Source organism: Haliotis rubra, unplaced genomic scaffold (genome assembly GCF_003918875.1).
Source record: "Haliotis rubra isolate DU_JTF1 unplaced genomic scaffold, ASM391887v1 Scf984, whole genome shotgun sequence".
NCBI lineage: Eukaryota > Metazoa > Mollusca > Gastropoda > Lepetellida > Haliotidae > Haliotis > Haliotis rubra.
Genome location: NW_025767728.1, coordinates 1 through 205,000, shown reverse-complemented (window position 1 = coordinate 205,000; position 205,000 = coordinate 1). Strand labels below are relative to the sequence as shown.

The 205,000-nt window shown below is 41.5% G+C and overlaps 6 protein-coding genes and 2 long non-coding RNA genes across 12 annotated transcripts; 1 reads left to right on the top strand and 7 right to left on the bottom strand.

The window, feature by feature from the left end:
- Positions 1-15,935: 15,935 nt before the first annotated feature.
- On the bottom strand, positions 15,936-22,284 carry LOC124265563. The gene is made up of 4 exons (XM_046700350.1): positions 22,104-22,284; positions 19,649-19,929; positions 18,205-18,390; positions 15,936-16,423 (listed from the first exon to the last, which is right to left on the bottom strand). The coding sequence occupies exons 1-3, from the start codon at positions 22,279-22,281 to the stop codon at positions 18,331-18,333; spliced, it is 519 nt and encodes a 172-aa protein (XP_046556306.1). The 5' UTR covers positions 22,282-22,284; the 3' UTR covers positions 15,936-16,423; positions 18,205-18,330.
- Positions 22,285-23,865: 1,581 nt separating this feature from the next.
- On the bottom strand, positions 23,866-33,619 carry LOC124265549. The gene is made up of 4 exons (XM_046700336.1): positions 33,046-33,619; positions 27,181-27,378; positions 26,035-26,660; positions 23,866-23,925 (listed from the first exon to the last, which is right to left on the bottom strand). The coding sequence occupies exons 1-4, from the start codon at positions 33,617-33,619 to the stop codon at positions 23,866-23,868; spliced, it is 1,458 nt and encodes a 485-aa protein (XP_046556292.1).
- A 10,659-nt stretch (positions 33,620-44,278) lies between these two features.
- Positions 44,279-113,644, top strand: LOC124265548 (paired box protein Pax-6-like). The gene is made up of 8 exons (XM_046700335.1): positions 44,279-44,366; positions 46,138-46,298; positions 46,352-46,554; positions 96,581-96,708; positions 108,795-108,950; positions 110,054-110,296; positions 111,163-111,344; positions 112,182-113,644. The coding sequence occupies exons 1-8, from the start codon at positions 44,279-44,281 to the stop codon at positions 112,500-112,502; spliced, it is 1,482 nt and encodes a 493-aa protein (XP_046556291.1). The 3' UTR covers positions 112,503-113,644.
- A 3,701-nt stretch (positions 113,645-117,345) lies between these two features.
- LOC124265551 (centriolin-like) lies at positions 117,346-137,588 on the bottom strand. 4 transcript variants are annotated; one of them, XM_046700338.1, is made up of 11 exons: positions 137,395-137,588; positions 135,275-135,376; positions 133,237-133,306; positions 131,935-132,035; positions 130,865-130,948; positions 130,052-130,192; positions 128,961-129,095; positions 123,042-123,167; positions 122,634-122,840; positions 122,331-122,439; positions 117,346-121,729 (listed from the first exon to the last, which is right to left on the bottom strand). In XM_046700338.1, the coding sequence occupies exons 3-11, from the start codon at positions 133,259-133,261 to the stop codon at positions 121,722-121,724; spliced, it is 936 nt and encodes a 311-aa protein (XP_046556294.1). In that variant the 5' UTR covers positions 133,262-133,306; positions 135,275-135,376; positions 137,395-137,588; the 3' UTR covers positions 117,346-121,721. The 4 variants fall into 4 exon arrangements, 3 of the variants coding, with proteins under 3 accessions (XP_046556294.1, XP_046556295.1, XP_046556296.1); XR_006895478.1 differs by lacking the exons at positions 135,275-135,376; positions 137,395-137,588 and having other exon boundaries at positions 117,346-117,824; positions 117,857-121,729; positions 133,237-133,907; XM_046700339.1 differs by lacking the exon at positions 135,275-135,376.
- A 6,779-nt stretch (positions 137,589-144,367) lies between these two features.
- Positions 144,368-173,754, bottom strand: LOC124265561 (centriolin-like). 2 transcript variants are annotated; one of them, XM_046700346.1, is made up of 16 exons: positions 173,153-173,754; positions 163,647-163,765; positions 160,393-160,458; positions 158,400-158,468; positions 157,755-157,921; positions 156,387-156,567; positions 154,985-155,191; positions 153,874-153,938; positions 152,985-153,111; positions 152,654-152,686; positions 149,565-149,729; positions 147,410-147,685; positions 146,799-147,016; positions 146,368-146,525; positions 145,438-145,512; positions 144,368-144,498 (listed from the first exon to the last, which is right to left on the bottom strand). In XM_046700346.1, exons 1-16 carry the CDS (start codon positions 173,748-173,750, stop codon positions 144,467-144,469), a joined length of 2,556 nt encoding a protein of 851 aa, XP_046556302.1. In that variant the 5' UTR covers positions 173,751-173,754; the 3' UTR covers positions 144,368-144,466. The 2 variants fall into 2 exon arrangements, with proteins under 2 accessions (XP_046556302.1, XP_046556303.1); XM_046700347.1 differs by lacking the exon at positions 152,654-152,686.
- Positions 173,755-173,767: 13 nt separating this feature from the next.
- LOC124265547 (protein enabled homolog) lies at positions 173,768-192,732 on the bottom strand. Its single transcript, XM_046700334.1, has 8 exons — positions 192,700-192,732; positions 191,018-191,128; positions 190,044-190,191; positions 188,702-188,815; positions 185,947-186,143; positions 177,071-177,367; positions 176,108-176,251; positions 173,768-173,899 (listed from the first exon to the last, which is right to left on the bottom strand). The coding sequence occupies exons 1-8, from the start codon at positions 192,730-192,732 to the stop codon at positions 173,768-173,770; spliced, it is 1,176 nt and encodes a 391-aa protein (XP_046556290.1).
- Positions 192,733-192,818: 86 nt separating this feature from the next.
- LOC124265559 lies at positions 192,819-195,915 on the bottom strand. The gene is made up of 4 exons (XR_006895481.1): positions 195,871-195,915; positions 193,607-193,699; positions 193,147-193,248; positions 192,819-192,940 (listed from the first exon to the last, which is right to left on the bottom strand). It is a non-coding gene; the product is annotated as an uncharacterized LOC124265559 (long non-coding RNA).
- On the bottom strand, positions 195,912-198,976 carry LOC124265560. The gene is made up of 3 exons (XR_006895482.1): positions 198,959-198,976; positions 197,433-197,567; positions 195,912-195,998 (listed from the first exon to the last, which is right to left on the bottom strand). It is a non-coding gene; the product is annotated as an uncharacterized LOC124265560 (long non-coding RNA).
- Positions 198,977-205,000: the final 6,024 nt, after the last annotated feature.

Sequence of the window (205,000 nt, the reverse complement as noted above, 5' to 3'; positions counted from 1 at the left end):
AGCATGTTCCTGATGTTTGTTTCCAGCATGGCAATGTGACAGCGATTATGTGTTTCACCGGGAGTCCAACCTTTGTTTCAAAGTCGTTCACCTTGAAGCTAACGCATACCAGGCTCAAGACAAATGCTCGTCTGATGGCTACGGTAGAGGTCGACTGGCCGTTCTGAATACCATGGCGAAGTTCAACCATGTCAAGGAACATCTTATAGAACGTAAGTATCTATCTATCTATCTGTCTATCTGTCTGTCCGTCTGTCTATCATCTACTAGGGATGCCACGATACATCGATACGTTTTCTAAGACGATACAATTATCGATACATTCAAAACTGTATCGATATTTAGTTTTGAAACTATCGGTATAAATATGTTGATGTATCGTTTACATTTTGCAATTGTATCATGTTGTTTGATGTTATAGGAGTTTTAAATGATTATTTCTCATGCACAAAGAGATTAGAATTATGTAATGTCTGAGAATAAAAAATGTTGATCTTTCACAGACTATTGCAAATGATGAAACATTAATGTTCAAAATGTAACTAAATTTACGCAATTAATGCCGCGAAAATAGGAATCGTGATACGTATCGATTCATGAAACTTATCTATCTATCTATGTCTATATATCTATCTATACACTAGGGGTGGGGTGGAATATCTATTTTCCGACGACACACGTACGGTAAAACGATGGGTGCGACTGGCTTATATCTTCTATACACTGGGGGTGGGGTGGGATAAGTCATGTGACTATAACCTTCTGGCGCAGGCAGCTTGGGCTATCCGGGGTAATAATGAACCGTGACTTGTAATGCGCTTGGAGCATGCGCTCATTGATGTGGATGAGGCGCTATGAAAATACCCATGACCCCCTTTCTGCTGCAGTCGGCGAGACGCGACCATACCTTGTTGGAGCAACCCAAACCTCCATGTGGTGGGAATGGAATAAATGGAATGATGGGACGCCCGTAGACGCAGCCGCGTGGGCTCGTGGGGAGCCCAACAGCGTATACGAGGATTGCGCCGACCTCAGAAGAGAGATGGACTATAAGTTGAATGACATATCCTGCTCCTATGGGTCATTATACTTCATATGTGATATTCCGATATAGGTGACAATTGAACGCTCAACCACGATGGTCAGTTTGATTCTTGCAATATCGATATATTGCAGTGTCGATAGTTTGGAATTTTTATATGCAATGCTATGTTTTATATAAAGATAAGTAGGAAGAGACAAAATTATACTCACTGCTTACAATTATAGTAAATTGATTTTGGTGTGTAAGGATGTATGTTAATCTTTAACAAGCTTGTTATGGCATTTTCTGTGAGACGTAAAGAAACCTTGATGTTGTTTCTAGACATTGTACTGAACAATAAAACTTTCTGCATGCTGAAAAAATGTCTTTGTCAAGAGAAAAATACTTTTAAGTTACTTAAGTTGTAAAGAACCATTGTTCCCAAGGTGCCTTCACTTCATTCTGCCTACAGGCTTATCAACACAACGTTATGGTTGAGTGGTTCACCCATCATTACTAATGAACCAGCCCACTACACCGGAGTGACTATGCTATAATTAATCTGATACAGAGAATACCCAACAGAATCGGTGTAATTTGTGTTTCATGGACGCGAGTAACATTACCAAGTTAGATTAAATAAATAGTAATGTTTGCACATTCTTAAGCACATTGATAATAAGTTAAGAAATTGTCGAGAATTTAGCACATTTCATAGAGAAATAAGCTTGATGTTTTTGACGCAATTTTTAGAGGTTTCACAGAGAGTCTTGGACCAGCTTGAGCGGTGTCCTCCCATTTGTGAGAACTCCCAGTTGTGAGACACATTAATTAATGGTTCAGTGCACATAGGTGGTGTTTCCACATCCCTACAATGAAAGTGGGATCAGCCCAGTTGTTGAAGAGTACCCACAGGAGTCATTGATGAGTAGATTAATGAAATAGATTATCCAAGATTCTATTTACACAGAAGAAATAGACTATTATGAAGTTTGAAAGTCATTTTGGTTTAAACATATTTTATTATTATTATGAAAATGAATTGGGATTGGTGAGCAAGCATTACACCGCTCCCATGCAACATAAAAAAACAACATGAAATGGAGGATGTGGCAACATCGATATTGACTATTGCATAAATATATTTTTAAGTATACATCAAAAACAACTATTCTCTAAGTAGTCATAATTAGAGAGTTACAGTTGTGTGTGTCTAACAAGCTATTGTAGGAATATAAATCAATCATGAGAAGGTTGTTGAGTTAATTTAAGTATTTTCCTGAGAAAATTTGAAGCGTTGTGTCTTGATGATGTAATCGTGGACATATTCAACTATTTTCTGGTTTACACAAGGAGTCAATTCTTTGTTTCCGTTCAAAATGGTATCCAGGTTATAACGGGTAGTGCCGGATAAAAAGGATTTGGTATAAGAGGCAGTTCGACTGTAAACTTGTATTTCAGAGTTAATTCTTAAACTATATCTTGTCGTTTCGGAAACGGGTGTAAATCTGAGTAGGTACATTAATTTCTCTTTCAATGATCACGAAGTTACCTACACAGAGTGTATGTTAATCAATTTATCTTTTAAAGTTTCATTAAGACTTCCACAAAATTCAGTTACATAGCAAATCAATAATTAGCTAGGGTTAACCCATTCTATCAGACCGGGGAGTATGGTGTGTTTTCTTTGTTAATTACCTACTCCACTGTCTCATAACTGGGAGTCTCACAATTGGGAGTTCTCACAAATGGGAGTAGACCGCTTGAGCAGGTGTCCAGCTGCATCCAGGAACTACAGAGAGATTTTCTTCCTTTGGCGATGTGCTGCTTCAGTCTGTGGAGACGACTGTCCGGTTCATGGACTGCTCCATGGTGGAACTGGATGCGCTTCATCCGATCAACCATTTCCATCTTCTTGATCTGGAACACTGACTCATAGATGTTCAGATGAGCTTCCTGGATGCTGCTGCTGAATCTCTATATGGATGCAAGATGCAAACAATCCTTTAACTCGCACCAAGTTTATTCCGTTAAACGTTCATGCATATTTATTGTCATTTTTACATTTCAACGTTCATATACTTCTTTCTTTAGCTGCGTGAGGTTCAGAAAACTACAAAGCAGAAATAAAGCCTTGCTAAGTAAATTATTCCTATCAGCAAAATAACATGAAAATTCTAAGTAAATAACTTCAAAATTAACAATTACAAATTGAATGAATAAAACGTACAATTAACAAAAAAACTTTGAATAATACTACCTTATTATACATTAAAATATATTATAATAGCAAACAATGCTACTTACATTTGTGTTCTTGCCTAACACTCAGCTGATATCTCCAACATGGAGGCACTGAAAAGCCACGTGGTCTGATAAGCCTGACTAACAGTAAGGGGAAGTAATCTAGTCCTGACAACCATGATAATACCTTATGGCAAACTAATAACAGTTATAGCCTTGATAGACTTTAGGAACCTATTATGAACTAAATAACATGAAAAATTATCACACTATTTTAATACTTTTGTAACCTTTTGACAAAAAACCCTCTAAAGCAAGAGATTACAAACTACTTGAAATACACATGTTTCTGCATCAACACTCTTAGTGGTTGCTGGTCCTTGGACCCACTCGGCATGTTGGTTCGATATCCTCGTGGGGACAAACATACTATTTCATTCCAAAACGTCGTCTTTGTGTGATTCTAAACAACTACGCGGCAGTTTTAACCCTTTCCTAGTTTTAGAGGCGTTTGAAGAAATCGTTTTGCCAAAACGTACCCAAGAAAATATCTGTCACTATAAAACGGCAAACATTTTGGTAAATTTTGTCATTCGTGTTTTCCTGGAAAACATGAAATCATCATGCCACGACTGAGTGTTGCCAATCGAAACATCGCCATAGGCCGCCTTGAATCTGGGTAAAGTAAGTCTGCAGTTGCCCGACATTTCAACGTTCATCGGAGCACCATATCTCGCCTTTGGGATCGTTTCCTGCAGACCAGTTCCGCCCAAGATCGCTCGAGAAGCGGCCCTCCAAGAGTTACCACTCAAGCCCAGGACAGCTACATCCGGGCTGCTCACTTACGTCATCGTCTTGCCACAGCCGTGGAGACTGCACAACGCATCCCTCCTTTGAGAAGAATTTCCGACCAAAATCGATTGCGTGAAGTGGGAATTCGACTTGCGACGGTATCGTAGAGTCCGGAGCTGGAACCTAAGAAACAGGAGGCGAGTCTGGTTCAGTGATGAATCAATGTTTCTTCTTCACTGGCGAATAGGATGACTTTTGACCCTAATTGCATTCGCCAGGTCGACAGATTTGGTGGATGAAGTGTCATGGCGTGGGATGTGATACCCAGCACACAAAGATCGGATTTAATGGTGGTTCGGGAAAATTTGGTACATCAAGCCCTTCACGTCACATGCTTCCGATTTTTTACCGACAGAGGGAGTTGTTCCTGCATGACAACGCTACTTCACGCGTCACGGTCTTCTCGATCACCAGATCTAAACCCGATAGGACACCTATGGAATGAACGTCAACGTGAAACCACGTCTCAGACACTTCCACAACTGGCCATCGCATTGCAGGTGAGGTCAAATGGGGTTTAACGTTGCACTTGAGAATATTTCGCTCATATGACGACGCGCAAGCGTTTGTATGTGTGGCTGCTTGTACTAGCCCAGACTTAAGCTAGTTTTATAGTTCTAGCCCACTGAGATACCATGCCGCAGTTAAGCATGAATACCCCACTCAGACACATTATACTGACTCCGAGACGACCAGTTATACCCATTAAGGCGGTGCCATTGCACCGAAGAGTGGGGAAGAACTGCGCAAGAGCGTCTTCGTCGACTTATCCAGTTTTTGCCGAGACGGTGCCGAGCAGTAGTTGCTGGCAATGGTGGCCATACAAAGTACTGACATTGACTGACTGCTGTTGTTTAGGCGGACCCTTTGTCTATATAGTGTGAATTTTCACCTTTTTACCATTGAAATTACATGAAATATTTGTTCTTTAACTAACGCAATATATTCTTCTAAAATGACTTATGCGTTTCGAATTTGAAGAGTATAAAACCCTAAATAAACATTTAGCTAAGTACTTTGAATGAAAGTTGATGTATAGCGCGTGGCTCGTGCACGTTATGCACAATGAACTTACTCACATTTGGAATGCTTTTTGACATTTGAAGTTCACACATTTGATATTGAAAAGAATCAATAACGGTTGGTTATTCTCTATACTAGCCTCTGAATGTTGTGGAAAACACGTATATTTCAACCTAAAACTGCGCGTACGTCATGCCATGGCTTACAGAAATTATCACTGGAGACTGGAATGTGCTATTTTGGTGTCCAAAACAGAATTTCATCTCTTGGAGACGCTTTCATTATTCAGATAATGTGAATGAATGTGATATCAATTCAGTAATTATCATTGATGAAGTGGCTAAAAACATTAAATTGGGACATTACTGAAAATGAAGTCTTACTTCATATTGATAAACTGGCATATAAGTCTCCTGGACCAGATGGTATTGCAACTGACTTTATTAAAGCTTCTAAGGCTCTTATCAACAATTATTGAACAGTGTTGTTTAATTCTTCAAGATGGTATTTTCCTGTGTTTTGGGGTAAAAGCATTATTTGTCCTTTTCACAAATTAGGTGTAAAAAGTAACCCCAATAATTATCGAGGTATCTCTCTTATTGATTCTGTGTGTAAAACATATACTTCCATTAGGTGTGAGGTGAAAAGCATCATTCATGAAGCTCAGGCTGGTTTCAATGAGTGAGTGAGTGAGTTAAAATTTAACGTCACATCGGCAATTTTTCAGCCATATCGTGACGAGAACAATTAAGTTTATGCATAGCAAGCAATGGTAAACTATAGAAACCTGTCAACGAAGGACAGTAAAATAACTAGATTATCACAGATTCGAATTTAAAACTAGTAATTAAATCTAAAACAGTTTAACTATAGATGACAATACAATATAAAAACAGGCTATATATTGCTAACAACTTAAGGTAGATCACCATACTAGGGACCATGGGGACTTACAGTACATTTGCTTCCTGCATGCACCCTCAGCTATTAGCAATGTTAGATAATCTAGCCACAAATTAAACGAACATACATTCTACGATTAAAATGGTAGTAGCTTTAAATTTACTTTGAATGTTTTGGAACTTACGAAACCTCTCAGGAGGACAATAATTTTACGCTACTTCAACCCCCTTTGAGGGCACTGCCACTAACAATCTAAGTTACTAATCAAATCTACCAATAATTAAAATACATATATGTACAGAACATATTATTCAAAATTCATTCATTAAATCAATTTCTTTTAAAAAGCCAATAATTAAATGAATATTAACAGTGTGATCCTTAACTGTTTTCACATTGAAGTATTTATCCCTTATGATGGAGAATTCAACACAGTCAAGCAGGACATGCTTGACCGTGGTTCTGTCATCACAAGGGATACAAAACGGAGGATCCTCACCTTTCAATAGGTATGCATGAGTGTATCTAGTGTGGCCAATACGACATCGTCGTATGATGACCTCTTCAAATCTGGACTGACAACCCAAGTAAGTGTAACCGATATAGGGTTTTATTTCATGTAATTAATTGATACCCACTTGGGTGTCCCACTTCTTCTGCATCAGATCACAGATCACAGAAGTTCTTATGCTAGCTTTGTAATCAGAGTATGGGATCAGAGTGGTATCACAGATTTGTTGAGTGCTGCCTTAGCAGCAAGATCGGCCATTGTGTTCCTAGAAATGCCAACGTGGCTGGGTAACCAACAAAAGACAATGTCGCATTGGCCAGTAGCAAGCTCATTATACAATTCAATAATTTCTAATAAAAGTGGATGGTTACAAGAAAGATTGTTAATAGCCTGAAGGCATGAAAGAGAATCGGAAAATATTATGTATTGTTTATATTTGCGGTGTTTATTAATATATTTAAGAGCTGTTAATATGGCGTTAGCTTCTGCTGTGAAAATAGAGCTGTTGTTTGGTAGTCGAGAAGATATTGTTCGGGATCCAATGACAGTGGCACAAGCCACCGCGCCACCATCCTTGGACCCATCTGTAAATAAGGATTTGTATGTATTATATTTACTTTTTAATTGATTATATTCTTGTTTATATTGTAATTCATTAGTTTCTGCTTTTTTAAATGCTGTTAATGTTAGGTCAACTTGTGGCCTAACCAACTGCCAAGGAGGAGAAGAAAGAAGACGGGAAGGAGCTCAATGCCAGCAGCAGAAATGAATGGTTTAGTTCTTAAACCAAGAGGTGGAACAAGAGAAGGCTTTTTGTTGTTCAAATCCTCATAAAGAGGAGTAAAGACACAGTTGAATGCAGGGTTAGACTCGTTAGAATAAAGTTTTGTTATATACTGCAAGGACAATTTTATACGGCGTTGTGTAGGAGATGGTTCATCTGCCTCGACGTAGAGACTGTCAACAGGAGAAGTTCTAAAGGATCAGAGACAAAGTCTTAGACCTTGGTGATGGACAGAATCTAATACTTTTAAGTTGCTTTTGCAGGCTCCACCATATACGATCGAGCCATAATCAAGTTTCGAGCGGACCAATGATCGATATAGATGTAGGAGAGTGGCTTGATCCCCTCCCCACTTAGAATTTGAAACGACTTTCAACAAGTCAAGTGCCTTCAGGCATTTAGTTTTAAGGGATTTAATATGCAGCAGAAACGTTAAATGAGAGTCAAAAATTAAACCCAAGAACTTGGCCTCCTTGACAACTTTGATGGGTGTACCATTTAGAGATAGTTCAGGGTCTTTATGTGGTTTGTATTTACGGCAGAAATGTATGCAATTAGTTTTCGATTTAGAAAATTTAAAGCCATTTTCAAGGCACCATTTATTTATCTTGTTTAAACACAACTACAGTTGCCGTTCAATGGTATGTATATTTTTACCGCGACAAGAAATATTAAAATCATCCACAAATAACGATCCATCTATTGAATCGTTTAAAAGTTTTGATAAACAATTTATCTATATACTAAATAGTGTGACAGACAAAATACTGCCTTGTGGAACGCCCTGATCCTGATTTTAATGATCAGACAGGGTAGAACCCACGCGGACTTGAAATTGTCCGTCCTTTAAAAAGTTGGCTATAAATTGAGGCAAACGGCTCGCAATCCGAAGCCATGTAAATCTTTTAAAATGCCATATTTCCACGTAGTGTCATATGCCTTCTCAAGCTTAAAAATGATAGAAACAGCGTGATGTTTGCTGGTTTCAGGGCTAATTATTCCACTACTGATCATATTTTCTCACTTTAAGCTATAGAACAGAAATGTTCATGTACGAAGAAAGGAAGGGTTATTGGCTGTTTGTTTATAGATTTTTCAAAGGCCTTTGATACAGTTAATCATAAAATCCTTCTGTCAAATCTGAAAAAGGTTGCTGTGGGTGGTAGTATCTATAAGATGTTCTATGTATGGCAGGTTATTGGCATGTGTCAGAACATCTCATCGTCTTTATTATTATTTTGATTGTAGTATAGGTACTAGGCAGGGTTGCATCCTTAGTCCTCAATTGTTTATTATCTTTATTAATCAGCTTATGGCCAGTATGGAGCAATTTGGTGGCCGTGGTATATTTATTACACCTGATGTTCATAGTCTATGTGCTGTAATGTTTGCGGATGATGTTTCTTCAGTATCGGACACTACTTTCCAGTTAAGAAGAAGATCCATGGTCTTCAGAATGTTTGTCAACTAACTGGTATGAAGGGCAATATTGACAGAACTAAACTTATTGTTTTCAGGAATAGTGGGCCCCTTAGACAGTATCACACATTCTGCAGACATATTGGCAATACTAACTGCCTTGTCACAAAACACTTACGTCCACGGATCCCGTGAATATCCGGGTTAGAATCGGTTTTAAATAACCCATGCTTGTCGTAAGAAGCGACTAACGGGATCGGATGGTCACGCTCGGCTGACTTGGTTGACACATGTCATCATATCCCAGTTGCGTAGATCGATGCTCATGATGTTGATCACTGGAGTGTTCATCCAGACTCACACATTGACAGTTTAACACCACCATGTAGCATGACTTGAGTGTGGCGTAGCGTGTTGGTGTAAAAGTTCTCTGTGTCGGCTGATAATGGGAAGATGGTAAGGTTAAAGAATTCCCTCTGTGAACCGAGTTGTCAGAACCACCACCAAGTCAGATTTATTTGTAATATACAGCTTCCAACACCATCACATTTCCGTCGACCTGCCAATCGCATTACGTTCATTGTGACATTTGGGAACCATGCCTACGTGCATCCCTGGAATGATGACATACTGCAGTCTTGGTGGCAGTTGCATGTTTATAACGTTAATGAAAGCCCCGGATGCAGCGATCAAGTGCAAGGGTGATAACTCGGACGAGACATATTTATGTTTGATATTTTTCCAGCTCTCCAAACTGAAAATGAGAATGAGGTTGGTTTTATGTAACACCAATGGAACGATTTGAAGGTTTGAAATTTGGTGGATATAAAAATCACAGTTTGGTTTCAAATACCACAAAGCAGAAAGCACGAATTTATATGTGGGGATGTTCACCTGTATTAAAGTTTTTGAGCCTGGTAACACAGGGGTCGCGTGTAAAGAGGGTAACCGTTATAAAATTATCCGCACTTATCATATTTTCGTTTCGTAAAGAAATAACCTTTATAATAGTTAACTTAAAGATTGTACTGCACAGCGTTATAGCACAGCGTTACTGCACAGCGTCATAGCACAGCGTTATAGCACAGGGTTATAGCACATGACATTATGCTGTAAGTGTGTGTTAAACGTGAACTCACTGTCATGGATGTCCTAGACGTGTGCTACTCCATAAAGCACAGCGTTATAGCACATCTTTATAGCACAGTGTTATAGCACATCGTTAAGCACAGTATTATAGCACATCGTTATAGCACAGTGTTATAGTACAGCGTTATAGCACATCGTTAAGCACAGCGTTATAGTACAGCGTTAGAGCATATCGTTATAGCACAGCGTTAAGCACATCGGTATAGCACAGTGTTATAGTACAGTGTTATAGTACATCGTTATAGCACAGCGTTATAGCACAGCGTTGTAGCACAGTGTTATAGCACAGCGTTATAGCACATCGGTATAGCACAGCGTTATAGCACAGTGTTATAGTACATCGTTATAGCACAGCGTTATAGCACAGCGTTAAAGCACATCGTTATAGCACAGTGTTATAGCACAGCGTTATAGCACATCGGTATAGCACAGCATTATAGCACATCGTTAAGCAAAGCGTTATAGCACAGCATTATAGCACAGCGTTCAGCACAGCGTTAAGCACAGCGTTACAGCACATTGTTATAGCACAGCGTTGTAGCACAGCGTTACAACACAGCGTTATAGCACATCGTTATAGCACAGCGTTATAGCACAGCGTTAACCACATGGCATTATGTTAAACGTGAACTCACTGTGATGGATGTCCTAGACGTGTGCTACTCAATACAGCACAGCGACGCTGTTACGGTACTGATATCGCGGGACGATGATCATTTCCTAGCACAATACCTTTAGGACGTGTAGTATCGGAGGGTGTTGATATCCTAGCACAATACCTTTAGGACGTGTAGTATTGGAGGGTGTTGATATCCTAGCACAATACCTGTAGCACGTGTAGTATTGGAGGGTGTTGATATCCTAGGACAATTCCTGTAGCACGTGTAGTATTGGAGGGTGTTGATATCCTAGCACAATACCTGTAGCACGTGTAGTATTGGAGGGTGTTGATATCCTAGCACAATACCTGTAGCACGTGTAGTATTGGAGGGTGTTGATATCCTAGCACAATACCTTTAGCACGTGTAGTATTGGAGGGTGTTGATATCCTAGCACAATACCTGTAGCACGTGTAGTATTGGAGGGTGTTGATATCCTAGCACAATACCTGTAGGACGTGTAGTATTGGAGGGTGTTGATATCCTAGGACAATACCTGTAGGACGTGTAGTATTGATGGGTGTTGATATCCTGGGACAATACCTGTAGGACGTGTAGTATTGGAGGGTGTTGATATCCAAGGACAATACCTGTAGGACGTGTAGTATCGGAAGGTGTTGATATCCTGGGACAATACCTGCAACACGTGTAGTATCGGAGGGTGTTGATATCCTGGGACAATACCTGTAGGACGTGTAGTATTGGAGGGTGTTGATATCCTAGCACAATACCTGTAGCACGTGTAGTGTCGGAGGGTGTTGATATCCTAGCATTATACCTGTAGCACGTGTAGTATTGGAGGGTGTTGATATCCTAGCACAATACCTGTAGCACGTGTAGTATTGGAGGGTGTTGATATCCTAGCACAATACCTGTAGCACGTGTAGTGTTGGAGGATGTTGATATCCTAGGACAATACTTGTAACACGTGTAGTATCGGAGGGTGTTGATATCCTGGGACAATACCTGTAGCACGTGTAGTATTGGAGGGTGTTGATATCCTAGCATTATACCTGTAGCACGTGTAGTATTGGAGGGTGTTGATATCCCAGCACAATACCTGTAGCACGTGTAGTATTGAGGGTGTTGATATCCCAGCATAATACCTGTAGCACGTGTAGTATTGAGGGTGTTGATATCCTAGCACAATACCTGTAGCACGTGTAGTATTGGAGGGTGTTGATATCCTAGCACAATACCTGTAGCACGTGTAGTATTGGAGGGTGTTGATATCCTAGCACAATACCTGTAGCACGTGTAGTATTGGAGGGTGTTGATATCCTAGGACAATACCTGTAGGACGTGTAGTATTGGAGGGTGTTGATATCCTGGGACAATACCTGTAGGACGTGTAGTATTGGAGGGTGTTGATATCCAAGGACATTCCCTGTAGCGCGTGTAGTATCGGAGGGTGTTGATATCCTGGGACAATACCTGTAGGACGTGTAGTATTGGAGGGTGTTGATATCCTAGCACAATACCTGTAGCACGTGTAGTATTGGAGGGTGTTGATATCCTGGGACAATACCTGTAGGACGTGTAGCATTGGAGGGTGTTGATATCCTGGGACAATACCTGTAGGACGTGTAGTATTGGAGGGTGTTGATATCCTGGGACAATACCTGTAGGACGTGTAGCATTGGAGGGTGTTGATATCCTGGGACAATACCTGTAGGACGTGTAGTGTTGGAGGGTGTTGATATCCTAGCACAATACCTGTAGCACGTGTAGTATTGGAGGGTGTTGATATCCTGGGACAATACCTGCAACACGTGCAGTATTGGAGGGTGTTGATATCCTAGCACAATACCTGTAGCACGTGTAGTGTTGGAGGATGTTGATATCCTAGCACAATACCTTGTAGCACGTGTAGTATTGGAGGGTGTTGATATCCTGCACAATACCTGTAGCACGTGTAGTATTGGAGGGTGTTGATATCCTAGCACAATACCTGTAGCACGTGTAGTATTGGAGGGTGTTGATATCCAAGGACAATACTTGTAGCGCGTGTAGTGTTGACGGGTGTTGATATCCTGGGAAAATACCTGTAGCATGTGTGTCATTTTTGGACAATACTCGGCTACCAGCGGATGTCTACAAAAACTACTCTATTCTTTTATGCCACTTATTTACAAAGAAACCTGATGTTGCCACTTTTGTAGGACAGTTGTGTTTCAGCGATATGTCTCGTTATTTCAAGTATCTATCTATCTTTAACACTTTCGACTGCTGTTTCGACTGTTATTTCATATATTTTATCGTTCCTTCAAGTTCCCTGAAAATCTCAATTTCTTCCCGTGAACGTAATCGAAGCAAGGAGAAAATATTCGAAACATCGAGAATATGATTAAAGGAACCAGAAAACAATAAATTTTTCAAAAAATAGAAAAAAAAAATTCAATAAGGGTTTTTCTTTTTTGTTACAAAACATTTCATGCTATCAGGGAGGCATCATTAGGTGTGCCTACTAATTAGGAGCTTCGGATCTATGACACCGTCAACCGCCGTAGGCCATAGCAGAACCCTCCAAGTAAAAGACTAGAATTATTCACTCAGATCAGCTAGTCAGCAAAGCTTAGATGTTCCATCTGTCCGAACCACAACATGCGGGGACAGAACATTTAGCAGAGCAGGTGCTGTATTCTGGAATGGATTACCTGAAAATGTCAGAAAATCGGAAAATATCAACAGTTTCCGATCTCAAACCATCCTCTTCAAACGAGCACTTTGAGCAAGACTATGGATATGTAGCGTTATACCTAGATTTGATTTGATTCATTTTTTCTTGTGTATATGTAATTAAATCCAGCATTCATTTTGTGAATGTAATTAAATTGAATGTGTATATACTCATTTTGACATCGTTTTGATGCAAAAAGAATTTCTTCCGGGATAATAAACTTATATCTTATATATCTGATCTGGCCCCAATTTCTCGTAAGTTTTTCCTCAAATTTCAAATTGAGTTTGACAATTGAAACAGCTGAATTTTTAACTCAAATGCATTTTTAAAATAAAAAAGCCCAAACAACCCACGTAATCTATCCATCAAACTCAAATTGTAGACTATGTGTGAGTTCAATATCGATTTCAGTTCACCCTGGGGAATGCATTTTACTGCGTTTTCTCAAATTTGAGTAAAAACTCTAACTTAAGTCAAAACTCAGACTTAAGTTTGTTTCGAGAAATCAGGGCCTGATCTAATCTGATCTGATCTTAACCAGGCTCTAACCGACATTACATGATACTACGGTGTGACTTGATTTATGGAATGAAACACCAGCTCGTATAACATCCCCAAGCCAATGGTGCTGTCCTGAATTGTCAGTTTTCACATTAATAAATGATCTATAATTACCTTGCTTTGCGTCTCGTGTCTTGTTCTAGTCTACATGTATATATGCCGGCGTGTGATAGTTCAACAATTACTGCTTCGTCAGCTCGGCTGTCGCAGTTGATAGATATAAGTTTATTGTTTGTTGTTTGTTGTTTGCCCAGCGACATTCCAGCTATATGGCAGTGGTCTGTAAGTAGTGGAGTCGGGACCAGACAAACCAGTGATTGACATCATGAGCACCGATCTACTCAAATGGTACACGATGACATGTGCCAACCAAGGGGATTAAAAGCAACATTACGGGATTAAGAACAACGGATTATTGTGATTACAGTGACAACTGTAGGAAGTCATCTGTACGCGAGGCAGTACAGAATATACAAAGCTTGTACGATTTATTACTTAAAGATAACAGCTGGTGCGGTCTGTTGTTTTATCAATACATTGTTGGCATATGGGATACATTGTCTGACGAATGAAACGCTTTTGTCCACAGATTTGAACTACTTCTGTAAGTTTCTTTTTCGTTTTGTTATGTTTATGAAGATAGTTTAATAAGCTACGTTCATTGTCCCATATGATCTTGAGGTAAGGTCAGTAGATGAGGGCGTCGATGTTATGTATGGTTGTCGTAGAGGAGTGGGTGTGGGGTGACGAAGGGGGTTCGTTCCACGGTGCTGTTGGCTGATTATGTACACTCTTGAATAAAGAAGTTGTCATTCCTAAACCTCTTGGCTTGATGAGTGAGATTAGTTTTACGCCGTTGTAGCAATATTCCAGCAATATTGCCCTCCACAAATGGGATTCCCGCATTGTACTCATGTGGGGAATCGAACCCATGAACGGAACCACTAAGCTACCCCACCGACCCTTGCCTTTACTGAACTGGGCATAACAAGGATTCTAAGTGAGTGAGTGAGTATGATTTTACGCCGCCTTTAGCAATATTCCAGCAATATCACCGCGGGGAACACCAGAAATAGGCTCCACACATTGTACCCTTGTGGGGATTCGAACCCGGGTCTTCGGTGTGACAAGCTAACGCTTTAACCACAAGGCTACCCAACCTCCCCTACAAGGATTCTCAGTGAGTGAGTGATTCTGACCCCTGATCGGAAATACTCGTTGTCCATGACACATTGCGTCAAATTAACCGCAGACCAACTTTATTTTGTTGATCGAGCAAGTTACACACTAGTAATAAAGTAAAATATACCACCCCATGTATTTGCCGACTTTTGCTTCTCCGTGGCTTCTCCGTGGCTTCTCCATGGCAGATGGTGAAGCAAGAGGTACACCTTACTCTCAGTAAAATTTTAAAGCCCGAAGCAAAATTTATCTTTGGTGTTTAAACAAGAATACAAATAATTACGAACCAAAACTACGTCCACAGATCATTTTTACCATTATTTTTTAATTCCGTGATAAGAGCATTTCCCCCTAACCTTTGGACTTTATGATTCATGTGCACCCCTACCCCTCCCTCCAAAATCCTGGATCCGCCCCTGATGGGACAGTCAAACACCTTGTCACAGAATCCGGCATTGGCAAAGACGCAGTATGTTTAAACGGCAAGATGACGTGACACGATTCTGTTTCTTTACAGCGATGTCCTCCGTGATCCACCCCTTGTGTAATCCAGAGTATGTGGAGGGTGTCATGGGAAACTTTTTTAATTCTTTCGAAGAGGCCGACAGAAAGACTCAGATGTATCCAAGCTCTGCCCCTTCTGCTCTGATCATAGACAACATTCAGGATTAAATATGCAGACCGCCACACGTTTTACTTCCTGTCGAGCAGGTTTCCACCATCTCCAGCCTTCGGTGTCTACAGTTTACAATTTGAGGTACAGTAGAAGATGTGTTGTATCAAGATACACCGAATATTTGATGAAGGCTTCAAACAGAGTAGATGCATTTTCGGCGCAGTAAGGTTCTTAAGGACAGGTTTCAAAATAATTAATTATAGTTTGGTTACAGTTATGTAATCCTCTTTGTATTTTTCGTCTGTGGTTTAATGATAAAAAATTATTGAGCATGCAGAATATTTTATTATAAAGAACTTTGTCTTCAAACAGGACCAAGTCTGTTTTACATCATGAAATGTCTCACATAAAATACCAACAGAGGCGTTGCCAGGGTTACCATACATAGTACGTCATCACTGTAACCAGTGAGTGATTATGTGTTTCCTGACAAACATTAATAACACGACATTGCGTCAAAGAATTCCATTTGCTTTAACAAAATCTAAACAAAATACTCCTCGGATCCTGATCATCCTCGATTCGATGTGAGGGGAATTTCACATATGAAGTGAAATCTTTCAAGGTAGCATGAGACGTCGTTCAACATATAGCCAAGCTCTCTTCTAAGGTCTGTACATTCCTCGAACATGCTGTTTGGCTCCCCACGAGCCCACATACGTTGGTCTATTTGCGTTCCATCATTCCAAGCATTCGTCTCATACCACATCGAAACTTGGGTTGCTCCAACAACATATGGCTCCGTTTCACCAACTGCAGCAGAAAGTGAACTATTAGACTAATTTCTAGTCTCTGAAATGAACATATCTTACAGAAAACAAGTTCGTAAATTATAATCATAAAACAGAATGAAAGGAGCCAGAGACTTTCTTCATTCCCGAAACTGTGGAAATCTTGGTCTTTGACGTGACGTGAGGATATACACCGAAACGCTGTGTTCCTCATAATATAGAAGTTGGCATCCATAAATACTCTCTTCCTTATGTGGAAATCTAAACTTGCCACATATTCTAGATTTGAATGGGCTTCCTTGGCGAAATTTGTTTCAGGATCTGTATGTCAGACCAGTGAACCACATGCAATGTACCTTGTGCGAAACACCTTGTGACTGTATGTAGATGATGTAAGACAAGGTGTGACTGTATGTAGATGATGTAAGACAAGGTGTGACTGTATGTAGATGATGTAAGACAAGGTGTGACTGTATGTAGATGATGTAAGACAAGGTGTGACTGTATGTAGATGATGTAAGACAAGGTGTGACTGTATGTAGATGATGTAAGACAAGGTGTGACTGTATGTAGATGATGTAAGACAAGGTGTGACTGTATGTAGATGATGTAAGACAAGGTGTGACTGTATGTAGATGATGTAAGACAAGGTGTGACTGTATGTAGATGATGTAAGACAAGGTGTGACTGTATGTAGATGATGTAAGACAAGGTGTGACTGTATGTAGATGATGTAAGACAAGGTGTGACTGTATGTAGATGATGTAAGACAAGGTGTGACTGTATGTAGATGATGTAAGACAAGGTGTGACTGTATGTAGATGATGTAAGACAAGGTGTGACTGTATGTAGATGATGTAAGACAAGGTGTGACTGTATGTAGATGATGTAAGACAAGATGTGACTGTATGTAGATGATGTAAGACAAGGTGTGACTGTATGTAGATGATGTAAGACAAGGTGTGACTGTACTGTATGTAGATGATGTAAGACAAGGTGTGACTGTATGTAGATGATGTAAGACAAGGTGTGACTGTATGTAGATGATGTAAGACAAGGTGTGACTGTATGTAGATGATGTAAGACAAGGTGTGACTGTATGTAGATGATGTAAGACAAGGTGTGACTGTATGTAGATGATGTAAGACAAGGTGTGACTGTATGTAGATGATGTAAGACAAGGTGTGACTGTATGTAGATGATGTAAGACAAGGTGTGACTGTATGTAGATGATGTAAGACAAGGTGTGACTGTAGATGATAGATGATGATGTAAGACAAGGTGTGACTGTATGTAGATGATGTAAGACAAGGTGTGACTGTATGTAGATGATGTAAGACAAGGTGTGACTGTATGTAGATGATGTAAGACAAGGTGTGACTGTATGTAGATGATGTAAGACAAGGTGACTGCATGTAGATGATGTAAGACAAGGTGTGACTGTATGTAGATGATGTAAGACAAGGTGTGACTGTATGTAGATGATGTAAGACAAGGTGTGACTGTATGTAGATGATGCAAGACAAGGTGTGACTGTATGTAGATGATGTAAGACAAGGTGTGACTGCATGTAGATGATGTAAGACAAGGTTCGACTGTATATACCTGGTGTGACATTGTAATCGAACTCGGGTCTTCGGCGTGACGATCGAACGCTTTAAACGCTTGGCTACCCCCACCGTCCTTCTGACGTAAAGCTTACAATAAATATTGTATGTCTAGTCGATGTGACATATTGTTACGTCCTTCAACTAATGCAGATTACTATGTTCGCACAGGGGTTGTGTGTGTGTTTCAACTTACTTTCTTGCAGATGTTCCGTAACAGCCATGAATTTGTCCATCGTATCCAAGATGATCACTCGGCCAGTGTTTCGTCCATCGTGAGCGCATTCTGCTGCCGCTGCCGTAGGGTATACTTCAAAATGCACTATTTTGAAGCACATGTAGGATTCGCGGTGATATACATAATCACTGTCACATATCGAAGCTGGAACAAAATGATAGATGAGGAAAATAAATACAGTTGTTCTCAATATACACTAATGTTTAAAAGCTGTTCAGATATGTTCATTGCATGCCTTTGCACAAGCACTATTCGTTTCCCTAGAAATTACTGTTAGATATGGGCAACGTGAAATAGATAAACCTTCGTTCGGAATAAAATGTAAGCGACCACGAAATAAATGTGTTTAAAGAATCATACAGATTTTAATAAACTGCCATGTCGCCAAGAAGCAAAAGAATACGAAATATGTATGGAAAATCTAAGAGTATATAAAAATCTAAGGAAAATATAAATAGGATATTAATTAAATACTTTAAGCAATCGCCAAAGCAATCTGGAAGATCTTAAATATGCGTGTGACCGAAAACAATTTGAAATATCTTAACTTAACTTAACGTCCTTTTAAGTTTGTTTTTATAAATTTAAGAAATGACAACAAAATCAAGGACTCTTAAATCTTAAACGGCGATGTGACGACTGAAGAATATATACAGCCTTCAATGAACCTTAACAATATGTCTTCAGGATTAGACTTTGTGGAGAATGACGACACAATAGACAGCACTGGGGTATTCGCCCCACTGCGCATGGAATTGTTCAGCCTAGCAATTTATCTGGTACAATCCAAAGAGAGAGAGAGAAACATCATTCCGTTATTCGACAATTCTAATTCAAAATATTTTTCTGTTAATGGTACCTCTATTTATGAAGAAAACACGAAAACAATAAATGCTGACAGAATTAGTTTATGGAAAATAAATTTGAAAAAAGTAGTCAAACTTGATACTAACGTTTGACCATGTATTGACAAATGTGTTCCAGTATTTGGACTTGTTAATTTTGTAGTTAATAGAATAGACGTATTTTACTCTTTTTTAAACTAAAAAATCTGATTTCGATTGATGCATTTCGAAATAAAACATGAACAGCTGAGAATAATTTCATCTAGAAAATGTTTTCAACAAATTACTATCTTCATTCATTGTGGTAATCAAAGAGATTTGAATCGTTTATGAAGTACAGTGATATGTGAGTGTTATAACTATTGGCATTGCGCAGAAATAGAGTTATCGTTCTTGTTTAAAGTAGCTCAGGTATTCCTACGCCGACACGAGTCGCTACTCGGCTTGTTCCGGAATAACACGAGTGGGTCACGTGCAGGTTACGTGTGTCTGGTTTCCACGACATACTTGGTACAACATGCATGTGTATGTGTGAAATTAACAAAGGTTCCACTTACGTCTGTCGACTTCCAGCACGGAATGTCACAGATGTAGTCAAACTTGTTTCCACAGCTGCTGTCCATGAGCTGCAGGTTTTCATTTCGGGTGATGGCGTTGCATCTTTCAGAACCTTTGTCAGGTTGCCCCGGAGCCCAAACGTGTTTGTCAACTTTATGAGAGTCGGCCCAGTAGTTGTAGTTGAAATAGTAATAAAATACGAAGAACCAGTAGTACGCGTAGTTGTCTCTACTCTGCCACTGCTCTGATCCAACCCAGAAAAACGTTCCTTCAGGGAATTCTGTAAACAAGGTTAAATCAACAGTAAGACGTGCGTGTATGGGTTTGTGTGAGTATGGTTTTACGCCGCTTTAGCAATATTCCAGCAGTATCACGGCGGGTGACACAACAAATGGGCTTCACACATTGTGCCCACGTGGTCTTCAGCGTGACGAGATGACGCTATATATATTAACTGTCAGGCTATCCCACCGCCGATTTCTTTATTGAATGTAACAAAGGGTTAAAATGACATGTCGGTCTGTCCGAACATCGATCTCAGTGCTGACAACATCGTCGGTGTATTACCATGGCTGTTGGCTGCAGTCGCTGTAGCAATAGCATTGTTCCTGTAGCTAGGAGCTATTCACCTTCTCACAAAGAACTGATGCGACAGTTATACATAAGTGCTCCAGTTCTATCACGGCGTGTCATCCTAATACTGGTGAATGAGTGAGTGAGTTTAGTTTTACGCCGTACTCAGCAATATTCCAGCTATATGGCGGCGGTCTGCAAATAATCGAGTCAGACAATCCAGTGATCAACAGCATGAGCATCGATCTACGCAATTGGGAACCGATAACATGTGTCAACCAAGTCAGCTAGCCTGACCACCCGATCCCGTTAGTCGCCTCTTACGACAAGCATGGGTTACTGAAGGCCAATATTCTAACTCGGATCTTCACGGGGAGACAAGCATGTGTTACTGAAGGCCAATATTCTAACCCGGACCTTCACGGGGAGACAAGCATGGGTTACTGAAGGCCAATATTCTAACCCGGATCTTCACGGGGAGACAAGCATGGGTTACTGAAGGCCAATATTCTAACCCGGATCTTCACGGGGAGACAAGCATGGGTTACTGAAGGCCAATATTCTAACTCGGATCTTCACCCCAAGCATGGGTTACTGAGGGCCAATATTCTAACCCGGATCGTCACGGGGAGACAAGCATGGGTTACTGAAGGCCAATATTCTAACCCGGACCTTCACGGGGAGACAAGCATGGGTTACTGAAGGCCAATATTCTAACTCGGATCTTCTCCCCCTGGGCTACTGAAGGCCAATATCCTAACCCGGATCTTCACGGGGAGACAAGCATGGGTTACTGAAGGCCAATATTCTAACCCGGATCTTCATGGGGAGACAAGCATGGGTTACTGAAGGCCAATATTCTAACTCGGACCTTCACGGGTCAATCCTGGAGAAAGCCTGAAGTGAGGCAGACGTCCCAAGTTCAGCAGTTTGATGAAACCTATGAGACAAACCTAGGGGCATAATCAGGGCAAACTGGGATTCGAACCAATGATCACAGGGTCCTGGCGTACCCAAGGGGGGCACTCTGCGGTGCCTTAGATTTCGTGAACTCTTAGATTTCGTGAACTCTGAGATGCGCATCTATGATCATATACGACTCAAATGAAACTAAGGACTACTTGATTCTTTCATGTGAGTACAGACAATTTGTCAAGACATTTAGTGCATTGGTATTCGATATATGATGTCATCATTATGATTCTAGTTCAGTTCTAATCAATTTATATGTGATGACAAATCTATTTTCTGAATATACTTCACAAATGAAGACATTGGCTTCACACATTGTACCCATGTGGGGAATCGAATCCGGGTCTTCGACGTGACGAGCGAACGCTTTAACCACTAGGCTTCCCCACCGCCCCCACAAAAACTTGAAAACCAGACGGATTCACGTCATGATGAAACTGATGTCACCATGAAACAAAAAGAAACGCGATAACGGGTATTCCATGATCATGGAGTCCGCCTCCGTGGTGTAGTGGTTAGAGCGTCCGCCCGGAGAGCGGAAGGTCGGGGGTTCGATCCCCGACCGCGTCTGACCAAAAGACGTTAAAATATGGTACTTGTTGGTCCCTGCCTGGCGCTCGGCATTAATGGGTACAACAAGGACTGGTCGGCTCGGAGTCAGTATAATGTGTCTGGGTGGAGTATTCATGCTTCACTGCGGCATTGTATCTCAGTGGGCTAGCACTATAAAACCAGCATAAATCTGGGCTAGTACAAGCAGCCGCACATACACATACACACGCATGCACGTCGTCTTATGAGCGAAATATTCTCAAGTACGACGTAAAACCCAATTTCACCTCACCTCACCATGATCGTGGATTCTTAAAACTAAATTAAGATAGTTTTCAAGCAGTCTACTTTACATACCGTCTCGCAGATAATGTTGAGCCACTTTGAACTTTTTCGACGTTGACAGTGTTGCAAGTCCACCTGCTCCACCAGTAAGGTAATTACACATGTACTGAGCGTTGTCGAAACTCAGGACGTAACCAGTATAGACTTGGAAGCACAGATTTCCGTCAGTTTTATAGATATAGCCGTTCATGCAGTCTAGTGCTGAAACAATAAAACAAACTTAAAAAGAAAACTAACAAGTAAAAACCAAGTAACTGGGAACTTGTCGTTACCAGTTTCAGTACTTTCGGTAGTCTGGTTCCCGGGGTATGCTGCGCTGACGCTTCACTGACCTCAACAAGGACTGCGCAATGGCGGCCTTCACCATTGGGCGATACGCCGTATAATTTACTACAGAAAAATCCGAGAACGGGTGGTTAGAATTTTTGATTAGCGTTTTCGTCTACAGCAATGCATACGTTAACGAATAACGTTCATCGTTGATTCCAACAGCTCCAGCCTTTGGTGATTACATTTCACAACTTTTGAGTTACAATCGAGCGTGCTCTTTTTATTAGGATTTCAAAGAGCGTCATGCCACCTTTTATTCTGGCTAATCATTCAAGGCTTCGGTAAAGCTTTCAAGAAGTATTATGTGGAGGAAATTTCCAAATTTAATGCATCAGTGACAAAAATGATTCCCTATTTTGACTTATACCATACGTTCCCAAATTATTTCAAGTGAACAATTGACGAGACCTAGCATATGTTTGTGACGGGTGCCACCGGTGGGGCAAGGTAGGGTGACGTGTTGGCGAACACCTGGTATCACCACTATTTCATAGTGATTCATAATTACATACTCTGTCATCGTATCGCATGGTGACAATCACTGGATTGTCTGGTCCAGACCCGATTTGCTTACAAACAACATCACACAGCTGTAATACAGCTGAAACAAATATCTGCTCATGAAATAGTCACAACTGTATCATCGATTCTCCTTTTGGCGGAGATTTCTTATAAATGTGGAAAGGATTTTGTCGCTTCTATCTATTAGAGAAGCAAAACATTTAAGCAGTTGCGAGAGACGATAGTTGTCGTTGGCCGAAATGAACACAATGACATACACTACATTTTCAAAACCGACAAGCGTTGATATTTCGTGCCACCCGGTAATTGTCATGAACACACTATACATCGAACATCGAGCATTAATAAAACATCCTTAGTATTTTATTTGATCATATATTTCGATGATTTGGTCCTATCTTCTCCTGCTGGATATATACTGAGCGTTCTGTTTACTGACTGGAACGTGTTTTAAAGGATCTATATACATCAAATCTTGAACTTAGATTAAGGGTATTCATCCAATTCTGGCGAAACATATCCACGGCTCTTTGGTGAAATGCATTCATAATCTCAGATTTTGCCCTGTCTGTATGGAGGATATCGAAGACGAATATCATCTGTTATTTATATGTGACGCTTATGCCGATTTAAGAAAGGAGTACATTCCACAAAAATATCTGGGTCACCCTACAAGGGAAACACTTATAAGAATTTTATCATCAAAAGACGAATCTGTCCATGGAAAATTAGCCATGTTTTTAACACATTCGCTGTCTTTAAGGAAGAGTTTAATTTCTCCTGTCAACTAATCTAACAATCTTATGATGCTTTCCACTGTTTGCAATGTCCATACCTTGCCTGTCATTACAATACTATGTATACGGGCCAGAGGCCTTATGTACAATAAACCATCTTGATCTTGATCTTGACTGGACTGTGGTCAGTTTGTTCCGTAATGGTGATACTCGGTGGTCTTTGCTTCTGGTATTTGTCCACTTGACTATACACAAACAGTCACTTATATTGTCAATGCAAATAAATTAATCATAAAAGGATCCAATAAATTTGAAACTCATCGATAAATTTACTTTTGAACAAAAGAACACACATTCCTTATATACTCTAAACTTCAAAAAGAAAACAATACAGTTTCAAATGATTCACGGCACTTCGGCATTTGGCACTGGGTTGATATTTCATAGTTATCTGAATAGTTTGGGGCAACTGAAAATGTAACCTTGGGAAATGTCAAGCGTGTCCTGTTTGCAAACAAACGCCGATCTGTTCAGAGGAAGCTGATTCTGCTATAATGTGTTTTAGTTGCAGTAATGCTTGTGGTTGCTGAAGGGAAAATAAAGGCATTTATGCTGTTCATATCATAGAACAAAACGCCAAACATGTACATTTGGTGTGAAAACACTCGATTTCCTCATTTTGCTAACAATGGAAATTTGTCCGACGGAAATACATGCGTTCTCATAAATAAAACTGGACTTACGCCTATACGGATTCAGCTCGGTCGTGTCGATTTCCGGCGTAGTTGTAGTTGTAGTAGGGGTAGTTGTAGTGGTGGTTGTAGTTGTAGGTGTGGTGGTTGTAGTTGTCGTGGTTGTGGTTGGAGCAGGAGTTGTTGTTGGAGATGTTGTGGTTGTTGGGGATGTTGTTGTTGTTGGGGATGTTGTTGTTGTTGGGGATGTTGTTGTTGTTGGGGATGTTGTTGTTGTTGGGATGTTGTTGTTGTTGGGGATGTTGTTGTTGTTGGGGATGTTGTGGTTGTTGGGGATGTTGTTGTTGTTGGGGATGTTGTTGTTGTTGGGGATGTTGTTGTTGTTGGGGATGTTGTTGTTGGGGATGTTGTGGTTGTTGGGGATGTTGTTGTTGTTGGGGATGTTGTTGTTGTTGGGGATGTTGTTGTTGTTGGGGATGTTGTTGTTGTTGGGGATGTTGTTGTTGTTGGGGATGTTGTGGTTGTTGGGGATGTTGTTGTTGTTGGAGATGTTGTTGTTGGGGATGTTGTTGTTGTTGGGGATGTTGTTGTTGTTGGGGATGTTGTTGTTGTTGGGGATGTTGTTGTTGTTGGGGATGTTGTTGTTGTTGGGATGTGGTTTGTTGTTGTTGTTGGGGGGGTTGTTGTTGTTGTTGGGATGTTGTTGTTGTTGTTGTTGGTTGTTGTTGATGTTGTTGTTGTTGGAGATGTTGTTGTTGTTGGGGATGTTGTTGTTGTTGGGGATGTTGTTGTTGGGATGTTGTTGTTGGGGATGTTGTTGGGGATGTTGTTGTTTAGTTGTTGTTGGGGATGTTGTTGTTGTTGGAGATGTTGTTGTTGTTGGGGATGTTGTTGTTGTTGTTGTTGTTTGTTGGGGATGTTGTTGTTGTTGTTGGATGTTGTTGTTGTTGTGGTTGTTGTTGTTGTTGTTGTTGTTGTTGGGGATGTTGTTGTTGTTGGGGATGTTGTGGTTGTTGGGGATGTTGTTGTTGTTGGGGATGTTGTTGTTGTTGGGGATGTTGTTGTTGAGGATGTTGTGGTTGTTGGAGCATTAGTTGTTGTTGGGGATGTTGTTGTTGTTGGAGATGTTGTTGTTGTTGGAGATGTTGTTGTTGTTGGAGATGTTGTTGTTGGGGATGTTGTGGTTGTCTGAGCAGGAGTTGTTGTTGGGGATGTTGTTGGAGCATTAGTTGTTGTTGGGGATGTTGTTGTTGTTGGAGATGTTGTTGTTGTTGGAGATGTTGTTGTTGTTGGAGATGTTGTTGTTGTTGGGGATGTTGTTGTTGTTGGAGATGTTGTTGTTGTTGGAGATGTTGTTGTTGTTGGAGCAGGAGTTGTTGTTGGGGATGTTGTGGTTGTTGGAGCAGGAGTTGTTGTTGGGGATGTTGTTGTTGTTGGAGATGTTGTTGTTGTTGGAGATGTTGTTGTTGTTGGGGATGTTGTGGTTGTTGGAGCAGGAGTTGTTGTTGGGGATGTTGTTGTTGTTGGAGCAGGAGTTGTTGTTGGGGATGTTGTGGTTGTTGGAGCAGGAGTTGTTGTTGGAGATGTTGTTGTTGGAGATGTTGTTGTTGTTGGGGATGTTGTTGTTGTTGAGGATGTTGTGGTTGTCGGAGCATTAGTTGCGGTTGTTGGAGCATTAGTTGTTGTTGGAGCATTAGTTGTTGTTGGAGCATTAGTTGTTGTTGTTGGAGCATTAGTTGTTGTTGGAGCATTAGTTGTTGTTGGAGCATTAGTTGTTGTTGTTGGAGCATTAGTTGTTGTTGGAGTATTAGTTGTTGTTGTTGGAGCATTAGTTGTTGTTGGAGCATTAGTTGTTGTTGGAGCATTAGTTGCGGTTGTTGGAGCATTAGTTGCGGTTGTTGGAGCATTAGTTGCGGTTGTTGGAGCATTAGTTGCGGTTGTTGGAGCATTAGTTGCGGTTGTTGGAACATTAGTTGCGGTTGTTGGAGCATTAGTTGTTGTCGGAGCATTAGTTGCGGTTGTTGGAGCATTAGTTGTGGTTGTTGGAGCATTAGTTGCGGTTGTTGGAGCATTAGTTGTTGTCGGAGCATTAGTTGCGGTTGTTGGAGCTGTTGTTGTGGTTGTCGGAGCAGGCGTTACAGTAGTTGTGGTTGTTGGAGCAGGCGTTGGTACAGGTCTTTGGTTGAAACCGCCAAAGTCAGGATTCATCAATATTATTGGAGGCCCAGGTAACAATGGAAGCAAAGGTGATTGGTTAGGAGCTGGAACTTCACTTTCAGATTCAGATTCTGCAAACATTGACAATTATACTGAACATCAGTTTATGCATGACACATTTGATGCATTCACTGTCAGGGCCCTATTCCGTTCCATCTTCCAAGTTTAGCCTTTCTTATCTTTATCTTGACTCTTTCAAGTGAAAATACGGTTGAACACAAATTTAGACACGTTGCTTATACCGTTTAACATTTATGTATTACATAATCACAACTGTTAATGTTTGATCAGCTACAGTGTGTGGCTTCATAGCCAATTGGATACAGTTGACTTGTTACATGTATGAAATCTGTTCGAAATCCCACAGATAAGAGTGTGGAGTCCATTGGTGACCCTGTCCTTAGACTGCTCACATATATTGCTCTAAACGAAATTGTACCCTGCTCGCTGAAGGAAATATGCCAGAGACTTGACCATAAACATTTTTCATGAAAACATGAAACTTTGATTTGAATGTTAAACAAACATGCAGTCCCGGAAGACACGTAATATTGATATATATTTTTCATAAACAGAAAGATATAAACATACTGATACACTTGTAATCTTCTTTCAGATCCACCTTCCCATCCATATGGCAGGTTGCAATAAGGACGCCAACACCCTCAGCTGAATAGCCATCTTGGCACTCGTAGTGTATGACAACTGAGCTGTTCTCACTGAACGCGGGGCGTCGTATAGCTCGCTTCCAGGTCTCGGGAATCTCTTTAAGGTCTCTGCAGTTTGGATCTGGTGATACAAGACAAAAGGATTTTGAAAATCAAGACAATACATGTTGAATATGGTATCAGCTATCATTAGCATCATTAAAAATCGTTATTTATATGTTAAACCAAATTCAGTTTGGGATTTTGTTCTATTTATTACATTATAGTTTTTGAGTTGCGTTAGCGACAAGTTGAAATTATGCTTTCAACGAGCTTTGCTCATGTTTGCGAAGCAGAATTCTGACAGTGGTGAACAATTCTTGATGTAACCCTGTGTTGATAAGACTCCTACCTCTAAATATGTTAAAATGAGAGTTTAGTTCGTTTCCGGAGCAGAATTCTTAAACAGTTGATTTTTGTTCTAAATAAAGTCTCCTGTACAGATCAGAGCATATTTTCGATATCTACCTTTAAATATTTTTACAATAACGTTTCCATAAATGACTTCACTAAAACGAGGAAAATGCTTGTTTCCGGAATTCCAAAACTGTTGAACATTACTGGAAACAATTTGCATTATACACATCAGCCCAGTACCAAGCGCGTTTTCCTAATTGGGCATGGGTATTTTAGTTGTTCTTTTTTCTTTTATGACGACACGACGGCTTTACAGTAAATGAGAGTAGTTCTTATTTCTGGAGCATATGAGTATTTCTAGATGAAACTGGGTATAAAGATCATTGTAGGGGGTGAACGTTTCGTATAAGTAGACAAACTCCATTTCAGAAATGTACCAGACTGTAGAAGGCCAGGTTGTCCTTCTGGAGCCAGTCATCAACAGGTTCAATGATACAATCAAAACAAATCTAGTTCTCACATGTCTCAGTCTCGTTCTGAATATGTCAACAATGAGTTATTTCTTCTCCTCTTGGATCACCAGATATCTCTGGATTGTCGTCAGAGCCCAGTTGTAGACTTTGCTTTCAGGGCATATAATTTCTGAGCTGTCATTTACCCCCATCTGCTTCTTGTGAACATAAGGTCAGAAGCGTATTATGATTGGGCTATAGTCCGTCAACCTAACTTTTGGAACACGGGTTTTTGCAAGTTACGTTTAAACAACAAAAGGTATCCAACTTTTATTCACTCAGTTGATAATGATATCTGACGACCTATTTAGGTGTTGAATTGCTAAAATTGATATCAGCTATTAAAGATTTTACTTAAGAAACTATCATACACAGTTTCTGACAACAACATTTTCACAAGGGAGTACTGGCAAGTACTGGAATAGCTATCAACAATGTCGCAATATGTGTCAACACGTTATGTACATGTATGCACGAGCATTTCATGGGGAGTGTTTGTGACGTCACAGCTAGTCTAAAGATGCACGGGATATAGTTAAAAGAGTACATGCGTTTTTCAAGAAAGAAGCCAAGAGACAAAAACCTTTATTTCTCTGACTTGCTTCACGAAACGTACACTTCATGCAACCAAGGTTTCAAGAACAAGGCTTCATCGCATTATCTCTCTTGACAATGATACAGAGTCTGACACTGAAACCCCGACTGGGTCGGGGAGCATCTCAAAACATCCTAAGAAAGAGAAACTGGATGATTTTGATAGACGAGCAGTGAGGGATGTAATTCGGCGTTAACACCGGCGTGTAATGAGAAATCATCAATGTCAGTCGTTGTGAAAGAGGATGGCTTAATTTAGGATTGTATCTCCAATTTTGCCCATCACTGACTCGTGGATTGTGGTCTTCAACCTCTGCTGTTTTGGTGATACTTTGCTCTGTCTGAGGAGCATCAGCCAATCTCTGGTTAATTGGATGTATTGATGATGTATGCCCTGCATGTTGTACTGGAAGGAACTGAAAATTCTGACAAAGCAATTCCAGGAAATTGTCCTGTCTCTGGCTGTGAAAATGTCTTCCGAGATTGATTCCAATTGGGATATGGTTGGAACTTTCATAGCTCATTCTTTTGACAAGAATTCTCCCATTCTCTCTCAATTAAAAAGCGAGAGTAATTAAATGTGGGCTTTTGAGGAACCAGTTCAGTGTAGGAAGTAATTGGTTAAGTTACAGGCTGAGGTCACAGAACTCTATAAATTGGACTTTCTTTAGAAGAAACTAGCAAGGTAACATTTGCTGGGACAGGATTGCTTCTTGAAGAGGAAATGATGCCACCAGATGTTCCTGTTGATAATGAATTGAGAATAATTATTTAAACTGATCTTCCAAATTCACAGCATGTGTGGTAGAGTTAATAAAACAGTTTGCTACTTGGTCGTTATGTAGATGATGGAGACGTTGTGCCAGTGAAACAACATCCCTACCAGATGATTCCAAACAAGCTTGCAGTTCAGTACTTGTTCAACAACGGCATAATTGAACAAAGAAATTGTGATAGTTGTGCTGAAGCCTGGTTAAAGTCCTTACAGAAATTTATGGTTAAATACTGTTTCGAAAACATATTCTTACCAAATACAAATCAGTATCGGTCATGCCAAGTGCATCACCAAGTTTGACCTAATGAAGGGTATTGGCAGATTCCAGTGATTCAGCATGTCAAGGTGATCTTCTTGCAATTCCACTTCACTCAATCTGAAGTCCTATTCTAACTTTTTGAATTTCCCACTCTGTCAGCTTCAGCGCTTTGTCCTCTCTTCTTCACGTCAAGCAATATTCCAAAAGATCCATTTACATTTCAAAACCTTTGAGGTACAGTCTAGCTGGCTCTTTTTACCAACATTTCAAAGAGCAGTCATGCGACTCTTGCTGGATCAAGTTGTTCGATCAAGGTTACAACATTCAAGCCGTTGGTTCAGCCTTCAAACAGTTTTATGGTACACAAGTGGAATACATTTCAGAATTGATGTATCATTGACAAAATCGATGTCCTATGCAATTCCCATTTTTTTTACTTATACCATATATTCCCGAGTTGTTTCAGTTGAGCAGTCGACTGGTCTTTGCATATGTTAGGACGGATGCCACATGTGGGGCCGTATATGCTGACCTTTTTGTCAATACCTGCTATTATCACTCTATAATAGTGATTCAAAACACACTCTGTAACCGTATCTCAAATTATCACGCACAGGATTGTCTGGTCCAGATTCCATTGTTTACAGTCCACGTCAAAAAACACATACTCTTGATATAGATACAACTGTACTGTGAAAGGGATTCGTCGTCTCTATTATACATTTTCTATCCTCGTCTTCTGTTCTCGATGCCCTGACAACAGGATGTCAATCACTGGATTGTCTGGTCCAGACTCGCTATTGCCAGCTTCAAACACAGCTGTAACATACTACCATACTTACCTTATGCCAATACATATGATATCTTTGAATCCCATAAGCGTTCCAGCATTCTTTATTTATCCAAGCGTATTTGATTTTGAAACACTTTCTCTTTAAAACCCTATTACCAATTACCAATAAGACGTGTTACACATTTTCCACAGATGTTCATAAGAATCCTTCTGACACTTCACTAAACATTTACAGAAGTTACTCATTATATCTTAGATTCATTGTTTCATAAATTCAGTCCTTGCGTGTCAATTACAGTGAAAGACCGAACATGATGAAGACTGTCTCCAAATGAGATGTATGCTTTTGGCCATACTGTGATTACCAATGATAAAAATAACTCAAGGTCATTCTGAAATACACGGAAATAAGCATTCGCCACCACTCACCCCGTTCCGTAACCTCCAAGAAGACTCGTAAACATATCGATGAATGCTATGTGCGAAAGTATAACTAACCAATCAGAATGCGTGGAAGGGTTGAGATACTTTTTGATGAAAAGGATCTCGAGTACTTAAGTCGGTTATGGTATTATGTGATTGTTTAAAAAATTATGAAAAATATATATCGTCATTTTGACATTACAAAAAACATAACTAACAGAATTGTGTTGCCTCATTTGAAATTTTCAAAAGGATAGTGTCATGAACGGTAAGACATTCAAATACACACATGTACTTTTACTTACAATGGGTCAAACTGAGTTTTCTCTGGCGATCTTGGGGCTTGTTTTTGGGATGTTACTTGCGCTTTCCGGCATTTTTAGGTAATGTAATTATATATAATCTACCAGTTTCAAAACAATATATTCATACTTATCAACTTGAATTTTAAACAGCATGCTCACATTTCACTTCACTTGGGATAGTTTAGTCTGACGTTTGCGGGTCCTGTATAGCTTTTGCAGCGTATTGATTTAATATTCCAGTCGTAGCATGTCCTTCTTGTGTAGCTGGTACAGCTGAAATATAACTTTATTCCAATTGCCTATTCAGCGGAAATAATCCCATCTGCGATTCTTAAACCATACTTAGTGATATACATTTAGAAATTGGGGTGAACAGCCGGTAATGATGTAAATAATCCATAATCATCATTATTGTAGTATTGTATTTTAAGGTTGGAATCTTTCACCAAAATAGAGATGTCGTTGTTTGAAGTAGTTCTGATGTTCGCACGCCAATATAAATTCCTTCCAGATGGCCACCTGTCGCTGTTTGGTTTTCCCGGAATAACACGAGTGGGTCACGAATGTTCCAGAGGAGCACCTGTCGCTGTTCGGTTTTTCCCCGGAATAACACGAGTGGGTCACGAATGGATGACCAGCCTTTTTGTTTCATTTTGGAGCAAAAGTGATCTTGCAAAAATGTTAAGGATGATGTACAACGAATACAAGTCCGTAAATATTTCTGAAAGAGCTGCACTTACCGATACATCAACACAACAAGTTATCGAATTTCGTGATGTTCCATCAGTTTCCCAGTTAACAAGTACTGTCGCGAATATGGCCACATGTTTTCTTTATCTCAAAGTTAAATATCCCGGGGCTGTAGAGAATGTTCAACATGCTCGTCACAAAGAAACAAAGATATCTTTAACTGAACTCTAATTTCTTTTACGTTGAAAATTAAAAAGAACATATATTAAAAATTACCTGTACGACAATTAGATGTCTTCTGTTTAGACCTTAAATTATAAAGACGCATATTTGATACAATATGACACAACCACAAAGAGGAGTTACTCAAGTCATTTCCGACCTCTGCAAGTTTGTAAACACGGAATGTCGAAGGTTCTTTAAACTCATTTCACATTTTTAATATTGGTTCAATCAAGCAGCAATTCCCCGAGTATTGTGACTGGCGTTTATTTTATTTATTTATTTATTTATTTATTTATTTATTTATTTATTTATTTATTTATTTATTTATTTATTTATTTATTTATTTATTTATTTATTTATTTATTTATTTATTTATTTATTTATTTATTTATTTTCATTATATTAAAAGGAAAAGTCATATTGTGTGAAGAATATTTAAACTATTTAGGGGGCACAAGTGGCCATGTTTCGTAATCGCTGCAGTTGTCTGAACAGAGTTGTCTCCTGGTCATGATAGAAACTTTGATACGAATCACTGTTCAAGATTTGTTTGCATCAAACCCATGCTCCTGGGTTTCAGCGCACTGATAAACGTCTGAAAACCGCATCCTCTAACATCCTCTAACATCCTCTAACATCAAACTGACATGCTGTGATACCACGTCAATACTGTTCAGAGGCGCTGGGGTAACCTCGTGGCCACGTCGAAGACCCGTGATATTGCTGGAATATCGCTAAAAGCGGGTTAAAACTAACTCACTAACTCAATACTGCTCATCACATTCACAACAGCTAAGTACAACTCAAAACACTTACGGTACACAGCGTAGGTGCAGTTGATTCCCCAGTCGTCATAACCAAACTCCCTTTTTGTGAGTGTCTCATTGAAGATGTGGCAGTACTCGGAACTGCTTGCTCTCGACCTTCCAGCACCTGCACTAAATTGGCATGGTGGCTTTCCTATCTCAAACACACAGGGCGAAGCTGTCGTGACTGGAGGACTAGCTTCCATTTGACAGTGTAGAACCATCACACAGTCGTCTGTGTCTATGCATTTCTTCCCACAGTTTAACTGTGTCAATCCAGTCTCAGTTTTGGCCTTAAAGACATTGAAATCTAAATCAAAGGCACTTGGTGAAATTTCGAAGTCAACGTCTTTGAATATTTCCCGCTGCTTTTTGGTCACTGCTGTAAGTAGGTTCAGAGAACCGAGCGATGGCGGAGCTCCGGACCCTGATGGTGGTGGAGCAGCAGCAGTTGGACCCGGAACAGCAGCGATTAGCCCTGGGACAGCTGCAGTTAGACTCGGGACAGCTGCTGTTGGACTTGGTGCTACAGCTGGTGCAGCTGCTGGTTGACCAATAGATGGAGGTTGGAGTGGAGCAGGCATGGGAGCGGGTGCTGCCGGATTAGTGTTCAGACTTGTAGGAGAGCCTACAGTGCCTTTGTTTACAAACGGCAAATTTATGTTGAAGGCAGCACAGCTGGCACAACAAAGTATCACTCCAAGAATGTAAGTGAGCAATCTCCCTGCCATATTGGCTGTCTGTTTAAGGACTTTTAGAACTCTATGTGTTTTCTTTAAGACGCACCAATCCTTCGATGTCTATGACACACAAATCAACGTTCCTCTCCCCTTAATGGGTGTGAATGGACGTATGACGGTATATATGTACATTATATGGGACAAGTTGAGAGACAGATCGTGAGCGTACATGTCGCACGTGAAGGATTAAGTTTGGAACAAAATACTTACGACAGCCTTAATCCAATCTTAAGACATGTGATCCTTTATCTGTGTCATGGTGCATATAGATGGAAGCTTCACGCAAAGTCAGACTCTCTTTCACAGACAATATCAGGTTTGGAACTCCACACTTGGAGATTACAGTATACTCCTTATCCGTCTCCAAGACTGCAGAACTATCCAGGCATGGACAGTGTCAGTTTCTCTGTTATATACGTGTTTGTTGTTCAACGGAAAAGGGAACTAGGTACACCACCGTACACGTGCACGTACACGTGCAGAATTTAACTTAGTTTAACACCACACTCAGCAATATTCCAGCTTTATGACAATGATCTGTAAAAAAAAGTCGAATCTGGACCAGGCAATCCAGTGATCAACGGCATGAACAGAGGGATACGATGAGATGTGTCAACCAAATAAGGTGTTCACCTAAAACAACAATTTGGCACTGCTTCTTACGATAAGCATGGGTTGTTGAAGACCAATTCTAACCCGGATCTTCACGGGGAGACAAGCTTGGGTTGTTGAATACCTATTCTAAACCGGATCTTCACGGGGAGACAAGCATGGGTTGTTGAAGACCAATTCTAACCCGGATCTTCACGGGGAGACAAGCTTGGGTTGTTGAATACCTATTCTAAACCGGATCTTCACGGGGAGATAAGCATGGGTTGTTGAAGACCAATTCTAAAATGGATCTTCACGGGGTCTCAGTTTTCACCAAAAGTCAACTTTATAAAACTGGCATTGACAGAAATGATATAACAGCGGTAATAGTAATAAAGTCATAACAAGTGATTATGATGTTCACGGAGCAGCAAATCTGGTCAAAATTCCGAAAAAGCACAGATACTCGTTATGTATTATGTTGACTATCAAACATATCCACAGTCATATTGACTCAACATCAACACTGTCAAGGCTGGATATCAAGGCTGAAAGAACCCTTATGTTGTCTGAGAAATGTTCCAGAATGTTCAGTACTACGCTGTTCAGAAACTTTCAGAATGAGCTCCGGGAGCTGATAGCATGGCATGTACACAGTGCACCTCAGCCGCCAACAGCTTCATGAATGTGGGGAAGATAATGTACGAGCAAGAGCAAGCCGATTACTCAAATGCAGAATACGGGATATCCTGTAACTAAAAGGGAACAAACTCTATCCAATCCGAACAAATCTCCTATGGTCAATATGAAATAGTAACGAGATATCATAAGGAGATGATATTCTGTCCCCTAACAAATCTCCTATGGTCAATATGAAATAGTAACGAGATATCACAAGGAGATGATATTCTGTCCCCTAACAAATCTCCTATGGTCAATATCAAATAGTAACGAGATATCACAAGGAGATGATATTCTGTCCCCTAACAAATCTCCTATGGTCAATAAGAAATAGTAACGAGATATCACAAGGAGATGATATTCTGTCCCCTAACAAATCTCCTATGGTCAATATCAAATAGTAACGAGATATCACAAGGAGATGATATTCTGTCCCCTAACAAATCTCCTATGGTCAATATCAAATAGTAACGAGATACCACAAGGAGATGATATTCTGTCCCCTAACAAATCTCCTATGGTCAATATCAAATAGTAACGAGATACTACAAGGAGATGATATTCTGTCCCCTAACAAATCTCCTATGGTCAATATGAAATAGTAACGAGATATCACAAGGAGATGATATTCTGTCCCCTAACAAATCTCCTATGGTCAATATCAAATAGTAACGAGATATCACAAGGAGATGATATTCTGTCCCCTAACAAATCTCCTATGGTCAATATGAAATAGTAACGAGATATCGCAAGGAGATGATATTCTGTCCCCTAACAAATCTCCTATGGTCAATATGAAATAGTAACGAGATATCACAAGGAGATGATATTCTGTCCCCTAACAAATCTCCTATGGTCAATATCAAATAGTAACGAGATATCACAAGGAGATGATATTCTGTCCCCTAACAAATCTCCTATGGTCAATATCAAATAGTAACGAGATATCACAAGGAGATGATATTCTGTCCCCTAACAAATCTCCTATGGTCAATATGAAATAGTAACGAGATATCACAAGGAGATGATATTCTGTCCCCTAACAAATCTCCTATGGTCAATATCAAATAAATAGTAACGAGATATCACAAGGAGATGATATTCTGTCCCCTAACAAATCTCCTATGGTCAATATCAAATAGTAACGAGATATCGCAAGGAGATGATATTCTGTCCCCTAACAAATCTCCTATGGTCAATATCAAATAGTAACGAGATATCACAAGGAGATGATATTCTGTCCCCTAACAAATCTCCTATGGTCAATAAGAAATAGTAACGAGATATCGCAAGGAGATGATATTCTGTCCCCTAACAAATCTCCTATGGTCAATATCAAATAGTAACGAGATATCGCAAGGAGATGATATTCTGTCCCCTAACAAATCTCCTATGGTCAATATCAAATAGTAACGAGATATCACAAGGAGATGATATTCTGTCCCCTAACAAATCTCCTATGGTCAATATCAAATAGTAACGAGATATCACAAGGAGATGATATTCTGTCCCTAACAAATCTCCTATGGTCAATATGAAATAGTAACGAGATATCTATGCAAGGAGATGATATTCTGTCCCCTAACAAATCTCCTATGGTCAATATCAAATAGTAACGAGATATCACAAGGAGATGATATTCTGATCCCCTAACAAATCTCCTATGGTCAATATCAAATAGTAACGAGATATCACAAGGAGATGATATTCTGTCCCCTAACAAATCTCCTATGGTCAATATCAAATAGTAACGAGATATCACAAGGAGATGATATTCTGTCCCCTAACAAATCTCCTATGGTCAATATGAAATAGTAACGAGATATCACAAGGAGATGATATTCTGTCCCCTAACAAATCTCCTATGGTCAATATCAAATAGTAACGAGATATCGCAAGGAGATGATATTCTGTCCCCTAACAAATCTCCTATGGTCAATATCAAATAGTAACGAGATATCACAAGGAGATGATATTCTGTCCCCTAACAAATCTCCTATGGTCAATATGAAATAGTAACGAGATATCGCAAGGAGATCAATATCAATAGTAACGAGATATCTGTCCCCTAACAAATCTCCTATGGTCAATATCACATAGTCAATATCAGATATCAAATAGTATTCTGTCCCCTAACGAGATATCAAGGAGATGATATTCTGTCCCCTAACAAATCTCCTATGGTCAATATCAAATAGTAACGAGATATCGCAAGGAGATGATATTCTGTCCCCTAACAAATCTCCTATGGTCAATAAGAAATAGTAACGAGATATCACAAGGAGATGATATTCTGTCCCCTAACAAATCTCCTATGGTCAATAAGAAATAGTAACGAGATATCACAAGGAGATGATATTCTGTCCCCTAACAAATCTCCTATGGTCAATATGAAATAGTAACGAGATATCACAAGGAGATGATATTCTGTCCCCTAACAAATCTCCTATGGTCAATATGAAATAGTAACGAGATATCGCAAGGAGATGATATTCTGTCCCCTAACAAATCTCCTATGGTCAATATCAAATAGTAACGAGATATCACAAGGAGATGATATTCTGTCCCTAACAAATCTCCTATGGTCAATATCAAATAGTAACGAGATATCACAAGGATGATATATTCTGTCCCCTAACAAATCTCCTATGGTCAATATCAAATAGTAACGAGATATCACAAGGAGATGATATTCTGTCCCCTAACAAATCTCCTATGGTCAATATGAAATAGTAACGAGATATATTCAACAAATCTCCTATGGTCAGATGATATTCTGATCCCCTAACAAATCTCCTATGGTCAATATGAAATAGTAACGAGATATCACAAGGAGATGATATTCTGTCCCCTAACAAATCTCCTATGGTCAATATCAAATAGTAACGAGATATCACAAAGAGATGATATTCTGTCCCCTAACAAATCTCCTATGGTCAATATCAAATAGTAACGAGATATCACAAGGAGATGATATTCTGTCCCCTAACAAATCTCCTATGGTCAATATAACAAATAGTAACGAGATATCACAAGTAACGAGATCACATATTCTGTCCCCCCTAACAAATCTCCTATGGTCAATATCAAATAGTAACGAGATATATCACAAGGAGATGATATCCTGTCCCCTAACAAATCTCCTATGGTCAATATGAAATAGTAACGAGATATCACAAGGAGATGATATTCTGTCCCCTAACAAATCTCCTATGGTCAATAAGAAATAGTAACGAGATATCACAAGGAGATGATAGTCTGTCCCCTAACAAATCTCCTATGGTCAATAAGAAATAGTAACGAGATATCACAAGGAGATGATATTCTGTCCCCTAACAAATCTCCTATGGTCAATAAGAAATAGTAACGAGATATCGCAAGGAGATGATAGTCTGTCCCCTAACCGCGGTACCCGTCTCAAACACAAGACAGAAGCAAATAAGGTGTTCACCTAAAAGAAAAAAATCGGTAACATGTGGATCAAATCCAAATATGGAACTTCATCGGACGTGATGTTTGTCACAGATACGTCAAGTCAAGTAATGTGCTTCACATGTCTCTGTGAAGCCCTTTGACAGCTTTAGAAAGGATTGCAATGCCTACATTAACAAGTCTTCAGTAACAGGCACGTAGTAGCCTGTTAACGCCAAAGCTGCAAAAGCCAAAAAGCTCATTGTTCTGAAGTCGAAGTCGTCCCTTGTCGTGGTCTTGTTGAGATTTGTAGTTCTTACTAAATGTTATAAACAGGTCTAAATATGAAACAAATGTTTCATCGTTTACTTTTAATACCTGTTCAGATCGGTAAATCGCTGTAAAGGGATTGGCTATTTATTGGTAATTGAACAAATCAGATTTTAACCATCTCATCAGAGGATCGATATGACAAATATCCATGACATCTATATCAAGCCATCGATATACTTCAGCTAAGGTGGGGCGGTGGGGTAGCCTAGTGGTTAAAGCGTTGGCTCGTCACGCCGAAGATCCGGATTCGAATCCCCACATGGGTACAATGTGTGAAGCCCATTTCTGGTGTCCCCCGCCGTGATGTTGCTGGAATATTGCTAAAAGCGGCGTAAAACCAAACTCAGTCAGTCCACTAAGGTCAGAATTCCTTGTATTGATGATGCTAGTCATCCATATACATACGCGTGCTAACGATGAGGAGGTCCTGCAAAATTACATAATGATTGTTTTCCTGGTACCTTCCACAGCATATTGGTTTTCAGTTTTGAAAAATATTCCTGAACCTATGAAGACAGTGGTATCTATGATCAAACACGTTTGTTGATTTATTCTCCATGTGATTTTATCTAAGTTAGTCATTTGAGACGCTGTTGAAAAGTTTAAAAATCAATGCTTTTATATCTTTGAACCTGTTCTTTAGGGAAATCTTTTGGTGCCTACATCGATGAAACTATTTCCATGGAATGGTAGGAGGGGATCAAGTGGCTCTGTCTATTGGTTATTTAAAAAACAATAAGACCAGAGCTTATGATAATTTTTTTATATACGTTTGGTCCACATGTACTTAATACTGGTCCACATGTACCACCGCATTCGAGATTCTTGTTGATGGAAAGTGATCTTAGGCGTTTGCTGCCGAGCGTTACGAGCACTGATTGGGCGCCGATTACCACAGAAATATTATCAGGGAACCTGTACTTGCCTTGCGAATATGATTCCATGAATTATGTACCGATCTTTATGTAAAAGTGTGATATGGATCAAGAAAAATGTTAGCATTACAGAAGAATATACTCTTAAAAAAAGAAACGCACATGCCATAAATAAGAAATGTATTGAACGTATTCAAGTAACATAGATAAAGGAAATTCGACACATGAATGAAGCTATATATTGTTGTCATTGTCAATTCAGTTCACTCACTGCACATGTGTGGACGCAAGGGGTCGTTCAGGTCAGTACCTGGTGACGCCACCACTTTCAGCCGTCACTGCTCGACACCGTCTTGGAAGGGATTGCACAAGTTGTCGGATTTTTGCGAGGGGGATTCTTCGCCATTCTTCCTGCAACGCGTTAGCAAGTTCTGCAAGTGTCTGGGGACGAATCGCACGTGGTTTGTTTTCTTCCTGAATAGGCAATTTTTAAAGTAACATTTACCTGTACATAATAAAAGAAAATAAATACACAAAAATTACTTTAACAGATATCTCGAACTGGAGAATTTGTGTACGCGGTGTCAACTTGCATGTAACCTTGCTGCCATACCCCAGGGGGAATTTATGATGAATACGCTGACAAAATATGAAGGACCCAAGAAACTAAAAGGTGCCCAGTGAAGTGAATTGTAAACACAGTGATTGAGTTTAAAGTTGATTAGTTATATAAAAATAGATTGCTATGTAGAATTACATTGACTAAAAATGTCGGAAGCGCACGTAGAATCTCCAAAACATGCCTGCAAATCGCCAGAGAAAACACCAAATTGGAAATAAATACCGTTATGTAAACAAAAGCACGTGCGTGTATTTGAACCTCTCAGCGTCCATAGCATTATCCGTATTGAAAATATCACATGAGGCAACACAATTCCGTTAGCTACGTTCTTTGTACTTTCAATAGGACGATTTATATATTTTTCATGGTTTTCTAAACAATGACACAGTACAAAAAACGATTTAAGTACTCGGGATTAAATTTATCAAAGCACCGCAATCATTACGCGCGTTCTGATTGGTTTGTCGTATTTTCGCATTTAACAAGCAGCGAGACGGGGACGAGCCTTCTTGGAAGTTACGGAAAGGGGCGAGTAGTGACGAATGTATTTCGGTCAGTCTTGGCATTTTTTATCTTCGTTTACGTCGTTAATTTCGGAATGAAATGATGGATTTGGTTTGGCCTTTTATAGTCGATGTCTCTACTCATGTTTCCCACACATTGCACGTGCATTACGTGGACAAATCTTTTGCACTTTTCATGTATCGTTTTCATTTTTACGACAAACATTTACAAACACACTTTGGGATGCGCAATGCACACCAAACACGTCATGATTAACGGGATTAAACATAGGAATTGTCGTAATGACGATTGCTGTCAAAATATACTCTCCCAAAAAAGAAACGCATATAGGAATTTCAACTGTATTTTTATGTTTATTTTGAAACATCTTGTAGGCTTTATGAGTCAATGAAATATAGCGAAATTGCACACTGGGAATGCAGACTTATCCGTCTTTGGCACCAACTCGAGGAAAGTCAGTTTGAGTGTCACATGGAGACGTGTGGTGCCGCTGAAGTCAATGCCTCGTGTGACCACCGTGGACATCCAGAACTGCACGGCATCGCCTCGGCATCGAACGAATAAGTCTCAGAATCTTTTTTGGCCCAATCGCAGCCCACTCTGCCTGTAGTGCCTGTGCGAGTTGCTGAAGTGTCTGGGACTGAGGGTTACGGCGTCGCACCCGTCTGTTTAGGGCATCCCACAGATGTTCGATCAGGTTTAAGTCCGGTGATCTTGAGGGCCAGGGGAGCACATTGATGTTGTGGTTCTGGAGGAAGTCTCTAGTGTGGCGTGCTGTGTGGGGCCTGGCATTGTCCTGTTGAAACAACTCCCTCTGGCGATTGGAAGGAGGTGTGGGCGTAGGATTTCGTCACAGTACCGTTGAGCTGTCAGGTTGCCCTAGATCATCTACAAATAGCTTCTCCTACGGCAGGTCATCACTCCCCACATCATAACACTGTCCCGGCCGAATCTGTCCACCTGGGGAACGCAAGCGTCGGCGAAACGTTCACGTCGACGTCTGTACACTTGCATTCTTCAATCGCGTCGTTATCGACAGACAGCGATCAACCGTTTATACCCATCATTGAGACTATCTGATCCCCAACTTTCACGTGCATTGCATGTGAATTGTGTATTCTGTGACACTACACTCCGAAATTGAAAATCATGCTGTTACATACGGGTATTTTACGGATGGTGTGTTTTGTTGTTTCAAAACATAAACACCATAGGACTCATAAACAGAGCAAAACCTTTGGTAAAATGAATCACGATTTACTTCATTGCAACATGAAATTACTATTTTCATGATGCGATTCTTTTTTGGGAGAGTATATATCGAAATGAACTCCTGAAAACGCCTGTGAGCTTTTTAGAAGAGTGTAATATAGTTTCGCTTGACATTCATAATCTCCTGTCACGAAAATCGTGAGTGCCCTTATCAGTATATATTTAGTTTCCAATACACTATACTATTAGCAATCAATATCTTGAAGGATTGTTGTGAAACGCAATGAATAGTGAGAAGGTTTTATATTTGAAAACATTCTTCTTTTCTGAGATCCTGTAACGTTCCTTAGCCGTTGTTACGGTTTAAAAATTACTGAGATAAAAGGCTTGTGAGTCCCCTTTTAACCAGCAAAATAAAACACGAGTCTATAATATTCAGTTGTGTATTTTATAAACAACTGACTGACTGACTGAATTTGGTTTTACGCCGCTTTTAGCAATATTCCAGCAACATCACGGCGGGGGACACCAGAAATGGGCTTAACACATTGTGACCATGTGGGGATTCGAACCCGGGTCTTCGGCGTGACGAGCCAACGCTTTAACCATTGGGCTACCCCACCGCCCCATTTTATAAACAAGGTTACAATGAATGACAGTACAGATTTCTAAAGGAATACTGCTGGATCACAAATCTAAACTGTTGGGTCACAAATATGATGTCAATATTAATTCACCAAAGTCTTGATCTTTCCAGTTAACAGATACACTGATAGAAGATTGTTGACAGCTTCAATGCAGACGAGGCCTCTTGAGAGATCTTGAAACGTCGATGTTAGCATACAGAAGAGCGTAAATCGAAAGTAGTCCCCTCATACATCTCAACAACCATCCATTGTATACCTATTATACAGTTCTGGATTTTTCCAGCAACAGCTATGCCAAACTGCAATCATTTAGAATTAATGGAATCCTACCATCTTCCCACTGCAAACAGTCTGCGTTCTGCTGTTTATTTTGTTGACAGTTACATAGACAGATTCTTTAATACAAATGCATAAAATCGGTGATTTACAATGTGATTAGGTTGTCTGACAAAACATCCACTTGCACAGTTTGAGATCGAGTGGGTCATTGGATGAAGAGATATTTTAAAAAACCGGGTCCACATGCATTTCATGCCAAACTATAGAGCTAGGCCTTCTTACTGGGATCCTTACCAGTGAAGATCTAGGCTAGAACTGGTCTTCAACAATCCGAACCAGTTATCGTAGGTTAGAACTGGTCTTCAGCAACCCGAACCAGTTATCGTAGGTTAGAACTGGTCTTCAGCAACCCGAACCAGTTATCGTAGGTTAGAACTGGTCTTCAGCAACCCGAACCAGTTATCGTAGATTAGAACTGGTCTTCAGCAACCCAAACCAATTATCGTAGGTTAGAACTGGTCTTCAGCAACCCGAACCAGTTATCGTAGGCTACTAACGGGATCGGGTGATGAGGCTTGCTGACTTTATTGATGCATATCATCGTTTTCCTATAGTATAGATCGACCCCCATGATGTCAACCACTGAATATTCTGGTCCAGACTCGATTATTTACAGACAATGTTCATAGGACTTGAGTGTGGCGTTAAACAACAAAGAAAGAAAGAAAATCTATGTAAATTACGTGTGTGCATACATAATATGCTGTGATAAACAACAGATGAACATTAACATCAGCATGAATAACAATTGGTCATTATCGGATGAGGCCAGTTTGGGTCTATGAACATCAAATAGCAGAGGTGATGAAGCCAATCAACAAAGGGGATAAAATAGTACAAACAAGCGGATAGGGTGCTTTGATAGTGTCTAGAACTTGATTAGTTTTTTATTAGGTCGATGATATGTTGGACCCTTGGTCTCTGTTTATCAAAGGTTTGTGGCAGCGACTTTCGATGTAATTCCGTGACGTCCTGATTCTTGGTAGATAGGATTTCAAATTGGGTAAAATGGGTAGGGAATTGTTGTTGGTGATATGAGACGGTTGATCTGCTGTCGACGTTGGTTGTTGAGGTGTTATGTTCTTTCGTGCGGGCATCGACGGGATGAGAGGTTTCACCTACATAAGAGTCACCGCATTCACAGTTAATCTTGTAGATTACCCCTTGGGGTGGCGGGGGTCTTGGTGATTTTGGGAGAGTTTTTTACGGCTATTAGCTTGGAGAATGGTTCTGAGGGATGGAGAGCCAGTGAAGATGGTGTCGATGCATGACTGATGTTTTGTCGTCTGCTGATTTGATCAGAGGTCTTGCCAATGTAGGTCAGGGTAACTTTGATGGGGGCGGTTTCAAGCTTGGTCAGTTTGGGTTTGGGCTGGAGTGTGGTTGATATGGTCCTCTTGACTAAGTTAGTGGGATACTGGTTCAACTCTGAACCACCATCTGGTGACAGCTGAAGCCTGACCAAGCGTGCCAAGAATACAGCCCACGAACAAAAGTTTGTTACATTCAGTTTTGAATTTCGTTTCTTAGCGATAACATGAAAGAAGCAAATATTGATACACTTGTTATTGGTAAATTATTAAAGTTCAAATGCCTAATATGTAAATGACACAACACCTTTTCATATAATGACACTGCATTATGACATGCAGCCGTAACCATGACTACAGTTGTAGATGGACAACACTATGGCATTAAAGGGTGGTGCTGATAAAGAGAGGTAAGTAAATAAATGTTTTTATAATGTTGAAAAAATCTTACATGTTTAAGTATTTTATACATTTTATTTTTTACATCTTTCTGAGGAATAGATTGACATTTAACATGCATGATACATAATGCCAAAACGATACAAGAATACTAAGACATTTCACAGTTTTGAAATGTAATACACTTGCCTTAAAGAAACTTTTTTAACTTAAGTTTTTAAATGATTTACAAAATTATATGAGTAAATTGGTATCAATTGATTTTGCAGAAAGCCTGCAGTTAAAAGTAGAAATTGGACTTCATTTGAAAGAATTCAAATTGTTACCTTGAGGGGTACTGGCCTTTCATGGAAAGAAGTACAAACGTGCTTGAGAATTTTTTTTAATGTTAATGCTTCAATCCATGGCATGATAAAGTTGTATAAAAATTCAGTCACTGGGTGCATACTTGAAGCTAAAAGGTCTGGCAGGCCAAAATGTACGTCCAGTAGAGATGACCGTTTCATAAGAAGATTGTGTCTTAGGGATAGATTTGCAACAGTGAACATTCTGCGGGGTCAAATTAGAAGAACATTAGGTCTGAAAGTGAGTCACGTCGACTGCGAGCCTTCGGTCTGAAATGTTATGTCTCTTGCAGAAATCCGCTTCTGAACAAACGCCAGCGAAAACAGAGGTACGAATTGGCAAAGGCACACAGACATTTCGGGGTGCAAGATTGGTGCCGGGTGCTATTTTCAGATGAGTCGATATTCAGATGTTTTAACAATCGTAGACGAATGAGGGTGTGGCGATATTCCTATGAAAAATGCCGTTATTATTGTACCCAAGCAACTGTCAATCACCCACCCCAAAGTTCACGTTTGGGGCATACTATCAGCCAACGGTGTAGGAATTCTTATAAAAGTGCCTGGAACTTTGAATTCTGACCGTTATCAGACTCACATCATCAACGACATAAAGGAACACTGCGAATGACTTGCTTTTCCAAGCAAAAAAAGAAATTTCAACAAGACAAGGCTCCAGCCCATTTTTCCAAGAGTACGAGAACATGTTTGGCCAGAAAGGGCGTTCCTCTCCTTGAATGGCCTGGATATTCACCGGATATGAGTCCGATTGAGTCCCTGTGGGATATTGTTGGTAAAAGAATTGCTCGTGAGATGCCTACATCAAGTGAACAGTTTTGGGAATTGGTCAAGAAACATTGGTATTCTGTCACAAGAGAAGCCTTTGACCGTCTCTACAAGTCTATGCCAAAACGAATCAAGGCAGTGATTAAGGTCAAAGATGTTTGCTATGTGTTTCTTTAGAGTTAAAACTTTTTAAATAACGTTTGTATGCAATTTATAGTTATGCAGTTACCTTTCCCGTTAGCATAAAAGAAAGTGGGTAAGTGACAATCTTTCTCAAACTCCAAAAGGGAAGGGCAAGGACGATAAGGACAAGGACAAGGGCAAGGGCAAGGACAAGGACAAGGACAAGGACAAGGGCAATGGCATGGGCAAGGGCAAGGGCAAGGGCAAGGACGATGGCATGGGCAAGGGCAAGGGCAAGGGCAAGGGGCAAGGGCAAGGGGCAAGGGCAAGGGCAAGGGCAAGGGCAAGGGAGCAAAGGACAAGGATGGCATGGGCAAGGGCAAGGGGCAAGGACAAGGACAAGGGCACAAGGACAAGGACAAGGGCGATGGCATGGGCAAGGGCAAGGGCAAGGGAAAGAACAAGGACAAGGGCAAGGACAAGGATGGCAAGAATGGCAAAGAGAAGGATAAAGAAAAACTCGCAGCTACCAAGACGAAGAAGATGGCACTCAAGATGGAGTTTCCACGTTTCAAAATACGGTGAGATTCAGTCAATCTTTGTATGATGTTTGTCTCTGCTTTACATCTGGAAGCAGTGCAGTCTCAGGATGCCGCCATGCATTACTACCATCAGTCAGCTCAATACGCAGTTAGACAGACAGACATCCATTTCACACTTTCGTGCAGGCGTATGTGCTTTCAGTTCTGGACAATTTCACTCTTTTCTATTCTTTTCTCGAGGATTTTATCACCAAACTCCGGAAGGAGAAAAATTCTGCAGCCAACTATGTCGTTTGAATACATGAAGTTTTACAGAAACTTATTGAGATGGTTTGCTCTATGACAGTAATAAAGTCATAACAAGTGATTATGATATTTACGGACCAGCAAATCTGGTCAAAATTCCAGATTTTGGTCTTTACTGAGTCGGCTGTCATTTATGCAAATCCTTTGGAGTATTTTTGTCAACTTAATTAATATAAGCTGTCCAGCTTCACATTTTTGTTGTGGCAACAGGTCACATGACATGTTCGAGGATATGACAACGGGAAGCATCAGTGCAGTATCTGAGGTTATTTCCACAACAAGCATCAAAGTAATTTATAATGACAAATATAAAAGTATTGTAGTTGGTTTTCAATAATACACAAGATTGCTACAGATGGAAACATGAGGCTACCACAGCACAAGTCGATGGCTGATACGAGACTTTGTAGATGTGCCGTTGTGAAACAGGGTATCAGATAACTGTGATCACCAACAACGACTATTAAGTAGAGGTGTTCACATACTGATGAATGAACACTGTAGTCACTGAGCCGTTCGCGAGATTCCACTCGAAAGAAAAACATAGGGCTATCACAGCATGAAGCAAAGATGTTGTGTGATATGTTGTTATGATGCAGAATGTGTGATGTTGTTCTGTTATAACAGCATGAAGCGTCAGTGCAGTGCGCAATGTTATAACATGCGGTCACCATTCTGTGCTTCTTTACATCTGATTGGGAGTTCTAACAAAGCCCTAAACTATACTGAGTCAAAAAAGAAACTCCACGAAATGTAATTTGAAAAATAATGAATATTTTTTCTCTGATGATACATCTATGTATCCGAAATGGGATCCCTATCTTTCGACTCTAGAAAAACGTTAGCAAAACCCACTCAAACCCATCCATTCCTCGTGCAAACGACGTTAGTGCCAAATCAGGTTTTGCACGTGCAGTCGATCACGTGATCTTCGCATCGAAGTTTTCTTCATATGCACGTGTTTGCATTGGCCTCAAGAATTGAAAAAACACTTTTAAACCACAGTTCTAACGGTACTTGAAATGCCACGATTGTCAAATGTGCAACGTGAACGTGCCGTTGGCATGTTGCAAGCGGGAAGATCAGTTATTGACGTCGCAAGAGCAATGGGATGCAGCCGTCGTACTGTGTATGACTTGCGAGGTCGTCTACAACAAACTGGCACCACTTCTGATCGCCCAAGGTCGGGTCGTCCACGTGTGACGTCACGAGCAGAAGACCGTCAAATCGTCCTATGTCACCTACGTGACAGATTTCTGCCGGCTACACGAACCAGGGCTGAGATGTTTAGAGGTCGACTGTCCTCACAGACCACTCGAAATCGGTTGCGGGCTGCCAATCTCCATTCTCGACGTCCATATTGTGACTTGACATTCTGTTTTGGAACGGCGGTGTAGCCTAATGGAACTGATTATGGCACTGTCAGTGTATCGAGTACATCACACAGATCTCAGCAATGAAATAATAACAATTTAACCATCTTACCATCTCTTGTTCTTTTATAGTGCCCTGAAGAAAGAATGTGAAGTTTCTTTTTTGACTCAGTATAATACGGCGTCAGAGCCTGATGGTATTCAAAACCGGTATTGGAGCAGGAAGAGACAAGACATTCTAAGCAACTGGATACCCATTCTTGTATGTTAAGGTCTATCACATAAGCCAATAACATATTGTATTTGAAACTGGATATATTTTGATAAAGGACTCTCGTGATTTCGTAAACGGAGAGTATGCACTTAAAGCGATACAATATTTTTTCCCTATTAGAAAGCAAATATTTCTCTCGATACATATCACATAACTTTTCAGCATATCCCACGAAGAAGCATCTTATTGCGTATCCTACAGATATATCCTCATATTCCTGTTACAAAACAACAGTTCAAATTACCAAGTATCGGTACATCAACTCGTGAGCCATGATGGACCAATGAACAACGTATTTATCTTACCGAACACCTCAATGTCAATATTAAACTGTTTGAAGCACGGGTATCGGATCATAATAAACAGTACCAGAGTTAGGCAAATGACAAATACCGACAACGATAGACGACAAGAAAAACAAATCTAGAGTTGTCTCCCTTCAATCGATTGGCATTCGCAAAACATCGGTATTTCCCACGTGACTCAATAATTCGAGAAGAAGAACTACTAACACGAAATACCAAATGAATTCACACAGTTCGGCATTCCCAGCGGGTAACATAGAAAGAGTTACTCGCTTGTAAGCGGGTTTTACAGAAAATTATAGAAGAGCGCTCAGCCAATAAGAAAACGACAATTATGTGAGAGGTTAAATAAAGTACATAGTTCACTTTCTGCTGCAATTGGTGAAACGGAGTCATATGTTGTTGGTGCAGCCCAAGTTTCGATGTGGTCTGAGGCGAATTCTTGGAATGATGGAACGCAGGTAGACCGTCGTATGTGCCGAGCAGCATATTCGAGGATTGTTCAGACTTAGAAGAGAGCTCGGCTATATGTTGAACGACGTCTCATGCTACCTTGAAAGATTTCATTTCATAAGTGAAATCCCCCTCACCTCGCGTCGAGGATGATCAGGATCCGAGGAGTATTTTGTTTAGATTTTGTTAAAGCAAAAGAGATTCTTTGACGCAATATTATGTTATTAATATTTGTCAGGAAACACATAATCACTCTGCTGACAACAACTTGAAAAATTACATCCAGTTATCCGTGCACATTTTTGCATATCTAAATATCATGAGAGTCAGACTCGATTGCCATTCAGTACTATTGTTTACTTACAATAACATAGAACTGCTCCTTACTTACAATGATATATAACTGTGCTGTTTACTTACAATGATATATGACTGCTGGTTACTTACAATGTAATATAACTGTGTTGTTTACTTACAATGTTATATAACCGTGTTGTTACTTACAATGTAATATAACTGTGTTGTTTACTTACAATGTTATATAACCGTGTTGTTACTTACAATGTTATATAACTGTGCTGTTTACTTACAATGTATATAACTGTGTTGTTTCTTACAATGTTATATTACTGCGTTGTTTACTAACAATGTTATATAACCGTGTTGTTACTTACAATGTTATATAACTGTGCTGTTTACTTACAATGTTATATTACTGTGTTGTTTCTTACAATGTTATATAACTGTGCTGTTTACTTACAATGTTATGTTACTGCGCTGTTTCTTACAATGTTATATAACTGTGTTGTTTACTTACAATGTTATGTTACTGTGCTGTTTCTTACAATGTTATATAACTGTGCTGTTTTCTTACAATGTTATATTACTGTGTTGTTTACTAACAATGTTATATTACTGTGTTGTTTACTTACAATGCTATATAACCGTGTTGTTTATTTACAATGTATATAACCTGTGTTGTTTACGTACAATGTTATATATAACTGTGTTGTTTACTTACAATGTCATATATAACCGTGTTGTTTATTTACAATGTCATATATAACCGTGTTGTTTACTTACAATGTTTGTGCCGTTCAGTAAAATGCTATATTACCGCACTGGTCAGTCACAGAGCTTTATTGTTGTGCTGCTCATAGTAGCGGTTGTTTTGCACAATAAGAATGAAGGTCTTGTGTACGATATATATCCTTTATTAAAGTGTTACCAATAATCTCATTATTCGAAATTCTGCAATCATTTAGTGTTGTTAATTAACGTCAAAGTACACAATAAGTGATAACGTGTCAGTGTGCTGTGTCCCTCTACTCAAGCTATATATGTCCATGTATAACTGGTCGATTTTCACGGAGTGGTCTTCAAAGCTAGCTGAACATCTTAAACATTCAGTACGATATTGCAATACGCCTTGGAGAGTTCCGATCGATGCACATTATATACGGTGGTATTAACACACACATATATCTACAAAAGGAATACTACACAGAATGCGAGGACAACAGTTGACGCAAGAACGTCATGAGACGTTCCTCCGCCAGTGTGAGGTGGGAGCCCCCGTTGTCGTCGTCCTTCCTTCAAGAACAGGATCCAAGGGCAGCTACAAATGTCATTGTTTTGAGATCTGTGTATATTCTGGACCTAAGGGACGGGAGGTAATCCTGCATTACCCCCCTTGGCAAGACAAGGATGCTTCTGTACCTCAGCAATAGCTGCAGGACATTCCTCGCGACATCCACCGTAGGGACTGCAGTTGTCCAACACCTACAGGAAAAACAGGGTGATGCAAATATCTCTTGTGCATTATATTCAATTTACATTCCAATATATAATTTGGTACTAGCTTTTTGAATGACCAGGCAAATAACAGAGTAACTGTTCGCATGGGTGAAATATTGTGACTTGGGTTGGTTGGTAGGGAGATGTCCAATGAAATTGTGGTCGTATTCATTTTGTACTTACACCATAGTACTGATACTTATGAACACACGGCTGTATGACTCAACAAGGAGATAATACTGTGCAGCAGTATTCCCTGTAAATCTTAGTGTGTCATAATGATGGGACAGGGAAGATCAAAGTACTGTTGGTCTACAGCGGGTTCACGGGATATAGTTCCTGAAAGGTGCTGCCGTGATACTGCTGGAATGGTGCTGAAAGCGGAGTAAAACTCACTCACTCACTCACTGACTGACTCGCAAAAAGAGTCCATCGTTCGACTCCGATAATCCCTCGGGCACTACTTACAGACCATCGCCATATAGCTGGAATGTGGCTCCGATAATCCCTCGGGCACTACTTGCAGACCATCGCCATATAGCTGGAATGTGGCTCCGATAATCCCCCGGGCACTACTTACAGACCATCGCCATATAGCTGGAATGTGACTCCGATAATCCCTCGGGCACTACTTACAGACCATCGCCATATAGCTGGAATGTGACTCCGATAATCCCTCGGGCACTACTTACAGACCATCGCCTTATAGCTGGAATGTGGCTCCGATCATCCCTCGGGCAATACTAACAGACCATCGCCATATAGCTGGAATGTGACTCCGATAATCCCCCGGGCACTACTTACAGACCATCGCCTTATAGCTGGAATGTGGCTCCGATCATCCCTCGGGCAATACTAACAGACCATCGCCATATAGCTGGAATGTGACTTCGATCATCCCCCGGGCATTACTTACAGACCATCGCCATATAGCTGGAATGTTGCTCCGATCATCCCACGGGCACTACTTGCAGATCATTGCCTTATAGCTGGAATGTGGGGTTCGATGATCCCTCGGGCACTACTTACAGACCATCGCCATATAGCTGGAATGTGACTCCGATCATCCCCGGGCACCACTTTCAGATCATTGCCTTATAGCTGAAATGTGACTCCGATCATCCCCGGGCACTACTTTACAGATCATCGCCATATAGCTGGAATGTGACTCCGATCATCCCCCGGGCACTACTTACAGACCATCGCCATATAGCTGGAATGTGACTCCGATCATCCCCTGGGCACTACTTACAGATCATTGCCTTATAGCTGGAATGTGGCTCCGATCATCCCCCGGGCACTACTTACAGACCATCGCCATATAGCTGGAATGTGACTCCGATCATCCCTCGGGCACTACTTACAGACCATCGCCATATAGCTGGAATGTGGCTCCGATCATCCCTCGGCACTACTTACAGACCATCGCCATATAGCTGGAATGTTGCTCCGATCATCCCCCGGGCACTACTTACAGACCATCGCCTTATAGCTGGAATGTGACTCCGATAATCCCCCGGGCACTACTTACAGACCATCGCCTTATAGCTGGAATGTGGCTCCGATCATCCCCCGGGCAATACTAACAGACCATCGCCATATAGCTGGAATGTGACTCCGATCATCCCCCGGGCACTACTTACAGACCATCGCCATATAGCTGGAATGTGGCTCCGATCATCCCCGGGCACTACTTACAGACCATCGCCATATAGCTGGAATGTGGCTCTGATCATCCCCTCGGGCACTACTTACAGACCATCGCCATATAGCTGGAATGTGACTCCGATCATCCCCGGGCACTGCTACAGACCATCGCCATATAAGCTGGAATGTGGCTCCGATCATCCCCGGGCACTACTTACAGACCATCGCCATATAGCTGGAATGTTGACTCCGATAATCCCTCGCACTTACAGACCATCGCCATATAGCTGGAATGTGACTCCGATAATCCCTCGGGCACTACTTACAAACCATCGCCTTATAAGCTGGAATGTGGCTCCGATCATCCCTCAGGCAATACTAACAGACCATCGCTGAAATGTGACTCCAATAATCCCTGGGCACTACTTACAGACCATCGCCTTATAGCTGGAATGTGAAACCGATAATCCCTCGGGCAATACTAACAGACCATCGCCATATAGCTGGAATGTGACTTCGATCATCCCCCGGGCACTACTTACAGACCATCGCCATATAGCTGGAATGTGGCTCCGATCATCCCTCGGGCACTACTTACAGATCATCGCCTTATAGCTGGAATGTTGGGTCTGATCATCCCTCGGGCACTACTTACAGACCATCGCCATATAGCTGGAATGTGACTCCGATCATCCCCGGGCACCACTTTCAGATCATTGCCTTATAGCTGAAATGTTGACTCCGATCATCCCCTCGGGCACTACTTTCAGACCATCGCCATATAGCTGGAATGTGACTCGATCATCCCTGGGCACTACTTACAGACCATCGCCTTATAGCTGGAATGTGACTCCGATCATCCCCGGGCACTACTTTCAGATCATTGCCTTATAGCTGGAATGTGGCTCCGATCATCCCCGGGCACTACTTACAGACCATCGCCATATAGCTTGAATGTGGCTCCGATACCCCCCGGGCACTACTTACAGACCATCGCCATATAGCTGGAATGTTGCTCCGATGATCCCTCGGGCACTACTTACAGACCATCGCTATATAGCTGGAATGTTGCTCCGATAATCCCCGAGCACTACTTACAGACCATCGTCTTATAGCTGAAATGTGAAGTCTGATCATCCTCGGGCAATACTAACAGACCATCGCCTTATAGCTGGAATGTGACTCGATAATCCCCTGGCACTACTTTACAGACCATCGCCATATAGCTGGAATGTGACTTCGATCATCCCCGGGCACTACTTACAGACCATCGCCATATAGCTGGAATGTGGTCCGATCATCCCCCTGGCACTACTTACAGACCATCGCCATATAGCTGAATGTGGCTCCGATCATCCCCGGGCACTACTTACAGACCATCGTCTTATAGCTGGAATGTGACTCCGATCATCCCCGGGCACTACTTACAGACCATCGCCATATAGCTGGAATGTTACTCGATCATCCCCGGGCACTACTTTCCAGATCATTGCCTTATAGCTGGAATGTGGCTCCGATGATCCCTCGGGCACTACTCACAGACCATCGCCATATAGCTGGAATGTTGCTCTGATCATCCCCTGGGCACTACTTACAGACCATCGCCTTATAGCTGGAAATATGGTCTGATCATCCCCGGGCACTCACTTACCAACCATCGCCTTATAGCTGGAATGTGACTCCGATCATCCCTCGGGCACTACTTGCAGACCATTGCCATATAGCTGAAATGTTGCTCCGATCATCCCTCGGGCACTACTTGCAGACCATCGCCATATGGCTGGAATGTGACCCGATCATCCCCAGGGACTACTTACAGATCATTGCCTTATAGCTGGAATGTGGCTCCGATCATCCCCGGGCACTACTTACAGACCATCGCCATATAGCTGGAATGTGGCTCCGATCATCCCCAGGCACTACTTACAGACCATCGCCATATAGCTTGAATGTGAAACCTGATCATCCCTCGGGCACTCACTTGCAGACCATCGCCATATAGGCTGGAATGTGGCTCCGATCATCCCTCGGGCACTTTACAGACAATCGCCATATAGCTGGAATGTGATCTCCGATAATGCCCCGGCACTACTTACACATCATTGCCTTATGGCTGGAATGTTGCTCCGATCATCCTCGGGCACTACTTGCAGACAATCGCCATATAGCTTGAGATGTTGCTCGATCATCCCCGGGCACTACTTACTGTGGCTCCGATCATCCCTCGGGCACTACTTGCAGACCATCGCCATATAGGCTGGAATGTGGCTCCGATCATCCCCGGGCACTACTTACAGACAATCGCCATATAGCTGGAATGTGAGTCCGATAATGCCCCGGGCACTACTTACAGATCATTGCCTTATAGCTGGAATGTTGCTCCGATCATCCCTCGGGCACTACTTGCAGACAATCGCCATATAGCTTGAATGTTGCTCGATCATCCCCGGGCACTACTTACAGACCATCGCCATATAGCTGGAATGTGACTCCGATCATCCCCGGGCAATACTAACAGACCATCACCATATAGCTGGAATGTGACTCCGATCATCCCTGGGCACTACTTACAGATCATTGCCTTATAGCTGGAATGTGGCTCCGATCATCCCCCGGGCACTACTTACAGACCATCGCCATATAGCTGGAATGTTGCTCCGATCATCCCCCGGGCACTACTTACAGACCATCGCCATATAGCTGGAATGTTGCTCCGATCATCCCTCGGGCACTACTTACAGACCATCGCCATATAGCTAGAATGTGACTCCGATAATCCCTCGGGCAATACTTACAGATCATTGCCTTATAGCTGGAATGTTGCTGGAATGTTGCTAGGCGATTATTGTAATAATATTCTCGATATTTCGAATACTTTCTCGATGTTTCGATTACGTTCACAAGAAAACACTCTACATTTCGAGATTTGTAAAGGAACTTGAAGTAACGAGAAAATAAGTTACGAGCAGAGTCGAAATTTTGAAACGATAGACAAATACTTGAAATAACGAGACATATCGCTGAAAAAACTACCTAGTTACAAAAGTGGCAACATTAGGTTTTAGCAAATTAGTGGCATATAAGAATAGAGAATCCACCGGTAGCCGAGTATTGTCAAATAATACCACACGTGCTACAGGTATTGTCCCAGGAAATCAAAATCCTCCAATAATACACGTTCTACAGGTATTGTCCTAGTTCAAAACCCTCCAATACCACACGTGCTACAGGTATTGTCCTAGTTCAAAACCCTCCAATACCACACGTGCTACAGGTATTGTCCCAGGTCAAAACCCTCCAATACCACGTGCTACAAGGTATTGTCCTAGTTCAAAAACCCTCCAATACTACACGTGCTACGAGGTATTGTCCTAGTTCAAAACCCTCCAATACCACACGTGCTACAGGTATTGTCCTAGTTCAAAACCCTCCAATACCACACGTGCTACAGGTATTGTCCTGGGATATCAACACCCTCCAATACTACACGCGCTACAGGGAATGTCCTGGGATATCAACACCTTCCAATACTACACGCGCTACAGGGAATGTCCTTGGATATCAACACCTTCCAATACTACACGCGCTAGAGTGAATGTCCTTGGATATCAACACCTTCCAATACTACACGCGCTACAGGGAATGTCCTGGGATATCAACACCTTCCAATACTACACGCGCTAGAGTGAATGTCCTGGGATATCAACACCTTCCAATACTACACGCGCTACAGGGAATGTCCTGGGATATCAACACCTTCCAATACTACACGCTACAGGGATTGTCCTGGGATATCAACACCTTCCAATACAACGCGCTACAGGGAATGTCCTGGGATATCAACACCTTCCAATACTACACGCGCTACAGGGATTGTCCTGGGATATCAACACCGTCCAATACTACACGCGCTACAGGGATTGTCCTGGGATATCAACACCTTCCAATACTACACGCGCTACAGGGAATGTCCTGGGATATCAACACCTTCCAATACTACACGCGCTACAGGGATTGTCCTGGGATATCAACACCTTCCAATACTACACGCGCTACAGGGATTGTCCTTGGATATCAACACCGTCAATACTACACACGCGCTACAGGGGATTGTCCTGGGATATCAACACCTTCCAATAATACACGCTACAGGGATTGTCCTGGGATATCAACACCTTCCAATACTACACGCTACAGGGAATGTCCTGGGATATCAACACCTTCCAATACTACACGAGCTACAGGGATTGTCCTGGGATATCAACATCGTCCAATACTACCGCTACAGGGATTGTCCTGGGATATCAACACACTCAATACTACCATGCAGCTACAGGGATTGTACTGGGATATCAACACCGTCCAATACTACACGCTACAGGGATTGTCCTGGGATATCAACACCGTCCAATACTACACGAGCTACAGGAATGTCCTTGGATATCAACACCTTCCAATACTACACGCGCTAGAGTGAATGTCCTTGGATATCAGCACCTTCCAATACTACACGCTACAGGGATTGTCCTGGGATATCAACACCTTCCAATACTACACACGCTACAGGGGATTGTCCTGGGATATCAACACCCTCCAATACTACACGCGCTACAGGGATTGTCCTGGGATATCAACACCTTCCAATAATACACCTGCTACAGGGATTGTCCTAGGATATCAACACCTTCCAATACTACACGCTACTTGGAATGTCCTGGGATATCAACACCTTCCAATACTACACGCTGCTACAGGGATTGTCCTGGGATATCAACACCGTCAATACTACACGCGCTACAGGGATTGTCCTGGGATATCAACACACTCCAATACTACACGCGCTACAGGATTGTCCTGGGATATCAACACCTTCCAATAATACACGCTACAGGGATTGTCCTGGGATATCAACACCTTCCAATACTACACGCGCTACAGGGAATGTCCTGGGATATCAACACCTTCCAATACTACACGAGCTACAGGGATTGTCCTGGGATATCAACATCGTCCAATACTACACGCTACAGGGATTGTCCTGGGATATCAACACCTCCAATACTACACACCTGCTACAGGGATTGTACTGGGATATCAACACCGTCCAATACTACACGCGCTACAGGGATTGTCCTGGGATATCAACACCGTCCAATACTACACGAGCTACAGGGAATGTCCTTGGATATCAACACCTTCCAATACTACACGCTCTAGAGTGAATGTCCTTGGATATCAACACCTTCCAATACTACACGCGCTACAGGGATTGTCCTGGGATATCAACACCTTCCAATACTACACACGCTACAGGGATTGTCCTGGGATATCAACACCGTCCAATACTACACGCGCTACAGGGATTGTCCTGGGATATCAACACCTTCCAATACTACACGCTACAGGATTGTCCTGGATATCAACACCGTCCAATACTACACGCTACAGGGATTGTCCTGGGATATCAACATACTCCAATAATACACGCTGCTACAGGGATTGTCCTGGGATATCAACACCTTCCAATACTACACGCTACTGGGGGATTGTCCTGGGATATCAACACCTTCCAATACTACACGAGCTACAGGGATTGTCCTGGGATATCAACATACGTCAATACTACTACGCTACAGGGATTGTCCTGGGATATCAACACCTTCCAATACTACACGCGCTACAGGGATTGTCCTGGGATATCAACACCTTCCAATACTACACGCGCTACAGGGATTGTCCTGGGATATCAACACACTCCAATACTACACACGCTACAGGGAATGTCCTGGGATATCAACACCCTCCAATACTACACGCGCTACAGGGAATGTCCTGGGATATCAACACCCTCCAATACTACACACGCTACAGGAAATGTCCTTGGATATCAACACCGTCCAATACTACACACGCTACAGGGATTGTCCTGGGTTATAAACATACTGCAATACTACACCTGCTACAGGGATTGTCCTGGGTTATAAACATACTGCAATACTACACCTGCTACAGGGATTGTCCTGGGTTATAAACATACTGCAATACTACACCTGCTACAGGGATTGTCCTGGGTTATAAACATACTGCAATACTACACGCTGCTACAGGGATTGTCTTGGTTATAAACATACTGCAATACTACACCTGCTACAGGTATTGTCCTGGGTTATAAACATACTGCAATACTACACCTGCTACAGGGATTGTCCTGGGTTATAAACATACTGCAATACTACACCTGCTACAGGGATTGTCCTGGGTTATAAACATACTGCAATACTACACCTGCTACAGGGATTGTCTTGGGTTATAAACATACTGCAATACTACACGCGCTACAGGGGATTGTCCTGGGTTATAAACATACTGCAATACTACACCTGCTACAGGGATTGTCCTGGGTTATAAACATACTGCAATACTACACGCGCTACAGGGATTGTCCTGGGTTATAAACATACTGCAATACTACACCTGCTACAGGGATTGTCCTGGGTTATAAACATACTGCAATACTACACCCGCTACAGGGATTGTCCTGGGTTATAAACATACTGCAATACTACACGCTACTACAGGGGATTGTCCTGGGTTATAAACATACTGCAATACTACACCTGCTACAGGGATTGTCCTGGGTTATAAACATACTGCAATACTACACCTGCTACAGGGATTGTCCTGGGTTATAAACATACTGCAATACTACACCTGCTACAGGGATTGTCCTGGGTTATAAACATACTGCAATACTACACCTGCTACAGGGATTGTCCTGGGTTATAAACATACTGCAATACTACACGCGCTACAGGGATTGTCCTGGGTTATAAACATACTGCAATACTACACCTGCTACAGGGATTGTCCTGGGTTATAAACATACTGCAATACTACACCTGCTACAGGGATTGTCCTGGGTTATAAACATACTGCAATACTACACGCGCTACAGGTATGCGGACGCCATTGAGAATGTGATCCACGAAAACATCATTACAAACTTAAGGCGTCAGCCGGAATTTTCAAAGACTGAAATGTCGGGTCACGATGATCCATAAACAATCGGGTCATGGAGTTCGACCACACGATCAGTTCAATGACCTCCTGCGACAGATGTGAACAAGTTACAGTTTACCGCAAGAATAGGTTTGTTTTGAGGAGCTTTAATTCGTTATGAAAAGGTGGAACTTTACCTTTGTTAATAACGTACAAAAAAACCAAACTAACAGCAGGATCGGTGGTAGCGTGGGACGTGTGTTTGTCTATCGCCCTGTTCGAGTCCTAGTGACTTAATGGCATCGTACGTTATGCTACAGTGCTTCACACTGTACTTAATACTCTCGTGGAAGCAGCTTTGAAAACCGGCCTGAATGTTCCTTTGTAATTATTTACCCGTATGTTGCATCTATAAATAACTACACACAAAGACCCAATGTGTGTAACTCTGAAGATCACCGCAGTAAAATAAATAACAAACTGAACGTATATATGATGACTGTTGGAACTATTATAACGGTTCGTTTCTTCACAAAACTGAAACATGATAATGTTATAACGGTTAACCTCATTACACGCGACCCCGTATGTTACCAGGATCGTTAACATTAATACACGTGAACATCCTTACTTATAAATTCGTGATTTCTGCTTTGTGGTATTTGAAACCAAACTGTAATTTTTATGTCTATCAAATTTCAAACCTTCAATCCGTTCCACTGGTGTTGCATGTACATAAAATACAACCTCAATCTCACTTTCAGTTTAGAAAGCTGGAAAAATATCAAACACTTAAATATGCCTCGTTTGCATTACCTGTCGTGACAATGTTTGCTGGGATTGTTCACAGAGATATACCATTACAACGCTGTGTTAAGGGCAACCAATTAAATATTCTCATAAAATGTGGATTGTAAGCCCAGTGTCCGATTAAATTCGTTTCGGTGTGAAACAGCAGTTATTCCACAACTTGGTATTTCAAAATGGAAGACGCCCATCCAGATTATGCAGATGAGAAATGATTTCCATACACGAACTACTAGAGTTACTACACGCTTCCTAAAAGTAAAGGCGGGGAAATAATCCGAAAACTGGTTTTGTTTATTCATAAAAATGTAATGCAATGCAATATATTTGCCTGAACGCTGCCACGACTAGGTAACTGGTGATTAGCACAGTTGCAGCCATTTTGAATTATACACCAACATGTATAAGACTGTACGTAAATGTCATGGCATTATAAGGTGAATGGCAATGTGGATGATGAAAGATTTACCGTTAGTCATTTTTGTCATATGTGGGAGTCTGAAACCTGCTGGTAGCAACATCGTCACGTCTTGAAGCCAGAGAGTCCCAGTATGTACCGATCATTTCAATCGGGATCGGTATACCCGCCTCAATCAAACCCGCGATCGTCCGCGATCTGGTAGGCCAGAGTTACCACCCCTTCACATGATCGCTGCATCCGGGGCTTTCATTAACGTTATAAACATGCTACTGTCACCGAGGCTGCAGGACATGGCCTGAACAGGATGTCGAACCAAACAATCGGAAACCGTCCTCGAGAGGTGGAATCACACCACGAAGACGTTTGCACTGACGACGACGTGTGTTGCGATGGAGCAACACCAGACATACATGGACTCTGAGAAAATGACGTCGATCCTGGTTCAGTGGTGAATCATAATCATTTTTCCAACGCAGAGATGTACGAGAACATGTTTACCGACGTCAACATAATAATAATGATAAGAATAATAATACATTTGCAAAGCGCCTAATATCCACCTTACAGATGCTCAGTGGGGCTAATACAGTGATAAAACTGAACTTATTTACATAAAACAGAGAATGATTATCTACTGGTACACAGATAGAAATAGGTGAGTCTTAAGCTGTGATTTAAAGATGTCTTTAGTGGTTTTATTTCTGAGGTTTTGGTCGTCATATCAGCGAAATATTCTCAAGCACGACGTTAAACCCAATTTCACCTCACCTCACCTCTGAGGTTTTGGGGAAGCGAATTCCAGAGTTGTGGGCTGACGAAAGAGAAGGCGCGTTCGAGAAGTCCATTTAGTGATTTTGGTTGAGTCAAGAGAGAGTCACTGGAGGATCTGAGATTCCGCTGCTGGTGAGTAAGGGGAGATAAGCTGTTTGAGATAGGGTGGAGCATTTTTATTGTAGAGACAGTAGTGAGTGAGGGGGAGGAGTTTGAAGGTGATTCTTGCAGAGATGGGAAGCCAGTGAAGTGACTGAAGCACAGGAGAGATATGATCATAGCGGGAAGAACGGGAGATATATCGGGCAGCTGAGTTCTGAATTCTTTGAAGTTTCTGAATTGATTTGGATGCCATGTTGGCGTACAGTGAGTTGCAATTGACAAGTTTTGAAGTTACTAGGCAGTGCATCAACGTTTAGCAGGTTTGAATGTCAAGATAGTGGCGTACTCTGCTGATGTTGAAAATACTGTAGTAGCAAGCTGGGCTGACAGAAACAATATAGGCGTCCATGGACATGGTGGAATCAAGAATTACCCTAGATTTCGCGCACTGTGTGAGGACAAAACATCAGCATCACCAATGTGAAGACACATGGAGTCAGATTCTAGCTTTCTGAGCTGGTGTTTGGATCCAATGGAAGAAATTCTGATTTGTCTTCATTTAACATCAGAAAGTTAGATAGCATCCACATTCTGATTTCCTGAATGCACTGTTCCAGTTTTGAAATGTTGCATGAAAGTTCAGATGATTTGAATCTGTCATAGAGTTGAGTGTCATCTGCATCCAGATGGAAATCAAAAAATGTTTTCGAATTATGTCTCCAACAGGAAGGATGTAAATTGTGAAAATACGTGGTCCCCAAACCGATCCTTGTGGCACACCAAACAACAGAGCTGATTTTTAGAGTAGGCATCATGGATTTTAACCGATTGGGTGCGGTCAGAGAGATAGGACTGTATCCACTTGAGGGCAGTGCCAGTTATACCGATACGAGTCTCAAGTCTGTGAAATAGAGTTTTGTGGTCAATAATGTCAAAAGCACTTGACAAATCAAGAAGATCTAGAGCTGTGACTTTTTGTTGACTCATATTTACCATAATGTGAACTCTAACAAGGGCTGTTTCTGTGCTATGTGATAATTTGTATGCTGATTGGAAGGACTCTCCGAGCTGATTTATCTCCAAGTGGTGTTTGATCTGTGCAGCTACGATTTCTCTAGACATTTGGAAACAAACGACAAGTTTGACACAGGTAGAAAGTTTTTAAATTGGTTGGGATGAGATCAGATCCAGTTTTCTTGAGTATAGGCGTGACTATAGCATGTTTGAACACAAGGGGAACATGACCGAGGGAGAGTGATGTGTTGAATATATCCCGCAATGCCGGAGCCACGTGATCAATCAGAGACTTGAACAACCATGTGTGAACAGCATCGAGAGCCGATGATTTGGAATTGGCACTTTTTATGACTTTCAAAACGTTGTCAACGGACACGTGACTGAAACTGTGGAGCGGCTGTCCAGAGAACTTGTGGTCCTCGTCAACTAATGAACTGCTACAGGTGTGATTAACAAGAAGGTTCCGTATCCTGTGTATCTTGTCTTTGAAGAATGCTGCAAAATGATTTGCAAGTGATGATGAATCATCGTGTTCAGGAAACCTGTGTTCTGCATCATCTTTAAGCAATTGATTTAGTAGTCTGAAGAGTTCTTTGCTGTTATTTCTGAACATGAACGTTTAGCACGGATATATCCCAAATCTTCCACATCCCAAAACTTCCACATCCCAAATCTTCCACATCCCAAATCTTCCACATCCCAAAACTACCACACATTGTTAAAACAACAACTCCTCATCTCCCCTTTTAGGTAATAGGATAGCCCGGAAGTGCACTGAACTGAAACAACAGATAATGATACATCACCTATGTCCTTTGAGGAGTAATAATTATTGAATAGCCCAGGAGTAAGTGCACTTTCTTTAATGTCCTATATAAGCCATTCTAAGATGTTGAAAGTACTTCATTTCATCATCATGGCAGGTCATCATACAAAGTTTACACAATCTTTCATTCATGATTACTCTATAATATCCACCTGTTTCTATTGATAAGTTATGTGACGATAATCTAAATGTAGTTATATAGCGTTTGTAAAGAGGAGGCATACATTTGCGGAGGTAAAATTGTAAACTGTATCTATCTATGAGTTTAATATATAAAGTGCATTTAGATGATAAAGACAAAAGGCACCACTCCAATTCCTCGATGCTGTTGGACATTATATAGGGTTATGACTGTCAATTGTGCTGGTGGAATCTTGGGCATTATAGGACATAAGTTCTATATAAATGTTCTACATAGACTGTTATTTCATTGTAATACATAACTAGAAAAGATATGTATTTTTGTTAATAACCCTGCCTTAATAAAATATATACTTTATTACTAAGTGATTGTTTGCATCCATTACCAGATGTGTTATCTGGTCAACCAGAACTGTTGTTATAGGCTGTGGAAGTTTTGGGATGTGGAAGTTTTTGGATGTGGAAGGTTTTGGATGTGGAAGTTTTGGGATGTGGAAGTTTTGGGATGTGGAAGGTTTTGGATGTGGAAGTTTTGGGATGTGGAAGGTTTTGGAGGATACCTTTTGCACCGAACTGCAATCGACAGGTCGACAGATTCTTCGCCGGAAGTGTGATGGTGTTAGAAGCTGCATATTACAACTAGACTCTAACTTGGTGGTGGTTCTGACAACAAATTCACTGAGAGAATTCTTTACGTCACCTTCTTCCGATTATCAGCTGACAGAAAGAACTATTACACGACACCACTACACCACACTCGACTCGTGTCCCCATTGACGTCGTTCATAAATCAGACGTTAACGTCTTGCCGCTGGCTTCAAGATCTTCAGATGTGACAGAGCATCTGTGGGGTGAAGTCAACAGACGTCACTGCCAACGTACGTCAAAGACACCAGCAGAACCACACATTGCTTTTATAACTGCTTTTGATCGGCCCTTTGTGATTGATTGCATATACATGTACATACCTGGCTTCCTGTAAATCTGGTATATATAGTTTGTTTTCTACATGTGTCTTAAATCACCTGAAGAAGGGGCAAGAAGTAGCCCAGAAACGTTATGATATACAATAAACAAGAAGTTGCCATCCATATACTCGTCTTATAAACACGTGATATGTTTGGATGAAAACTGTTACAGGCAATATGCTAATTTTGTAAAAATGAAAACGATGAATAATGTATATAATCATTTCGTACCCGAAGTTCAACGACTCCTGCGTACTCGTTCATTGACAGCATTGTGATCCAACCCAACTTAATTAAAACAGATTTTTTTCAGATTTTGAGTGTTACGATCTATTTGATTGTAAAATGATGAATATTACTGTGACAGTTTTTGGTTTTGGTTGTTTATTGCTTCACGCACGTGCCACCTAATATTTCCTCATAATTCCCAGTGGAAGTATTTACAGGTCACTGTGCAATTAATTCAGTTGACACAGGTACAATATTCAGCCACCAACACTATTAATTAGATGGATACACATACATATTAAATTAACAATTTAGCAACTCACAAGCAAATTTTGGCCATGATGGATGTAGATTGAGTAAATGCACGTGCAGAAATTCCCAAACAATGTTGTTGACTAACGGCTATTGTCGGAGAATGTATATTTTTAAAACCACGTGTTACACGACCACGTGCTTAAACGCAACCACGAGTATCCATTATTTTTTATGAACGATTTACACCTACGTTTAATATTTTTGTGAGGAATATTTAATTACACACTTGATTGATCGAACTTATTAAATATTGCGTTAGTAGCTGTTGTAGAATATTATTGTCGATTTAAAATTCTAGAGAGTAAATGAGTGAGTCGGGCTCCACTTTGTTTAAGTTATATTACGGCGTATTGGTTGCGTGAAGAGCGATAGACCGAAGTAAGCGCTCTGCAGTACACCAATTATATAGAATGTCATTGAAGGGATGTATTGCATTGCTCTCGTTTGTTAAAATTCGAAATCCGAAAATGTTTTCTTTGGTTGATTTTTGTGTTGATTTGTTTTGGTTTTGTTATTCCAGCTAAGTGGTATCGGCTGATGAAAAACCGAGACCGGAACAGGCTAACCAATGATTGACATCATGAACAACTTAATTGGGAGGAGTTCTAATGTTCTAATGATTCTACGTAAAATTCAAGAATTTCAGAACGTAAACAAAGGTAAAAGAGACAACTGGCAAACAAAGTGAAATTCATTCTCAACATAGTTTACCAATTCTAGTTTCCAACGGAAGTTTAGGTCGGGCAAATCTTACCCAACTCAATTTCAAGTACCACAATATAACTCAAGACGGTAGTATGGACATAGGTTTCAGTACATAGAGTAAACTAACAGAGACGACAGGTACGAAGCTTGTTACCGCTACACTGTTCACTGTCATTCCATGGCTGATGATCTTATTATAAACTGACTGACTGAGTTTCGTTTTACGCCGATTTTAGCAATATTCCAGCAATATCACGGCGGGGGACACCAGAAATGGGCTTAACACATTGTGCCCATGTAGGGAATCGAACCCGGGTCTTCGGCGTGACGAGCCAACGCTTTAACCACTAGGCTACCCCACCGCCCCCTTATTTTAAATATTATTATAACATGATCTACTATAGCTGCGGGTCCATCTGCTGATAGCTTGTTGTTCATCTGCTGATAGCACTATTAATCTTGTATTTTCAACTACATGTAGACGACTCCGAAAAACATTTCAATTTTTCGTCTTGCTAGAACCCGTGAAGTTCCGGGTTAGAATTGATCTTCAGTAACCCATGCTTGTCTTAAGATGCGACTGACGGGATCGGGTGGTCAGGCTCGCTGACTTCGTTGACACATGTCATCGGTTCCCATTTGCGTAGGTCGATGCTCATGCTTTTGATCACTGGTCTGGTCCAGACTCAATTTACAGACCGCCGCCATATAGCTGGAATATTGCTGAGTGCGGCGTAAAACCAAACTCACTCACCCGTTTTGTTTGAGATGAAGACCAACCCATATAGCCCCGAACCGTTAGGTTTGGGGTTTTACTACATCCAGCAAGAAAGAAACGACAAGCTCGGTTTTAAACAGAATTGATACTGCTGGACATGTATAGTCAAGAAAAGACCCGGGTGTTCTTAACCTTTTGTGAGCAGTATATGAAGGGAGCCCTCAGCACGTGTTCAATCGCCTCCCGCTGCACAGAACAATGTCACCAAGATAACAATAATTGTATTCTTTTCTAAACGATCGAAATTCCGCCTCTGCTCGCATCCCGAACACGCCCGTGCCTTCATCTCATCCCGGGATGTTGACAGAGCACAAACATCGTCGTTTGTCTAGGGATTCTGATAATGTCGAATTAACCTCTTTGGCAGCAACAGATGATGATAAGCAACCCGTTGTAGCACCTGGCGAACATAGGCTACCATTGTGTCAATACACGGTGGTACAGACCGTCCATTGTTTGGACAGTAATTAACGCTTAAACCGTTAGTACAATCTGCAAGTTGTCAATAATTGCAAATATTCAGTAGTTTAAGTATTCATATGGATAGCTGACATGTGGGGAAAACAAGAGGATTTGGGTCTAGCGCCGAAATGAATAGTACGTATTGTCAATAGATAAAGCGTGGAGCATAACATGATGTTGATTTGATTTACGAGGAAAGTGACGCTTGTTGGTTATTTGTTTTTGTTTGTGCATTTTGTTTGTTTTGCTTTGCTTTGCTTTGCTTTGCTTTGTTTTGTTTTGTTTTGTTTTGTTTTGTTTTGTTTTGTTTTGTTTTGTTTTGCTTTGCTTTGCTTTGCTTTGCTTTGCTTTGCTTGGCTTGGCTTGGCTTGGCTTGGCTTGGCTTTTGTTGGCTTTGCTTTGCTTTGCTTTGCTGCTTTGCTTGGCTTGCTTTGCTTTGCTTTGCTTGGCTTTGCTTGGCTTTTTGCTTGGCTTGGCTTGGCTTGGCTTGGCTTGGCTTGGCTTATTCGAGCCATGACACATCTACTTGTAAATAATCGAATCCGAAGCAGGCAAACCAGTGATAGATATCATGAGCCACGATCAACTTTGTCGGGACAAGATGACCCCTGGTCATGACGTCACCGAACCTGACAACCCGACCCTGTGACCTCACTCGCCTGTGACCTGGTTGTCTGGATTGGTCCTTGGCTGTCTGAGTTCCTTCCGGTTATTACGACAGAGATTATCAAGTTATTCAGCGATTCTTGTTGCGATACCCCATAACCTTTCTTTTTGACTCTCGTTTGAAAAAAACTTTAAAATAGGTGAAATAAAGTGCAGGTAGTGAATTGTTAAATGTGTTTACAAAATTCCTGCAACATATGTTGAACCGCTTTCGTTTCAATGAGTTGCATTGAGATTTGAAATGTACAGGTTTGATTAAAATTAAAAAAGATAGTGACAGATGGAACACCGCTGATATAACTTAATTTTAATATTTTCAAGTACGTTTTTGAAAAAGTTTTATTACCCATTTTTTTCTAGAAAGTAGAAAATATGAAAATACTTTAAAATAAGCATCACAAATGAACCATTCATTAAAGGAAGTCATTGAGCTGTACCCAAAGGCAGAAAGACCTGAAATTACGCCTGCCTTTTTCTGCATACGACACCATTGCCCCGTTTCACAAAGCTATGGTAGCGCTACGACTGCATGTTACAGTATAGGAGGTAAAACAGTCGTAGCGCTACCATAGCTTTGTGCAACGGGGCCCTGTGTTGTAACGCGACAGTTATGTATGTTTGGAATCAGCGCTCGTTGTCTAGTTTTAGAATGTACCTGTTTATTGTGCTGACATAGAAGTGTTACTTTGCATCACCGCTTTATCAAACATATTTGTTTCCTATTCCACTGGCATCTGTCGAACAGTCGGTTGTCCGCGGGATGATTGCGCCGCCTCTTGCGGCAAAGCAAAGGTTGCTCGGGATCTGTACCTAGAGACCGTTCGTAACTCATGGCTAGGGTGTGGGTGATGGTGATGATGATGATGATTTAAATGGAGCAGCATGTCAAATGTGAATGACAACCACCCCCACCACCTCCCGAACATATATGTGAAGAGAAAGTTACACCCCCCTCCCCTGCGTGTCATGTACAAAATCAATGACACTCCCCAGCACACGTGCACAAAACTGATGCCTCACCCCCGCACCCCCTTGACATGTCAGATGTGTTTAAACTACTAGCTACATATGTGGTTGAGCTACATTATTTTTACATTATTTTGTAGACTACAATGAGAATAGAATAGAATAGAATAGAATAAAATAAAATAAAATAAAATAAAATAAAATAAAATAAAATAAAATAAAATAAAATAAAATAAAATAATAAAAAATAAAAAATAAAATAAAATAAAATAAAATAAAATAAAATACCCTGTTTAAACTACATATGCGGATGAGCTACCACGTTGTTTTGTAAGACAACAATTGGTCAGTAATGGACTTTAAGGACACGTGAACTAACTTCAATCTCTGTGTCACCTTGTGTAGGTTAATGACCATTCTTTTCATTCGATTCAATATTTTCCACCAACACGGGATCGTTCTGAGCCATCTCCTCTGATTTTAATGAAACCAACTGTGCTGGCGTGCTAACCAATTACATTGAGGATTCCCGCAGCGTGGAAATTCTGACGTCTATGCAACAGGTTATTGAAACGGGTGTTCTCCTGATGAATTCGTCGTGTTTTGTAAATGTTGCTGGGAATATAATTTCATGCACAATTTACCTTTTGCGCAGGAGACCAATGAGGGTCTTTTGTTTACGATCGTTCGTTGAAACACCAGTGAATGTGAACTGTGGCTACGAGATTCGGAAAATGATTTGCACAAAATATTTGATAAAACGACCACATGCCAGCTTTACATAAATATCAAAATCAGATCGATTGCCTATTACATGTCATTAAGCAACCATATATATTACTATGTGAGCTGTTATCTCCTCTGGCTTATCGGAGACTGCTCCGCACAATAGTTTCAAATGACATTTACCTCCCCACTTCACAAGCTGTTGACGAGGTCTCCTTGTTGTATCTCCTCTGAATAACATTTAAAACTAGTTTCATGTCTCTGTGATTTCACTTTCATTCACCAGGTGGCGCATTCAAATGCGACGTGTCGTTGGTTCCAAAATTCATCATGGCGGCTTAATGGCGCGCATCCTCAGGTACTAGGCCAGCTCGATGCCGCGATGTATGATATAATGTCAGGGGTATCAAGATATACGAACTTGCGGTTGGCGGTTTATGAGCTGCGGTAACTGTGTGTCGCATGCATGATGTCCGTTGCATAATACGCATGCGTGGTAGATCGAGGATATTGGAAAGTGCGGATGGGTTTTGGGGACATCGTTGGGGTGCGGGGTTAGAGGGTACGTGTTGAAGGCTAAGTGGGTAAGTGGGAATCAAGAGCTAAAGCTGGGATGTGAATGCTAACGGTGACACGTGGATGAGATTGGGATGCTGAAGGTGAATAGTGTAATAGATAGGGATCTAGAGCTGCTAAGGTGACGAGGATGGGGTACTAGAGCTGCTAAGGTGACGAGGATGGGGTACTAGAGCTGCTAAGGTGACGAGGATGGGGTACTAGAGCTGCTAAGGTGACGAGGATGGGGTACTAGAGCTGATAAGGTGACGAGGATGGGGTACTAGAGCTGCTAAGGTGACGAGGATGGGGTACTAGAGCTGATAAGGTGACGAGGATGGGGTACTAGAGCTGATAAGGTGACGCGGATGGGGTACTAGAGCTGATAAGGTGAGGAGGATGGGGTACTAGAGCTGATAAGGTGACGAGGATGGGGTACTAGAGCTGATGAGGTGACGAGGATGGGTTACTAGAGCTGCTAAGGTGACGAGGATGGGGTACTAGAGCTGATAAGGTGACGAGGATGGGGTACTAGAGCTGATAAGGTGACGAGGATGGGGTACTAGAGCTGATAAGGTGACGAGGATGGGGTACTAGAGCTGATAATGTGACGAGGATTGGGTACTAGAGCTGATAAGGTGACGAGGATGGGGTACTAGAGCTGATAAGGTGACGAGGATGGGGTACTAGAGCTGATAAGGTGACGAGGATTGGGTACTAGAGCTGCTAAGGTGACGAGGATGGGGTACTAGAGCTGATAAGGTGACGAGGATGGGGTACTAGAGCTGCTAAGGTGACGAGGATGGGGTACTAGAGCTGCTAAGGTGACGAGGATGGGGTACTAGAGCTGATAAGGTGACGCGGATTGGGTACTAGAGCTGCTAAGGTGACGAGGATTGGGTACTAGAGCTGATAAGGTGACGAGGATGGGGTACTAGAGCTGATAAGGTGACGAGGATGGGGTACTAGAGCTGATGAGGTGACGAGGATGGGGTACTAGAGCTGATAATGTGACGAGGATGGGGTACTAGAGCTGATAAGGCGACGAGGATGGGGTACTAGAGCTGATAAGGTGACGAGGATGGGGTACTAGAGCTGATAAGGTGACGAGGATGGGGTACTAGAGCTGATGAGGTGACGAGGATGGGGGTACTAGAGCTGATAATGGGATTCGACAGGTAAATCGTGGATGAAAATAGGATGGTAAAGCTGAGAAGTGGATGAGAATGGGATGCTTCAGCTGAGAAGTGGAAACAATGATTATTGCTTGCTTGTTGTTTACGTTGCACGCAGCAATTTCTGGCTGTAAGACGGCGGTCTGTAAATAATGTAGTCTGTACCAGATAACCCAGTGATCAACAACATGATCATCGATCTGCACAGTTGGGATTCGATGACATGATTGTGTCAACCAGTTGAGAGAGCCTGACCACCCCATCCCGATTGAATTTACCAGCATCGCACCTGAAGAACGTCTCACAGACAATATTGAACTAACATATAAGATCAAAAAGTGATCTGTTTTATTACAACTCATACGGGCCAGTCACTACTTTGATAGGCCCTGGAAGATTCTTTCCAACACATATGACAGGAGATTACCACATCTCCTTGATAGAAACCAGCTCATCACTATCCTAAACAAGATTTTACAAGGGTTTTCTACAACTGACATAATGTGTACATTTATAATCCATATGATAGTGGACCTTTTTTCTAGATGCTCAAAGAATACCGTGATGAATGGTATGCAGGAACTGAGAATAACGTCATGGATGGTATGCAAGAACTGAGAATAATGTCATGAATGGTATGCAGGAACTGAGAATAATGTCATGAATGGTATGCAAGAACTGAGAATAATGTCATGAATGGTATGCAAGAACTGAGAATAATGTCATGAATGGTATGCAAGAACTGAGAATAATGTCATGAATGGTATGCAAGAACTGAGAATAAAGACATGAATGGTATGCAAGAACTAAGAATCACATCATGAATGGTATGCAAGAACTGAGAATAATGTCATGAATGGTATGCAAGAACTAAGAATCACATCATGAATGGCATGCAAAAACTGAGAATAATGTCATGAATGGTATGCAAGAACTAAGAATAACGTCACGAATGGTATGCAAGAACTGAGAATAACGTCATGAATGGTGAACCAGAACTAAGAATAACGTTATGGATGTCATGCAGGAAATGAGAATAACGTCATGAATGGTATGCAGGAACTGAGAATAATGTCATGAATGGTATGCAGGAACTGAGAATAACGTCATGGATGGTATGCAGGAACTGAGAATAACGTCATGAATGGTATGCAAGAACTGAGAATAATGTCATGAATGGTATGCAAGAACTGAGAATAATGTCATGAATGGTATGCAGGAACTGAGAATAACGTCATGGATGGTATGCAGGAACTGAGAATAACGTCATGGATGGTATGCATGAACTGAGAATAATGGCATGGATGGTATGCAAGAACTGAGAATACCGTCATGAATGGTATGCAAGAACTAAGAATATTGTCATGAATGGTATGCAAGAACTGAGAATAATGTCATGAATGGTATGCAAGAACTGAGAATAATGTCATGAATGGTATGCAAGAACTGAGAATAATGTCATGAATGGTATGCAAGAACTGAGAATAAAGACATGAATGGTATGCAAGAACTAAGAATCACATCATGAATGGTATGCAAGAACTGAGAATAATGTCATGAATGGTATGCAAGAACTAAGAATCACATCATGAATGGCATGCAAAAACTGAGAATAATGTCATGAATGGTATGCAAGAACTAAGAATAACGTCATGAATGGTGAACCAGAACTAAGAATAACGTTATGGATGTCATGCAGGAAATGAGAATAACGTCATGAATGGTATGCAAGAACTGAGAATAATGTCATGAATGGTATGCAAGAACTGAGAATAACGTCATGAATGGTGAACCAGAACTAAGAATAACGTTATGGATGGCATGCAAGAACTGAGAAAAATGTCATGAACGGTATGCAAGAACTGAGAATAATGTCATGAATGCTATGCAAGAACTGAGAATAACGTTATGAATGGTGAACCAGAACTAAAAATAACGTCATGAATGGTATGCAAGAAATGAAAATAATGTCATGAATGGTGAACCAAAACTAAGAATAACGTCATGAATGGTTTGCAAGAACTAAGAATAACGTCATGAACGGTATGCAAGAACTGAGAGTAATGCCGTGAATGGTATGCAAGAACTGAGAATAACGTCATGAATGGTGAACCAGAACTAAGAATAACGTTATGGATGGCATGCAAGAACTGAGAAAAATGTCATGAACGGTATGCAAGAACTGAGAGTAATGCCGTGAATGGTATGCAAGAACTGAGAATAACGTCATGAATGGTGAACCAAAACTAAGAATAACGTCATGAATGGTTTGCAAGAACTAAGAATAACGTCATGAATGGTATGCAAGAACTGGAACTGACAGTAATGCCGTGAATGGTATGCAAGAACTGAGAAAAATGGCATGAATGACATGCAAGAACTGAGAATGTCATGAATGGTCTGCAAGAACTGAGAATAACGTCATGAATGGTGAACTAAGAATAACGTCATAAACGGTATGTAAGAACTGAGAAAAACGTCATGAATGGTATGCATGAACTGAGAATAACGTCATGAATGGTGAACTAAGAATAACGTCATAAACGGTATGTAAGAACTGAGAATAATGTCATGAATGGTGAACCAGAACTAAGAATAACATCATGAATGGTATGCAAGAACTGAGAATAATGTCATGAATGGTATGCAAGAACTGAGAATAACGTCATGAATGGTGAACCAGGACTAAGAATAACGTCATGAATGGTATGCTAGAACGGAGAATGATGTCATTAACTGAGAATAACGTCATGAACGGTATGCAAGAACTGAGAATAATGTCATGAACTGAGAATAACGTCATGAACGGTATGCAAGAACTGAGAATAATGTCATGAATGGTATGCAAGAACTGAGAATAACGTCATGAATGGTGAACCAGGACTAAGAATAACGTCATGAATGGTATGCAAGAACTAAGAATAACGTCATGAATGGTATGCTAGAACGGAGAATGATGTCAGGAATAGTATGCTGAAACTGAAAATAATGTGATGAATCTCAGACAAGGATGAGATGGAGAACCGGACATGAAAAGATGAAATTCCGATACCAGAACTGAGTAGGGGATAAATATGGGTTGGTGAAGCGAACTGGAATGAGATAGTTAACAATGGCACTTAAAATATTTTTTTATCAAATTAGACCACAAGGCTTGTAAGAGAGACTTAGTGCAACAATGAATATTCACCTTTGTTTAAGAAATTAACTAAATAATACAGACGTTCATAATTTATTCTATGATGCAATGTGGCATTAGTTAAAGAGCAACATATGGTTCGACATGGTTTAATGCACGTTGATAATGACAGCAATGCGCTGCACGCCTTTAGTGGCATTAAGCAACAACATAAACGTTTCAGTTTCAGTACACTGCTGTCATTTATCTCACATCTCATGACTTTTTCAACAGGTCATTTTCCACCAACTATGTGCATGTACAAAATTCCGTGTATACAGGGTAAGATCCGGGTTAAACTTGGTCTTCAGCAATCCATGCTAGTCTCCCTGTGAAGATCCGGATTGGAATTGATCTACAGTAACCCATGCTTGTCTCCCCACGAAGATCCGGGTTAGAATTGGTCTTCAGCAACCATGCTTGTCTCCCCATGAAGATCCGGGTAAGAATTGGTCTCCAGCAACCATGCTTGTCTCCCCATGAATATCCGGGTTAGAATTGGTCTTCAGCAACCCATGGCTTGTCTCCTCGTGAAGATCCAGGTTAGAATTGGTCTTCAGCAACCAATGCTTGTCTCCCCATGAAGATCCGGGTTAGAATTGGTCTTCAGTAACCATGCTTCTCTCCCCATGAAGATCCGGGTTAGAATTGGTCTTCAGTAACCCATGCTTGTCTCCCTGTGAAGATCCCGGGTTAGAATTGGTCTTCAGCAACCCATGCTTGTCTCCCCGTGAAGATCCGGGTTAGAATTGGTCTTCAGTAACCCATGCTTGTCTCCCCGTGAAAATTCGGGTTAAAATTGGTCTTCAGCAACCCATGCTTGTCTCCCCGTGAAAATTCGGGTTAAAATTGGTCTTCAGTAACCCATGCTTGTCTCCTCGTGAAAATTCGGGTTAAAATTGGTCTTCAGCAACCCATGGTTGTCTCCCCGTGAAGATCCGGGTTAAAATTGGTCTTCAGCAACCCATGCTTGTCTCCCCGTGAAGATCCGGGTTAGAATTGGTCTTCAGTAACCCATGCTTGTCTCCCCATGAAGATCCGAGTTAGAATTGGTCTTCAGTAACCCATGCTTGTCTCCCTGTGAAGATCCCGGGTTAAAATTGGTCTTCAGTAACCCATGCTTGTCTCCCTGTGAAGATCCGGGTTAGAATTGGTCTTCAGTAACCCATGCTTGTCTCCTCGTGAAGATCCGGGTTAGAATTGGTCTTCAGTAACCCATGCTTGTCTCCCTGTGAAGATCCCGGGTTAAAATTGGTCTTCAGCAATCCATCCTAGTCTCCCTGTGAAGATCCGGATTGGAATTGATCTACAGTAACCCATGCTTGTCTCCCCATGAAGATCCGGATTAGAATTGGTCTTCAGCAACCATGCTTGTCTCCCCATGAAGATCCGGGTAAGAATTGGTGTCCAGCAACCCATGCTTGTCTCCTCGTGAAGATCCGGGTTAGAATTGGTCTTCAGCAACCCATGCTTGTCTCCCCGTGAAGATCCGGGTTAGAATTGGTCTTCAGCAACCCATGCTTGTCTCCCCGTGAAGATCCGGGTTAGAATTGGTCTTCAGCAACCCATGCTTGTCTCCCCGTGAAGATCCGGGTTAGAATTGGTCTTCAGTAACCCATGCTTGTCTCCCATGAAGATCCAGGTTAGAATTGGTCTTCAGTAACCCATGCTTGTCTCCCCGTGAAGATCCGGGTTAGAATTGGTCTTCAGCAACCCATGCTTGTCTCCTCGTGAAGATCCGGGTTAGAATTGGTCTTCAGTAACCCATGCTTGTCTCCCCGTGAAGATCCGGGTTAGAATTGGTCTTCAGCAACCCATGCTTGTCTCCCCGTGAAGATCCGAGTTAGAATTGGTCTTCAGCAACCCATGCTTGTCTCCCCGTGATGATCCGAGTTAGAATTGGTCTTCAGCAACCCATGCTTGTCTCCTCGTGAAGATCCAGGTTAGAATTGGTCTTCAACAACCCATGCTTGTCTCCCCGTGAAGATCCGGGTTAGAATTGGTCTTCAGTAACCCATGCTTGTCTCCCCATGAAGATCCGGGTTAGAATTGGTCTTCAGTAACCCATGCTTGTCTCCCCGTGAAGATCCGGGTTAGAATTGGTCTTCAGTAACCCATGCTTGTCTCCCTGTGAAGATCCGGGTTAGAATTGGTCTTCAGTAGCCCATGCTTGTCTCCTCGTGAAGATCCGGGTTAGAATTGGTCTTCAGTAACCCATGCTTGTCTCCCCGTGAAGATCCGGGTTAGAATTGGTCTTCAGTAACCCATGCTTGTCTCCCCATGAAGATCCGGGTTAGAATTGGTCTTCAGTAACCCATGCTTGTCTCCCCATGAAGATCCGGGTTAGAATTGGTCTTCAGCAACCCATGCTTGTCTCCCCGTGAAGATCCGGGTTAGAATTGGTCTTCAGTAACCCATGCTTGTCTCCCCATGAAGATCCGGGTTAGAATTGGTCTTCAGTAACCCATGCTTGTCTCCCCGTGAAGATCCCGGGTTAAAATTGGTCTTCAGCAATCCATCCTAGTCTCCCTGTGAAGATCCGGATTGGAATTGATCTACAGTAACCCATGCTTGTCTCCCCATGAAGATCCGGGTTAGAATTGGTCTTCAGCAACCATGCTTGTCTCCCCATGAAGATCCGGGTTAGAATTGGTCTCCAGCAACCCATGCTTGTCTCCTCGTGAAGATCCGGGTTAGAATTGGTCTTCAGCAACCCATGCTTGTCTCCCCGTGAAGATCCGGGTTAGAATTGGTCTTCAGCAACCCATGCTTGTCTCCCCGTGAAGATCCGGGTTAGAATTGGTCTTCAGCAACCCATGCTTGTCTCCTCGTGTAGATCCGGGTTAGAATTGGTCTTCAGTAACCCATGCTTGTCTCCCCATGAAGAACCAGGTTAGAATTGGTCTTCAGTAACCCATGCTTGTCTCCCCGTGAAGATCCGGGTTAGAATTGGTCTTCAGCAACCCATGCTTGTCTCCTCGTGAAGATCCGGGTTAGAATTGGTCTTCAGTAACCCATGCTTGTCTCCTCGTGAAGATCCGGGTTAGAATTGGTCTTCAGCAACCCATGCTTGTCTCCCCGTGAAGATCCGAGTTAGAATTGGTCTTCAGCAACCCATGCTTGTCTCCCCGTGAAGATCCGAGGTTAGAATTGGTCTTCAGCAACCCATGCTTGTCTCCTCGTGAAGATCCGGGTTAGAATTGGTCTTCAACAACCCATGCTTGTCTCCCCGTGAAGATCCGGGTTAGAATTGGTCTTCAGCAACCCATGCTTGTCTCCCCGTGAAGATCCGGGTTAGAATTGGTCTTCAGCAACCCATGCTTGTCTCCCCGTGAAGATCCGGGTTAGAATTGGTCTTCAGTAACCCATGCTTGTCTCCCCGTGAAGATTCGGGTTAAAATTGGTCTTCAGTAACCCATGCTTGTCTCCCCGTGAAAATTCGGGTTAAAATTGGTCTTCAGTAACCCATGCTTGTCTCCCCGTGAAGATCCGGGTTAGAATTGGTCTTCAGTAACCCATGCTTGTCTCCTCGTGAAAATTCGGGTTAAAATTGGTCTTCAGCAACCCATGCTTGTCTCCCCATGAAGATCCGGGTTAGAATTGGTCTTCAGTAATCCATGCTTGTCTCCCCATGAAGATCCGGGTTAGAATTGGTCTTCAGTAACCCATGCTTGTCTCCTCGTGAAAATTCGGGTTAAAATTGGTCTTCAGAAACCCATGCTTGTCTCCCCATGAAGATCCGGTTTAGAATTGGTCTTCAGCAACCCATGCTTGTCTCCCCGTGAAAATTCGGGTTAAAATTAATCTTCAGTAACCCATGCTTGTCTCCCCATGAAGATCCGGGTTAAAATTGGTCTTCAGCAACCCATGCTTGTCTCCCCATGAAAATCGGGGTTAGAATTGGCCTTCAGCAACCCATGCTTGTCGCAAGAGGCTACTGACGCGATCGGGTGGTCAGGCTTGCTGACTTGTTGACACCAAGTGTGTCCCAATTGCGTAGATCGATGTTCATGTGCTCAATCACTGTATCGTCTGGTCCAGACTCGATTCCTACAGACCGGTGTTATATAGCTGGAATATTGCTGAGTGCGGCGTTACAAGTACGAGGAACATATAGACAGTTGGAGGAACACATAGGAACACAGGAGTGAGTACAGTTTTACGCCGTTTATAGCAATATTCCAGCAATATCACGGCGGGGGACACCAGAAATGGGCTTCGCATAGGAACACAGAAGGACGAAGGAAGAACATCCAGATATTTGCAATACATACTTTAAAAGGCCAGGCAGACATTCTATCCACTAGCACCACGGTGGGGATCACTGGATCAAACCAACAACTCGTTGACCTCTCATCGGGCAGACGCTCTATCCACTACACCATCACTGGGTCTGGTCACTGGATCAGACCAACAACTTACCTCTCTCCAGGCAGACGTAAAACTATCCACTACACCATTCATCAATTCACTGGATCAAACCAACAACTTACCTCTCTCCAGGCAGACAGACTCTATCCACTACACCACGGTGGGGGGTCACGGGATCGAACCAACAACTTCTCCAGGCAGACACTCTATCCACTGCACAGGTGGGGACACGGGGTCGAACTCTATCCACTACACCACCACTACACCACGGTGGGGTCACGGGATCGAACCAACAACTTACCTCTCTCCAGGCAGACACTCTATCCACTACACCACGGTGGAGGTCACTGGATCGAACCCAACAACTTACCTCTCTCTACCAGGCAGACCAACAACTCTATCCACTACACCACGGTGGGGTGGTCACGGGATCGAACCAACAACTTACCTCTCTCCAGGCAGACACTCTACCCACTACACCACGGTGGGGGTCACGGGATCGAACCAACAACTTACCTCTCTCCAGGCAGACACTCTATCCACTACACCACGGTGGGGTCACGGGATCGAACCAACAACTTACCTCTCTCCAGGCAGACACTCTATCCACTACACCACGGTGGGGGTCACGGGGTCGAACCAACAACTTACCTCTCTCCAGGCAGACACTCTATCCACTACACCACGGTGGAGGTCACGGGATCCAAACCAACAACTTACCTCTCTCCAGGCAGACACTCTATCCACTACACACCACGGTGGGGGTCACGGGATCGAACCAAACAACTTACCTCTCTCAGGCAGACGCTCTATCCACTACACCACGGTGGGGTCACTGGATCAAACCAACAACTTACCTCTCTCTCCAGGCAGACACTCTATCCACTACACCACGGTGGGGGTCACTGGATCAAACCAACAACTTACCTCTCTCCAGGCAGACACTCTATCCACTACACCACGGTGGGGGTCACTGGATCGAACCAACAACTTACCTCTCTCTACACCAGGCAGACACTCTATCCACTACACCACGGTGGAGGTCACGGGATCGAACCAACAACTTACCTCTCTCCAGGCAGACACTCTATCCACTACACCACGGTGGGGGTCACGGGATCGAACCAACAACTTACCTCTCTCAGGCAGACACTCTATCCACTACACCACGGTGGGGGTCACGGGATCGAACCAACAACTTACCTCTCTCCAGGCAGACACTCTATCCACTACACCACGGTGGAGGTCACGGGATCGAACCAACAACTTACCTCTCTCCAGGCAGACACTCTATCCACTACACCACGGTGGAGGTCACGGGATCGAACCAACAACTTACCTCTCTCAGGCAGACACTCTATCCACTACACCACGGTGGAGGTCACTCTATCCACTACACCACGGTGGAGGTCACGGGATCGAACCAACAACTTACCTCTCTCCAGGCAGACACTCTATCCACTACACCACGGTGGGGGTCACGGGATCGAACCAACAACTTACCTCTCTCCAGGCAGACACTCTATCCACTACACCATGGTGGAGGTCATGGGATCGAACCACAACTTACCTCTCTCCAGGCAGACACTCTATCCACTACACCATGGTGGAGGTCACGGGGTCGAACCAACAACTTACCTCTCTCCAGGCAGACGCTCTATCCACTACACCACGGTGGGGGTCACGGGGTCGAACCAACAACTTACCTCTCTCCAGGCAGACACTCTATCCACTACACCAAAGGGGCGATTCAACAACTTCGAGGTTTTCAAATAGTAAATATTCAAATGACTCAATTTGAATCAAACAAATCACAGTAGTATCACTGAATAAAATATATTAAAACACGGACCAACAACTACGTCCAAAGTATGATTTTTATTAATGTGTACATATTTTTAGGACCCTGGGGAAGCGTCGGAAATGATTCAGAGAATGCACATGATGACGTCATTGTTGTTCACTAAAATATATTTTATGCATATATATACTATTCACACTTTGCTAAGGATCAAATCATGGATTCAACAGAAAAGTATGATGTGGGGTCAAATTTGGTTTAAATATCTAAGCTTCTTGTAAGCATGGATCCTAGGTTTCAGTACGTCATTTTATCTTGTGGATCATGTACCTGCTATGACATGTGTACTTGTCAATGACTTGTTCCATGATTTGCAAAATGGTTTATTGGTGCCATGAAAACCATTTTTATGGTTACTCATGTATCAAGTGCATAAGGTTAGATTAAAGTGACTGTATGCCTAAAGAGGGGTTACCATATCATTATTTATCCAGTTTTAAATGGATACAATGTCTAATCATAAATCTACGTGTAAGTAAAGTTGTGAAATTTTGTGATCCTTAGCAAAGTGTGAGTTGTATATTATAAACTTTAAATACCATAATTTTCAACTCCCCATAGTCGGAAATATATTTTAAAATTATATTTTGCCTGTTCGTATGTTCTTTTTGAGGTTTTGGGTAGGTTGTTTTGTCTTGTTTATTTATTTATTTATTTATTTATTTATTTATTTATTTATTTATTTATTTATTTATTTATTTATTTATTTATTTATTTATTTATTTATTTATTTATTTATTTATTTATTTATTTATTTATGTTTACTGGGGCGGTGGGTAGCCTAGTCGTTCGTCACGCCGTAGACCCGGGTTCGAGTCCTCACATGGGTATAATGTGTGAAGCCCACTTCTGGTGTCCCCCGCTAAATGCGGCGTAAAACCATACTCACTTACTTACTTAGTTAGGGGTTGGGGGTGAGTTGTTTGTTATACGATCACTGTCACCACGCTTTACAGCTGGGTAAGCACCGAGACACCCCCGCGGTTTATGTTGATGACTGTGTAATTGACCCCGACCAATTGTGTTTCCCATAAATCGAGATTTCTGGTTTGAACATTAATGTACGTATAATGAAAGGCGGTGTCGGTTTCTAACTTCTGCTGTTTACGTTCGCCGAAAACTAGGCTGTGAATCACTCTAGATGTTAACAGCTCCGCAGACCGAGTAACATTATGAACAAAACCACATTTATGAGCGAATTGTGCAATGAATGTCCCCCTGACATTTCACCAGCGGTTCAAAAGTGTAATACAGGCCGCGTTCTGAAAAGAGGTGGTAACTTATCTCTGAAAGACAAAGTCAGATTTCACACTGGTTAAAAACAGCCCCAGATCCCGTTACACCCACAACTGGTATGAACTGGTGTAACCAGGAAGTAGTGTCTAATATAACGTCTAATCATCATTTAAACATCGAGAGAATTATACAAGGTTTAATTAACAACACACCTCTCTTTGCAAATCTGCATACTATTGGAGACTCGATTTCAGATTTTATTTTTTTGACTTTTTATACATGTCATAATTATTTGATATAAATGCATGGATTGCAGATCGTATTTTCTGATTTCCACACACATGTGAGACACAAAACGCAGAAAAAGCCAATATTCATAACAGCTAATTTAACAGGAAGCTGGTGATATGTCAGCTGACATGCGTCAGTCCATGTCATGCAGCTAGAATATTGTTCAGTACTGTGTTAAATCAGCTCAGCCATTAACCAATTTGTTTGTTAGCTACGTTAAAAAGACGAAACTGATTTTCAATTATAAGAATGTCTTCTAAGAGAAGATTCCATTGTTCGATTCCAAATAAATTACAACCATGTGTTTCAGAATCACATGAGTGAGTGAGTGAGTGAGCACTATTCCAGCTATATGGCTGCGGTCTGTAAATAATTGAGTCTGGACCAGACAATCCAGTGATAAGCATTCTGAGCATTGATCTACGCAATTGGGATACGATGACATGTGTCAACCAAGTCAGCGAGCTTGACCACCCGATCCCGTTAGTCGCCTTTTACAACAAGCGTGGGTTGCTGAAGATCAATTCTACCCGGACATTCACGGGTAGTTTGGGTTAACGTATCCTGCGACAACCGACACAAAGACACGCAAAGGCAAGCAATTGTTCACTTTACATGACGTCAGCAAAGTTCGGGGATCTGCGGAGAACAACCTACCATTTTCTCTTGGATCAGAAACAGACTCGCCTCAGCAGGAGTTTGGGGAAACACATGACCATGAATACGGATCAGGTATTTTGAAGAGAAAGGGGTGCACTAAGACTGACATTTAGTTCCACTTAACTTATTTTCAGAGTGAGCGAGTAAGTATGGTTTTACGCCGCTTTTAGCAATATTCCAGCAATATCACGACGGAAATGGGCTACACACATTGTACCCATGTGGGGAATCGAACTCGGGTCTTCGGCGTGACGAGCGAACGCTTTAACCACTCGGTTACCCCACCGTCCCACTTATTTTCAGAAGGATATCTATTTCGAAAAACCCAAAGCAGCCTGAACAATTTCTTATTCAGTCCTAGAGCTGAGGTTGTCAACACTTGCTAAATCATTGTAGATTTGTGTTGGAATCTATTTTAATATAGTCTCTGGGTTCTCGGAGACAGCAAGGGGTTCACCCATCTTTGGATCGGTTAATGCCCTCCATTTCAACAATTAGGGAGTCGAGGTATTATTCGATACTAGTAAGGTTTTAAAAGCATTTCAGTTGATGCCGTGACATCACCACCGACCAGCAACACGAAACTAGTCAAGATGCGGTCTTCATCGAGAGCGTGCGTGTGCTAGCTCACAGTGATACCGTTTGTCGACGTACCCACACCCAATTTGGGCAGTACTCGGAGCCGACCGCTTGTTGGTTTACGCCTCTCATTCTCTTATATCTCTCTTTATAGTGGGGCGGTAGGGTAGCCCAGTGGTTAAAGCGTTCGCTCGTCACGCCAAAGACCCGAGTTCGATTCCCCACATGGGTACAACTTGTGAAGCCCATTTCGTAGTGTCCCCCGCCGTGATATTGCTGGAATATTGCTAAAAACGGCGTAAAACCATACTCAGCCAGTCAGCCAGCTTTATCGTTTTAGCAGCCATTGACGCTCAGGATCTCAGGGTATTCGCCCCTTCCATAGAGACGCACTCTTTGAGGTGAACATACCAATAACGGCTTCTGAACCATAAAGTGAGTGAGTGAGTGAGTGAGTGAGTGAGTGAGTATGGTTTTACGCCGCTTTTAGCAATATTGCAGCAATATCACGGCGGGGGACACCAGAAATGGGTTTCACACATTGTACCCATGTGGGGAATCGAACCCGGGTCTTCGGCGTGACGAGCCAACGCTTAGACCACTGGACTACCCCACCTCCCCTCTGAACCATAAAGAAACCTACAGTCATTGACTTCCATAACTACAGACCCGCTGGACGTACATCATCCCGTGTTTGGCGAAACTATGTCACAGAAACAGCCAAGATTATATCGATAAGTTCGATACAATCGTGGTGCATATATATTCACTAGCAATAAAGTGTGTGAAAAGAAGGATTTATCCAAGGAACGAGGTGATGTTATATAAAATGAATTATTTCGAGACCTTCACGATGTACAGGTGTAAGGTCGTATAAGACGGATTTTGTGCATGCAGAGAGTTGTGTAGCTTTGACGTGCAAGGACCCTGTTGTCGTGGGGATAAATTCCCTGATTCGCGATCACTGTGGTTCTTAAACTCTCAGCACAAAGTAATTTTCACGAACGTAAGTCTAGCAGGATTTCGGGTTTTACATGCTGTGATATAGAATATTGTTCAAAGCGGCATTAAACCCCACTCACGAACTTCCCCGCACATTATACCGACAAGCCGTGATGAACAGAAAACTGTTCAAAACGTGATTATACACATCCGATCACTCACTCCAGCGATAAGGCTCTGGATCTACAAGCAGCAAGGGGTTGGAATCGAACTCTCCAGCGAACTTTGATGTGTTGGCTATTGCGGACAGTTGTTGTGCGAGTCGATTTTATCGGTAAACATGACAGTTCGGATTATAAAGGTTTCACAGTAGACTGTATGAAGCATCTTTGGAACAAACCTCTTTAATAGTAGCAGTACTTCATCAAATGATCTTAAAAATACTCCTCACCTCACTGAATGGCGTTAACATTTTCTGTTTTATTTTATTAACTACGGTGCTGTTGTTTCGTTCAGCGGTAAAAAAACAAAATGTTTTTCATTCACTCTGTTTTATATTTATAGTGACAAAACTCATTGTTTATAAATCTCCAACTGTCCCTTATATGACGACCGGAAGTTTTGTCAGGAAATGGAAGTGGTGTTGAGTTTTAAATATGTATCGTTCTACGGATAGTTCGTGTCAACAGAATTACGTCACTCCCCCGCTTAGACAAAGTATATATTTCATGTTTCTCATTGCAACCTAAAAATGGCTAAATATTAATTTTAAAAAAGTTTTTCACTAATTGTGCAAATCATTTCATGAAATTTTAAATTTCAATCACTTGATAAAAAATTTAAATCAATTTATGTTGTACCTCGAGTCGTTTTGCTTTGGAAGTTTTTTGATCAATGTAGATAAAGAAACATGAAGCTGAACTATAATTTATGAGCGTGCGCGGGTAAGGGTATGTTGAGTTCCAACAGGGCTCAGATTTCAACAGAGAAAACTGGGGGAAACTGAGAAAATAAAACATATATATTATTTGACATGGGGATGAAAATTCAGAGCGAGCGAGAGATGGGAAACATTGACAAATGACATCCTTTAAAAGAGCTACTTTATACAATGGTATTCCTCGTATCGTGGGCAGCAAGAATAAGTTCCAGTGATTGACTCACTAATGGCTAACCCGCATTGACATACGGATAACATGTAAACAATTATACCCTCAGCTAATGGCCAGCTACAGGAACGTGTAATTTTACACCACACTACTGCAACAGCCGGCACAGCCTAACCCATCGTGTCTGTTATCTCAGCAGACAACAACAGCGCCGACAATGGCCAAACACACCACGTCTCCATCTACATCTCTCGGGCTATTCGTGTTCCGCGTTTGGTTAAACATGAAACGATGATTACATCGTCAGTATGCAGATCCGTGTACGTACAGTATCCTTTTCCGTTTAGGCAATGACGGAAGATCTTAACGCGGAACGGGGCTAAAAGCTAAACATTTGTCAAATAGCCGCACTAAAGTACTTGTGATGAAAAGATGTGTTTTGGTTGAGCGGCTATAGCTGGAGCAATTATATTTTAAATGTAATCCCTAGAAGCTTTAGGTTTACCTGCAACAGGTTGAACGGGGCAGTGTTACTGCAGCCAGTCAACCATTTCGGGAAAGGTGAGTGGTGTGGTGAAAAGCCATCAAGCGTGTTATGCAGGTAATAATAACCGAAAGGGCAACGTAACGTAAAACATGTTTGCAAGGGCAAAATATTGTATTTTGTAGTTGTGGGGAGATGAAACTAAAAAGAAAATAAGATAAGCTCGGTTGGAGTGCACGTCACATATCGTATTGGCATATGAACTTTTCATGAATTATGGTGGCGAATTATGGTAAAGGGGTTGAATGTGAGGGGGGAGGGGCGGGGGGGCATCCCCCCGTCCCCTGTATGTTTGAATCACTGAATACAACAGTGATACTTGTAATCGAAATACAAAAAATATATAGACAACTTGATCTATTTGAGGGATACTTTATTTACCGCTTTACCGATTATAAGAATTACTTGAGCGGTTAAGCGATTAATCGTTTCAGTAAAGTTTGAAATTAAGTCGTATGCAATTCAGATATAATTTCTTTGTGTGCAAATTAGATTGAATTTAATATGTTCTTTTATTCTGTAGGATTTTTATTCTGTTTGTCCGTCTGTCTGTCTGTCTCTGAGTGAGAGTGAGTGAGTGAGTGAGAGAGTGAGTGAGTGGACTGGTTCAGACAAGGACTTGGGATGAGATGAGGGGTCAATGGTTGACTATATCTGCATAAAGATCACAACTTTTGTCCTTTTAGTCTTTTTTATCAGCAAACATTACATGAACACATTATTACAAATTACATATTACATATATACATATTCGTAATAAACATTGTCCAAAGCAGCATTAACCATTAATAAGTCTTTATCATAATACTTTAGATATATCACATGGAAATTTGACGCAGCGAACTGGAGTTTGTGGAACGCTCAACGGTGGCTGATGGGGAGAGTGATTCGCAGCCATTGTACAAATTTGATTTAATGTTCAGAAAAGACGTGTGTGCTCGCTCAAAAATAATCCACTATTAACAAAGGATAACGGTCTAATGAATACATTTATTTTAATCTGATGAGCCGATAGGGAGAACCAAAGAACGAATCTGTCACAATCTCCGTTCGCCGCCTTCAAGTCAATTTGCTCCAGGGGGTGTTTACAAATAAACCGGAACATTAATTTCAAACAACTGTTACTTTGCCCACGCGACCACGGTGTAACATTCTATTGAAACACCGAAGAAATAGACACTGTCCTAGGTCAGACAACGATCTATAAACCCAAACTAGCTATTACCGATTTCGTCGCATAGATTGGCCAGCGCATTGTTGCGTATTTGGAAATTCATCAAACCAACTGGTGGTAAGTTGCGCACGCGCCGCACGTGCCTCTCTATGCTAACTGCTGGTTGTAATCACGTGACATACAATTTTAATTTTGTTCACAACAGCTCGAGTTTAATCCTTCAAGATACAGATTAAGATTGGATCATGAACCCTTGTACCACCTTGCACGGTGATTTGGACAGACACAAATATACAACATATAGCTGAAATTGACATGAAATTGATCACTATAACTAGGTATATTGTGTGAATGTCTAATCAAATGTGTCGAAATTTGACGCTTGTGTCGAACTGAACAGCGTATTTTCGTCCGTCTTGTTGTAAATGAAAGCTGAAGTAGGCCGTGAAACTAAAATGTGTTTTTATATCATCTATTCTACCATAACTTAAATAAATACTGGATTGTTATTGGTTAATCAAAGTCAATCAGAGGTATATAATCACGTTATATACCTCTGACTTTCCAACACAGTATATATTTTTTTTAAATCTTAATTACGCGGTTATGATAGAATGGAGATGAACGTATTGTGTTGGTCAATCAGAGGTATATAACGACATTATAAAAGCTCTAAATGTTATATTTACCAACACCTACCATCATCTATTCCCACCTACGTAGATCGGTGTTCGTGATGTCAATCACTGGGTTGTCTGGTCCAGACCACCTGCATATACATGTATTATTACACTGTGAGGCGTCCGCCCGGAGAGCGGAAGGTCACGGGTTCGATCCCCGACCGCGTCATACCAAAACACGTTAAAATATGGTACTTGTTGGTCCCTGCCTGGCGTTCGGCATTAATGGGTACAACAAGGACTGGTCGGCTCGGAGTCAGTATAATGTGTCTGAGTGGGGTACTCATGCTTCACTGCCGCATGGTATCTCAGTGGACTAGCACTATAAAACCAGCTTCAGTCTGGGCTAGTACAAGCAGCCGCACATACACATACACACGGATGCACGTCGTCATATGAGCGAAATATTCTCAAGCACGACGTTAAACCCAATTTCACCTCACCTCACCTCACCTCACCTCCACCTCACCTCACCTCACCTCACCTCACAGTGTGAGGCGGTAAACAACAAACACCATAATAACAAACATACCTGGGTTTGTACCTGTCAGTTTTACCAAACTGGTAAACAACTACTACAAACATCACTTCGGGATTTTCTCCCCAAATCAAACAGACACGCAGCGATGTAAATCTGTTTAAGCGTTAAGCCAAATCTCAGTCAACTGGACCTGTGAGAGGCGATATTAAAGTAACTCTCAGTTCATATCTCAGAATATATACTCATGGAAGTACGGCGGGGGACACCAGAAATGGGCTCTCAGTTCATATCTCCCCAATATATACTCACGGAAACAACTAAGACAACACATGGAAGTTAAAGTGACCCTATATTCTTTTCTAGTCTTCTGCGCATGCTTTGCAATGTGAGTGAAATTCTGATCATAAATAAAGGAGCACTTGTACATCCGTGTCTTATATATTTCCGTGAGTATATAACCTCCTGGATGATCCTGGTTTGAATCAGGATTTATGCTTGTCTTGTTGGTCATCATGATGCTTGGAATGTTTAAACAAATGTGAAGATATTGACACATCATCCAGGTGAACTTAAAGGGAATCGGGTATTCTCTTGAAACCCGTATCGATGAGCTGCTATTACTATTCAGGACAAACTATCTTGTACCGAACACACTTTCATCACACAATGTGCTATCAATACTGTGAACGCATGTTAAGCCAGACAGTACAGGTGTGAACTCACAAATACCACAATATCTTGATAATCCAAGCTAATGCATGAACATTGTATCCACAAGTCACCAGCTCATCAAAACGTTTCGTGTCTATCACACAATATGGACTTGCCTAGCTTGTATCACACAATATGGACTTGCCTAGTTTGTATCACACAATATGGATTTGCCTAGTTTGTATCACACAATATGGATTTGCCTAGCTTGTATCACACAATATGGACTTGCCTAGCTTGTATCACACAATATGGACTTGCCTAGTTTGTATCACACAATATGGACTTGCCTAGCTTGTATCACACAATATGGACTTGCCTAGTTTGTATCACACAATATGGACTTGTCTAGTTTGTATCACACAATATGGATTTGCCTAGTTTGTATCACACAATATGGACTTGTCTAGTTTGTATCCCACAATATGGACTTGCCTAGTTTGTATCACACAATGTGGACTTGCCTAGCTTGTATCACACAATGTGGACTTGCCTAGCTTGTATCACACAATATGGACTTGTCTAGCTTGTATCACACAACATGGACTTATCTAGTTTGTATCACACAATATGGACTTGCCTAGCCTGTATCACACATTATGGACTGGTTAAGTATCCATCTCACGTTATGGGCGGGGTTAGTGTCTACCTTATGTGGTTTAGTTCAAATGAATATCCATCTCACGTACTATGCTCAATGGACGTTATTGACCAGTGCTTCCATCATTATGGGCCGATAAGAATCTGCACAGTTATGTGTGTGTTCTGTGGAGACGGGGTTAGTGTCAAGTTTCACTGCCAGTTTCAGTCTCGTGTTTCGTTGTTGTTGTTTTCTGTTACCTGTTGACCAGACCAAGTTTCCTTCAAGTCCCCACGAAGTTTGTGGCTCGTCCTTGAGATAACCATGTACCAGCCGATGTGTTTCATCTCGTCAATCACATCTCGCACTTACGTTTAATTCTCTGTTTTCAGAGATTACATTTTTATTGCATTGTTTGAACGAGCCATAAAACTAATCTCAGCTTCATGCATATGCTTGCGGGTACACATCCCTGGTCCACCTGCATCCCTGACGTCATCAGACCCTGTCAGCGCCCCCTTGCGGCGGTTCCTTTGGCGATATGATATCACTCGATCTTTTACAACCATATTAGGTCTTAGAATGCTCGTGCTCAACTGGTTTGAGTCACGTGCCAGACAAACATTGTGCGCAACATTACCTATCCCGCACACGCACTTGAAATGTTTTTCTGATTAACATTCGTTAATACAGATGGTGTTTTATATTTATGTGTTTGGTTGGGATCATGGTATTTTTTGTGGCATTGTACCAGTTAAAGTTGCATTGTGGTATTTAAACGGGAGATCGATTTCGGCAATGTGAACGTACAGAAACCATATTGGTTTCCTTCATTCGTGTTGATGAAAAGTTCACGGATAAATTCACTAATGTGAAACACCATATGTGAGGTCAATGAAATTGTCGTAAAGGTTCACAATGGATAAATGGAGTGAGTGAGTGAGTGAGTGAGTGAGTGAGTGAGTGAGTGAGTGAGTGTGAGTGAGTGAGTGAGTGAGTGAGTGAGTGAGTGAGTGAGTGAGTGAGTGAGTGAGTGAGTGAGTGAGTGAGTGAGCGAGTGATGTTCAAAGTAGAATTATACCTGCTGTATAACTGCAGCGTAACAAATCCAAGTTGGACAAGACAAACCAGTGAGCGAAATTATGAGCACCGATCCGGGACAGTAGGTCAGGGTGACCTGCTATCAGCCGCGTCACCGGTCCTTTATGACGTCTCTTACGACGAGCGTGGGTAACTAGGAGTCAGTACTTCCTCATTATCCCAAGGGACGATCTGGATGGTGCGATATTCAGTGAAGTGGGGTTATAACGAACACAAAAAGACCACTATTTCTAGTTCGTTACAACCGTAGTTTGTTAGATGCATCAAAACTACAAGTGGTTGGAACAAACAAGCATTATATCCGTCAGTTCGTTATATACGTAGTGTGCGGTGGGGGTAGTCAAGTGGTTAAAGCGTTCGCTTGTCACGCTGAAGACCCGGGTTCGATTCCCCACATGGGTACAATGTATGAAGCTCATTTCTGGTGTCCCCCGCCTGGAATAGTGCTGGAATATTGCTAAAAAACGGCGTAAAACTAAACTCACTCACTATGAACGTAGTTTTGTGTACGCATGCGAGAAGCTCTACGTGGAGATATAAATGCGTGTATGCACGATAAAGCTTTCACAGCTTCTTCAGAGAAGAATGCTGTTGATTCACACAGTCTAAAGGCAGAAATATTTGACTCGTGTGTTGTGGCTATCATTAATATTACACTGAAACTCATAACCGGATTCGGGGCGGTGAGGTAGCCTAGTGGTTAAAGCGTTCGCACATCACGCCGAAGACCCGGGTTCGAATGTGTGGTGCCCATTTCTGGTGTCCCCTGCTGTGATATTGCTGGAACATTGCCAAAAGTGGCGTAAACTAAATTCACTCACTCATAAACGAATTCGTCTCCGGTCACCCATTTGAATTGGAAAGAACCTCTTCAAACTTAGAGGGGAATATATATTTTCATCTTTCTGTTCAAGATGACAAAGAAGGGTTGGTGAGTTTCGACACAAACTGCCGTGCGAAAGAAAGTATTTTTACCTAAGTTAGTTGGTGGCAAAATAATTCCAACAAAAATGGTTATTCGGTGGCGATTTATTTGAAACAGGTACCATGAATGTTAGGTGTGTTTGCAGTGTTTCGCCAGCTGTTTGCAGCCGAGTAACGTTTTGATAATGTATCTTACTGATTGGTAAGATCCAATTTTCAAATGTCTTGTAAGAGCAGGCAGCGGTATCCTCATATATCCATTCGTCTTGTAAACGCTGTCTTTATGCAAATGACACAGTTCTATTTCGAAATGATTCATTATAATTGCAAAACTCATTAAGGTCATTTACTGTTTATGACTCAAAAGAAAACAATGTAAATAATGCAAAAACAGAACTTATATTTGGTAGATGTCAGCAAAACCAGACATATCCTTCTCCTTTGGTGACGGGGCGGTGGGGTGGCCTAGTGGTTTAAGCGTTCGCTCGTCACGCCGAAGACCCGGGTTCGATTCCCCACACGGGTACAATGTATGGAGTCCATTTCAGGTATCCCCCGCCGTGATGTTGCTGGAATATTGCTGTAAATATATATACAAACTACACTCAATCAGACTCATTTTGTGTCATCGAGAAATATATAAAATATATGTTTAAAATATATAAAATTGTTTGGTATTGTCAGTCAGTGAGTATCCTCAATGCAGAAACAATAATATCTTGACCCAAGCTCAAGCCGCTTTCAGAAAGCATTTCACAATTTCATATAATATTTTTGTTCTTCAAATGCTAGCTTATATTTTGACTCTTAGGAAAAGAAAATTATATTGCGCTTTTATAGATTTCACAAAAGCCTTTGGCTCAGTCTGGATAACTGGTTTGTGGACAAAATTACTGAAATCTGGCATCTTTCGAAGATTTTATGAATTTGTTAAAAACATGTACATTAATATCAGTTGTTGAAATTAGCAACAAAAAGTCCGATTACTTCTGTTGCAATACAGGTGTGCGACAGGGGAGAATTTATCACCCCTTCTGTTTTCAATTTACTTGAATGACCTCTTTCAGAAAATGTGTGCAAAGGTATCAGTGTTCATTCCACACGTGATCAAGTACTGGGGTGGATTACATTACTTCTACTCCTTTATGCTGATGATACTTTTTTGTTCGCAGAGACCCCACGTGATTTACAGAAATCACGTGATACGTTTGAAAACTACTGTAAACCATGGAAATTACAAGTCAATATTACTAAGTTGTGATATTTGGTGGAGGTCCAGCGAATAAAACTAAATTGTTCTTTAACTATGGAGATAATAATATTGAAATAGTTGATACATGTATTTATCTAGGCACAAAACTTCATCGAAATAAAAGGATGGTTACATGTATTTAATCCATTGTTGAAAACGCAACAAAGGCTATATACAGCTTACTTTAGAGATCATTCAATATAGATTTACCACTTGACTGTCTCTTATGTGCTTTTGATACGATGATTCTACCAATGTTAACGTATGGTTCAGAAATCTGGGGAAACGAAAATTTAAACCTGACTGAAAATCTACATTTAAAATTTCTTAAAATTGCGAATGGACTTCGTAAATCTACACCAAATTTTATGATCTATGGTGAACTGGGTTGAATCCCACTTTATATAAAGATATTCCAACGCATGTTATCATTTTGGCATAAACTTACTTATCCCTGTATCGAAAACTTAAAACTGTCACAAATCGTGTGTAACTGTATTTTGACCAAACATCAACAGTGTCTAAATGGCTATCCCTGGATATGCTTTATTCAAACTAAGCTAAACAATATCGGACTATATAAGTGGAATATTTGTAGATCCCTCGCTTTGGTCTACTCCCTGGCTAGTATCTAGAGCAGGACAAATTCTGTCAGACCAGTTCTACCAAAAATGTAGAGAAAACATTGAATCTAGCTCTGGGGGCTTTCTTTACAAACATTTTAAAAAGTCAGTACAATTTGAACAATACTTACTATATATAACCTTAGTCTGTCTCTATCCGTATTCTAATATTCCGCACTTCAAATCATAACCTACCCATAGAGACTGGCCGGTGGCAGGGCATTGGGGGTGTGTGGTGGGGGTGTGGGGGTGTGTGGAGGGGTGGGGGTGTGGTTCGTTTATGTAAACCATGCAACCAAAATGTAATGGGAGATGAGTTCCATTACATCCTGAGACGTGAAGCTCTTCTCCCAACCAGATTATTGTATGTTCCCAAACTATATTATCAATACCCAAATGTATATAACTTTTGTACAATTTTGACACCTAAATGCACAAAATAACTGAAATGCCTGTCTAGATTCATAAATATTTTACAAATCTCGTTAAGAAATAGTTACTAAGACACATGCATTATGTGTAATATATCTGTTTTGTGTTTTGCTCTTGCACCACCGTAGGTGGTTTCGGAGTCAGTAAGGATTGACTGATTGATTGAGAAAGTTCCCACTGGCCTTAAACACGAAAAGTCTTGTGTTTGTTTTAATCTGCCCTACACTCCCCGAGCGATGGGCATTTCTCTTCATGACAGACCCTAGAGTCCAGATTGTCTGCTGGTTCCGTCTCTTCAATTTCACTGGGGCACTTTTAAAATTTAAAATAGTTTCGAGTTTCTATAAAATCATATATTATCGGGGACAAGACTTCAGTTTGTTTACTATTGAAATAAAATATAAACACTTTTTAAAATATTTTTATTTCGAGTTCTAATTTATTGTTTGATTCGATTTCATTTCTTTGGTATGCCTGTTCCTACTCACAGAATGATTCTGGAAACGGTAAAACTATTATAGTCAACAACACGATATCGGTTAGTTTTATTGTCCGTATCAAATATGTTGTCATTTGCATGTTTATATATCTAACTATTTACATATTGGTCTAATGTATTTAAAGAAATTACCCAAACAATATATTTTGTCAAACAATGTGTAGCCGTCAAACTTTCCGTGATTGATTGCAAATTTAGCAGAAAATATCAAACTCGTTTATACGTGACAGTTTTATCGCCTTTCAATCGACTTATTAGCAAAATATTCTTGTACCAGTAATTGCTCTCCCTGGCTGGAAGTCACGGCTATTGATAAACTGTCACGCTGCTCAGCGCGTGCGAGGCTCATCATGGTCAGCTAAATGATGACCATTAATATTGTCATCATCCTGTGGTCAGTATCGTATCAGGCGATCTCCATTTGGGTGACTTATTTAGCGTGGAATATCCACATTACTTTGACACGGTCGCAGCGGGGGCGTGTCTAGTCGGCTCAAGGGGCGTGGCTAAAAGCGCACCTGTTGATTGCTCCAGCTACAGGTAGACAAGCGGAGGATAATCGATGAGGACAAGCGTCTACGTGTATAAAGTCATGATTAACACAATTAAATAGTCATATTGTCAGTTTACCGGCACTGCCTTCACGCCGCCAAAGTAAGTACTTTGTCATATACTTGAATTGTAGGGATTGTTAGTTTTGAAATATGCATATATAAAAATATATTTAATTTACACGATATTCTTACATATGTAACATTTCAAACGACTGTTGGTTAACCGCTTTATATTCTATAAACTGCGCATTTATTCAGCCAATTTTTCAGTTTGAAGCGTAGTGATATTAGAGGCTGGTCTGTAAAAATTAACTTTTCAACTCTGTTTTAAAACATTCCATGCCAACGTAATTCTTATGTACTCAGAAAATATATATGTTTGCTGTAGTTTCATAATGGTGTTGTTATAAATTACAGTTATGTTATTTCTTCATATCACTGAACACATTTCACGTGTTTTGAATGTCCTTTTTACGTTTATATACAGCTTGTTTGTTGCTATTTTCTTTATGATGGAACAGCTGATGAATGTGATTTCATATACGTCATCTTCACTGTGCTCATACATGTATCTACAGCATGTAGGGATTGTTTCGATTTAACTTAAAGAACACCTGATAACGATATAAGGATACACATGGAAACATCGTCCTTTGCAATAAACAAGAAGTTCTTATCATAAAGTGATATGCGTCCTTGTTTACTCCTAACGTCTAGAATGCTTGTTTACATTTCTCAAAGTTAGATTTCACGAGGAGAAATTATCATATTTATCATATACATGTATTATATTTGAGATTTTTAAGGAATTAAATTACGCAGGGGGGGTACTTCTATCACGATGCGAATACGTTATGGGCTGATTAATTTAAGCGGAGTTAAAGTTCGAACACGACTGTCAGCTCGATGAAAGGAAGACTTTGTATCAGGGATGCAAGTCTCAGACGTTAATCCCTTGAAACAACCAGCAGGGGGGTGGTGCCGACAGTCCCAGAAACATAATCTGGGCGAAACGGGAATCGAACCCACGATTATAATGTTTTGGCGTTCTTAGGGGTTGAAGCTCTGTACAGCACGGTGCCCCTCCCCCCCCCCCTTCTCCGGGGGACAGAACATGTTTCTGTTGTATTGGATATCATGTTTACTGCTCTGTCCCCTACACTCTCCCGTTTAATTAATGTAATGAAGTTGTTGTTGATTTTAATATATCAAAAAGTCCAATTTGGACTGTCTAATTTCACCGTTTCTTTTATAACAACCAAACCCTGGGATGATATTATAAGACAACGCATCCCTATTTATATTTATACGTTTATGCTGTAAATAGTTACTGAATACACTCACTGACACTGGTATATTTTAGTGATTTTAATGACTTTTATAAATCCATATGGAATGGCTGAACTATCAAACTGGAATATAAAACCTGTCTGTTTACGAATCTGTTTATAATTATTATTATGATGATGATTTTGTTTTCTCTTCCAGACAATGTCTCTGAACGATTCCCCATTTCCCCAAACCTCCGTGTTCCCCACCAAACCCCTTCCTCCCTCCCCCACTCTTCCCCACCCCTGGCGATGCTCGACACACCCTGGCGTCACGTGACTACCTGCAAAGAGTATGGAGTAAGTATTACTAGTATATACGTGCTTTCGTTATTACCAAATTCTCAAAACAACTGCCAGGCAAAACACAGTATACACCCACGTGTCTACAGCTGAAACAAACAAGAAATCGATGGTGATGTATTTCATAATTGTGCTTTCATAATTTGATTTTGTGGTTTTCAGCCTAGTAACTTTTGATAACGTCTGTAACATGTTGGTCAAATCAAGCGTATTCTGTCTGTTTACTGTCCAGCAGTTCATATTCACATCGATTTAATAACCAAATTAATGTAAAGATTTACTCAAATTCATAAAAAAATTATAAGATGCAACACAGATTCTGGAACAATGGTTATAAAATACCAGATTTATGGGAAGGGAAGATAAAACCCAAATAACAAAACAGGTAAAAATATATCCATGTTGACGTGATTACCACACTATATAAGGTTACAAATCGAGGGCAGTTTCGCCATTGAATTAGCGTTGCCATATTTCATATAATACAATGTCGCAATAACGAAAAAGTATTGCATAGTTTTGCGATAGTATATCTAGTACCCGTACGTTCCGATAGCGTAGATCTATTATCATTATTAACATGACAAAGCTGGTGGAGAATCATAAACACAATCAAAGAGAAGCCGCCACTTTAGACAGGTATTACTTGTAATTAGGAAAGTAGTTTGGTCGCTTTTTGTCGCCGGCCGCAAGATTAATCAGCAGCGCTGATTGCATATGACGTTGTTAGTGCTCTTATAAGGCATGTCTCTTAGTATTGTTATTTAATTAAGTAGGCATGCATATTATTAAATAAATATTACATATTATAATTTTAAAGTGTAAAATGTAATAAATGGATACGTATGCAGCTCCTTAATCAATATATAGTTTAAGAAAAAGTAATAAAAGAATATCTTAATCATTATCATCATTTTTAAAAGTCTATCGACCCAATGACCGTGAACATATACTGGACAACCTCCTATTTAGATAATTGATTCTTTAATTTATGTGGAAATAGTTCGACCCAATATCACATTTTCCTTCTCTGAGCAATAGACATCGCAGAATATAATATAGGCGAAAGGTTATCTAAAAGTGTGGTATGACCCACTTTGATTAACTACAAGAGTTAATTTGTACATTTCAAGGGTCAACCCGTGCGTCAAGTGCGTCTCGTGAGTAAGCTTCCCGCATGGCTCACATGTGGGTCATTTGTCTATTGAATGTGCACAAACATCACTCGGGATTATACTAGCCCGTATGTTTGAACCGAATAGTTGAAAAAACGAGAATCCCATTCTTTATCGAAGCAGACTCTGTAGCAGAATGTTTTAATGACACATTATTGTTCGTCAGTTTCATGGACACAAATCACGTGAAGCACGTTCTTTGTGTGCCAATCAGTGCTATTGTTGGAATGTTGCTAAAAGCGGCGCAAAACAATACTGACTTCTTCTCTTCTGAGACAAATACCGATATATTCGATACAAGCAGGTGTATGTATTCCTAAAAGTGACTTAATCTACACTTTGTGTTGACGCCCACGGTTCAATATTCGTTCGAGGAAGCCTCTTTCATCAGCACAAGGGCGGTGGGGTAGCCTAGTGGTTAAAGCGTTGGTTCGTCACGCCGAAGACCCGGGTTCGATTCCCCACATGGTACAATATGTGAAGCCCTTTTCTGGTGTCCCCCTCTGTGATACTGCTGGAATAATTCTAAAAGCGATGTAAATCCATTTTCACTCACTCATCAGGACAATGTACCTCGCCCTGAATTCTGTGTATGTGTCTTAAACCTTGAATTTCGCTCCAAGGACCTTTGCTCGGCTCATAGTATAAATATATTTCTGTGACTCCTTGAAAAATAGTTTTACAACCATTATCTCCATAAATACTGCTTATCAGAGGGTAGCTGTCCTCACAACGGTAAGTGTTGGGCCTGTTCCAGAATAACATGGTCACGAAATAGACGAGGCCACAGTCATAGTTGACAAGTTCGTTGTAATTCATGAAGTGAAACTTACAAGCCTGGCGTAATACAAAAGTACAGACACCCATTAAGCTAACAATCGTCAGCTCAAATTTCATTCTTCTTGTTAATATATTTTGGCATGCAAATTTAAAATTAATATTAATTTCGATATTAATACAGGTAAACAGATTTCAACGATCCCACAAAAAGATCGTTACGCGGGGGACGTTAAAAATTTACGTTCAGTCCCACGTCGAAAACGCCATGAAAATTAAGCGACGTTTCGCTTTAAACATATCATTTGCAACAGATGTTCTCTGTCTAATTACGAAACCCTCATTAAACCAGGAACAAAATTCGACGTGTTCCCCGAAACGTACGCTTTGTAGTGCTACGTCATTGGGTTTCTGTTGGTCATATACACATTCAGTTTTGATAGGGCAAAAACACATAAGTGTTAATTTTTTACTTATCATTCTCAGCAAGGACGAGCTGAATGGCGGTGGCAAAACAAAGCAGAACAGTGGTGGCAAAACAAGATAACTCATGGCCAGACGTAGCTGCTGTGGCAATATTATAGTATTACATAACGGGTAGACACGAACTCGCTTATTTCTCTCGTCATTAATTTAATCTGCAGTCAATAGAACATTGCAACATGCCACGCAATTTTCAGTTAAAATGGAGCATAGTCTCACTTTTGTAAATAAAGAGTGTACATTTCATTGTACGAATCCCACTCCTTGAATCCTCGAATCATGGTTATGCGGGTTGGCTTTCAAGTCCTAAAATCGATGTAGTTTTGCCTCTGGGGAAAATTAGATCTAAATGTTTGTGAAATGCAACTCAATGGATTGAATTATATTTTCTCCTAAATAGACGAGCGTTGTGTTTCCCTCTGTGCGTGTTTGTGTTTTCAGACATCACGCTGTGATGCAGACAGGGGACAGCAGGTTGTGTAATTCAACCCACAGATCAGAATCGGTATTCAACACCACACTGTGGATACCACAAAAAGAAACATTTAAAAAAAAATGAAAATCGTATTTCGATTTGCAGTATAGAAACTTGCAAAGTTATTTTTGATATCGTTGTCACAGGAGGCTATCGTAATCATTATTAACCGTTAATATTGTAACTATTTAATTATCAAACCAGCATCCCCGGGGTATTTTTATTTACCGATTATAAAAAGAGCATGCAGGATTAAGTAATATACAAAGGAACCAACTGATAGTTGACAGGTGCGATCAATCATACATTTAAAACAGATAGAGTTTATTGTGCATAATTTAAAAAATAAACGTATGTTCGTGTATCAATTTTATTGCGATATATTATATTTTGTACAAGATGTAATAAGGCTTAGGAACACGTTTCTCAATATCATAAAAATCCTGGGTCACTTTATTCATATATGTATAGTGATCAAAAACAGTTTGTTCTGAAGACTCAGCTCACAGTTGCATAAACGAATTCAATAAAATATCAATGATCATTAACTTTTTTATTCGGCTGAATATGCATATATATGAATATGCTGAATATCTTTGCGTTTCAGTCACTTCAGGTTTGAAATAGATGACAAGGTGTTACCTATATTGTTGTAAATAAGTACAGCACGTGTCTGTATTCGAGATGACAGTAAGATATGCTTAGATCAAACAAATGAGGTGAGGTGAGGTGAAATTGGGTTTAACGTCGTGCTTGAGAATATTTCGCTCATATGACGACGTGCATGCGTGTGTATGTGTATGTGCGGCTGCTTGTACTAGCCCAGACTTCAGCTGGTTTTATAGTGCTAGCCCACTGAGATACCATGCCGCAGTGAAGCATGAATACCCCACTCAGACACATTATACTGACTCCGAGCCGACCAGTCCTTGTTGTACCCATTAATGCCTAGTGCCAGGCTGGGACCAACAAGTACCATGTTTTAACGTCGTTTGGTATGGCGCGGTCGGGGATCGAACCCGCGACCTTCCGCTCTCCGGGCGGACGCTCTAACCACTAAATGAATGAACACTGGATCAGTATGTATACACTGGTATATCTCCCCAGCATATGTTTTAACTGTATATAAGAACGGGCCTACACGCTACTGGGGATCTATTGTAGTTACAGATATACATGTGATATTTTGAAATCTTTATTATAACAAAGGTAATAAGACTTCTCATGCATGGCCCTACAAGAGGATTTACGCAATATAAATAATTCAATGAATAAATAAAGACATGAATGCTCCCCTCCCCTCTTCTCTCCATCTTTTCCCACCCCTCCCCATCTCATTTCTTATTCGGGGCGGTGGGGTAGCCTAATGGTTAAAGCGTTGGCTCGTCACGCCGATGACCCGGGTTCGAATCCCCACATGGGTACAATGTGTGAAGCCCATTTCTGGTATCCCCCGCCGCGATGTTGCTGGAATATTGCTAAAAGCGGCGTAAAAACCAAACTCAGTCAGTCAGTCATTCCTCATTCAAGTGATTCTTGCTTCTAGTGATAATAGTAGTTGTTGTAGTGGTAATACGAGTCGTCGCCGTAGTTGTAGTAGCAGGATTGGCAGACGTAGATAGAGTGATAATATCCATAGTTGTTGTTTTGTTTTGATAGTCGTATAACCTATGCACAGCAATTAAAACTACGTGAGGGGCGGTGGGGTAGTCTAGTGGTTAAAGCGTTCGCTCATCACGCCGAAGACCCGGGTTCGATTCCCCACATGTGCACAATGTGTGAAGCCCATTTCTGGTGTCCCCGCCGTGATATTGCTGGAATATTGCTAAAAGCGGCGTAAAACTAAACTCACTGACTCACTAAAGCTTCGTGAAGCTATATGTATAGCTCGCAATATTCCTTGGAGTGTTTAACAGGTGCTTTAACACAATTCTAAGTCGCCGTCTGACTTGCTTCGAGTCGAATTCGTGTCACATGATTGTAGAATAGAATACAGATATCGGGTTTGCGCAGTTGTTAAACAGCTACTCACATATCAGTTCGATAAAATATTAATTTGCTAGGTTTGGGGTAAATAGACTGCATTGTTCCTATATCTGTACAACTGACGCCTTCAAATAAACATACTGTTATACAAAATCTGTTTTAACACATGTTAACAAATAAATGATGTTTCAAACGTTTGCTTGTCTTCTGTGCGCAAATAATAACCCATTGTCGCTTTGATCAGCCCATGAGAATCGAGCACCTCTTGCCACTGTTGAGCATGCGCTGACGACAGGTGCCTATCTGTCAATACCAACACGTGATGCGCGCGGCCTTTTGAACCAACTTATCAGATATATAACGAGTGACAATCAAATGTATTTAATTAACGCTTATCTTGTGCTAACAGACCCACTTGCGGAGAAATTTGCGATCGGTAATTGCATAGCTGTTGAGGGTGGAGGGTCTCATTGTCACACTGATTGGCTGACACCAAATTTAACGCGTTCTGATTGGCTAGAAGTTGAGCGCGAGCACCCAGTCATCATATTTCATTTGAGAGGCTGGCTGACATCACTGTCGGCAAAAGCTTTAGGCTTCACACTTTTCAAGATAAATTTGCCAGATTGTAGGTAATTAGATTTGGTATCGTAGGATCTTGTGAGCGATAAGTTTAATATACGTCTATTGATTTCATACACAACAACGGAAGAGGCATGGTGTGCGAACAATGGAGGTATTGCAATGCCACCCGATTTTAATAAATCAACGACTATTTCAATAACCAGCTTTTACTAGTGCGACGTATGGCGATCAACATTTGTATACAAAGAGGGATTAATACTGGTCATATCTATACATTTGGATCGAGTTCCTATAGAATAAAATGGATATTTGTGATAAAATATTCATTATATTTTGTCCATTGTCACTAAAAGCTTATAAACATATGCGTCACTGACAAGCAATAACTAAATGGAGTTTTGTTTCCATTGGAGTTGAGAGATTAGGGTTGAAGTGTTTTCAAATTAAATAGCAGAACTGTAAAGTACTCGTGACGTATGTAACGGTTTAATGTTAAACCAGAAACAGCTGTCAAAACATAATAGAACGTTTGTTCGAGGATGTCAGCTGATAAAGTTGACATGACAATAATTGTCATTGGGGGTGTCGATTACATCCGAACCTAACGCCGACAAATCATTTTGGTTTACTTCGCAAGACCCGAGGGTAACAGATGGGTGCTTGGATCACTGTATATTTTGTTCATTGTGATGTTTATTATCTACAGTTTTTGAAGGTGGGGGTTCAAGGTTTGGTTTTACCCAGTGAGTGAGTGAGTGAGTGAGTGAGTGAGTGAGTGAGTGAGTGAGTGAGTGAGTGAGTGAGTGAGTGAGTGAGTGAGTGAGTGAGTGAGTGAGTGAGTGAGTGATGTGAATGATGAAGATGTTTAACACCTCTCTAATCGATATTCCTTTTATGCAACATCAATCTTGAAATAATAGAATGCAGACAAACCAGTGACTGATGTCATGAGCAACAAGTTACGTCGTCGTGAAGCGCGACCGTAGTCCGCGTCGTCCCAAAGAACTATCGATGAATTCCGATGATGAACAGTGTATTTCGTAAAAGTTCATAGACTTTGATGACATAATAATGTTGCATAAGGTAAGCTTTCACACACTGTACCTTCATCGGTTGGACAATACACAAATACCACAATGGATTATTGCATGATGGAAGTATAAAATATAAATCCTTTACGCAAGACAATAAAGAACTTCCGAAAACCAACAAAACAGTTTCCCAGGGCTGAAACTGTTCCTTACAAAATGCACCTTGTGATATGAAATTTATAGGTATAATTCTGGAGCTATAACCATTAGCTGTACACCCCTATGTATATCACAGATTACAAAGGGGCGCCATCTATTCCAGGACTCATTCCAAACAACACGACGAGAAGCCTATCTATTATTAAAGTACTTTCGGGCCGGTGGGGTAGCCTAGTGGTTAAAGCGTTCGCTCGTCATGCCGAAGACACGGGTTCGATTCCCCACATGTGCTCAATGTGTGAAGCCCATTTCTGGTGACCCCCACCGTGATATTGCTGGAATATTGCTAAAAGCGGCGTAAAACCAAGCTCACACACTCACTAAAGTACTTTCCTAACAGAGGCGGTATTTTTTTAATTACTTACGCACTGTGGTGCTGACATGCATGGTTGAACATCACAGATTCTTTGAATAATTCACTTTAGCTACTTCTTTCGTTATTGTCGTGTTGATATCCAACTGACCTGACACACATTGGCGGTTATTAATTGTCGTCGCGTTTACCCTATGAATAAGACATTTACAAAAAGAGTATTAAATATCAATGAATGAATGAACGAATGAATGTGTTGTTTTTTTTCAATTGTTTGACCACGACCTGTAGATAATCAGTAAACAAATCAGTGATTGATGTTATGAGAGTCATAGGGGCGAGTCTCACTTAGAAACAGCGTTAGAAAGACATATAGGTGTATAGAACCCCAACCTATTACTATACAAAAAGAACCTTTTTAACCCTATTACTATATAAAAGGATCCTTTTATGTTTATATAGTAATAGGGTTGGGTCTATACACCTATATGTCTTTCTAACGCTGTTTCTAAGCGAGACACGCCCCTATGATGAGAGTCGGGTTACTGAAGGGCGCTGAATGTGACTACTGATGCAGTCAGTCGCGTATGTTGCTGGTTAGCTGTTCTAACAAGAAACGTCAGGGTCAGGTTGACATTGAAAGCCCCAACAACGGAACAAAGTAAATTCCGATTTAAGTCACGAGTTTCACAGGTGACAGCCGTGATCGCCAATTTCGTCACAACGAGAGTGACCTTATGGTTAGAGCAACCGCGAAGACACGGGTCCGATTTCCCGCACGACAGACTTACTTTTCATTTTTTATTAATTTTTGTATGAGCTATTTTTATGATTTATAATATAGAGGAGCACACGGCACCTCTTCCGGAAATTTAAACAAAATTAAAGTAGAGTAGACTTAGCGAAGTAGTGTTTATTCGCTGGGAAATGTTTTGATATATTATATATCACGATCTACTATACGTTAAGTGTAAACCATCTTGATTTACATAACTGACAAATTTTGAAACAAAAATCACGGGATCTCGCTATAGGTCAGAAAATACATAAATGAAATCCCTGTATAAATTCATATTCTCTACTTAGGTGGTGTATATTGTATTTACTTCCTGTACAAGACTCGTATCCTCCCACCTGCTCCCTCATATGATATGATCGGGCCTTTCTTGTCAATTTCAGCACTTGTTTTGATTACAAAGTGTAATCAATGTACATCAGCACATTTGATTGACAGGCGCTAGATAAACACGTATTCTCCGTGCATCGGAAGCAAGTGCTCAAGGTCACAGAAGGCAACACTACCAGGTCCATTTCGCATGCGTTAAAGCCTAGCCTCGTCAATCCGGAATACACTCTGCTTTGTGACATCATGCGGATTAACGAATATGTCATATAAAAGATATATATACAGAGTAATGTTTTTTCTATATAATTACTTGCCGGTATTTTCATCAAACAATATGATGTTGTGTATATTTTATGTAAAATACATGCTTTAGGCTAAATTTGACCAGCTTGTCATGTTTATAAATGTGCAAATCATGCGCAAACATATGCTATGTTTTCTATGGCACAATTGACTACGTTCAAAAAAAATTAGTGCAAAGGTCAACATTTGTAACACGTCGACAATATTTCATCTGCAGAATTCAATGTGCATCTGTGAACTTCACCTGTTTCATTTAATTTAACGTTAGTTTAACATAATTTTGTTATTTTGGTTATCGACAAGAATAAGCTAATAATATTTTTCCCGTAAATACGTTAAAAATGTCATTGACACTAAATTATTATGTACGGAACTTTAAAACTGAATAAGATTAAAAGTTAAACAATTTCATAAAGGTACACAGACAGTGCTTAAAATACCAGCATGAAAGCATAACTTATTTAGAGAATTTCTTATAATCATTTTTTTATTTCCAAAGAGGTTAGGTTAAACAACTGCGATCGTTTTATATCATTCTTCGTTGCTTGGTGGTGTAATTCGGACAATTACATTTCAGGTGTGAACCTACCCTTACACAATATAATAACAAAAATGTAATTTTATATCAAGTGAGCGAATATTTAAGTTTAAGATAATTATCTTGCTTGCTTGATAACGGTGTTAGTACCTACACCCGAAACGTCGCACTCATTGCAATACAGAAGTTGACTATCCATAAACTTGGTTTTCCTTCAAGATAATTAAAGTTGAACTTAACATTTTTGAGCGGGTTTATTAGGGTGTTTTTGTTCATCAGTCAGTCAAGATTGTTTCGTTATTCAAACCACATGACCCATAGTACAGTTGAAAGATAAAGTATATTTTATGTTTTATTAGTGGTATGTATGAAGTTGAAATATAGTCAATAGTTACCCACTTGAAAATGTTCAAATTTATTTCACAGAACACTGTTCGAAACATGTCAACCATCCCATTCCGCTTTTGTTAAATTTTAAGCACGCAGATATGAAAATCGATATATCTCGTGCACCGCTAATTCACAGAGGGAACTTAACACAATCAACGGAGAACAGCACTTACTGTTTATTGTAAGGGGTCAGTGTTCTCTCAACAAATAATCCAAAGGGTGATGTAAAACAGGATAGAGTTTACGCTAGTCCGTACGTCTTATTACTTTCGGAACAAATTACGTATCGAAAATCGCTTAAACGCCCAGTAAGCCTTCCTTATCTTTAACTGGAGCGTTTTTCACGAGCGTCGCGATGAGAACCCCGCAGTTTTCTCTGAAACCTGATAATCACGTTTCATGTCCACTTGATCAGATCTCGTGGTGTAATCTCACAGTTTTCCTGTCGTACAAGCGCAAATCCAAACACCTGTTAATGCTTCTGTTGTCACTTTGTTAATTCACTTAAAACAAACCGCCCCAACAGGTGGCGGCGCGTGCCTAGAAGTAGATTTGGCTCGTGCGGAGCGCGTGGGGGGCGCGTGACTTCCACCAGGGGGAGGTGGGTAGATGGAAATATTTGAGGGGTAACGAGCTAACCCTGAACCTCTTTGACCCCGGGCGTGGGAGCAAGCGTGTGTGGATGTGTCGGTCTCTGTGATCACAAACTGTCGTAGTACGAACAATGACGAAATACCGTATTTAATACCTTTGATGTCATTACATGCATGTGGAATGTATTTGTCTAGCTCTTCATTAACGGTCGTATGAATAATATGAATATTATCCCAAAACAAATCAACAACTTTTTAGTTTTACTAAAAGCAACAACCTGCTGTCGGCATTGTCGTGTATGCACTTATTTCGAAAATCAAGCAAAACTATCACTTACTAATTTTGATTATGTAAAAAATACCCGAATGAAATAAACCGTTTCCCGGGGCACAGCTGCTTCAGAAACCTCAATTATGATCTGTGTTCTACACCAGATTCTGTCGTATATCATTCATGTGCAACACCTGTGAGATAAGGCTTAGTATTACCAGCCCCCACTGTAAAAAAATCATGGACTGAGCATAAATTTTAATTACTCTGAGACGTGACAGTCGTTGCACTTTCAAAACATAACAAATAAATAGACTATTTTATATATCACATTAGCCGATCAACGTTAATGACGTTTATAATCAGTTGACAGGTTACGGCTTATTAAATTTATAGAATGGTTTTCAATACACAATTAATATTTCAAAGCAGTGGTACCATAATATGTTTAATTGTGTGGAACAGAAAATGGGAGATGTTGAAACAACCGCACTTAAAGGCACTTTCACTTTTTCAATTTAATCGAGATTTTTTATCAAATACATTACGTTTAAAAATTGTATGTATTTTTAAACACTTTTCAAGGGAACCACTCATCATGAGATTTTGTTTAGGTTAACATTTCCTTTCCTATTAATTAAAACCCGTTATTACCACGTGGGTAGGAAATACAGGCTTTAATGTAGCGGTAGATTGCATAAGTAATGACTTGAAAAGCATTAACAGGTGCAAAAAGAGTATACTGGGTATGTTTTATACGCAATTAAAAATTGAAAGAACTGTTTGTAGATATAATTATGTCATATTAACCATCACTCGTTCCTGCAACAGTTTGTGTTGTGTCATTATGTGTAACAAAAACTGGTTCAATGAAGACAGGGGTTAGAAATGAATATGCAGCCATACGACCTTTGAAACATTTTCTTTTGACTTTTAAAGGTTTTGAATAAAATTATATTCTATACAATAAAAACATACAGTTTTCTTTGTCTGCTCACTAAGCACCAGTTTAATTCATTTAATTTTTTATAATATCAAACTTTTATCAAACTTAAAACATGTGAATTTAAAAATCAAATGTATGCTAAATCTAACTGAGGTATGGGTTTTCCTCATTTGTTGTAATTATTAAAATATATTTGCATATTGTGAACATATTACGTCAGCAGTGAATGTGAAGCTTTTCTAGATCCGTGATGTGCTCGACAATGTTGGGCGGCACTTTTTGAAGATGTTTTCATGGAGATCGCTTTGGCATTTGCTTGGTGATCATGATATTGCTAGGAATTCGGCTACTAATCCGCTACTTATAGTAGGAAATGCTTTTAAAGTCATGTTTTGAAAAGTTGGAATTTATTGTTATGAATTTTGCCCTTTGATATTAGTCTCATCTTCACAATTAATTAGACATATTTTATTCCCACACGGTTTCTAAGTCAGATAAAGCAGACATGGAAAAGGTCGAATTATTCTTTTTAATTTATCAGATCACCAAATTATTTTTGGAACTATTCTTTTTAATTCTTAGAGCACCAAATTATTTTTAGAACCTTAACCGCTACCATATTAGGGGCAGGGGCGATGGGGTAGCCTAGTGGTTAACGCGTTCGCTCGTCACGCCATATTGAACACCCGGGTTCCATTCATCACAGGTACAATGTGTGAAGCCCATTTCTGGTGTCCCCCGCCGTGATATTGCAGGAATATTGCTAAAAGCGGCGTAAAACTAAACTCACTCACTTTTAAGGGTAGGACTCTAATGTCAATTTGTTTCAAAGTTGATATCATCTCGCTCAATGTTTCACTCTATGTTCACAGGCCGCCTATATGACCCTTTCACGTTTCGATGTAACAGTATCGGGGGAAGCAAGCCCAAGGTGGCTACACCTGGGGTCGTGTCTAAGATCGAGGACCTCAAGAGGAACAATCCAACTATGTTTGCTTGGGAGATCCGTGACAGACTTCTAGCGGAAGGTAAAAAGCAAGATTGAACACAGCCTTGTCCCCGGGGTCTGCTGCGCTAACACTTCGACACTGCGTTAGCGCAGCAGATCCAAGGAACCGGGATGGATTGAACTGAGTTACATAGCTGATAGGGTTACATCCAGTTAATAATATCACCTTTTAAATTCAAAATATACTGAACACAAAACTTAGAGATCATGAATGCTTCGACTTTTTAAGAGGTGGAAACTAGTTCATTATACTATAGTTTGTTAATCTAACTATACTAAAATAGCGTGGGCGGTGACTGGTGAATATTTCTGGATTTCTCTTTCATGAAGTAACAGCTAAGCGTTTATTATCGCTTATAACTATATCGAACAGAACAATTAGGGTTATGAATATTTTGTTGCTCACGCACACAACAAAAATTAAATATAAACATTAAAAACTCAATTAGTGAGAAATGTGTATTTTGTATTTTGAAAAAAAAAATCTTTTCGTTTGTCCCAGCCGTTCTTTTGTTGGTTTTGGTTGGTAAAAACATGAAAATACGGATGGCCTAGGCGACGGATGTTGGGTCAATCTGATGTGATCCGCAATGGAATGACCTAAAACCTGAGCGGTAGTCAGGGGCCGCCTGCACAAAGCTTATTAAAGGTCACATGCAACCCCAAACTCAAACATAATTAAAACCCAATTATCACTTATTCATGACATATAGTATACATTGCTGATTATGAAAAAGCATATAAACAAAATTATAAGCGTACAATCGCAAATCAAAAGTGCAATATTTTGTACTTGAGTTTACTTCCCTAGAAACGAAGCAGCCGCGATACCGAACACTTTACACTTGAGTGCACACCCAGCCGCTCTGACTGGGTTCGGTATCCCGGCTGCTTCGTTTCTAGGGAAGTAAAAACCCAATATTGCACTTTTCATTTGCGATTGGACGCTTATAATTTTGTTTATATTTTTTTTCAAGTGGACCCAGAACTCAGATAAGATTTTAATAAAATTAATAAAAACACTCTCACACAGCAGGGTGGGCGTTCAAAATGTTGTTATATATTGTTATAACGACACTGTCATCTATTGTTATAACGACACTGCTATATAATGTTTTCCAGGCGTGTGCACTCAGTCCAACCTCCCCAGTGTCAGCTCCATCAACCGCATCCTCCGGAACAGAGCCGCGGAACGCGCTGCCGCAGAGTACGCCAAGATGGCGACGCACGTGCTGCAGCCTCTCTACCATCCTTTATGGGGATCAGCAGTGACGCCACCTAGCAGCCTTCAACAGAGTAGTCGCCCCTTTGTCAAACCGCAGGATCCCTGGATCCTGGAGAGAGATTGTGAATCTTCAGATGAAGGTTGGTTTTAGGACTGCAATATGTCCAAACTATTGTCAATATTAGTTTCCGAGTCTGCTTTACCTATACTGCGCGCCATCATTGTCCTATGTTTCACACACTTCCTCAAAGGGCGGTGGGGTAGCCTAGTGGTTAAAGCGTACGTTCGTCAAGCCCCTGACTCGAGTTCGATTTCCCCACATGGGTACAATGTGTGAAGCCCATTCAGGTGTTCCCCGACGTGATATTGCTGGAATATTGCTAAAAGTGGCGTAAAACTAAACTCACTCACTCACTCTTATCCTTCCTCGAGGTCTAAAGTAACACGTGACCTGAACACGTCACAAGGGAAATCCCCTTCTATATAATAAACATTGCCCGTGGTACAATTGACAGTCAATACATACAAGTCCGTGACACAAACCCCTCCGAACAATTCGATTCTGTGTACCTCATTTAACAGTGCTTGAAATAGCACACGATGACTAACAAAACATGAAGCGCAGTCGTTGAAGAACACAAGGCCCATCACTACTAGAAGAAATATGGACGTTTTTTTAAATATGAACAACATTGATCTAGCATGAATTGAGAATTCTCCGTATAGGTATATAACAAATTAATATATGCAGAAACAGAAACCAAACCACACCCCAGCCTACACACCCTTAAAAGGAAAAAGAAAACAAAACAAAACAAGAAAAAAAACCAACAAACAAACAAAACAGAACAAACGAAAAAACCCAGAAACAAACCCACAACAGCAAAACAAACAAAGCCTGGTCACATCCATCTTCATGTTAACTAGGTCAGTGATAAACACATAGTCTGAGTTCGAATTGCCACAGCAGGGGACCTGTTTGTGACACAAGTGGTGCTTCTTCCAGATCCGCTAGGCAGCAGCCCTGACAGTTCCGACCATCACCAGAAACTGAGGAGGAACCGCACCACCTTCACCCAGGAGCAGCTGGAGGTGCTTGAGAAGGAGTTTCACCGGACTCACTATCCCGGGGTTGCCACCCGTGAAGACCTCGCCGCCAAGACCAACCTTTCGGAGGCCAGGGTGCAGGTGAGACATAAAGCATATCCAACAAACAGGAAAACAACAACAACAACAACAACAACAACAACAACAACAACAACAACAACAACAACAACAACAACAACAACAACGAACTCTTCCATAATCACGAGAAACCTCTGCTACAATTGTTTGGATTGCACGAACCGACTGCATGTTTTTGAATCAGTATCACATAGCATGAATACCGGGCGTTCACAAAAGGTTATCACATCCAATGACACTTATCACAAACAAAGTCTATTGTTCACATGAAACCAAAATAAAAACAAGGAAGTTAAGATATAGAACACAGAGTTCATCTTTCACAAATTGAATTGAATGCATTCATCAAGTTTTTCCCAAAATAATCGATGAAATTTAAAAAAACCCAGACTCACTTTTCTGGGACCCAAAACACATTAGCTGATCTTCAGTTCAACCGATCCTTATCATTCCTTGTTGAAATGCCAACCTAGTTCTAATGCCAACCTGGTTATAATGCCATATGTTGAGTATGTAAGGTGCTATTTTAACCATTCAGTACGGTACATAGTTGGTAATAAACTGTCTCATTGACGCCGCTTCCAGTTGACTCTGTTACGTTCTATCCTGGATAATTATGAGATCAATGGAAAGGACACTGACTATGAGCTCAACATCACTGTAATTAGAAACACAATGGTCTTGTGGATGTGGTTAGATCAGTGGAAAGGACACTGACTATGATCTCAACATCACTGTAATCAGAAACACTATGTTCTTGTGGATGTGGTTAGATCAGTGGAAAGGACACTGACTATAATCTCAACAATCACTGTAATCAGAAACATTATGTTCTTGCAGGTGTGGTTTTCCAACAGACGGGCGAAATGGCGACGTCACCAGCGTCTCAAACTCCTACACACGTCATCTCCCTTCGTCTTCCGCTACCCGTCGCTTCCAGTCCCCAGCCCCAACCCGATGGAGACATTCCGACTGTTGCCGGGGTTACCCCCAGCGTCACTAGCCGGCGCGAGTGACCTCAGCCGTATGACCTCAGTACGTGAGACCTTGACCCCGCCAACCCCACGCCTGACTCTGGGCAGTGAACATTCTGCTTTCCAGCCCCTTGAGAAGTCCCCGGCGTCGGAATCAGCCACACCCAAATCCCCTCCCCCTTCGTGAACGGCACGTGAGACAATCATATCGTCATCAGTTGTTTCCATATTTGGTGAACTGCTTCCAGAGACAATATTCACCACCACGGATTGTGGACCCATTGAAAGGAACGTGTACAGTTAAGTTGATTCTGAAACAATAATCACATTGTTATCGGGGGTTTCCACACGTTTCTTTCATCTGGACAGTCCAGTTTCTGAAGATCCCTCCATGTTACCAGGACGACTGGTCAAGAAAGGTCCGCTTACACCAACAGGGTAGGCCATGTGAGCTGCCAACTCCACTTCGGTACGCGGGACGCCGGACGCCGAGCCCCGTCACTCCGAGTGCCACAGTGCAGAACGCTGTATGCCATGAAAATGATTATCTGGTCCGAGGATGCCAATTTGTTGAAATAATTTGTCATATTTAATTCTTGTAAAGTGTAAAGTCAATGAAAAGGACATGTAAACTCATGACCACGCATGGTAAAGCATTCTGTGTGAAATCTGTCTTATCTTACTTTCACCAGCTGTGTATCTGGCTATGGTATCATACAAGCGTTATCTTCAAATCACATTCAAGACATGCCACCAAGACTGTCATCCTTGGTAATTCTTGAATGGGCTCCTGTCTACCTAAATAGATAATAGCGATTTGCTTCCTGCGCAAGTGAACAGGGGAACCAGTTGATACGATCGCTCGAGTTTGCGGTTCGGTCATATGCGGGAACTATTTGTAAAACCGGATAATGTTGCTTCTAGTCAAGAAAATACATGATGGAAACCGCACTTATTAAACCAGCTAATCACATTAATGCAAGACGTTTGTTAGCAATATGGCGAACTTGAGGCAAGAAAAGGACCGAACTTGTGCCCATATAGGACAGTGCTAGCATGAAGAGTTATCTCCCATGATAAAGTAACTTCGAGGCAGAATTTGGAAACAGTCTGACCTAAGTCATCGACATAGGCACAAGTGAAAAATGGACAATAATTTATTTCACATCACCAACAGGTGGTTTAACCAGTTAAGATATGCAGCGCTGTTTATGCAAATGTTTTACATCTAGTCAATGAATGGCATGAATATGCAGATTTTTCTCTGTACGTTTTCTCTGTATATATTTACGCCATACAATAAAGTCCCATCTGGACATGTATCATGAACGTTTTAATCTTTGTCGAATCTTTCACCTCATCGCTTGTTCGAGAAGTCAGGGTTTGAACCAAAACATAGGTACAATGTCTGCAGCCAGTCAATATGGCTTCTGTTAGGCAAAACCCGGGGTAGAACAAAACGGAAGCAGTGGTTTGAGTTTGATCAGAGGCCAGAGTGTTGATTGTGAGGCCATATTCGGTCAGTTTTAACGTTGTGAAATCTGTGATTCATTGTCATATTTTGTAAAAAATATTGAAAGCAGAACACTTTTCTCATTCGCATTGACGAACACTATGCTTCGTATGGTGGGTAACGAAATTAGATTACAATATTATTACATCCGTGCAATTTACTCTTGTGTTAATTTCAATCGATTACATTTTGCCCGATCAAAATTACAAAAGGACAAAGCTGCCAACAAACAAAGCATGAGCAACAGTCTTATGTCGACGCCTGGTGATTTTACTGGCGCATTAATCAACCGTTGGACTTGAGTTTGTTGGTTGTTGTTCAACGGCACTATATAACACCACACTTCTCTAAAAATAAACAATGCATTTCTCTCAATAATAATATCATCCACCTGGGGAACTACCATACAATCTATTCCAAAAACAATTACGTGTTTAGATTACAATATTAAACAAAAAAGTTCGAATGAATTAATGCAACGTTGCATTAAATCGACTCTCGCGCCCTCTACCGGCCGAACATTATTTCAAGCGAACCCTATAGAGTTATGTCCCTTGTCACGTTATGCAGCCATTGATGGGTCAGTGAGCTAGACACTGGTTCAAGTGTTAGCTCGACACAACATGGGTAGTTTTCGATTTTCTACATGGGTATGATAGAAAGATTTCCGCCCCGTACTTTTTTTTAAATCATTCTATGCCTAAGAATATAGGCATGTTTTTATATATAAAAAGCCTAAACTCTAAGAATACCCCCTAAACCCTCGAATTAATCCTAATAAATAGAATGCATTTCAAGCGGGGGTTACGGGCGGAACTTTTCCCGGTTCGATAGTGTTCCGGTTGTGATAATGCTGGAATATTGCTAGAAAGTTATGTAAAACCACACTCACTCTCTCATCTTGTTATGTGGACATTTACAGTTCCATTTGATATTGTTGTCGAATTATACAGCATTCATTCGCTGAAGTACAAGCTACCACCCGGACGGCATTCAACCCAACAAAACTACTAAAATCTCTGTACTTACCTGAGAAAGTGTAATCCCAAATATAATATGTGTTACATTCATACTACGTTCATAAGATATTGTATTAATAGTATGTAATCATGTATGAACACTTACAGATTCATATGAATCAAAAGTGTATTAATACATGAGTGTGAACTAAACGTCTGATTGGCTGGTTGGGATGAAATGTGACCATCCAGTTTCACATGAACTAAACGTCTGATTGGCTGGTTGGGATGAAATGTGACCATCCAGTTTCACATGAACTAAACGTCTGATTGGCTGGTTGGGATGAAATGTGACCATCCAGTTTCACATGAACTAAACGTCTGATTGGCTTATTGGGATGACTGACTGACTGAGTTTGGCTTTACGCCATTTTTAGCAATATTCCAGCAACATCACGGCGGGGGACACCAGAAATGGGCTTCACACATTGTACCCATGTGGGGATGGCTGGTTGGGATGAAATGTGACCATCCAGTTTCACATGAACTAAACGTCTGATTGGCTGGTTGGGATGAAATGTGATCCAGACATGAACTAAACGTCTGATTGGCTGGTTGGGATGAAATGTGACCATCCAGTTTCACATGAACTAAATGTCTGATTGGCTTATTGGGATGAAATGTGACCATCCAGTTTCACATGAACTAAACGTCTGATTGGCTTATTGGGATGAAATGTGACCATCCAGTTTCACATGAACTAAACGTCTGATTGGCTGGTTGGGATGAAATGTGACCATCCAGTTTCACATGAACTAAATGTCTGATTGGCTGGTTTGGATTGAGTTCCAACATGAACGATTGAAAAGGAAACCAAGTTCTATCCATAGAACTTTGTTTTCCTTCATCTATACAACTTGACTATCTAAAATGCCTCTCAAAGAAGAAACATGAATGATTGTAGTAAACGTACATTGTCTTGTCCCAAAACCTTATTGCCTTTCCAATAGACAAGTTTGATGGTTCTGACAGTACAGTTTAGCCTGACAATTCTCTGAGAACTCTAATGACACATAATTAAGAAATGACACAACTGTTATGTTTGGGACTATTTTATTGTCAATGAGTACATGGCAAGGATGGATCATGTATACACAGTAACACAGATGGAATAGATTCACCTCAGATTATTAATTTATCTAATAATCCTCAAGACATTTGTTATAAGGTATGACAAGGGTTGCAGAATATTCAGATGGCCTGTCTGGGACTTGAGGAATTTGAACTAAACTGTCCATGGAAATGACCCAAATTGTTAATTTGTTCTGAAATCTGCAAGAACTTATTGTGGAAGATTGTGTTCCCTGATCTCAACTCCAAATGAGCAACTTGTATAAGCAGATAACAACAACTTGTATTAGTTCCCCTAACAGTCAGTGATGTCGGAGTACATGGTTAACTTGTTAACATGTTAAAACTAAACAGTTTTATATTATTCGTGAGTTGTCTCACACCAATTTCAACAGTATTTCAGTCATATGACAGTGCTGAAACTCAAACTGCTGCTGGTCTGACATTTACCACTATTCAGTGTCACTAACAACGATAGGTACTGTGATGACCGTTTCATCACCTAGTGAACCAAGGACTTGGATCCACCATCAAAGGTTTCGGACATGCCTTCGGGATGCAAGAAGTTGTGCTGAGATCTTGGCCCCCAAAACACAGGCCCCGATTTCAAAATTAAGTTAGAGTTTTTACTCAAATTTGAGAAAATGCATTTCCCAGAATGAACTAAAATCGATATTAAACTCAAACATAGTAGATGATTTGAGTTTGGTGGATAGATTACTTAAGTTGTTTGGGCTTTTTTATTTAAAAACTGCAGTTGAATTAGATATTCAGCTGCTTCAAATTGTCCAACTCAGTTTGAAATTTGAGTAAAAACTTAAGTTTGTTTCGAGAAATCGGGGCCTGGTCCAGTTACTTACAAAGATTGTTGTACATTTAAAACTGCAAACTAGCATCATCATCAAAAAATTTACAGACTCCTTCCTTGAACTAAGAACTGTATCTATCCTTTTCCTACCTCCTTACTAGAACTTCATGTATACAAAGTGAATAGTTTCCTTGTAATTGCCATATCACTGATCCCTGAGCAAGGATATTTGTTTCAGATTGCGAAAAGGAGTTTATAAGATTTTGTTTAGCAAGGTGAATCATCTATCTATACTATCTGTTAAACCAAAAACAAACACGGTCATATCTCAGGTTTTAAAGTAAAGAAAACAACATCTTTACAGTGAATGTTTTCTCCAAAATACTGATAAAGAAATTTGTCAAATACACACACACACACCAAGAAGTAAAGTAATACAGCCATATTTGGAAACATATTGGAATGTATAGAAATATGAAGGAGACACCTGAAAATGGATGGAATAGCAAATCTTCCAATACTTTAACTCTATGACGATTAAAGTTATATTTTTAAACATTCTTTCTCGTCCACTCAGAAATGTAATATCATTGGACAGGAATCTCCTTGAATTATTTACTTTGTATAAGGAATGGTATCTGGACAACACTGACGCTGGACAATGTCTAAACTCTGGTAATGTATGGATGACTCTACACGTCAGTACGTTGTGATTGATTTGACTTATGCCTTGTCAGCATATCTGCAAGACTGATCACTCAGGTTCTTGCCATCAATCACATTTCCAACATGTGAGGAGGGTTCCAACCGTTTTTGACTAAATCTTCCATTACTTTTCACCAAATCTCAGGAAAATTATAAAAAATAATAAATTTAGTTGTTTTACTAGGAAATGGCAACACTTAGATATGGTACTCTGACATTTTAATTTAGCACAGATGCAGTTTGACTTCCTCAAACTATTGTGTCCGCTACAGTAATAATATTTTCAAACTAACTCCTATTTATCTATATATGTACACCCTCATATGTGTGTACAGTGTTGTAGTAACTTGATGTAAATGCCAACACATGTCACTCTTCTATCTGTACATGCAACTTGAAATGGAATAAAAAAAGAAAAAAAAAACCCAAAACAATCTCCATTACTTGCCTGGTAATTTCATAGCATGGTAAATTATTACGATTAAACTGATGTTGAACTATCATCTCTACCCATGAGCATAGTGTTCTTACATAAATATACATGTCAAACCTAATATGTAAATAAATATTATCACGATCCAATATTTTTACTTGTCCAACAAATTCATTGATTATATAACTGATCACTGCATAATAATACATGTGGGTATGTACCGGTATATATAGTATATCAGATACGTTTTCCTCAGTCACTTGAGAAACATTACCTCAAAGCAAATGTCGTTTTGTAAAGATTTGACAGAGACAGATACTTGTAGTTCACAGAATGTGGGAAATCTTGTTATATTGTTCAGTGAGAACACAATGTCACGTAACCACGGCATGTTAAGAACTCCTAAATATATAATACTAAACAAATAAATACATTTAGAAATACTACTAAAGAGCGAGTATACAATCATCAATAATTTGTCTTGGAAGTTGAAGGTCCAATGCCACTTTCAGGAATAGTGTTGCAGTAACTGGATTTGATAATTATGCTCAGAACTATATCAACGTACAGGTGAACAAGATGCACTGGTTTAAACATATCTGCTAACCAACCCAGTTGTTTTAGCTGTCAAACATATCGCCTATGTTTAAATCTAAAAACACAACATGCCTACAACAGACCACAGACTTTGTAAATGTAATTACATAAAGCGCAATCCAGGCTTTTAGAAAACTGACCAATGGGGTGCTAATTAAAACCCAAAACAAGGTAAATTTGCTTTCGGATATTGAGTGGTAGTGAAGCAACATTTCCAACGCTTATAAAACAAAAACTCTTTCCAAAGCAGTTACTTGTAAATAAAACTATAAATTATACATAAGAAAATAGGGAAATTTCAATTGTTCTGACTTCAATATTCATTGGGGCACTTATTGAACAAGGGTGCTTGATATGTCAAACACGTAGATATGGAATGTATAAACATATCACAACAATCACAGAATATACATATAATACACGGCTAAACAAATCAGTCATAAATCTGTACAATATTCCCATACAGAGTAACTCAACACAAACTTGTTTGTCAAGTTAGACATTGAACTCTGAGACAGATCAGTTTTGAAAATGGTATTCTCCACAGAATTCTCCCAGTGTAGTTAAACTTAACCTACCAATATCCAACTTGTCCATTTTGAGTTGGTTTATTATGAAAAGGAAATCAGATAGGGTTTTCAACAATGTACCCTTAGCAGGCAAATGGAAATAGTTTTTGAACAGAGATGGGTTAGTTTGTTGCTTAACGTCGCACTCGGCAATATTCCAGCTATATGGCAGCTGTCTGTAAATAATCAAGTCTGTGGCCCGTGTAAGTCTATGACAATCCAGTGATCAACAGCATGAGCATTCAGGAACTTATATATTTCCTTCAGTCACCTTGTAGGCTAAAACATTACAAAGAAGTAATTATGAATTATGATAAACATGTTATGATACCAGACAGACAGACAGTGTATTCAGTAAGGAGGCCACTGGCCCATAATACATACAGATAATAGGGCTGTGTTTGTATCTTTCACGTGCGTATGTTTTAAGAAGGTATACGGTAGCACTCATTTGTTTCTAGAATTTACAATATTGTTAACATGGTACAGAAACAAGCCGATGTTGTACATAACATCATAACTTTCATTTTGAAACAGATTCATCATAGTGTGTACAGTGTAGGGTTCTTGTATAATTTAGCAATGTATTTGACTCTTAAATCTTTATAACAACCACACACAAATATGACATGCCATTCATTTTCAGTATAATCCAGACCTTTTGATTTGCAGTACATGAAGTCTTTCTCAGTTCAATATGGCCATATCTTCCAGTTTCTACTGCTATCTTAAAGTTGCTACATCTAAATCTTGATAGACATCCTTAGATACACTGGAACGTCAGAACACAAGTATTTTTCAACATTCAACAAAGACTTATACTGCTTATAATAAAAGTATTTTGAAGAATCCTGTATTGATGAATACCATGACTGTTGTAGATTCTCCTTTAGTCTTTGTTTAAAAACAGAAATGAACATACCAACATTTCCAATGTCTTGATAAAACCAAGCATAACCAAAGCCATACCTGAGTAATATTTGTTTAACCTTTGAAACCCAATGGTGCGTCCAGCTTCATCTAAAGATCTTAACATAATGTAACATTGACGAGGCAACCTACTTTCAGTTAAATGGAGACGACACCAGTACTTAATAACACGCAAGACATAAACATATTGGAGAGGGAGTCTGCCACACTCACCTAACACCATACCATTAAACGTAGATTTGTTTACCCTTAAATACTGTTTACAGAACTTAAGTTGTACGGCCTCTATACCTTTACAATATTCAGTGCCCAAAATTTCTGCGCCATAGCAGGGTATAGGCACAATCATTGAGTCAAATATCCTAAATAAATCACAGCCGTCTATGTTACCAATTTTTGTTTGAAAACTGAATAATGATAAAATTGCTTTGTTAGCCTGAGATGATAAACATAGTTGTGCTTTGCTCTACATAAGCTTGGGTGTGAAGACAACACCCAGATATCTATAAACAGAGACAGATTCAATCTGTTGGCCCTTATAAAACCATTTCTCACATGATCGTAGAGGACCACCATTTTTAAATACCATTACTTTAGTTATAAGATAACATGAATTATGAATTTATGCATTCCATATTTAGTCTTTTCCAACAGACATACATGACTATGCAAGATATTTTAATAAGTCAAATGAAACCATACTATGTCCTGATATGCCATCCAACGGATCAGTTCAGCTAACATTCATCCTATAATGGCAACAAGGACACAATGTCTGCATATTCCCATTAAAACATGTCTACAGATCTGTAGCAAGATTTGCCCCAGTCTGATAATGGCAACGTAAATATGGCCTCCATCGCACCAAGACTATGTACAACTATTTACATATAATACAGTCTCGAGAGTAAACCTGTACAAGTGATATGTTACTACAAAAACACTGTAATATGAACTAGAATCACAAGGACGGGTAAGTAGATAAAAAGTAAAAACAATAATATCACAGCTAGCTTGTACAAACCGTTTGTATGTTTGTAGCATGTCTGCAGACATACAGGAACATACAAACATTAAAATAACTTATAATACTGTATGTAGAGAGCTTGCACACACTCAACCACAGTTTTCACATTCATTCTCAGTAGCCAATGTATAACCCATCTCACGCTGCAGAAATTCTGCAAACTCTGCAAACATCTGGTCCACTGTAATCAGTTGACTCAATACCTATTTATCTATAGTACAAGTCAGTGACAAGCCACTTCTCAACTAAAGTTTCACCAACCTGGCAATGCTAAGACTCCTTTTTTCCACAAAGGTGACAGACAAAAAAATAATTCAATTTTTTGTTTGTGGTATTTAGTTAAGAAAAAGTTTGAATTCAGTTAATTTGATGCTCAGAAATAGAATATATACTTTAATTCTACCTATTATTGTAGTCAAGGTCAAGTTAGTCAGAGGAAACTTGACACGGATTGCTCAAACCGGTGAATATACAACATACAAGTCATATTGCTGAGGAATTCAAGCACTTTCCTAATCCTTGTATCTGTTTATGACAACTACAGATCTATTCAAGCTATTAGTTCACACATCCCATTCACACCAGCAACTGACACACATGCTTTTGATATGCACCAGCAAACTGAAACACCCCTCACTCCGGCTGGAACAGGCACTATGAGTCTGCCACCTCACTTCCTGATTGTCATGTGACTTCCTGTTGTGTAACCATGGAGACAGGTGTTTACCATTTCTTCACATCACTGAAATGTGAAAAGTCATCATCAATTTTAACTGACACAGAAAATATGATAACAAATATGTAAAGATGAGGAGATATGGTTACCATGGTTACAAAGGTATTATTATTCTCCAGAGGTAACCAGATGCAACGGTGTTTAACAAAACCGCTTGTAATAATGGTAGAATTTGTTCGTGCTTATACTGACACTGAACTACTTAAGAACAACACTTTCATAATTATCATTTCATGTTCATATCACCATATAACAATCACAACACTTTCATAATTGTCATTTCATCGTTATTATTATCACTGTTAATATCGTTATAATTATCACATTATTTTCATTATCATCTGTTATCATTTTCATAATTATCACATTATTTTTTATCACTGTTAATTCATCGTTATAATTATCACACTATGTTCATAATTATCACATTATTTTTTATCACTGTTAATTCATCGTTATAATTATCACACTATGTTCATAATTAGCACATTATTTTTTTTATCACTGTTAATTCATCGTTATAATTATCACACTATGTTCATAATTATCACATTACTTAGTCTTGTTTGCCATAATCAGACATTCATAATTAATAGGTCATACTTACAATCTCTCTCGGGTATCAGTTGACCTGGTCTCTCAGATGACCTTGACCTTGACCTTCTATTTGCCAGATAGCTAAACCGACTTCTTGGACTTTGAGAGCTATTCCGAGACTGGAAAGCAGAATTCAGTTATGAGCAACAATAACTGGACATGTTCATCACCAAAGCTTCAGGATTTGAGATGATGACATCCCGCTCCAGAGAGTCGTTTCTGACGGTTCTGAACTCAAAGAGGAACTACAGGAATTTTACTTTTGCTTATTAAAATACAGCTAAAAATGCAAATAAACCACATATGAACTTACGTAAGGTGACCTTGGTGGAGAGTTTGACCTTGACCTTGTCAATTCATGTATTGCGTGTATATCGGATGAGAGATGGTTGTTGTTGTTAAATAGTACTTCCTGTAGTGTGTTGAGCTTGCGTTTGAGACTTTCAATAGTTCCCTCAGACTGTAGTCGCGTTGACTCCATCGACTCTGCGTGTCGCAGCATCTGTTGCCTTAGCTGGTGCTGAAACGTGAGGACAAACTCTGAAAGTTGTGCACACTTCAAGGCCCACCACATAATATTCTAGGATTTTTGTTAAAAGAACCAATACTTGCTTCTTCATTCATTCAAATACTCATTTCATTTTGGAGACAGAAGCCAAACAATTTGGAGGGTAATTCTGATCTACCACAACTTGAAGACCACTAGTAAAACTGTACTCACTCTGAGATAGTCCTGTTCTTCAAGCAGTTTGTCTTTGAGGGCCTCCTTTCTCCACTCCTCTCGCAGTGACACAGACACATCGCGCCGTGACTGACGATTCTCTTTATTGTCTGTGCTGTTGTCCGTCTGCAAAGAAAAACTATGAAGTTGAGTTTTGGAAAAACTGGTGAGCAGTATCCCGAGTCTGCTGGCTGAAAGTGTAGCTGTCTTTGGCATCGGTAAACACTGTTGAAAGTCTTGAAGGAAGGAAGCCAACAAAGTGATATCAGACTTGGATCATGCAAATCAGTATTTGAGAGTTTGATCCCTTTTGTTCTGGGTGTAGAATCATCCAGACCAGGTTGAAGTGTCTACTGGAAGACATTGGTCATGTACACGACGGACAGACACTAACACAGATCAACAGGGGTAACTGGGTTACTAGGGACAAATTCTGTATCTTAGATATTAGCAAGTTGGCTTAACATAGCTCTGAACAGTATATCATGATCAGTTATATCATGGTCAGCTAGATGTGGGAAGAAGCACACGCCTTCACCTGGGTTCAGCTCAGGGTATGTCATTTTCCTGAAATCATTATTCATATGTACCATCCAGTTGAGGGCTTTACATATACAGATAGTCTAAAGGGTATGATAAGCCATTTAGAGTAAAGCAAAATTTCGTCAGTGAATCCTTCTAAAACATATTGCCCTGGTCAACATGGCCGCAGGGTAACAGGTTTCTCAGACCATGAAGACTCACAGATCCTGCTCTCTGAAAACAAACTCATTATTCAATACACTATATACTTAAATCTTAGATACAAAGAAAAACACCTCTATCTGTTCCTGTGACGACACAAATTCAATGTTCTTTCATTCAGGCTTGTTCAAAAGCCAAGCCAAGCTAAGCCAAGCCAAGCCAAGCCAAGCCATGCCAAGCCAAAAGCAAAACAAAGCACTGCAAAGAGGTTAGAAATCTGTCCATAACTGTTCAACTCTCATAAAGGATTTTCAATAATGTACTGGCAGAAACTGACTTCATGCTTCCATTTCAATTAGTTTAATTTCAATCAGATCTTAATTCTCGCAAATAATACTCACAGAACTGAGAATATTCGCGACATGTCATGTTAGAACAACTAATCAATGTGTCAATGGGATGGGTGTTTGTGACAGTCAGTTTGTGGCAGCACATGGAAGCATGTCAACAATCCTGCACCTCAATCTCAAGCATGTGTCTAATGTCCAGCATGTGTCTAATGTCCAGCATGTGTCTAATGTCCAGCATGTGTCTAATGTCCAGCATGTGTCTAATGTCTAGCATGTGTCTAATGTCCAGCATGTGTCTAATGTCCAGCATGTGTCTAATGTCTAGCATGTGTCTAATGTCTAGCATGTGTCTAATGTCCAGCATGTGTCTAATGTCTAGCATGTGTCTAATGTCCAGCATGTGTCTTATGTCCAGCATGTGTCTAATGTCTAATGTCCAGCATGTGTCTAATGTCTAGCATGTGTCTAATGTCTAGCATGTGTCTAATGTCTAGCATGTGTCTAATGTCTAGCATGTGTCTAATGTCTAGCATGTGTCTAATGTCTAGCATGTGTCTAATGTCTAATGCCTAGCATGTCTAATGTCTAGCATGTCTCTAATGTCCAGCATGTGTCTAATGCCTAGCATGTGTCTAATGTCTAATGTTCAGCATGTGTCTAATGTCTAATGTCTGGCATGTGTCTAATGTCCAGCATGTGTCCAATGTCCAGCATGTGTCTTGTGTCTAATGTCCAGCATGTGTCTAATGTCCAGCATGTGTCTAATGTCCAGCATGTGTCTAATGTCCAGCATGTGTCTAATGTCTAGTATGTGTCTAATGTCCAGCATGTGTCTAATGTCTAATGTCCAGCATGTGTCTAATGTCTAATGTCTAGCATGTGTCTAATGTCTAGCATGTGTCTAATGTCCAGCATGTGTCTAATGTCTTAATGTCCAGCATGTCTAATGTCCAGCATGTCTAATCTAATGTCTAGCATGTGTCTAATGTCTAGCATGTCTAATGTCCAGCATGTGTCTAATGTCCAGCATGTGTCAAATGTAATGTCCAGCATGTGTCTAATGTCCAGCATGTGTCTAATGTCCAGCATGTGTCTAATGTCTAATGCATGTGTGTGTCTAATGTCTAGCATGTGTCTAATGTCCAGCATGTGTCTTAATGTCCAGCATGTGTCTAATGTCTAATGTCTAGCATGTGTCTAATGTCTAGCATGTGTCTAATGTCCAGCATGTGTCTAATGTCTAATGTCCAGCATGTGTCTAATGTCCAGCATGTGTCTAATGTCCAGCATGTGTCTAATGTCCAGCATGTGTCTAATGTCCAGCATGTGTCTAATGTCTAATGTCTAGCATGTGTCTAATGTCTAGCATGTGTCTAATGTCTAGCATGTGTCTAATGTCCAGCATGTGTCTTATGTCTAGCATGTGTCTATGTCTAATGTCTGTGTGTCTAATGTCTAGCATGTGTCTAATGTCCAGCATGTGTCTAATGTCTCAGCATGTGTCTAATGTCCAGCATGTGTCTAATGTCCAGCATGTGTCTAATGTCCAGCATGTGTCTAATGTCCAGCATGTGTCTAATGTCCAGCATGTGTCTTATGTCTAGCATGTGTCTAATGTCCAGCATGTGTCTAATGTCCAGCATGTGTCTGTCTAATGTCAGCATGTCTATCGTCCAGCATGTCTAATGTCCAGCGTGTGTGTGTCTAATGTCCAGCATGTCTTAATGTGTCTAATGTCCAGCATGTGTCTAATGTCCAGCATGTGTCTAATGTCCAGCATGTGTCTAATGTCTAGCATGTGTCTAATGTCCAGCATGTGTCTAATGTCCAGCATGTGTCTAATGTCTAGCATGTGTCTAATGTCCAGCATGTGTCTAATGTCCAGCATGTGTCTAATGTCCAGCATGTGTCTTATGTCCAGCATGTGTCTAATGTCTAATGTCTGTCTAATGTGTCTAATGTCCAGCATGTGTCTAATGTCTAGCATGTGTCTGTCATCCAGCATGTATGTCTATGTCTAATGTGTCTAATGTCTGGCATGTGTCTAATGTCCAGCATGTGTCTAATGTCTAGCATGTGTCTAATGTCTAGCATGTGTCTGTCTATGTCTAGCATGTGTCTAATGTCCAGCATGTGCTAGCATGTGTCTGTCTAATGTCTAATCATGTGTCTAATCTAATGTCCAGCATGTGTCTAATGTCTAGCATGTGTCTAATGTCTAGCATCTAATGTCTAATGTCTATGTCCAGCTAATGTGTCTAATGTCCAGCATGTCTAATGTCTAGCATGTGTCTAATGTCTAGCATGTGTCTAATGTCTAGCATGTGTCTAATGTCTAGCATGTGTCTAATGTCTAGCATGTCTAATCTCCAGCATGTGTCTAATGTCTAGCATGTGTCTCTATGTCTAGCATGTGTCTAATGTCTAGCATGTGTCTAATGTCTAATGTCAGCATGTGTCTAATGTCTAATGTCTATGTGTCTAATGTCCAGCATGTGTCTAATGTCCAGCATGTCTTATGTCTATGTGTCTAATGTCCAGCATGTGTCTAATGTCTAGCATGTCTAATGTCTAATGTCCAGCTATGTGTCTAATGTCTAGCATGTGTCTAATGTCCAGCATGTGTCTAATGTCTAGCATGTGTCTAATGTCTGTCATGTGTCTAATGTCTAGCATGTGTCTAATGTCAGCAGCATCAGCATGTGTCTAATGTCCAGCATGTGTCTAATGTCCAGTGATGTGTCTAATGTCCAGTGTCTAATGTCCAGCATGTCTTATGTCCAGCATGTGTCTAATGTCTAATGTCCAGCATGTGTCTTATGTCTAGCATGTGTCTAATGTCCAGCATCTGTCTAATGTCCAGCATCTGTCTAATGTCCAGCATGTGTCTAATGTCCAGCATGTGTCTAATGTCTGGCATGTGTCTAATGTCTAGCATGTGTCTAATGTCTGGCATGTGTCTAATGTCTAATGTCCAGCATATGTCTAATGTCCAGCATATGTCTAATGTCCAGCATGTGTTTAATGTCTAGCATGTGTTTAATGTCTAATGTCCAGCATGTGTCTAATGTCTAATGTCCAGCATGTGTCTAATGTCTAATGTCCAGCATGTGTCTAATGTCTAATGTCCAGCATGTGTCTAATGTCTAATGTCCAGCATGTGTCTAATGTCCAGCATGTGTCTAGTGTCCAGCATGTGTTCTTGTAGGTGGGACTGGGTCTGGTGCACAGTGGGCGTGTCAGGGGTGGGGTCAAGATTCCTGAAGCAGGCAACATCAACATGGTTGGTAGAAAACTTGGTGTGTAAGAACAAGTTAAAAGATTTGTTCTTGAGTGAGTGAGTGAGTTTAGTTTTACGCCGCACTCAACAATATTCCAGCTATATGGCGGCGGTCTGTAAATAATCGAGTCTGGACCAGACAATCCAGTGTCAACAGAAGGAGCATCGATCTGCGTAATTGGGAACCGATGACATGTGTCAACCAAGTCAGCGAGTCTGACCACCCGATCCCGTTAGTCGCTTCATATGACAAGAATGGGTTACAGAAGATCAATATTCTAACCCGGACCTTCACGGGTAGATTTGTTCTTGACTAAAAGGAGACATTTCTGCTGCTGTGAACACCATAGCTTCTGTAAACTAATTTTCAAAGTGATAATAGGAATAAGTTAATCCCATGAATTTAAAATCATCTCCAGGGTTTTAAGCCCTGTCGAGGTATGAAGAAACTCACTGTTTTAAAAAATTACAGTTTGACAAAGAAAAATACCATAGAGTCAAACTGACTAAACAGGTGATGATTAGTGTTTTGCTGAAACAGATATCGGTGTTAGCTGTGCGAGGTGATACGACAGTGTGGTAATACATGTGGGGTGAGATAGCTGTGCGAGGTGATACGACAGTGTGGTACATACACGTGGGGTGAGTTAGCTGTGTGAGGTGATACGACAGTGTGGTACATACACGTGGGGTGAGATAGCTGTGTGAGGTGATACGACAGTGTGGTACATACACATGGGGTGAGATAGCTGTGCGAGTGATACGACAGTGTGGTACATACACGTGGGGTGAGTGAGCTGTGTGAGGTGATACGACAGTGTGGTACATACACGTGGGGTGAGATAGCTGTGCGAGGTGATACGACAGTGTGGTACATACACATGGGGTGAGTGAGCTGTGTGAGGTGATACGACAGTGTGGTACATACACATGGGGTGAGTGAGCTGTGTGAGGTGATACGACAGTGTGGTACATACACGTGGGGTGAGATAGCTGTGTGAGGTGATACGACAGTGTGGTACATATACATGGGGTTAGTGAGCTGTGTGAGGTGATACGACAGTGTGGTACATACACATGGGGTGAGTGAGCTGTGTGAGGTGATACGACAGTGTGGTACATACACGTGGGGTGAGATAGCTGTGTGAGGTGATACGACAGTGTGGTACATATACATGGGGTTAGTGAGCTGTGTGAGGTGATACGACAGTGTGGTACATACACGTGGGGTGAGATAGCTGTGTGAGGTGATACGACAGTGTGGTACATACACGTGGGGTGAGATAGCTGTGTGAGGTGATACGACAGTGTGGTACATACACATGGGGTGAGTTAGCTGTGTGAGGTGATACGACAGTGTGGTACATACACATGGGGTGAGTTAGCTGTGTGAGGTGATACGACAGTGTGGTACATACTCGTGGGTTGAGATAGCTGTGCGAGGTGATCACGACAGTGTGGTACATACACATGGGGTGAGTTAGCTGTGTGAGGTGATACGACAGTGTGGTACATACACATGGGGTGAGATAGCTGTGCACAGTGGTACAATTGTGGGGTGAGTACACATAAGATGAGTGATACACATGCATGGTGTGTACTCACATCTGATTGGTCGGAATCATGTGTGTCTGAAGGTGTATCACGCACGGGCTCTACAAGTGACTGGCTCTGCTCGCGTGTTCTAAGTGCCTCCTCTAGCGTTACCAGCCTTATGTTTAACATGTCCTGCGACAACAGCTGAAAGTAACCAGGCTATATGTCACCAGTGATTCTTAGTCTCACATGAGTTGGGTTTGATGCCAATGTTAACACTAATCAAGTCTTATCATGGCGGGTCAGATTGTGAGCAAAGACTGAAGTTGTGCAAGAATGAGATGATTACCACCTGGCAAAAACCACAAGTTGGTGATAAACCAACACATTAAATCAGATTCAAACCCATAATCATAGCTCCTGGTCCACCCAAGGGACACAACTCTGCACAACATTACTGTAACTGCAAACACTATCCTACATGGCTTACGCAATGATTACTGTAACTACAGACATTATCCTACAAGGCTTACACAATTATCACTGTAACTACAGACACTATCCTACATGGCTTACACAAGCATTACTGTAAGTACAGACACTATCCTACATGGCTTACACAAGCATTACTGTAACTACAGACACTATCCTACAAGGCTTACAAAATCATTACTGTAACTACAGACATTATCCTGCAAGGCTTACACAATCATTACTGTAACTACAGACACTATCCTACATGGCTTACACAAGCATTACTGTAACTACAGACATTATCCTACAAGGCTTACACAATCATTACTGTAACTACAGACACTATCCTACATGGCTTACACAAGCATTACTGTAACTAGACACTATCCTACATGGCTTACACAAGCATTACTGTAACTACAGACACTATCCTACATGGCATACACAAGCATTACTGTAACTACAGACACTATCCTACATGGCTTACACAATCATTACTGTAACTACAGACACTATCCTACATGGCTTACACAATCATTACTGTAACTACAGACACTATCCTACATGGCTTACACCATTTCTGTGGTTGTAACAGGATTGCAGCAAAAGGTCTGACACAAACTGAAGGCAGCGACCAACACATTAATCCACTCAGTACAGGTAGAAACATGAAGCAGATGGCTAACCTGCTTCTTAGTACTAAGGACCTCTCTCTTTAACCTCGAGAGGTCATCATTCAGCCGATTGGCCCGGTTATAATGTTCCTCCGCGATGTCCTGGAGATCCGACACTTGACCTGTTGACCTAGACTGCATCAAGGCCATTTCCTGACCAAAAGAAATACGTCATTAGTCTGTTGTCAGTCTTTGCTGCCTGTCTTTAACCTATGAGAGACTAATACCGTCACTAAGGACAAGCCATACTTGGCTGTAGTTGATCATTTTCAAAGTTCATGGATTCTTGACAGTTCTTCACAGTTACACATCTACCCAATCTCTGGAAAAGGATATCAACCAAACCCTATGTCGCTGCCCAAACTGCAGTAAAGGATCTCTGTGTCTCTACCAAATCTACAGTCAAGAAATAATCTCTACCCATGCTATGGTATGAAGAATCTGTCTCTATTCTACAGACAATGATCTCTGCCTGAACGTAATCTGCAGTAAAAGATCTGTCATTACTATATCTACAGTAAAGGATCTTCGTCACACATTAATCTCCAGCAAAGGATACTTTTGTCTATCCATATTTATGTGGTGAAGGATCTTCATCTCTAAACTATCTACAGTAAAGGATCTCCGTCTCTACCTAATCTACAGTAAAGGATCTCCATCTCTACCTAATCTACAGTAAAGGATCTCCGTCTCTACCAAATCTACAGTAAAGGATCTCCATTTCTACCTAATCTACAGTAAAGGATCTCCGTCTCTACCTAATCTACAGTAAAGGATCTACTTTACTTTCTACTTTATCTGCATGTAAGTGTTAAGCTCTGGTACCTGTTTCGTTGTCTCTAGATGTTCCTGCACGTCTCGCAGTGTGTTCTGGAGCTCTACTCTCTCTGTGTTCAGGCGTTCCTGTTCCTGTGGACATCCAGGACAGTTTAGCCACACTGACCAATATCAGACAATTGTGAGGGCCACTAACACGTCCAACAATGTGCCACGTCGAACACAGGGGACTGACTGGTGATGGGCTGACAGATGTTAGTACTACTCCACCGATACCACAACAGCAAGACAGGTTCACAAGCAATACACACGGGGAACTAAACTCAGATCTAATGCAAGACAGGAAAAAGCTGTAACTCCCCTGCTATCATAACCTGAGTAGAAACTGCTGACCAAATCCAATCTTTCATCAGCTCATTTCATACGAGTGGCTTACATAATAACCTGACGTTGGAGGAAGACAATTAGTCCTTCTGGTGACTGAGTGAGTGAGTGAGTTTAGTTTTACACCACACTCAGCAATATTCCAGCCATATGGCGGCGGTCTGTAAATAATCGAGTCTAGACCAGACAATCCAGTGATCAAGAGCATGAGCATCGATCTGCGCAATTGGGAACCGATGTGATGTGTCAACCAAGTCAGTTAGCCTGACCACCCGATCCCGTTAGTCACCTCTTACGACAAGCATGGGTTACTGGGTTCATTCTAACGCAGACCTTTACGGGTTAGTCCTTCTGGATATTCACTAGTCATGGACAAACAGGCTATCTATCTAGTCTGACTTCTTCTTTCATGCTTCCCTTTGTCAGCTCAAGATGGATACGGAATTCTATTGTTGCTTTAGGATTAATTTCACAAACAAAAACATAGAAATCAAAGTGCAAACTTGTAGGTTTTCCTACTGGCACTTTACAAACAACTCACAACACAATAATACGGATTTGTTTTCAATAACTTTGCATAATTAGGAGAAGGAAATCTGTAAAGCTAGAATAATTAATCAGGCCTCAAAATGTCAGTAACCAATCACAGAAAGCAATTCCCTATATATATCCGAGGTCTTAGAATGTTAGTGACAAGTTGCAAAAGCCGACCTCCTCTCTACATGTTGACTGACCTCATTGGTGTCTTGTCTCAGCTTCTGAAGTTCCTCGTACGACAAGGTCAAGGCCTTAGCCAGCTCCTGCTTCTCTTCATTCCGATCACTCACCTCCCGCTCTGTAGGAAGAGGAAGTATTATATAACAGCAACAACATTTTACAAAGAATTTAACATTGTCATGAAGATCTCAACACCACCTTCGACAGGTAAACTGGAACCTGTCACCATATTGCAATCAGATCATGACTGTGCCAACTCCCAAGATAACACCACCAAGGTTTCAGTATCTATAACAAAAAGGAAAAAAAACCAACAACCAAAACAGATGCTATGACAAAAAAATGAGTTTGGGTACAAACCTTTGCATAGATTCTGTGACAGAACAAGAATCATATGTCAAGGAGTAATGGGAAATAAATACTTGGAAAACAATTCGCTGATGGGTCCTTGATCTAATATCTCACAGGTAATGTCTCACCTAGGTCCTTGATCTAATATCTTACAGGTAATGTCTCACCTAGGTCCTTGATCTAATATCTTACAGGTAATGTCTCACCTAGGTCCTTGATCTAATATCTCACAGGTAATGTCTCACCTAGGTCCTTGATCTAATATCTCACAGGTAATGTCTCACCTAGGTCCTTGATCTAATATCTTACAGGTAATGTCACACCAAGGTCCTTGATCTAATATCTCACAGGTAATGTTTCACCTTGGTCCTTGATCTAATATCTTAACGGTAATGTCTCACCTAGGTTCTTGGTCTAATATCTTAAGGGTAATGTCTCACCTAGGTCCTTGATCTAATATCTCACAGGTAATGTTTCACCTTGGTCCTTGGTCTAATATCTTAAGGGTAATGTCTCACCTAGGTCCTTGATCTAATATCTTACAGGTAATGTCTCACCTAGGTTCTTGGTCTAATATCTTAAGGGTAATGTCTCACCTAGGTCCTTGATCTAATATCTCACAGGTAATGTTTCACCTTGGTCCTTGGTCTAATATCTTAAGGGTAATGTCTCACCTAGGTCCTTGATCTAATATCTTAAGGGTAATGTCTCACCTAGGTCCTTGATCTAATATCTTAAGGGTAATGTCTCACCTAGGTCCTTGATCTAATATTTTACAGTAATGTCACCTAGGTCCTTGGGTAATGTCTCACCTAGGTCCTTGGTCTAATATCTTAAGGGTAATGTCTCACCTAGGTCCTTGATCTAATATCTCACAGGTAATGTTTCACCTTGGTCCTTGGTCTAATATCTTAAGGGTAATGTCTCACCTAGGTCCTTGATCTAATATCTTACAGGTAATGTCTCACCTAGGTCCTTGATCTTTTTGTCCATCTCTGCAAACTTCTCCCCACTTTCATTGATGTCACTGGCTTCAGTCTGTAACAAAAATGCCCACACCGACCATGACTAAACCTGTCCTGATACTCCTTGTACCTTGATGTTAAGGCAGTACTACAACACATGGTACATGATAGAACACATGGTACATGGTACAACACATGGTACATGATAGAACACATGGTACATGGTACAGCACATGGTACATGGTACAACAGATGGTACCCCAATGTACACAGTGTGATATGGACTCCTGTTGGCAGATGTCCATAACTCAGAACAATTTCAGAAAGTGTTAGAACAGTAATGAATGTTCACACATTGAAGTACAAAACCTTACTTAAAGTATATGTAACACTAAATTAAAATCTGTAAACTGTATTGAAAGGGCTGACTTTGTTCAAACTTAACCTCTTAAATCTATGCTGATTTTGTCAGGACTTAAAACAGCACAAATATATGGCATGAAATCTTGGGATACAGGCATAATATTTTGATTCTCTGCTGAAGCTTGAAAAAACATTTTTCACTCATTTCATCCACAGTAAAAGGTATGTAAGAAGGAGTATAAACTTTGCACGTGTGAACAGAAATCAGAGCTAATTATCTAATCCACTCTCATAATAAAGTGCTGTTTTGTGGCAAAGGTGGTGAAATTGGGTTTAATGTCGTACTTGAGAATATTTCGCTCATATGACGACGTGCATGCGTGTGTATGTGTATGTGCAGCTGCTTGTACTAGCCCAGACTGAAGCTGGTTTTATAGTGCTAGCCCACTGAGATACCATGCTACAGTGAAGCATGAATACCCCACTCAGACACATAATACTGACTCCGAGCCGACCAGTCCTTGTTGTACCCATTAATGCCAAGCGCCAGGCAGGGACCAACAAGTACTATATTTTAACGTCTTTTGGTATGACGCGGTCGGGGATCGAACCAGCGACCTTCCGCTCTCGGGCGGACGCTCTAACCACTACACCACGGAGGCGGTAGTTTTGTGGCAAAAGGTACTGCAGTGTCCGGAAAACTAACTGTTGTGAGTCTCAACTTAAGATTGTGTTTGATGACAGATTGCTACACATACCGTAGTTCATGTGTTAAGGGCTCTCTCTGGTCAGTCCATCATAACATATTGTCATGTTCATAAGGCCCCCCCCCAAAAAAATGTCTGTTTCCTATTACATGCTTTTTAAAAATAGGGTAGGTGGGTCGGTTTTTTCTTCACTTTTGTTTTTTTCAGTTGCACCAGGTGGGCACCTGAGAATGTCTTCAAGGAAACCATATCATGTAGTGACAATGCCCTGTGGTGAAACATTGATAGATTTCTATATCAAATCATTATTCATGTTATTTATTTGCAGGTTTTGTGAGTGAGAGCCCATTATGCCAATTCAATGCAATCTATTTTAGCCTTACATACACTGTAAAACATGAAACTATCACATTCGACTTGGATAAAAATAATGAGTTGAAATGCACTCCAGTCATGATTTTGACTTGGTTAAAAAAAGATTTAGGGTTGGGTGGGTTAGGATAGGGTTGGTCGGGTTACCGGAAACGGACATATTGTTTTTATATGCCTAATTATCAACTAAAGCTACACTTGTCCATTTTTAGAATCACTTACAGATGACCTGAAGCTTAAAAGCAAATGAAAACAAAGAAAACAGTTCATCTAAAAATGACAAAAATAAACTAAAAACAACATTAACAGTTCTAAATTTTGCAACAAACTCCACAAAACTCAAACATATATGTCAAACTGACAAGTACCCTGTGTGGCCTTTTGACAGCTGATAACATGTACAGTAAAATTCAAATTAAGCAAATTCAGCATTTTCTTTTTGAACTGATGTGCAATAATGTGCATAAAACCTTGTTCTGTTGTAGACAAGAAGCACATGGTATATAAGCACTGATATTCAGACGTGGTACAAGAAGCATGTGGTACACAAGCACGTGCTTCACATCCAGTCCACCTGTTGCTGATGCTGGATAACAAACCTTGATCGAGTCGATCTCCTGCGTGACTGAAGCCAGCTCCTGGTGTCTAGTGTTCAGCTCACTACGCAGCGTGTCCAACTCTATGTTAGCGTTACTGACAAGCTACGTGATGGAAATAAACCAAAAAGAAACAAAATGTTAATACATCTAAAACTACGGCTAGCTTGGCTCGGGACGCTTTCATGCACATGCAGCAAGGGGGGGTAACTCTTATTGGGACCTGTCAATATACCGCGGCAGGAATGGGACAATGAATATGCAAGCACATTCTATGATGCATTTGTGGAAGGATTTGGATGATGATAAGCAAGGACTGCTATAATATGGGTGGCCACAACATGATATGTATGCTGATACAACACGTATCTTGATACGCATGAACATGATACTATCACAATACATGGGTCACCATACAATAAGTATCTCGATACACAGGTGATGATAGGAATGGTTTGTATTAACGAATAACAATTATGATCTTTTGCGCCAGCAATCAGCAGATCCCGGTATAACAAAGGGATGTAACTCTGTATGTTCAGTTTTGAAGGAAAGAGCCAGTTTATCCATTAGCAAGTGACTCATCGGCCATAAACAAGCAAATACTACTAGTAACAAGTCTCAACTGAATACTAAATGGGGAGTTTTTCTGACATATGTCCTGACATAAGAAGTAACTCTGAATCTTTGATTCACATTATTTGCATGAATGCGCAGGCCAGCATCTCTACCGAAAGACACGGGTTCCCATAAACCAAAGCAAGGACAAAATGGGGCAAAAACATTTGCATCACTCCGCACGATACTTTAAACTTTGTTCCAAATTATTAATAACAAACCAAATTAATGTTTATATAAATTCAAAAACACAAAAATTTACATATTCAAACAACATAAGCAAATATATATACAGATGAATTAATAAACATACACAAATATAATGTTAATGAGAAACAGGTAATATATAAAAGCAAAAGTATATATAAAAGCTTGTAAAAATACATAAAAAAGCTTATATATCATGCCCTACAAGATTGCTTTGTAGATAAGTTGTCGCCAGAGCTTGCACTGATTACGAAGAACCCCCTAAAACTCTACATCTAACTACCAAGCTAGGAGAACTGAGAATAACTAATATTGTATTTACACAAGTTTGTCAGTTAGCAGATTCATTGATTTATGTGAAGAATTAATCCTATTAATCACTACGAAATAGAATGCAAACTCTCCTTGTACAAGCTCAGTCACAATATTGTCAGTATTTTGGCTTTTATTCAACTCTTACAGAAATACCACTGTTTCACTGGTTGATAACAAGCTATTGATGGGGACGTGCTATCTTGATTGACAGGAATAACTGGACCTGGTAGGTTAACAAGGGCAACAGGGGAGGTAACTTGACTAGTGTCATGATGTCCATTATAAGGTAACTCACAAAGTGTACTTCACTGCGGCATACAGTACATCTAGTGTCCTTCACCTTTCAGCTCAGCAACTAAGACATATATTTCTTAGATCTCACCTATATAATTTATATATATATATATATAAAAATATTAGTTTGGCTTTTATCATTTTAAAAAACAGGCACTCAAGGATTGCTTCGATAATTGAGAAATAGGGAACCCCAGAATTTTATCTTCAACTACGGGACAATCCTATTTCCTTAGACCCCGGCTTTCTGCTTCACTAATTATCGTCTTTCAGTATGAAATGTTCCCTTGCTAAATTGACAATAATCCTAAGCACCTAAGAAATCAAATATACAGATTACCAAATTTCTACACTGAAACCACAACCTGGGTACCACTGATAAACTGAGCGTCAAACTGAGAGATTACATCTGCAGAATGTTAGATTTTATCTACATGATCTACAAGCTAATGTACTTTGAGAATGATTTCCCATTTCTAGACAGGCTGCAACTAATATACATAGTGTTGAATAAAGACTGCAAGAGTGTCTACAAATTATCTACAAAGGCATTAGGACTATACAAGCAATGGGGTTAGTTGAAGTTTAGTTAATGTTCGGACAAGTAATTCCTGGAATTCTGTGGTATGAGATCTGTGATATGTACACGTGACAGCATACCTGTCATCCCTTTATATAAGTGCACTCACCCGGTTGAGTCTATTCTCCTCAGTCTCCACCTCCTGCCGGACTTTGCTCAGAGCCTGAGAGAGAATATTGTTTAATGGATCAAAAGTTATGTCCCTTTGAAAAGATCAGGGTCAGAATTGGTCATCTGCAAGTAAGTGACCGAGTGAGTTTGGTTTTACGCTGCTTTTTGCAATATTCCAACAATATCACGTCAGGGGACACCAGAAATGGGCTTCACACATTGTACCCATGCGGGGAATTGAACCCGGGTCTTCGTCATTACAGAGCTAACGCCTTAACCACTAGGCTACCCCACCGCTCCGGCCATCAGCAACCCATGCTTGTTGTAAATGGCGACTGATGGGACCGGGTGGTCAGGCTTGCTGACAGACTTGTGTGATGCATATCATTACAACCTAAGTCCTTGATAGATGTGCTCATGATGTCAATCACCGGATTGTTCCATCCAGACTCAGATATTTACAGACTGCCCCCACATAGCTGTAATATTGCTGAGTATGGTGTTAAACAACAATTACATAAATAACAGTCCTGTTCCTCAAGGATTTGTCAAAACTTGTAACATTCAGCATTGTGTGTAATTTTTAGAGTAAAATTGATATTTTATACTTATCCTGACTCATGCTTTTTGCTTGTCTTCTTCTTCTTGCTAACATAGTGGAACACTTGTATCTCCTTAATTGAAGCTCCCTTCAATGTAAAATCACTAATTGGTACTCACCACGAGTTGCCTCCCTTTGCCCTTTGGCGGAACAGGTGTCGCCACCCTCTGGCCTCATGCTTCACTCTCCCTGATTTTATGAGCCCAACACTTGAATTTACAGGGAAATCCAAAGTGTTATGTGGGGAGGATGGAGGAGTTTATTCATGAGTCAGGATAAGTATAAAATATCAATTTTACTCTAAAAATTACATATTTTTCCTTATCCTGACTCATGCTTTTTTGCTTGTAGAATCCGACGGAACCGGAGGTGGGAAAACAGAATACTTTGGATTTATAATTAGTGATTTGAATAGATATAACTGTAATAACCCCTTACGGAACTTCATGAAGGCATAGACTTAGGATATTTCCTCTATTATAAACCATAGGTTATATAATGCCATAACTGGGGTATTACATTAATAATATACTGAGATATATTACATAGATATAAATAATGAAATATAAAAGCGACTCTGATAGAGACGCTGTACAACTGAACATAATATCAGTATAAGCTTAAGGCTGAATAACTTAAGCTAAGTATATACATAGCCCTAGAACTCCGTAGAGTTATAAGCTAGATAATGTATGTATACCATACATAATAATCTCGTGAGGGTAATTTTTAACGCCTACGAGGGACTGTCAGCTGCTGAGCGAGGACCAAGGGACCGAAATGGTGAATGCCAGATACGTCCTCGGTGGTGATATCTCTCAGATAGTGATTAGCAAACACCATGTTAGATTTCCAAAAGCATCCTTCCATAATTGTGTTCAATGAGCAGTTACCGTGTAGGGCGAGAGTGGAAGCCAATGCCCTGATCTCATGGGGATTTGATGCTGTTGGAGGGTCCAAGCCTGCTGCCTTGTAGGCACGAAGTATGACAGTCCTTATCCATATAGATATGGTGGTACGAGAGACTTCTGTCTGAGTTGTTGCCGATAAGGGGATGAATAATCGTTTGAGAAATCTTCGCCTTGTTTTGGAACGTCGTAAATAGATTTTGAGAGCTCTGACTGGGCACAGCGATAAGTCTAGTGTATCTTGAGATCCGAGAATCGAGGATAGTGCCGGGACGTGGAATAACCTGTCTGGTTGACCTGGTAGTTGATTTTTGGCGATGAAATCCCATCTTAATCCCAGGTGCGCTGTGTTTTGATTGTCATCAAACTGTATCCTCTCATAATCTAGAGCGTGAATTTCGGACATTCTGGCTGCCGTGGCTAGAGATAACAGGAAAAGTGTTTTCTGTGAGAGAAATTCAAAGGTTGTCGATTCCAATGGTTCATAAGCCTCACTTGTGAGGTGTTGTAGCACTACATTCAGATCCCAAGCTGGGGCGTGGAACTTCCGCTTTTGGTCCTCCAATCGGAAAGCACGTAGTAAGGCCAGTAACTCTGGCGACTTAGTCAATTTGACACCCGTTCTCATCGTAAGCACAGAACTAAGCTCGGCAAGATATGTTGATAATGTCGAGCCTTTTAAATGTTTGTTTTGGCGAAGGTAACACAAATAGTCTGCCACTTGAGGATGTGTAGCATCTCTCGCTGTAAATCCCTTATTTGCTGCATAATTTTCGAAACTGTGCCACTTGTCGTCGTACAAGTTTCGCGTAGAGTACCGTAAGGCAAGCGTGACCGCTTTTGCCGCCCTGGCAGAATATCCTCTCTTGTTTAAACACATTTTAATACAGTCCATACGCGAAGTTGGAATACTTCTGGGCTTCCGCACCTGTTTGGTGTGTGGATGTATTAACAGATTTGAGCTTTGGGTAGCTCTAGTGCCGGGTTGACCGATTTCTTGAATTAGAATGGGAAACCACGCTCTGGCCTGCCAGTAGGGCTGCACCAAAGTGAGTTGTAGGCTCTGTGTTTGTCTGATTTTCTGTAACACTTGAGGCATTATTACTGGCGGGCGGAAACGCTGCACGCATTGAGGCCTTCCCAGGATATGCTTAGAGCCCGCTGCCCATGCTTGTGGGTCTGGGACTGGTGACACGTAATGTCGGTAGCTGATTGTTGAATCGCGTGGCTTAATAGATCTACTAGCTGCGCTCCTATTTGCTTGATTATCTGTGCAAAGATTTCTGTATTGAGCATCCATTCTGTCGGTGACGGTTGATGTGGCCGAGAGAGCGCCTGCTAGTACATTTCTGGCTCCGGAATGTGACATGCTCTGACATGTAGATTTAGATCGTGGATTAGATCGAACAGTTGAAAGCTTAAGTTCAAAAGGTTCAGTGATCTCGCTGAGCCTTGTCTGTTCACATAGAACGCCACTGTCGATGTTGTCGGTATGAATCATTAGGTGCGATTTTTTGTAGAATGGTGCTCCAATGCAGTATGGCGCTGATTACAGCTTTCATCTCTAACATGTTTATATGGAGCTTGCTTTCTTGCTGATTCCATAACCCTGATGCCGTCCGGTTGGCTTAGATGAGCTCCCCAACCTTGGAGCCACGCTGCCTACATATAGATGGGTTTTGAATTCCTGCTCTGCTAAACAAATCCCTTCGCAGACATTCGATTTCTTTGTCCACCATAGTAGATGAGGTCTGAGATGTTTCGTAGACTGAATGGTTGTAGGTCGCCGAGATGTGCATTGATGAAGACCTGTAAGGGACGAAACTGTAATCTGCCTCTGACTGTCATGTCTTGGGCTGATGTGAGGAGACCTAGTAGGCTCTGCCACCGTCGGCGGTAACGGAGAGAGTAGAGCTGGTGGAATGGTCTGTTGGATCTTGGTCCAACGGTCTTCTGGTACGACGATACGGGTTGAGATTCGCGGATAAATCGAATGCCTAGGAACTGCAGGTCTTGGCGATGGTACTAGGTCCCACTTGAGTAAGTTTACTAACCATCCTAGCTGTGTTAGTAGCTTTATGATGTAGTTTAACTGTAGTTTGAGACGCTGTGGATCTTGATCTACTTGTATCCCGTCGTCGAGGTAAAATGCACTGGCGAGCCCTTGACGATGTAAATAGGCTGATAATCGGTTTCGCTATCCTCGTGGAATAGCCAGGGGCTGATGATATTCAATGGGAGTACTTTCCACTGGTAATGTAGCCCGCCTAGTGTAAACCGTAGGTATTTCCTGGATTCGATGTATGGGGATGTGCAGATATGCATCCTGTAGATCTATACTGCCCATGTAGTCCATGGGGCTTAATCAACTGTCGTGAACTGAGGTAGATGTATCATACCTAAACTTCGTGGTTTGGCGAGATAATTCTTGTTGAAGAAGCTCATGTTGTAAATGAGTCTGTATTTCTCCTTGGAGTTTTTCTTGGGTACTAGGAAAACTGGGGAGTAGAAACCTGGTTCTGCTGTTTCTTTGATCTATTACTTCTATGGCCTGCTTGGTTAGGAGTGATGTAACAGCCTCTCTTAACTTTGGTAGTTGATGTGCCTGTAAGTCTAACTTGTGAGGGTTGACTGTCAGCGAGGCTTGGCCTGTAGTGGGATAAGAAACTGCGGTTGAAGAATGTTGGAGACATAAGGGTCTTGTAACATTCCCCAGTTTTCCCAGTGTAGTTGAAGGCGCCCACCCACTTGTGATGGTTGTACTGGAACGGCTGGGGTGGAAGACTCCAGTCGCTCCAACCTGTCTTTCAACGCTTATAGTTGCGGAACCTCTGGGTGTCCTGCCTCTTCCTGACCCTCCTCTATAGTTGCCATATGGGCTTACGAAAAAGAATCTTTTCCCCTGAGCTGGCTATCTTCCTGTCTCTTGCTCTCTGTAGACCCGCGAATTTAGATCTCCCTGAGTATCTTTGTGAAGTCTGTCGGATGACGCTGGCTAGTGTGTCCATCGATTTAATCATCAGGACTTCTCTGGAATCCTTAGTGACTTCCTTTGGAGACTTTGTCTATTCCTCCGCCAAAGATGGATGGGGAAGACCACGGGCTGTATATAGTGGAGCTGTAAAGTTCTCACCCCAGCTGCAGGAAGCGAGGAGGCCTTGACGACGAAGCTAAGGTCAGTGCTGCTGAGACAGATGTGAGATGATCCGTTAGGAACTGCTGGTCCTTCTTTGCATAAGTAGGGCCGAGTAAATCATTCTATCATCTTCAGAGGTCGTGGTTACTTAAATCTGGTGATAAGTGTCTCATTGATCGCTCTAGATCTATTTAGACCAAAGAACATACGCCTCGGCCATGGTTTCTATCTGAACCAATTTGGCGATCGCCAATCTTGTAGTTCTTGTTCTTGACATCGCTGATCAGCTTGTAGTTTTCATCGATGTCTTGAGCCTTGAAGAAGGGGTCCATGTTATGCGGGAGAACTTCTTGGCGGAAAGTTTGGCAGATGTGGTGTCTGAACTTTCGTGGGCTTTATGGAATGCTGTGTCTAGATTCTGTGGTACCGCAGCAATCGGGTCGATCGGGGGTAGTGTGACAGCATCTGCATCGCCTTCTTCATCAGGTATGTCTGCGCTCGGATTGCCACTTTTGGAAGGTGATGAGAGATCTAGGTTGTTTACCATCCAATATCGTGATCTCTGCATCTGAGAAAATAATTCCTCCATCATCTTCTATTCCAGCATCATTGATGAGAGGTTGGTGCTCTTCTGATGTTGGACTGTGTGGTTCTATCTCTATATCGGGTGACGCTTTGTGGAGACCTGGTTGTAGACTTGTGTGCAGACCTGTGTGGTGATCGACGCGGTGATGTACGCCGAGATCGGGCGCGGTGAACGGCGAGGAGATCGCCTTGGTGATCTACGCCTATGGGTTGACCTTCTCGAGACCTGTGAGGAGAACGCTGATAGCTTCGCTGGCTCTTGTGTAGTCCCTCGATGACTTTCTAGATGATGACGATCTGGGTTCAGGCGCCCTTCGCTAATGCCTTCGCTAAGCTTCCTCTGCGCCCGTCCTGGGGAACGGTGATATGACCTTCGCTGGCTTCCGCGGAGGTCTGGTGGTCTGAGTCCGTGATCTGAGGATGACGCCAAGAAGGTGATGATCTATCCCGCCGCGCTGGGCCTTCGCTACATCTGGGTCCTTCGTCGAGGTGGTCTGTGACTTCCTTCGCTGGCGGTGGCATCGCCGCGGGCTGCTACGCTGACGGGGTGCCTCTGGGGTGCTGTTCACGCTGGAGCCTTCGCGGCTCGACCCTGGGTTGGCTGCTTCTCCAGTCTGTAGTGGCCTCCATCATGATCATGATTTGCCGCATTAGATCGCCTGGGATGGTCTGGCGACGAAGTAGACGGTGCCCTCTGCGATGTTAACGGTGGGGCCCCTCAGGGATTTCGCCTGACATCAGTGTAGAGGCATCAGGCTGCATGGTGATCTCTGCTGAAGTCACTGTAGCTGTCACCGGGTCGCTTCTTGTATGCGATGTCGGGATGATGATCGGCTGGTCATCGTGAGAGGCCCAATTCTGGCGGCTGGAACGATCTCGCTGAGAAAGTTCTTGACGACTTCGTAGATTTTCCTTTGGAGGATGACGCTGCCCTGGGGTACGGGTCTGCGCTGAGAAGACGCTTGAGGCCCTCTTGGACTTTATCTGCGATGACGGGATGTCTGGGGAGGCCGGTCGCTTCTTAGAGGTGACGGATCGCATCCCACGCCTCCGATGGGGTCTCTAGCAGAACACCAGACGGGAGGGGGTCAATCGACAGCAGCTGACTGGATGGGAATTCGGCGTATCGCCATGTCTAACCCTTGTTTGCGGATCTATCTGCAGCACGCCTCAAGACGCAAAGATGGTATTTATTAAAAGCAGAATTAGTTAAATTAATGCAGTAACTGCAACGTGAAATCAAACGCATTGCGCGAGAACAACTAGGGCATACTACATGGATCGGCAGCGAAAAACGTAATCTACAAATAGTACAGATTTTCATCAACGTAATACTAGCTGAACAATCACTTAACTCACGGAATAAACAGTAGAAATAATGATTAATTATCAATACAAATTAATGAAGGATACTAGCTATACCTTTATAGTAAACTATAAGAGGTAACTAACTAAGAAAACCAAAGGATATAGTGTGTAAGGAGACACAGGCGCTCTCACATCCTGCTCACTGGGCTTAAGAAGGAGAGAGTGAAGCATGAGGCCAGAGGGTGGCTGACACCTGTTCCCGCCAAAAATGGCAAAGGGAGGCAACTCTTGGTGAGTACCAATTAGTGATTTTACATTGAAGGGAGCTTCAATTAAGGAGATACAAGTGTTCCACTATGTTCGCAAGAAGAAGAAGACAAGCAAAAGAGCATGAGTCAGGATAAGGAAAATGAATATTCCAAGAACTTCCTGTAGCTCCACCTGTTTGGACTTCTCCTGGCGTAGCGCCTCTTCATGGGAAAACCTTGTTGAACGTATAGCTTCGTTCAGCCTCTCTATCTCCACCTTAACCTCATCCCGCTGGCTGTGCGCTTCCCGTAGATTCTAGAAGCACAATTGCCAACTTGTACATTTGACTGACATTAATGGCACCATAGGTAGGGGTAGTGGGGATTTCACCAGTGTGTGAAAGTCCTGTAGAGAAATTACAATTGGTGACACAGTTAATGCAGCCCTTGCAATAGGTGAGAAGACTTTGTGACATTATGACATTGTGCCTGACTCACTGATGGACCGATGGATTGACCAACTGAAGGACTGATGGACCGATGGACTGATGGACCAACTGAAGGACTGATGGACCAATAGACTGATGGACCAACTGAAGGACTGATGGACCGATGGATTGACCAACTGAAGGACTGGTGGACCAATAGACTGATGGACCAACTGAAGGACTGATGGACTGACTGAAGGACTGATGTACCAAAAGACTGATGGACCAACTGAAGGACTGATGGACCGATCGACTGAAGGACTGGTGGACCAATAGACTGATGGACCAACTGAAGGACTGATGGACTGACTGAAGGACTGATGGACCAAAAGACTGATGGACCAACTGAAGGACTGATGGACCAATAGACTGATGGACCAACTGAAGGACTGATGGACCAATAGACTGATGGACCAACTGAAGGACTGATGGGCCAATAGACTGATGGACCAACTGAAGGACTGATGGACTGACTGAAGGACTGATGGACCAATAGACTGATGGACCAACTGAAGGACTGATGGACCAATAGACTGACTGATGGAATAGACTGATGGACTGACTGAAGGACTGATGGACCAACTGAAGGACTGATGGACCAATAGACTGATGGACCAACTGAAGGACTGATGGGCCAATAGACTGATGGACCAACTGAAGGACTGATGGACCAATAGACTGATGGACCAACTGAAGGACTGATGGACCAATAGACTGATGGACTGACTTAAGGACTGATGGACCAATAGATTGATAGACTGACTTACCTGTTCGAGCTGCCCGGAGATGTTCTTCTGACTCCTGGATGTTCTCCTCCAGTGTCTGCAGCTCCGTCCGACTTTCTGGAACATCACCACAACAACTCAGACATGGAGCCAGGCTCTCCAGCATCTTACAATGTGATGCCAATCAGCAGCAAAATGGTGTATATTTTTGTTATATGCAAAACTAAGAAACATGCAAGCTACCTGACTGTGGTCTGCAATCATCTCTTGACATGACAATGTAATAAACAATACTGAAAGCAAAGATCCACACCATCGCAGCACAATGACATGCTACCAACAGTTAGTCACACAGCCCCACCATCTAACCACACACCAGAGGCTGCACCCAGAATTCCTATGTGTTTCTACTGCAAGATGAGCTTCAGAGGCACAGATAAGCTGCGTATCTGTGTAAATTACACAAATATTTATGTGAAAACTCAACTCGTATTAAGTGTATTGCGTTCAAGTGTATTGTGTTCAAGTACACAATAAATTTGATCTTACATGCGTACACACAAAAATGTGATAGAAATTACCAAGGTCAGATCAAATAACTGAGGTATATTGAGAGATTCTATTTCCGGACATGAACTTGGCAGTCTTTCTTATTGTTTCTCATATTACAGATCAAATACGAATAACAAACATGTAAACCAACATCTAAACTTTATTATATTTTTACAATAATGGAAAATGGAAAATTACCCAGTTGTGTTTGAGTGAAGTGGGTACAATTTATTTGGTTACTCAAAGGAAAATAAGGATACCAAATTGAGATGAACACAAGCGAGTACATAACTCAATGACCCCAAAAGTTATCTGTAGCTCTGGACTTGATATACATTATGACAGCAGGAAGACTAAAAGTGCCATATTATGGTAGCAAGAAAAGAATTCATTCAGTCCCTGCATCACGACAGTAGTTACCTTTGACGTTCTGTTTGAGAGAGCTGACATCCTTCTGCATGAGTGACCTCTGATGATTGGAATCATCCATCTCTCGTTCACGCTGTCGGAGTTCCGACTCCACCCTCTCCAACCTGTCAGATGATGACTCAATCTTCTCATCCATGATCCGATGATTCCTACAACATACAATAAGTCACATTCCAAGACTTAGTACATTCCATGATCTGTCACATTATAACATTTCATTTTCACAAGGGGGAGGAATATTTATATATTACATGTACATGTATCTCAATAGGTTGAAACAAAGCTAGTCAGTTTCAGTTACACTTTATATTCTCTCGCCAGAAAGAAAGATTAGTAGTCACAGGCTACTGGACAAGTCGTTTTTCCCTCCCTGTGCCATCAACTGGAAGGCCAGCAGCACCCCCAGCTATCTGTCAACCCACCGTTTCATCTGGTTGAGCTTGTCGTCCAGGTTCTTGCAGTTCTCGTTCAGCATGTCCCGCTCTCGTACCAAGGTGGAGATACGGTCCTCTAGCGCCTGCTTCTCCAACGTCAGGTGGTCCACGTCCTGTCTCTCTCGTTCCAACGTCTGCCGCAACCTCTCCACCTCCGATGACTTCCTGTTGGTCTCGGTGCTCAGCTGTTCCAGTTCCGACTTCTCCTGTGAATATAAAAGTAACATTTGGGTTAATCAATAAATCCTTTTGCTGGACTTTGTTTTGAAAGCAGTGAGTTTTGTTTTACATCTGTTTTAGCAATATTCCAGCTGTGTCATGGCAGAAGACAACATGACGTCACTTCCTGTCAAGGCAGTGGTACTGGGGAGGTATTCAGACAGCTGAAGTCTTCACTTGCCATCATCCCGAGATGGGTACCACGTGTGAAACATGCTGTTAGACAATTTCAGATTTAAACTCCACATCAATCTTAATGATGGGTTAAACTATACATAAGTTAAAATTTCCAAAGGCAAACTGATTTAAGAATTAAGAATTTAAGATTTAAAATGATTTCCATTCAATAACTTATTCCATCGTAGGAAAATGTCCCTGACCTCTATCAGTGCCCTCTGTGTTTTCTCCAGCTCGGCGATCTTCAGGTTGTGTTGAGCCTTCAGGTTCTCCAGCTCTGTCTGCTCATACTTCTGCATCTCATACACATGCTTCAGCTCCGTCTTGTGCTTGTTGACCGAGCTGATGAGTCGCTGAAGGACTTCATCCTCCTGCTCCGTCTCCCCCTTCAGCCGAGCCAGCTCCGCCCGCTTCGACTTGATCAGATTCAGAATGTCCAACTTCTGCTGCTCAGTTGTCTTGATGTGTTCTCTCTGATCCTGTTGGCAATGAGATCATAAGTGTGTTGGCTAGGAGATCATAAGTGTGTTGGCAATGAGATCATAAGTGTGTTGGCTAGGAGATCATAAGTGTGTTGGCAATGAGATCATAAGTGTGTTGGCTAGGAGATCATAAGTGTGTTGGCTATGAGATCATAAGTGTGTTGGCTAGGAGATCATAAGTGTGTTGGCTAGAGATCATAAGTGTGTTGGCAATGAGATCATAAGTGTGTTGGCAATGAGATCATAAGTGTGTTGGCTAGGAGATCATAAGTGTGTTGGCTAGGAGATCATAAGTGTGTTGGCTAGGAGATCATAACTGTGTTGGCTAGGAGATCATAAGTGTGTTGGCTAGGAGATCATAAGTGTGTTGGCAATGACATCATAAGTGTGTTCGCAATGAGATCATAAGTGTGTTGCTAGAGATCATAAGTGTGTTGGCTAGAGATCATAAGTGTGTTGGCTAGGAGATCATAAGTGTGTTGGCAATGAGATCATAAGTGTGTTGGCTAGGAGATCATAAGTGTGTTGGCTAGGAGATCATAAGTGTGTTGGCAATGAGATCATAAGTGTGTTGGCAATGAGATCATAAGTGTGTTGGCAATGAGATCATAAGTGTGTTGGCTAGGAGATCATAAGTGTGTTGGCAATGAGATCATAAGTGTTGGCTAGGAGATCATAAGTGTGTTGGCAATGAGATCATAAGTGTGTTGGCTAGAGATCATAAGTGTGTTGGCTAGGAGATCATAAGTGTGTTGGCTAGGAGATCATAAGTGTGTTGGCTAGAGATCATAAGTGTGTTGGCAATGAGATCATAAGTGTGTTACGCAATGAGATCATAAGTGTGTCGCAATGAGATCATAAGTGTGTTGGCTAGGAGATCATAAGTGTGTTGGCAATGAGATCATAAGTGTGTTGGCTAGGAGATCATAAGTGTGTTGGCAATGAGATCATAAGTGTGTTGGCTAGGAGATCATAAGTGTGTTGGCTAGGAGATCATAAGTGTGTTGGCTAGAGATCATAAGTGTGTTGGCAATGAGATCATAAGCGTGTTGGCTAGGAGATCATAAGTGTGTTGGCAATGAGATCATAAATGTGTTGGCTAGGAGATCATAAGTGTGTTGGCTAGGAGATCATAAGTGTGTTGGCTAGGAGATCACTAAGTGTGTTGGCAAAGAGATCATAAGTGTGTTGGCAATGAGATCATAAGTGTGTGGCTAGGAGATCATAAGTGTGTTGGCTAGGAGATCATAAGTGTGTTGGCAATGAGATCATAAGTGTGTTGGCAATGAGATCATAAGTGTGTTGGCTAGGAGATCATAAGTGTGTTGGCAATGAGATCATAAGTGTGTTGGCAATGAGATCATAAGTGTGTTGGCTAGGAGATCATAAGTGTGTTGGCAATGAGATCATAAGTGTGTTGGCAATGAGATCATAAGTGTGTCGGCTAGAGATCATAAGTGTGTTGGCTAGGAGATCATAAGTGTGTTGGCAATGAGATCATAAGTGTGTGCTGGCAATGAGATCATAAGTGTGTCGGCTAGGAGATCATAAGTGTGTTGGCAATGAGATCATAAGTGTGTTGGCTAGGAGATCATAAGTGTGTTGGCTAGGAGATCATAAGTGTGTTGGCAATGAGATCATAACTGTGTTGGCAATGAGATCATAAGTGTGTTGGCAATGAGATCATAACTGTGTTGGCAATGAGATCATAAGTGTGTTGGCAATGAGATCATAAGTGTGTTGGCAATGAGATCATAAGTGTGTTGGCAATGAGATCATAAGTGTGTTGGCAATGAGTTCATAACACTGATGACAAACAGATAAAATGCAGGTGCTTCAGAACCCCCACCACAGACTACAACAATGAGAAGCCTACCCTGAGCTCCCTGTGCTTGCTGGTGATCTCCGTCTCAGCTTCTCTCAACACAGAGCTGAGGTCAGTCTGCCGTCTCTCCATCGCCTCAGTCATCAGCTGCAGCTCCGTCTTCTTCTTCCCCATCGTCTGGTCCAGCTTCTCCAGCTCTGCCCGCTGACTGTCCAGCTGAACACAGACAGACACCAGTCACAAAAACACTTCACACACAGACAGCTGAAGATGTTCTACATACTCAGTCAAGCTACAGTGTGCTGCTTAATGGAAAAAAACACTGTAATGGGTTAAACTGCAGCATGACCAATGCCATGGCCTCAGACCACATGACAGTGCTGAAGCCAACAGTATTTCAGCTACAATGTCAGTAGGAAGGCTTGAAGAGATGTACCTCACGGATGGTCATCAGAGTCCAGGATGTGAATGGTTTCTGGCACTATGCACATATGAAACTACATGACTGGCCTATCCACGATCAGTGGTAACAGCTTTCACACACAAACTGGTGACTGACTGAACAAGTATCATGTCTTGTTGTCAAGGCAACAAAGACTACTGAATAAGGGTTGTTGGACACATTAGTAGCTTGTTTGTATTTTTTACAGGTATAAAGTGTAATTCGGCCAAACTGATGTTCAAAATAGTTGAGTTAGTGTTCTTAATGCTGCAGTCAACACTATTTTGGCTACGTCAAAGGAGCCTGTAAACACCAGTGACACCCTGAACGGCCATGGCAGCCAAGTATTGGGCACATACCGTCCCACAGATCGGAAAGACAAGTCTGGGATTGAGGACATTTTTAGTCCGGAATCCCTATGGGGAACATATTTGATAACAACATATTTGATAACAACATATTGATAACAACATATTTGATAACAACATATTGATAACAACATATTTGATAACAACATATTGATAACAACATATTGATAACATATTGATAACAACATATTTGATAACATATTGATAACAATAACAACATATTGATAACAACATATTTGATAACAATAACAACATATTGATAACAATAACAACATATTGATAACAACATATTGATAACATATTTGATAACAACATATTGATAACAACATATTGATAACAACATATTTGATAACAACATATTGATAACAATAACAACATATTGATAACAACATATTGATAACAACATATTTGATAACAACATATTGATAACAACATATTGATAACAATAACAACATATTGATAACAACATATTGATAACAACATATTGATAACAATAACAACATATTGATAACAATAACAGCATATTGATAACAACATATTTGATAACAACATATTTGATAACATATTTGATAACAACATATTTGCAACACCAGGACCTGCAGCAAACAGACCAATCAACATCCAGAACATGCAAAGTGAGGTGAAACAAAGTCATTATGTCTTCGTCCTTCCATGGATGCTTTGATTATTTCTTGACGTTTATATATCGGCATTCTACTGCTGCTGCTGTCATTACTGCATGTTTCTAGCAATTTGTTATGAACCTGAATCAAAATAAACTAAACAGATCCAAACGTCTCACATTTTTTACAATTTGTAGTCTTTGCCATTTTGATGGATGTTACGCTAGTTAAAATATGTATCAAATGTTATGGACATAAAATGTGCGCAAATACAGTTACCTTTTGATCACAGGAAACAGATGATAATTTAACTTGACTTCTCACTGATAAACACTTTGCCAATGTGAAAAATGTCAATGTGCTAGTATTTCCCCAAATCATCGCGATTCCTATCGATCAGTCTTCAAAATCCTAGCATACTGGTCATTACTACGCTACTCAATCATCTATTATTATTATGATTATCCATGTTGGACGAAGACAATGAATGACGTTAACCCACCTGAGCTGTTGCCACACTAAACACACCATGCATCAGTTAGTATAGTATGAGGTTAGGATGAGCTGCAGTACCCAAGGTTAACACGTCCACGAGGTCAGAAGCAAACACAGCACACAGTAAGCCTTGCTAGCAGCTGAACACAGTAAGCCTTGCTGGCAGCTGAACACAGTAAGCCTTGCTGGCAGCTGAACACAGTCAGCCTTGCTGGCAGCTGAACACAGTAAGCCTTGCTGGCAGCTGAACACAGTAAGCCTTGCTGAACACAGTAAGCCTTGCTGGCAGCTGAACACAGTAAGCCTTGCTGGCAGCTGAACACAGTAAGCCTTGCTGGCAGCTGAACACAGTAAGCCTTGCTGACAGCTGAACACAGTAAGCCTTGCTGGCAGCTGAACACAGTAAGCCTTGCTGGCAGCTGAACACAGTAAGCCTTGCTGAACACAGTAAGCCTTGCTGGCAGCTGAACACAGTAAGCCTTGCTGACAGCTGAACACAGTAAGCCTTGCTGGCAGCTGAACACACACTGTTCCATGTTAAAAAAACCCAGACCAATTTTGACTTGTTTTACATAAAAATCAAGACTGTGTCAAAGTCTGTTTGACTGGAGCTGTCCTTCAAAGGACATTTTGTAAGTGACGTCCTTAATGAACCTGTTTTTGAAAGATGCATCTGTAAACCAAGAAACGTAATTGGTCCGGCCTTCTTTTTTTAACATTGACTTGATGGAGATAACTAATACAGTACAAAACACTGCTAGTAAATAAGGTGATAGTGTCATCCATTGTGGAACTGTCTCCAGTCACGTGACTGGAAACATCAACAGCTGCAAGATAATGAACAAAATATTCTTCCCTGAAATCATTTTATGCCCAAAATAGGTTATTGAACTTTAAACCAAAAAAAACCCAAAACAGTAAAAATTTGGCAAGAATAACTGTTTTGAAGCTATGTTTTGTCATTTTAAAAATATTCACACCCATAGATTGCTTGTAAAGAAACCATCATTCACAATCATGAGGAAAAACAAGGGAGAAAATCACGCAAAGGGGAGACAACCATGCAAAGGGGAGATAACCATGCAAAGGGGAGGTAACCATGCAAAGGGGCGCCATGCAAATTTTCCAAAACCATCACAAGAAATGAAACACACGTTAGGTCAAGGTCAGGTAAAAGTTCAAGGTCACTGAAGTAATACAAGAAGTACACACCTTGGAGCCCATGGCGCTCTTAACCTTGGAATACTGGTCAAGAAGTGAAGAATAATGGTCAAGACGATAACAGAATATCTAGTGCAAGGACATACTGGTCTAAGGGACTGATGGGATGATATTCCCGGACACATGTGTTACTAACTGAAAGTAATGTGAACAAATCATGAGTTCTTAGACTTTGTGAAGAATACATAAGTGAGTAGTACACGTGAATAATACATCTATAAAAGTGAATAAAGTCAAGCTGCTACTATTATTGTGAATATGGTGACAGCATGGGACTGCAGCATTCATGAGGATGAACGGTTGCCGTGACAACAACACGTACCTGATCTCGTAACCGTGACAACTCCATGCGTCGTTTTGACAAAATGTCGTCACTTTCTCGTAGAGCATCTACATGTTCCTTCTCCTTCATCTGGGATGTTTTCAGTTCCGAAGACACCCGATGCAAGCTGAAACCGAAATTCACACTTAATCAAACAAACATATTTTTGAAAATTTAATATTCATGACCATATTGGACCCACGCCTCACAAAGTAATACAACCAGTTATGTTTATGTATAATTATAACAATACAACATCTATTATATCATAATCAATAATTCACATGTTGGCTAAAATATTTAGATTTCCAACAAATGTTCTCTCACCACAAACGTATCTAACAGTTTTGAGGAAAACACTATACTTAGCAACTGCGTATGTATAAGACAGAAAAATGTTTGGGTTCGTTTGGGACCATTCATAATTTATAGCGGGGGGATGACGATTTTAAGGGCAGGTGGGAGGGTCATCAATTTTGTACATACACCTATTCAAAAATAATGCCTAAAAATTATGGGAAGGGGGAGGGTTCATTGATTTTGTACATGATCTGCAAGGGGGGGCACTTACTTAGTATGCAAATTTTGTTTTTGGGGGGTGGGTGGGGTGGGTGTGTGTGTTGTAATTCACATTGTACATGCTTCTCCATAAAAATCATCGTCACCCCATTGCCATAAATTATGAATGGTCCCTTAATGAGGCAGCCCAGACAGTAATCCAGCATTTATAGATTTATGGATGTAAATATCTGATACATATAATTATGTGACCTTGACTAACACAGTGAACAATAAGATGGTTACTATGATACTGGCAGCTTGACAACTAATATCACATCCAACATAGAAACAGGTATTGTCAATATCACCCTAACCACAAATGACTCACTTCTTTGTTGAGATTTTAAGTTTTGAGTCAACCTCTTTAAATTCGCTATCCTTCTTTGCCAAAACCTGAAACAGAAAACATGAGTGAGAACAGTCTTCGAGCAATATCACAGTAAGTCAGCTTAAAGAACGAGAGAGCCAGAGGTGATGCAGGTGGAAGGTTGTATATGTTTTCCATGGAATCCTAGAACCAGGCGAGCTGAAACGTGGTTTTACATGGCGTTACTGCACTTATAGAGCGGTGCGTGTTAAGGCAGGCGTGTTTTAATGCTGCTGACGTACCAAGCTGACCATTCCTTCTTCTATCCCCTGAATGCTCACAGCCAGGCAACAACAAACATCTTTTAGCTAATGAAGTTAGTTTTATGCCACACTCAGCCATATTCCAGCTATATGGTGGAGGTCTGTAAATAATCTAGTCTGAATTAGACAATCCAGTGATCAACAGCATGAGCATCGATCTTCGCAATTGGGATACAATGACATGTGTCAACCAAGTCAGTGAGCCTGATGACAAGTATGGGTTACTGAACATCAATTCCAACCCGGATCTACACGGGTCAAACATCTTTTGGGATGACAGACAGGGATTGAACCACTGACTTTCAAACACTCTATCGACTAGACCACAGAACTGAAGTCTGGCCAGACACTCTATCCACTAAACCATTTAATTGATCCAAGTATGGTTTATCAAACCACCGCCATGATCAAGGCACTTCTCCGATTGCCGAGGCATGTAACTCTGCCCTGCTCCAATGTAACTGAACCTGAGAAGATCCGGGTTAGAATATTGATCTTCAGCAACCCATGCTTGTCGTAAGAGGCGACAAACAGGAACGGGTGGTCAGACTCGCTGACTTGGTCGACACATGTCATCATATCTCAATTGCGTAGATCGATGCTCATGCTGTTGATCACTGGATTGTTTAAGTCAGACTAGATTATTTACAGACCGCCACCATACAGCTGGAATATTGCTGAGTGTGGTGTAAAACTAGACTGACTCTGATCAACTCTGATAACAACCCTCAATAAGTGATCTATATTTTACTAGAAATAATTCATGGCAGTAATTTCCAAGCGTGTGACTTCACATGACTTCTTCTCACCTGCATGACCTCATGAAGTAACTTCTCCTGCTTCTCCCTCTTCCTCTCCAGCCCCCGGACCTCGGTCCTGAGTGAAGCGAGCTGTTCCTGCGTCTTGACCAGCTGGATCCCAGACTCGGTGGCTCTCTTCTCAAGCTCCTTGGCCTCAAGAGCAGTGGTCTGCAGGTTGACTGAGGCAGTGTCGTACTTCTTCACAGTGTCACGGGCCTGGACACAGACAAGAGAAATACAAAATATAGAGGAACCATAAAAATAGAAATATAATACAACGGGGACACATGTAACAGGATCATGATTTTAATTGTTCTGATACATCACCTAAGATAAAACCACAATGTACAATAAAAGAAGAAATAAATAATAAACTTTCAAACAAAGGACATTTGGGAACAGAGCTCCAGATAAGATTTAGCTCATGTGGGTACTGTACCCACTGTATTTTTTTGGAGTGGGTATTATGAATGTTGAGTGGGTATTTCATTTTCCGTTACCCACTGCTTTCAAATATGTGCGTATTTCAGTCATTTTACTCACCTAAGTATTATGTCATTGAGTAAGTTTACTAAGCAGGTATGTTCTGCCTTATGTCATACCTAATCAAAACCAACTTAAATATAATGGAAATTATTTCATAAAAAATCACTCATCCTATACTGACAGTACAACACTTGTCCTTTACTATCAGTACAACTGATAGCAATCGATGTCTTTTTCATTACGCAAAGCGATTTTTATAAATATATTCCGTGACTCATTTGTTTTAAACTTTTATGTTATCTAACATTTTAAATGGGTAATTGGTAATGCTAGCAATTATTTTTCAGCTGTGAATTGGAAATTTTATATGCATTTTTACCCGGATACGCAGTTTATCTGGGCCTCTGTGGGAATAATTTGATATTATATTTATCACATTTTCAAAATCGTTGCCAATTCTGGGTGCCGTTGTACAAAACAACCTTAGTGCTAAGGTGATTGTAACTCCCATGCCTTAACACAGACTTACGACAGTCTTAGCGCTAAGGTTGTTTTGTAGAACGGCACCCTGGACACCAATCAGTTAATGATCTATAATACCTCTGTTAAAGAGAGCCACACATATACTGGCTCAAGCAATGAAGGGTCTTAATTCATTCTTAGGTCTCTTCAAATATTCTTTGATGATAGTCTTTGAATATATTAAAAAACAAAAGAGTTGAGATCCACAAAATGATCAACGATCTATGTCTGTTGTATCACCATAATTAAATGTAGATAAAATGAAGGACAAAGAATTTTTCTTTTTAGACAGTGTCAAACCAATCAACCTACCTTGAGCTAAACTGAAGTAGAGAGCGATATTTACTCCAACCATTTTAACTTTGTACAGCCATGACACAGGTAGAGAGTTATCTGCCCCTACCTGTTCGCGGGCATCCTTGAGGTCAGTGTTACACTCCTTCAACAGCTTGTCTGCCTCCCGTAACTGCCCGGTCCTCTTGGCGAGAGTCTTCTCCAGACACGCGATCTCATCCTGCAGGAATGTCTGACGGCTGCGACACTCCGACTCATCCAAGCTGTCGTCTTCTTCGTACTTCCTCTGTCTAAGGGGCAAATAGTTCAAGTTACTTATTTGTGCAGGCTTTAACAACACTGGCAGAACCTAAATGATACATAGTCAGAAAGTGATCAGACCCGAGGTATATGATATCATACTGCTTCACAATAGGCAATAGAACTGTAGCCTTGAAATAACTCTTGGAGATAACGTGAAATAACGGAGTCTGAAGCTGTGACACCGGTGGTTGAGATGATGATCAATCCATAAGTTGGTCAATCCATTGTCAAATACAGTAAAGCCTTGTTAATCCGACGGTTAGTGCAAATTCGTCCGTTTTCAATCGTCCGACTACTGAATCACGACTCCAAGTTCAAGCAAGAGTTGCTTCCCTTACTATTACAAAAACGACACGACTTGGATAAAACAAATAAGCATTTAATGTAAAGCTTATAAAACGATGAATAGCAAGCACAACAATAAATAATAATTACAGAAAAAGTCTTTCATAGTTGTTTTTTGTTCGCTTAACCTTCCTCATAGCAAAAGTCTTTCATAGTTGTTTGTGTTCTTTTTAACCTTCTTCATTGAATTCTTCACATCAATAATTTTACCGAGTCAACTTGTCACTTCCATGACACCGAAGTGTTTATTGTTTGAGGCCAGTTAAAAACATCGCCGGAGGTGTTGTTACGGTTCGTGAACACGACTTACAGCGTCCGGACTGTGAAGCAATTTACTGTTTATTTTACTGATTGGTGACAGCTACTTATCATCCGGGTTCCAGAAACCCGACTTCTGGATTATCGAGGCAAATTATATAGGCATAGATTGGTAACAAGCTGAAATCGTCCGGGAGGCTTAGACATCCGGATTATCGGGTCCGAACTAACGGGCTTCACTGTATTAGTTATAATGAGTGAGTGTGGTTTTACACCACTTTTAGCAGTATTGCAGCAATATCACAGTAGGACACCAGAAATGGGCTTCACATTGTACCCAGGCCTTCAGGGTGATGACTGAACACTCTAACCCTAGACTATACCTTATTATTTATAATGTGTTGAAAATTAAAAAGAAAAGGTATTGTGACTGTTAACCTTCTCTCACAGGAAGCTTGGGTTGTATACTCCCCAAGGAGTTGAGAATGACTTTCAATCCTGTACATTATATGTTAGTAAGACAAGTCAGTCCCATCCTTCATCTCCCACACTAAAAACTAGAATCACTGACTTGTTCTTGATGGTGCTCCTCATGTTCCTCATGCGGAGGAACTCCAGCTCCTCCTTGGCTGACGACCTCTTCTCCCGGATGCTCTTCTCATTATACTTCAGTTTCTTGAGGTTCTTCTTCTGCCTCTCAATGGCAAGGTCAAGGCCTTCCAGCTCATCTCGACGATCCTGCAGAATGACATTTCTGAATTATTTGGGTGCAGTTGAATTAAATGAATGCTGTAGATACACAATCTGACCCAACTAAGTTGCCTAATCTGACTCAATTTCTCTACCCCAGGTCCCTTTGGATATCATGGATTGAAGGTGTGCATGTGTTGACAGGGAAACACATGGGAACAAATCAGGCGAGCAAGACATCAGGGCCTAGATTTTCGAAGCTGTCTTAGCTCTAAGATAGTCGTAAGTGCCATACATTAACATTAACGACTATCTTAGCGCTAAGAGAGCTTCGAAAATCTAGGCCCTGGAAATTTGGAGGACTGGTTGTTTTGCTCTTGTAAAACCTGATTTCACATCATTTGTGGAAATTAAGTACCATAATGCATGACATCTATTTATGTGAAACACAGTACATTGAGGGCATGAATTCACATTAAAAATGCTCTCCTCCTTTCCCACCCGAAAGACCACCTCTCCCTCTCACCTCCAGCTCGGTCTTGAGTCTGTGGATGAGCCTCTTCTCTTCATCCATAATTATCTCCTCATGAATGTCCTGTAACCATAGCAACACTCATACTGAGCAGGTTCATCAGCAACCACTTGATTTACTTATATGTGAACTACGACAGACCGTATTACCCGAGGCAACGTATTTATCTTACCGCCATGTTAAATGTACAAACTATAATTTTATTTTATTTTAAAGATCACTACCGACTATATGACATGTAAACAAAATGGCGTCTGCCCCTCGACTGGATTATTTTAATCAGTGAAACATATTCTGACAAGGTTAACACTGCTATAAAAATGGTTAATTATGTTTAAGTTGAGTGTGCAAACGATTCAATGTATATAATAGTTTAAATAAAGAAGTGAAAGTCGGTAAAATAAATCTGTACGTAGTGAACTCAAAAACACCTAATCGAACGGTTTTCGAACTCCAGACTCTGCATGCGTCATATTATGACGTCATACGATTGTTAGCGATACAGCTTCTCAGCGGAGAGTTTTGCGGGTTACCGTGGCAGCAGGTAATATTTTTTCCAGTTGTCACCCTCCTGGGAGGGGTGACACGGAATCTTGTTAAAACGTCATTGACCACATTCTCTTCCCACAGAGGTTACTTGTCATATCTTCCTACGAACCTCTGTTCCAATACGGCCATATTTCCCGGTTCTCGTAAAATCCCCTAGCGGCAAAAGATCGCAACACGAATTATCTCCCTTCTTTCTATCCAATCAGAACACGTGTTACATCGACTTAGATTCAACTTGACTAACACAAGCAAATGCGGGGCCACAAATATCCCCCATCTGCCGGGGAATTGTGTTGATGTTACACACAAGACGTTTAATGGCTAGCTTGTCCGTTGTCTACGAGGGCGATGGAGACGCCACTGATCCGCCATAACATGACTGAGTTCTGTCTAGAGGAAACGTTTGCGCATCGCGCAGGGGAAGAAATTTAGTTTTTCTCGAAGCATACGGAAATTACCGAGGCCTTGCGAATGGTCACTTTTGAAACAACGTCGCTGATTGCACAACTAACTCTGATTGTCTCCAATCACGAGTCTTGAGCGCTCACACCACGAAAGGGCCGTATTAGAACAGAGGTTACGTGGGAAGATATGACAGGAGTAACCTCTGTGGGAAGAGAATGCATTGACCAATGAAATTAAAGTATTTCACAATTAAGATAACAAGCAGTGTCTGAAACCCAATACCATTTGGAAAAACCATATAGAGAAATCCTTGTAATATAAAACCCATCTTCAGTACATTTACTGTTTGGAACATCCTCAGAAAATTAAAGGACATTACATTTTTACAGCTCTTGTTAATCTGACCTATTTCTTTGCACTTCCTGTCTGGATTAGCAAGGGTTCAATGTGACCTATGCTGTTGCACTCTCCTACCCAGTGCTCCATGCGGCAAGCCAGCATAGTATCTCTGCCACAGGCCAGAAAGATGACGATTCATCGCATCTTACACAGTCCATTTAATATAATCTACATATTTCTTAACTCTTTTATTTTTGATGAGTCTACACATCTAACTAAACATCTTTGATAGAATGGTTAGTTTCACCGAGAAAATATCCTAAAACATGTAACACTATTTCGATTTGCGTAGTGATCCTTCGTTTACATATAGGTTGTACGGCTCCACATGCTGTCCTGTCATAAACCTAACTGTCGAAGTTGTGGAAGAATATATATGTAACAATGTAAAACATTATGAAGAGCGAGCCGAAAAGCTTGCCTAAGACCAGTCTCTTCTTATTGTGAATATGCGCGCTTGTTTACAAACAAGAGAAAACTCCGGTCACGTGATATGCAAATTAGCCTGTGGCAGTGATGTTATGCTGAGTCATCACTGTGCCGGAGTGTGATGCTGTTGCCGTATCACACCAAGAACTTCATCACAAGAAGTTATCCATGTAATCTGTAGTAATGATGTGTCAATATCACAAACCTCTTGATGTGAAATCTTGATTTGAACTTTTCTCAGTTTCTCCTGCAGTTCAGCAATGTAGTCCTCCTGTAGAACACAACACAAGATTAAACTTCAATGCTAAAACAGCCATGAACCAGGAAAATGTGAACTTTCCAAATAATAAGTTGGAAGGAGTAAGAATATACTTTGAAACGTCGTGACCCGTCACAATAAAGTTGACATCCATAAAATTCTTGCCTGTATGTGCATCACTTCTAAATGCCCTTCAAAGAACCTAAGACTAATCAAATTAATAATCCAAGCCTAAATATTTAACATTTATTTTTAAACATTTGTGTTTACTTAACACATGCACAAATGTACATCCATAGTTAAGCTTAGCTTATGTAGACAGCTTGGGTAGTTCTGGAGCTTTGAGGGTGATGGCTATTGTCACTGGGTCGGTGACTGGCTTGGCCTGTGATTAGGGTCTTATTGTTCTCTGGTTCTGTATGATCTCGTCAATCATGTCGATACCCTGGTCAGAATTGGAGTGGTCAGTTGGCATATTTCACTCTACATCTTCTAAGGGCAGTTCTCTTTACTGTGTCACAAAGGGTAAGTTCATTTGATTTATACTTTAATTTTCAAGAAACTTATGTCACTCATAGCTGAAGCACTTTTGTATTTAGCTAGCACTTATTCTATATCCTGTAATGTATTCTTAATTTAACTCTTTGTTTATTTACTATACTTCAGAAATAATTATTTCTCATCATCTGTAATAAGGAATCATTGGAAAGATTTCCGACCATAACCTGCACTTTTTTTAATCATGCTATGCCTAAGAATAGACGTTTTATATTCTAAAAAACAAAATTAACCCTAACCATAAACCCTCAAAGGAAACCTAATTCAAATAGTATACATTTCAAGCGGGTTATGGGCGGAACTCTTACTGGATCATTTAGTTCGTATTTTTAAAGAAATAGAATTGTTTCATAAATTCTAACTAACATGTGTTCTATACAATGCATTCCTTATGGTGCATTAACTTAGCTACAGAAATTGATAGTGGCTTGGTCCTTTGATGTGTCCGCATGGTCGCTTGCATGATGGCCTAAACATAATGGTTGCTGGCAATGCCTTGTTGGGTGTAGTGATGTTATATTATCTCAGACCATTAGAGTAATGACAACCAGCCCTTAACGTTTACGACTGATATATAAAGGTCATTACAGATATGAAAGCCCAAACCCATGTTCCAACATAATCTTAATGCCGCAATGATAAGCCTAATCTAAACAGTAGAGTTATAATCATCATAGTGCTAAGATCGCTCGTTGACAACTGAGCCCCAGAACTGTTAACCTTTAGTCTGGAGAATTAATTTCAGTGTAAGGCGCTGTGAACAGGGTGAGTGAGTTCGAACAGTTGGGGCGTCATTTAATATGGAACAACTGAACCAATAATATGCACCTTTATACTAGATAGAAAAATGAACATAATTATTCAAAATATGTGGGGATGTCATTATGCAACTGTCCTGTTGAACAGGTTTGATAGCAGCATTCACAAGATAAAACAAAGTATTTTTAGCACTTTGATTGTACTTCCCATATTTTTACACATTTAGGATAGAAACAGTGTTCAGATCACTTTCTGAAACACATGCCAAGGAACTGATAAACTCTCATGCTTCACAGACTTAGGACAGAAATAGTGCTAACAAAGTAACATGGCTTTGTGAAATGGGGCCCAATAAAATCAATAACAAAACACTCACCCTGACGAAGTCCCACATCCAGTCTATCATATCTCCATTGATTTATTATCACTTGTGTTCTATGAAAGCCAATATCCTTCAATAACGCACATGCAAGTTAGAGTGGCCCCCACACTGGGAGATATTTACAACCCACTACTGTGGTAGGACACTACAGGCAGGTTCAATCTCAGGGTTAAGAGTGTGCTAATGTCCTTTCTGTGTTGACTGTTGAGGAGACAATTCCACACTGAACAGATAAGAGTTATTAAACACAAACAACAGCCATGTCTGTTGACATACTACGACTGTTGACTTTACACGATTTGGGTTGACAGTTTACTGTGATTATACTGATAGCGATCAGGGCCTCGATTTAGTGCTTTACTTGCAGATGCTAGCCAATATGAATGCAACGTAGTTATTAGTCTAACTTGCACCAGGTGCAGGTCAATTTGTGAGTGGGGAAACTTCTGAATTAAAGATTTATGAATGGTAATTCTAACAGTGATACAGGTGTTAAATGACAATGTGTCCCAGTAAGATAGAGGTGTTATGACATAGTGTCTCAGTAAGATAGAGGTAGTATGACATGTGTCTCAGTAGGATAATGTATTATGACGTGTGTCTCAGTAAGATACAGGTATTATGGCAAGTGTCTCAGTAAAATACAGGTGTTATGACATAGTGTCTCAGTAAGATACAGGTGTTATGACATAGTGTCTCAGTAAGATACAGGTGTTATGACATAGTGTCTCAGTAAGATACAGGTGTGATGACAGTGTCTCAGTAAGATACAGGTGTTATGACATAGTGTCTAAGTAAGATACAGGTGTTATGACAGTGTCTCAGTAAGATACAGGTATTATGACATAGTGTCTCAGTAAGATACAGGTGTTATGACATAGTGTCTCAGTAAGATACAGGTGTTATGACATAGTGTCTCAGTAAGATACAGGTGTTATGACATAGTGTCTCAGTAAGATACAGGTGTTATGACATAGTGTCATTGTCTCAGTAAGATACAGGTGTTATGACATTGTGTCTCAGTAAGATACAGGTGTTATAAGTAAGATACATGTAGTATGACACAGTGTCTCAGTAAGATACAGGGTAATTATAAGGTACAGGTTTATGACATAGTGTCTCAGTAAGATACAGGTGTTATGACATAGTGTCTCAGTGTGACATAGTGTCTCAAGATACAGGTGTTATGACATTGTGTCTCAGTAAGATAAGGTGTATGACATTGGTAGTATGAGGTAGTATGACATAGTGTCTCAGTAAGATACAGGAATTATGACATAGTGTCTCAGTAATTGCAATTAATCATCAAAGCATAACAAATGCCAATTTATGACCTTGTGATACCTTTGTTGATCACTATCATAGTCAACAGTGCCTAAAACAGAACAGACATACAATGACATACAAAACAGAACATATAAAGTCACATACAGAAAGAGAACAGACATACTCACACACACAGAGCTGCCTCGCATACAGAACGGACCAGAACAGCACCTACCAGGTCATGATGCTCTGGGACGTTACAGAACAGATAGCTGTCATCATCCACAGCAACTCCGTCTCCTCCATTCTTCAGAATTCCCCTGGGAGCTACCGGAGACTCCATGGCAACAGATCCTGTTGGATAGCAACACAATATATTCAGTACACCACCAGCACAAAACACAAACTGTCCAACACTATGCTTCCTCCCAAAGCCTGAGAAACTCAGGCCATCTTGTATCCACAGACGCTTCTGCTACTCCATGTTGACAGAAGTTTGAATTTATTCACACCTCAAATTCAGTTATCTCCCTTATGGTCATACCAGAATGAGAATCCTTTCTCCCAGCTGGGTCTTGTTAGCCCGCGTTGTTCAGGTCGGACAGATTATAGAATTACAGCAAGACGAGATCATGTGACTTGTCATGCCCGGGCAAGTATGAATGAGGCATTAGAAGTGTGTCAGGTTTTGCCGCCAGTCAGACAACTGTGGTGACCAGAATTAGAGGGGAGGATTTGTTGGGGATAATCTTATGGGAGCCACCGTAAGAAGAGATCACAGCGAGATTAAATTTCGGATAAAAGCATTGCCATGAATGAATTTTTCGACCAATTACATTTTTTAGATTCTTTCGTAATGCAGGGATTTAAGTCTTCTAATTTGCTAAACGAATTAATATTGTGGTTTAAATCATTAATTGGTTAATGAGGTATAGTCTTACTTGAACCTAATTAGCAATTGTCAAATAGAACTACTGCAATTCAGTTCAAAGATTAACATCTAATAATAATCGTATAGAGTCGTTAGTGACCTTTAAATATCCATTAATACCGTCTTATCAACATATCTTTAATTAATCACTTTATAACTCTTTATTTCATGTGACCTTATTCTGAAATGACAAATGTTTAGAACAATTATCACAAAGCATAACATTTAAAAAGCCTGTCTAGGAAATAGACAACCTCACACTGAACATATTCAAAATGATATTGAAAAAAAAATAATACAATTTGAAAACACACATCCATGACATTTTATATCTTTGAATTGGAAGCCCATCATGACCTAAATTTGTACTCAAAATTGTAAATAAACAAATCTCAACACCCCCCCCACCCCAAAGCATTTAAGTTGACACATTCAGTACAATTTGATATTTTAATTGTGAAATTAATCACTTTTTTTATAAGATAACCAAAGTGAAAATACAATGAAACCCATAAAGCCTGAGGGTGAAGCTATACCATTGACTTCTTGATACAAGCACCTGTCTATTAAGCAAAGATCAGTGTTGTTTACACAAACACTGACCCTGTTTAACCTGGTCGGGATCAAAGTCCAGTGTGTCAGAACTCAGGTGCCATGTACAGAACCATACAGCAGATCCACTTATCTTCATAGATATCAGGGGTTTTGTCCTTTCATGGCCTGTGTATGATATACTGTTGTATCTATCTTCATATATATTCTTTCTAGTTGTCTTCACAGGGTATTGTCCTGGTCTGTGTACCATATACTAGCGTATCTATCTTCATATATATTCTTTCTAGTTGTCTTCACAGGGTATTGTCCTGGTCTGTGTACCATATACTGTCGTATCTATCTTCATATATATTCTTTCTAGTTGTCTTCACAGGGTATTGTCCTGGTCTGTGTACCATATACTGTTGTATCTATCTTCATATATATTCTTTCTAGTTGTCTTCACAGGGTATTGTCCTGGTCTGTGTACCATATACTGTTGTATCTATCTTCATATATATTCTTTCTAGTTGTCTTCACAGGGTATTGTCCTGGTCTGTGTACCATATACTGTCGTATCTATCTTCATACATATTCTTTCTAGTTGTCTTCACAGGGTATTGTCCTGGTCTGTGTACCATATACTGTCGTATCTATCTTCAAACATATTCTTTCTAGTAGTCTACACAGGGTATTGTCCTGGTCTGTGTACCATATACTAGCGTATCTATCTTCATACATATTCTTTCTAGTTGTCTTCACAGGGTATTGTCCTGGTCTGTGTACCATATACTGTCAGATCTATCTTCATATATATTCTTTCTAGTTGTCTTCACAGGGTATTGTACTGGTCTGTGTACCATATAATAGATATCTATCCTGGTCTGTGTACCATATACTGTCATTATCTATCTTCATATATATTCTTTCTAGTAGTCAACACAGGGGTATTGTCCTGGTCTGTGTACCATATACTGTCGTATCTATCTTCATCTTCTATATATATTCTTTCTAGTAGTCTACACAGGGTATTGTCCTGGTCTGTGTACCATATACTAGCTGCGTATCTATCTTCATATACATATTCTTTCTAGTGGTCTTCACAGGGTATTGTCCTGGTCTGTGTACCATATACTGTCGTATCTATCTTCATATATATTCTTTCTAGTAGTCTACACAGGGTATTGTCCTGGTCTGTGTACCATATACTGTCATCTATCTATCTTCATATATATTCTTTCTAGTAGTCTACACAGGGTATTGTCCTGGTCTGTGTACCATATACTAAGCATTATCTATCTTCATATATATTCTTTCTAGTAGTCTACACAGGGGTATTGTCCTGGTCTGTGTACCATATACTAAGCGTTATCTATCTTCATATATATTCTTTCTAGTTGTCTTCACAGGGGTATTGTCCTGGTCTGTGTACCATATACTGTCGTATCTATCTTCATATATATTCTTTCTAGTTGTCTTCACAGGGTATTGTCCTGGTCTGTGTACCATATACTGTCGTATCTATCTTCATATATATTCTTTCTAGTTGTCTTCACAGGGTATTGTCCTGGTCTGTGTACCATATACTGTCATTATCTATCTTCATACATATTCTTTCTAGTTGTCTTCACAGGGTATTGTCCTGGTCTGTGTACCATATACTGTCGTTATCTATCTTCATATATATTCTTTCTAGTAGTCTTCACAGGGTATTGTCCTGGTCTGTGTACCATATACTGTTGTATCTATCTTCATATATATTCTTTCTAGTTGTCTTCACAGGGTATTGTCCTGGTCTGTACCATGTACCATATACTGTCATTATCTATCTTCATATATATTCTTTCTAGTTGTCTTCACAGGGTATTGTCCTGGTCTGTGTACCATATACTGTCGTATCTATCTTCATATATATTCTTTCTAGTTGTCTTCACAGGGTATTGTCCTGGTCTGTGTACCATATACTGTCGTATCTATCTTCATATATATTCTTTCTAGTTGTCTTCACAGGGTATTGTACTGGTCTGTGTACCATATACTAGCATAAGGACATGGAAAAATGCCATGATATTGAGAGTGATCTAGACTTGTTCTAAGACATATATTCTGCCAAGTCTGCAGTCATTCAAAATTTGAAAAAGTTGAATGGAAAAATTGCCCATTTATTATCATTATAGTACTAATCTTACGTCATTTTCTTTTTCAATGAAAAAAGGACAAATAAACTAAATTTTATATCATTCATTTGATAAATCTCAAAATACAAATCTCCAAATTTTCAATGACATAATTATATTTTCCCAATCTACCAGCCAATGGCATTGGGACAATCTAGCTTAGAATCTTTGATAAATCCCTGTAATACACAATTGGACCAGGTTAAGCACCACTATTTTTCATAACCAGTTTATTGCATTTATTTTCTGACAACATTTTGTGTAGAAGTAACACACCTATATCAAAATACAGAGAAGACATCTGTGTTGTGACACGTCCTGTTACTGTTTCATGGCAATTACTATTTCACATCCCTTTTGACTGTAACCCAGCTTATTTTCTCAGTAGGGTAGAACTCCGTGTATATGACCATCTAGACACAAACTGTTTCACCAATTTTTCATCAAGTATATCTGAGCATTTTTGACAATGACATCAATGTCGATTGTGGATATTTCCAAAATAAACATGGAAATTTTAGATAGAGAACCAAACAAGGGTTGGAGTATAATGATATTTATGTGTTTATTTGCCAAATCCACTCCCTACAGAAAGCTTAAAGTGCTACATTATGACCTCAAGCAATAACCAGAGTGCATTTTCAGTCCTTGTTTCATTCCTTAATCTGGGCAAAGACAGGGAAACAACAAGTACCATCTGTAAACATCTTTGGGTTTTGAGCCACCAAGACTTCCCAACTTTCCCTGGCTGACAGATAAAGGGTCAAAACTGAAAGATCTTGGATTCAAACCAATGACCAAAGGATCCTGACACAGCAAGGGCAGGCAACTCTAACCACAGCACCTCACACAAATGGGCCTACTGTCTTGATTTGGATATAATATGCAGACAGTTAATGACATCAACTAACATGAAGTGATGTAAACTAATATTTTTAGTCCAATCCAATAGTCAAAAAAGTGTTAAAATGGAAAATTTCTACCACTCCTTAGGATACCTTAACTAAAAAGCAGTTTGGCAAGGACTAATGCCAAGTTCTAATGCTGACATACTTACTTAAAGTCACATAACGTGTCTACATACAAGTGTTGGTGAAGTATTGTGACTACACAGGCGTAATGTCCGCAGCACACCTCTCATACAACTGTAATCCTGATTGGCACCCCAGTCTGATTCCACGGCCGACCACAACTAGTTACAATGTAATTATGTGACTGGAGTTAACTCCTTCTGACCTACAGGTTCACTCAAGGACTATACACAGGTAACTCAGCTGTAATTGCTCTGCCAAGAAAAGGCCTTTCACTACAGGTTGAAAGGAGATTCTACAGATCCACCGAGCACCCTTGGCAGCACATACACCTTGATCACAGACCAGTACAGAGCGTCAGGCACAAGGGACATACACCTTGATCACAGACCAGTACAGACTGTCAGGCACAAGGGACATACTATAAGCCGCAACGTCGTCTGTGGCAGCTGGGTTTTTAAAAATAATTTTCTGTAAGTTTGACCCCCCAAAATATTTCCTGAGATGTCCTGAGAAAATGTCTTGTTAAAATGATTTTATGTATCATGTTGATGGAGTGAAAGGACATTACAGAAGTCCTACAAACAGGCACATCCACAATCATTAGTCACACGTACTTGTTACATAACAGCCACTTTGACCCCTGATCCTTTGAACTAAATTTCATGAAGCAACTGATTGACAGATCAGATTACTGTTCAGACTAGCCCAGGAATATCTGGGTTACTATGACAACCCATGCTTGTCGTAAGGCGTAGCTGAGGGAATTGGGTGTGGAGACTCCATAATTTGCAGACTGACGTCCTGTACTTGGAATATTGCTGAGTACAGCTAGAAATAACAAACAAAATTAAGACCATTTACCATTTGCAGAGATGACAACCCCAAAGTGTTGCAAATAGTAGTTTCAAGAATCAAAATTAGTAGTTTGACCATAAAATTAGTAGTCGACTAAATACTTAAAATCATGATATATTCTGAGAAAGAGTGAGTAGTTTATGCCGCTTTTAGCAATATTCCAGCAATATCACGGCAGGGAACACCAGAAATGAGCTTTACACATTGTACCCATTTGGGGAATCAAACCCGGGTCTTCAGGATGACGAGAGAACACCTGAACCACTAGGCTACCCCGCCCTCCCCTGAGAAAGATATGACATTAATCAAGAGTATGCTTCAATTTCACAACACCAGATTTCCAAATTACTCGTATCAGCATTACATTTCTTCTTCTTGTCTCTTTTTGGCGAAAATTTATTTAATCAACAAAAATATGTTTTTGTCTATATATCCGAATTTTAATTATTTTTTTTCAAATTTCGAAGAATTTCTAGTGTAATCGTATTGGCGTAGTTTGAGGCTAAAAATCGTAGAGGTCGCCATCTCTGCATTTGACATTGTTTGTAAAGGGCTTAGATGCCAGTTACAAACAAACTTCCAGTTTCCTTACTGGCCCATAATTTTCCCACAGAAACATTTAGTACATCCATTGTTTGTTAACAGAAACAGTGAGCATATCCATTGTTTGTCAAAAGAAACAGTGAGCATATCCATTGTTTGTCAACAGAAACAGTGAGCATATCCATTGTTTGTCAACAGAAACAGTGAGCATATCCATTGTTTGTCAACAGAAACAGTGAGCATATCCATTGTTTGTCAACAGAAACAGTGAGCATATCCATTGTTTGTCAACAGAAACAGTGAGCATATCCATTGTTTGTCAACAGAAACAGTGAGCATATTCATTGTTTGTCAACAGAAACAGTGAGCATATTCATTGTTTGTCAACAGAAACAGTGAGCATATCCATTGTTTGTCAACAGAAACAGTGAGCATATCCATTGTTTGTCAACAGAAACAGTTTGTCAGAAACATATATCCATTGTTTGTCAACAGAAGTGAGCAGTGAACAGATACATATCCATTGTTTGTCAAAAGAAACAGTCAATAACAGTGTCAGCAGACACAGTCTGCATAACCATTGTTTGTCAACAGAAACAGTCTGCATAACCATTGTTTGTCAGAAACACAGAGCATAACCATTGTTTGTCAACAGAAACAGTCTGCATAACCATTGTTTGTCAGAAACACAGAGCATAACCATTGTTTGTCAGAAACACAGAGCATAACCATTGTTTGTCAACAGACACAGTCTGCATAACCATTGTTTGTCAGAAACACAGAGCATAACCATTGTTTGTCAGAAACACAGAGCATAACCATTGTTTGTCAGAAACACAGAGCATAACCATTGTTTGTCAGAAACACAGAGCATAACCATTGTTTGTCAACAGAAACATTCTGCCTAACCACTGCCTAACCGCTGTCTGTCTCCTTTATGTTCGAGGAACAGCAATCCCCTGTTAACGCTCTATCACTGGAACCAAAATCTTGTTGACGTGTGTTGCTCACTGATATAATCAAGTGTTGTGTTACCTTGAAATGAGCACACCTGTAACGAGGCAAACGCTGACCGCCCACAGGTATTGTGAGATGGGATTACTGCTGCCCCTTGATCGAGGCAGGATACGCTTCAACAGGTGCTGCCTCAACAAAGCAGCCACATGACTACAGCTGAGTTAATGGAGCTATTTGGGTCGACTATTTTGAAAGATATTTATCTTGCAACAGTAATGATACTAGGGAATAGGTATAGTGCTTGTGTAGAATTTTGTTTGTTTTTTGTATTTGAATATTGTATTATAAATTTGCTTCATGAATATGTATTTAAGAAATACAGTTCGCTCTACCACCATGTATAGTGTAATAAAACACACTTTCGCCCTGAACTATTATAGTTAAAGTCCGAGGAAGAATTGACACATTTTAACCGTCGTAAAACATAAACGTAATGTTTCCACCAGTGATGTTAGCTGCTTGAAGCAACTGCAAACCAAGAAACGGGATGCAACGGAGTAGTTTACTGTAGGAGGCCGTACGAAGCGATGACAACTGACATGCATCGTGATGTTGCTTACATTGTGACGTAATGTAAAATGGTTGGATTACGAGGGGGCACACTAGAATGGCGCAGTGACGGAATAACGTCATTCAATTGTTATGTCATCAAAAAACTATACCTTTATTGTCTGATAATGTATTTTGTTTTCGATTGTTCCAACTGCTAGGCATCTTAGAAAAAGAATTAAATTACTTTCTGAAAAGTAATGGAAGCTGTGAGACAGTCATAAACTTTTTAAGTTTTGATATCATAACAGTCGAAATTCAACGTCAAAGGCTGGACATGATGACAACCTGAAGTTAATGTGGAAATATGGACAAAGTGACTTAGCAGTAAGTCAAAGTTTGGAAGTATATTAACCACTGTGTCAACGTTAAAATATGGACATTATGACTAAGTCAACAATAGCATTGCACCACAGATCTGTCAATTGATCAGATAATAATAATAATTTATAACCTACGAGGGCGAAGAAATTGGGGCTCATATTTTTCATGCGATGCCCTAGGGCAAAATATCACTTTGTCATGGTGACGTGACGTCATGAACAATACTATGACGTCACATTTCTTCTACAGCATTGCGTTCTACATGTAGAGATGGCAAATAGCCAGCCTATGTTTGAAAGTAGATCTGGCTTTATTTTCCTCATTATTATTTTTTCCCCCTCATTTTGAGGATTTCGGTAATAAATAGAGGCTATTATATGAGTGCCCATACTTGTGCCCACACTCGAGTCGTAAACATTGTATGATATGGGCACTCATATAATATCCTCTATTTATTACTTGCCCATGGAAGATACTGCAGTGTAATATTTCACGGCAATATTACACTAGTGTAATACTGGTAGATGGATGACGTCATAATAGTTTACAGCTATGACGTCACAATGCTAATACCTCTGTCACAATGGTACTAGACCCTGCTTGACTTGCGGAAAGCTGAGAGTCATCACACTGTAGGCAGTTTCTGTCCATATATGTTGGAGGGTAATAAGCAGAATACTAAACTCGCTTCCGTGAAATACCATTTTTATTTAACTCATGAAAGATTTAGCATACTATACTAAATCATTAACTCGTTTAATGAAAGTGGTATTGCACGGAAGGCCATCTAGTATCCTCTCTATTATATGCAAACAAGCCACCGTATATATATCAGATCAATCAGAAACATGAGAACATGGACAAGATTATAAGGCATGAGAGAATTGCAATGTCTCACTATGTTTGTGTTATTTTTGATTACTTATGTCAACACATTTTACCAGAACAATCAGGTTTGTGGCAAGATGCAGTTAGGGAGAGGTGTATGTGACATTGCAAACTGTATTTATGGGTTTTCATATGAAGGATACAACGTATAATCAATCATAATCTATCCCAAACTCCCAACTCATGGTTTTTAATCGATTCAACTTTTAACTGTCATTCAAAATGTCCCCAACATGTATTCAAATTTGGTAAAGATACAGAAAAATATATGTATACAAAGATGGAACCACAAACATGTCCTTGTGTCAATTTTGCTACTGAATCTGAATAGATCTCTCAATTGATCTACGTACCTTTTTTTTTAATAAACAATTTTCCTGTAAGAATTGACAACTGTATACCCATATTAAGTGTATGCAAGCTCGATTAAGTTTCTCAAGCATTTGCCATGTTGTATTTGGTAAAACAAGATTCATCAGATGACAAATCCACCCGGTCACCACACATTTGAAAGACTGACTGACTGACTGAGTTTGGTTTTACGCTGCTTTTAGCAATATTCCAGCAACATCACGGCGGGGGACACCAGAAATGGGCTTCACACATTGTACCCATGTGGGGATTCGAACCCGGGTCTTCGGCGTGACGAGCCAACGCTTTAACCATTAGGCTACCCCACCGCCCCATTTGAAAGAACACATCATCTGAATTTCTGTCTAATCAGACCATCTGTATACAAGAGGACTTATTGAGCTATAGAAAAAATAACATGGAACTGGGATTCGAAAACTTGTACTTCTATGTCAGGTACACACCAATATTAAAGGACAAAATAAAATAATTTTGACCGCCTTATATTCCAAAGGGATAAAAATAATACAATACTTACGTATCGGGCTTGGAGGTGTTATGAATGATCCATCAAAGTTGACAGTTGTCGAAAGTCTGGAATCCGAAATTGGAGTCCCCGTAGCAATAGGTGTCACTGGCATGGATCCTGGGCGTGGTCCAGGGGAGATAACTCCAACACTATGCATTCCCGGCGGAGGGGGTGGACCAGATGAAGGCATGGGGATTCTTCCATTTGTAGGGTAGTAGATCCTGACTGGTGTTTTCCCACCTGCTGAATAATAGACTCTTCCAGGCTTATACCCCACACTCTGTGCTGGCCCTGTCGGGATGTATACCTGTTGACCCACAGAATAACCGCCTGGGGGGACAGGTGAGCCCCCAGCGGGTAGGGGGTAGAACCCAGGTTGTACCCCAGGGTGTACCCCAGGTTGTAACCCAGGGTAACCAGGCTGGTATCCGGGGTAGTCTCCTTCAGGATAACCTACAGGGTAGGAATATTCAGTATTAACTGGACCAAAGGCAACTCTTGGATCTGTTTGGGATGCTACAGGAAGTCCCTGGGTGTGGCTGGGGTCTAAGGGAGCATATGTACCCTCAACGTGCCCCGGAGTATGTCCTGGGGTGGGGCCAGGCATTGGATGGCCACCACTAACTACATGGCCGGGTGGTGGCCCGACAATACCTGGCGAAGTTGGCACTCCCCAGGGCGCCACTCCTCCCTCTCCACCCACAGGCTGCGCTGGTGTCCCCAACGCGTACACGTTGGGGTCAGCTGGGGGGTAGCCTGGGGGTGGGGGAGAGTTGTACTGTGCGTGGTGAGGTTGAGGTCTGTACACAGGCTCAAAGGCTGAAGGTTGCGAAGCTTTCCTACGCATCTGAGGTCGGCTACGCCCAAAAATGCGACTTGTGGCACGCCCACTCGCGCTGACTGAGACGATCTGCATCATCAACTGAAACAACAAGGATGCTGAATGTGACCTGGTAGATGAAGGTGCTGAAATAAGCAATACCTGGATCATAGATGATGAAGATAGGCTGGGCTTGTGCTGTACTGAACAATATCACCTTGTTGCTATTACTAATTAATAATTAACTATGCATTCTATTAGTGACATATACATTTATAGGAAACGCCTTCAATCTGTTTTTGAACGTATAGAGTAAAACATCTGTACAGTTTGCGTAAATCAGCCACACTGTTTTACAGTGTTTACTATTTCTGTATTACATATTTCACAGCAAGTACAAAAACTTTGATACTGATTATCACCTTCAACACACAAAATGTACTTAGCAAAACTGTGCATGACAAAATATGTCAACTTTATCTTCAGTGATAATCAAGGTTGCCTTGACTCATGGTGGCAACCTTCTAGCAGCTCAAAACGCACACAACAAATGCCACAAAGTTGTAAGCTATAAAAGCATTCCACAAGTATTGACACACACAACCAACAGTACAACTTACACAGAAACTTATACAATATTGGAAAACATTTGTTTGATATGTAAATTTGACACACATTTTAACATGGCGCGATGTCTTTAATGACTGTCAAGTAATTTGTCTTAAATACATGTACATTCAAATACCAACAGCACAAAGTGGCAACAGGTTCCAGTGCAGTTTACATACACAATTCAGACTAATATATTCTGTTTTTTCAAATAAATAAATAATAAAGGATGAAATTTTTATCAGCCATGGAGAACAGAATGCTGGATCAAAGGGTTGTCTGAAACTTGTATATTCCGATGAAACCTGCGTTCAACAGTAAGACCTCATTATCAGACAGGCTCCAGGCTCACTTAAGTCTAAAAATTGCTTAAATCTGTCATTTTGATCTGAAGTAAAAAAATTGTCTTAAATCAAGGATCATGTACATTTTTTAGTCTTAAAAGTTAAGACTGAGATCATTTTTTGTCTGAAATCCTGAGATTGCTACCTACCAGTCTTAAGTCAATTTTATTCCTAGCAAACATGGCAGAGGTCATACACATTTTGCGACTTATCAGACAACACAAAAGGAAAGAGCGAATTCCAAGAAAATTTAGGGATAGATTCAACCCTCTAGAATGTTATCGTCTTGGACGATCAACAATAACATTTTTAGTAAACCTCCTCAATGGACAAATTACTCATGAGACGAGGAGTTCTCTGAGCCACCATCTCTGCTGCAGGTCCTAACATGTCACAGTTTGCAGCAACAGAAGCGTTAATTCAGATTCAACCAGCATCATTCATTGATCACTCATTCTGATCTAATACGATGACATGTCAAAATCATGTTAAAGGTTTGGTATGATCGGTTGTCAGAAATACAGATATTTTGGCAGGGCTATGACATTTGTTTATGTATAGAATGGAACAGATGGGTTGTCAGTGAAATTAGCTCACACTAATTCAAATTGGTTATATTTGTTTGTATGTTGCTTAACACAGCTCTGACCCGTGAAGATCCGGGGTAGAATAGGTCTTCAGCAACCCATGCTTGCCACAAAAGTCGACTATGCTTGTCGTAAGTGGCGAATAACGGGATGGGGTGGTCAGGCTCGCTGACTTGGTTGACACATGTCATCGGTTCCCAATTGCGTAGATCGATGCTCATGCTGTTGATCACTGCATTGTCTGGTTCAGACTCTATTATTTACAGACCGCCACCATATAGCTTGAATATTGCTGAGTGCGGCGTAAAACTAAACTCACTCACTCACTCAAACACAGCTCTATGGCAGCGGTCTGTAAGTATGATTCTGGACCAGACAATCCAGTTATCAACAGCATGAGCATTGATCTATACAACTGGTATATGATGACGTGTCAACCCTTAGTCGCCTCTTACAACAAGAGGCTTAAGACCAATACTAACAAAATGGTTTGTAAGTGACACCAGTTAAAACTGGTTCAAACTGGTTGTCAGAGACATCGTTTCGTTTTGAATCAAATAGAAACTAATATGTCATGTGTTGAGATTATCAGAAACAACGTTACCTTCTGCCCCAGGTGGCGCGCTGACTGTCTGACTGGAGTTGACTCTGTTGGTCGCCCACTGCCAGGAGGCGCCTTTGACTCACGTCTCTCGGTGCCGAGGTGTTCCAGCATGTGAATCCGAGGAGGTGAGCTGAGGTGAGCACCCTGCCATCAAACATACACATGACTGACACACTAATAACCGCTTCCACACATTCAGTTAAAAATGTATATGTTGAACTCTTTGAATGCAAGGTTAATGAAATACTTAACTTGTAATCAGGAAAACACTGAAGATGGCAATAGTATAAGATTTATAATTATGGTGAATCTGGGTTATTTTTTTATATATACAACTTCTTTATTCTGTATAGGCTAAAGAAGTTGTGTATCCATAAAAATAATCCTCATTCTCCATTTACCCAACTTCTAGAATAATAATAATAATAATAGTCCATTAATATTGCGCATTTATCCATGCACATTGCATGCTCAAAGCGCCGACACATTACCCCTGGTCAACGAGTACAGAACACTCCCTGTGGAGAATACAACCGGTCGCTTGTCAGGTGCTCAAGGTTCAAATTCAGACTACCATTGTATCATACCAGGTACCCAATTCTACTGCTGGGTGGACAGAGGCAAGTTTGAACAAACTCACTTGCCTAAGGTGAGACCACATGTATCACATATGCTTCGTTGTGGGGCAGGACTGAAGTCCTAGAAACTTTCAGGAGTCAAGCTGCCAAACACGGTCACCCATCCGAGGACTGTCCGCGACCACCGTTGCTTAACTTCAGCTGATTGTGACCTGAGCTCTACGCAGAGGACCACACACCGCCACAGAATGCCAATCAAAGAACTCTTCTGAGATTGGTTTACATGTGACACTGAATTTGTTGAAAACATAAAAACTAATGCATGTTATTACAGTGTTTCATCTGAAGATTCAGGATTCTTGGAATCCATGGTTACACAACTCACCAGATTGCCTCCCATGATGGGCACAGACATAGCGCTGGGTGGGGGGACGCTGCCGTTTCCTGAAGCTGCCTGACTGTGTCCTGGGGAGCTGTGGAGAAGGGGGGCGTGGCCCGGTGAGGAGTGCAGCAGGGGGGCGGAGGTCCGTCCCGGGGGTGAGGAGTTGGGTGCTGGGGCCTGGGGTGGACTAGATGCAGGTCGTGTGGGATGCTGGGTGGGGCGGATGGAGGGTGGGGCTGACCCAACCTGAACTGACCCAGGGGGTGCATTCTGCTGGGCAAACATCGTTGGCTGTGGCACCTGGGAAAGAAACAAAATTGCATGGATCTTCACCTTATATGATCTCCACATGACAAGGATCTTCAGATGACATGATCCCAACATCATGAAGATCTTCACATGACAAGGATCTCCACATCATAAAGAGTGAGTGAGTGAGTATGGTTTTATGCCGCTTTTTAGCAATATTCCAGCAATATCACGGCAGGGGACACCAGAAATGGGCTTCACACATTGTACCCATGTGGGGAATCGAACCCGGGTCCTCGGCGCTGACGAGCTCCAACCACTAGGCTACCCCCGGGCGTGACGAAGCCAACGCTTTTAACCACCGCCCCACATCATGAAGATCTTCACATGACATGGATATTCACATGGGTCTCTGTCACATGGATTTCCTCGCTACATGGACCTTGATACTATCTGGACCTTACAATGTACACAAGGTTCAACGTATACTGTGTTTACAAGAGCAAGTAAATATCTCATTATGGTAGTCAGCTATAGAATCCCATGTTAGCGTCAACGAGATGTGCAACCTGCCACCAGAGTGGGACCACACAGACCAATGTAGCACTAACTGACAAGACTTGTGAGTAACCTATTCTGTGTGTGCAACCTGCCACCAGAGTCGGACCACACAGACCAATGTAGCACTAACTGACAAGACTTGTGAGTAACCTATTCTGTGTGTGCAACCTGCCACCAGAGTCGGACCACACAGACCAATGTAGCACCAACTGACAAGACTTGTGAGTAACCTATTCTGTGTGTGCAACCTGCCACCAGAGTGGGACCACACAGACCAATGTAGCACCAACTGACAAGACTTGTGAGTAACCTATTCTGTGTGTGCAACCTGCCACCAGAGTGGGACCACACAGACCAATGTAGCACTAACTGACAAGACTTGTGAGTAACCTATTCTGTGTGTGCAACCTGCCACCAGAGTGGGACCACACAGACCAATGTAGCACCAACTGACAAGACTTGTGAGTAACCTATTCTGTGTGTGCAACCTGCCACCAGAGTGGGACCACACAGACCAATGTAGCACTAACTGACAAGACTTGTGAGTAACCTATTCTGTGTGTGTGCAACCTGCCACCAGAGTGGGACCACACAGACCAATGTAGCACCAACTGACAAGACTTGTGAGTAACCTATTCTGTGTGTGCAACCTGCCACCAGAGTTGGACCACACAGACCAATGTAGCACTAACTGACAAGACTTGTGAGTAACCTATTCTGTGTGTGCAACCTGCCACCAGAGTCGGACCACACAGACCAATGTAGCACCAACTGACAAGACTTGTGAGTAACCTATTCTGTGTGTGCAACCTGCCACCAGAGTCGGACCACACAGACCAATGTAGCACCAACTGACAAGACTTGTGAGTAACCTATTCTGTGTGTGCAACCTGCCACCAGAGTGGGACCACACAGACCAATGTAGCACTAACTGACAAGACTTGTGAGTAACCTATTCTGTGTGTGCAACCTGCCACCAGAGTTGGACCACACAGACCAATGTAGCACCAACTGACAAGACTTGTGAGTAACCTATTCTGTGTGTGCAACCTGCCACCAGAGTGGGACCACACAGACCAATGTAGCACCAACTGACAAGACTTGTGAGTAACCTATTCTGTGTGTGCAACCTGCCACCAGAGTGGGACCACACAGACCAATGTAGCACCAACTGACAAGACTTGTGAGTAACCTATTCTGTGTGTGCAACCTGCCACCAGAGTCGGACCACACAGACCAATGTAGCACCAACTGACAAGACTTGTGAGTAACCTATTCTGTGTGTGCAACCTGCCACCAGAGTGGGACCACACAGAATCCAATGTAGCACTAACTGACAAGACTTGTGAGTAACCTATTCTGTGTGTGCAACCTGCCACCAGAGTCGGACCACACAGACCAATGTAGCACCAACTGACAAGACTTGTGAGTAACCTATTCTGTGTGTGCAACCTGCCACCAGAGTCGGACCACACAGACCAATGTAGCACTAACTGACAAGACTTGTGAGTAACCTATTCTGTGTGTGCAACCTGCAACCTGCCACCAGAGTGGGACCACACAGACCAATGTAGCACTAACTGACAAGACTTGTGAGTAACCTATTCTGTGTGTGCAACCTGCCACCAGAGTCGGGACCACACTGAACCAATGTAGCACTAACTGCCACCAGACTTGTGAGTAACCTATTCTGTGTGTGCAACCTGCCACCAGAGTGGGACCACACAGACCAATGTAGCACTAACTGACAAGACTTGTGAGTAACCTATTCTGTGTGTGCAACCTGCCACCAGAGTGGGGACCACACAGACCAATGTAGCACCAACTGACAAGACTTGTGAGTAACCTATTCTGTGTGTGCAACCTGCCACCAGAGTTGGACCACACAGACCAATGTAGCACCAACTGACAAGACTTGTGAGTAACCTATTCTGTGTGTGCAACCTGCCACCAGAGTCGGACCACACAGACCAATGTAGCACCAACTGACAAGACTTGTGAGTAACCTATTCTGTGTGTGCAACCTGCCACCAGAGTGGGACCACACAGACCAATAGCACCACAGACCAATGTAGCACCAACTGACAAGACTTGTGAGTAACCTATTCTGTGTGTGCAACCTGCCACCAGAGTCGGACCACACAGACCAATGTAGCACTAACTGACAAGACTTGTGAGTAACCTATTCTGTGTGTGCAACCTGCCACCAGAGTGGGACCACACAGACCAATGTAGCACTAACTGACAAGACTTGTGAGTAACCTATTCTGTGTGTGCAACCTGCCACCAGAGTCGGACCACACAGACCAATGTAGCACCAACTGACAAGACTTGTGAGTAACCTATTCTGTGTGTGCAACCTGCCACCAGAGTCGGACCACACAATCCAATGTAGCACTAACTGACAAGACTTGTGAGTAACCTATTCTGTGTGTGCAACCTGCCACCAGAGTGGGACCACACAGACCAATGTAGCACCAACTGACAAGACTTGTGAGTAACCTATTCTGTGTGTGCAACCTGCCACCAGAGTGGGACCACACAGACCAATGTAGCACTAACTGACAAGACTTGTGAGTAACCTATTCTGTGTGTGCAACCTGCCACCAGAGTCGGACCACACAGACCAATGTAGCACTAACTGCCAAGACTTGTGAGTAACCTATTCTGTGTGTGCAACCTGCCACCAGAGTCGGACCACACAGACCAATGTAGCACTAACTGACAAGACTTGTGAGTAACCTATTCTGTGTGTGCAACCTGCCACCAGAGTGGGACCACACAGATCCAATGTAGCACCAACTGACAAGACTTGTGAGTAACCTATTCTGTGTGTGCAACCTGCCACCAGAGTGGGACCACACAGACCAATGTAGCACTAACTGACAAGACTTGTGAGTAACCTATTCTGTGTGTGCAACCTGCCACCAGAGTGGGACCACACAGACCAATGTAGCACTAACTGACAAGACTTGTGAGTAACCTATTCTGTGTGTGCAACCTGCCACCAGAGTGGGACCACACAGACCAATGTAGCACCAACTGACAAGACTTGTGAGTAACCTATTCTGTGTGTGCAACCTGCCACCAGAGTGGGACCACACAGACCAATGTAGCACCAACTGACAAGACTTGTGAGTAACCTATTCTGTGTGTGCAACCTGCCACCAGAGTGGGACCACACAGACCAATGTAGCACTAACTGACAAGACTTGTGAGTAACCTATTCTGTGTGTGCAACCTGCCACCAGAGTGGGACCACACAGACCAATGTAGCACTAACTGACAAGACTTGTGAGTAACCTATTCTGTGTGTGCAACCTGCCACCAGAGTCGGACCACACAGACCAATGTAGCACCAACTGACAAGACTTGTGAGTAACCTATTCTGTGTGTGCAACCTGCCACCAGAGTCGGACCACACAGACCAATGTAGCACCAACTGACAAGACTTGTGAGTAACCTATTCTGTGTGTGCAACCTGCCACCAGAGTGGGACCACACAGACCAATGTAGCACTAACTGACAAGACTTGTGAGTAACCTATTCTGTGTGTGCAACCTGCCACCAGAGTGGGACCACACAGACCAATGTAGCACCAACTGACAAGACTTGTGAGTAACCTATTCTGTGTGTGCAACCTGCCACCAGAGTGGGACCACACAGATCCAATGTAGCACTAACTGACAAGACTTGTGAGTAACCTATTCTGTGTGTGCAACCTGCCACCAGAGTGGGACCACACAGACCAATGTAGCACCAACTGACAAGACTTGTGAGTAACCTATTCTGTGTGTGCAACCTGCCACCAGAGTGGGACCACACAGACCAATGTAGCACTAACTGACAAGACTTGTGAGTAACCTATTCTGTGTGTGCAACCTGCCACCAGAGTGGGACCACACAGACCAATGTAGCACCAACTGACAAGACTTGTGAGTAACCTATTCTGTGTGTGCAACCTGCCACCAGAGTGGGACCACACAGACCAATGTAGCACTAACTGACAAGACTTGTGAGTAACCTATTCTGTGTGTGCAACCTGCCACCAGAGTCGGACCACACAGACCAATGTAGCACCAACTGACAAGACTTGTGAGTAACCTATTCTGTGTGTGCAACCTGCCACCAGAGTGGGACCACACAGACCAATGTAGCACCAACTGACAAGACTTGTGAGTAACCTATTCTGTGTGTGCAACCTGCCACCAGAGTGGGACCACACAGACCAATGTAGCACCAACTGACAAGACTTGTGAGTAACCTATTCTGTGTGTGCAACCTGCCACCAGAGTGGGACCACACACAGACCAATGTAGCACTAACTGACAAGACTTGTGAGTAACCTATTCTGTGTGTGCAACCTGCCACCAGAGTGGGACCACACAGACCAATGTAGCACCAACTGACAAGACTTGTGAGTAACCTATTCTGTGTGTGCAACCTGCCACCAGAGTGGGACCACACAGACCAATGTAGCACTAACTGACAAGACTTGTGAGTAACCTATTCTGTGTGTGCAACCTGCCACCAGAGTGGGACCACACAGACCAATGTAGCACCAACTGACAAGACTTGTGAGTAACCTATTCTGTGTGTGCAACCTGCCACCAGAGTGGGACCACACAGACCAATGTAGCACCAACTGACAAGACTTGTGAGTAACCTATTCTGTGTGTGCAACCTGCCACCAGAGTGGGACCACACAGACCAATGTAGCACCAACTGACAAGACTTGTGAGTAACCTATTCTGTGTGTGCAACCTGCCACCAGAGTGGGACCACACAGACCAATGTAGCACCAACTGACAAGACTTGTGAGTAACCTATTCTGTGTGTGCAACCTGCCACCAGAGTGGGACCACACAGACCAATGTAGCACTAACTGACAAGACTTGTGAGTAACCTATTCTGTGTGTGCAACCTGCCACCAGAGTGGGACCACACAGACCAATGTAGCACCAACTGACAAGACTTGTGAGTAACCTATTCTGTGTGTGCAACCTGCCACCAGAGTGGGACCACACAGACCAATGTAGCACCAACTGACAAGACTTGTGAGTAACCTATTCTGTGTGTGCAACCTGCCACCAGAGTGGGACCACACAGACCAATGTAGCACCAACTGACAAGACTTGTGAGTAACCTATTCTGTGTGTGCAACCTGCCACCAGAGTGGGACCACACAGACCAATGTAGCACTAACTGACAAGACTTGTGAGTAACCTATTCTGTGTGTGCAACCTGCCACCAGAGTGGGACCACACAGACCAATGTAGCACTAACTGACAAGACTTGTGAGTAACCTATTCTGTGTGTGCAACCTGCCACCAGAGTGGGACCACACAGACCAATGTAGCACCAACTGACAAGACTTGTGAGTAACCTATTCTGTGTGTGCAACCTGCCACCAGAGTGGGACCACACAGACCAATGTAGCACTAACTGACAAGACTTGTGAGTAACCTATTCTGTGTGTGCAACCTGCCACCAGAGTGGGACCACACAGACCAATGTAGCACCAACTGACAAGACTTGTGAGTAACCTATTCTGTGTGTGCAACCTGCCACCAGAGTGGGACCACACAGACCAATGTAGCACCAACTGACAAGACTTGTGAGTAACCTATTCTGTGTGTGCAACCTGCCACCAGAGTGGGACCACACAGACCAATGTAGCACTAACTGACAAGACTTGTGAGTAACCTATTCTGTGTGTGCAACCTGCCACCAGAGTGGGACCACACAGACCAATGTAGCACCAACTGACAAGACTTGTGAGTAACCTATTCTGTGTGTGCAACCTGCCACCAGAGTGGGACCACACAGACCAATGTAGCACTAACTGACAAGACTTGTGAGTAACCTATTCTGTGTGTGCAACCTGCCACCAGAGTGGGACCACACAGACCAATGTAGCACTAACTGACAAGACTTGTGAGTAACCTATTCTGTGTGTGCAACCTGCCACCAGAGTCGGACCACACAGACCAATGTAGCACCAACTGACAAGACTTGTGAGTAACCTATTCTGTGTGTGCAACCTGCCACCAGAGTGGGACCACACAGACCAATGTAGCACTAACTGACAAGACTTGTGAGTAACCTATTCTGTGTGTGCAACCTGCCACCAGAGTGGGACCACACAGACCAATGTAGCACCAACTGACAAGACTTGTGAGTAACCTATTCTGTGTGTGCAACCTGCCACCAGAGTGGGACCACACAGACCAATGTAGCACTAACTGACAAGACTTGTGAGTAACCTATTCTGTGTGTGCAACCTGCCACCAGAGTCGGACCACACAGACCAATGTAGCACCAACTGACAAGACTTGTGAGTAACCTATTCTGTGTGTGCAACCTGCCACCAGAGTGGGACCACACAGACCAATGTAGCACTAACTGACAAGACTTGTGAGTAACCTATTCTGTGTGTGCAACCTGCCACCAGAGTGGGACCACACAGACCAATGTAGCACCAACTGACAAGACTTGTGAGTAACCTATTCTGTGTGTGCAACCTGCCACCAGAGTGGGACCACACAGACCAATGTAGCACCAACTGACAAGACTTGTGAGTAACCTATTCTGTGTGTGCAACCTGCCACCAGAGTCGGACCACACAGACCAATGTAGCACCAACTGACAAGACTTGTGAGTAACCTATTCTGTGTGTGCAACCTGCCACCAGAGTGGGACCACACAATCCCAATGTAGCACTAACTGACAAGACTTGTGAGTAACCTATTCTGTGTGTGCAACCTGCCACCAGAGTGGGACCACACAGACCAATGTAGCACTAACTGACAAGACTTGTGAGTAACCTATTCTGTGTGTGCAACCTGCCACCAGAGTCGGACCACACAGACCAATGTAGCACTAACTGACAAGACTTGTGAGTAACCTATTCTGTGTGTGCAACCTGCCACCAGAGTGGGACCACACAGACCAATGTAGCACCAACTGACAAGACTTGTGAGTAACCTATTCTGTGTGTGCAACCTGCCACCAGAGTGGGACCACACAGACCAATGTAGCACCAACTGACAAGACTTGTGAGTAACCTATTCTGTGTGTGCAACCTGCCACCAGAGTGGGACCACACAGACCAATGTAGCACCAACTGACAAGACTTGTGAGTAACCTATTCTGTGTGTGCAACCTGCCACCAGAGTGGGACCACACAGACCAATGTAGCACCAACTGACAAGACTTGTGAGTAACCTATTCTGTGTGTGCAACCTGCCACCAGAGTCGGACCACACAGACCAATGTAGCACTAACTGACAAGACTTGTGAGTAACCTATTCTGTGTGTGCAACCTGCCACCAGAGTCGGACCACACAGACCAATGTAGCACCAACTGACAAGACTTGTGAGTAACCTATTCTGTGTGTGCAACCTGCCACCAGAGTGGGACCACACAGACCAATGTAGCACCAACTGACAAGACTTGTGAGTAACCTATTCTGTGTGTGCAACCTGCCACCAGAGTCGGACCACACAGACCAATGTAGCACCAACTGACAAGACTTGTGAGTAACCTATTCTGTGTGTGCAACCTGCCACCAGAGTCGGACCACACAGACCAATGTAGCACCAACTGACAAGACTTGTGAGTAACCTATTCTGTGTGTGCAACCTGCCACCAGAGTGGGACCACACAGACCAATGTAGCACCAACTGACAAGACTTGTGAGTAACCTATTCTGTGTGTGCAACCTGCCACCAGAGTGGGACCACACAGACCAATGTAGCACCAACTGACAAGACTTGTGAGTAACCTATTCTGTGTGTGCAACCTGCCACCAGAGTCGGACCACACAGACCAATGTAGCACTAACTGACAAGACTTGTGAGTAACCTATTCTGTGTGTGCAACCTGCCACCAGAGTCGGACCACACAGACCAATGTAGCACTAACTGACAAGACTTGTGAGTAACCTATTCTGTGTGTGCAACCTGCCACCAGAGTCGGACCACACAAACCAATGTAGCACTAACTGACAAGACTTGTGAGTAACCTATTCTGCCCAAAGTTCCCAGGTGTGTTGTGTGGTACCTACCACAGGTGGTTGTCTGTAGGGGGGTGCAGCACCAACCCCAACGCCGACTCCTGCCTGTGCCGCCGCGGCCACCCCCGATGCCCCGGCATGGTCAGGAGGCATGGTCTGGACATAGGCTGACTGCATGGCAAGTGTCTCCTTCAAGTTGTTCACCTCTTGTCTGATACGCCACAACTCATCGTCAAACCCAGGGCCAACTGAAATGGAGATGGCAAAAACACTGGGAGATGTACAACTGTGATAAATGGACGTGGACTGACACCAGGCTGATATGTTCCATCCCTAATACTCTTGTCTTTATACAATCTAGAACATCAGCTGAGGAGAGACCTACCTCCCTCGGGTCCCTGCTGGGCCAGGTTCTCCATCTCAGATACGTTCCATCTAGTGGTTAACTACAATCTAGAACATCAGCTGAGGAGAGACCTACCTCCCTCAGGTCCCTGCTGGGCCAGGTTCTCCATCTCAGATACGTTCCATCTAGTGGTTAACTACAATCTAGAACATCAGCAGAGGAGAGACCTACCTCCCTCGGGTCCCTGCTGGGCCAGGTTCTCCATCTCAGATAATGCTCCATCTAGTGGTTAACTACAATCTAGAACATCAGCAGAGGAGAGACCTACCTCCCTCGGGTCCCTGCTGGGCCAGGTTCTCCATCTCAGATCGTTCCATCTAGTGGTTAACTACAATCTAGAACATCAGCAGAGGAGAGACCTACCTCCCTCGGGTCCCTGCTGGGCCAGGTTCTCCATCTCAGATACGTTCCATCTAGTGGTTAACTACAATCTAGAACATCAGCTGAGGAGAGACCTACCTCCCTCGGGTCCCTGCTGGGCCAGGTTCTCCATCTCAGATACGTTCCATCTAGTGGTTAACTACAATCTAGAACATCAGCTGAGGAGAGACCTACCTCCCTCAGGTCCCTGCTGGTTCAGGTTCTCCATCTCAGATACGTTCCATCTAGTGGTTAACTACAATCTAGAACATCAGCTGAGGAGAGACCTACCTCCCTCCCCTCGGGGTCCCTGCTGGGCCAGGTTCTCCATCTCAGATACGTTCCATCTAGTGGTTAACTACAATCTAGAACATCAGCAGAGGAGAGACCTACCTCCCTCGGGTCCCTGCTGGTTCAGGTTCTCCATCTCAGATACGTTCCATCTAGTGGTTAACTACAATCTAGAACATCAGCAGAGGAGAGACCTACCTCCCTCGGGTCCCTGCTGGGCCAGGTTCTCCATCTCAGATACGTTCCATCTAGTGGTTAACTACAATCTAGAACATCAGCAGAGGAGAGACCTACCTCCCTCGGGTCCCTGCTGGGCCAGGTTCTCCATCTCAGATATGTTCCATCTAGTGGTTAACTACAATCTAGAACATCAGCAGAGGAGAGACCTACCTCCCTCGGGTCCCTGCTGGTTCAGGTTCTCCATCTCAGATACGTTCCATCTAGTGGTTAACTACAATCTAGAACATCAGCTGAGGAGAGACCTACCTCCCTCGGGTCCCTGCTGGGCCAGGTTCTCCATCTCAGATACGTTCCATCTAGTGGTTAACTACAATCTAGAACATCAGCAGAGGAGAGACCTACCTCCCTCGGTCCCTGCTGGGCCAGGTTCTCCATCTCAGATCGTTCCATCTAGTGGTTAACTACAATCTAGAACATCAGCTGAGGAGAGACCTACCTCCCTCGGGTCCCTGCTGGTTCAGGTTCTCCATCTCAGATACGTTCCATCTAGTGGTTAACTACAATCTAGAACATCAGCAGAGGAGAGACCTACCTCCCTCGGGTCCCTGCTGGGCCAGGTTCTCCATCTCAGATCGTTCCATCTAGTGGTTAACTACAATCTAGAACATCAGCAGAGGAGAGACCTACCTCCCTCGGGTCCCTGCTGGGCCAGGTTCTCCATCTCAGATATCACGTTCCATCTAGTGGTTAACTACAATCTAGAACATCAGCAGAGGAGAGACCTACCTCCCTCGGGTCCCTGCTGGGCCAGGTTCTCCATCTCAGATCACGTTCCATCTAGTGGTTAACTACAATCTAGAACATCAGCAGAGGAGAGACCTACCTCCCTCGGGTCCCTGCTGGGCCAGGTTCTCCATCTCAGATCGTTCCATCTAGTGGTTAACTACAATCTAGAACATCAGCATCAGCAGAGGAGAGACCTACCTCCCTCGGGTCCCTGCTGGGCCAGGTTCTCCATCTCAGATACGTTCCATCTAGTGGTTAACTACAATCTAGAACATCAGCAGAGGAGAGACCTACCTCCCTCGGGTCCCTGCTGGGCCAGGTTCTCCATCTCAGATCTAGAACATCAGTTCCATCTAGTGGTTAACTACAATCTAGAACATCAGCAGAGGAGAGACCTACCTCCCTCGGGTCCCTGCTGGGCCAGGTTCTCCATCTCAGATACGTTCCATCTAGTGGTTAACTACAATCTAGAACATCAGCAGAGGAGAGACCTACCTCCCTCGGGTCCCTGCTGGGCCAGGTTCTCCATCTCAGATACGTTCCATCTAGTGGTTAACTACAATCTAGAACATCAGCAGAGGAGAGACCTACCTCCCTCGGGTCCCTGCTGGGCCAGGTTCTCCATCTCAGATACGTTCCATCTAGTGGTTAACTACAATCTAGAACATCAGCAGAGGAGAGACCTACCTCCCTCGGGTCCCTGCTGGGCCAGGTTCTCCATCTCAGATACGTTCCATCTAGTGGTTAACTACAATCTAGAACATCAGCTGAGGAGAGACCTACCTCCCTCGGGTCCCTGCTGGGCCAGGTAGTCCAGCATCTGGTTCAGGTTCTCCATTTCCTCCTTCTGAGCATCCAGGATGTCATACAGACGGGTCAACTCCTCCTCCTGGGCAGCTGCAGGACAGAGGGTACAGTCAATACAGTAGGTACAGTTAGTACATTGGGTACAGGGAGTACAGTAGCTTACTAAATACAGTAAGTGTAGTCAGTAGTGTTGGGAACTGGTTGAAATCTCACAATTGATGATTGTTTCATTACCAACGAACAATCATCAAAAAAACTTGGTAAGCATCATTTTTCAGATTTTCCTATCCAGGTTGTTATTGCAGATATTTATAACATGATGCAACTTGCTACTTTAAAGTGATGACTAATATATCATGAACATAAACTTCCCGGAGTCTTCAAGAAATATTCAGTCATGGCTTTTCAGTTAGTGAAGTGAGTTTTCTAAGAATTAAACACGTTTTCATGCCCTGATAACTTCTAGGATATCATCATCAAGTATATCAAAGACTAAAACAGTAGTTCCTAAATCGTTTATGTTCGATTATGAGAAAATGTGATCGATTGCTTGGTCGTTTGGTCACTGCGACCAATCTTCGATTATTTCAATTAATCTGAACACCACTAGTAGTCAGCACAGTGAGTCAGCAAGTGTGTGTGTGTGTGTGTGGTGGGTAGATCAGTGGTGCGAGTCAATGAGCGGAACACTTGAGACCTTAACTTTCTGGCTATAAAGTAGACTATAAACTAAGCATCAAGTTGGATACCATGATTTTATTCAGCTTATTAGAAAACATCGTATATTTTCTCACATAAGGTGATATTTTCATAGTTTATAGTGTTGTCACAACCCCTAGTGTACAGTACACAACCCTGTACACTTAAAAGAACCGACGAATCTGTTGGTATTTGACCAGATGGTGGCCACATGAATACGTGCAAACACCTAGTTGCGGGTACAGCAACGCGCAGTGAACAGGGACAAAGTACTGTGACTATATGTCCCAGTCCAACCAGTTGTGAATGGGTACCTCGTTAGGATGAGAAAGCCACAACAACTCGGTGCGCCTAGTGGCTGCAAGAGTTGTATGATCCCCAGGGAGTTGAGATTGATAATGCGATGTGCCGCTGAGATTGACATCCAGTGATCGAGGGGAAAAATACCAGTGCCTTGAGCATGCACTGGTGCGTAGATATGTGCGCTATATAAATATCCTATAATAATAATAATAGTTTACAGACAAAGGATACTGAAACATTCCAGTGGCTGTTCTTTCACTTTGGTTGGAATAATCATAATAAACATGGAAACAATGTTGCGCCCTATTGCACCTACCCATCATCTGGTTGGACATGTCAGCCTCCTGTATGTCGTCCTGCATCTGTCCCTCCCGCGTCTCCAGCAGGCCCTGCAGGTGGTCCGCAGCCTGCTGAGCCAGGTCAAGGTCATCTGCTATCACTTGGATGCGGGCTTCCTGCTTCTCCTACAGCAGTGACAGGACACTCAATGTCACCTCAATCTCATTAAAAATGTTCAATATATACGATATCTCTCTGCATGAGGTGAGGTGAAATTGGGTTTAATGTCGTACTTGAGAATATTTCGCTCATATGACGACGTGCATGCATGTGTATGTGTATGTGCGGCAGCTTGTACTAGCCCAGACTGAAGCTGGTTTTATAGTGCTAGCCCACTGAGATACCATGCCGCAGTGAAGCATGAATACTCCACTCAGACACATTACACTGACTCCGAGCCGACCAGTCCTTGTTGTATCCATTAATGCCGAACGCCAGGCAAGGACCAACAAGTACCATATTTTAACGTCTTTTGGTATGACGCGATCGGGATCGAACCCGGGACCTTCCGTTCTCCGGGCGGACGCTCTAACCACTACACCATGGAGGCAGTCGTCTCTGCATGAGCGACCTTTATGTTCAAACAAAGATTCAGGGTGACCCTGGAGTCAAACACCCTGAGGAGAGGACCCTTCACTTTGAACACTCGTATATATGCCACTGTAACAGTAATGTTCATGAGGAATCTGCTACTACATAACGGTGCCCTTCACGCTATGGTAGGATTCAAACCCACAACCAGTACCTCCTTGTTGGGCAGGGAGTCAAAGACATCTGAGTCCATTGTGCCAAAACATTAGAAAACATGTACGAAGCTCCCTAACAATACAGTGTGAATTATACCCGTTCAGGGGACTAATACAAACAGCTACGGATAAGGGAGGCAGCTCTGCAGCACCTGTACCGCGACCCTGTCAAGAATGCCTCTCACAATGAGATCCATCTCCTCACCCTGATCAGCTCCGCCTCCTGCCTCTGTTTCTCCAGCTCCTTCTCAAACTCCTCCTCCCGTTGCTGCATCTCCTCCGTCAGCAGCGCGATCTCATTCTCTGCATCCAGCACCTTCAGGGAGGAGCACAGATGAACATTACAACCCATCAGCCTATGTATTACGTCATCAATACTCATGGAACGATATTCCTGTTTCTTAGCTCCACCATAACAACACTTATGTAGCAACTATATGATGCATCACCTAAACAAAGAAGTTGTTCATCCATAAAGTTGGTCCTTATCTGACTCTTCAACTTCAAAAAAGGCCACTCAAAACCATAAAAAGTCCATACATCAGAGGCAGTCCTATTTTATCTTCTCTCCAACTCATACACTCCAGCCAATATTGTTTAAAAACACAACTTCAAAGGATCTGGGTTGAAATATAAAACCGCAAGCTGGAATAAGCTGAGCTGCAGGTTTTGCATTTTTTGGCAAAAAAATTGGATTGCTTAATTACTGGACAACGTCACTGCAATACATTAGAATGACTGACTGACTGAGTTTGGTTTTACGCCGCTTTTAGCAATATTCCAGCAACATCACGGCGGGGGACACCAGAAATGAGCTTCAACATTAGAATGAAACAATACACCAGTCGTTGTACAGATCAAATTCAGTGACAGCTTAAGGAAAAGCCTACATGCAGCATGTAGACAAAAGAATTCATGCCGTGTGGTCCTGTGTATAGAGACCAGGTCACAAATCTGTTGAAGTTAAAGAACGCTGGTCGCAGACAGTCCTTGGATGGGTGACCGTGTTTGGCAGCTGGATTATGTGAGTTATTACTCATGTCCAGCCCCACAACAAAGCACATAGGACACAAGTGGTCTCACCTTCGGCGAGTGAGTTTGTTCATGAATTGCCTCTGTTCACTCAGCAGTGAATGGGTCCCTGGTGGGATAATTCATTTGACTGTTAACCATCTAGTGCCCCACTGTCTGCTTGGGTTATCTATGGTAATAATTTGTTAGCGCTTTGAGCATGCACAAGTGCTTGGAAACAGGCACGCCATGAATAGCCATTATTATTATTATGTGAGACTGAATACCTGTAAGTGAGTGAGTTTAGTTTTACGCCGCACTCAGCAATATTCCAGCTATGTGATGGAGGTCTGTAAATAATCGAGTCTGGACCAGACAATCCAGGGATCAACAGCATGAGCATCGATCTACGCAATTGGGAACCGATGACATGTGTCAACTAAGTCAGTCAGCCTGACCACCCAATCCCGTTAGTCACCTCTTACGACAAGCATGGGTTACTGAAGGCCAGTATTCTAACCCGGCCGACCCTTGAACCGACCTTGGTAGATCATGGCCCTGTCAGCCGTGTTTGTTGAATTTCCACTATGTAAGGAAACCTTAAGACTACGATGGCCCTTCTCCCCACTCTCCTCTCCATCAGACGTAACCCTGCACCCTGTTACCGCCAGTCATGCTGTACACCTACCCTTCTCTCACTCTCCTCCATCAGTCATGATGTACACCTACCCTTCTCTCACTCTCCTCCATCATTCATGATGTACACCTACCCTTCTCTCACTCTCCTCCATCAGTCATACCCTTCTCTCACTCTCCTCCATCAGTGTACACCTACCCTTCTCTCACTCTCCTCCATCATTCATGATGTACACCTACCCTTCTCTCACTCTCTGTACCTCCATCAGTCATGCTGTACACCTACTCTCCTTCTCTCACTCTCCTCCTCCTCCTCCAGTCATGTGCCTCGTGTTCACTCCCTTCTCTCACTCTCCTCCATCAGTCAGCTCCATCAGTTCACGCTGGAGTTCATCATACAAGCGCTCTCCTCCGAGTTGAGGGACGAGGCTCGGTCGGAGTCGGAGCTTGGTGCATATGTAATACGGGTCCTTGGACGCTCCTGAAAAAAGAAATAAAATGCTAAATAATAATGCTGTGTTGGGGAGATTGGCAAAAAACCATGACAAATGGTTTTCATCCTTGGGAAGGCTCATGACAAACAATGACAAGCATCAGGAGATTGCACAAAGAAATCTACCCTGTAGACACCCTGTGTGAAAATTCCTGCACCAGTCAGCCCAGAACACCATGTCGAAATTCCCCTACCTGTCGTGCTCTGTTTTCAGCATCCTGCAAAGCCTTGTTCAGCCTTCGAATTTCATCCTCAAGTCTACTGATCTCTGCACTCTCATTCCGACTGTCGGGCCTCTGGAACATGGAACACACAAATCACTAAGCACTTCACCTAGTTCCGTGTTGACGTAGGGATTCCTCAAGACACAAGTTGAGGTAGTTCTACCAGCTGTTATATATCAAACTAACATGTTCACAAATTCTGAAAACTATTCTGAGTATGAAATCTCTATTAAATTTCAACATCTTGTTTCAATAGATATCTGTCAACTCTGGATGTTACTTTGATAAAAAATAAGATTACACCAATGAACACATATCAGGGCATTACAAAGTTCATTTTCCTCAAGTTGAGATTAATTCAAAGACATGATTTGTTCAGTCTCTCAGTGCCACTGACAGTAGGTGTTTATGTTAGGAAAAGTGTTGGCACCATCTTCTCTGGGTCTGTCTTCTCCCCTCTCTTGGCAAGGTCGGCTTCTGCCTTCTTCAGGTTTTCCTTGAGAGTCTGCACCTCCACAGATGCCTGGAACATGGACACCATTGTTACACCTGCCACTGACACCCACCACACACACCTGCCACAGACACCTTCTACACACACCTGTACCATGCTTCTTGCAACGGATTCTGACAACTCCTGACACAGAAGCTTGTTTCAGCACTGCCTACTGGCACCAACTCCTGCTGTAGACACCTGCTACTACTACGCACTCCATTAACACCTGCTAGACACCTGCTACTAGTACAAACCATTAACACCTGCTACTAGTACAAACCATTAACACCTGCTACAGACACCTGCTACTAGTACAAACCATTAACACCTGCTACAGACACCTGCTACTATGAAGACCCATTAACACCTGCTAGACACCTGCTACTACGACCCATTAACGACTGTTACTACTACGACCCATTAACACCTGCTACAGACACCTGCTACAACTACCACGACCCATTAACACCTGCTGTAGACACCTGTTACTACTACGACCCATTAACACCTGCTAGACACCTGCTACTACTACGACCCATTAACACCTGCTAGACACCTGCTACTAGTACAAACCATTAACACCTGCTACTAGTACAAACCATTAACACCTGGTACAGACACCTGCTACTAGTACAAACCATTAACACCTGCTACAGACACCTGCTACTATGAAGACCCATTAACACCTGCTAGACACCTGCTACTACGACCCATTAACACCTGTTACTACTACGACCCATTAACACCTGCTACAGACACCTGCTACAACTACCACGACCCATTAACACCTGCTGTAGACACCTGCTACTAGTACAAACCATTAACACCTGCTACAGACACCTGCTACTACGAAGACCCATTAACACCTGCTACAGACACCTGCTACTAACGAAGACCCATTAACACCTGCTACAGACACCTGCTACTACGAAGACCCATTAACTCCTGCTACAGACACCTGCTACTACGAAAGACCCATTAACTCCTACTGCAGACACCTGCTACTACGACCCATTAACACCTGTTACTACTACGACCCATTAACACCTGCTACTACTACCACGACCCATTAACACCTGCTGTAGACACCTGCTACTAGTACAAACCATTAACACCTGCTACAGACACCTGCTACTACGAAGACCCATTAACACCTGCTACAGACACCTGCTACTACGAAGACCCATTAACACCTGCTACAGACACCTGCTACTACGAAGACCCATTAACTCCTGCTACAGACACCTGCTACTCCGAAGACCCATTAACTCCTACTGCAGACACCTGCTACTACGACCCATTAACACCTGCTACTACTACGACCCATTAACACCTGCTACTACTACCACGGCGACCCATTAACACCTGCTACAGACACCTGCTACTACGAAGACCCATTAACACCTGCTACTACTATGACCCATTAACACCTGCTACTACTACCACGACCCATTAACACCTGCTACTACTAAGACCCATTAACACCTGCTGCTACTATGACCCATTAACACCTGCTACAGACACCTGCTACTACTATGACCCATTAACACCTGCTACTACTATGACCCATTAACACCTGCTACTACTATGACCCATTAACACCTGCTACAACACCTGCTACTACTATGACCCATTAACACCTGCTACTACTATGACCCATTAACACCTGCTACTACTATGACCCATTAACACCTGCTACAGACACCTGCTACTACTAAGACCCATTAACACCTGCTGCTACTAAGACCCATTAACACCTGCTACAGACACCTGCTACTACGACCCATTAACACCTGCTGTAGACACCTCTACTACTAAGACCCATTAACACCTGCTACAGACACCTGCTACCACTCCTGAATGCTTTAAGTTCATAGACATTAATACTGATGACCAATACTCATGACTACATAGCATATTTACATACACATCTACAGGATCCTATCGAAATACGGCCTCTTCAAGATCAAAACCGATGTGCACTAGAGGTATGCAGCTTGAATTGTCAGGGACACAGTGAATATCAAACAGCCACTTCACTTCACATACCAAGAATTGGACTCTTCAATAACTGACTATTGTCCACACATTTGAAATAAAAACATCAGACTGTTCTAAAAGGTAACTGCCACAACAAATCTCAAAGAACTTGTCACTAGATCTGTTATTCAAGTAACAATACACCCAAGCCTGCTGACCTTGTGGTTATGCTTTCTGGCCTCCTCCACCTCGGGTTGCTCTTGTTCAGTTTGTCCTGGACGTAGTGGTGGAGGTCGTGGAAGGTCTTCCCTAGGACGTCGTCACTGCTCTGTGGGGGGAGGGGACCCTGCCAGGACAGAGGAAATAGGGAAGTCACTGAATGTTTTAAGCCATATCTGCATAGTCCAGTCATTTCAAACCCTCTTCGACCACTAAATACTGTCAAAGACGATTGTACGAGTCTGAATGTGACTGAGTGAGTATTGTTTTACGCCGCTTTGAGCAATATTCCAGCAATATCACAGGGGGGACTCCAGAAATAGGCTTCACACATTGTACCCACATGGGGAATCGAACCCCGGGTCTTCGGTGTGACGAGTGAACGCCTTAACCACTAGGCTACCCCACTGTCCCTGCAGCTGAATGCAACAGTCGGGCCAGCACAGAGGGTACTGTAAAGGTTGTACGACAGATAGGATTACTTTCACAATGGACCCTCCTCGGTGTAGTGGTTAGAGCGCCTGCCGGATGGTTTGATCCCCGACCGCCATACCAAAAAAGCGTTAAAATATGGTACTTGTTGGTCCCTGCCTGGCCGGCATTAACGGGTACAACAAGGACTGGTCGGCTCGAGTCAGTATAATGTGTCTGAGTGGAGCATTCATGCTTCACTGCGGCATGGTATCTCAGTGGGCTAGCACTATAAAACCAGCTTCAGTCTGGGCTAGTACAAGCAGCCGCATTACACACATATGAGCCGAAATATTCTCGCTACCCACATTAAACCCAATTTCACCTCACCTCCACTTTCACAATGAGGGGTGACTATAGATGGCATGTTGCGATTGTGATAGTATTGCTATAGTTAACATTAGTGGTCACTATTGAGGGGAAACAACATAACAATAATCTACTGCAGCATGATATTGTGACAGCGATAGTCTATTGCGACCAACTATTGCAATACTCTTGCAATGTTTTTTCATTCTTGAATGGTCTCATTTGAAGTCATTTCCTAATGAATGTATAGTTTATATGAGGTGAGGTGAGGTGAAATTGGGTTTAACGTGGAATGGTTTGAGAATATTTTGCTCATATGACGACCTGCATGCGTGTATATGTGTATGTGCGGCTGTTTGTACTAGCCCAGACTGAAGCTGGTTTTATACGACAAGGGCCTGCAAATGATCTAGAATCATCCAGACAGATGAACATTGTTGGTGTTCAATGAAATCACAAGATACACAGCAGAATACTCCATTCATTTCATTCTCCTCCGATGATTGGTATCACTTGCTGGAGATCACTATAGAAACATACATTCATACATATTGGGCACATTATTCATAACTGCTACTGTTTCTGTAGGTTGTCTTCAAACTCTTTTATTTTTTTCCGGAGTAGGTTTGAAATAGCTTGTGAGAAACGTCATGGTGATACAAACATCATTGTTGGTTGGCTGTGTGCACTGCACTGTCAATCTACTGGAATGAAGTAAGTTTGAAAGGGGATTTTATTATTGGGTGTGGTTACACAGCTAGCTAAATAACTACATACAAACCTTGCCAGCTCTGAAGTTGTGAGTGAGGTCCTTTAGCCTCTTCTTGAGGTCACTGGGTCTGAAGGTGTCCTTGGTGTCAGAAGCACTCTGCTTCCTCGTCTCCGATAACTGTTCCCGCAGGGAGGCATTCAGACCCTGGACACACAGACCCATGTAAGTAACACTTATCTAATTGATTTGGAGTTGCATGTAGGGCTGCAACGTTTCGGTTCGATTCATTGAAAATCGTATCTGACACCTTAGTTTTGATTTTTGATAACCATTTTCACTATTTCGATTTGATATTTGAATACCTATTTAAATTATTTCCACGCAGCCAGAATGTAATTTTCACTCCAACTTGAGCAGTATAGGCGAAACAGGATTGGTTGACGCCGGGCAACTTATCCAATGAGAATTGTTGTTAGCAGACATCGCCAAGTTGACGATGGATGTTTTAACTTGTATGAAGAATCGAATCGAAAATGATCGAATCGAGGGTCCAATATGGAATCAAATCGGGAGGTGTGGGTGAATCGTTGCAGCCCTGACTGCATGCACACGAACTTGTACTTGAGTGTCCCATTGTTTTGCATGAGGTCCCGAGTATAACTTTTGATAGTGGGTTTGAAATTACTGTACAGGATTAGCAGTGGAGATAAGGGCTTGTCAAGAGTTGCCTTTAGCTGCAGCATCGGCCTTTTGTGTTACCTGCTATGCCGACGCGACCCGGCAACCAGCAGAAGATGATGTCTCGTTTTTTCCAGTATAAAGGTTGTTGTAAAGTTCTAAAATGTCTAGGATGATAGGGGTGACGAAGTAACATTTTGAAGTGCTTGAAGGCAAGATAATGAGTCTGTTAAAACGATGAAGTTTTTTTGGAAATGTTCTGGTGTTTAATATAGATCAGAGTTGTGAAGATAGCTTTGGCCTCAAAGCGGTGAAAAATTGAACTGTTGTCAGGAATTCTATAGAGGAGACAGACTTGGATCCAATGACTGCTAGCACTGGCAACTTGGCTACATCGCCCTGGATCCGGCCTCTGCTAGAAAATGGATCTATGGGTGTTGGCACTTGGAAAGTAACTGGTTTTGTTTTCTGACTTTTTGGCAGTTTGTGAGGGTAAGATTGACCTGTGGTTTCACCATCTGCCACGGTGGGGAAGACAGAAGCCCGATAAGGTGCTATGATATTGAGGTCAATTTTAGCTGCAGATATGTGTGGTTGGATTCTGATTCCAAAATGGTGGAAACAGGCTTGGCAGATTAGGAAACAGGTTTTCATAGAGAGGTTGAAAACACAGTTGTATGCAGGATTGGACTCATTTCGAGCGTAATTTAGTGATATACTGCAGTGAAAGTTTAATGCAGTGTTGTTAAAGGAGTGGTTAGATTCCCAACCCCTTCCCATGGTCCCCACCCTTCCCTTGTGGTCCCACGCCCTGGTCCCTGGTGATCCCCACCCCTTGGCGCTGGTCCCCATCCAGTCCTGGTGAACCCCCTCCCCTTGTGGTCCCCACCCACTGGTCCCGGTGATCCCTACTTTACCTTGGCAGCCTCCAGCTGAGATTCCATCTTCCTCAGCTGCTCCAGGGGATCTGCCTCCATCCTTCTGTTGCCGTGCTAGCTGCTCCGCCTGCCTCCCTCTCTCCACCTGCAGCTGCTTCTCCATGTTCTTCCTCTCCATCTGAGGGTAAACCTTGAGTACAGTCTTCACTGCCACACCGACTTACATACAAACCTTAGTACAGTCTTATAGCACAAGAAACCTTAGGCCAGTCTTCACTGCCACAATCGACTTACATATACAAACCTTAGTACAGTCTTACATACAAACCTGTAGTACAGTCTTCACTGCCTCACAGTCTTACATATACATACAAACCTTAGTACAGTCTTCACTGCCTCACAGTCTTACATATACAAACCTGAAGTACAGTCTTCACTGCCTCACAGTCTACATACAAACCTTTTAGTACAGTCTTACATACAAACCTTAGTACAGTCTTCACTGCCTCTCACAGTCTTATGATACAAAACCTTAGTATGTGTCTTCACTGCCACACCGACTCACATACAAACCTTAGTACAGTCTTCACTGCCTGCACAGTCTTACATACACAACCTTAAGTACAGTCTTACATACAAACCTTGGTACAGTCTTACATACAAACCTTAGTACAGTCTTCACTGCCACACCGAATTTACATACAAAACCTTAGTACAGTCTTCACTTACGCCTCACAGTCTTACGCTTATACAAACCTTAGTACAGTCTTACATACAAACCTTAGTACAGTCTTCACTGCCTCACAGACTTACATACAAACCTTTTAGTACAGTCTTCACTGCCTCACAGACTTATTACAAAATTTTTAGTATAGTTCACTGCCTCACAGACTTACATACAAACCTAGTACAGTCTTACATACAAACCCTTTAGTACAGTCTTACATACAAACTCAGTACAGTCTTACATAAACCTTAGTACAGCTTTCACTGCCATACACCTGACCATACAAACCTTAGTACAGTCTTACATACAAACCTAGTACAGTCTTCACACCTAATTTACATACAAACCTTAGTACAGTCTTACATACAAACCTTAGTACAGTCTTTCACTGCCTCGTTTAATTTACATACAAACCTTTAGTACAGTCTTCACCCCACCGACTATATACAAACCTTAGTACAGTCTTCACTGCCTCACAGACTTACATACAAAACCTTAGTACAGTCTTTCACTGCCTCTACAGACTTATATAAGAACCTTTAGTACAGTCTTCATCAGTCTTCACAGACTTATTACATACAAACCTTATACGTCTTCACTGCCTCACCTAATTTACATACAACCTATACAGTCTTACATACAAACCTTAGTACAGTCTTCACTGCCACACCGAATTTACATACAAACCTTAGTACAGTCTTCACGCCTCACAGTCTTACATAAACCTTAGTACAGTCTTACATACAAACTCTTAGTACAGCGTCTTCACTGCCCTCACAGATTACATACAAACCTTAGTACAGTCTTCACTGCCTCTACAGACTACATACAAACCTTAGTACAGTCTTCACCAAGCCGCCAGACTTACATACAAACCTTAGTAGCGGCTCACTGCCTCACAGACTTACATACAAACTCCTTAGTGCCAGTCTTCACGCCACAGACTCCTACATTAAACCTTTAGTGCAGTCTTCACTGCCTCAAGGTGACTTACATACAAACCTTAGTACAGTCTTCACTGCCTCACAGACTTAAGACATACAAACCTAGTACAGTCTTCACACACACAGACTTACATACAACCTTAGTACAGTCTTCACTGCCTCCCAAGGTGACTTATACAACTTAGTACAGTCTTCTTCTGCCTCAAGGATCACATACAAACCTTATGTAGTCTTTCACTGCCTCACAGACTTACATACAAACCTTAGTACAGTCTTCACTGCCTCACAGACTTACATACAAACCTTAGTACAGTCTTCACTGCCTCACAGACTTTACATACAAACCTTAGTACAGTCTTCTACCGGGCTCTACAGAATTTATACAAACCTTAGTACAGTCTTCACTGCCTCACAGATCTACAGCATAAGCAAACCCTTAGTACAGTCTTCACTGCCTCATGACTTACATAAACCTTACAGTCTTTCTCACAGACTTACATACAAACCCTGCGCTAGCCTTTTACATACAAACCTTAGTAATAGTCTTCACTGCCTCACAGATCAGCATACAAGCAAAACCTTAGTATGTCTTCACTGCCACATGTGACTTACATACAAACCTAGTATGAAATCTTCACTGCCCAGACTTCATATATAAACCTTTGTATGCCCTTACATACAAACCTTAGTACAGTCTTCACTGCCTCACAGACTTACATAAAACCTTAGTACAGTCTTCACTGCCTCACAGACTTACATACAACCTTAGTACAGTCTTAAGACACAAACCTTAGTACAGTCTTCACCGCCTCACAGATCTACATACAAACCTTAGTACAGTTCCCACTGCCACAGACTTACATACAAACTCCTTAGTATGTTCTCACTGCCACACAGATCTCACATATAAACCTTAAAGGCCTTTCACTGCCTCACAGACTTACAAGAGGATAAGGTAAACCTTAGTACAGTCTTCTGCCCTCACAGACTTACATACAAACCTTAGTACAGTCTTCACTGCCACATGACTTACATACAATCTTAATTACAAAAATATACTGGACAAAAATGCAAATTTTGAAATATGAATAATGATCTATTTATTCATTGACACTGATAAAATATCAATCATAAAATACCAATATCTCAAACTTATTTTGTCCAGTATACAAACCTTAATTACAAACATATTGACTTGTACAAACTTACATTGATACAGAGTTAATACAAACATATTGACTAAAATATTTTCAGCGCCACAGTTTCCATATTTATCTTCCAGTGCCATTAAGATAGATTAGTGCCATGGCTGCTGAAACTCCTTTACATGAACATGTTTCATGATAGCCAGACCAGTAGATGAATACTTTGAAATGAATAGGAAGTTTCAACTTTATATGTATCCTCTGGATCCAAATACAGTTTTTCAACAAAGTACCTGGGACCGCTTTCAGGCTGTTTGACTTCTCAAGAGGCCACCTCCATCTCGGGCATTGCCCACGGGTCCTGCAGCCTGGACCAGGCTGGGTCGCTGCGCAGCTGGTCGCCTCAGGACTGTTAAGGTCCTGGGCCTGCTGCAGCTGGTGCTCTACCTCCCACGCTGCAGAGAGTGAGAGTGAGTGAATGGAATGAGTTAGCTGAGCTGGTACTTGAGGGAGTGGAATGAGTTGCTGAGGAGAGGGAATGAATGAGCTGGCTGGAGGAGCAGGAGCGAATGAGGAATGAGTTAGCTGGAGTTGGCTGATGAGAATGAGTTGCCGGAGGAAGTGAGGAGTCTTGCTGAGTTGGACATGGCGAGTGAGTGAATGAGTGAATGGTGTTAGCTGAGTTGGCTGGAGCGAGCGGAATGAGCTGGCGGCGAGGGAAATGAATGACATTTGCTTTTGAGCAGGAGTGGAATGGTGTTAGCTGAGTTGGCTGAGGAGGAACAGCTAAAGGAGGAGGAGGGGTTCAGTCGAGCTATTGAGTGAGTGAGGAGGAATGAATGAGCTGGCTGCAGGAGTGAGTGAGGAGTGAGTAAAATGAATGAGCTACTGGAGGAGGAGTGAGGAGAGTAAGCGAATGAGTTGGCTGAGTTGGCTGAGAGCGAAAATGAGTGAGTGAGGAGTGAGTTAGTGACAAGTCATACCAGATACTGTCCCGGTTGTAAATGCCAGATGACAACCACACGATGCTATTCTCAGTTCTAGCTTTTCCGTTACAAACACCGCTCGACCATCGTAGGTAATGTCCTGTATCGCATTACCAGGACTAACAACAGCATAAATAGGCTAGCCCCACACTGTACATCTAAAAGTCAAACATAGCAGGCTAGCCATGAAGCATACATTCAGCTTATCAGAGGTTATCGTCTCTTTTGGCACCTCCTCTCTTGACAAAGAGGTTGATAAATACCGAAGGTCATGTCAAATGATAACATTATGGTTGGTCTGCAGTAATGCTATACAATTACATGGCTACTTATTCTGGATTAATATTCAATGATTTGCATTCAATCAAAGAGGCGGGATCATGTTTGATAATGATGTTGTGGTTACCTACCCTCAAACAAAGACTGACTGACTTAATTGATTGAGTTTGGGCTTTACTCTTTGTAAGAAATATTCCAGCAACATCAATGACGGGGAGCCACCAGAAATGGGCTTCACACATTGTACCCATGTTGGGATTCGGACCCTCAAGCCGTGTGACGAAAGAACGCTTTAACCACCAGGCTAACAACACCCTACCCTCAAACAAAGAAATCAACAATGACAATGTTGTTTTAGAGAATAATTTCAAATGGCATAAATGATGAGTAGCTGTAGTGGTCAGTGCCACAGTGACCAGTATTCCAGCTGTATCACAGCAGAGACCATACATCTTGTTCTGACGCTATGGAAAACGAATTTGCTAAATTAATCGAATCTACCAAACGCGGATAAGACTTATTTTCTAAAAATGTAAGACTGAGGAACTAAACGATAACAATTATTTCTAACAATGAGGAACTAGCAAGTAATTATGATAAATACCTATGTGGTAAAAACCAATGTGTGAAGAACTAACTGAATGTGTTAACTTTTGATGCAATGGAATTTAACTAATTTTTACTAACCCCTCATATCTAAATTCTAACTCTATTAATATTAATGTTCAAAACTGGCTGACCACACAAGCTTACCCAACCCCCTAATATCAACCTCTAACTTCTTTTTTACTAAATCAAAACCCCACTGACGGTCTGCTAATTTATGAATATCTAAACAACCGACTGACTTTCTAACCCAACTCTAAATTCACGCCTGGTGTCAGTGATGTTGAAAACCCACGAATTAAAATTCAAACATATGAAAACTGGGAGCCACACTGCAGGCAAATTCATGCAGCGTCAGTGTCTATGGAGATTTTACTTCATGGAAGTAGGTGTGTTTCCAGTTTTAAATTCCACATAAACACTACAACTGAACGAGATGCCTTGGAGTGAACCTCTCCCAAACATATCTATTATATGGTGTCTATTATAGGGTCTCGAGGGAGGAGTGAGTGAGTGAGTGAGTGAGGAACCTGAGCAACCTGTCCTCATTTCCAGAAACAGACTCTGATAACATTATATAGTCTAAATTGTTATTATCCTCAAACGAATGACCACTCCTTGTTTGGTAGCCAGGGCTATACAATTGTATTCCCAAACTCATTTGGCCAGATCACGAGGCTTCAGGGATAAAAATCTCACAGTTAACAGTCTAACACGCCTTAGCTGACATCTGGTTAATTAAATTTCAGTATATATCCACCATGCAGAAGTTCTCTGCATCTCAAGTTTGTACTTAACTGACCTCTGCTGCCCGGCCCTCCTGTTGATGATCTTGAGTTCTCAGATTCAGACGCACTGGGCCTCCCAGACTCTCCTTCTTCACCACCTGCTCGGGTCCTCCTTCTGACGGGCCGGTCCTTGGACGCTCTGCAGGTAACCCTGGAGACCGGCCCACCATCAAGTCGCCCAGCTCCTGACGCAGCCTCGGCCTCAATACGCCTGAGGAATCATGGAGCAGGTTTGAGTGGACAGGATTAGTTGAAAGCGGAATGATTTCTACTTTGGGGAGACCAACGGGCGTAAACTAAGATCATGATCCTTGTGTGCCTATGGCCATAACTCTGCACATCAAATTGTAACCCTGGATGACTAAGGCACCGTGGAAGCTAGTGAACATGAATTTGTCTGGAGGAAGGATCACTAGGACGCAGGTTATCAACTTTACAACCTTCGTGAAACTCTGTGACTGAGGACTGACTGGAATTTGGTTTTACGCCGCTTTTAAAACAATATTCCAGCAACATCACGTATGGGGACACCAGAACATGCTTCATACATTGTACCCATGGGGATTCGAACCGTGGTCCTCAGCGTGGATCGAGCCAACGCTTTAA

Bases quoted from the DNA above. Each gene is read 5' to 3' on its own strand.
- LOC124265549 (XM_046700336.1), bottom strand. From the start codon at position 33,619: ATGCCTGCTCCACTCCAACCTCCATCTATTGGTCAACCAGCAGCTGCA. The intron at 27,379-33,045 runs GTAAGTGTTTTG...TTGTATCACCAG, and splicing joins CTGCACCTACGCTGTGTACC to ATCCAAACTGCAGAGACCTT. The intron at 26,661-27,180 runs GTATGTTTATAT...CAATGTTTGCAG, and splicing joins AGAAGATTACAAGTGTATCA to AATCTGAATCTGAAAGTGAA.
- LOC124265548 (XM_046700335.1), top strand. From the start codon at position 44,279: ATGACTGATGTTTTGTCGTCTGCTGATTTGATCAGAGGTCTTGCCAAT. The intron at 44,367-46,137 runs GTCAGTTTGGGT...AAACTCCAAAAG, and splicing joins TGGGGGCGGTTTCAAGCTTG to GGAAGGGCAAGGACGATAAG. The intron at 46,555-96,580 runs GTGAGATTCAGT...ACAATGTCTCTG, and splicing joins TTTCCACGTTTCAAAATACG to AACGATTCCCCATTTCCCCA.
- LOC124265547 (XM_046700334.1), bottom strand. From the start codon at position 192,732: ATGACTGATGGAGGTACAGAGAGTGAGAGAAGG. The intron at 191,129-192,699 runs GTAGGTGTACAT...TCCTCCCTGAAG, and splicing joins GTACAGAGAGTGAGAGAAGG to GTGCTGGATGCAGAGAATGA. The intron at 190,192-191,017 runs GTGAGGAGATGG...TCACTGCTGTAG, and splicing joins AGGAGGCGGAGCTGATCAGG to GAGAAGCAGGAAGCCCGCAT.
- LOC124265561 (XM_046700346.1), bottom strand. From the start codon at position 173,750: ATGCCTGGCCCCACCCCAGGACATACTCCGGGGCACGTTGAGGGTACA. The intron at 163,766-173,152 runs GTAAGTATTGTA...GCTATCCAACAG, and splicing joins AACACCTCCAAGCCCGATAC to GATCTGTTGCCATGGAGTCT. The intron at 147,017-147,409 runs GTCAGGGACATT...TTATATTCACAG, and splicing joins CACAGAGGGCACTGATAGAG to GAGAAGTCGGAACTGGAACA.
- LOC124265563 (XM_046700350.1), bottom strand. From the start codon at position 22,281: ATGAACGGCTATATCTATAAAACTGACGGAAATCTGTGCTTCCAAGTC. The intron at 19,930-22,103 runs GTATGTAAAGTA...CCTTGTTTACAG, and splicing joins TCAACATTATCTGCGAGACG to AATTCCCTGAAGGAACGTTT. The intron at 18,391-19,648 runs GTAAGTGGAACC...ATTTTGTTCCAG, and splicing joins CGTGCTGGAAGTCGACAGAC to CTTCGATATGTGACAGTGAT.
- LOC124265551 (XM_046700338.1), bottom strand. From the start codon at position 133,261: ATGGACAAAAAGATCAAGGACCTAG. The intron at 129,096-130,051 runs GTTAGCCATCTG...GGTTACTTTCAG, and splicing joins TCCTTAGTACTAAGAAGCAG to CTGTTGTCGCAGGACATGTT. The intron at 122,841-123,041 runs GTGAGTACAGTT...CTCACGTTTCAG, and splicing joins AAGAACAGGACTATCTCAGA to CACCAGCTAAGGCAACAGAT.